The following is a 258,835-nucleotide window of genomic DNA, read 5'->3' as shown; positions in this document are numbered from 1 at the left end:
CAAAGTTACTGAATTCCTGTAACTCCCTTCCATGGTGCATTAGGGTGATAGGAGTCTGGCTGCTCAGAAAATGAAGCCAAAGGTCTTTGTCTTCTCACCTCCACTAGGGAGGAGTTCAGCAGAAGAGAGGTTTTCTTTTGAGTGTCTGGATATTCTGTACTCAGCCCACAGTTGCAGTATATACAAAGCCAAAGTGAAAAACAATGTTATTATCTTCCCTCTGCTTTCAGAGCATTTTCAGCATCTTCTCAGGGAGAGATCAGAACAGCCCCTGGGAAGTCATTGTTGTCACTTCAAACATGGCTGTCATCCAGGGCAGAGCACTGTGAGCTCAAAGCTGTGGTAACTTTAGTAAGTATGACATTCACAGGGCAGAATGTGAGGTCTTGTTGCAATAGCACACACATATTGTTTTGCCTGTGCTATCTGAGGCAGAGACGGTGAGGCCATATACTTCAGCAACTATGAGCCAGCACGTTGGGAAGCTCTATAGATCTGCAGCGTCTTCATTCCTCTTCTTCTTGCTGGTGGGTGAGTACTAAGCCACCTTCCTTAATTAGAACAAATATAGCCTACTCCTGCAGTTTGGCTTGAGAGATTCTCCTCTTTTTTCAAAAAGCAACTTTCCGCTGAAGGCTTCTTCAGGATGCAGGAGAACAATACCTAGTGTTGTGCAGTGCATTAAAACATACTTTTCCTTATGGATACATTCCTGTTTAGCTAATAGAAATGTTCAGAAAGAGTATGTCTTTCTCAAGATGTGTATCGTCATTGATAGAAACTTATTTTTGTTTTAGTTCTCTGATGTATTAGCAACGGGTTATTGTCACAAGGTAGTTATTCATATCCATTTGCAAAAGCCAACCTCAGCCCAGGGTGAAAGTCATATAAATTAAAATGAGCAATGTGCAGTCATTGATCACTTAATCTTAGATGCCTGGGAGCTGGATACAGCTTGTAAAGCACCTCCGTGGCACCAGCTGAGTGTGAAGTTGAGCTCTAAAGCCAACAAAACCATCTGAAAGATGCTCATTCCAAGATGAGATGATTTGTTTGTGGGTTGGAAATCGAGCCCTGTTTGCCCTCAACTTCTCCTCCATCTATTGAGCGTGAGCAAAACAGAGGAGGCTCAACTAGAAAGGTAAAATTTTGCACTGACCTCCATCCACCATTCTGCTTCCCCAATGCTGTTGGCAGCTTGTAGGGCTGCTCAGGAGTACTCCAGGCACCAAAGAGTAAGGTAGAGCCTCCAGGGCTGGAAGAGAGTGCAGGTGTATTTTATTCTTTCCTTTTGTCACCCCGCCTCCTCTAGCCTCCCTTGTGCATTTCTCATTCACAGCCAACAATATGGCCTTACTTGGGAAAGTATCGACCTGCAGATTCTATAAAGGGGAGGCTAATGGCTTAGTAGGTGCCTTATTAGTACTGCCAAATGTGGAGCACATTGTCACATTACAGGGAGTCCCAGAGAGCTTTCTCCCCTCATGATTGAAAACTGGCCATGAACAGCCAGCTTCATATGATAATGACCTGTTAGGTCATCCAATAATTTTTCAGGTCAAGACAAGATCATCCATGCTGTATTTCTCAGTCTAGCTCAAGTGCTTTCACCAAAAAGCCTTGAATTCCTTTCCTTCGGGGATTAAGCCCTACAACCCACATGACTGGGGACCCACACATCACTGCTAATGAAGCAATTGACTTTCAAAAAGCTTTGAATCAAAGTCAACAAGGCATTTGGCATGCTATGCTCCCAGATGCCAGGATGATAAGGGCATTGTGTATTTGAATACCAGGGAACTATTATGTTCCAGTTATGCAACCTTTCAAAAGAGAAAGACAGGAAGAAAGAAAATTAGAGGCTGTGATGTGACCTTCTCAGTGAAACCCTCAAACAGAGCTGGGAAGAAATAATACAGCCTATTCCTTTTGCGTTTTGATTTTCCTAATTAGCCTTAAGTTACATGCTTTATATTGAATCAAAGAGGTGGGATAACAGATGTTAAGACCAGCTTTTCATGAGAGGAGGTGCAAATAAAACTCCTGATGAACAGAGGCAACATCAAAGCACATTGTTCCTGCTCAGTTATGTTCTCTATGCCACTAAGTGACTGTGTAAAAATGATAACTTTTACATCACTAAAAGGAATAAAAATTAAAATTGTGTTGCGGGGCCTGTGTATGGTAAGGCTGGAATATTTGCAGTGGACAAGAAATTCTGTGGCCATTCCTTGAAAACAAGGTAGCAGTAGGACATACTGCTTTAGCTGAAGCAGCAGTATCGAGTTAATGATAATGGTTAACAAACAGAGATTTTAAAAAGAGTACTCATGACAAAACTGTGCAAATTCACTCTAACAAATAACCAAATCAGTCACATCAGAATATTTGGTGCAAAAAGATTGTAGTATGTCAAGCTACCATCAGCTTTGTCAAGTATTTCAACTAGACTTTATACATCATCAAAGTACCTTGTCAAGATACTTCAACTTTATGACTGCTGCATTGATACAGTTATCTAACTGAAAAGGGAAAATCTGGAAAATCTGGACTTCAGATTCCCCCAGGAAGATCCAGGGGGCTTATTGGTATGATTATGTGTGAACACAAGGATAATGTCTCATCCAGTATCTTTAATAAGGACTACTCGTTTTAGGGGACTGGATCCAAAACTGCAATAATATTTGAGTACCTAAATCACAGGCATCCAATTCCCATGGATCAGTTTTCCAGTTACAAGGCCAAAATTTTCACTTTCAGGTAAAATCACAGACCACCAAACTTGGAGACCACTCTGAAGATTTTTCACATGCTTTGCTGATGCCTAGTTTCATAGCCAGCTTACATATTCTATGTTTTTGCATCCATGAGTTATCTCTTGTCTGATATTTAAACTGTAAGCTCTATACCCCATCCTTTCATAAGACACCTAGAACAACAGGGTCCTGCTGGCTGACAGAGGTTCTCGGTGCTACTCCCATAAGAGTCATAAATAACAATAACTATGGATACAACTGTGATTTTGTTTACAAGCATGCCTGGAGGAGCCATGCAAATAACTCTCAAACCAATCATCAAGGCATTTGGTTTTCCATTGCCTCAGATATTTGTCCCTGAGCATAGAAGGATATTGTCATTGTGAAGCTTTACCAGACCCAGACAATAGCTTTCATATCCTTTGGATGGCAATGAAAGACTCAAGACAATGGAAAATCAAGTTCCACACTGTGGAATGGTCTGCAGACCTTGGGAGGTCCAACTAGTATGAAGGCAGACTATTTCATTTGAAGAAAATAAAACAGCAGGAGAAACTTTTCCAGAAATTGGTCTGAACACTTTCTTAGAGACAGCTGTTGGCTTATTTTTAAGAGTTTGTTTTTCCCTCTCTTTGAGACAGCAACTATTCCCCTCATCTTCTGAGCCCAGGCTCATCTCCAGAAATGAGATCTACTCACAGTACTCTCATCTAGAGGCTGTTTGATACTATGATTAGAAGCTGAGTAAGAGAAGGCAGGTTTAAATCCATATACAGGCATGTTGTCCATATTTTTCTAATAAAGGTTAGCAGGACAATGTGGTCCCTTCACAGAGCATAGCTGTCACCCTCAGTATCAGTACTTGCAGGATGTTAAGGTGCCATCCCCAAGTTGCTGATAGGATCTGCTGGGGGTTTAGTTTCTGGCAATGGAGATTCTGCCATCAATTTCAAGATTTCCTATCCTGAAACTGGAAGTGCATGCCAAAACTTCTGAGAAGCTCACATTACATTTTGGGATGCAGGCAGTTGCATTAAGATACACATATATTCACTGTACTTGTCAGAACAAAGCTGCCTGTGTGTAAGCGTATGTGCGTTTTTTGCTTTGCCTCAAAAGCAGTTGAGGCAGGAACATCAGGCTCTGAGACCTTTTGGGGTGAGAAGAAAGAGATTAGTGTTCTATGTGGAAATATGGCTCAATGGGCTCTAAATTTCACACAAAGCCATTGGACAATAACATTAATCTTCCTCTAGTTTGGCAGTAGAAAGGAACTGAGGATCAACAAAAGACCTATCTGTACACATTAACATAATCTGAGCAAGAACTAGGAAGAAAATCTCTGTCATCGTAATAGTAACTACCCTCAAGTCCTAATTCCAGGAACCATTCTGTGTGCTGGTTAGAGTTCAGGAGCAGCTGGAAGGTTTATCATGGTATAACCCTCAACCTTCCTCTTCTTTCTCTTTCCTGGTACAGATGTTGGTGTTGGTGGAACTGCAAGCAAAGAGAATGCAGCTGTAACTGACATTACAGCACAGCCTTCATTGTTGACAACACCTGAGCCATGGCACCTTTTGGTGACTCAAACACCAGCCAAGGAAAAAGCCAAAGAGGGTGAAACTGTGGTCTTAAATTGCCACTTTAACAGTCCACGGCGTCCCTCCCTGGCTGACCTGATGGTGAAGTGGTACAAAGAAGATGAAAAGGGGCAGATGGACCTGCTGGAAAACAATGTGACCGTCTTGACAAATAACTCCAGGTTTTTCATGAGTGGAAACTTGTCCCGAGGGGATGCCTCCCTGGTGATCCTCAATGTGACAATCAGTGACCACGGTATTTACTTCTGTGAAGTTACACTTCCGGACAGGACGGTGGTGACAGGAGATGGCACAAAGCTCAGGATCAGGAGAGCTCTGGGTAATATTTGATGTTATTTACTTCTTTTTTCCTTCTTTCTCCTCCAAAGCTGGTCTATACACATGCAAAAAGAAAGAAGTTGGCCTGTTTGGTCTTTACCAGTTAGGGCCTTGTATCATGGAGTGTAATTGCTCCATAGCATTTCTCATTATATTCATTAGGCCAGCTAATTTTGATTGGCTCGCCTCTGTAGGCAGTCACATGGGTACTATTATAAGGAGGGGCATTTACAACCGAAAGAGAAGGAATAGTTTTATCACTAAAATCAATGTCAGTGCCAAGAATGAAACAGCCAGGCAAGTTCTCTTATGCTCACAGCTCTGTTTAGCAGAACCTCCATGAGTGACAGGTGTCAAGATACTGTCTCAGAAAACAGCTCCAAACTCCTTTTTTTGGGTATCATTTCTCTCCAGCCCACTAACTTGCATATTCATTCCTTATCTCTGCAGCAGCATCTTTTGCCATATCATCTAGCTGTTAAGGGAGATTGCTAGAGAGATGGGGCTTCCCATCTACATCCCCAGAAAGTGCAGCAGCTTCTTACATAGGAATAAAAAAAAATTAAATTGATAGCTCCTTAGTGCAATGCTTTTTCTCCTGTGTAGAAGTCCATGATTTCATGTCAGACAAGATATTGACGTAATCGATATCATCATAAATAGCTTCCTCTGCAGCCACTGCAGAAAACATGCTGGCTGCATTGCATATAGTTGCCTGGACAACATCTTTTGTGACTCGCTGTACCTTGCCTTCTCCACCAGGCTTGTTTGGTATAGAAGAATCCATTGGAACAATCATTGGGGTTGTGACAGCTGGTATTGGAGGAATAGTGGTTCTAATCATTATTTTAACCCCCCAGCTGAGGAGATGTGTCCTCTGCATGAGACAAGGCTCTCACCAAGGTAAGAAACGCAAACCAAAGCCTGTAATACCTTGGTAGAAAGATGAACCCAATCACCTATTTCCAAAGGTACCCTTTTTTTTTAACTTAAGGGGGAATTAGCCATTCACTTACCTCTGGTCAGACAGAGTATCTGGTCAGGAAATAAGCAGTGTGGATGAAACTCTAACAGGGCTGGCTCTGTATTCCATCTCTTTTTCAAATAGTTCTTTGTCTATGTAAGGTAGAGCTTCATGCATGGGCCTAATGAGTTCCTATAAACAAAACAATAAGATTTTCTTTAATTTCCACTTTCAGCAAAGAGTTGTTCGATGAGATGCTGCTTCTTCTTTTAACAAAGTCCTGGGTCCCCTTCGGTTCTTTTAGGTTTATGCTGAAAGGCGGTTCTTCCTCCCACCAACTACATGCTTACATCTGTATTCTTGTAATGCTTTGCGTACAGAAAGCCTGTCGTGACCTAAGTGTGTGTATGAGGTGTGGTTTGTAAAGCCTCGTAGTATCTTTTATTACATCAGCTGATCAGGTTGGGAAAACTAGACATTTCCATGTCTAGGCATGAGCCAAAGAAATGACCTAAGAAGCTGATGTACCTGAAAGCTCCACTGTTTTTTCCAGCTCTGTCAGCTGGTCCAGTTAGTGTAGACTGACACTGAAGGCTGGATTTTGAAACGAGCTTAGTTTCCATTTTGCGCAACCCGGGATGTGGTCTGCGTTTCAGACGGAGCCCAGATGACTTTCTGCTTTCAGTGGGGAGCCGTATGATTTACACCTCTTCTCCCGGCACCCAAAAATCTTCCTCGTCCTGCTGAGAAAAGGAATCCCGTCCCTGAAGGAAAAGATGCTCTCGCCATTCACTGTGCCGCTGCCGCCACCTGATGGCCAGCGTGGCGGGGACAGGGACACGGCCAGGAGCTCTGCCTCTCTTACCGGGGAGAGCCTTCCAGCCCTTGCCGAGACGCGCACCCACACCCCATGGCTGGTGCTGCCCACACAGCATCATCCCCTTGCAAACCCTCTGCAAGAGCAGAGTCACAACTTCCTTACTTGCCAGGAAGCCTTGAAAGAGTTTATCGTGTTGTACTAAATCTGTATCACTCACTTGCTTACTCTCCTTCTTGCTCAGCGTAGCTTGAGGTGCAGCGTTACAAGAGTCACTGGAAGATGCAAAGCCTGCAGGTGGAACAACTTCTGGTGCCCCATAAGCCAAAAATGAAGCTCTAGATGGAATTAAAGCCTTTACCTCAATATATGTTGTTTTTGGCATTTTATTTTTGTTAGTCTGTTTCTTTTTCCTGCAGCTTTGCAGCCACAGTGGCATATTCAGCATCCTCCTGCAGCCAGGAACAAAACAGCCTTTTGTGAAGAAATTTGTTTTATTGCCTGCCAAAACCCACTTAGTTTGGCCTCATAGCTGCAAATTTAGACTCTGATAAGGTACATTGCATCTTTCCCTGCCATTACTTTTTATTTTAAAGGTGGTACTTGAAGATTGTTAACTGTGCTTCAGAAGAGACAGAAGAAGCTTGACTTACCCAGACCCCCCAGCTCCCCAGCTGCTAACACCTACCTGGAAAATCGAATGTGTTGCTTCTGGGAGTGCAACCGTGGCTCCCATGTGTCTCCACTTCCCAGTATAGAGGCTCTTGTCCTGTTGGCTTCATAGAATCTCAGAATGGTTAGGATTGCTAATTCCAACCCCCCCAGATGGGCAGGGACTCTTCACACTAGACCAGGTTGCTCAAGGCCTCAACCAGACTGGCCTTGAACAGTGCCAGGGATGAGTCAAGCGCAGCTTCTCAAGGCAGCTTGTTCCAGTGTCTCACCACCCTCACATGGAAGAACTTCCTCCTTATATCTAACCTCAGTCTCCCCTGTTTAAGTTTAAACCCATTACCCCTTGTCCTGTCACTACAGTCCCTGATGAAGAGTCCCTCTCTGGCATCCTTATAGGCCTCCTTCAGATACTGGAAGGTTGCTATGAGGTCCCCACACAGCCTTCCCTTCTCCAGGCTGAACAAGCACAGCTCGCTCAGCCCGTCTTCATATGGGAGGTGCTCCAGCACCCTTATCATCCTTGTGGCCTCCTCTGGACTCGCTCCTACAGCTCCGTGTCCTTCTTATGCTGAAGACACCAGAACTGCACACAGTACTCCAAGTGGGGTCTCACAAGAGCAGAGGCTTGCTCCAGCCTACAGGCTTGTACCAAACAGGCAAAGGCGGCCAACTTGAACATAGCTACCCCTGGCTGAAAGAATGGGATTTTGTTTTACTCTTGCCAGAAGGAAATGTAGTGTTTCAATATAAGCCTCTAGTGCCCTTAAAAAAGAGCGATGAAAGATTTGTTTGACATGACTAATGTTCTCCATAGTCCCCATTTCCTGATAAAATAGTTGATTCCCAGATGATCAGTGACCAGGGGATATGTCAGTATAGGAGAGCATCTCCTATATGTATGGGAGAGCAGCATATCAGCTCTGAAGCATGTGTAGTAGGTGGGGAATAAGTTCTTTTGCAAAGTATGGGTGTGCCTACTAGCAAGTAGAAGTCAGAAACCCTTGCTGGACTTGCAACAGCAATAGGCCATTGTAACTCTGCTTACCTTTGAACACATCCTAGAAGAGTCCCCAGTGCTGTGAGGTAGGAACATGAGGGTAAGACAGTTGGCTATATAAACTAGGAAAAGCACACACACACCATGCAAGAAAGGATGGATCCCTGGGCCAGACTCTGCTTTTCCTTCTCGTAGGAAGCTGAACTCCTCCAAGCAAAAATAAAGAATGATGAGGCATCCTCCCTCTTTGATGTCCCCTCTTCTTCTGGAGGTCCAGGAAAATTAAGTGGGTCACTCTACTTCCAGTTTGGAATGCCTCAAGTCTTCTAAGGCTGGTGTATCTTTTCACAGAGATGGTTTGTTTCTCTGGTGGTTTGTTTTAACAAGCCAGTCCAGCAGAAGCCTCTATGTATTTTCCAGATCATGTGTGTGGGAGCTGAAGGTCAGGCAATGTGAAAGGACATAAAAGCCATTTGGTGACGGGTAGTGTGTTCCCACTACACTGCAGACCAAACCCTCTGTTTCTGCAAAGGCCATGATCAGAGCAGGATTTCATCCTTCAGCATATATGTTACCCTGTCTCTCCTCCCTGTAAACCTTGACAGAAATTCTCTCACACCATTGTTATCCCTGGTAAAAAAGGTAAAATTTTATTCCAGCACCTTCAGATTCAAAGGGTTATAAGAAAGGTCCTAAAAAGACTACTCTGGCCCCCCATATCCGAAATGGCAGGTGGGATGAGTCTGCCCGCATAAAAAGTCTGGCCAGAGGACGAAGTGTGGGTTGTACGGGGCTGCTCCCCAACACTTGGCTGCTTCTTGGTCACACAGGCACACCATTTTTTCACACCGGTCTGTCAGATTATCTGCAAAAGAAAGTGTGAGTGAAAGATGAGAGATTCTGGATGAAGACAAGAAACAGTTTTAGGAGGAACAATTCCATAATAAGACAATTCTTAGGGAACAGAGGCTGTGGGAGCAGGAGGAGAGCAGGACCAACAAGTTGTATGTGTGTAGATCTGACCCTCCCCTGTGCTGTCTCTGTTGATAGGTCTGACCCTAACCGTCACCAAGATCAGAAAGCAGCAGCTAAACATAAACTGGCAATGCTTATAAAAATCTGCCCAGGACAGAGCACTCCCCACTTCTAGAGCTGTGTGAACAATGGGGTTCAGTTCACTGGTGGAAGCTAAAAAAGAAAATGATTTTAGCTTAGCCTCAGCTGAAAGTATTCCATTTCCCTCCAGTCCATTTCCCTTCTAACTCCTCCCTCTGCAATCAGACTGATCTCAAAAGGAAAACAATGCTGCTTTGAAAGGAGGAGTCTCCCACGGGGACATGTGGAAACTTGACAGTGTAGAAGCACCCACCAAATATCCTTCACTCATGCTCCATGAGTTGCTCTTATATCTCTTTTTTTTGAATGGGATCAGACATTACACCTTCACACCCCACTAAAACCTTCTATGTTGTAGCCTGGGGTAGGAAATTTGCCTTCTGTACATGTTTCTAATGTTCCTCCCCATGGGGGATGTTGGGAGAAGTGAAGCTTGATGAGGGCTTGTGGAGAACAGTTAATGGATGCTTCTTAGGCCTTGTCTGGGCATCAGTCTAAGGAATTAATGATGTTTGTTTAACTAATGCTCATTAGCCAGGGTGGAGCAACTGCAGCCCAGTGCACTTTTGTGGGACAGACGCTGCACATATCCCATGGCCTCAATGATACATCTCACATGTGCAACAAGGGTTGTTCCTTCATAACAAAAAGAAACACGATTTTTTTTTTTTTCCATACAAAAAGTAGCTAGCAGAAAATATCAGATAGCTATGGAAGTATGGCTAAGTTGGAGGGAGAGGAATTATGAATTAAAACAATACATTCTATAGCCAGCACTTTGTTGTTCTGGCACTTGGAAAAGAGCAACTGCAAATGTGCTGTGCCCCATCCTGTATCTGCTACCAGATTTTCAGCTGCTGGAGAGGCTGAGGACTGCACCAGTAGCATATGGAATTCTGATAAAGACAAACAGTCTTTTAATGTTCAAGCAAATAGCCTGGGTGGTATGGGAACAAATTTTACTCTCACATGTTTCTTTTCAAACTTTCAAAGTGTTCCAGAATGGATTTTACCATCAGGGACTTTTTGGAGACTTAAAAATAGAAGTGGAAAATTCTAAGACTCAAGTCATCTGGTGTATGTCAAAACAAATTGGTGCAAGCCACTGATGGGCTGTGACTGTGCAATTTAAGACCTTCTTGACTGGGTACCAGCTGTAGAGCTGAGCACAGCACCAGCAGCACTCAAGAGCATTTGATTCTGCAAGCTTCAAAATGCCCACTGAAACCCCAGGGCTTTAGGCTGGAGCCCCACATGAGACAGAGGTGCAGGCTGGCACCCGACTTCACCTGTCTTGCATCCACATGTAATAGCATGGCTTTTCTCCAGCAGCACACAATGGTAAGTAAAAGAGTGAACAGTCCTGCTGGAAGGAGGGCCAGAACTGCCAGGGGAAGACCACCCCTGCAGACCATTGCAGAGCTGTGAGAAGAGGTCAGAGAGGAGCAGGCATGCTTCACGTGAGTGAGTGGAGAGCCTCCGGAGAAGCATGTGCATCCCTGCCACACTGAGATGGCTGGTAGGTGGGCTCCATGGCCCCAGCTCCCCCTTCTCAGCCTCAGGAGGACTCAAGTTACCTGGAACGGGTGGTGCTGGAGCTCCAGCCTTCCTCCAGCTCCAGCTGGGGACTCTTGGCAAGCCTAGCAATGCAGGCAAGGGATGGGCAGAGAGCTTGGAGGAGAATGGATGCTGCCTAAAGCAGCTTTAAAACCAGCTCAGCACACACAGACCTACCCCTGAGGCCCACAGAGCTCTTTGGTCAGCTTAGTGCCTGCCGAGGAGGGAACGAAGCAAGCAAGCATTTCCTTACCACACTGCACTGTGTTCTGCTCACATGCCCACTGGTAGCGCTGCACCTTGGGGCTGCAGCCTTCCTTCTCTGCCTTGTCATAGCAGCAGTCATGCCTGTGGCAGCACCTGGGGGAGAATAAAAGGTAGAGTTTAGGCATCCTCCTGCATCCTGCACATTTTGCTCAGGGGTGTTTACACGTACTCCAGGGGTGCTGCACTCACACACAGCTCACAACAGCAGTGTTTGCCCCAGCTTGTCAGTAAATGATCTGTTGATGAACCAGCATCCTGGCATCCCTGTGAAATCTACATGGCTCAGGAGCTCATTAATGCTATATTTGCTCCCATGACCACCGTGCTTCTTCCTCTGAGCTTTTGCCCTCAGAAGGGCAGGTGCAGTCGATACATGGTTATCTCACTGAAAGGAACCTGGTATGTTCCTATGAAGTGTGTGATCGTGGCTCTCCAGCTTAGGCTTAGACCCATCCCAGAATTTGGAGTCAGGAGGTGTTTTGCCTCCTCAGCGTCACCAAGCAGCTTCATCTCTTCAGTCCACCTGGACCTGCAACCGTTGACCCATGCAGTTTCTGAGGGCTGGCTACAAACTCATCAGCCTCAATGGTGGAATTCCCATCAGTTAACTTCAGATGCCTAAATGTAAACATCTACACCTAAGGCACTGATCTGTACTCCACTTATACATGTCTGGGGCACAGTTCATATTACTATACTACAGAGAGCTAACATAGATGAAAAACATGGCATTAGAAAGTGCAATTGCATTTCATTGACCACAGAGGGGGCTGAGGGTGACTAGCTCAGCTGATGACATCTGTCCTACAGACTAGTCAGTGAGGTACTTCCCACTATCAGTTACTTCAGAATTTGTGGAACATTTGACCCCGCTTGAATTTTATTCTGGTAATTTAGGGACTCAACATACACCAAGAAAATATTCAGCACCTAGAGAGGTCCACTGCCAAATAACAGAGGTTGTTTCAATGATGTGAGCTCAGAGGCTGGAGCCAGAGAGGAGCAATCTCCTGCATTTCCAGAAGCTGTCCCTGCAAGATCACTGGGACTTTGCAGATAAACTGCCCTGCTAACTGGGAAGCATCGAGGCAGGCTGAGCTTAGGGGCAAATGAAGAGCAGACAGCTTTCAGAGAAGCTCTTGAGCCCTAGATGTGAATCTGTTCAAGAAGTTGATGAGGTGGCCCAAAGGGAGCATATCTGTGCTGCCTCCCTATAGATCACTAAATCCAGCTGAAAACCTTGACTGTTATCTTCAAGACCTGAGGCCAGTATACCTGAAAAGCCAATAAAAGTCTGGGATCCATCATTATGTCCCTCTGGAAAAGTGGAACAACTCTGTAAGGAGGATAAAGGTCTCTTGTACAGGAAGCAGGGCTTCTCTGGGGACACGTCAGGAGCTGCCCAGTACTTCACCAGAGAGCTCAGGAACATCACAAACGTCATCATTCTGCTGCAGAAGGATTTTTTCCTGTCAGAAACTGGTTTACAGATGTGAGGCTGGTGAGCAATGTGAGGTGATAAAGCCCAGTGGAAAAAATAAAACTATTCTGAAGTGTATCAACCACTGATGCAAATTCTAATAAAATCACTGGGACGAGATCAGGTGAATCATGTGAAAGAGACAACAGAATTGGACCAGTCAGCTCAAATTCAGCCTTCATTCAAGCCACTGTGATTACGCACAGGCTGAATTGAGTCCATTGTGCTTTCCTTACTGAATGGGCTCCCAATTTAGTAGTTGAAAGTAGCAATTTCATCCCACAGAGGAGTCTTCCAACTAAATGCCTTTATTTTTTTCTCAGCTTACGAAGATGAAACCTGTGGGATGATTATGTCCAGACCACTCACTGCATTGTGAAACCTAGAAATGTAGGTTAGCAGGAGCAGACTAGTATCTCCTTCCATGCCAGCTCCTCAAAGGACTTCACAATGGGACACAGTCCTATCAGATATACGGATGTATGTACCCAGATGTTTTCCCATGAGGAGTTACAGCAATTGCTGTAATTGAGAAGACCTTATTCAGCCCATGGAACCAGTTCTGTTGGACACGATGGCAGTAAGAGGCTGTGGTTCAGATCTTTGCTGGTCTAGTAACACCTCACTCCTGGGCTTGTTCTGAAGAGGTTAGAGGTGAAAGGCCAAAGGAGAGAAGAATTTCCAGCCTTGAGGAAAGTGTGAAAGCCTCAGCTTTCTCCAATGTTTGAGTCCCTGTAGAGGGTGTATATGATATGACAGGGATGGACTATGGCACTGAGCTACAACTGGGGTTTGCGTCATCTGGAGGAGTTGCTGTAGCCCAGGGCATCCTGGCTAACATACCTGAACCTGCAGCACAGTCTCATCCATCCTCAGCAGGATGATAGATAGCAGAGCAGGACTGTCATCCATGCATCATATACGGGACACAGAGCACATGGGGCCGTGGTGGAGAGCCACGAATCAGGCTGACTGAGGTGAAGTGCCAGCTGCAGAAATTGTAGGGTTTGTGAGGTTTGGGGAGTGAATCAGTCAAGTTGGTAAAGTTGGTGTCAGTGATGGAGGAGTGTGGGGAGGAGGAACAACACGAAGGTAGACAGGCAACAGGAGGAGTTAGAAGCCTGTATGCCAAGGGAATGAAAGTGCTCTTCATGGAGAGACAGAGGGAATTAACAGAAAAAGAGGTAGGGGAAGTGAGAACAGGTCTTGGAGAGGGCAAAAGATGGCCTGTGAATCAGGCAAGGACAAGCAAGTGAGCATTAGAGAGATGTGCTAGCTAGCTGTGACAACTTGCTGCTCCTTATCTGGCTTGGCAGAATCAGGGGGATTGCATAAATCCTGCAGGACCATTCTGCTTCCCCTTACACCAGTTCCTCCTGATGATACCCATAACTGCAGCAGGGTGACACACGGCTCACACCAACACAAAGTGGGAAGACTTTGGCTCATATTTTACAAACATCCCTTTCAGATGTGCTGAAACTGAACTGCCAGGGAATGAAGACTGATGAAAACTATCATTGTCCTTTGCCACCTTCAGATGGTCCCCTCCTGTCTGGAAATGCCCTTTCCTGCACCTGGGTCAGTGTGGTGTTAAGCTTTCAACAACCTGCTAACACTCAGTTAGACCCATGCAGAGTCAGCCAACACTATGTGAGAGCACTGGTCAACAGGTATGGAAAACAAACACAACAGTGTCATCTAGTTATTAAACAACCTGGTCATCACCTCTGGGCTACGAGACAGCCCTAATGGCTACAGACAGCTCCAGCTGGCCCTCAGGAATCATCTGGCCAGACCCCTGCCGCTCAGCAAATGCCATTACGTTAAGAATTTGTCACGTTGTGTTTGTCATGTTAACAGCACCATCACTGCTGAGTCCTTTTATTTTGCTTTAACTCATATATGCCACCCTGCCTTTCATGGCATTCGGTATTTTCAAGGAGATGCTGAGCACCTTCAGGTCCTGCTTTACAAAATGAGTGCTGCAGTCATCCAGGGGAACAGAAAGGAGAAGGAGAAACAGATCTATTGACTTTATGCGGAGGAGATGCCATTATGTTTCGAAGTGATGGGGCTGTGAGAGCGGAAAAAAGTGAAAAGGTAGCTACTGACAGCATCACATCAAAGTCAGTGTGTGGAATAAACCCTATAAAAGGATTACCCACTCGATGACATTTTTTTCTTTTCCCATAGAAGAGAGGTGCTTAGAAGCACTCTAGCCCTGTCTAGACAGACCGACTGAATTACTCACAAGAACATTACTCCTTTTGTAAGGGTCTCAGTAACAAACCTTGAAGCGTCAAGGGGGTGAGTAACTTAAAACAGCGTTTGTCACTCGGCCAGTCATTTTGCCACTCTGCTTCTTTCTTTTTTAGAATGGCAAATATGGAAAAGAATGTGGTCACTCTGACAGACACGGGTACTCAACAACACTGATCTTTGCAGCAGTTCTCAGTAACAGAAGATTCCTCCAGCAAACATGAAATGGAAATTTTTAGGGCTAAATCTAGGGGGGCATTTCCAGTTCATCCTAGCTAAGAACCTAACTAAAAACCTTTCTGCTGGTTTTGGTTCTTTGTTTTGTTTTGGGTATTTTTTTGCAGCCAAGCATTGCAGCTAAGGAATAATGAATGCACTTAAAGGATCAAGCTTCCCTTTTACAAACCACCTGGTATTTTGAGGCATTTCCAGTTGCAGAGTCTCATTTTCTGCCATTAGGATAAAAAACATATCCCATGGAAATCAAACAGCAACAGAAACACTGGCTGATGAGCACGTGTCCATATTTTATTCCCTCTGGCTGTTTTTCAGGAATGCTGACCACCTGCATCTCCCAGAGTTGCCTAAACTTGGGGGTCACTCAACCTCTATGGAAAACAGCTTTCAGGTGACCCTGCTCAGCCCGTCGCTAAAAGAAGTACTCCAGATGAGTGAAGTCGTGTTTTACTTTAAAGGTCTGGTTATGAGAGCTGGTACAGGGCTAACAAAAATAAAAACACCTTACAGACACTGCTGTAGGTGGTGATAAGCCAGTCGAGATATTACTGAAAATTAAAAGAAATCTCTACACCTGAAAGCTATAACATTTTGCAGGCAGTTACTCATCATTTCAAAGTCACATATTCATAGATGAATTCATAGATTTCACAGATGAAATGTTTCACAGATACAAACCAGTGATGCAATGAGAGGGCTTTGGGAGTGAAACATCTCACTGCATCAATGAAGATAGTTCCACTAGTTTTAAGGGACACCCATTCTTTCATGCCCACAGAGGAGCTGGTCTTTAACCTTGGCATCTTTTCTTCCTTTTTTCCCCTTTTTCTGTCCTGCCAATTCAGCAAAGTCTGGTTCTGTAGCAATGTGAAATGTCGCCCACAGCTGGATATTCTGGAAAGCTCAGTTTCCTTCCCAGCGAGCTAAACCTCTACACTCAGAGTGCCTTCACTTCTGCTAAAAGCTGCACTTGCTTATTGGTAACACCCACCCTATTGGCTGTAGATAAGCAGACAGACTTGTGTGCTCTGTCTTTGAGGTTTCAAAGCAGACAAGATTGCAGATAACAGGCCCAGAGCACACAAGAGTTCACCATGCTCAAGATTTAAATATATGCTAATGGCAAAGTACAAGGAAGAAACCTTTGATTGCAACACCTCCTGGGCTCATTGCTTGTAGCCTCGGGAATAAGCACAGCATCTTCCCCACCAACAAAGAAGAGGCGAAATAACACCATGCTCTCCCCTGTTGTTCTTCCTTGACTTGGTGTGAATTAACAGGCAAGGAAGGCAACAGATTTGATTACTCCTTGCAATGATCTGGATTTCTTCTAGGGGATGAACAATGATATTCCCATCAGAGCCATTTTCAGGACCTGAGTGAAATAACCCTTTAAATACCTTGATCACTCCCCTTGTTTTTCAGGCAGGGCTTGCTCTCTATGAGTAAACATGCAGCTATTTCAGGAAATCATTTCCTGGTTTCTCCTTTGCCCTCCACCCCACATAGACCCAAGAGCTTTGGTCCCATCCAGAAGGTGGCTAAGTCCTCATTCAAACACCAAGTGATATGTGGGTCCTCACAATTCCCCAGTGCTGTTCATATGTGCTAAGTTCCCTCTCTACAAGGTAGCAACGAGTCTGTGGAGTCACTGTAGTACAAACACGGAAGAGTGGGGAGATGTGCACTGCTTCTGGACACAGAGTTGAGGTTCTTCTTACCAGTCTGTTTTATCTCTAGGCCAGCCATGTCCTCCCAGTCCACAGTAGCATCCGTAGCCAATATATGCCAAGGGAGACCGTCCCGTGCCACATGATATAGCTCCTGCCAATTCAATGATTCCTCGAGTGTGCAGTGAATGAGCTTTTCCCAGAGCACCTTTCCAAACTGCAAAGACAGGACATGGCTACACACAAGGATTAAAAACGCCTGACACTGATTTTCCTAAGTCCTTAAAGGGGGATTTTTTGGTTTGGACTGGTTGGTTGGGTGCAGCCCTGGCAATCTCATTAACCATTACATTCAGCCTGCAAAGTAGACTGTGCAGGGGCCTTACCTGGGGGCTGGATGCAGAAATACCCAAGCCAGCTATTTCTGCAGAGGGAGCTCAGTTCAGGCACGACTCGCTAGTTCTGGTGCACTAGGGTGTGAATGCAGCTATATGGCACCTGGGAGCAGTGTACCTGGTTTTACAGAACACGTAGCCCGAGCTGTTGGCTTTACAGGGCCTGTGCCAGCACCATGCAGAGCCAGGTGGGCTTCACTGCACCCCAGAGCTCCCAAACTTGGGACAGATTACTAGCTATGCTGTGGTCCCAAGTGGGACATGGAGCAGCAGAGGACAAACTGCAACCAGACCTAACCTGGGCTCTATGGAAGAACAGAGGTTTCTATGTTGCCTAAGGTGTCTTATATTATCCAGGTTTCCCCTCCTATTCAGGATATTTTAACCCATTCTCCAGATTACAAAAAGGTGACAGTACTATTAATTTGTGTAGAGGGCAGCTGCAAATCCCTGAACCTGTAAAGTACACTTTGTCAAGGATAGATTGCCTACAGAAGCCAAGATATACGTGTATCAGCTTGCTTTGGAGCGTTTGGAGGTGCTGGCTTCCTCCAGCTTACCTCTGCTTCCTCTGCTTCCGTTATTACATTCCATTTAAGTCGTAACATCAGGTTGGCTGCATTAATTTCGACAAAAGGAGCTCTGTGTCCTGTGCTGGTGGCCACCCAAACCGGTTGGGGGGGGCAGTTTGAGGTACAACTCTTTCCAACAGGGTTGTGATTACACATCTTAATTTGCAACTTTTCAGAAATCACAAGCTCTACCTTGCAGTGACCCTTGCGGAAACCAGGAATGCGCTGCCCCTAATACTCATACTACCGTGATGCTCAGATGCAAATGTTGGTGCTTATCATGTTAAGGATAGCGACAGACAGGAGTATTTCTTGCCTGTGTCCACTGTGAAGGACAAAGAGCACTTTGCACTGCTCTATCATGCATGGCAAAGCTACTCATCAGTAGTATTGAACCCCTCAGACCGACTGCCTACCCCATCAGTTCATCCTGCCCATGCACAGCCACCCCAACAAGAAAAGCCTGCTGGAACAGGGGGACTTCGCAGCACACGCAGATGGAGAGGGAGGTGATGCCTGGAAGCTGGGCACCCGCCACTGAAGTTGCTTTGCTTCCTGCACTCTTGACCTCTTTGAGGTGCTGTGCAAACACGGACTAATTAATCCCCTAAACCACCCGAGGACTCAATACTATTTAAAACAGTTGCTTTCCTTTTAAAACCTAACCTCTAATCCCTTTGCCTGGGCTTCGCCCGGCATCTCCTGGGCTAGCTCGCCCTCCTAGCCTGATCGAAACACGAGCAAGGGCAAGGAGGGTCTCTCCCCATGAAGGACAAGGTAGGGCTTTGCTCCCTCTCTACAGGCCAAGACTGCACCGAATAGTGGAGTCCTGCCCTACACCATTTCCCGTGCTGTGATCGGTGCCTCAGGCTGCGCTGGTGTGGGTTTCACACAGCCTCCTTATGCTTCCTGGGGCATTCCTTGGGGATTAAATGCACATTCCTGAAAAAGTAACTGTGCTGCTCACCTAAACACTACTTGAGTGTTCAGGTTTCGTGCTAAAAACACGTTAGATGGGTGTTATTCAAAACTAAAGGGACGACCTATTTCTCTTGTCTAAACAGCGGGGCTCCAGAGTTAGAAAGGGGCTCAGCTCTCAGGTGCACCAGGGGAAATCACAAGCAGTGAGCTGCCCTGGATTTGGGGTTAAAAATGACACTTTTTCAATCTGTTGCAGTTTGCAGACCCTGAAAATGTGCCAATGGAAACAAAAACTTCTTTGTAGGCATTCAGGTCTCCTGACAAGCAGCTTGCAGGTTTTTTAGCAGTCTGTTGCTGACCTCTTGGTCTGTTGGTCACTGGCTGAAGCTGGTGTAAGGTAACTGCACCTCAGAAAGAAGAAAGACCTTTCTTCTTTTAGGGGTATCTCTGAGAATCAAGCAACTGTAATTACAGTGCAGAGCTGCTCATGAAAGTGGAGAGAAAGCCCCAAAGGGAGTTGATTCCAAAAGACTTGGTTAGTGTGCTTAGGGCTGCGTGCTCTTCAAGAGCTTGAAGTAACTCCAGCATCCAGGCAGCCTCTGATGTTCCCGTTCCATTCTTTGAAGGCTGGCTGGGCTTTGAGCTGATGGGTTGCTGCAGCTGAGAGGTCAGCCCCAGCAAGTACACTTCAATATTCAGGTGCACGGCTAATAACTTGTCCAAGAACTGAAATTGCTTTTTCTATGCTGGGCAGCCAAGCCAGCGCAGCTGGGAAAGCCTGGAAAAGGTCTGAGGCTGCACAGCAGCCTGCATTTAGCCACATCTGCTATTAGGAGCATGTCCAATCATTAGTTATACTGCTAACGGGGCACCTTAGCAGAGAACATGCCTGCAGGGAGGTGAGCAGAGGTGGATCTGACAACTCACACTTTCTATCTCCTGCTTAAACGGGCAGCCTTTGCTGTAGATTAAGGCAAGGCTTAGGTTTTTATTTTAAAACTGTACTGTAGGTATAACCTCAGACCTGCTAGTTTAGCGTCGTTGCCTCTGTGTGTGAGGGCTTTACGTTAGCGGACATTTATGGCCTTTTTTAACAGCCTTTTTAGAAGTTATTTTAACTTCAGATGAATTTAAAACCGTTTACTCCATGGTCACTGGTACAACAAGAGGGTATTTCTATGAAGAGACACAGATACCAACAACGTTGTAGCAGAAAACTATTCAAAAGGAAAATGAGCCGTGTTTATACAGCCCCAGCAATGTAATCCGCCCGGGCAGCGAGGCGGGAAGGCAGCTCACTTACACAGCCCCTGCTGTAAAGTTGAAGAGAGTCGAGCAGTGCTTTTCCTCTTGTCCAAACCACAGCGAGGTGCCTGCCGTGAGGCTGGCAAAGCGGGCGGCAAGGGGCGAGAGGCTGTCCGGGGCGAGGGGAGGCACGGGGGGCCGAGCGGTGGTACTCACCTGCCTGGAGCAGCATCAGCGCCAGCAGCAGGCGGGAGCCCATGGGCAGGTCGCTGCCACGCTCCTGTGCGCCGGGGTTCAGCCGCGGGGCCGCCGAGCGAGCCGAGGTGCGGTTGTGCTTAGCAACCTTCCCAGCCCGCTGCCCGCCGTTTATATATACATGGCTCTGCGCCCGTCTGCAGTGAAACACCCTCTTCTGCCAGGCCCCTGAGCCCCAGCCCGGGTCCGGTCTGTCCCCGCAGCGGGCTCCCTGCTGCGTGGGGAGGGCGAGGGCTGACTCTGTTTGCCTAGCATCGCCTTTGGGAGGAATGGAGGGAGGGGCTGCTGGAAGGGCATTAGGCTGGCGGTCCCTGGGACAGCCTGAGACACCCAAGCCCTAAGCTGGGCTCCTTCTTTAAGCTGTTTGCTTACAGACCCTGGTTAACCTCTGAGTAGCTGCGGAAAAGGGAGGCCTGCAGCCGGGCTTTCTGTGGCTTGTGGCATCCCTCTGGCAAGGATTTTCTCTTTTTATAATCACTCTTTCCAGGGTAATTTTTTTTTTTTTTTTTACAGTATTTTATTTTAGGCCTCATCATTTTTCACGTTTAAAAAAGAAGAGACAAAACTATAAAAATCCAACAGAAAGAATACTGTTAGGTGCAAGTACCTAATTATAAACTGACCAACAGAGCTAATTCTGCACCACACCTCTACCCTCTTGGCCTGTTGCTGCACCTGACCAACACCAATTGATTTCTTGAGGACTCATCAGTATGTGGGTCCGAGCCACAGCAACAGACGTGAAGCTGGTGTCAGTCCCCTACAGCAGCTGTGCTCTGGTCAGCCAGATCAGCAAGGTGGCCTCTCTGTCACACAGCCTCTGCCTGTGTGGGGCAGCAGGCAAGGTGAGCAGGAGGGATGGCCACAGCTATTGAAACAGCTTCACCCAGCCCTCCAGGGCTTTAAATCTCCTGCCTTGCTGGGTACAGCAGCTGTTCGTTGCTGGGGTCTAAGCATCTGCCCCTTCGTGGGTGTGGGCATGGGCATGATGGGCTGGGAGAGGGAGGGGAGGAAGGCTGCTTGCCCCTGGCTTTCCCAGCCCAGGACTATCTCAGCAGCACCCCTTGCCCGAGTTCCCCATGGTAAAGCTGTGCCTGCCTTCTTAATGGTGTGGTTTTAAATATTTGCTTGCTAAATATTGGTACTCAAACCAAAGGTCAGCAGCAAGGCATTTACTGGGCTGCCTTCTGCTGGGGCCAGCCCCACTGGAGCAGCTGGCAGTCTTTGCTGAGCAGGATTTCAAGATCCAGCATAGATCAAGTGATACAGGGCAAACGAGATGGCAGAACTGGGTAAACTCATGACAACTGCAATCCAGCAATCCCCTGCCCACCACCATGCCCGTGATGGGCCGTATGCCATCAGCAGGGAGGGAGGAGGGCAAAGCGAGCACCCGCTGCTCTGTGCCCCGGCTCCTCCGCAGCACCGGAGGGGCCCAGGAGGAGCTGCGCAGCTCACACCTCCTGCTCTCAGAAACTCCCTTCAGTAATCATGTATTTACTCAAGTAATAATGCAAATCCTATGTATGCGAGCCATTGCTGACTAATATTTAACCTTAAGAATATAAGTTTGTGGAAGGAGGATGCTGGAGGGGGGGTGTGCTGTACTCAAGGGCTCTGTGGATGCAGGTCCTCAAAATGGGAAGTGCAAAGAAGGCAGGCTTTGAAACAACATGTGGGGCCCGGGTGAACATGACACCGTGTTAGAGCAAGCTCTATCCATGACAGATACCTGACAGGCCCCATTCTTCCGTGGGGATTAAGAGGGAGTTTTGAGCAACCTTTGCAGATGCTTCACAGGATTCCTGGGATTCCCAAGCCCAGGGAACTGCCTTCAAGTGCCAAACCAAGGTGAGACTGACTGGCCTGTAGTTCCCCGGGTCTTCCTTTTTTCCCTTTTTAAAAATGGGGGTTATATTTCCCCTTTTCCAGTCAGAAGGATCTTCACTGGATTTCCATGACTTCTCAAATATGATGAATAGTGGCTTAGACACTTCACCTGCCAGTTTCCTCAGGATGCATGGATGCATCTCATCAGGTCCATGGACTTGTGCACCTTCAGGTTCCTTAGATGGTCTTGAACCTGATCTTCTCCTACAGCAGGCGGTTCTTCATTCTCCCAGTCCCTGCCTTTGCCTTCTGTGACTTGGACAGTGTGGTTGGAGCACTTGCCAGGGAAGACCAAGGCAAAAAAGTTGTTGAGTACCTTGGCCTTCTCCATGTCCCGGGTGACCAGGTCTCCCGTTTCTTTCTGGAGAGGGCCCACATTTTCCCTACTCTTCCTTTTACCACTGATGTACCTATAGAAGCTTTTCTTGTTGCCTTTGATGTCCCTGGACAGATTTAATTCTACCAGGGCTTTAGCTCTCCTCACCTGATCCCTGGCTGTTTGGACAATTTCTCTGTATTCCTGCCAGGCTACCTGTCCTTGCTTCTGCCCTCTGTAGGCTTCCCTTTTGTGTTTCAGTTTGTCCAGGAGCTGCTTGATCACCCATGCAGGCCTCCTGGCATTTTTGCCTGATTTCCTCTTTGTTGGGATGCATCACTCCTGAGATTGCAGGAGGTGATCCTTGAATTTTATCCAGCTTTCTTGGGCTCCCATTCCCTCTAGAGCTTTATCCCATGGTACTCTAGCAAGCAGATTCCTGAAGGGGCAGAACTCCGCCCTCCTGAAGTCCAGGGTAGTGAGCTTGCTGTGTGCCCTCCTTACCATCCAAGGATCTTGAACTCCACCATTTCATGGTCACTACAACCAGGTCTGTCCTTGAGCTTCACATTCTCCACCAGCCCTTAATTGTTGGTGAGAACAAGGTGCAGCAGAACACCTCTCCTTGTTGGCTCCTCTGTTGCTTGGACAAGAATGTTATTATCAATGCACTGCCTGTGCCCTGCCCTCCAGCAAATATGGGGGTAGTTGAAGTCCCCCATAAGGACCACGGCTTGTGAAGGTGAGGCTGCTCCTATCTGTCTGTAGAGGGCCTCATCCACTCAGTCTTCCTGGTTGGGTGGCCTCTAGCAGACCCCCTGCTATAATGTCACTGTTCCTGCACTCCCTTTAATTCTGACCCATAAACTCTCGATAGTTTCCTCATCCATCCTCACGCTGAGTTCCATGCTATTCTTCCCTTTCTCACAGTCCCCTGCCCCCAAATAATAGATGAGGGTTTTGTCCCCCATGCAACAAATACAGAACAAAGAAATACAGATGCCTTTGACAGCCAAATGCACTCACAATGTTTGAAGAAGACTTCTGCAGCATATTAGGGAGGGATGCCCAAATTCAACCTTAAAATGGAAAATAGAATTAATGTATTGCTCCCTTATGATTGTTTCACACTGCTGACTGCTTGTTTGTTACTTATCTGGGCCATTACTGACTGCCGTTGCCTAAGTTGATCAGCATATTTATTAAGTACTGTTAAGTGCTAATATGGTCTTACTATGTTATGGCAAGGGCACTGGGATCATGAGGGCATTTTTTTACTGTTTAGGGAAAAAAAGTGAATTCCCTGATCCCACCCCTTCACGAGTATTTTGCATGTTACCTGCTTGAGCTCTACTTCTCGCTTGCAGCAAGAGGTAGGACATGAGGGTGTTGGATACTGTCTCAGCAAACTCAGCTTTACAGACTACAGGCTGTCCGATCTGAAACTGCATGCACAATGAGCCTCCAGTCACTTGCATGGGACCATCAATCCATACTGTTGGAGGGCTATTTCTTCAGGTGAACTAGCTCTGTTGAAAACAGAGTTCCCTTGGTTTGCACCACCAAAGCAGGGGGCCCTCCGGGATGATGCTGCTTCATGCTCTTGGGTTTCTTGTTGATTCCACTATTAGGGAAAAGTCTTCAGTTGAAGGGGAGAAGAAATTATTAGGACTCCACAGTTTTGAACAATGTTTACCCAACGAGGTTCAAGATGTCAGATCTTCTTGTAGAAGCTGGGCTGTCCTTCACTCCACAGAGGCTGTTCTTCCTCAAACGAAATACCAGCCACCTCTGTGGATGTCACCACCAACTGCAAGAAGAGGTCTCTGCTCAGCACCAGCAGATTCAATGATGCTTTTGCTGCCCAGGCCAAGGGTTTTTCCTATGAGGAGCAAAGGAAGCTTTCTTGCCACACCATGGACATTAAAGGTTCCCTAAAGGAACTGCCCACCTTCCCTGGCGGGTTTGTAGGAGGGTGACTAAAGAGGCACAAGGATACAGAATGACAATTTGGGTACTGTGAGGTAGAGGAAAAAATCAGTTTTAAAGGGAAAAAAACTCCACATTACCTGTCCACTGGAAAGCAAACAAACAAACAATATCTAAGACTGCCACATGATTTGTGGTGACATAACCAGTTACAGATGTATTAGATTTAACACAGCAACATAATAAGTAAACACTCTTACTTAATATCATCTTGCACGGAAGGTCTGTCCATGCTTTAGTATTGACACAGCCTAGTCAAACTTGATGAGAAAAGACAACATTATTATTCTGTCTTCTAATTCAGCCCTAGAAGGAAAGTTTTAGAAATGACTCCTGGTTCAAGGGTGTCCAGTGTGTATCTCCTTGAGCGTCCCTGCTGCTGTGTGCCAGGCCTCATCTTGATGGTGGCATTTCTGAAGGGTGAAGCTAAAGCACCAGCCTGCAGCACCCTCCCAAAGTCAGTGCCTGCTTTTGTCTGTAGTCAGCCACACACATATATACCTCAGGTAATGAAGTAAGGGCCACCTCCATCAGGCTTTTGCTGTTGCAGTTTTCTCCCAGCACAGTCTCAGAAGGTGCACGTTGAGTACTGCTTATAGCAAAAACCAGGCATATGTTATCAGCAAAGCACCCTTACACAGTTGGCTTTCCTTGTAGAGCCCTGGTGACATTTCCCACTTAAAAGAGAGGAAATATTACCAGAATTAAGGGATACCTAAAACAGGAATAGGCTGAACAAAGGAATCTTATTCAAACACTGACACCACCTCAGGCTATTTAGTTTATGAGAACCACCAAGAGGTTGGGCTGCTTCATCTGATAGGAGGCCCAGGGAACACAAACACACAGATATGAACATACACTCTAATATCCAAGACAAGTTCCTGAAATGCCTATGAGTTCCCTTAAAAGGAATAGTAGCATAAATGTCTGTGTCCATATAACAGGAACCACTGTCAGAGACAAAGGGGGGATACCAGCTCATACCAATGTCACCAAGATTCATGATACTCATCCAGACTCTGAAGCCCATTAAAATACTTGCTTTGACGTGTCAGTGTTTTAAAGTCTGTTTTCTAAATTGATGGGCAGTCCTTAACAGAGCAAAATACACTTTTATTTCCTGGTTGTAAAGATAATGTAAACAGGTGTGTCCATAGCTCCTCCTGGGAGACAGGAAGAGGCGGTCTGGGTGCAGAAGGCATAATATAGATCAGGAGCACATAAAATTCTTATTCCACCTTCGCAAGTACATTTCAACGCTGACAACTCTAAACCACCATCCTCACTCAGCTCTTCCAGTGTATTCCAGTGCTGCTTATCTATGTAGTCTGCTGTGCACTGTCACATCCTCCAAATGCTGCCTGCTTTAGCTTCTCATTTCCCTATTGTTCAGAATTCATTTTCCTTTTTTTCAATTGCTAAATTTTTTCCTGCTTCTGTGCTTCCATCTCACACCTCTCTCCTTCCACCTTTTGTCCCAACCTATCACTTTCACCTACAACATCATAAATAGCTTAAAGACTCACACTGGTACTGTCTCAAGCCTCGGATATCAAAACAGACAGAAAAGTGGTTTTTATTGAAGGCCTCCTTTCATAACAACAGTTGGTCCTGTTTAGATCACAGAGCACTTGGGAGCTCTCAGTCTTCAACTTTTAAGAGGATGGACAATCAGAGACTTCCTGAAGAAAAGAGGATATATGTTACGCTATCTTCGCTCCACTATCCAGACTGCTTTATTGGCATGCAACCAGTATATAGATTAATGTCTTTTATATTTGATATCTGAGTATATGAAGAGAAAGCCAATAATGGGCTGAATTTTAGGGGGTGTTGCTACTCCTATAGGAAATGTGAAAAAAAGCATTCCCTGAAGGCAGTACTATGATGATTCACGATTTGCTTTCCTATAGCCTTTCTGAAGGTTGTCCATGAGCTTAATGTTACTGTTGTAGATTTATTAGGAGAGGCACTGGAAAACAAAGGTTTAGCTGATCTCTTTTCTTGACGTTGACCAGTCATGATCAAGCCATGATTAAGCTTATCTTGATTAAAGGACCCTACTGGGAAACTCTTCTTCACTATTTCAACAATCACAGTCTGAATTATCAAGCCCAAGTTCAAATACTGTAACTTACACAGTTAATATCCTTCCACAGGCTCTTCAAAACCTCTTTCTTTCTATACATGTATACACCCCTGCACTAACACTCATATTTGCCACCACTACCTTGTTTTTGTTTCATGACTCATCACCTCTTCACTGCTGTGGAAATTGTTGTCTTCTGGGTTTCAAACTTGATATATTAAGAGGTTTGGAAAAAAAGAAAAGGAAAAAACATTAGGACAGCGAGAAGAGCTCCACCCTTCAGGAAGAAGAGAGGATACAGCTCTGCAGTTTGTTTAGCTGGGAAGGCAAAGCTCTGAGCCGGTCATTGTGGTCACCTAGTTGGTCTGTGTTTCTTTTCTCTCTCATCAGCTCCCAGCTGAGGGCATGCCACATGTGTTACATCTCATCTTCAGGCTTTGTACTTGTAGTGGATAAATTACCACATTTGAGGGCCCAGTGCCAGTCCTTTTCTCCCTTACATGGCAAGGATTTATCTGATCAAAGCCAGTACCTTTGTGCCCAAGGACAGGTTAGGTGAGGACTGGATGCTCCTGTGCCCTGAATACTGAATAACTGAGTCCTCTTGTGACCAACAGCCCTCAAGACACAGTGAGGAACTGCCAGCATGGGAAGCTCCCAGCTCCATAGAGATCTCCTCAACTGCCAGTAAAACTGCCTCTTTTATGTTGAGCAAATAATCCTGACAAGGAATTTTGGTTGTGATTTCATGTAGTCTTTTGCTTACATGTATACAAAAATTTCAACTTTTATCTGGCTCTCCTGTTTCTCACAACCGTCCTAGTTCTTATAGCAAACTTAAGACCACACTGAAGGGCATAGATAGCATAATTATAACTTTAAGTGCTAATTTATCATTCAAATATTGCCTGCTGTGAGGTGGTGGAATGAGATAGGAGGCTGTGCCTGCTGAAATGCCTTATCGATTCACGATGCCAGTCACTGCTTGAGGGCTCAGGAGGTCACCCAGTTCCCAGCACACCAAGAAACTGCCTACAGTAAGACTGAATGCTTGTATAGTTAGCAGGAAAAAGATCTATAGTGATAAAGAAGTGGGTAAATTCACATAGGGTGTTTGGCTTTCTTAGCTGGGCAGTGAAGAGTAGCTGGGCAGTGAACTTGGTATAGCCCCAGTTAAAATGGCTACATTCAGCTTCAGTGTGTATTTCTACATTTAAGCCACTCATCCTTCCCACTTTGCTCCATTGTATGTTTGGAAGTTCTGCATTTTCATTGCCACTTTCTGCATCTTGTCCCCATGCATATATCCCACTGGACATCAAGTCCCTGATCTCTCTCACAGCCGTATTTGCACAGTAAGCAGCATGTTTCTGCCTAAACAGATTCTTCTTGTTCCAAATAGCTCTGATATGTGTTGCAATCAGCTCCCAAACTTTCTGACATAAGATCCATTAAAGGTTTCAGTATCTTCATAAACAATACTATATTGGACGCTCAATTCACAGTGATATTTTGGGACACATGACGAGAAGGCAATGCTTCTCTTTTCTCCAGTCAGAGGAACAAGCGTGAACACTGGTAAGGCTCATGCCACTTTTTTACCTACTCACAGTTTCTTCCTTACTTCTGCCTGGAAATTAGTTCCCAGGTGGCTTGATTTTTACTCCTACTTCTATTGGCCGGAGGACAGAGATTTGTTTGGTTCTCAAACTCTCCTGTTGGGCAAGCAGCATATTACAATATGACAAGAGCTACAGATGCATGGGCTTTTTGTGGCGGCTTCTCCACACTTGTGTCATAGACCCTGGGTGATGAGCAGGTCTGCCATGTATGATGTTCCCTGCCTATGGCAGGGGGCTTGGAACAAGATGATCCAACACAAACCATTCTATGATTCTATGTTGCACTTGTTCCTCAAATGTTTTATTTTTGCTTTTTTGGCTCCTTCTGGGAGACAGAAGAATCATTGAACCAGTTGTCCTCAGAGTCATAGAAATTTTCATGATAGATGACATTCTAATACAACAGCTACTGTGCTGTGAGGGTTCATACATTCTCTGAATCAGGTCCTCAGAGGCATTCTCAACCTCTCTATCCCGTTACTAGTGTTCTTACCATGGTAAGGGAACACTCTCTCCAAATTGCAGATATTAATTTTTGGCACCAAATTGTAAGAATATTGTGGCTTTTCCCCAAATCACATCATATGCATGTTGCTGCATGCATCCAGCAGTCAACTCTTCAGGGTATTTTGTTTAAATTGTTTGGACTGAGGCAAACACATACCTTGGGTGAGTTTTCTAGGACTGTCGGAGCTTTCTGTACTTCAAGGACAGTTTATCTGCTCAATGGCTTCCATTTCTTTAGAAATACAAATTATTGTGGGTATTTTTTTCTTCAATAAGTATTCTGTAAAGCTCTGCTGGACCAACACAAGCAATCTGCTTCTTACAGTAACTTATGCAGAAGATGTTACTTGTTTTCTTTTCAAAACATTAATTTTTTTTTTTGCAGCTTTGCTACAGAAAAACCAAAATCACGTGTGCTCGTCTAGCACTGGTTTTGTTTGTAGATCTACTGAAAGCATACTTTACCACTTGTTTGGGAGGTTTAACTGTAAATAAATACATCCATCAATCAAAACATATTTCTCAGTAATCTCTGTACGTCCTGATATTTTAACCTTTACATACTTCTCCTTGGTGTTGCAGTTTGGCTTTCTCTGAGGGAGGGATAGTTAGGCCACTCTCTAGTTTGAATTTGGCTTGGCAAGTTTGCTGTCCTCTCTTGCACAGCGCTGAGCACATCTTCACACATTCAACCACTGCCAAATTGTGTGTTCGGTGCTTTGTTTCCTATTTATTTGGACAGGAAGCATTTTTTCTGACACTGCTTCTGAATTCATCTTTGCTTATCCGCAGTATGTTAATGCCAGATACGACCAAAATCTTTTCTGAGTCACCTACTTTCTTTAAAAAAGGTTTTCTTACATTTTCTTCTCTGCATACCTTTTCTAGCTACAATCACTGTACTTGGTTAGTAAAAGAACATTTCCGAATTCTCATTTCTTACTACCCACATGTGGGACTGGGGAGAGGGCATCAAGTCCAAGTTTTTTCCCACAGCTGTAGTTCTGTACTGGTGTATTTATTTTTTCATCGTAAATTCAGGGCTCCCTTGTACTATTTGTTCACACATCTCTGTACCATCATATAGAGCTTTAACTAGAAGCCTGCTGTTAACAGGCAAATGGCAGGGTGCTTTGTGAAATGTTCAACTGGCTGGCACTTTCTCTTCACCAACATTTTCCTAAGTCTTCATAGGATAAAGCCTCAGACAATTTACAAAGCAATGTAATCCTAGAGATTAAATGTGTTGGTGCAGAGATTTCTGGGGAGACAGTACTCTTACGCAGAATCAAGTACTAAGATTTTCTTTGCCTCAAAAGCAAACAAAACCCCAAGCTAAACCAAATCCTATAACTTGAAAGCCTCAATATGATTTAAAAAAAAAATTCCATATACCACTGACCCTAGGTAAGCAACAAAGTCCTGAAGTACCTCCTTATTTTTCTGTCAGACTTTGGGTACGATTTTGAAACAAAATTAACCTCTAACACTAAAATATTCGATTTTTATTTAAAGCCCTTAAATGTGTGATCTGGTCATACCAGACTTGAACTTGCAGCATTTCCTTATAACTTCTCAATATGACAACTACTACATCAGCTTCATACACCCACAGAGCACAAAAAGTGCCTACCATCATCACATGGAGACGTTAGGAACTCTCTTCAAATGTGGTTGTTTCTAGTCGAACCTGACTCTTCTCTTTCTGGGCTTAACTGCTCATGATTTTAATACTCTCTTTTTGTTTGTTAAATTTTTCTCTGTAAGAAAGATTTGTGCAGTGTTCAGTAACATGAACTGGAAAGAGCTCAAAGAACCCATCTGAGAGAAGCCAGTCATAGGTTATAAAGAACTTTACTTAAAAAATAAAGACAGGGGAACAAAGGGCAGCTCAAGAATGAAGCCCCTCTGGTAGGACACAATGAACTCAGGTAGGGCAGAATCTACTGCTAGAAGAACAGTAGGATGGGAAACAAATATTTCCTATTTGAAAGATAAATAATTCTGCCTTAGAGATCAGTAACATGGAAAAATGTTGCTTAGCTAACCTCATTTTCTAAGGCAAATTTCAAAGAAGTTTTTAGGAAGCCAGCTGACTGAGTACCTTTGTGTGAACAAGCTCAAGACAGACACTATCTCAGAATAAATATTAACGTATCACTAATATGAAGCTGTCTGCTTTCCTGCAAGGCCAGAAGGAATATCAGCTTTATTATTTGCAGTTCAGACTTATTTTCCAAACCCTGCTTTTGTCAAGCACTCTCATCTCTAATTTCTGATGCTTTCCTTTGATCACTTTCATTTCAGCCTGAGAAACATCAAAAAGAAGTCTCAATGCACAAACATCTGCCCTTATTCTCCTACTTATGACAATTTTTAATGTCACTCCATACGAACTAATTCATCCATGCCTAAAAGACAGCAATTCTGGACTACAAATAATATGTGTGGTCTCATTTTGCCCCTTCAGGAAATGTCCTGTAAATGGGACAGGAATGTAATGTGAGATGTATCATGAAGAGTCAGAGCCAAGTGACAGACTTCTTTAAAATGCTGCACCAAGGTTCAAAACACACAAACACACATATATGTATATCTATATATATGTGATTATGAATTTTACAGACCAGATCTACATGGCATCACAAAAGCATCTGCAGGATTTCAAGGCGTTTTGTTTGTTCTAAAAGCAGGAGGATCAAGTCCCAATGCGTTTCATTCCTACCTTGCAAAAATCACCTAAAAAAGTCCCGATGCATTATACCTCTGATTCATTGCATAACAGTGACATCAAGGATTAAAAAAAGGGTAAGATGACCATGAAATATAATCTAGACAAAGGACTATTCTGTTTAGCAAGCACTCAGATGGCAATGCTTCCTTCAGCACTAACAGAGGCACTAACAGAGCCCACGTCCTCTGAAAGGCCTCTTTACAGGCAACTTGTAGAATCAGTATTTCAGCAATTCAGGCTTGAACTGGCCAATAGATTCTAAAGTTATGAAGGGGAAAGAAGGACAATACTCCTAAATACATAGATACCATAGCTTCCTCAGGCTTGTCTCACTGAGAAACTAGATTAAATAAGCCCCAAACTAAATACACCTCAAACAACTACAATAAATGGGAAAAATCTGTGTGACTTCTTGGAACACATCTCGAGCCAACATCTCAGGCAAAATAAATAATTGGATCTTCACATAACTCATTTGAGGGTCTGTGTTCGATTATCTTTTTTGGTATTTGTATTTCATAAACAATTCTGTGACAGAATAAGCCAGGAAAGTCCCTCAGAACTTGGGAACACTCAGTAGATGAGCCCTTGGGTAGATGAAATTTTTTCCACAAGATGGCTTGGATGAGGAATACAAATGTTGGGCTGAAGGGACAAATAATCACTGAGCTCAGGATCAAGCATACCTAGACCAAGATTTTTCATCCTGTCCATCAGCTTAGTTCTTCTTTACTACAAACTAAGCTGGTTACCTCTTGTAGTGTCACCAGTGGCTGTGGAGAACCACTGGCCATTGCCTATATACCAATGCCTTTTGTAAAAAACATTGCTTGCCCCACCCAGAGTCCTTCCTTCTACATGACGGCTCCATTGCTCTCTGTCTTCTAGGTTACGGTTTCTAGACATTCTAGAGGTGCTGTTCATTCCTCTCAGAACAACCCCAACTATCTACAACTTCAACACATGTCAACTAAGGCTGAATGTGGTCAGGTGAAGAAAAACAATAATTTCCCACATCTTTTACCCATATCCCAAGTTATTACATCTCAGAATAGGAATCCTACAGAAAACATTACCTTTGTCTGAAATTCATCTTCCTAAATCTTCATTATCGTAGACTTTCTTTGTCCCACTTATTTCTCACTGCTTCAAGTAACCTTTAGGATTTTCCATTGGGCAGGGGAGCATGACTTCTGTGACATCTTTGTGGAAAATCTTCCTTTCCAGCGAGAAGACAAAGGTGACTCCCATGATCTCTAGAAACTCTAGCAGTTAATCTAAAAATTACTGGTAATAAAGGAAAAGCCTGAGGTGAACAGAAGATACAACCTCTGAAAAATGGGGGGAAAGATTCCCCACAAACTGTCTTTACCTATAGACCAGAATCTTTGCATTGTGCATGATGGCACCATGGGGGTTTTCTTTTACTGCTCCATTAGTTGATCCCCGCTTCCTTGCCACCTTGTTGAACATGAACAATGCCCAAATATCAAGAAACTATCAGCTCCCTGCTTGCATCTCCTAGGGTGAAGATGACCCAGGGTAGGGAGCATAACGGCAGCAGACAGCTGGCAGGAACAAGAGCTCCTTTAGCCCAGACTACTACGTAACTCTTACTGCAAATTAAGGTCTTATTTCTCATTCTGCAAACACTGGATGCAGAGAATTTAAACCATAAGCTGAGCACCTGGCAGAGCAGAGCCAACAGCGTCCAGGCCATGCTAAAAAGGGTGCCAGTGCTTTAAAGGCATTCATAGGTCATAGCTGCATGCCCTAACAAATGTTCCTGTGCATAGCATTTCCAATTAGCTGGCTTCAGGCTTTCAGACACACCCAGCTAGGTGTGTAACAGGGATGTGGACAGACTTCAGGTCCTCTGAGGATGGCCCAACATGCCTCTGAAGTGAGTAGGTGGTTTACTGATAGTGGTAAAAGGGCTATAAAGGAGAGAACAGAGAGAGAAGAATCAGTGCAGCAGCTGGGAGAAGGAAGCAAGGAGACACAGAAGGGGAATAACAAGTCTATCACCTGGATGACGACACTCCTGTCAGCTCACAAAGGCGGCAGGAGGTAAAACACACCCGTCTGCTCTAAAACAGGTTTGGCTTCCTCTCCGCATAACGTTACATGCTTCCTTGTGCTCCCTGTAGAGGACAGCCCTGGCTGCTACGGCCTCCTCTTTGGCCTTAGGCCTATAGGGAAAATCACAGAGTACTGTCCATGCTGTCCCCTCACAGGGTTGATAGTTGTCCGAGAGCTGTTCCTGGACAGGTCTGCAGTGGCTCAAGAATGGTGAAGCTGCTCCAGAACTTGTGACCCATTCTCAGGGACTTCTCGCTTCCCACTGCAGCCCATGCCCCAGCTCCTCCTGCCTCACCTCCCCGTTCAGCACTGGGAGGCAGGGGTGAGTGCCAGCAGCATCCCAGTGACACCGTTCATGATGGCCTTCCTCATCATTTGTGGTTAATCACTTTCCAGAAATTCAAGACCTTTTGTGAACCCAAGTGGTTCCAGCACTGGGCAGACACTGTGGTTTTAGATCACTGCTGCTGCTGTTTTGTGTGGAAGTAAACATCAAAATGCAAATCAAAACTAGTTAAATGGGACGCTTGAGTTCAAGACAAAAGGAATTTGTTTGCAAAAGAAACTACCACAACAGTCCCAAAAAGCAGTCAGAAAGCAGAGCTTAATTCTGGTGAAGGCAAACCCGACCCCCTTCTCAACCAAAGCAATTTAATGAGGGTTGGAGAAATTACTTCAGTAAACTAACTACCCACACAAGCAATTTGTTTGAATCAGGGAGTCAGCAGTGGTAAAGGAGCACGATCCAGTGCAGGGTCGAGACCCAGGAAGGATCTGGAGAGGCTGTGGAACCAGTTCTCCAGCGTCTTCTGTCAGTATCACCCATAGGCAGGAAGGCTCTGGTAGAGCTGAGGCATCACAGAAAATTAGCACCCGCTCTGCACTGCTGCTCCAGCACACTCCTGGTCTCATCCAGCCAGTGCTCCAAAACACACATCAGTTTGCTGGTTCAATACACAATTAAATCAACATATCAGATGGTCAGTTTTGGTGAGGCTGTCTTTCTAACAACTGGGGCACTGCAGCGTAAGCCTTCTATCACGAGGATGATAAAAGGTTAAGTTACAACAGGAAATTGAGTTAATGTGCAGCAAAATATACTCACATGCATTCGGCTGTGGAAACTGAGTGGAGAAAGGACCAACTGTAAAGGTCCAGACACATGACAGTTCATGACACACGACAGAATGAGTCGTTGCTAACAAAGTGCTCTGGTAACGCCTCCTCATTATTTCCTTTTTTGAAAGGCTACCAAGGATGCTTGGATCAATCCTATTTTTAATAGGTACTCCAAATTTAGAAAACCCCATACCTGTCTGATATTGAGAACTAGCCCAGATTACAAATGTAATGGGTAGGTCCATTAAAAAGTTACATATGTAAAGGTTTCCACTTCTGAGATAGTGATACAAAATACAACAGCAGATAATCTTCTTTGCAAGCATCAGTCCAAGAAAGATAATATTCTAATACCATTTAATGTGAGACAAAAGACTCAAGATGGAAAAAGAAAGGAGGCCATTAAAAAAATCACTTTTTTTTTTCTTTTAGGAGAGTTCTGATTAAGTAATAATTCTCATGACACAACAGATTCTAAATTTTCTTGAAAATTTTCAATCTTCACCTCAGAAAACCCAAGGCTAGAGAGATGCTTGGATCCTCTGCAAAAATCAGTTATCTTCACCCTTGTCTGTACACAGAAAGCATGAAGCACAGAGACATCTGACGCTCATTGCTCTAACCTGATCAATAAATAAAACGCTGTCCCTATGGTTATTTTTAAAAGTGGTAATTTTAGAAGGGAGGAGGAGAGAGAGGAGTGGGATACATTATGGCAGATTTTTGTCAGTGGTCATCGATTGGTTGGCATGTATCAGTAGGCAGACAAGTGCTTGTTAAGTGTCATTTTGCATATGGCTGTTATTGTCTTATCCAGATGCCTACACAGTCTTCCAGTTAGAGAGAAGCCATTCTTCCACTGTCATAGATCTGAACCATAACTTGAAAAAAGGCTGCACTTTGCACTCTGTAGTCTTGAAGGCTTTAGTTAAAAAATATAGGACAAGAATAATATTCTACAGCAACTGAAGAGTTAGTAGTAAACATGCAAACTTTTGATCTTTTCCTATTGGAAATCAGGTTATAAAGAAGTTCTGCAGCACAAAACTATAGGGGTGGTGGAAGCCACTTCAGGATGTTGAGATACACAATCTACTCAAGCAGGAAACACACACAGATAGAGGTGGACAATCAACCCGAGATACAATGATGACAAGCTGCTGACATTTCAGAATCTCTCTTTGAACAGCAGGTGCTGGCTCTGTACACACAATGCTAGTGGGGAGGAAAGCTTTTCAGAAGTCTTTGCCCTGAATCCCAGAACGATGATGACAGCACTGCAGGAGACAGGCTGTGAGCTTGTACATAACTTGGTGCCAACTGTGACAAAGAACAGAATCCTGCCCCAAACCAAACACCTTTCTCAAAACCCACTTCAGAGCATTTTAGATGAGGGGAAAGGAGGCATTCATCATTACTGTAAGCAGAAAGACTGCAACACACCTTTGAGGAAAGGACCACCTGGCCAGCACACAGTCCAGAAGGAAAACTAGACCACCAGAGTTTCTGGCATGACAACAGATTTAGAAGGGCCTCTTGGGTCATCCAAGACCGTGCTATCACTTGCACCCACAACATATTACTCCTTTCCTAAGTGCCAAACTGCCCCCTCTGTTTACACAACAAAGCCATTTTTTGTGTCGGCACTATACTGCTTTTTTATTAAAGTAAGGAAATGGGACTGACTGTTCTGCTTTCAGCAATCTCTGCTTTAACAGCAGTGGGAGCTGTCTTTATAGCCACAATAATAAAACCCCTCTTTGCAGCTCCACTGAACAGCCCCTTGTCAGAGCTTTTTGGAGCAGGGGTATAGGACAGGGAAAATGTCATTTCCAGGAAAAAAGGAAGAAGAGGGTGCTACCTAGACTAAACACCTTATTCCTCTGTGCAGTTTTATGCTAGCCCTGCTTTCCTAGGGGTTCCCCGGTGTTGGCAGGAAAACAAACCCAAGCCTGTGAAGAAGAAACACTGTCATACAGGGGCGTGTTTGAAGGACAAATGCATATTGCTCAGCTCAAGATTCATCAGACAGAACCTTTATGGGCTTCTCATAAGTACAAGAGGAGAGTTCACCCACTGGCTTATGCCGCCACTGTGAGGGTACTGTAGGTGGACAGTACCAGTCATGCTGGAGCCCTGGGAGCTTGCTCCCACACAATGTCAAGAGTCCTCAGCTCTCACACTAAGCCCGGTGGAATTCCTCCTTCTCCTCTTGTTTCTCCTTTACCTTTGATATGCCTTCTCTTCACTTTCACGGGCCCACACAACAGCATTAGAAATGTTTCTCCTGTGCACACAGACACACAAGGACATGCCTTTCTTCATCTATTTTGATCTTACTGTATCTGCCTCATCCCTACATCTCCCATGGTCAGACCATAAAATACTGAGGAACACAAATCAGCCTTTGATCTCACCACTTTCTTCCAGAGTCGGAGCACTCTTCACTCTTTTGAGCAAGGGCATCTGCATTTTCATATATGTATATGACCACAAATGTACACAAAGGCTTCAACCTTCTCTTGAATGCAGCCAGCCCCTGTGGCATGAGGAGCTGCCAGTGTGTAGGGCCTGTACCACACAATCTAGGTGAAGATCTGTCTCATTATCTGTTAGTGTGCTTAATCGTCTCTTTTATAGAGTTACTCCATCCTCAGTGTCTACTCTCTGTCCTCCAACACCATTTAGTGGACCCAAGCCAGCAGTCCAAGAACTCTTGCTCCCTTTACACCTTGAGCAAAGCACAGTTACAAGGCACAACAATTAATACGCAGATCCATCGCCCCAGACAGCAGAGAGGGCTAGCCCTCTTTTTGTATGCAATCTGCCTCTCACTGAAATCCATTCTAATCAAGAAATCTTTACACAAGAAAGAAGAAAAACCCCCAAAACCAAATCGTGAAAGGTGACCCTCATTTTAGTAAAATGGTCCAAACCAAGGATCAAGTAAAGCCTGTTTTCTTCATTTCACCATTTATCTGAGCCACAGACAAAAGCAGGCCATCTTGGTTTTGCTGATACTTAAAATGATCAAGAAAGGACAGACAGCACCTCTAACATTCCCTTTTCTCTCCATAACAATCCTTCTTTTGGAAGCAAGAATATTAACATTTGAAAATTGAGATTTACCCTTCAGAAAAATAGGTGTCAGATGCAAGAGGAGACAGCAAGTGCACAGGAGTCCCACCGCTCAGATTAAAATCACATACTACATTATTTTGCCAGCTCCTGAAAAAAAGAAACAAAACCAAACAAACCACCAAACTGTAGTAGATAAAACAAGCAGCCGTGTTTACTCTTCAAATGCAGAGTAGCAACTTCCAGTCCTTTTGACCTGACCTAAGGCTTGCATACCCTAGTATTTGTGACAAATGAGGAACAAGACAAGATGAGCAGTTAGGCCTTATCTACCTAAGTCAGAGATAATGAATGACTCTGAAAAAGCACCCTCTCAGTACATAGCAGCAGCACAGATTCTCATTTACTCTCAGACACTGCACAAAAATACCACACTCCTCTCACCAGGTTAGAACTGGCCTGCTGTACACAGGGAAAGCTGGTTTAGGAGGAATGGTAAAAAAGGACTCAACAGCAGGAGAAAGAGAATGACCCACTGCAGCTTTTTCAGTGAACCTGGTTTTCATCATCACCCTTGTTTCATTTCATAAAGATTCCAGTGATGATAATAGAAGGAGAAGTAGGCTGATCTCTATCACACACATGATAAAAAAATAATGATACTAGCAGATACCCCTGATCTGGTATTTGCTGACCCAGCAAACACAGCCTGGGTAGAAACACGTAGTGGGGGAAAAAAGAGGGAGGAGCACGAAACAACATAATAAAAACCCCAGCTGTGAGATAAAAATGCCTATTTCTGTCATTCTCATCAAGAGCATCTCACAGAACCCTTGCCATCACAGACATATTCACTTTGCCAGGATTTATTTCTTCTAAGACATACTTCTTATATTAAGGAGGCAGTAAGGAAATGAGGGGTGTTAAGGCCTCAGAATTAAGCAGTTTAGTCTTGGAACATTGTCTTCTAGGTAAGACATGCCACCCAGTCTGGCTAGAGTTGCAGTGATTTAGAAGAAATATGTGCAGAAGTTGTGAGCTAATTAGAAATTATGGGATGTTGCACTCCCCAGTGATGAGGAGAAAATTTACAGTTAGCAGGAGCCCAAGAATTTCATTAAAAAGAATAAAAATTTAACCTCTTTGTTTCTGGTGTCATTTCCCTGAAAACAGAGAACAATCTAGACATTGGCTTTTCTTTCTGCAAGTAAAATTCACTCCAGACCATTCCCTCACCCTCCCGTCGGATTCATGAAATGCTGAAAACTTTTGAGTGTTTTTTAATTATTATTATTTCATTTAAACAATATGTTTGGGGCAAGATGGGAAAAGAGCAGCACCTTTTAAAAAAACCTGTTGTGTGCTATATAGGATAAACAGGTGAGCTTTAAAAAAAGTTAAGTTTATATATGTACATATACACACATACACTAAACCAAATTAAAACCAAAAAACTCATGAGGGGTCATTTTCAACACAACAAGAGAGAGGAAAACCTTATTTCACAGCAAGCAAAAGCACCACAAGATTAGAGCATACAACCACAGGTAGTGCAGATACCAAACTAGCCTGGGTCCTGGAAGCAGTGTAGCTAGAGCAGCACAAAGCTCCACATGGGCCAACTTATCCCACTCCCTGGCACAAGCGAGCAGAGCCTGCGTTCAGGATGGTGTGCTGTGCTGCGCAGGGTCTCACAGCTGCCTGCTCTATCTGCATTTGTTCTGGCAGGAGCCATAGGAAGTAACTAACTAGTGGGAATAAGAGACCCAAAGCTAGGCTACAGAACTGATTCAGCTACAGTATTTCCACAACAGAGGTGTCTGAGTTCCCCCATGTCTCTTGAGTGCTCTCTGTAGGTCATGCCTGCTTGGGTTACACAGCAGACAGCTCCTGATTATTCATTATTTGTGCACTGAGGTTCCCATTCCTCCTATGCCTGCATCTTTTATTTTCCTATGTCTCTTCCACCCCACACCACCACTCCTATTTCCTCCAGGCTGACAGGGTAATAAAATTAGGAAGGGGCATGTACCTCTAACCAAGGGAATAGCCAGCAACCAACTGGAGCTTAAAAAAATAACAGTGATTCTTAAAAAACCAAAACAAACCCCAACAACTAAAAAACTTGTTCAAGTTCTGCAGACTTCTGGCAGAGTTTGGTCATTTAACCCAGAGGTCTTTGTCTTCAGGGCCTGCAGGCTAAATTGTCTCAACTGGCAAGAAGCACACAGAGCACAAGGTAAAATCCTGACTGAAAGAAAAAAGCAGTAAGGGTCAGGGAGAGAAGAGGCTATCACATGGAAACCTAGTACTTCAGCAGCAGCGCTTATGCTACACGGTACGCTTTCAGAAGAGTGAATTCCTTTCTGTTGGTACGAGCTGCCCAGATGAAAAGAGCAGCTGCCATAAACTGCAAAGGCGCCGAGACACAGGCAAGGCAGAAGGACCAGCCGAATTCACCCCTCACATCATCAGGCAGGGGCAGCTTCTTATGGAGCAGCTTAATCCCAGCTACATAGCAGCCAACGAGGCCCAGCGTACAGAGCCCTGGGGAAGGAAGCAGCAAAGGACAATGAGCTCAGTGTTGAAGTGCTCTTGACTGTGAGCTTCTGGAGGAGGGAGGGTAAGAGGCGGGTGGCAGGAGACCTACCTGCTAGGAAATGGAGGACTCCAGTGGCAATGGCTGGGTAAAGGCTGCGACAGGCACAAGCACAGAGCCCAATCAGAGCCCCAAAGCACATGAGGCCAAGGCTGACAAAGGGCAGAAGAAACTGCAGTCGCCACAGATCTGCACATGGAAGAAACACACAAGTTTGTTGAAGATGAGCTTGAAACCGATCTTCTCCCAGTCTTATATTCCCTTCTACCCACGCCGCTTCTGCTTCATCAGACGTTTCACTTTCATAGCTAAAAAGGACCAAAGGCTCCACTGAAGTAGGAAGATTTGTTAATGTGCAAATTCCGGTACTGCAGTCACAGGCAAAACCTTTGCTAACACATTTAAGTTTTCCTTTTAAACTTTGACCTATTGCTTGTGCTACTGTAAAAACCAAGAAATGCAGAGCAAGATACACATGCTTTCCTCACTAGTGACTGTATTTGAGAAACATCTTTCCCCCCCATCCTACTTGTTTACCTGCCAGAAGTAAAAGACACTTACAAGTCCGATTCACATCCGTGCCACTGTTGTGATTTCCAGGCTCTATGTACTTTTCCATAAACTGATCAGAGAGGGAAAAACTGATGCAGTTTGTAATCATATCCGTTTCTGGGAAGAAGAGAAAAAATTACCATTAGGTGTCTTCCCACCATCCCTCTTTCAGTTCCTCCTTTCCCAACCATTTGAGGTGGGAAGCTCCTCAGAGTTCCATTTAGAGAAAAAAAAAACCTCTCAAAATAGATCTGTAGGATGACAATCGAGATCTGTAGGATCTCAATGTAGTTACTACAGTGAGGGTCAGCATTCAAACACACAGAATCTTCAAGCTTACACAAGTTATCCACAAAGAACTGTGCCATGCTTGACAGGCTGGGAAAGAAACGTGGCTCATGATGCTTAACTGGGTTGTTACATATTCTTGTATTCAGCTGTGCTTATCTCCATGTGCGGAACAGAGTACTGTACTAAACGCTTCATTCAAAAACAGGATAGGAAGGACTACTTAAAGAACAGAAAATATTTGCTTCTTTGCACTAAATTTTTCCTCTTTTATGTCTCGGATTTTGCTTTGAGAATACTATTGAGCAGAGCTGGTTTAAGTGTCTTCCAAAATAAGTGTTTTCATTAAAGAAAACAAGTATTTCTTGTAATTTTTTTTTAAATCCAGAAAAAGTGTTTGGAAGTGTTTTTAAGAGGGTTCAAAATGAAGGGCTTCACACACACAGGAAGTCTCCAAAAATCTACTTTGAAGCAATTAAAATAATTGCTCACCTCACTTTTTTAGGCCCCAACCATTGTGAAAAAGAATATAAATATTTCATTCTACATCCAGCACTATGGTACAAGGAGTTCAAGATGTGCTGGTGCAACAGTGGGACACTTGTGACATGTGAGCAAAATGAATGGCTGTCTAAAAGTTCCCCCTTGATAAAGCAGTATCTTTATTCCATTGCTGGATCCCAGAACCTCTCCTAAAAAGAAAGTGACTGGCAGAGCAACTATAACTGTATTCTCAATTGGACAGCAGATGCAAAAGAAAAATCATGTCATACCAGACTAAATTTAGATCGACTATCGTGTGTCAAATCCAGAGCCTGCAGCAGTGACAGCTACAGACCATTTTGCCTTTTGCTTCTTTAAAAATTCAGACTGTCTTTATTAAAAAGCCACAATCCCACATAGGCTAGAAATAAGCCTTCTGGAGGAAGAAAGTGGCATGGCTATGTTCTGAGGAAGTTAGCACATACCACCCCAGGCAAGCTAGGGAAGTGTTAACTGCTCTGGAGATACCTGGTGGGCTGTACCAGTGAGAGTTTTTGGGTACAGTGATACACCTCCGCCACAACCCAACCGTGCCGTTGCACCGGACGAGTGCGTCTGTGTAGGTCTTCTCATCTGCCTCTTCACTGACAAACTCGTCCCAGATGCTCCTACCAGCTTCACTGACATTCTCCGCTGGGGAAAGGGTGTGGTATTCGTACCAAAAGTCAGTGCCAATGGAAGCTGCCATATAGATGGTGGAGATGAGGCTGAGAACACAAGCAATTACCAGCGCTGTAGCAAAACGGTTGTCCATCATTGCGCCCTTGCTGCTGTAGGGAAAGAGAGAGCCAAGAGAGAGTAACTCTTCTGACAGTAACCCAAAGTTATCCTAGCAACGTCAAACTTGTGACATCATTTCTCTTATGCAATTTTCCTGCAGCATATGCATGTCTTCCTTTTCCAACATGCTGGAATCAAAGGAACACTGAGCAAGTCTACAGTACTAGTCAGCATCCACTGGATCTGCGACTTAAAGACACTGGTATCACCCTTCTCCCAGCCACACTGTGCTAGTTGCTCTCTCTGAGACAGCAACTGACAGAGCAAGAGCAACTCTGTCCCCAAAGCAGACGGCACAGCTCACAGCCATCTGTGATCCTGATTGTAGGGAACCGCAGAGAATCCATCCACAGCACCCAGGCAGAAGACTTATCTTTCCTTAAGGGATTACCAAGGGTAGAAGTTATTTTTAACCTCCCATCCCATAGGGCTTTCACAGCTTGTGTTTACACCAAAGATAAGAACTACAAGCACACCAAAAAAGCTCTTCCAGGCTGTTCACAAAGGGCAGCCATGCCAAGGTGCCAGAATACCTTTAGAGAAGCAGAGAAATGTATCCAGGCACTAGAGACAGTATACGACGGAAGCACTGAAAGGCCAATTTGGAAATCATGATAAATGCTGTGATAATGCCACAATACATAGAGTGATATTTCCAAAGAACTAAAACAATGTAGGGGGGGTGTGCTCTGTTCCATGGGAACAAGATGACAAGAGCTTCTAAAACTGAAAGGTCTTCATGTGCTGGCACGAAGGCTTTGCTCTGACTCCCTGTTTTAGGGGTCATTCATGCCCTCCTTTGCAGGGTCGTGCTCACAACTGGCATAAATTCAGGGTCAAAGGAAGCATGGAGGAAATACAGATACCACACATGATCACGCTTATGACAGTACTGTGACTTTAATGAGTAATTGATTGCTAATACATGGGATGTTTTGCAGATAGTGCAATACGTCAGAGGGCTCCTCTCAGTGCCTGTTATTATCACGCGTTTTCTGTGCCTGGTTACATTTATGGATTATGATGAATCAGGCTTGATGCACTTGCCAGAAAAAAAAAAAAGTTCAACTGAAGTTAAGTCTACAGCTAGAGCTACTCTGGTGACACGAGCTGCTGCCTAATCAGCTCTTGTCTCTTGTTTGTTCCACCTCCCTTCTCCCACATACATGGATCAAAATATTTTGGTCTGACTTCTTTCAACTGAATGAACCGCAACTGGAAACAGCAAATGCCTTTAAACACAACGTTCACAGGGGAAAACGTGAAAGCTCAAGTCAGACCCACTAGAAGGAAATTCTGAACTATGAAACAAGGTGCAAATTAAAGCAGGGAGCTTCAAAGGCCCTGGTATTTGCTGCTGACAATGCCATTCTTGTTTCTTCTCCCTCCATCTGCTCCTCTATTTGGTTGAAACAGGCTAACAGGGTTGTGGTGGAGAAATGCTGTGTACCCATATCATTCCCCATGCTTAAATTCCATATTAAACCAGGTATATGCTATGCAATATCCAACCCTAAACTGCATCCTTAGCAACAAGCAGGAGTAGAGCTGATTTTTGGTGAAGTGACAATTAGCGCCCATTTAAAATACTGCCAAGTCTGCATGCCACAACTGTATTTAAGTAATAATCCACAAGCCGTGAACTTTTATAAGCTAGGACAAATACCGACAGAGAAAACATAGTATCTGGTCTTATTTATCTAGAAGACAGAGAATCAAGTCCAGACTTGAAAGCAAATTCTCTGTGCAGTGTTTAATTTCTGGTTTCGTACTCCCATTCCCCACTGACATCCCAGCACCTCACTCAAGGTACACAGGACACTGGATGAGCAGACTACGGAGAGAGCAAGCTGCTGTATAGATCTGACCTCTCTGTTCATCCCCACTGACTTCACTGAGGGATCCCCTCCCCTTCACAAACTTCTCACAAAGCAAACAGGGCGAGTGGCATCTCCAGGGCCAAAGCTGTTGCTGCACAGCTCCTGCAGAGCTGAGCAGGTCCTCTGAGAACTCACTCTTGAGGCAAGAAGGAGAACAGGCTGGTGAGCAGGCTGGTCTGGATTTTCAAGTATATGGCAGCCACATTCACTGCAAGAGGAACCCTCTGCAATAGACTCCTCTCTTTAAAAAAAGGCTCTCTCTGGAAGGAGGAATCGCAAGAACCTACAACCTCCATCCTCAGATCAGTGTCTGGCAAAAAAAGAATGTCAGCGGAATGTTATTGGGCTATTGGTTTGCTGCCACTGACTTTTAATAGATACGCTCACAATAATAAAGTCCTATCAACTTTGTACCTAATATAGAGAAAGAAAACAACTGGCACAAAAATCTTACTTTCATATACAACATCCCTGCTGCCAGGTACAGAACACTGGTGCTGGAGATATCCCTTTCAGAGCATCATTAAAAGGCAACCACACACTTCTGTCCAGCCTTCTGCGCGTTGGCATACAGTGGACTCGGCAGAGTTGATGTCAGCTGGCAACCAAGAGCAGTTTGCAGGCAAAATGAAGGGTTAAACATCAAACAGCAAATTAAAGCACTGTCCAGTGTTCATTACCCATTTGGGTAAAAGGGACATGGCCAACTACTGACAATTGATCCTTGTAATGCACAGCTCCAGGGACAGGCAGGCAGCAGCCGAGGGGGCTACAGTCCCCAAAAGGTACCAGGTGGCTGGGTGGCATTTGTCTCAGAAAGAACACACATGGATTTTCAGTATGGACAAGACAATGCCAAAAGAAGAGCACATCCCCAACTCCTTATAATAAAGGTCCCCTCAATGTTTCTGCTTAACACTTCAACTACTTACAAAAAAGAATAAAAAGATGAAGAACTCTACAGCGCTTTAGGCAAATTTTAACCTGGAAGTTCTTCCTGCCACAGTGTAGCAGACTTGACTACCCTGCCCCTTCACCAGGTATATCCACTGCATCTCCATTTACAGCCTCCCACTTTCACGAGGTTGTCCTTTGCTCTGTTACAGAGAGAAACATCCTTCCAGCCCCAGGCAGAGCTCAATGGGAGCAGTAACCACAGTCAGTAAGAAAGAGTTACCAGAGAAGACCATGAAAACAGACACTGCATGCTTACAAGATTATATCACACTGCAAAAGTTTCTATGCAGAACAATATGTAGGAGGTGCCTTAAAATAAGCTTACTTAACAAAAATTAATGCTACTACTACCAGAGATGACATTAAAGACATACATACTGATAACAGAAATACTTTGCCTTTATAGGCCGTCAGCAAGAACCTTCATTGTTTTTACAGAAGGGTCTGTCCATATAACACTGCATTTTACTGTAACAGCAGAAGCTATTTCAAACAAGCTACGGCTGAAACCAAGCTACGCAATGGATATTAGACAAGCCAAGGCACTAGTGAACAGGCACTCAAGCAGAAATGTTTCACAGGATATTATAACTATACTCATTTTTTAAAGGAGTGAGACATAAAAAGTTCAAAGCAGCAGCTCATAAAAGAGAAGGCAAAGGCCAAAGCAGTAGCAACATTCAAAGGAATGACTAGATGCATGCACTTCATTGAAGAGGGAGGAAAAAAAAGGGCAAGTCAGTAGAGCTGAAAAAACACAGAACAGGAAACAATGCTACGGAACACCTTCATACCTTCAGAGGTCCTCAGGGTCCCTCAGGTCACACAGCTCCAATGATTCCAGGTTACTTCAGAGGCACAGTGTTATTTGTGACATGTGGCAAGCGGAGAGCATGAAACGCAAACTTCCTGACTGCTCTAGCTGTTCCATTCATTCAGCTTCTTCAACACCGCCAGTCCACAAAACATGATCTAGGAGTAGAAAGCAAACCGAACAGCCTGAGACCACAATTCCACTTGGAAATTATTTCACAAAAATCTCATTAAGCAAAAACATTAAAAAGGGAGAAGCGATTACTCAAAAGCCCTCGGGCCAACAGCGCTCTGCTCCACGGACACCAGCCCAGCGCCCGGGCGGGCCGGCAGCCGCGGGGGAAGGGGCCGCACAAAGGGCTCTCGCCCCGCGCCAACGCGGAGCCCCGCACCGGCCGGTTCCCGGGGCCGCGCTCCGGCACGGGCCGCAGCCGCGCCAGCGGTGCCGACACGCTTTGGACCCCGCCGCCGGGCCGCGGCACGGGGCAGGCCGCCCGCGCCGCCTCCACGGAGCGCGACCGCGCTGCCGGGCGCCCGGCCTCCGAGCCGACAGCCCTGCGAGCGGGAGCAGCCACCCGGCGGGCAGACAGCCAACCTACGGAGAGAGCCTCATCCCCGACACCTCTGCCCGCTCCCGCCCTCCGCAACCACCCGGCCCGGCGCCGTACCCACCGCCCATCGCCGCCTCGCACCCCCGGCCCGGCCCGGCCCGGCCCCGCCCCGCCGCTTCCGCCCCGCCCCAAGCCAGGGACACACCCCCGCGCCCAGCGGGGCACTCTGGGGGATGTAGTTCTCCCGCCCTCGCCCGGAACAGCCGCTGCCCTCCGGCCCAATGGCACCATGGGAGTTGTAGTCCACGTCGCCCCGCCCCCGTGCCGCCGCCGCGGTGCCTCCTGGGAGTTGTAGGCTCCCGCCGCCTCTGGCGCCGCCAGCCTCCGCTTTTGACGCGCAGTGCCTACTGTTGGGCAGCGACCTCGCCGCCTCCTCGTCGCGGCCGCTGGTGCCCGTCGCACCGCTGGCACTCGCAGGCCCCAGCGCAGGGCCCCGCCGCTGGCACGGGCCTGGCCCGGCTCGAACTGTGGCAGCCCAGCCCCGCACCTCCACACCTCAGCACCGCACCTTGCCTGGCGTAAGGTGCAGCGCTGATTCATGCTGAACTAATTGCACACCTGCAAGACATGGGTGCTGGGGATCTGGAGTCATGGTCCCAGTGTCCTGCACCTGCTGAGATAGCCAGGGCTTTTTACAGAAACACAAAAAACCCCACTGGCACAGGGTGCCCAGAGAAGCTGTGGCTGCCCCATCCCTGGCAGTGTTCAAGGCCAGGCTGGACACAGGGGCTTGGAGCAACCTGCACTAGTGGAAGGTGTCCCTGCCCATGGCAGGGGGTTGGAACTGGATGAGCTTTAAGGTTCCTTCCAACCCAAACCATTCTGTGATTCTATGAATTTCAATTATTTGGTCTCCCCATGCAGCCATAAGGCTCACGTTTATTTCTTTTTTTTTTTTTCTTGCGTGATTGCTTGTAAAAATGGTGACACAATATCCTGGCTGAATGACTTGGGAAAACACCAAGTAACAGAAAGAAAATACTTAGCAAAAACTGCAAAACCCATCAAGATCGGCTCCATGCCCCAGACTGGACATTCCCCCGCATCCCTGGTACACATACTCACATGAATTACATGAGGACTCTTGAAAGCGGCTGACAGCTGCCTTGGCTGAGAGACCACCACACCCAGTTTTGATTTTACCAACCTCTGAACTAGCAAACAAATACTCAGAGAAAAACAATCACGTCCGAGTTTTTCGCGTCACTGAGGGCTTCTGGGGAATGATCCCAACCAACTCCCCTCCAGAGCACCAGGAAGCAGTAAGGTAAGGAGCTGGGATGGCAAAGGTGAAAGCAGTGGTAGAAGAAACATTAAGAAACTTCTCTGACTTCGTGCAACAAAGTAATACTTTTATTAAAAAATAATTATAAATTATATTTAATTAAGAAACCTCTGCCTAAACGCCCCACTTCTCTGTATCATGGAACTGTCTCACCAACACCTCATCATGTAGCTATCTGCAAGGACGTATTTTGGGGTCTGCCTGGGATTTATGCTAGACACTAAAATACTTAACACCTTTATCAATGGCCTAGAAGAAAGCAGAGTATCGGTGACAAACTTCACAGATGACACGGAGGCCTGAGGGAAGGGTAAATAATGACATGGAGAGAGCACTGGTACAGGCTGACCTGATCATTTGACAGCTGGGGGCAAGCAAACATGCATTTCGGTAAGGTCATCGATGAGCTCATTCGTTTAAGAGGAAAAAGTGGAGGCTATACTTACCTGACATGAAACTTTATCCTGGGAAGCACAGTATTCAAAGTACAAATGGGTCACAGTGGATTGCCAACTGCCAAGACGGTGCTGTGGCCAAAAACCCAACTTTCCTGCAACCTTAGATGTACAAACAGAGAAATCACAAGGAGGAAAGAACTTGTATCACATCCAGAGCTGCTGCTGGTTGCTGAAATAGTGTGTCTAGTTTTGACATGTTGGTAGAGAGAAACCTGAAAAGGGACATGAAAATCACTGAGCAATTAGAAAGCCTCTCGCAGTGAAATGTATCACAGAAGGTCAGTCAATTTAATTTACTGAAGAGAGAGCTAAGGAGTTGCAAGACCATAAAATACACGTAATGGCAATAGGGAACAAAAAAGTCAGTAACAGTTTTTTTAGTGTACCTGGCAAAACTATCAGAAGTTGAAGCTATAAAATGTTAAAAGAAACAAAAGAACCCAAACAACAAAACCCGAACAAAACAAAAAACCCCACAACCAGATACCTCCCGCTATCTTCTAAGGCATGGGATAAGCAGAACTGGAATTGTTTATTGTAAATTGTAGTGAATTATCCAACTCTAGAAAGTTTATAGGTTTTTCTCCTAAAAGATTTAATCTTGTAAAAATGAGAATCAATTCTGTAAAATTTTGCAGCCATTGCTACTTCCATTACTGAATTAGACTACAGTGGCCTCTCCTTTGTAGTCTGCCCTGATCAGTATCATGTGTGCAGCTGCTCGTAAACAGCCAGAGGGAAGAGATGTGTTTTCCTTTTATTTATATGATTTCAAATACTCTCTGCAGATTTCACCTGGATCTGTTTCTTCCCCTGGAACAATACCCCTCCATATAGTAAGAGTCACCCCAAAAAAACCATTAGAAATGAACACACAGAATAATTCATTGCCAGCACCTATCTTTTTGTTTTCTCTTCTTCCTCAGTGTGCCTCGGTAGAACCACTGGTTGATCAGTTCAGCTACAGAACAGGGTCATTTGGGAAGGTTTTAAAAGTAAAAGTTTGCTTTACTGTGCAGAAATGGTGTCAGTCTGCACATGAAAGCACAAAGGGAGTAACTCTTAAAGGGAATAAACCTTTAATGCTGCTCCTGCTTTTTGCAAAACTCAAGTTTCTTTGGTAGCAGACCTGGGTCATGTGCATTAGTTACTACCTCTAACTGAAGTTAGAGAACTAACTGAAGTTCTCAGGCACTGACAGTTTAACAACAGAATGCTGCAAACAAAATAAAGAAACAAAACCTTAGTATGTTGGAAAAGATTGTGTCACACAAAATTTGTGTCAGTTCTCACAGTCTAAGGAATAAAGAAAACATTTGTAGGAGGCGGCACCATCTATATTAAATAAAGTTTATACAGGATGAGAAATGAGAAATGAAAAAACAATCTTCATGTATCATATTCACTTCAGGAGTTACTGATCCAGACCTGAAAAACTTGATCAAAAGTCTGCCTCTTTCTTCCAGTACTACTAGTTAACTTACTACAAGATATTGCCTTTACCAACAAATATTCTCTTTGCAACAATAAAAAGGGCAGTTTAAGGTTTTGTGTTTTAGGCACCATTTATGACCATTTCACATAGCCAGAATGAGCAGAAAATCCCATGGATTCCCCTCAGACCTCTTTATACAGTCTCTCTAGTTTTATTTCTGCCTTTTGTGTTTTTCTGTCTGTGGCACAGAACATGGTAGGCTAAGAAGACCTTACCCTCATCATAATTTTTGCAGAGAGGAGACCTTCTAGATGTGCTTCTTCCTAATACAATGAATAGAACAGATATGCTTTAATGATACTCACTTGTCCTCTAAGTCAGTGGTCTCTAAAACTTTTTGTCATGCACCTCATCAGTAAAGACATGTTGAGCATGCATCCCTGTTATGTGGTGGGGTTTTTTTAATTACATACATGTACTACTGCACTTATTGTATTAGGTACTTTAGAAAACATACACAGAAATATAAATTTAAAAAGGATGAGCTAAAGAGGAAATAAACACCATTTAAAAAATATGTATTAAGTGTACAAAAATGATTTTCTTTCCATGCCACACTTTGCAGACCACTGCTCTTGGTATGAAACTATTTCAACCTACCTCAATGCATTGTCTCAGTGCCCACAGTTTTACCTGAATCAGTTACCCGTTCCTCTTTGTGCAGGGAGGAAACTTCTGTTGGTTAGCATTCATCTGGTTCCCTCTGAGCCTGCCTTACCTAAGTTACAGCACAGTAGGGCAGTTTCAGCCAATTTGGTGGTGGGGTTTTGGTTGTTTTTCTTCTAATTAGCTCTGCAAATCTCTATTCCTTACAGAAGGCTTTTAAAGCACAATCATTTAGAAACTACCACACTTTCTTTTACAGCCAAATGAACCTCTGTTCCTTCTCAGCATTTATAGTCATTAATACTTTACAGATACGTAGCTCTTTCTATCTAAATGCCTGTGATTATATAAAAGCAGAGGTACAAGTTGGAATAAAACCATGTTTAAGCTACTAGTAAAATAGAGAATGTAAAAAAATAAATGAAAAAACCCCTAACCCCAAACCCACACCTTGCTACCAGAAATGCTTCAATTGCAGAAATTTGTCAGGGAGTGTGTGACAGACTAAATCAACAACCCTTCATACTTCCTGTGCAGATAGTTCTGCTGTGAATCTCTTCTACTATTTTTGCCATGACATTAGAAGGCTACCATAATGCATTTATCACAAGCATTACAGAACTGTGAATAAAGTCTTTTCACTTGCTACTGTTAGAAATACCTCAGCATTTCCTGTGAGGAAGATTTAAAGATTGGTACAAACACTGACGTGACAAACTTCACACATACATTTGAGAAAGGCAAGACTGTCAGGGAAGCATACTCTCTAAAGCAGAGCTGGGCAAATACACAGCCATGGTTACAGGATCTGCTGTGAGTGTGTGATTACAAAAGCTCTCAGGTTCAAAACTACTCAGCACCCAGTGGCTACATCTTCTCAGAGGTGCATCAAGGGCTGGACAAATGGGTACCCCAAATGGCAGAGCATACACCCAAGCCAAGCCAGTAGCTGTTGCTTCAGCAGAAAATTTTGTTTGGCAAAAGGGTTTGGATATATCCCTTGAGGTCTGTGAGGAGGAAAGTGCTGTGGACATCTAGGAAGGGGTGAGGAGAGGGTGGAGGCTGTCCTCCTGATGTCAAAACATCTCACTACATCTCTTGGATCTTCGCACATCACGTGTTGAGCTTTCTGGAATATCTATGCAGAAGTGTTATGAGGGGAATTTCCATGTGCTCAGTATTTTTGAGAGTTTGGCTCAGGGAAATGAGCTCTGGGAAGAGTAAGACCCTACATGACACCCCAAGTAAATCAATACCACATAAAAAACCCCACAAGGCTTATAGACTACAAATATACCTGCTGCTGCTTCACTTGGATAGCTACAGATTGCTTTGTTATTCATGACAGTGCTTCATCCCACCTTTGCAAATCTTCTGTCCGGATGAGGAAGTGTCACATTATAAAATGGCAACACACAGCAACATCCACAAATCTACTTAGAGCATTCAAGAAATACAGAGCAAACTCCAGAGAACAGAGTTGATACCTGTTGGAAAAGGTTTGCTATCTAATCTTTTGTTTTAGTAAGTAAGGCTGTTCAGCTACGGGGAGACAACAAACTGAGGAACCACCAACACAAGAATACATGGGCATATGCTTATCTTTACGGTTCCATTAAGCTGTTTTAAAAATTACTCACTTTTTTGTCTGCTCTGGAATGGGGAGAGGGAGGGAGTGAATTCCAAGGAGTATGCAGTAGTGTGAGATGAAGAGAGAGAAGTTTCTGCCTTATTTCTAAAGCTTGCAACTGCAGGTAAGCTGCTAGGAACTAAGTGCAGAGTAAAATAACACATAGGTCCCTCTTTGGAAGAGAGGCAGAACTACTATACCTCAGACTGCAGGGTTCAGGTGACCTGCTACTCTAGTACTGATGGAAAGAGAATGCCTCTATTTCCTAGTGCTTCTTGGAAACACAAAAAACCCCTGCAATACATTCTTTGAAGCAGAAATAAGCAAAGATGAAACAAAACTCATCTCTGCACTGAATCCATCAAAAATCATTTCTGTAATTTGTAAGATACTTGGGCATTTCTACCTAACTCTTAGCTGAAAAGTGGATATACCTTTTGTAATTTGCAGATGGCAAAACGATGATTTTTAGCCTGTGCTTGCTTACAGGTTCACACATCTGTGGCATACAAGTTGCTGTGTCGTCATCTGATCCAACTGATCCAACCTGAGCAATTCTGGGTTTTTTGGAGGTTTTCTGAATTTAGAAATCCAATGTTTTAATGAATTTGTGTTATCAGTTCTCATAGATGTCACTTGCCCAACAGGTGTCAAGTCTGGCAGCAAATGGGGTGGGCAAACAGAGAAAGCTCCAAATTTTTAGTGGCTGTAGTACCTCCTGGGTTCACAAGCTGAACAAATGTGGAGCAAGGAGTTAAGCAGCTCATTGGAAAACTCGTACTGGACTTTTATAAAGTTGATTACATCTATTTAATGAGGTATTTCATATTATTCTAAATGCCAGCAATTGATAGAAATGTTTACTTCAAAGAAACCAGGGTACAATGTTTTAAAGCGCACAGTTAAAAACTTCCAACAGCACTGGGATACCTTGGCTGTGTTGCAGTGTCTCATACTCTGTCATGTCTTTTGTTAAATGTTTAGCTTAATATAATATTGCTTGTCATAAACATAAAACAGTACCATAAAGCATCCAGGATGCATAATGTGACAAAGTCACGACTGTTAGAAACCTTTGTATTTCGTGATTTTTAAAGATTCTTATCTCTCTTCTCTTTTGCACTTAGCCTTTGAAGCTTTTAAACTAGCTTTCATGACACCCACAGAGATGTTGGCTAGAGGCAGAAGTCATCTTACGAGTAAGTGATAAAATACATGGAAACAAATCTTGAACAGCAGTATGATTTTTAATGGTACTTACAGCGCGGTAAGATAAAGCACATTCAACATTGCCAATGGAAGAAAGAGTCAGCGAATACACATCTCTGAGTCTACTTTTTAAGAAATAAGCTGGTTACAACTTGCATGCAATCTATTGAAGAGCAAAACCCACATCGTTTTACTGGGCAGCAGTTAAGTTTTAAGACTTCAGTTCTGTGTTCCCTTCTCCCAGCTTTGCCAGGGAAGGAATAAGCTGGGACACAAATCCATTCTGTAACTAGTCAGAGGGACTCAGAGCCAAGCCTCTCACAAACAAAAAGACTTGCGGCAGTAGTCCCTGCATCACTTCAATCACCATAGAAGAGACTCTCACATTTCATTGAAGCTAAGAATTGTCTGCTAGGCAATCAGATGCAGGAGATTATTCATAGAGTTACAATGAGGCATTTTACAAACCTATGAAAATTACTTTTATTCTAATTAGGGAGTGGTCTAACTAAAAAGAATCACTGCCTCCTACGTAAGAAGACACAGTGAGTTCTACGGTGAATGGTTACACCCCTCTTCAGATGGCAAGAGGATAATTTTTAGCATGTGCTTCCTTGTAGGATCACACTTATGTCACACTTATGTCAATAGTCAGTTAGAGTCCGCTAGTGCCTTACAGGTAGGAAGGCAGTTGTACATAACTAGCTGCTTATTAGACATCAGCATACCCACACAAGCAAGAATGCCCACCTAAATATCCCTTGATCCAGCAGCCGGGTGTTTAATAGCAGCTGGCTGCTTTTCCAAGTGCCTGGAAGTCTCTCTCCCAGGCACCTGCTGCACAGGAGTATGTAACTTGAGCACTGGCAGAGCGAATCTGTGTGCATCCAGAGTGCGCTGGAGGGGCTAATTTACTGTCCATGCAATTTGGAGTTGCTCTTTGCCTGTGGAGAGATACACAGATGTGATCTACCTGCCTAGGGCTCAAGCATGCTGCGGTAAGCGATCTGCTCAAAGCTTTGAGGATCCTTAAGACATGCGTGGTCTGTGAACATGCAGGTAGGAGGGGGAGGAAGGAGAAAATTAATTTATCTGCAGAATAGAGGAAGGATGATGAGGACCAGTAGTAGAAGTTTCACATTAGTATGCACTGTCAAAACCTTAATGAATTCAGTAGTTCAAAAAGTGAGACTTTTCGTTTGATTTATGGAACACTGAAAGGGCTGTCTGTAAGGTAAGCCACAGCTGGAGCAATACTGATATTGCAAACGAAAGATGAAGGAAATCAGCACTCTTTAAGAGAAGTGAGCACTGTACAGAACAACAGCTCATGAGCCATGTGGGCTGCACAGTCAGAGGAGAAGGAACAGAACACTGCTCTGGAGACCAGGACTGTGGATGATAAGGAAATGGCAAGGATGGCAAGTCACGTTTCAAACTGCAGAATATGTGACACACAGGAAATCTGTCTTCTACGTTTCTAATCCATTCATAAAGCTAGGCATGGGGAGCACAGGGCTGGGGGAACTGGAGGGGCTGCAGGGCAGGCGGCAGTGCTGGCAGGGCAGGGGAGAGCTGTGCTGCGGACTGATACAGAACAACTCACTACAGGGCAGAACGGATAGGGTAGTTTTAAATGTTTTCCCCAAAATATTTTCATATGAGAGAATTACTCTCAACAGGAAACAACAATTATAAACAAAGAAAGTATAAAAACCCCGAAGCCTCAGAAAAGTTGCATTTTTTCCCAAAAAGCGATTTATACAAAGTGTTTTGAGAAACAATAAAGAATGTGGCACCTGAATTCTGTGTCTTCTTCTGAGCTGGTTCATTCTCAAACCTCTGCGAACTAGCAGTATCCTGTCCTAAAACACCAAAAGATCAGAATCTTGAAAAATCTTGAAAACTATCTTCCCTCCTCCCCCAAAATAAAAGCAAACGCTGAACCTGGTTTGCTTGTACGGACAAATACAACATGAAGATATAATCAGTAAAACTAAACCTGATTTTAAAAAAAGCAAGTGTTTATTCTGAAGACAGGGTTTTGACTAATCAGAGACTATCGTCACTTGTCTGCTGCCTAAGCAATTGGGTGAAAGTATATAAATTACCCCCCCAAAACCACTTTTCTCCTCCCCCATGCCTCCACTCCTCCCCCCTCACTTCCTACCATGTTTTTAAGGAAGACCTTGAGGGCAAGGGTGGGGGAAGCTCAGAGCCTTCCTCAGAGCAGGGATGGGGGCAGCTCGGCCAGAAATGGAACTCACCCAGCTTTCACCCATGACTACAGTCACTTTCAGCTATGACTACTACTACTACTACTACGATGACAACTGCCAGTATCAGCACCTGCAACATATGTCGACTTTTCTCTCTATCCTGTACACTGCTATGTTCCTGGTGGGCATCGTCGGCAACTCCATCCTGATAGCAGCCTTGGTCTTCAAGCGACGGGTCCAGAGGCTGATCGACATCTTTATCGTCAACCTTGCTGCATCTGACTTTGTCTTCCTCATCACGCTTCCATTCTGGGCGGACAAGGAGGCATCGGACGGGAGCTGGAGGGTAGGAGCTTTCCTCTGTAAAGCTAGTTCCTATGTCATCTCAGTCAACATGTACTGCAGCATCCTCCTCCTCACTTGTATGAGTGCTGACCGGTACCTTGCTATCATGCATCCCTCTGTCGCTAGACGGGTCAGAACAAGATCCTATTGCAGTGGACTCTGCATCTGTGTCTGGTTATTATCCTGCTGCTTAGGAATACCAACCCTTTTGTCCAGAGAACTGAAGAAGCACTATGGAAAGACCTACTGCACAGACAAAGCTGTGACAGAAGCCAAGCAGATTATGTCACTGATGCTTTTAATCCTGGCCTTTTTCTTCCCACTGTTGAGTATCTTAACCTTTTACTGCTCCATCACCAAAAGACTCTGTGTGCATTATCAGAGAACTGGGAAACATGATAAGAAACTGAGAAAATCCATCAAGATTGTCTCCATTGTAGTAGCAGCTTTTATTGCCTCCTGGGTTCCCTTCAATCTTTTCAAGCTTATGGCCATCCTTTTGGGACTCCTGAAGCAGCCCAATTGTTTTCCTGACATGGTTGCCCAGCTGGGCATGAAGGTGAGCAGCCCTTTTGCTTTTGCCAATAGCTGCGCCAACCCTTTCATTTACTATTGCTTCGACAACTACATCCGCAGAGCCATGCTTCGGTGTCTGTGCCCATGGGTGAAAAGCAGCAGCAGCGGCAACAACTCTGATACTCTGGACACTCGCCTGAGCCACTCCTTATCCAATTTTATTGCCGGGGAGAATGCTGCTAGGAAGAGGAAGCGCTCTGTGTCCCTCTGACAGAGAGCTGGGACTGCACAGGAAAGAATGTCTCTCTCCAAAGACAGCAGGCAAAGAATAAAGTGAGCGAAGCTGAAAGCGAAAAAAAAGAGAAGAGCAACAAAGGTGCAAGTGTAATGCAGCCAGCACTTCAGGTGGGAGGAACGCTGCTTCCCTTTAAATGCAGATGGATGGAATAGGAAACATTAACCGCAGAATTACTGTTCACAGTGATCGCTGTGTCACTGAATGGTGTAAATCTGAAACCATCGTACCGAGAAATATCTACAAATGCTTATACTAGAACCCCAGCACAAGTGCTACAAACAAAGAAGAATCATGTGATTCAAACAAAGCTGCTCCGAGGCAAGCTTTGAACTTAAATATGTATAGGTTTTTATTCTGTGCAAAGCAAGAAAAACAACACAACAGAAGTGTTTCTTCTCTCTGGTTCCTAGCTTACCAATAAACATGTCACAGTGCCCTCAAACCACCCTGGTAAATTCTGGGGGTTTGGAGGTGTTCTGAATTTTGAAATCTAATGTTTTAATGGATTTGTGTGTTACCAGTTCTTGTAGCTTCACTCTCATGCATTTTTCTGTAAGTCTCAGCTTCTTACTATGGCATTAAAGCTCTAGCCCCTGATTTCTGATTTCAGAAAAAAGCTAACTTGAAGGCAGAGAAACTAGAAAACAAGCAAAAGCAATAGTGCGTTTAACCTTTTTCTTAAAGGCAAAAAACCCAACAACAACAAAAAACACTCGTGGTTTTTAAGACTCTTTTGAGGTTCTGACACAATTTCTGACTGCTTGGGTTGTTTGCACAATGGTACAACAGACCTGCAGACCTGCTAGAAGGTTTTAAAGGGAAGACAGCTACACCAGCTAACATAACTCATAAGAAACAGAGAGAAACGGGCAAATCCTGAAGACCCAACTGCTGTCTGGGCAGCAGGGAAAAAAAAAAAGGTGAACTGAACAACGGAAGAGGTATCTCTCTGTGATGTACCTGCAGCACGAGTGCATTCACTGTAGCTTTTCACACCTCTGTATTTTCTAAACATCTGTAAATGGGGATGACTATTTCGGGTGTTACAAATAAATCCTGGTATTTGCATTTTTTCTTGAGCCTTGCAGTTGTGTTTAATGTAGGCAGAGAAATGAAAACAGACCTCACCCAGGGGCAGCGCGAACCTGGAAACCAAGGCATGGACGTCCTGCCCAGCTCTCCAGCCAGTTCCCTACTGCGCCCAGAGGCTAACGGAGCAAACCCTCATGGGAGCAGTGGAGAGCTGGCACTGCAGGGTCAGTGGAGGCAAAAGTGTCTTTCAGCAATTCCTAGTGCAGCTGTATGCTCTCTGGCACACAGTAAGATACCGGAATATGTGCCTGGGCTACAAGGGGGACACCACAGACACAGGAGCTTTTTGCTCTCCCCTCCCTTCACCACATGCATTTTTTTTCTCCCCTCTGGTTTTCTTCCTCCATGTGACAGACTTTTCTCCCCACACCTAACGACCAAACTGCTTCAGGCTTACAAATGCATGAAGAGCATCAACTGCGTTTTCAGACCTTCCAGTGTTTGAAAATCAGAACGGTGTCAGTTCAAATTTTACTCCTGTTTTCAGTGACCCTCAAAAACTACTGTCTTGATAGTCCCTTCTCAATCTCTTATCCTTCCCCCACCTTTACTAGTATATGAGATTTATTCTAATTACAAAAAGAAGCCTAAGAAAGACTTGCAATTCAACTAACCTATGATTTTTATTACAGAAAAAAATCTTATCTTAGTAAGTCAGATCTCACCCATTATTTCCTTAATCCCCTCCCAAAGCAGAACAATATCTTTGGAACATAATCAGTCCACAAGACTTAAAATAAGTTTAAGTATCTTTTTTTGGTTTTGTTTTTTTGTGGGGTTTTTTTTACTTCATTAATTAATACTTCAATAAATTAATACCTCAAAATACAGATCAAATTGGAACAATGACTAAGGAACATCTACCAAGATCTCCTTCCATTGCCTAAAGCTTTAATATAGGCATCTGGGAAAAAAAACCCCAACTGATCAAATATTGCCAGGTTTGAAGAGAATTATATATACATTCCACAGCAAATGCTCCTCATGAGCGAGAAAAAATACAGAAGAGGCAACTAATTCAACAAAGCAAACCTCGCTGGATTCTTTTAGGCACTTATCCAAAAGACCGCACCTTATGAAGGTGCTTATTTCACTCTTGTAAACCGCCAGCCATCTACTTGACATTTTCACAACAGTGTAAACATTATTTTACATTATTTCTTCCAAAGAAAAGGCAACCTATGTTTGAACAAACTTACTACTGGAATTTTGACTATTCCATGTTAATATTCAGTATTTGTTTGCTAGCAATCACTCAGCTTAGAATGATACCAAACTTACGGTGACTTTAAGTATTTAATGTGGTGGACTTGTGTAATGTAGCAGGATGCCTATTTTATCTGTGTTAAAAGAACTTAATGGCTGTAAAGTGGTTGGCTATGTGAAATGGAAACTGTGCCATTCTAATATGACACCTGCAAAAGATCTTGATAAGTAGTTTGGACTGTTTATTTTTAACTCCAAAGTCCAATATGGTTGCAGATAAGAAATATGGTTTGGATTTTTGTAGTCTATCAATCATCTACTTTCATTGTTATGAAAATGTAGCAAAGCATTACTAGGAAATCGGTCAGCAGATCTGGATGGAGAACATTCATCTGCCCATCCCACAAACCTTTTCATGATTTTGGAGATGCTTTTGTACTGCGTTGAATGAAATCAAGACTTTTTGAGGTTTTACATGAAAACAACTACACCACCGGCACCACCCCCAACAAGCTAGAGATGGTGCATCTTGGAGTGCCTCTGCTTCTTGATATAAATCAAGACTTGCTTATATGCATCTCTTGGGTCTCCATTTTGGCTTCAATGAATCAGCATTCATCAGAAAGGAAGTATTTCATCCCAACTCCAAGAAAAATGGTACCCAGATCTAATGCTTACTTAAATGGACAAAGAATTTTTGTAACCTTCATTTCAGCACCAGATGTGCTAACACAGACAACTGTGCTGCCTCTAATTTTGGTACTTTGAGTTGCTCTGCAACCGAGGAAAAAGTCTCACAGGGAATAGTTTCAGATCCAAAATGAGCAGGGCCACCTTACTGCCCCCCAATAAGTAAGCCAAGTGTTGTAGTCACTGCACTGGGTTGACCCTCGACAAGTACTGCAGTAAAGGCTGGCTCTTGGAAGCTAAGACGAAAACTCGCGCTGACTAAGGTGCATCAAGATGTCATCCGCAGCTTCTTGTTCTGGCTCTGTCAGACTGTCGGGATGCAAAGGGTGTCTGTGCCTCAGGTTTCAAATAGGCTGAATTACAGTAAGGACATTTCCTGACTTTGCAAAGATGTTGCAATGATACATATGTTGACTGCTGCACAGGCACAGTAAGGTCCTTGACAAAAGAAGGGTTTTTTTCAGGTGCTTGTAAGGTACTGCTGAACAGTACAAAGGGATGTCATCAGGGGTGGGGACACTTTTAGCAGTTACACACCATTGGAATACTAAATTGTTATCTACCCCTGTATGATCACTTATAAGGTTAAGAGGGAGTTGTGAGTAGATTTGCAAGCTGTGAGCACAGATCGTTACACGTCCCAAAATTTGTAACTGAAATGGTTGGACTCGATGACCTTAAAGGCCTTTTCCAACCTAAAAAATTCTGTGGTTCTTCTCTTATTTAGAAGCCTTCACACAGTTAAGGAGCACATTTCATGGCAAGCGAACAGGAAGCAGTGACCACAAATGGCCTAAAGCCCATGCTCAATGGGAAATCTATCCACTCAGGCTAAAGACATATTTCCCAAATATGTCAGTGTTCTGCATGCCGTCAGAGAAAGAGACATCAGTTCATTAGAGTGCAATTAGTGCACTCTAGGTTTCAATAACAACCCAAGCACCTACTCAGCTTACAGATGTAGGTGCTCACACTTGCTGCAAGTAACAGGGAGTTGTGGGCTACCCCACTCTCAGTATAAGCCAGAGGGAGTCTGGTCCCGAACATTTAGGCAGCTAAGACTGGATTTTGTAATAAAGTAGAAGAATACAAAATATGGGAGATGAGAAAGCAAGTGGATTGGAAACCAACAGCCTTCAAGAAGTAAGGCAGCCTTCCACATGTGACTCAGTAAAAAAGCCTTGCCAAAGGGTAGGCTATTTGGGTTGATACTTATTTTTAGATATAAATTGAAATGTAGATATTATTTTCCCAGTTCACCTCTGCTACCTTTTGTAACAGATTGCAGCAGCTTTGGAAATAGAAGCCACATGTTATGGTTTGAGAGCATACAACATTATCAGTATTGAGCATCTAAACAATGCATTGTGACCAAAACACGTATTTTCAAACTTCAAAACAGTTTCCTTATTAGTAAGAGAGCAGATTCTTAGTCAGAAGTTCCCACTAAGTCTAGTTGGTGAACATTCTTCCTCTATTGTTTATTTTCCACATTTTCTAGAGCACATGGGATTTTACCAGAGGGATCTCAAAAGCAGATCTCAGAAAAGAAGAGACTAATGTTTCTCTTTAAATTTGGACTGCATTTAGCTGCTAGAGTAGGGGGCAGGGGAAGTAAGGTAAGAATCTGCATTCAAAGAAAATGCTTCCCACATAATGATTACCAAATTCAGAGGCTTTCATTTGTAAATGCCTAGCTTCAGAGCCTTTGCAAAGAAAAGATTCCCAAAAAGGGCTGAGCAGTCACTTTCTAAACAGCAGGTTCTTCAAAAATAAATGATGCATCCAAAAGTCACTAGTCTATTCTGGAAAAAAACCACCATCTCTGTCTTCTACTGTGCAAGAGAGACCCAGAATCTGAGGACACACTCTTTCTAAACTGATAAAACTAGTTAATATGAATATAAAAGAACAGCAGTTCCTCAAAGGATGCCCTTTCTTTTACCCTCAATTTGAGGCAAAGAAAACCAGGCTGTGAAACTGTGTGGCACTCTGCTCAGAGAATGAAACTTGGTCAGTGGTCTTTAAATCAATCCAAGTTTTCAGTTTTGCTTTAAAACTGGTACGCAAAACGACCAGAAAGTCGGACTTAAAATGCAAAGAGCATTTTTTCCACTGAGGAACACCACGTATCAATAAATACCCAGCAAACATTTACCCTTATATAGTACCATGCACCTGACTTGACCACTCACATAACTTCCCTCTATGCACTGCCTAAGCACCTGCATGACCACACTACCCATTTCCCCTGTCACCTACTCCTCACCCTCCCTCCTCTGGGAACCACAGAAACCTTTACCCACGTCTCACACACAGCAAAACATTCAAACCATTTCAAAAAGATTTAAAAAAATAAAACAGAGAGAGAGAGGGGGGGGGCATATTTGGTTTTGCACAGCCTTGAACCCCTGGGTGCAGTCATGCTACTTGAGGAAATGTTGCAGCTAGGAGCAGAAGCTTGATAGCTTTCAAGAAGCACATACAGGTATGCAAACTTCCACTCTCCAGGACGTTATGGATGGAAGGGTGCTAAGAAGCAAAGATGCACTGAAAGCTGCAATGGCAAATCCATGATCTCCCAGTAGCTCAGCTGCAGATTAGGTGCCAGATATTTTGATTTCTAGTCAAAGAATATGGTACTTCAGACCACTCAGGAACACTCAAGTAACTGAAAAACCCTTGTGGGTATCTCACCAGGAGAGAGCAAAAGGCTCAGGCAACAGCAGAACAAAGAGCATATGGCCGACATGAAACGTGCTAAAACAAAGTACCCCTGAGAAGCTAAGCTAGTGAGAACATTTCAGAGCAGAGCTGCCACACAGAAAAAAAAAAAGAAAAAGACTAAGTCTAGCTAGAGAAAGGGAGACAATAAACAAGCCTTATAATCCAACAGCTTCTTGGGCTATTGTTTTGGCAGCATGAATCAATAGTGCTGTGGCACGCTCACATTTACATAGCCACTTTAGAGGTTGCAGCCATCCTGAGGCTATTAAAATGTCTGATTCATGAAATGAGATGTAACCTTCCTACTATTCTAATTTTTAAGAACTTGTGCAACTAGACTCATGATGCTTATAGGTCCTTACCTCCACTGTCACCCAAGTAAATACCAATTAAAGTCAGCGGGGAAATTGCTGGTTTTGTTGAAATCAACTGGAGTTTTATACAACTAACTTCAAGAGAGTTGGGTTTGGATGAATCACAGAATGGTTTGGGTTGGAAAGGACCTTAAAGATCATCAAGTTCCAATGGACAGGGACACCTTCTGCTAGACCAGGTTGCTCAAAGCCCCAGAAGACTGAAAGCCTAACTAACCCACACACTTCCTACCCAGTAGTTAGTGAATCGAACTGGATTAGTGTGCCCTCTATCAGAGTTCATGCTAATGATGCACCTCCAAAAGGTCTGAAGACCCATGAAACTCCTATAATTATATGGCCTCACTCATCGATATACAGAGGAGCCATCTGATTAGATGCTCCCAGCTGTGCTGCTGGACTAGGTTTTCTGATACTACTACCTGCACCTTCCTTAAATTGCCTTTAAGCAACTTGGACAAAACAGGGCAAGAGCATGCCAATCTAGACACCTGTGTTTTCTCCTGAGGCATGCATGCTCTTCTCATGTGATTGCAAGAAGGTGAGCCAGTATTGTTAGGGAGCAGTGCTAGACACAGGGACCTCCCCCAGGCAAGCACTGTAGGTTGTTCTGTAGTTTCTGCCTGGTTTAGACTTCATTTACACTGGAGTTTGAATTGGCAACAGCAACACCAGAAGCTGTGAACCTCTTCATCCAAATGAAGTGATCACAGGCAAGGGCAGCAAAGATACAGTGATGGGGATATCAACAAGCCTCAGTGAACTGGGACTGTATGTTTGGCTTGCAAGCTGACACTGAACTGCATGCTGCCACTTCTTCACCTATACCAAACCTGTGAACTAGTGAAATAAAAGTAGTTCAGATATCCTAACCCATGTGGCTAACACAACTTTGGCTGCACTGTAGACCAGGGCTTCACATGGTGAAACACCAGAGGTTCACGGGTTTGAAGGCTGAGCCCCCTCTCTGTTCTATAACAGGCAAAGCTAGTGCCTTCCTCCAGTGCCCAGCAGCTGGACACCAAGTATCTCTGGGGAACGTCCCCTAAAGATCAGGCAAAACCAAGCCTGCCACCCTCAAGAGTGGGGTTCAGGATGAAACAAGGTTTCTGCCATGGCAAGGGACCCAGCTAGGAGAGTGCTGGAGGGAGCAAGCCCTAGGAAGGCAAGCTTCCCACTCCGCCTGCCAGAAGACTGTCCTTCGCCAGCAGCATTTCCGTCCCTGTACACCCAGCCCTTCCATAGCCACCAGCCTGGCTCTCCTCAGACCTCTGGCACAGCCAAAACAGGCAGCAGGGCTACAACTAGTGTCCTGCTCTACCTCTGAATGCCTCCCAGACAATGCCCACTTCTGTCATACCTAAAAGTCAGAGGTGGACAGTGAGGTTAAGTGGCTCAAAAAAGATCTGCATTTGCCTTAAGACAAATAGGAGAGCATGTGCCCTAAATCAAGTCTTGTGAAAAGATCCAGAGGAAGTGAAAAAGGAAGATTACAATAAAAACAGGATTTCCAAAACACTGCACATAGTGAACAAGGTATACATTATAGTTAGTCTTGTAAACTAAACCGACAACAAAACCCAATTGTCACTTGATCTTATGCTGAATTTAGCCTCTGCATGGAAGTGTCCACAATTTTAGCAGACAGAAAAACAAACCAAGGGCTCCTGCCACAACAGTGAGCGTGAATCGATGAGTGTGCAAAACACGCATAGAGGGAAGGTGATAAACTGTAGTGTAAAAACACAAAGGCTGAGGTGTCTGCTAACAGCTGTAGAATACTACTGGGTTTTGACATACAGTGTCTCATGTTGACAAAAAGGACAAATAGCGACTTGCAACCTTCTTCCTTTTTATTTTAAGAAGGCAAACTTGTATTCTGACTCATGCTTTAACATGAGTGGCATTACCAGCGCAGCACAGCTGTAGAAGACTTCAGGCAATCATCTAGTTCACTAGCTAAAAGCAAATATATATAGATTATCCTTGACATGTGTCTGTCAAAAAACCAAAAGGGTAGGACATCATTTGTCCTCAGAATTCACAATATCCACTGAAAATTATGGGATGCTATGTAAATATATTCAGAGGATCCTTTTAATTGTTTTTGGACTCTTAAGTTTAACCACATGCTTTCTTTGCAAACAGGAGGGGAAACGAACCTTCATTTACAAAGAAATTTGATAGGCTTTCAGAATATAACCACTTACTAGCATCACCAAATTGTCGGTTCACTCAAGGAACAGACATACTCCAACAGTTTAGATGCTTCAAAAACTGTTTCTTTATTTACTCAGTTATTTAAGTCAGGTCTGTGATTTACTCCATCAAGGGAGTCAATCATAAGCCCTGGCACCCTGTGGGAGCAAGTGCCTGTGGAGTACTGAAAAACTTTCTGTGTTCGTGCTCCATATTTTATGTGTTATGACATGAGTTAGCAATGTCTGCATTACCTTCCAGCCCTCTGTGGTGGCTAGCTGCCAATGAGTTCCCCAAAAGACTTGTGACAGTGCCAGGTATTCCTGTCTTTTGTCTTTTGCCACAAGCAGTTTTCTCCAGGTTGGCAGATGACAACTGCCTGCAGCGTATTTCTAACACAGCACATGAACTAGCAAAAATCACTGACCTACATTGAGTCAATTCGATATAGAGTATTTCTTTTCCTCCCTCTTTCAGCCACCCAGTGCACCCTCCACAATATTATCTGACAGAGCAAAAGGTGCTTACAATTGAAGTGGAAAAAATTTAAACATAACCACTAACAAGAAGTCCTCAGAAGAAGGACAGAGTTTATATGTACGAAGGATGTTTTTACAAATACAGAAGTTAATCAGATTAATTACTGTTTTGGATGAAGCATTGCTTCTCAATACTAAAGTATTACACGTCGTATATATGTGTACTGATTTTATATAGTAGATCTTTATTTTTCTGAGGTATTAAAGTACTATTTGGGAAAATGGATAACTCCAAAAAAAACCAACATTCTCTCCCTCCAGCAATATCTACCAGAGTTATTTTTACAAAAAATGATGACTTCTATTGAGTCAACCTTATTATTAGAATACTAAAAGCTCCTTTTAAATCTAAAACTACTGCAAGCATTTACCTGCCAAAAGAGACTTGATTAGCTACTTAAGTTGCTAAAGTAACTGTGTAACTATGTAGCTCCAACAATTTCTGACGCCCAAAAAAGAGAAATATGAGACTTCTCACTTTCGCGCCAAGCAAAGCAGCTCAGAAGCATGAGAAACCTAAAATGGTGAAATTAGCTAACAGCTACAGGAGCAGTTTAACTGACCAAAGAGAACATTAAACTACAGTTTAATGTTACTTTAATGTTACTGTAACATTAAACTGTAACTTTAATGTTACAGTTTAATGTTAATTAAAATACAGTTTAGTGTTACAGCAGCCTGTAACTATTAACAAGGTTTGGTTTGTGTGGGGTTTTTTCTTAAAAAACCCCAAACTCTGTGCTCTACTGACACAACTGAAAACATGTTAGTCCTGCAGATCGCGCAGCCACACCAGCAGTTTTACAGTTCTGTGCTCTCCAAGATGCGAAGCTGACCTGAGCGCACCATTTTGAAGACATCTCAGTGGGTAAAGTTACCTGTGGGTAAAGGGTCCGTACTCCACTCCAAAGGGAGCAGTCCTCTACTGGCAGGACTTTCACCATCATACCCCAGAGAAAGGCAAGATACAAAGGAGCCTTTGGAGAGAAGAGAAAATGTTACAAGTAGGGAAAAAATAATCATCTTGAAGTGGTTCTAAGCAGTAAACTTAATCCACTTGTTTTCTAACACTGAGTTACATATTTACTCCTGTACCTGCAGTTTTTGCCTCTTAAGCAGACTCTGTGAATGAAGCATCCTCTAACCCAACATCTGAACTTGTTTGACAAGGACGCTACTGTAAACCTGGAGATTGGAAGCTGTTTTGTACAGAAAATAAAAGATCTGTGCTCTTCACTGCTATATATCACAGCTGTGCTTGTAAATATTTATTTTGCTGTTAAGATCTTCAGTAATCAGTGCAACTCGGGGTTGATAGCAACTTCTTTTATAAACTGTTTCCAAATACAGCAGTGAGCAAGTTAATGCATCTCCCATGAAATATGGATGGTCCCAATACTGTGGCACATACTCAAATGCCACATTTACGATGCTGGAAAACTTTAATGAAGCAGTTTTATCACAGCTACTGTCAAGACAGTTAGCTTGCACTTGTGCTCCAATTTTCTAGGTTTTTTGATAGCAAACCCAGAAATGTTTCTTAAAGCATTTTTGGTTTTGAGAAGTGACCTACTCCCGTATCATCCCGAAGCCTAAGTGTACAGAGGAATTCTGTAATATGGCACCAGTTGGTTTGGCACAAAATTACTCCCCCCAAAAAAACAGGGTCTGCAAGCACAGCATAGTCATTATACACCCAAGCGAGAGGAGCTCCCCCCTCGCTGGTAAGCACGCAGGTAAGCGGGCAAACATAAGTGAAAAACGTCTTTCTACCCGTTACCGAAACAGCATTCAAACCATCTCCACCCAACGCCACCCCAGCTGCAGCCCCTCCGCCCCAACTCACCCCATGCCAAAACACCCTTCCCGTTCCACAGGCTCTATGCTGGGCCCTCACTGGCTGGGAGGGAGCGATTTACGCGTCCCAGCCTCACCAAAAAGTTGGTTTATTGCGGTAAAACTGCCTCTCCGTTCCCCCAAGCACCCTTGCCCGCCTCCCGCCTCCCCGAGCCGCCCCAGTTAGCGCTGGGGACCCTCTTGGCCTCCCCAGGCACGGCTTGCGGGTGCCCGTCTGACGGAAGGCTCCCGGCCCGCTGCCCGAGCCTACCTGCGGCCCAGGGCCACTCCCGGCCGCGCCGCCGCCCCGGCCCGGAGCAGGGCAGGAGTGCGGCGGGCGCGGCGGCGGCGCAGCCGGGAGCGGAGCCGGGAGCGAGGCGGGGGGTGGTGTTGGTGGTGGGGTAGGGGGCAGGCCGGCCGCATCGCGTGCGAAGCGGGCCGCGGCGGCGGTGCCGCTCTGAGTCAGTGCTCGCCGCGGCGGCGGAGGCCGCGGCTGTGAGCGAAAGGGAGACAGACGCTGACTGATCTCTGCCGGCCGCCGGCGGGCCGCCTCGCACGCAAGGCTTGCCCGTCACCCGCCTGCGCCTCGCCGGCACCGCGCCGTGCCCCGGCCGCGCACCGTGCATCCCCGAGCCCCGGAGCCTCTCGACGGCCCCGCCTGAGGCGCTTCTCCTGCCCCCGGCGAGCAGCCCCCTCCCCGCTGGAGGGCTGATGGCCGCCTTCCTCCTTCGGCCACCGCGGGGCCTCCCCGGGAGCCACCTGCTTTTTGTGGGTGCCAGTTTTAGTTATTGGCACCACATGCACACAGATACCCCCTCACACACATACCCCTTTGTGATTTTGGTGTTTACTTTTAAAATCAGAAGGAGCTGCTTGGCCAAAAGTCTCCGGGAAGCGCAGAACCACCTGGAAGAAGGTGGTGTCAGCTCTGCGCCTCGCCGGCCGTCCACCATCTTTGGTCCGTGCCCTCACGGCAGCGGCCGCGCTGCCCGCGGTCCCTGCGTGCACAGCCATGCGCTGCCATCGCCACAGGACAACAAAATACAGTCCCTGTAGGTGGACATGTGTGTGTGTGGTGTGTGCGGAGGGGAAATCACCGCGTGGCTCTTCAAGTGTGACCACAGCCATAAAATTCAGACACTACGCAGGAATAATAACCCCCCATGGCAGGGGGTTGGAACTAGATGATCTTAAGGTCCTTTCCAACCCAAACCATTCTGTGGTTCTATGTTTCTATGACTTTTCATGGTCACACAGAATCATAGGTTGCTCAAAGCCCTGTCCACCCTGGCCTCGAACAGTGCCAGGGGTGAGGCAGCCACAGCTTCTCTGGGCACTCTGTTCCAATGCCTCATCACCCTCACAGTCCTCATCATCTCTCCTTGGAAGGAGAAAACATGTTGCATTGGGGTTTCTGCTATTGAAGCACTTGGCAAGGGCTGCTTGTTGACAAGGACAGGCATCACTGCTCAGAGCAGCACAGAGCTTGTTCCTCGGAATGTATTAATGATTTTTCCAGAGTGTTAAAGTAAGATGTGAGGGGAACTAGAAGTGTACAAGCCAGACAGTTCTGTGCCATCAACATTCTGAGCCACTGAAAATGGTGCAAAGTATTCACCATAATAAATAGTTTTTGAGAAAGGGTGTTACTGCAGAAATCGGGAACACATGAGGTGTTATTCATCCATCTCAGAAACAAAAACCTGACATTTCTTAAGATTCCATTTCAATGAACTCAGTTGAACCAGTTAAACCACAAGCTTTCCCAAAGCTGCTGAATAAATGATGATTACTCACAAAGAAAGATTCTGTGATATGAATCTCACTGAAATGAATGCTTCACTTACAAAGACTCTCCAAGAATCTCAAAGCACTCGGGCACAGACATCACTTGTGAAGTGATTTCCATCCCTATTTTACAAAGAAATTACAGTTTAAGCTGATTATTCCTACTGAAAAGTGGGAATAGGTGTGAAATATTTTAACTTTGAGAGTAAAACGTATGCATCCCTCATTATCTGTCCCATGAATTTGCCCCAGGATCCATTTTGGGATAAAATGCTTTTTTTCCCCTACCTGATCCCAGCCTGAATGCTGTCCCAGCTGCCAGTTTCTGCCTTTAAGGAACTCAACAAAGGGTGATGCCAATAGTACCGGGGTCAGAAATGGCAGCTGGAGGTTGTCTACTTTGCTCTTTGTAGGTTGCCTTACGTTGTAGATTGTACAACAAATTAGCCATCTCAAAGGTTTTCTCTTTGCTTCTTCTTACTTCCTAGTTCTATCTATGCACAAAAATGCATAGATAACTATATGATCAGGAGATTCCATACAAATACAAATACAGAGATCTATGGGCTGATTCAGTTTTGCCTGTATGCTAAAAGCAGTCAGATATCAAACAGCTCATCAGCATGTGCCTAGCTTGGATTTTTCTGGAGGTTACATTGTAGAAGAACAGAAGGTTATAATTAAGTGCACTTAACAAAATATCAAAGCGTTATTAAGTTTTAGAATGGAATTCATAGCAAGTACAGCTCTGCTCCAGCTGTGCAGTGATGCAGTACAGAAATGCAGCAGGGTAGCGTCGATGAAGTCACATATCAGGCTCGGGATACAACGTGAGCCCCCTATACTTTTCCAATTCTTTTCCTACCCTTTTTGGCAGTGCATACAAATAGATTGAAAACATTGAAGAAATGATTTCCAGGACAAACTCTTAGGGGCACATTCGGGCTCTTTCATATGACTCATGACTTTCAGTCTTTCAAAAAGAAATACTTCTGAAATGCCAAAAAAATAAGCTCCATCCTGAGAGAACTTGGAATGTTGAATTATTGCCTGGGATGAGAGGGGATTCAAGCTGCTGAGCTTCTCCAACAAGGGCTGTATTTTGGAAGAAAGGAAGAAGGACTGAGCAGACAGATGCAAAACAAGCAGGTAGAAAATAATCTCTGTAGCAGAAATAGCTAATGGTCCTGGCTTTTTCATGTGGTAAACGCTTTTATCAGCCCAAACTGTGCTTTTCTAGACCTTCTAAATACCAGTGCATTTACTTAATACATATGCAAGTACACATTCATGTGTGACCAGGGGAGCGCAGGCAGTCTAAAAAAACCAGGCAGCAATCAAGAAATGTGCAAAAGAGCTCTGCAGAAGTGGCGAAGCAACCAGAGATGGAAGAACTTGCTGCTCTGCTCTGCGTGGGGGCACTGATTTTGTTCTGATTGTGCCTGTAGAGAAAACTGGTCCTGTTTAGCCTGGGGAAGAGACGACTGAGAGGGGATCTTATCAATGCCTACAAATATCTTAATGGTGGTTGTCAAGGGTACCACTTCCTGAGCTTACCTGGGAGGATGTTACGGAAGACAGTGTTGAAAGCCTCGCTGGTTTCAAGGTAGACAACACGCACTGTTCTCCCCTGATCTACCCAGCCAGTCATTCCATTGTAGAAGGCTATCAGATTGGTCAAGCATGATTTCCCTTTGGTGAATTCATGTTGACTACTCCTGATAACCTTCTTTTCCTCTACATGCTTAGAGATGACTTGCAGGATGAGCTGTTCTATCACCTTTCCAGGGATGGAGGTAATGCTGATCGGCCTGTGATTTCCTAAGTACTCCTTGCCCTTTTTGAAGACTGAAGTGACATTGGCTTTCCTCCAGTCCTCACGTACCTCCCCTGTTTTCCATGACCTTTCAAAGACAATGGAGAGTGGCTTAGCGATAACATCTGCAGCTCCCTCAGCAACCATGGGTGCATCCCATCAGGGCCCATGGGTTTGTGTGTATCAAGTTTGCCTAAATGATCTCTCATTCAATCCTCCTTGACCAAGGGAAAGTTTTCCTTTCTCCAGACTTTCTTGCCTCCAGGTCTGGGATTCCTGAGGGCTGGCCTTGACAGTAGAGACTGAAGCAAAGAAGGTGTTCACTAGCTCTGATTTCTCTGTATTCTTTGTCACTAGGGCACCCATCTCATGCAGCAGCAGTCCCACATTCTCCCCAGTCTTCCTTTTGCTACTGATGAAGAATCCCTTGCCAGATTTAATTCCAAATGGACTTTAGCCTTTATAGTTACATTCCTGCATTCTCTCACAACATTTCTGTATTTCTCCCAAGATTGATGGACAGTTCAGTTTACAGGCACTTGTTTTCCCAAACGATCTGAAATCTACTTAATTCTTACCTAATCAGGGAACACAATCAATAGGACTTAAATTTCATGGTCTTTCCTGATGCAAGGTTAAAAATGCCTGAACAGTCAGGGTTTGCCTGACTAGCATTGCCTGCAACAACTTCTCATTAATCACAGCTACATTCTCAGCAGAATGGGATGCCAAGGTGAATGTGGATTTGTAACAGTCAATACAAACACGAAACTTACAGAAGTGTAACAACCAATATTTTTTTATTAGAGGGACAACGGCCAAGCCATTCAGGAGGAATTAATTCTCAGGATTTGGCTACAGAAGAGCAGTACAATCTCATTGCCGTCCCTATGCCCAGCTGCGGGGTTGTTTTCAGGAGAGCCTTCAGCAGATGCCTTCCATCCTTTGGTCTTTGAAGCTGTGTTCCCTCTGGTGGCATTAAGAGGAGCATCGATTCTGTTTTACTGGCTGATCTCAGTCTGTAGTAGGGGCAGAGGGAAGAAGGACACTGCAGGGTGTTACCAATTCACATCAGGAGACACTGACTTGTCTTCATCTGGTTAGTAGCCTAGGACTTTCGTGTACCACAGGTTTTTTATTTTTTCCATCAGCTGTTCGGCCAGTATACTGAGTTTAGTTGTTTCTCTGATGAGGAAGTTCCTGCAGGAGATGACGATATATGTGGTAAGATACACAAATACACGATGGTAATTCTGTCTGCTGTTAGTTATCACACTACCTGTCACTGAGAGTGCAGAGCTTGTCAGCAATCCTAGAGGGGCTTTCCTCAGAAGACAGGAATAGGCAGTATGTGTTTGCCATGAGTTACATGGAACTGTATCTTTAGGGTCATCATGCTTTTGCTTTTGGGAGGAAACTTGTTCCCCTTCTTTGAGGAATATGTATTCACAGCTAGAGTAAATTCTGTGATTTGCATTGAGCGACAGCAGTGTATCCTGGCACCCTTCCAGGGGGGCTGATCCCCCATCAGACAGTGGCCCCCTCCCTCACTACCCATGTATAAAGAGCAGTAATTGCTATCCCCACAAGCATTGCCATGATCAGTGTGCATCGCTGTGAAGAGTTTGCACTTTCACATGAAATCATGTTGTCCCACTCCACCTCCAGCATCCCACTCCCATTGTAGTCACATCAGGCTTTGGTTGCTGGTTCATTTCCCATTAGGTCTCCCCCTATAGATACTTGATTAATCTGTAATTTCTCCCACTGCTCTGTCTCTCTTTTTACCTATGGCTATTGCAGTGTTAGTTTCCATACCTGGTCACAACAACTGCTTGAGTCTGGGCAGCATCTGCCAAGAACTGACCGACTTTAGGGGACATCTTGTTCACAGCTTCATAGATGTAAGCTGCAATCGCATCAGGGATGACCAACCAGTCACGACGGTCTTTCTCAAAGATGGACTTTGAATGCACTTCTGAGAAACAGGAGACAGAAAAACATGAGGCTTCTCCAGTCATTGTGTCTCTGATATCTTAGCCCCAAGCACAGTGGGAAAAGACTTGAAATTCTGAGGTTCAGGCCTCCCCCAGTATTTGCTCTCGCAGCATCCATTAGCACCTTACCACTAGGTCATAGGCCTCACATGGCCTTGCACCAGGTATGGACAATTTTCATGCCAGACCCTTACCAACTTGTTTCACACTGCCAAGCTCTGTATGTTTATGGTCTTGAACTGTATTATTGGGCTTGAGTCCTGTTTTATGAATGGGTTAGACTTCTCTAAAGCAAGTGAGAATCTGTGGAGCTGAGCCTTGTTTCAGACAGACAGAAAAGCTTTTCAGACTTACCAGGGAGAGTGGTGCTAAGGAGCAGAATCAGAGCTATCACCAATGCCCTGGATTGCAGCATGATTTGCAGTACGAGTTCTGCTCTCTACACCAGGAGACCTGCTGGAATCAGCATACAATGTTTTGTTTGTTTTCAGAGAAATAAAACATATCAGTTAAACATCACGTTTCTGCAACAAACCTAACAAATAAATGAAGAAGAGAACAGGAAAGATCACGGTGCATTTCCTCTGAAGAAGTGAGGGAAAGGTAATATAAAAATGCAAGTGTCCTTTTATTTGTATAAACACAAATATCCACAATGAATGATGGCTTTCAGAGCTCCAAGAAATATGTGACAGTTCAAGCTACTTTTTTTATATGAGAGCTAATATGCCTTGTTTCAGCACATGAGCAAACCGCTAAAACTGGCAGAGGTCAGAATTGGCTTACTCCACACATAAGTACAACTGAAAAATTCACAACGAGGGATTTGTTTGTGGTTTTTTATTTCTTGATTTTTTGTTTGTTTGTTTAACTTGATAAATTGCTCTAAAGAACATTGTGCCAGTGAGTGCATCACATACGATGATCATCTTAGTGACCAGGCGATCTGAGTATTTTTTCTTGTTCTAGTTGAGGAAAGACCCAACAACCCAACTAGATTCTCTTGTCTTTTCCACACTGGGATTAAGGAAGCAGATAGGAGGCAGAATAAGTTCTCAGAAGGGAATAAGTGCAAGCTTTAGCTCCTTTATTTTATTAAAAAAGTCAGAATTGGAGGAACTCTTGAAAATTTGGTACTTGGTACATTAAAAAGATGACATTACATCTAAACAAGCTTTTCAAACACACTGCACTTAGAAGGGTGTTTAGATGTTGAAGTTTATACCCTGAATTAGAAGGCTGAATCAGTCAGAGCAACATGAAGAGAACATCGCAGTGTTAGAAATTGCAATGGTAAAAAAGGCTGCAAGTTTATTACATGTGACTGCTTTGCTAAACCCTGTGCCAGGCAGCTGCAAGTCAATGCTCCTTCTTATCCCACAGTAAGGAAACCTGCTTCCATTTTTTATTTCCTTCTATGTACAGATTACCTCCAAAAGCTACCACTCCATTCACTAAACATTTGTTGAACAGCAGCAGTTGCTCCATTACCACCCTTCCTTGATTTTTAATCCTAGAGTCAGTGTTTCCCTCTGTAGACAAAAGGTATGAATTTGCTTCCCAAGAGCATAAAGAGGTGATCTTACCTGCCTTAGAGACTGTAGTTCCTGTGGTGAAGGCAGCTGGGAAAAGGTTATTTATCTTCCAGCACTGAAACTCTGCAATCCCTATCATGGGCTTGACCATCCTATGAGTGTCTTATGGAGCATCCATCACTCAGCTTCAATCCAGGTCACCACAAGCACTCCCACCCTCCTCCATTTCAGCAGTATTCCTGGCTATGTAGCATGAGAGGGGCCCACACTTTGGCTTGCAACAAGAAATAAGGCAAAATTGGGGCAAAATAGAAGACCACCTCCACTCACTTCTCTATATCCTGAATACAATTGTCACAAAGTCCATACCACCCAGATGAGAGAGTTCAGCTCTTACCTGTCCTGCTTTCTCTCTTTGTCAGGCCAAAGCTGAGGTAGATGCTCATCTGCGACACTGTCATTCATGCAGAGCTAATATAGCCATAGCAGGGGGCCAAAGGTCCTGCTTTGTTTCCCCATTTGCCCTTCTGCAAACACATCCAACTCAGTGGGACAGGCAAGAAGCTGTGGAGGACTCTGGACCTGTTGTTGAGATTCGGTAACGGTCAGTCTGACCCAAGCCTAAGAGACATGGAAGGCAGCTCCTGGGTCACTGAGTCCCCTACTTTTGCAGGCAACCATGTCATAGAGGCCCCTTTCATAAGCTGACCAAATTCCACATTAATAGTAGCTAGAGCTGGGCTCAACTTTCCTCACACTGTTTCTATGGGAAGGTTTGTGCCCTAACCACACTGCTCTGACAGTTGGAACTTACTTGTGGCTATTCCAACAAATGCATTGACCAAATGGTGCACAGGGCTAAGCATGCACCCCACTCACATTTCTTTTATTTAGTTATTTTCCCCATGCCCAAGCCTTTTTGCACACACTGACAAGATGGGCACACATCTGAGCCAGCTGTCAAAACCTACCAAGGGAAACATCCAGCTCCAGGGCCCCCAGCTTAAGAAATACATGGACCTATTAGAGTGGGTCCAGAGGGCCAAAGAAATCATTAATGGGCTGGAGCTCCTCTCTTATGAAGAAAGGCTTAAAAAATTGGTGTTATTCATCCTGGAGAAGGGAAGGCTCCAGGGAGACCTTAAGGCAGCCTTTCAGTAAAAGGGGAATATAAGAAAGACAAAGTTTTTTTTACCAAGGCCTGTAGCGACAGGACAAAGGGAAACAGTTTTAAACTGAAAGAGGGTAGATTTAAATTCAATAAAAGGAAGAATTCTTTATGATGAGGGTGGTGAGACATAGGAACAGGTTGTCCAATGACCCTGCCATTGCAAGTGTTCAGGTGTCAGGTTGGATGGGGCTTTGAGCTACGTGATCTAGTCAAAGACACCCCTGCCCAAGGCAGGGGCAGGGTGGATGAGATGATCTCTGAAAGTCCCTTCCAACCCAAACCATTCTGTGATAGCTTCTCCCCAGGCTCCCTGCTCCTGGTCAGAAAGTGGCTGCATTGCCACTGTAGGATGTCTTTTCTCATAGCTCAAGTTCCAAGTGCCTGTCGGGGTTTCAGTCAGGCCAACCATCTGTATTTGGCACATGAAACCACTGAGCAGTAGAGGGAAGAGGCAGAAAGGCTGCAACACGGAGCCCCCTAGGGCAGTAGCTAAGGGGAATGGGGAGGACAGGAGGCATAAATTAAGCCTACTGTGTGAGACCAAACAGACCTCCATTCTTATGTTAACCATTTACTTACTAGGTGACTGTCACATGTGGAAAGTGTGAAAAGTTCAACCAGCATCTTCATTTATCAACTAATCAACATTTCTACAAGGCTTTTCTTCTCATGGAGTTCGAACTACTTCAGAACCAAACAGTAAGTGTTCTTGTTTGACGGACATGGCAACCAAGTCAGCGATTGTTACAGTTGGTCACATCATTAGAGGGCTGCCAATGGTTTCCCAGACATTTTTCCATTCTCTTGGTATTTATTCAAACTACCTTCTTTCTTAGAAAAACAAAGTAAAAGGTATCCCAAAATAAGAACAACAACCACAAAAAAATCCCCCAATCAATCAATCCATTCTGCATTTTTGTTCTAAAAATAACAGAAAATTCTTACTAACATATAATGAGGTTAATTCCAGCAGAAAGAACAGAGAATTTTCAGTTCCACTTCTGCTGCAAACACTAGAGAGCAACTTATGGCCTAGGAAGAACACACAAGAGCAACTAGTTGAAAGATCTCTTATATTTTAATTATACATTTGACAGTCATTGAAAAGAATCTACACACTTACCATCTGCTTTTATAGATGCAATAATACTCAGAAGACGAGCACAAGGCACATTATAGGCATTAAACTTAGCAGAAACAGCAAGGAGCAGTCATTACTTGAGGAGGTTAATTTAACATAACCTCAAGTGTCATCTCCCTCCTATGTCAGGTTGACAAATGAAAGGCACTAAGCATATTGAGTGGGTGTTTTAAACTGATGTGCTGCTGGAGGTAGTAACACAAAGGGGGCTTAGCTACCCTATGTAGTAATACATACCACTGAAGAGCTTTGCATTGTGGTTGTTACCACACCAGGTAACTTCCCCTGACCCGAAGTTAGCCTAACTTTAGCTAGTGCTATCATGGATACAACCCCAGACATAGCAACTGGGCTTTTCAGCACTTTCTACTGCCAAACAGGCACTTGCCAAGACCAGATCAATGATTGCACAAGAAGCAGCCCTTGCCCTCCATTCCTGGAATGGCATGCCAGAATGATAGGGGGTTCTGCAAATAAGCAAGAAAGCCAGATATTGCAAGTCCTTTCTTAATCAAATTAAAATTACATGATTTTTTTATCTCTCTCATGAATCTCTGGTCTGAGGTGGAAAGCAGGGGACAGGAGCAGCATCCTTATCTGCCCATGTGACATGGTCACTTAATCATTACATACTCATTTTAAATTAGGGTAACTCCAGTGGCCATTAAGGCACTTTATCTGAGACAGAAAATTCATTCTTGGGCGTAAGGTATATCCCTTTAAGTGCATGACACAAAGAATAGAAGTCGAGAATGGCAATAACTCCCATATGTGAAACATACTCCCTTTTTTGTTTCCACTTTTCTGTCTGCTTGCAATTGTAAAGCACGAATATATACATTTCCTTTGTCATTATTTCACAGCCCACCAACTGGTGTTTTACGAACTGCAGTGGTCTGTGTAAACCTGTGTAAACCAGTAAACCTGGTGCCATTTCTGCTTCCTTGCTGGACAATCTAATCTACTTCTGTTGCAATTTAAGAAGTTAAGACTGAGATACAATCAGTTTTCCCTGAAGGGTTTTGTTTAATGTTTCTATAAACATGGACAAAATGACTGAAGAGGAGCTCAGGTATGATAAAGATAAAACTCTTCAGACTTCGCCCAGCACAAATTAAGCTCACACAATCTATAATTAGTCACCCTAGCTCAATTATGGAGACTAGAGGAACAAATAAGGATGGAGAGTTCCTTCACAGGATTTGGATAAAAAGCACAACCTCTGCACTTAATGTGCTCGTTCTACAGCAGCAAGCTTCAACAGCTCCTACTGCTACACAGAGTCATCTGGGTTTTCTTGCTTTCTTTTCAAGAGTTTTCTTGCTCTGTGAGGGGGCTCTTGCTCTTGGGAAAATGTGCTGGATGCATGTTGGCTTATACACAACTGAATGCGAAGGGAAGTGAATGCATCCTGGGATCTCACCTGATGTCTCAATAGCCTCTACTCTTGATGGAGAGAGGGGCAGCCCTTCCCTGAAACCTGGACATTTGAGCTGGGTTGAGACGACAGGAAGTTTTCCTGCATGATTCATGGACCTATTGGAAGCATAAAGAGAGAGTCAAATTCCAAACCACCAATTTAGCTTCCAAAAGTAGTACCTGCAGGGCCCTGAGTATCCACTAAAAGTTGCCACGGGGCAATGCTGAAGTCAGAACAGAATGCTAGTTTTGGGAGAAGGAGACCCATATTATTTTCTGTCATTTCAGTCACCACAAACTCCTCCTAACTAATAAAAATACTAGCACGTTGTAGAAGAGGGGGTACATAAAGTCCTCAGCACATCATTAAATGAGAATAAAAATGATTGACAGCCAGTGACTGAGAACCAGATTCAAGAGTGATACTGGCTTTGCAAGTTCTGAGAACACACTTAATTCCCTGTATTTCAGATGTAACTCATGGGTCAGTCACATTATTCACAGTTTGGCATTAATGGAGACAAGGACTACGCTTAATACAGCCTTCCTTTCTTGAATTCAAACTTCAGAGTTAGGCTTTTCACTCTTTTAGCTCTTCATTTGTGCTAGCCATCAACTGCTGGTGAACAGCCCCTCTCTCTTCAAAAGTAAACCTCTGGTTCTGAAACAAAGTCAACCAGAGAAGCTAGTGGGTCCTCCTGCTTTATCTCCATACACACAATTAGAAATAAGCACTGTCAGCCAAGAAACTGTAGGAAAATGAGCACTTTTTGTAGTGGCTTTTGGTCAACCAGTAACTGCATCAGATATCCAGCTAGGAGCATTTGCTCCAAGCATGATGCTTCCCATCACTGTCCAAAGAAAAGAGAAAAAGGAAGTGGGCAAAGTGAAAGCCTCTCCCAGTCTTCCAAGGGAAAGCATAAACACATCAGTAATTAGGACATTAAAGAACAAATAGTAGCAAGCGTCCCCTGTGGCACTGGCAGGAAAATAAGCGAGGCAATGCAGTCATTGATAATGGCCAAGCTAGTGCCTCTGGGTTACAAAATAACGTGCAAGATGCTCCAAAAGCTTCTTGCCAACAGTTGAGTCTCTTGAATCTAAGAAGTGCCTTTGGCAAACCAGTTTCCTGTGGAAGCAGCCAGAATCCAGAGAACCTCTCAACGTCCAGCACGTTTTAAATGAAAACAGTGGATGAATCACATCAAGGATAAATGGCAAGTTCTTCTCCTTCACAACTGGTCTTAGAGCATAAAGAAATTCTCTGTTCTAGTTGTGAGGTGAGAGATGGGAAACCCCTGCAATCTAGCTACAGATCAGATGCACCACATATGCAGAGCTGGTTAAAGTATCAGGGTAAGGATCAATTACTAAAAATATTAATAATATTAATAAAAAAAAGTAACTGTAAGACTTCTTCAGAGCCCTTTATACCACTCCATGTATATGATACATGGCACAGAGAGCGAAGGGAGAATATCAAATGCATAGAAAAGTACATGGCTTAGGAAAGATACATCCACTAAAACCATGCTTCCTAGAGTTGAAGGAAATTCTGGTCCATAGTGTGAGGGACAGTATTTGGTACTGAGCAAGCTCAGTTCCTGCAGAGATGGCCAAACCCTGGTCAATTCAGCCCTTTAAGTTTACAAATAAATTCAAGCCTGGGTTAAAGGCTAGAAAAAGTGTCTTTTAAGGCCCTAAGGTATAAATTTAATGTAGGGCAGGTTGTTTCAGTCGGTGTAAGGCAGGTAAGCTGCTAATTTGCAGACATGCTAGTGAGCCCTTATTACGGCAGTCAAACATCCTTCCAACTTGGTGATCCTTCTGTTTGGGAGAGACAAGGAAGCAACTGCTCCAACTATGCTGAGCAGCCTGGCAGAAGCAGCAAACATTACACATTCTGAAGCACACCAGAGGACCTCAGAAAGCAGATGCTGTGCCTTCCTACACCAAACTCCCAGGGGACTGGATCAGGTGACCTTTGGAGGCCTCTTCCAACCTAAATTATTCTATTCATAACTCTAATCATTGCAGCCCTTCTCCAGTAACCAGTGTGCAAAGGACCAGCATTCTATGAATTGGGCTCCTTGCAGTGCCAGGGCACCTAACAAAGACAACTGGTATTTCTCTTTAAAAATTGGGAACATACCATTTACTGAAAAATACCTGCTGTTTCCAATAGTATGTTTTCAATGGACCATACCCCATTGCAAACCTAAGTTTCCAAATCAGAGCAAGAACAAAAATGGGTTATGTTTTGCTTTCCTGGGCACTAGCCATAGATCCTTTGGAGCTGTAAGTCTAAGTGGAAGCTGCTTCATCTGTTTCTTTTTTTTTTCCACTGATTGCCTGTTCAATTGAGAGCAGCATCCCAACCTACACAGTAGAAAATCTAAGAGGAGTCCAGTGAGAATCTTAGTTCTTTCAGTACTGGCATTAAATGACGATGCTTCTTCCGCTGTGGGAACTTCCTCTGTCCTGCAAGAGAAAAGAAAAGATTCAGGAACAAGGAAGGATGAATGGAAATATTATGTCTTTCTACCTGTTCTGAGCACCGTAACCAACCTGTTCATACACACACACACATTCCAGCTGGGACTAGCACAGCAACTCCTTCCAAAACTCAGAAGGGAAAATGGTAATGTGCAAAACATAGCCCTTTGAGAAGACTGCCACCTGGTAAAATTCTGCGTATACGTGATAAGGGACAATTACTATTTTTTCATTTTAAAACCCCTTAATTTGTAAAGGGGGAATACACTGTCTAACTTGGAGACTACCAATTGGATAGGAAGCTTCTCACACTTAGGTTGCTACCTGACATCTAGTTCCAGTGTAAACTGACAATATGAGCTGTGAACAGTAGCTGTTCATTGCCCATATAATGCATGCTCAGTTCTCAGGACCCGTCCTCTTCCACTTGGCTTGGAGGATCACATATTTCTCACTACTATCGCCACCCCACCTTAAAGCCTATTTCATGTAGCTTCAGACATCTTACCTGGACACTTTCCCATATGAACCATCTTAAAAATATCACCAGCATACTATAAAAATTAAATATTGGAGATATAGGAGATAATAGGAGAATCATGCACATATTAAAAGACATCAGAAGTAAACCAACACCAGGGAGGGTTGCAGAGGACACTTAGTATTGCTGCCTACTCTGGAAGTGCTTTCTCCCCCAACAGTGCCAAGAGAACAGCTATTCTAACACCAACGTTAGAATAGTTGGGGTGGGGACAGGAGTAAGATCATATAACGTCACACAGTGTGGGACGTGATAAGGGTCCTGCTTTGACTGCTTACTTTGCCCCTGAACACGCTATAGCCATGCAAGTCTCTTCATGGGCAAGCTGTGTAGGGCGCCCAGTGCTCCTTACTGTCCCTTTGAAAAGCCAACAGGCTGCAGAAAGTAACAAACATTCACTTCTACTCCCCAAAACCCACATCTTCCCTTAGATAAGAAAGCAAAAAGGCAGCTGACTCACCGAGCGTGGCCCTGCACTGCCTTTGTGCTTCTTTTCCTGACCTGGGATGATTTCTAAGGAGCAGTAACTGGGGGGTTTATCTTCTAGCCATTCCCGAGACCGGGACCGCCGCCTGCGGTTTGTCACTGGGAGATGAACTTGCTCTTCTGAGGAGCTCCATGACCCCCGGCGAGAGGGGGGAGAGTAGCTATGCCGCCGCTGACCTGAGCTATTGCTTCTGCTGGTGTGGTGCTGGTAGTCTCGCCTCCGTGTGGGCTCCTGCCTCCCACCACAATGATGGCTGGAGCGCTCCTTGGCCTCCTCCGGATAGAAACTGCAGCTGCTGCTGCTGCTCTTGCCCCTGTCAGCCTGGCGTGGGGGTGACGCATCCCATCTGGAGCGCAGAGGCCTGCCATTGTAGCCATCTGACCTCTGCCTCTGAGGATGGTCCTCTCGCTGCCTGTCCCAGGGCTCCCGGCTGTAGCTGGAATGAGAATCCCCACTGGAAGGCAACGGCCACCTCCGGTTTTCCCTCCTGTCCTCTGCTGCAGAGTCCCAGGTTCTAGAGGTGCAGGCAGCTCTCTGTGGCCACGAAGAGTTGCTCCCATGGGTGGAGATGCGATCAGTGAGAGGAGGTGGCATGACCTCGGAGCCCAGGGAGGACAGCAGGCTGGGCTGCACAGCCTGCCGCTGGTGGGAGGGTGGCTGGACCTGTGACATGGTAAGGTTTTGGATTTCAGACTCCAGATAGTCCAAAACACCCTTTTTAGTGGAAAGCTGAGCTTGTGGCTGCGCCAGTGGAAGACTGTTCTGCAGAGACACATCTAAGGATAAAAGCACAGAAGCACATAGCAAGTCAAGGGGAAACAATAGAGAGTGCCCTTCTGCACTAATGATCCTGGCTGAGTCCCTTTGGAGCCCCTCTTCTCCTGCTCCTCCTCACTGCAAGAGCTACACAAGTCTCAGGCACCAAAACCAGCACATCCAGAGCACACAAGGTAAGGTGCAAAGAATAGTACTAGTATGCTGCAGCACGATCTGTGTTTTGGGCAGCAAAGGTAAGGAATCAAAGTCATCCAGCACACCTGGAAATACAGTTTATGTATTTACAGAGAGGAACATCTTTTTACAGCATTGATACCAAATCAGAGAAAGTTCATTATGTTTCCTCTTGTATTTCTTTGAACTGGATGAAATATAAAGCAATACTGAAAAGAAAAAGAAATTTTTATACACGTACACACACACGTCTGTAGAGATTTAAGTAGCAAATGGAGAAGTTTCTTCACTAGGAGACTGGCCCAGCTCTGGCACAGTTATCCAAGAAGTCATGGAAACCTCGGAAAAGGAGATTTCCTTGGAAACCTCCATCCTTGCAGGTTTCCAAGTCTCATCTTGGAATGGATGAGACATAGCTAACATGACAGGTTGGTGATAGTCCTGCTCTGAGCAAGAGGTAGGCCCAGATGACCTTAGAGGCCCCTTCTACCCAACATCTGTAAAAAGGCGACTTGAAACAAATTTAAGGGAAACTTAAGCACAGGAGATTCAAGGTGTGGATTGAAACACCTTGAATCCACAAGGTGTGTGGAAACCACAGGCTAAGAAACTGCCTGAGGAACGTACTCGCCCATTTTCTGCCAGCACAGATTTCCTTAAGAAGGCTCAGTGTATTCTGTCTTAAATCATGGTAGCTCAGTCATCAGATCTTCCTAAGAAAAACTGGTGCCCCAACTAGGAAAAATGGTAACTGTAGAATTAATTAGTGGGCTAAAAAAGTATATACTCAGACATCTTGAATCTAATATTTAAGATGTTTGCAAACTATTTCTTCAAACAACAGTTAAGACTCATCAGACACAAAGTAAATCTGTGACTGCTGTGTAGTGATGAAAAGCTAATTTCGGATGAAAAATATATTATATTTATACGAGAAGTTATTAGGTTGAATTCCCGTATTTTCCCTGGGTGATTAAACAATATTACTGGTAATAAGGTATTTTATTATTTATTTCTCTGGGACTTCAGAGACTCCATTAAAGTTACAAATACATACCACTAATACAAGCAATTTTGGGGCAGAACAACTGGAAAATTCTTCCTGGTTTATTAAAGAGTTCTTCATTTTTTGCTGCATGCTGGCTAGATCTATTGCACAGAAGGCAGTTTGCCCTTAATCATTTGAAGACTAGACATTTGATAAGAACTCAAACAAACTGCACTTCGCTTGTTATGTCAATTTTGGCTATAAGGAGTTGACCGTGACCAGCACAGAACAAAGAGACAGTACCCTCTTCTACCACATGAAGCAAGATAAGCTGGGTATATTTACCCTGCAGTCACTAGGGTGTAGCACAGATATACTTTAGTTAGTATTAAACTACTTCACCAAACGCTGAGCCTAGCAAGACACTTAAGATGACTTAGACCATATTTATCCACCCAGGCAAGTCTATAGCACTCTCGGATGTAGCAGAGCTGTCATGCTAGGACACGCAGTCATGCTAGGAACATCTTTCTCTTGTAGTAGAGAGGCTAAAGCTTCACTGCTGAACCTCCCTGAAAAGTTACCACTTTCTCACTCTGATTTGCCTCTGAAATTATACCCATGGTCTCACCTCGTTGCAGTAGAGGGTTCAGCTGGTAAGTCGAAAGTTGTGAGTTCCTGTCGCCACCTCTGTAGAACATGTTGGGTGATATCCAAGGTGCAAGTGCCTGAGCCTGCTTCATGATCCGGTACCGTTCCAGTGCTGTAAATGAAGAAGAAGAAAGCTTACAGTAGCTATCACAGAGCACAGCTTGTAGACCACATACTATTTTGCTTGAAGACTGCAGCTTTTGGGTGTGATCAGCTATAGGAAATTCACAGAATGAAAAGTTCTTTCCACCCTATGACAAAGGTAAAGCAGAGCACAGGGAATGCCAATATGAACAAATGCCAACGAATACAGCTTCAAAAAGATACCTAAAACAGAAGAAAAGGGTTACTACCTGACATTCAGGGTACAGTTCCAGCAATTAGGAATAAATGGCACTATGGTTAAGTACACAGCACATAACCAAAGGCAAAACTTCCACCTGCCCTGTCATTATGAGTACAGTTGTGGAAAGTTAGGAAATAAAGTTTCATACAGCAAGATCATAGTTTTCTCTCTCTTAAAACTCTTTCAGCTCATCATTGGTCCTTTCCCCTTTTGGCTTTGATTTAAGCTAAACAAGACCTTTATTTTGCCACCTTCATGTAGGTTCTGCCCAGATCATACTTTCCACACCATACTCCATCATTTCTTCTCTGTTCCACAAATAGGGCACTCAGACATGCACTGTCCAGCTTCTCCCTTTCTAGTCTTTCAACCACTCTTGTTGTCTCTCTCTGTAGTTTACCTCAGCATGACTGCTAAAATTAAATCCCTTAGGAAAGTATGGTCAAACTGGTGAAGAAACTGAATTTCCTGTTCTCAACATCAATGTCCAGTGTGCCAAACGAGCAAACTCAGTGGAAATTCGTCTCCCTCAGATTTTCCACCAGTGCTAACTCCAGACCCCTACTCATGGGGTCAGGCTCCAACTCCACTTCACTTTTTTCATTGCTTTCATCTCATCTCTTCTACAGACAACCTCACCATCCCTGTCTTCATTCATTGTTGCTTCTTTTTTGGGAATACCTAAAAACATCTTACAGAAACTTATTTCTACCACAGACAATCAAAACTTAAGTTTCTGAGCAAGTAAATTCTGCAAGTCCCAGACCTTACAAAGCCTGACTGCATGGTTTGTCTGTCATTACTGGGTGAAGGTTTTCTGCAACAGGACTTTTGGGCTTTTGCAAAATTTCTTTTACATGGCTTCTCTGGAGTTTTAGAAGTGGCAGGCTTTTACTGCAGCCTCTTCTCTGGTCGGGCATGAACAGAACATTGCTGGCTATTCAGTTCAGCAGACAGATAGGAGCGTAATTGCCTTTGAGACTTTTACCCCTCTGATAAATCTGGCTGAAGTTGGCTGATGAAATTAAAAGCTACTGGAGGGACAGAGATAGGGTTTAGACAGACAGGTTGACTGCATAAGCCTTGCTTCCTTGAGAAACCAGGCTACAGCTAAGCTCCAATTAATTCTGTCCCCTGGGTTCAACTGCAGCAGGCAGCATTTAGACTGCACGCTCTTTGGGACAGAGCTCTTCATTTCAGGTAGCACTCCAGTTATTAAAAATGTCCTCCTTTAGCTGGTTCGCTGAATTTATACAGAGCACCTCTTATAGCAAAACAGGGACTGAACATGCCCCTCAACACATCCTTTCCTTTCCCCATAGTTCATGCAGCTCAACTTCATTCTCCACTTCAAATCCCCTTTTGTTCCCAGTCTGGCTCCAACTAGAATGAACTGTAAAGCTGGAAACTTTGGGGGTTTTAATCTTAATACTTTGATTTTTCTTCAAAGCTGTGTGGCCTCAGGTAGCAGCTTTCAAGCATTTTATGTCAAACTTGCACTGTTATTTTTTTTCTTCCCCCATGGGATTTCCCTCGAGTTTTGGTTTCAAACTTAGAGGAAGAGAGAAAGAGGAAAACGAAAAAGGATAAAAAGAAGAGAAAGGCCTTATCTCTTTCTCTCCTGTTCCTCCAGTTATCAGCTTGAGAATGTCCTAGAACCTGCTGAGTCCCTGGGTTCTGACCATAGTCTTTGCCTGAGGATTGAAAGACCCAGCAACTGTGGGCAAATCTACTTCAGGGTTCCCCTCCTTAGGGTATGAAGTGATTACTCACTACAACCAAAGTCATCCTGTCCCTGTAATTCTCTGATCTCTTCCTACCGCTGGACAAATGCAGTATTACCCTTGGACCTCCTTCACTACCTTCATCCTTTCTTCCTTCCCCAGATACTTTGCCTTTCAGTTTGAACCATATATACTCTGGTCTCCGCCTGAAAAATGGAAGTTACAGATCTCTTTTTTTAAAGTGAACATATCTACCTGAGTAAAGTCAGATTCACCCAAATTCCAAAACTGATACCTGCTATAAAACTTTGGCAGGAGGTTGTGTTGTTCCCTCCACTTACTCCCTGCTGAGAGAGGTGGTTCTTCACCTTTGACAAACTTTACAGCTGCTGAACCATTTATCCAATTATATAAAAAACATTAATGTTTTCCAACCTAGTCAGGCCCAGGTGCAAGTATATCCTATTTTGCATCAATTCATTAGTGGAAGAAGTCCACAGTAGAAATGGAACTAATAGAACAGAAGGAGGTCTTACATATATTTACCCTGGTGAGCCTTTCTCAGATCTTTCCATGGGGAATGTTTAGTATTTCTGTACACCAACTCCGAATTACCCAAACAATGCACTTGTTTTATTGCTAGGTTCAAAATCATGTTAGTCAATGACCTGACTTAAACCACCCAGAATTACCCTGTCTCGATGGCACCAACCTGGATCTGTTCAGCAGATCCAGGCTACCCTCTAGTGGCCAATAATTGGGAAGAAATCACCCGTACCCGGCTCGCACTATAACTAGTGAGACTTTGTTTAGGATTTCTGCCTTCTCTTCAGCTGTATGGAACTGTTATTCCTCAGGACTGTTTTTCAAGATACCCCCTGTATCTGCCTTCTTGTGGTTATTAAGGCCTCCAGTTAATTTCTAGGGTGACTTAAAAAAAGTAAGTCAGAGGCAGGATGTAGTGAGGGTGCACTAGAGGAGGGGAGAAGGCACAAGGATCCCTTGCAAAGCCAGACAAAGATAGCAGGCACCCGGAATGAAAATTACAGCCAAAGAATCCAGCAGCCAGTCAAGGAGGCTGGACTTGTCTGTAATTTCTCTCATAAGCAGAGAACCCCATAAGAATCCCTCCTACCTATCCTGAACAGGAGGCAGGAAAGGCAAGAGCAGCAGTCTGGAGTATGCTATCATCTCCTACAGCACAGAAAGCCAAAAAGGAGCTCACACATATTCTGAATCCATTTTTCTGATGAGAACTAGAAGTCTGGAGATATGTGTCTTTCATCTCCCTCACCTCTCTCTCCCTTCATAGCAACTAATTTTTCTGTCAAATTTCCACAGCCTCCTCAACACTATGCATTTCACTTGACAGCCTGTAAAGCCCCCAGAAAGTGTTTTGGTTTGTTTTTAGCAATAAGAGGGATGCTCTGTTTGCTCTTTGCAAAGCCTAAGCAAATTAAGCTTAAATCTAAAACTCTCAAAACTTACAAACACCCAAGGTATACCAATTAGCTCTTTCGCAGGTATAAGGAAACCAGAAACACAGCTCCTTGTTCATAAATCCCCTCCTTGTAGCATCTGGGGAAGAACCTGGTGATCTCTGTGATAAATAAATGTATTTGTTGCATTTTGTTGCTGTCAGATTGTGTAAGCTGCAGAGGGGCTAGTCCACCTTGTGTTGCTGCTACGTTTCAGCTACAGGAACACAGAGGTTCTATGACCTTAGCAGCCAAAATTAAAATGGTGGTCTTATTAAGAGAACAGGGTCTGGCTGCAGAATCTTTATTACTGCTAAAAATGACACACAACAAAGCTTCTCTTGACCCTCAGAACTTCAGAATGCATTTGCACGGTTGCCCACCATGAGAGACCATCTTTCTCCTTGCTTTCTCCTCACTTACTTCCCCAAAGAAAAACAAACAAAACCTTTTTCTTGTGGAAGGAGCAGCTCTGAAAATAACATGAAGATAGAAAATTCAGTTTTTCACGTAATGACCTCTCAGACCAACAGACTTGAAGGTTAGGCCAGTTTGGAGAGTAGTACCACAGCATTTGCTTGCCTTCCTCACACGCACAGGCATACGAACCACAAGATAGGGAAGAAAAGACCTGAGCTGCTCGTACAAGGGAGCTGATGGTGACCTGGATGACATGAGAGAAGTTGGCAGGAAGGTGTGAGTGAGGAGCAACTTCTGAAAGTAGGACACAGAGGAGCAAGATGGGCTCCATGCATCCTAGTTCCCATCCTCTAAATGCAGATAAGCTGGTCATGGAGGTCACATTGGCCAAAGAAATGTCTCAGTCTATACGGATGCTGAACTGGAGGGAGAAAGTGCACCTCAGCAAGCTCCCAGTCAAGCTTTTGTCTTGACAGAAGCCGTGAATGGACACACATTTGCTTGAACCTCACCTTCTTCATTACAGCAGCACCGGGTAGGGCAGCAGACGCATGGGACGTGGCAGCAGCAATACTGGGGGCAGCACTGGCACCAGCATATTCCAATCAGCAGGAGGAGGAGGAGGCCACCGAGAACGATGAGGATTACTGTGAGCCAGTCTATGGGAAAAACAGAGAGAGAAAGAGGATCCTGATGTACTTGGGCATAGTAAGTTATTGAGCACCTCTCCACTTCTGGAGACATCTTGGGGTGGGGAGGAAGAGAACAGGAGATATCTACAACCCAGGCAAAAAACCACAGGCACTTACGGAGAACAATCAGCTTAACTTCTTTGTCCATATCACCTGAGGTATCTCCTGGTGCTTCCACAGTGCAGTAGTACACGCCGTGGTCCCACCACATGACCTCACTGATGACAAGGTCTGCCCCTGTGGGAGAGGGACTGAGAGATCAGTGGGCTATTTGGCACTGGCAGACGCTACTTTCAGGCCCCACTCTAAGAGGGCTTCGTGCCTGCAGGTGACGCACAGTACTGCATCTCCCCTCTTCCCAAGTGAAGACATCATCTTCAAACAATCCCATTTGAGTCCATTAAGAACTCCTGTAAACAGCATGAACTGCTAGTCCCTTTTTAATTTGTGTTGCTGGAAGGCAAACACTACTTAGAAGTGGGACTTGTTCTCTGTGGAGAGAAATAACCAGCATGCTGCTGGATGACGGATGTTAACAGATAATGGCTGCTGCCAACTGCCAGCCCTACTGTTTTGGAACACAGATCACTGCCTCTGTTAGGCCAGCCATCCCAGTAACTCTTCTGGCAGGAGTAACAGCTATTGTTCCAGAGACAGCCCAGGGCATATAATACACCTGGACAATTATGTAGTACTTCTTAGAAGAAGTAACTGTTTTCTAGCCTTTGGGCTCCTTAGCTTACTTCTGTGCTCTTCAGCAAAATGCTCGGGCATCCTCAGCTAAGCCTTAGCTTGTAGTGCTTCCGACACCCTTGGGCCAGCCCTGCACAGCTGTTACTCCACTGCCACCTCACAAAATATGTAAGCTACAGATGACATTAGCCATGATTATGCTTCTCTTCACTTAACAGGCCCCGATACTGGACAGTTACTGAGTTGGCTGCCTGCCTGGAGGTGAAGTCACTTACGGTTCTGAATGGTGATCTTTCGTTGCTGGTAGTCGACACCCAGCACAGGTTCTTTCTGCCCATATTTCTGGATGACAATGCGCACCTTTCGCTGGCTGTCACTGCAGTCGTTAGATGGGTCCTGGTGAAGATTTAAAGCAGCCTGGTATGCTACAAACACACATCATCAAGTAAGATGACAAAAGTTATTTCAAAGGACCAATTTCTATCCCCTTGTGAGCAGCACAGAAACTACTGAATGCATGTGTGCATTTGCTTTGGTTTAGTAAAAAACCCCCATGGTTTCAGACCAGCAAGGACAAATTGCTTTTAAGTACTCAAAAGCAGAGAGAGGTACAGCCACAGGAATGACAGATTTTGAGAATACAAGAGCTGCAGAGAAGATGCCTCCTTTACTCACAACTGAAAGAACAACAGTAGAAAGAAGCTAATGGTGGTAGACTGGAGGGCAGCTCCTAGTATGCAGATAAACTGCAAAGAAAAAAAGTCATAAAACTCCCAAGAGCACTGGAACTAAAACAAAAGTGTGATTATTTACCAAACAAAATCTCCAGACATACATGAACTGCTGCAGGGATTGTCTCCCTTTTCCTGCTGTATCCCATTAGATGTGGAGTTCATAAAGACAGAAAAGAATCCATCATCTGACTCCAGCTAAGGATTGTGTATAGAGACACCTAACGGAATTAATGGAGGACTAGAGGCATTTTCTGTGCAATACTCTTATGACAGACTTACAATGTATTGAATTTCCAGGTATTTGGGAGCTGAGATTTGTGGAGACAACTGATACAGTCAGCATTGTCTGTAAAGGGCTTGAAATGAAAAGAGGAGAGGAACAGAGCTTGTCAAAGGCTCCTCCATTGCTATATCTACAGTGGATCATGAAGAGCAGACCCAACTAAGCAAACACCATGACCTTCATGCTTTTTGTCCCTGCTGGAGGCTATTAGCTTAAGCCTGGGCTCAAAGCGCTCACATTATGCTGGGATCAGCAAAGCCAGGGACCCACCTGCTTGCAGACTAGGTTGTAGAGCACTACCCAACCCATCCAGATTGCATAAAGGAGAGTTTGGGGCACAAAGACACGAAACAAGTCCAGGCTCCCCTCTCTGAACTCATTCTTAAGTGTGCAGTTAATCTAAGGTTGGCCAGCTTAAGCAGACTGCAGGGTTTATAAAGAATAAAATGGAATAGTTCAGTTGGAAGGGACCTACAATGGTCATCTAAGCCCGACTGCCTGACCACTTCAGGGCTGACCAAAAGTTAAAGCATGTTATTAAGGGCATTGTCCAAAAGCCTTTTAAACAGACAGGCTTGGGGCATTGACCACCTCTCTAGGAAGCCAAAGAACTATTTCCTAATGTCAAGCCTGAACCCCCCCGACACAGCTTTGAACCATTCCCACACATCCTATCACTGGATACCAGGGAGAAGAGCTCAGTGCCTCCCTCTCCACTTCTTCTCCCCAGAAAGCTTCAAAGAGAAATGAGGTTGCCCTCAGATTCTTTTTTTCTGAACTGGACAAACCTGAAGTCCTTAGCTGTTCCTAATAGGACATGCTTTCCAGCCCTTTCACCAGCTTTGTTGCCGTCCTCTGGTTGCATTCAAGTATCTTAACATCCTTCTTGAACCGTAGGGCCCAGAACTGCACACAATACTCAAGGTCAGGCCACACCAATACTAAATGTAGTGAGATCATAACCTCTTTTGACCGTCTGGTTATATGGTATTTGACACACCCCAGGATGCAGTCTGCATACCATCTTTTAAGAACCATCTTAAAACCTCATGAATTAAGGCTGCACACACCAGAATGTCTGCACATGAAAGTGCTGCCACCAGTACTAAATGTTATTATTTAGAAATCTTTCTGCCCTCCAAAATGCATGTTTCTTCTACTTCCTAAAATCAGTAACACCTGGTAACTGGTACCTAGCTCCAACCATGGGATCCCCCACGGAATCATAAAGTCCATTTGTTGCAGGGCCCTTGCTTTGAAACATGCTGAAGCATGACGGAGCTGCCAAGATTGACATGCGTCCAACACGGCTGAACCTCTCTGCCTTCTGAATTGATGACAAGGAGGACAAATGAGCTGCTCTGGCTGGGATTTCTACATCACATCATAAAGCCTTGACATTGCAAAGGAAATCATAGATGACTTATTTTTTCTTGGAGCGCAGGGAAACACCACCACCTGACCTGGTCTGTGGGCAGGAAGAGGTCAAAAGCCTGCATTACCCAGGAAGTCTACCTTCCCTTTCCTGCCCATTCATAGAGCTACTCCTTGGAGGACAAGCCTGACACTTACAGGCTGAGTAGTAGTCAAAGATGGGGTCCTTGCAGAAGGATTTGAAGCGCCAGGTCACCACCACGTCCTGCAGCTGAGCTGAGGTGCTATAGTCACACTTGAGGATGACACTGGCAAATAAGGTGGTATAACGCTCAGTATCCTGCACTGTCACCAGGAGGGAAAGGCAACCTGCAATGAGAACACAGAAAGCAGTCAGCCAGCAGGAACAGACCTTACATCATAACTCACTGCATCAGACCAACAAACAAAGTATATCTCCCTCGGCCTCATCCAGGACTTGCAGCTATGGACCTCATCAGTATCTCTGGTGAAGCCATCCAGAGTTACAAACACCGGTTAGAATGCGAGTCCCATCTTTCCCTGACAGAAGGCAGCTTGAGCCAGCTGCATTGTCCTGCCTTATGGACCAAATTATTTTCTCCAAAGCAACTATTAGCAGCCATTATGTAGCACATGAACCTGTGTTCTCCTTCTGCAGGAAGGAAACTGCCCCTCCAAGCTGAGGGAGATCATTCATTTAGCCCAGAAGCACACAGGATGGGACTGCCTTGGATTGTCATCCTAACCAGAGAAGTTCTGCAGCACCATCCCTTCATATAAACACCAAATGAATTTTATCAATGTCTTGCTAAGACAGTCATCAGAATGTTACCTAGTGGTGACCAGGAATAAGACAATACAACTCTTGGGCTGTAGCATCAGTTAAACTTAATCTGGTTTGCACCACTTCAGAACAGCATACATCAATCACCCCTTTTTTACTTTTTAATGAAGCTATTGTTATGTACGTTTAGAATTCATCTGTAACAATCTCCACAGCATTTTCTATCCAAGCAGGTTGTACAAAGTTTCTCATAAGCTATGCTTTATTTTAGCCACACTCCAGAGACACCTCTATCTTATTTAAACTTTGATAATACAGTAAGTTGTGCTTGTCGTTAACAATAGCAAAGTTATCACCAGTTGCCTTTGATAAGGGAATACAAACAGTGTGAAGCAAATGTGGGATGCCCTCTCTGGAATATACCCAGGAGAACGGTTGCAGTGCTATGCTAGTTGTACAGCAGCAGGAAAGGAGCAAAGGAATAGGGGATGCTTGGCAGGTACCAACTGAAAGGGTCTCCATGAACCAACACTCAGTTTTTGTTGCTATTCAAAGATCTTCCCTCTACTCCATGTTTTCAGGATGAGAGCAAGGAAACAAGGAAGTATGTAGTAACCTCTGGATCACAACTGCACACATCATTCTTTCAGTGTCCTCTTAGGCTGCACCTCTCCAGTACATTCCAGGCAAAGATGAGCTCACCCAGCTTCCGCCTGGTGGAAAACATGCTGCAGAGGTGCAACGCTGCCTGCACAGGTAAATCTGCAGTAGGATATTGTGAATGCAATACTTGCTCGGGTTTTGGTTTGAAACAGACTCCTGGTCAGCCAACTCAAAGCACAGGCAGAGTGAACTCATTTGCCTTAAAAATACCACATAATCAGAGAGGACCACGGTAAACTCTGAGTCCAAGGCTTTTCTGAGAAATAAAATATACACATATGCACTTAAACACAGGAATACCAGCAGTCATGCAAACCTCTAAAACACCCATGGATCTCTAGCTTTTACAATGCCATAGCAAAGTTCCAGACTAGTAATAGGTGTTTACAGTTGCTCTTATTGAAGAGCATTGTGCTTCAACACATCTTGTTTCAGCTTTCATTGTGAAATAGCTGACCCACAGGATCTTACTGTGGGAAACCACAAGAAGCCAATACAAAATCAAACTCTCAAGATTGGTAAAACCTTGATCTCCTTGTCAGTCAAATTAATTTCCATATGAATTCTGTCTGACCTGTTGAGGTTCATGGAAACCTAGCAGTTTTCCATGGGTTTCCTACAGCACCATCTCTCCAGCAAGAATAAAATACTCAAAATCACCATATGCTTTTCACTTACAGAAACCTGTTCTGCAAAAGAGCCAGAGTTGAAAGATATGCGCCTTATTTTCTAAAGAGGTTAAAAACCTACTGTTCCCAAGGGAGGATAGTCAGATGTCAATGCACATCTGATGTTTCATACCAACCTCTTCCAAGAAAACTGAAAAGTTGTGGCATTAAGTCTGGTTTCTAAACTTGTACTGCATTACTCGACTGCATGCTGCTATCCTTACCCTGGCTGGAAAGAACAAACCTGGACGCTATCGACCTTCAAAGTTACAGCTGTCTCAGGCCTGTGGCTTTGCATTGAAGACACAAACCTTCAGAGCCAGTGAAGCCAAGTTTTAGCCAGAACATCATGAGGAACACAGCTGTCAGGCAAGATAATCAACAAGCATACCTATGTATTTATTCGCTTCTTTTACTGGTTCTCTGTGAAAAACTGAACGTTGGTTTTGATTTTAAAGCTAACTTTTGGTTTTAAATCTAAATCACCAGCAAAGACCCAGGCATCCAAGAAGCAAACCGACCATTGCATTTCCTACAGGAGATCAGGAGCTGTTGGGCAACCTGAAAAGCTTGGCAGAAACGACTCTGCCTGCGGAAGGCCGCCTGTGGACACGGAGGTGAGCTCCTGTTCTCCATGCGAGCATGTATCTAGCAGGTACGGAAGCACTGCAGCCACAGCAGATGCCCACAGAGGCTGGGGCTGCTGAGCTAGCAGCAGGAGCTGGGGTGGGCGCTTGTGACAAGCCGGAGGTGAACTCTCCGTGTTTGCCTCCTGTGCTCATGTCCAAACCACGCCGGCCGCACACAAAGCGATACTGGAGGCTGCCAGGAAGCAGGCGGCCACTTCCTCCTAGGACAGCAGGTAGCCGCACCTCTGGGGTAACGAAACTCCTCTCCGGATGGCTTTTGTTCCAAGCTCGGAAGAACCCCGCTCCTCCACCCGCGGCGTGGGTCACCATGGAGGGCAAACAACGCCCGCCCGGACCAGGCCGCCCCTTCCCCTCGCCGCGGGGCCGCCGCCGCTCCCCACCATGTTAACCCCGGGCAAAACCCGAGGGCGCCTCCCGGTCCCCGGTGCCACAGGGGTGTCCCGGGGCGGGCCGGGTCCCCGGAGGGTGCCGGGACCCCGCCGCCACCCTGGCCCCACTCACCGGCCGGCAGCCAGGCCAGCAGCAGCGCCCACCGGCAGCGCCCGCGCGGGGACATGGCGCGGCCTCCTCCGCCCGCTCGCACGGGGCCGTCGCGCCGGGCCACCCCGCCGCGCCCACAGGCCCTCCCCTTCCCGTGGCACCTGTCCCAGGGCCGGGCGCTGCCGCCGGCTGCAGTCCCCTCCCTCCGCGGCCCCTCAGTGCCCGCCCGACGGCAGGTCCGCCTCCAGCGGCACCTGCAGCCTCCGCCGCAAAGCCGGGCAGAACAGCTGCCGCCAGCTCCAGAAGCTGTTCGTATATATATGCATGTATGTAATGTGCACACAGGTGTGCGTGAGGATACGGACACCGAGCTCTGCCGCCTGGGCAAACACCGCCGTAGCCGAGCGGAGCGCGGGAGCACTTGCTCCGTCGTGCGGGCAGAAAGTTCAGGGAATTCGTCTCATTTTCCCGCTGAGTTCTGAAAAGACCGCATCGGTGGCCAAAAGAGATGCTACTTAAAGAAAACAACCAACAAACAAGCAAACCGACCACCCCCCCAATGCACGGCAGAGTCGCATCCGCGCCTGCCCCCTTGTGCCCCGCCGGTAACCGGTAACCGTTGCCGGCCCCCGCCGCTGCCCGCCGGACCCACGGCCCTGCGCCTGCGCGCACCCCGCCGCCCCAGCCCCGCCGAGCTGCCGCGGCGCCGGTTGCCTGGAAACCGGTAACGCCGCGATGGAGGCGGCCCAAGGTACGCGGTGTGGGGAGGGTCAGTGCCCGGGCCCGCTCCGGCCCTCGGGGTGCCCGCAGGCACCCGTGTGTCCCCGCGTCCTGTGCACCTGTCCCCCGCACCAGGGCATCTCCTCCCCGCGCCCCCCGGGTCCTCTCTGTGGCACTCTCCCCATGACCCCTCAGAGGGTCCCTCCCCTGTTCTCCCTGCGGAGCTCCAGGTGTCCGCCCTTTGTCCCTTTGCTGTCCCCCACAAAACAGCCTCACGGGGGGCTTCGGCCTCGCTGTGGCCTTTTCCTGGTGTCCAGCTGGACGGCGGCCTTGGGAGAGGCAGTGCTGGGACTGCACCCCTGTGTGAGGCCAGTGCCATCAGCCTTGTGTGCGGGAGTTTGTGTGGGACCAGTCTTCCTGCACAGAGGCTTTTGGGAAAGAAAAGCCTTTACGCTCATGTAGAGAATAAAAGAATACTGCTCAGCTTCATAAAAGTGACACGGGAATGAATGTTCTGTAGCTGACATAGACCACCCTGTGCTTCATTTGAAATGTGGGCCTTGTTTTTGCTTTACCATGTGTGAGACAGTTGATTCTATCACTCTTGATATTGTGGCAGTGTTCTCATGTTCGTTTTTATGATTTTCCTTTACACTGTAAGTTAATGAGTAACTGTGGTGATGTCACCAGTTCCAGTTTCTGCTCAATAAAAACTTAGTAACCCTGATTCACAAGGCAGGCTTTGAGAGGCTTGAAACTTTTGCTTGCATGAGACAGAGCTAGGACATCAGGATCATACAGAGGACTACTTTAGATGTAAGGTTGGAAGTTAGGTTCAGTTTCTAAGCAGGGCTGTCCTATTCATGCCTTTTATCTGATTAGGTGAAAAAAAGAGTCAATGGAGCTGTAATAAAGATTATATGTCTAGACCCTGCTTTGTAGCTTTATCTTTGCTGTCTCAGTCCCTGACTAGTAAATATTTTATATACTTAACTGCTGTGAGAATTGATATCTTCTGTTGTTCTCCTTGCTCTCAAGTCTTCTAGCTATTGTAAGAGAGAGAGCAATATTCTCTAGTACAAAGACATTCTTCCTTGGAATTGATTGCCTAAGACTGACTTTTGTTACTAATTTTGTTGTAATGCTGACTGATAACGATACACAGACAGCACTGGATAGCTGTGCCCGATTTACACTTGGATATTCTGCTTTGTGTATAGAAGCACTAAAAGACTTTATATTTTTTTGGAATGCAATACTCCACTGCTTACACATGTTGCTGTCATCTGCAGCCCAGTAAACTGCTGATACTCTCTGATGTCATCTGAAGGCTAAAAACAATGCTGAGAGAGTTGTTCAATGGCATGCTGTTTTTCATAAAGAAAAGGAAGACTCAGGAAAAAACTGTTGTATTTGAAAGGATTGTATCTGGGGACTGTATCTGGAGATGAGTTAAACAAGCAGAACTTGGCAGATGGGAAGAAATCCAACCCATCCAAAGCAAAGTTAAACTTGAAGAAGATGCCACAGCCTGGAACAGATGATTAGTATGTAATTCCTCATGGCAGACACCCCTCATGATAGCCAAACCTTGCAGTTGTTATTTTAGGGCAGCGCTAACCTCAGGCCAGAAACATAGCATAGAGTAGCTCATAAGGCTCATAGCACGGTGCTAAGATGAGCCAGGATTGGAAGCAAGAAAGCAAAACAAAGTCCTGGGGTGAAATTAGTTCCTTCGTGTGAAATAAAGACAAGTAGAGGAGTAACACATAAGACAATTTCTCCCGAAGTAAAGGATAAGTGACTTTCTTTTTCAAAGCCCACCACCAGCCAAAGCTTTTCTACAAAAAATTGCACGTTTTGGAGTGAACCAAAAAATGAAATCCTGCAGAAGTAGCACAGTGTAGAGATGATTTTTTACTCTCTTGCTTATAAGTGGTACTAATAGCAATACAGTTATATTCTGCGGTATCAGTTTCCTATTTCTACATGTCCTGAATTAGTGGACAAAACGGATTATCACTCTCCTGTATATGTAAAAGCTGAGGTGAGATAGGTGGTGTCTTTTAAGCACAGTCACACAGTTAATGGTGGGACAGACCGTTTAAAACCATTATCAGTTAATATATCTCATGGAGTAGAGTTAGATTAGACATCAGGAAGAAATTCTTCACTATGAGGGTGCTGAGGCTCTGGCACAGGGTGCCCAGAGAAGCTGTGGCTGCCCCATCCCTGGCAGTGTTCAAGGCCAGGTTGGACACAGGGGCTTGGAGCAACCTGCTCTAGTGGAAGGTGTCCCTGCCCATGGCAGGAGAGTTGGAACTAGATGACCTTTAAGGTCCTTTCCAACACAAACCATGCTATGATTCTATGATTCTGTGTTCAGTTTCTGAAGTAAAACTGTAGGTCACATTTTGATCACAATTTGATGCATTTTATGTATTTGAAGTGTCAGTCACAGGATTTATGAAGGCAAGCACTGCATTTAGGGAACTTGCACATTTTAACAGTTTTATTTTTTTTCTGGAAAGAGAAAAAATGTAGGATGGCAAAATACAAAGAAGGTGGTGTCATCTTGGTGAGTTTGTTTACATGTTAGCAAATAAACATCCATTTGATTTAATTGTCCTGTATTTTGAATAAATGAGACAATTGTCTGAGATAACAAATCTCTTAATGTCCAAATTTACTGAGAATTTTTGAGAAGCTTTTATATATAAGGATTCTGTGTGGCAGCAAAAATGACAAGAAACATCTTAGGTTTGAAAGAACTGAAAGAACATGCCCAAATGAACACATTTCTCCATTCTGAGGTGACCTGTATTTCTCTTTAACATCTTTTTCACCTTGAAATGCCTGTCCAACATCTATTTCAGATGTTCTGCATGTCGTGTAACACAGTAAATCTAGGTATCATGGGTAATAAAATCCACTGTGAGTCTCCTTTGGAACTTTGGAAGGATTTTTTGATGCTTATATTGGCACATTACTTTCAGCATTTTTTTAATCTTCCTATTATACTTTTTTTCCTCTTATAGGAAGTGTTTCTTTCCTTCCCCCATTTTAAACTGCGGGGTCTTTTTGAAAGCAAACTTAATGCTAAACAGCAGGAAGTCCCTTGTTGGACAAAAGGGACTTTTTAAAATTACTGCTTAGCATGTATGAGCAAATTAGTCAAAAGAATTCATACCTAAGAGAGTGATCCCAATTGTCCTTTGCAGAAGAAAACAAAACAAGTCTTCCAGAGGAATCCCCAACTGCAGAGGAAGAAGAGGAAGAAGTGGAGCAAGTGGAATCAGACCATGGGAGTATTGGTGAGTACTGCTTTCCACTGAAGGGATGATGGAACAAACTTAAAAACCCCACTACTTTCTAGTTTTTATTTTTTCACTGTTATTGTTATGAAGAGCATCTCAGATCAGTGCCTCAAGGTACAGTAACAGAGTTTCTCTGCTCCCTTTTAGTTGGCTTACCTTGTGCACTGTTGCTTTTTTCCATGACCCCTTTGGTTCTTTTTCATAGAATGCTTAGGAGCATAAAAAGAAATCAAGACAAGGTGAAAAGCTTATGAAATAGGTAATGGGTATTTGATCTGAGGTATCAGACTGAAAAGTGCTTTTAATGAGTGCTTGTGACTTGTTGGAAGTCAAGTTGACTGTATTCTGCATTGCAGTCCGGTGAAGAGCTACACTGGGTCACGCATTAGCAATATGCCTTTTTGAGGACAATGGTGTCTTCTGGTGGTCTGTTGTATGTGCATTTTTTATAATTTTTACTGATTGTTTTGTATAATGATATGTATTCAATAGCTACTAAAAAATAGACACTTTAAACTTTATCTGGTTTCTAAAGCTGAGGCCTAAACACCAAGCAAAGGTGAACTGAAGTGCTTAGGTAAGTCTTGAGTTGTAAAATCGGTGTTTTTAAAACAGTCTCAAATATTTTCTTCTTTAAATTCTTCACTTTTGAATATTCACAGTAAAATTTTTAAAAGCCTGAGGGAGCACTTGTTACAGACTGCTCCAGGACAAGTTGTTACTAAGACATTTTCCCCTGTTTTGAGCTATGGAGTGCCTATTACTCTGTTGAAGGAGGCAAGGAATGTGTGAATCCTTCCTTTTCACAATTAGATGCAAATATCAGCAAGGAGCCTAAAATTTATGCTGAATATAAATTTCTGTTATTTTCCCACTTCTGAGATGCAGAAGGTGATTTCAAAGAGCAAGATAATAGTGAAGAACCCTCGGAGGCACAAAAAAAGCCTGACCAGGTAGAAAAGAAAATCTCAGAAACTTTCTTCTATAATTATGAAGATATATGTTCACGGCCATGGGTCACTGAAGACTCTGGGATACCCATTAACCTTCTTACTCTTAAGTATCCTTTCTGTTGAGGCTCTGCAGATTTAAAGCTAAGGGTATTCAATATATGTTCTTAAAACTGTACTTGTCTAATTTGGAGTGGCCCATGTGGCATTAGTGGGACACCTTTGGTTGAGATATAGATAAGAACCTGACCAGTTATGGTTCTGGATGAATTTAATCTTAAATGTTTTCTTGACCTCGTAAACATTTATTGTGGGCATAATGCTTACTGTCATAAGTACTCTTGTAGAACTAGATCATGGGCAAGTTAATGTGACCAGGCAGAAGACTAGTGTAAGAATATTCCCTGCAAAGTTCCTCCTTTCTGTGTAGCCACACTGGTGTTTCTCAAGAAGCTGAAGCAAGGGCAGGAGAAGAGAAGCCATGTACTTCATAATTCCTCACAGTACTGCTAAGGGAGAAGTGGGGAAGAAACCACGTAGATTTGCAGCCTGGTGCTCAGAAGATCTAAACTGGTAGAATGGAGGAAGTGATGCCCATCAATTAAGAGCTACAATAAGTCCTTTGCTAGGTATGGTCAAGTAGGATATGATATGCGACTTTCACATGTGCTAGTGATTTTCTCTGCAGACACAGTCAAGTTGCTATTGAAGACTGAATATGCCCTTCTCTACATCTGCCTGTAAACATACAAGAATTGAGCTTGAGCACTTCCTTGGTTTGACGTCTTGTCTGTAGAACAGTTCCTAGTACTCTGATGCACATCTCTTACATTTTGTAAATGAGAACACTGATAAAATATGAATTCCTAGCAGCCCCAAAGGATCCAGCAGAGACAAGCAGTGCACGCTGTAGTGGAGATGGTAGGATGGAATGTGAACTTTAGAAGGACTTCACTTGTGCTTTTCCCTCAGTTATAGAGGCTTGACACATTTTACCTTTGCTGTATACTGAACAAAACTACCTCCTACCTTCAGGCTCTTAGTCACTGGTTTCAGTATTCCTGTTTCGGTTTTGTATTAAGCATTGCTATTTACTTAGTAAACTTTTCTAGAAGCCAGCGTCAAATCTTTTCCTTATTGAACTGTTCCCAGACATTCTTTTGGATATGACTGCACCAGAAGGGCAAACCTGCTGATGATGGATAGCCAAACACTGCTGTATATAGCAGGCAACCATGTGGTACTCCTGGACCTGAAAACTAAGTCTCATCGTTACATCCGGAGCAGCGGTGGTGGTGGAATTGGCTTTATTACAGTATGGCTTTTGTTTCTTGTTTTAGGATGTTAATCACTTTCTAGAAACAAAATACTCACTTGGTTGCTTGATGGGAGATTTCTACAGCTGCATGTACATATACATATACATATACATATACATATACATATACATAAGAAAGTATAGTATTGATTAAAGGAACGTGTGGACCATGCAATGTGGGCTACTCATCCCATCAATATAATTGGCAGAGGACAAATAATCTATATACCTCAGTCCCAAGCTCACGTACCTTAAAGGCCTTTTTTTTTTTTAACTCTTCAGCTGTCCTAGTCACAGCTGGAACTAGTATAGAGCTTTGCTTGCAATTAAAATTTAGACACTCTAGTTCCCAGACAAATTAAGAGAAAAAGTATCTGGTTTCACTGTAGTAAACTCTTACCAAAAGCTTGGACTCTCAAATGCTATCTCTGGGTTTGAAGCACCTTACCCTGTGAATGGCTCTGCCATCTCTCAGTTTTATTCCACATCAGCAAGGCTTGCAGAATACCAGCCTCAGACTGTTGTGCTCCATTGTAAGCATCCTTTTCTAGGGAATTACAGTACATCTTTACGTCTTCAGAACAGTGTCAGTCAGGATGGCTCTTTTGCAGCTGTCTGCTGAAGTAGATGGCTGCTGATGCAAAGGCTTTTATGGAAAGATCAGCTAGTGGTTGAGTGAGGTAGGAATATTAAAAGAATGCATAACAAAGCAAATTATTTCACAGTTTGCCGTGGTTCTACATTATAAGCGCAATATATTGTGTGCATAATAGTTTTACCATTTTATGCGCATAGTGGCTTCATTCTGATATTGAGCAATAGATTGGCAGTTCAGAATAAAGACAGAAAAATGCAAAAACACAAAAAGATGTTTTTAGTTGTTGCTAAGTAATGTTTACTCCAACCAAAGACTTTCTTAGTCTCATGCTCTCTCAGGGAGGAGGGAAAACTGGGAGGAAGCAGAGGCAGGACACTTGACCCAAACTAGCCAAAGGGGTATTCCATACCACAGCACGTCATGCCCAGTATGTAAACTGGGGGGAGTTACCGGGAAGGCCCAGATCGCTGCTTGGGTCGGGCTGGGTATCGATCGGCGGGTGGTGAGCAATTGTATCCTCTCCCCTTGTTATCTCCCTTATCATTATTATCATTGGTGGTAGCAGTAGTGGTTTTGTATTATACCTTAGTTACGGGACTGCTCTTCTCTCAACCCGTGGGAGTTACATTCTTCCGATTCTACTCCCCTTCCCTCCAGGAGCGGGGGGAGGAGGAAGTGGGGGAGTGAGCGAGCGGCTGTGTGATTCTGAGTTACTGCATTACGTATGCGGGAACTCGGCACAGTATTTATGGCAAAATCTTTTGACTAACGAGTAAGTAAATACAATTACTCAATAATTAGCAGGGTAGAGACAAAAGGTGTCATTACAGTGTGCAATGGGACTTTTGCTTTTTCAAGGCACACCCTACTAAGCAGTACTTTGCAGTAGGAGAAAAAGGAAGGAAGCCAAACCTCATCATCTACGATTATCCTTCGCTGAGGCCCTACAGAATACTTCGAGGTAGTGTAAAAAGTTCTGTTTTTATTTTACACAAATGGGCCATTGTTTGTCGATCCCAGCAGATGGAGTAGTGAGTCACTGTAAGTTTGGAAGGAAATACAACCTTTTGGTCCTTCACAGCAAAATAGAAAACGCTGATTTCAAGCTTTTTCACTATTGCATGGGAGGAAACTTTTATTTAGTGGAAATAGCCAACTGAGAGCTATTACTTAGTGAAAAAAAAATTGCAGTGAACCTTGATCTCCTTCTAAGTAGATTTCCCTGTTGTTTTTCCCTCTTTTCCACGTGTGCATATTGGGGCTTGTGTGTTTCTTCAGATGGAACAGAGGAAGCCTATGTTTTTGGTGATTTCAAACATGATGGCACTTTGCTGGCCAGTGTTGGGAGCAGCCCTGACTACATGCTGACTATATGGGACTGGAAACAAGAAAAGATTGTGTTGAGGTCAAAAGCTTTTTCACAAGATGTTTACAAGGTCACATTTTCTGCTGATAATGAGGAACAACTGACTACATGTGGAGTAGGACACATCAGGTAGGTTTACTGATTAGGATTAATACATATCACCTCTGAAGTCATAAGAGGTACAAGATGACTAATAAGAATGTATCATTAGCAATCATGGACCAATGAGGAATGCTACCTGGCCATTACAGTTACAGAAATGAGAAAGTTCAAGTCCTTCAGCTAGTCAGCCAAGTCTTTTAACACCTTTGCTGTCCAAAAAGAATGATGCGTGATGTTGACTGAGGGTACCATTAGCTCCATTCTTGTAATTTCAACAATCACTGGAGAGAATTAATACAAGGTGTATTATATATATACATGTCTTTTAGCCGGTAACATAGCATATGCCGCCTGTGCCTTCTGGGCTTTCTACCTTTGATTTCTTGAACTCCTCTGCTGTTTGGGCACCCATTGGAACTGGTTGCCAAGTCATAGGTCAGAAACAATCTGATACCACCAAAAGCCTGCAAGAAAGCCTTACAAAAGATACGCTTCCATACACTCCCCTCTCTGTTCATGGATCCTTTTGTGATAAAAAATAAACCACAATTTTAATCAATTTGGGACAGAGATTAGTTCTGCGTTCTGTAATTATACAATGTTCAATGTTAACACAGCAGAGACTTAAGATATGACTTGGATGCTATTGTGATAGATTAAATATCTAAAATAGATTAAATTATACCTTTAAAATGATAGCACATCTAGCGTTTCTTTGAATTTTAACAGAGGAATCAGGTCAAAATCTGAGATTTGCTCTATAGTTTGGTTGCAAGGTGGGTCTGAAATAGGATACTATAGGAGTAGTATAGGGAAATGTTTGGGTAGTTATGAAGCTTGATCTCATTTTCAAAAGAAAATCCCAAGGTCCCTTGTGAAAAGAATAATAAATGAGCACAATAAACCTCTTACCTTGAAGGCATCATCCCTGGTAAAATTATTACAATGTCTGAGAGGGACTGAAGAGTGTGTTTAGGAGATCTTGTGTCAGAGAGGGATGTTTTTTCTATACTCAGGTTCTGGAAGATGGCTCTCACATTCACTGGTCTCAAGTTACAAGGAGCTTTGGGCAGGTTTGGAAAAACAGCAGTGTCTGACATTATAGGTTATGTGGAGCTGCCTGATGGGAAGGTAAATAAGAAAAAATTTAATTGATTTTGTGTTTCAGGTTTTGATATAAAGTCTACTGAGTAAGTTGGAGAGTTACTACTTGCTTCAAAGTGATTTGAGTTACACTCTCAATGCACTGCTCTGACAAGCTAATATTGACATTCATTTGCCAAAACCCTGGCTTGCTTTGTAATAACTGAAAAGTATGGTTAGTATCGTAATGCCCAGACAAAATATCTCTGGTTTAGAGCTGAGGGTCCTCTAATGGGGTAGTGAAAACATTAGTGTAAAGAAATACAAGGACTATTAGCCCTAATCTTCAACCATTTCAGTGCATGTAAATTATGTCACATTGCTATAAAGTTGAATCTTCTCATCCTTTACATCTTCTCTTGCAAATATCTGTACATTGCTATCAATTTAATGCTTTCATGGAAGGAAGCCACAAATGTTAACCAGATTTTTGCCAATATTTCTGCAAGGTAAAGTGCAGGTGTTCATGTGCTTATCTTCATTTGCATTGAAGGTTATCTCAGGGACTGAGTGGGGCAACTTGCTGCTTTGGGAAGGGGGCCTCATTAAAGTAGAGCTCTGTCGAGGTGAACAAAGGCCCTGTCACAGTGGCCCTGTCAGCCAGTTAATTCTGGAGGAAGGAGAACTTTTCACTGTTGGAAAAGATGGCTACATTCGGGTGAGTTTTTCTTCTGTTCTGCCTTTGGGTGTGCAAATTTGTGGTCAGCAGGTAAATGTTACATGTTTTCTTTACAAGGGCTTAGTTGTGGAGGCAATTTTGCTGCGTAGTTTCTTTCTGAGAATGAATTTGTAGAACAGAGTAAGATCACATCACCACAGTGTGTATGTTTGAATTGGAGAGTGTTCATGCAACGTTCTCTGTTTAATAGTAGTAAGTCACCTTTTACTCTAGTAAATCAAAATAGTTTTCAGTGATTCTCTAACAGCTTTGGTTTTCTGACAAAACCAAAGGTTTTCTGCATTCTGACATTTTTTTCATGTGTAGTTTTGGATAATCTTTATAATTTTCAGGCGTATTAACACATTTGGTATTATTTCAAAGGATAAACTACAGCAATATTTGAAATTAATTTTCTACATATTTGAAAGCTAGATTGTTAATATTAAAATGACATAGAAATTAACTAGCATCTCAGAGAGATATATATACTGAAAGAGAGGAATGATTAAAATAAAAAGCATCCTGAAGTTAAAATATAATTCTGTAAATTAAGGTCAAAAAGTTTTCCTTATACATGACACCTGATTCTGCTCTCATCTGTCAATTATCAAGAATTTTACAGTCTTGTTTGCTTTCTTTTTAAGGGAAGACATGATGTGTCTTCTGCTGATATGTGAAAAAACCTAGAAAATGAATGGGAAGCTGACTGTTATAGACAGTGGAGGGTTTCAAACACCCTGGAGTTTTTGTTGTTGTGTTTTATAAATTGATATTCATTCAATTAGGAAAATTCACTTGGTTATAAGGTTGCCAATTGATGTGTTGTCCTTATCCCACGGAGCAGAACATGAATGTGTTAGATTTCCCATTCTTTCTTCTGTGCTGCTTCAGTATGAGCAGTGCTGAGGGCAGGCAGATGCCATTTGTTCGCTGTAGTTCTGAGGCTGCCATGTATAGCTCTGCTAGTGCCAGGGCTGAATTTAAGCTACTGTTGTTTTAGAGTTGGACGGAGAACTTTTACAGGTACTTTGCATTGCACCCAAATGTATTAGATAGCAGTTGGTTGTCACTATTCTAGGTTACATTCAAAGCAGGGAGGCAGAGATGGCAGGTTTCATACTCTACCTGTAGAATCTACACTTGCCTGGTTTCTTATAATTTTGAATTTCCATATTAATTTTGTATGAAAACATAACAGGCCTTATAAAAACCCATTTGTTTTGTGGTTTTTTTATGCTTCCAATGCCATGAAGCTGTGGAACTTTGAGACAATAGATGCTGCTGATTCTGTGGATGATACAGGGTTACTGGAGGTGGAGCCTATGAATGAACTTCATGTTGGCAAGAATGTCAGCCTGAGTTTCATGTCAAAAATTCATGACTCTGGACAGGCCTTTTGGTATGCTCAGGTAAGATACATTATAGTACATACGTCTCTGTGGAGAAACATAGAACGAGGGAAGTGATGTTAAGTAACAGGGGGAGTCCATTAAAAATCACTGTGTTTCTCTTTGTTAGAATTCAATCTTCTTCTGAATATATGTATATCTGTATCTATATCATCTATATTTATGTATAAATATATATATTTTTTTTTTTTTCCTTGTTTCAAGTGCTTGCACAGGCTTCCTAGAGAGGTGGTTTATGTCCCATGCCTGTTAGTGTTTAAGAGGCATTTGGACAATGCCTTTAATAAAATGCTTTAACTTTTGGTCAGCCTTGAAGTGGTTAAGGAGTTGGACTAGGTGATCATTTGAGGTCCTTTTTAACTGAACTGTGGTATACTGTGCTATATTTTTAGTGTATAGTAACAAGTGAGACTCTGGCTTTCAAAGCCAGAACTACATAAGAATAGGAGGGCCACAAAATAATCAGAGGGCTGAAGCACCTCTCCTGTGAGGAAAGGCTGAGAGAGTTGGGGTTGTTCAGCCTGGAGAAGAGAAGGCTTCGGAGACACCTTATTGCAGCCTTTCAGTTCTTAAAAGGGGCCTATAAGAAAGATGGGGAGAGACTTTTTAGCAGGGCCTGTTGCGATAAGACAAGGGGTGATGGTTTTAAACTAAAAGAAGGGAGATTCAGGCTGGATGTGAGGAAAAAATTCTTTACAATGAGGGTGGTGAAACACTGTCACAGGTTGCCCAGAGAGGTGGTGGGTGCACCACTCCTGGAGACACTCAAGGCCAGGCTGGACGTGGTTCTGGGCAACCTGATCTAGTTGGAAATGCCCCTGCTCACTGCAGGGGGGTTGGACTAGATGATCTTTGGAGGTCCTTTCCAACCAAAACTATTCTATGATTCTATGATAATGTCAAAAGGTGTTGTCCAAGTTCTGTTATCCTGGACTGATGGATAGGACCAACGTCATCACATTCAGTCCTTTCAGTTTCACAATGATAATCATTAAGGATTTTTTAAGAAGTTGCTGTGGGCGGTTTTATTTCCAAATTGAGTTTGAAAATATCCAAGTTATGTGTTTTGGTTTTTCTTCTTCAGGATACCAATGGAGCAATCTGGAAGCTGGATTTGACTTTTTCAAATATGGTAAGCTTGGTGGTTGGTTTTTTTTCCTTTCTTTTGATTTCTTCAATTCCTTTGCAGTAACTTCCTGTAACTGTCTGGGTGCATCTGCAGTGAAGTTTGGGTTTTATGAAGCTGCACAGTTAAAAATGTTAGCATTGAAACAGATTTTTTTTTCCCCTTAAAAATGTATATTCATAATGTTATTTATGATAATGATTGTGCAGGATTATAAAAAAATAATTTGAGTTTTGATTCCTGAAACTTTGGCTGCCAAATTCAAGTTACCTCAAAGGAGTTTTATTCTCATAAACTGGTCATAAAAGTTGCATGGATGCAGGAAATGAGTTCAAAGAATATTTATATATCCTATCTAGATAGGTGTTTGAAACAATCCTTACTATTGTCTCTAAATGACATAAAGAACTAGGAAAACCAAGAAGATTAAATGCACTTCACATATTTATCCCACTGGTTATTAATGTTACTGCAGGAGATGTTTTTGATGAAGAAATAGATGACTCAGTTAAAACGGGGGCATTTAATTTTTGCACCTGAACATATTAAAGTAAATGGGAACAATCCCTTTGAGTGGAATAAAGTTCTGTGGCAACAGGTAAAATTATGTTCCAAGAATTTCATGATACATAAAAGATTTACAAAGCATACTATAAAAACTAATGTAAAAATTACATAGCAAAGCCTAGAATTCCTTGAGTGATGAAATTATTTCCCACACAGCTTGAGAGCATTTTTTTTATGTGTTCTGAGCAACAACTCTTTGTTAAAGATACTGATTCTAAGCCCGAAACCTCTTAATGAAAGGCATTCCCCTTTATTTTTGCATATAAAATGATGGCATTTTAAATTAACTTAATGTTCCTACACTAATTTTTCTCATAATCTTCTTATGAACATTTATTAAAAAAAAAAAGGCAAACAGGAATTGCATATAGGTACCTTATGCATGCCAAATTTTGTTCACACAAACAGCACCTGCCTAGATTTTCCAGGTTTGCTGCAGGCATACCTGCTAATACTGTAGCTGGTGATACCAGCTCCAGAACGTAACAGAATTTCTGTTCTTCTCATTTGCACTGCAGACCCAAGATCCAGAGTGCCTGTTTACCTTTCACTCTGGAAGGATTGAGGCCATGAGTGTCTCTCCCATCACATACCTTTTGGCCACCACTGCTCTTGACCGTAAGTGCACTATTCGTTTCCTCTCATGCCACTGTAATTATTGTTTTTGAAGAGCAATGATACTTGGTTTGGAACTATTCTGTTTTGAACTGAAGTTGTGTATTTGCTTTTGAAAAGTCACTTGGCAGAAAATTGTTATTCCTGGGGTCAGTTCTAGTTAAGACAAATCATTAATGTTTTGAAATAATTCATTAAGGCTGCTTCATTTTAAAAGCATGGCATTTAAACAAGAGAAGTTTTTGATGGGAAACTTTGTCAATTCTGTTTGTTCTGAGGGAGTGGCTTACAAGATGAGACATTTGGTTTGAATAACAGGACTTGTATTCAAGGCTCTGGATTGATAAGTGTTGGGATTTTTGTTTTGTAAGGAATGACATACATCTGTAGCATTGTGTAAGTCTGTGAATAGTAATATTTGTGGCTTTCTTAGAAAATGCAATAGCCAGCATGCTCTCAACAACAGCTAACGTACAGTTACAGACATTTATTTAACATATAAATATTGCACAGTAGCCCTTTCACAGGTAACTTTGTCATGCTTTGAAAGAACCATCGCTGGCCAGAACATTAACAATGTTATTTACACTTCTCAGAACATGCTACAAGGTCTTTAACTCAATTCTTGTCAGCAGTATCTTGTCATGTGTCTGTGTTGTGCAATGTCCATGCTCTTCTAGCTTGAAGACAAACTCCTATCTGTTGAGCAAATGACACTTGGGATATATGCCAGCTGGAATGGAATTTCGTGCAGATCAGTATGTGTGTCTACGAATCTGTTAATTTCACCTCTGGTGAAATTGGCCTTTCCTTGGACAATCTCCCATTTTCATCCATTTAAACATATTCCTCCCTGAGCAATCCCAGGTAGTAATGTATCATCCTTTCCTGTGTTGTCAGTACAGATTTTCCTTACAGTATGCTACAGTTCTGTGATTACTTGAAAATTACACATGGTGGTCAGCAAGGGACTTCTTATTACAACTCTTAGCCCTGATGACTCTTGGGAACATGTAAGTTAAAGGGTGAAGAAGCCTTATGTTTTATTCATGAGCACCATGCTAGCTCTGGCACTCTGTAACCATCAATCATGTCTTTCCAGGAGGGCATTTGATACTCAAAGAGAAAAATTAGTAACATTCTATCCAGCTTCGAATTCAAATGAATAGACATTTCTCCATAAATCTTAACATGTGACATTGCAAGAGTCTCCCTTCCACACAGGGTCGGTGCGTATCTATGATTTCATCAGCGACAGACAACTGAGTGAAATGAAGTTCAAACAAGGAGGAACAGCACTGACATGGGCACCTTGTGTTGTGAGTTTTTGCTAGTATGTTAACAAAAACCCATAGGGGCCTATGAGCCTGCCAGCAGCAAGAAAGTTGCTCACTACACAAGACCTTAAAGGAGTCATTGTTAGGCTGTGGTGGAATTTACTATAGTAGTATGTATATATATGCTTGTGGAATAGTATGAATGTATATAGTATGTGTACAGTTTAACTTTGTTGTGGATTATAGGGTATCCTATTTTGTGTTTTTCTCAGATTTTAAAATTAGATCTCAGTGTGCAGTCCCAGGAAATAGTTTATAGACTAACAGCTTCTATTTAACCCACTCAGAGTAACTGTCAGTTAACATCAGTTAGTAACACATTTTGAAATGACAGCCCAGACAATCCATAAACATTTGGAGATAAATCATAAAAAACTGTTGCCAGAACTGATCATTTGTGGAGTGTGGAGTCTATCACTTTTAGATATATTTGCTAATTTTAATTAAAGTGTGTCTAGTTATGTTCTTGAAGCAACATACAGAGTCTGGTCGGTTAATTATAAGCAAATTCATGGAGTAAGGTCCTTACTGGAGTTTCCAAAGTGAGGGTAACATTGAGACAGTGCTCTTAGAATTATAACTCTGGCCATACACACTTTCAGGGATGCTATGTATAGGTATATGTATAGGTGATGACCTATACATTCAAGAGGTAAGCTGACTGCCACAGTAAATTGTACAGCATTACAAAACTGACTCAATTCAGTTTTACAAAAGTTGGTACTAAACACAATCTGAAAAATCAGCCTATCTAGCTGCATTTAAGATCCCATTAGCTAGTTACACATAGGTTAAGGTACTCAAATGTATTTGAAAATCTGTGATATGAATCTAAGAAAATTTCATCCAACATAATTTGAAGCATCTGTACACCATAATATCTTCATAGGCAAGCTAACAACATATGGGTTAACTAAGTGGACAGTGACATGGATTTAAAACTGCCCAAATGGCTGGGCCTCAGGGGGTGATGACTCAGCAGAGTCCAGTTAGAGGCAAGTCTGTAGTGTTACACGCTAGGGCTGATGATGGGTGCCAATATTCTTCATTAATTACTTGGACAGTGGAACAGAGTGAACCCTCAGCAAGTTCACAGATGATACCAAACTGAGAGGGGCGGCTGGTACTCTAGAGGGTTGTGCTGGCATTCAAGAGGATCTGAACAGGGTGGAGAATTGGGCTGAGGAGAATCTCAGTAACTTCAATGAAGGAAAATGCAAAGTACTGCATTTGGATAGGAATAATCCCAGGCACCAAGTAGTGCCTGGAGGTCCACCAGCTGGAAACCAGTTCTGCAGAGAAGGATCCTGGGAGACACCAAGCTAACCACGAGCTAGCAATGCACCCAAACAAATGCAACAACATCCTGGGCTGCATTAGGAAGGGTGTTATCATCTAGTTGAGGGAGGTGATCCTTCCTCTTCACTCAGCACTGGGAAGGCAAATCTGAAGTGTTGCCTCCCTGGTAAAGAGACATGGAATTAATGGAGTCAAACGCAGAGCCATAAATTTGAGGTCCGTGAGTGACTCCTCTCAGCCATTTACTGAGCAATGCTATCGTGCACCTGTTTGTTACAGAGGCACTTTTAAAGGTAAGACATCACGGCCTGATCTCCCCACATAATGGGAAGACAGTTACCCCCAGCTCCTTTCTGAACAATAACCTTTTTTATACCTAAGATCACACTTTTGCCAATTGCTCACAGAGCTTAACCATTCACTCTCATCTCTTCACACAGAAATTCTCCTTCTGCTCTCATTTCTGGTGTACATTAATATTGATCTGTGCTATGTCTGGAGCTGGCTCAGCTTGTAAATCACTTGAAGACACTACCATGTATGGCTAATATCAGCTAAATTTGGAAGTCCAGCTGAAACACAGGCCTGTTTCAGCTAACTCTCTTCTCTCTCAATTCAAGCCTGTCTACACTGTCAGCAATTGGCTTACCTACAGGGCCTATAGTTAAAGACTCCATAGCCTCCTCTTTCCCTCTCAAGTAGCTGTCCCTGTTGACAACCGCATTTTACATAGGGTCAGCCAGACCCAAGTCTGTGTCCTCACCTCTTCAAAAATCATACCCACATTCAATGCCCAGTATTATATTCAGGGTAATACAATAATTCCTTTTTTGAGTTCCACATCTGGAGTACTGTGTCCAGTTCTGGACTCCTCAGTACAAGACAAGGAGCTACTGGAGACGGTCCAGCGGAGGACCACAAGGATGATCAGGGGTTTGGAGCATCTTTCTTATGAGGAGACATTGCAGGAGCTGGGCCTGTTTAGTCTCTAGAAGAGAAGACTGAGAAGGGATCTCATTAATGCATTTAAATATCTGAAAGGCTGTTGCCAGGAGGGTGGTGCCAGGCTCTTTTCAGTGGTGCCCAGTGACAGGATGAGGAGCAATCACCATGAACTAAAGCACAAGAAGTTTCATCTCAACACAAGGAAGAACTTCTTTACGTTGAGCGTGCCAGAGCACTGGAACAGGCTGCCCAGGGGGGTTGTGGAGTCTCCCTCCCTGGAGACATTCAAAACCCACCTGGACACATTGCTGTGTAACCTGCTCTAGGTTGCCCTGCCTTGGCAGGGGGGTTGGACTAGTTGATCTCCGGAGGTCCCTTCCAACCCTAATGATTCTGTGATTCTGTGATATATATATTTGTATATCAGTATGAATTACAGCCATGTCCTTGTTAACATTTCCAGTCTCGATGTTATGTTATCAGTAAAAAGTCAAAACTAACCCAAACCAAAAAATAACTCCCAGTCCTCCAACTCCATTTACAGTAGTATATTAGAAAAATAAACATTGCCCGTGTATGAGACATGTTTGTGCTTTAGCAACACTTCCATGTAAGATGAGTTACACGTTAACGCCAGAGCATGTGCCATACAGATTCTTATCCTAAGCTCTCAGATGTAGACTGATTGTTTTTCTTCATTCTTCCACTCAAAGGTAAATCCTAAAGGAAGTCTAATTATTGTGGGGTTTGAAGATGGTGTTGTCCGCATAATTGAAGTTTATGATCCCAAAGGACTGCCCGTTATTGCAGGAACAGGGAATGCAGAGTTAAATCTGAAAAAAGCTCTCAAACCTCATGCTGCTGCAGTTACAGCCATGGCATATGAACGAAATGGAGCTGTGCTTGCCACAGGGGTATGTATCACTTCTTTCGGTTATTTCTATTAAGCCACAAACATAGAGATTATTTAAAGAGATCAGGTAAAGTTTGTTTACTGACACCACCATTATACTTCTGTTACTACCGTTGACTGCTGCTTCTAGTTCTCTGCAGTGCTGGGGGAAGAGAAGGATCTGTTTGCTCTCACATTTGTTTTCCAAAGGAAAGCAACCGTGCAGTCCAGGCAATTAATTTTGTGAATTACTGGAAAGTTTAGTGTGAATTACTGGAAAGTTTACTGTGAATTCTGTAATCCCCTTTGAAAATGGATTTGATTCATTTTGGAATTAGTTTAGGAGTATCTTGGAATTAGTAAAAGCAAGTTGGTTGGTACACCACTTGACAGCAATCCAGCTGCTATTTAGCACTGCTTGGCCTTACAACGGGATCAACCAGCTGGTTTGTCAGCATGCCTGCTAGTCTTTGAGATGATTTCCAGTCAATGTGGTCTCTCTTTTTAAAATCTAGACTTTAGCCATGCTCAGTGCATTTGCAATTAACATGTTCCTTGAGCTGAATGAGCATGCATTTCACTTAATGCAGGATTTACACTGCTATGCATCATGTTGTGCACCAGTTCTGGATTCATTGTTACCTGGGGAAATCAGCCTGTGCTGTCTTACCTGAAAAAACAGTCCTGAGCTTGAGCTTTAAAGGAGCTCCTTGGACAAGGGACAGAAAGCACATGGCTGGGGATGCCAGGTGAGGCCCATGAGGGCAATTAATCATGGAATCATAGAACGGTTTGGGTTGGAAGGGTCCTTAAAGATCATCTAGTTCCAACCCCCTGCCATGGGCAGGGACACCTTCCACTAGATCAGGTTGCTCCAAACCCATCCAGCCTGGTCTTGAACACTGCCAGGGATGGGGCAGCAACAGCTTCTCCAGGCAATCTGTGCCAGTGTCTCACCGCCCTCATAGTGAAGAATTTTTTTCCTAATATCTCATCTAAATCTACCCTCTTTCAGTTTAAATCCATTCCCCCTTTTCCTGTCAAGGGGGATTTAAGGGCTATGGGTACATTCGGAGCCCTGGAGCAAGGTGGGCAGGATTTTTAGTTCCTCCCTGTAATTATTATAGAAATTATTATAGAAATTTTAAGTTCCAAGGCATTTGTAAGTATCCCTGTTGAGCTACAAAACATTGGAAGTATGTGTTTATGTCATAAAGTGCTTGCAGTCTTTTGAATTTTTAGTCAAGCTTTGACTCAGTCATAATTGGGGTTTTTTTGATTTTTTTTTCCCCCCCCTCAGAGTAAAGACAAAACTGTTTTCTTTTTTGCTGTTGAAGATGAATACGAGCCAATTGGATTCATCTGTGTCCCTGGGCCTGTGCAGGCATTACAGTGGTCTCCACCTTCTCATGTGAGTAATGCATGTTTGTTTTCTTTCCTTCCCTACTGTATTAAAACATCATTTTGAAAAGAACTTCGAATAAAAATAGATGAAGACCCTAGCCATGTTCTCTACAGACAATGCAAAAGATGTTTTGCTATCTTTGTTCTTCATGCTGCTTCAGTTCTGAGTAGCTGTATCTCTGCTTCAGTCACTTTGGATTTGTTTTGGAGTTTGGATAATAAACAGCAGAAACATATGCAAACCATAACATTTTGCTCAGCTTTTTGAGTTCCTGCCTTAAAGGAACAAGCTTGTGCCTTAGCTTTTGAAAGGTCTTCGTCTTCTTTGACCGAAGTGTTCTTCGAGCTTTACTGCCTGTGCCTCTGGCCCATATTAAAACAGGCCTTTGCAAAGCTTTTGGACCACATCGAGAAAGCTTTTGGATGCTTTTTGGAATTCACACTCTGTCTTTGAAGTGTGTCAGTGACATACTCAAGTAGATTCTTGTTAGTATTTTAAAAGTTTTATAAGATTAGAGTAACATCTGAAATTTTGGTTGATCCAGTATTCTTATTTTGAGGGGAGATTGTTCATCATGTTTAGATGCTGACAAAATGGCGAGCAAGATACAGTATACAGGTGCACAGTGGCAAAGTGTAGCTGTGGTTCCTCATTCATGGGAACTGATAAAAACTTAGCAAAAGAACTCCTGCTGGTATGAGCTCTATCTTACTGCAGGAATGATAGATCTTGGTCTGACAGTTGTATTTTGAGTCCTTTCCTTGAGAACAAGGTACTTCTAACTAGAAAAAGCACCCATCGTGTCTTTGGTATGTTAGATTCTGCCTGAGTAATTTTGTCTACCAGTATCTGGTCTCCACTGCTAAATGTGAACACTTACTAAACATAGTACAAGCATCTTAGTGTTACACTACTTTTTTTTTGCTCTTTAAAAAAAGCACCTTGGTGATTAAATACTAGCCATTTAATGAGTGCATTTGTAAGGCTGAGATTTGATAGACACAAGACCTATGTAATTCCTAGTTAAGGTTTCCATAGCAGCTCGTAATTGTCCCCCTTTTCACATTTTTAGTGATAGATCAGATAAATTAAGCCTCTCTTATTCTCCAGATAGCTTATGAAAATTGAAACTACAGACTTGCTTTTTAAAGTCTCAAAATGCTAAATAATTATTATCCTCTCCTCACATATACTTCATAACTTTGCATTTTAAAGGCCCTGCAGGTACCAGCAAAACCAAACAAACTCAAAGCTAAATAGCCTTAGCAAGATTTTGAGCCCAGTCTTGAAGATATAAAGGTTTTAATACTAAAGAAACATATGAACTTCCAAACAATTATCAGCCCAAAACCTCAGTTCCTAACTTGAGTCAGGTTACATCTTTAATGTAACCAAACTCCCAAAATATCATCGTGCTGCTTCCAAGCTAGGCAGTGTCAGAACGGTAGCTGTTTTGTACATGGCAAGGACTTCTTCAATTCCTTACCTTTGCCTAGAACACATAGCATAAAAGCAGCTCACTGATTTCTAATGTCCATGTAAAAGTGTCCATTAAAATAAGAGCACAGTTAAAGTTAATGCCTCCTGGCTGGAGCTTGGCTTTGTACCTCTGTATCTTCTGGCTAACTTTTTCTCATTTCTCTTAACTGCATGTGTACATCTGCCCTGTACTTGTGTTTTTGTGCAGGTGCAGAGCACACTGCTCATCCTTTGTGAGAATGGCTTTGTTCTTCAGGTTCCTGTCCCTGTCCCTAAGGAACAGAATACAGCATCCACCTATCAACTAAAGAACCTGCCGATGCAGTACTTCCATTTTTATAGTATTAAATCCCGTATCAAGGTAAAGAAATCTCCTGTGGTGAAATTTCATGTTCTTCATTGTGCCAGAAGACAAAACTATGCAGAAGGGTTTTTAGTCTCTGTATTGCATCATAGGATTTTTTGCTAAGCTTCTTAAAGGGGAGGGCCAGGTAGAGTCCATTTGTGGCTAAGTTTCAACATTTGAAATTACAAATTTTTGTTTGTTTATTCAAATAAAACATACATCACACTGAAAACATGATGTGAATTTTGAATATAATTAGAAAATAACGTTAGTGAAAGGGAAAAGTAGTGCAGCAAATTAGTTCTCAAAATATTTTCATTTGGTAATTTTCACAAGAAGTAGGTTTCTTGTGCTTGATGTTAGCTCTGTATGAAATTCCTTTGAACAGTCATAAAACACCCACGTGATCACATTGAGGCAAATGTGAAACATACATAATTTTTTCAGCAATTTCTGATTTTTTAAAATGTAATAATTTTAAAGGTGTGTGTTTTATTTCTATATGAGAACTAGCATTTTAGAAGGTCATCACTGGAAGTGTTCAAGGTCAGGATGGATGGGGCTTTGAGCAACCTGGTGTAGTGGAAGGTGTCCCTGCCCATAGCAGGGGAGTTGGATCTAGATGATCTTTAAGGTCCTTTCCAACCCAAACCATTCCATGATTCCATGATTCTATTTGGGGCCAAAGGAAAAGATGGTCAGTAACGCATTGAGTGCCTTGGTTTCATGTCTCTGTGTTTCTGTGCTTATTGAAATAGCTGGAAGAAGAGATTGCACTGAGAGAGAAAAAAAGGGAGGAGAAGGAGAAAGCAAAACTTGAATGGATAAGGCAGCAACAGGAAATGGGAAACAAGATAGAAGAAGAAGCTGAAGAGGAACCTGAAGAAGAGCCATTGCCATCTCTCTACATACCAGAGGAGCCCAGTCCCATCCTCTGTGGGTTTTATTCAGCACCAGGAAAATTTTGGCTTTCCTTGGTAAATCAATTTTTATTTCATGTTGGTGGGATTGCAAGATGTGGCAACCTTCCCTTCACATGTGGCTGACTTAGAAAACTGATTATTTGAAACCTGACATTTCTAGGACATTGAATTCCCTTCATACTTGATAAATTCAGTGATCTTTATGAAGTAAACCCATCGTGTCATTCCAATTCAGATTGTTCAGTAAATTTCCTATAGGTACGCTTCTTGGTGATGCCTGAATGGGCAAAAATACTAAGCTGTTCCCTCACAAGTAGAAGGTAAAATTTTAACATATTGGTAGGATGGCTTGTAATGCCAGAGATCATGATAGATTTTCCTCTGTAGGAAAATAGGATCTCTAGATGTTTGGAAGTAACATTTTCTAACGTGTTGTAGCTCCTTAAGAAAGGAAAAATTACTCTGAAAATTGCATTTACCTGATCAATTGTGCAGTGTTCTTTTGTCACCATTTCTCTGTGGTCTTTCTCTTCTTCAGGGTGGGTATGACTCAGGGTTCCTCTATCACTGTGAATTCTCAGATGACGACCAAGAAGACCCTGAAGATAGGAAAGATGAACCTTTTGAAGTGATTCCTATTGAGGACACCGACGACAATCCCATCCACCAAATCTGCTTCTGGTAAAATATTGTAGTGTAACAGCTTTGTGATAAAGCTTCATGAAATTCATGAAATTGAACTTCGAAGAGAGGAGGGTACACTGCTTTGTCACTTTTTAATTGTGGCTTAACTCTAGTATGCAGGAATTTTCTCTGGTTTTCTGGGCACTGAGTTTCCTAATGGACACAGTGGGCACTGTATCTGACAGAATAATTTAAAAAGCCCTTTCAGAGATGCAAACATCTGATTTCTAATTAAGTATTGATTAGGACTCAAACATCCTGGATTGTAGAACTCCAGGAGAACCATTAGAAGTGTCTGCAAATGGTGATCACCAGAACAGCAATTCTATTTTGTGGTTAGCAAAGAGAGGACACAGTCCTCCCTTGAGGAGAACAAGGAGGGATCAGTCCATCCCTTTTGTGCAAAGAATACACTGTGAACTGTACAGATGAAAAGGTTGAACTATTTTCAGACTCCCAATGTTAGGTCGCCTGTAAGGCTAGGCATATTCTGCATCTAAGGAGGTAAGTTTAGTTCAGGCTTTAATCTACAGCTGGCTGCGTTCATCACCACTTCTAATGGATGGAGAGCAAGGAGGGAAAACTGCTTTTCTAGCTCTGAACTTGGTGTCTGCTACCCTGCCCAACTCAGGGCTGAGACCAGTTCCACGATACCCAGCAAGTGCTGGAACATTCCTGAGCACTCAGCTGGAACACAAATTTGTAGTTGTATCACACATACTTTAAATGATACAAATATTTTGCTCCTAGCTTACAAACTTGGGAAAGCTATATTTATTGAGCTAGATTAGCTCTTTTCAAGTTTCAAGTTTTGAGCTGTGCCCTCACTTGTTACGTTGCTTATTTGGCAGTACCGGCAGAGTATGGATGTTCTGTGGGATGCAGAATGGCTCACTGCGTGCTTATTCTCTCCAAGATAAAGACCTCTCAGCAGATACCCTGAAGGAATACTGGTCCTTCAGTGTACATGACAATGATTACGGCCAGATCCGGGGAATCTGTTCTAGTTATGACGATAGGTTTCTGATTACCTGCGGTGGAGATGGAAACATTTTTACTTTCAACATCTTGTCTCCAGAGGATGTTCAGAAAGAGTTAAAAGCCAAAATCCCTTCTCCTAAGGTAAGTCACTACCTTCTTTCACTGAATTAGGCCTATTTACTGTGAAAATGCTCCAGACAGGCAAAATGCAGTTCAGTTATTTGGCATCATAGATGTTTCATAGCGAAAGCTGAAGTTTCCCAATTTAGAAGAGGAGCTCTTGCAAAACATTCACTAATAAACAGGTACTATGACTGCATTGTTCCTTCTGGATGTTTTGTGGTTTTCTCCAAATAAACATAGTATGTGTTATTCATATGTAATATTCTACTAATCTTTTACCACTCCAAGGTGTATTCATGCACATTCCTAGAATGAAAGAACCACAAGAATTTGTCATACTTAATACTTGTCTTGCATTTAACTCCAGTAAAGTATGATTCTGCTCTGGATGGGGATTCTATAAGTAATCATAGAGTCATAGGATCATAGAATCAACTAGGTTGGAAAAGACCTTTAAGACAATCAAGTCCAACCATTACCCCAGGACTGCCAAAATAATGTTGGAGAATACCAAATGTGTAGTTTCTCAGGGCATCTAGTACCATTCATGTGCAATCCACAAGTTGGATTTTCAAAATTTGCAAAACAGCACAGCATGATGCCAATCCTGTTGCTCTTCCACTCTTGGACAGCATTAGTAGTAATGATTCTACAGGTGTCCTGTGATCACTGCAGTACTCATCACCTTTAGCATGTTTGAACAGATGACGCTGGAACTCAGTAACAGTTCTACTGATATTACACAAGAAGAGCGAGGTGTCAACTTGACCACTGAAAATGGTTAGACTTTATTGAGTTTTAAGAAAATCTCTTCAGTACCTGAATTAAAAAAATATAACTTGAAAGAAGCAGTGAGGCCTGTTGAGTAAAGAAGTGCTATCATGCACAATGAATTTTCAAATAGAAATACCTTCAATACAGTTTAAAAATCTTGAAAGTGTCAACATAAACCAAATTCAACTTCTAAATATTTTTAATATTAGTTGGTAACTACGTTTTCAAAGTTGCTTGACAAGGGAGGCTGAGGAAATTGTAATTTTGGTCATTTAGTTAAATTGTTCATGACTAGTTGGAATTCTTTACCAGTATCACAAGAACATACAGCACTAAGAATAGACTCAAAATTGTTTTCTTAAACTAAGTGAATGACTAGAACCTATGATATCAGAGCCTTGCTAGCTCTAGTATTACAAGTAGTGATTAATAGACAATTATAAAGCATATATATATATAGTTTTATCATTTTGAGTATGTAAGTAGCTTTATATAAAGATCTTAATGGTCAATTTCTATTGTTCAGGCTAGTAACATTGCTTAAAGACCACCCTAATAGAGTTTTTCCCTTATCAAAGTATCTTAAGTATCTATTCTAGTTCTAAGTCATGTGGAAGATTTTAAAAATTCCATCTTCATTAAACTTAATGAGATTCTTAAAGAATCAAATACAAATCCTCTGAAACTAATTGAGTTAAATTATATATCAATTTAATACATCTGTATTCACCGTAGGGTGATAGGCCCCCCTCCTTTTTTAGAGCATGATTACCTAGGGAAATGAGGCTTGTGTGACTGCAGTGTCCATCCATCTGTCATTCTTCACAGCTAGTAATTGTGAACCCATTATGCAGTCGGCAGAAGCAAAACAGATTAATTACACATGTAACTTGGAATTAGCCCAGGATATGTTGTCTCTTGTCAATATGACAGTGAGAGGAGACAAGAGAATTGAGTTTGGGGGATAGAGAACCAAAGATGTTAGTGAAGCTAGGACAAGAAATGTAATGTTAATAGGGAGGATATAGGATTTGTGTTCTTTGTTCCTAAGAATTATGCTTCATTAGTTCCTTTACACATAAACCAACCTGATTGCTTTTTCTTCTTGAAACATTAAAGCCTGATATTTAAGGCTTATATAGAAATATTGTTCATGAAGGTTTATTTTGGTTTTGTGAGAAGCAATGAGAGCTCTGTCTTACTGTTTGTAAAAGCCTTATTGTCTGTTGAAACTATTACTGCTTGTTTAAAGGCAAAACAACATTTTTATTCCAGAGTGGTCTTGAGAAGGAGAAGGCTGCTGAAGACATTGAGGATCCCAATGCCTACAAGTAAGAGATTCTTGGATAATAATAAAAGAGATTTTCAAGTGTTGGTAGCTCGCTCTTAAGACCACATACTTCTTTTTGCCTCCCAATAGGAGGGAGAAGTTGATCACCCTGAATTTAGGTCGTTTCCTCGTTACACACAAAATCTTTTCAGCCTTTTCATCCATTTCATTTATTTTTCTGTGGTAGTAATTCAAATACAGTAGTCTGAGACTTTCTTAACTTCAGAGACAACAAAAGGTCAAGGTCAAAGCCCCTGGATGTCAGGACTGTATAAATATACAGGAAAAAGATTCCTTTCTAAGTTACCTTAAGAACCATTGAGTTCATTGGGAGTTTAAGGCTGTATCTTTCCTCTCTTCTACTGAGATAACACTATTTCCTTTATCATGCATTTTCAGCATTGAGGAAGTCAAGCAGAAAAAAGAGTATGACCGGAAAATGAAGGAAGCTGAAGAGAAAAAGCAAAAGAAAAGAGAGGAGTTAATTGCACTGAGGCATGAGTTTCTTCTTCTTCTTCAAAAGAATCAGAAGTTGCCCAAGCACATGCAACTGCACAGAGAGGTACATCTGGTTTTTATGAAGGTCATTTACCTTTAGAGGCACCTTCTTCTAAAATGTTGCTACCCAGTGTGTTGTACCAAATGTACCAAAGGGTGTCCAACCCTTTGGCTTAAGGTAGTTCTGCGAATATATAATTTGCTGGGACTTCTGAATCACAGCTGAGGATTTGTGCTATTTAAGCATGGGGGAAAAATGTGGCTCTCTGTGGATATCTGAATAGCTCCTGAAATAAAGGATTGTGTTGATATGCATGGAACTCTGGCACCTGGGCAAAAATATGTATTACCAAAACCCAGTAGCCACGATAATGTGATGCTGAGTTTTCTGTCTTTCTGCAGCAGTTTGAGATGGACCGTAAGATCTTTGAGGAGCTGGATAGGCAGACAGCACAGAGAATCCAGTTAGTGCAAAAGGAGCTAGCTTGGGAGCATGAGAAACACTCAATTGGACTGCAGAAACTACGAAATCAGTAAGTACCACTTTTCTTCTAATTCTCCTCCTGACTTTTCGTGGGGCTTATCATTTACAAAGCTGTACCTGCCACAAAGAAAAAGAATGTGATGGATTTTTCCTCATATAATCAATATTTCTTCTGTTATGATTCTGTTCTTATTTTACTTGGAACATACACAAGACAATATATTGAAATTTGGGTTTACTTCTTTTGAATCTTTGGTAAAAATTCAAATATTCAGATCAAGAAAGTAGCTTCATTCTGATTCACTTCTACATTAAGAAAACTGGGGTTGGGGATTTAAGACTAAGTTTGCCTGGGTTTTTGCCAGTAATTTCACTAAGAACCAAGAACTCTTACTGAAACTTTGAAGAACAACATGTGAACCCCTGTTTTTCAGGCATGTTGCATGTCTGTCAGATATTTTAGTGTTATTGCTAACACAATGCTCCCTATACACTTTAAAGTTATAAAATTAACTTTCTCAAAAACATAAGTTTAAGTTCAAGATGCATTTTGGGTTGATTTTCTTAAATCTAAGTATATAGCAAAAGGTGAGTGTGTAAAAATAGATACACAACGCACACAAAAAACCCACCTTAGGCACACAGAGTGTATGGCTGGGAAAAAGACTTGATTAAAACCATGTTTTTAATCAGTCTTTAGTGGAAGATAAAAGACATTCTCATGAAGAATCTGGTATAAGTTTATATATTAGGAGAGGTCTTAATTCTTGAGCATCTCCATTCCTAGATTGGATAAAAGTCAATAGATAGTGTTAGATGTCATGCTATTACTTACTGACTTGTGAATTTACATGTAATGATTGTATGTGCAATAAGTAAGCTACATTATTCATGTCCTTTTGGTCAAGACAAAATGGTAGGTTGTGCCTACTGGCATCAGATGGTTTTGTCTAATTTGGTTTTTCAGGTTTCGGGACTCACTTGAATTTGACACTGTTGTTGTTCATGCTATTCAAAGCAATCATCAGATTTCCACCTACAGACTTCTAGTAATGTCTCATAAATACTACCAAGGTAAAGAACGTCCGTCTTGGAAGAGGACAGTACTCAAACAGGCATGGAAACAACCAGAAGAGAAGCAGATCACCATAGAGTCAAGGCGTATGTATAGGGCTAATAATGACCATTTAAATCTTATCAGTAATATGGTTTCTGTCTCTCATCTAAGTTTGTTTTCCTGAGTCCAAGCTAAAGAAATTATAATTTCTTTAGGTACAAGTAAAGAAATATAACTGTGGCATGTTTTTTCAGTACCCAGGTACACAGTAACACACATACATAGTTTTCAATGCTTAGGTCAATGCCAGTGATTGTTTGTCAACCCCATGGGTAGAATGTGACCAAGTCACGTAAAAGAACCCGAATACTTTCAGAACATCCACTACATTGGAACTATAGTAATTGATACCAGCTCCACAGGAGCTGTCCCAGGGTGGGTCTAAGTAATTGGGACTGCACTATGCGGCATGGTATTTACATCTGCACTTGGTTATTTTTTGGTCCAGGTACTACAATTTCTGAGGGTGAGGAAGAGACAGTGGAGATGACAGAGGTCCAAAAGCCAACAACCCGTTATATAGAATGCAGACGTGAGAAAATCAGAAGAACTGTTGAGAAATCTGACAAGGTGAAGGCTAAGATCATGAAGAGGAAAGCAGAGTGGGATGAATTGTGAGTCTTGAACTAGACTCTATGCCCTTTTAGTTCTGCTTCTTGCCTGAGGTCAAGTAATGCTATTTAGCTGTCACACGGCACTATAATCTTTCTGCCTAGTTTTTTATATTCCTAATGATCGTAATTAAAATAGATGAGTTTTCATATATCTGAGTCTCCAGAGAGCATTAAAATCTTTTAGTTAGTTTCTATGGTTCTTCTAAAATATTAAAAATCTTGGATTCAGCTAGGTAGCTGCATCTTCAAATAGGGTGTAAAAAGATGTTTAAATCAATCATGCCTGAGGTACACTTAGACCATTACAGTCAACTCTTGGTTAACCCTGCTAGCACATCATCGAGCAGATGCTGTGTTAGGTCAGTTGTACTAACATCACAGCCATTATTGAGTGTCTGTGATGCTCCATGCTGGTCTTTATCTTGAGAGGCAAGAAAGGCAGTCAAGACATCTTTGAATGCCCATAGAAATACAGAAGTTCTTTATTAGGAGGTGAATGTCAGGGAATGGGACCAATGTAGAGTCAGAATACGAGGCTTTCAAGGTTATTGTTTAATAATATAGAGTAGGATCAGGTATTCTGTGCTACAGGCTGCTGGAGTGTTGACACATGGCTCCCTGAGATTGAGAGCAGCATGTACTTACTAAACCCAGAACTCAGTGTAAAGGTTTAACCTGTCCCATGGCAGTGTTATGTTGTAAGAATTTGGGGGAGGGGGGGAATAATCTGAGGTTTTCACTCAAATGATTTTGAGTGAAAGGATATTCTTCCCAAAGTAGCCATTCTTTTCAGAAAGAGGTTGTGTGATTCTTGATCCCTAGCTTGCCTCCATAGCCTTGCTGCACAAATCAGAAAGTATGAAAAGACGCGGTTTGTTCATCTGTATGTTCATCTACAAAAGCTTTGTTTTGTACCTACCAGGTACAAGAGCAAACCTAGTGATGACTATGAGAATCCCAAAGATGTTGAGGAGATCAAAGCAGCACAGGAAAATATGGGATGTTATAAGCTGAAGTCTGCCCCTAACTACAGAGTCCCTGAACACGAGCTAATGAACGCTGAGAAGAAGGTGGCGCAGCTTACATCCCTGGAAGTGTTGGTATGTAGACTGATGCATTGGTGTATATGTTTCCCTCTTCTGCGGGAGGGAGGATAGTGTATTAGTCACTGAAGAATTTTTTTGAAAGGAAATCAAAGTGGATGTGGGAAAAGGCCCTGAAGGATGGGCAGTGTTGAGCCAGCTTTAGTTACAAACCAGCCCTTCTCTTGTGCACTGCTGGAACTGCACCAAACTCAAACCTGAATCAATCCAGGGTAACTCTCAGCTGTCTCTTTACTTCAGCAGGAATATCTGTCTTTTTGAATTCTTCAAAAAGTCTTATCATCTAGTAACTGGTATGCTTTCCTTAAAACTCTGACTTAAATAAGCCCTGCCACAAAATACCTTTACAAAACCAGGGATGTGAGCAAGGACCAGTGCTTCTAGTGTAGCGTCTCCATATTTGCACTTTGGCAATCATTCCTTCTGGGTACTAAGCATTGGAATCTTCCTAAGAAAGCAGGTCTTTTGAAGCCACCTTTCTGTACCAGGACTCCTACAGCTACTACATGTCTTTTAACCACAAAGACACAAGAGGCTCAAATGTTGTGCAGTATCTTTGTTGCTTGCTTTGTAACTTCATTCCCCCATCCTTCTCATAGGAACTGTTTTTCATGTTATTTGGCTGGAGTGAAAGAGTGACGAATTTCTTTAGCTGAAAGAACAATGAAGAAATATATCTATTGAACTTGGAAGGACCTAGTTGCTTTTTGGTAGGAAGGCCTATTTTTTGCCCTGCTTACTGACATGCTTACTGAGGAGCATCTTCACTGCATGGTTTATCTTGTTTTTAGAGAACTGTAAGTTATACTCTTAGTAGCCCTGAATCTTTTCCAGTCTTAACCTTATGAACTGTTGCCTAATCTCAGGCACTCTCTAGGCTGGGTCGCTTTGGTAATGAAGTCTAAGTGTTACAGAAACAATGCTACAGTCTTGGGGATTTGTTGGATCATTTTAATCTCATGCTTGGGCTCCAGTACTTCACTGTACTGCTTATGTTACCAGATACCCAGTCGAACGCTTCGCAGAAGTCCAGGTAGATGATGTCAACTGCTCTGCCGCTGTCCCTCAGTTCTGTAGCCCCATCATAGAAGGCCACTGTATTGTTCAGGCATGATTTGCCCTTAGTGAAGCCATGTTGGCTGTCACAAACCACCTTGTTGTTTTTCATGTGCCCTAGCATGGTTTCCAGGAGAATATGCTCCATGATCCTGTGATGCACAGAGGTGAGACTGACTGGTCTGTAGTCTCCCACGTCTTCCATTTTCCCCTTCTTGAAAACGGGGGTTATATTTCCCTTCTTCCAGTCATCAGGAACTTCACCTGACTGCCAGGATTTTTCGAATATGATGGACAGTGGTTTAGCAACTTCATTCATCAGCTCCTTCAGGACCCGCGGATGGATTTCATCAGGTCCCAAGGACTTGTACACATTCAGGTTCCTAAGATGATCTCGACCCTGATCCTCTCCTACAGTGGGCCTAAGGTCTTCATTCTCCCAGTCCTTGCATATGTCTTCCAAGACTTGAGCAGTGTGGCTAGAGCACTTGCCAGTGAAGGCTGAGGCAAAGAAGTCATTGAGAACCTCAGCCTTCTCCAAATCCAGGGTAGCCAGTTCTCCTGTTTGCTTCCGGAGAGGGCCCACATTATCTCTAGTCTGTCTTTTGTTTGCGATAGACCTATAGAAGCCTTTCCTGTTATCTTTGACATCCCTGGCCAGACCCGGTTCTAACTGAGCCTTAGCTTTCCTGACCTGATCTTGGACAACATCCCTGTGTTCTTGCCAGGCCACCTGTCCTCACTTCTACAAGCTTCCTCTTTCCTTCTGAGTTTTCTCAGCAGCTCCTTATCCAGCTGTGGAGCCCTCCTGGCCTTCTTGCCCCATTTCCTTCTCGTTGGGACACAACACTCCTGAGCTTGGAGCAGGTGATCCTTGAATATCAACCAGCAGTCTTGGGCACCCCTGCCCTCTAGGGCTTTGTCCCATGGAAACTTACTGAGCAGGTTCCTGAAGAGGCCAAAGTCTGCTCTCCTGAAGTCCAGGGCAGTGAGCTTGCATGAAATCCAAAAGCATTTGACAGAATGTCTCTTTCTTACTTTTCATATTGCTATCTACTATACTTTGAAAATTCAGAACTTTGTTTCACTTCTAGCCACCCGCAGTAGCTGTGGTTTCAGCTTCACCATCACATATAAAAGCCAAGAATCTCATCTGCTTTTCAGAACCTACATTTATGGATGACTGCTTCAGTATCTTTGAGGTTATGTGAGATAACAGCTTTGTTTCAATGTCTGTGTCCAAGAAGTCTAGATTTCTGTATAGATGTGCATTTGGTAGTGTGACAGTAAAGGTCCTCTCAGGTATGTTTCTTTTATTTTGGGGGTGGAAGCTTGCTTTACAAAATACTAAAAAATAACTAAACTTCTTTTGGTTAGAGTATTATTTGTACTATATGCCTAAAAAAGAGAGCCATATATCAAAGCTCAGATACTCTCTGTGGTGGTTCCAAAGATTTTAAAATCACAGACTGAAAGACAGCTGTTTAAAAATGCTAATGTGTGGAGATGGTGCAGAAAAGAAAGCTAGTATGGAAAGAAGGAAAGTCAGTCAGTATGACAAGCCTCTTAACTCTTACTTGTGTCAGGAAAACTACATACTATTTTCCTGGAGAATCCTATTAAAATTGTTTTTTCTTTGCAGATCCATAAGAGGAAAGTCAATATGAACAATGAGATTATGTCTCTGCGGGATCTCAAGGTTTCTGTTATTGAAGAAATCAAGTGTTTAGTGCAAGAATTGAAATCCATACAGGCAGCCTTGGATTCATCAGAACGCCTCCCTCTTCCCCTGATCCCTCAGTTACACCCAGATGAGGTTCCTGAAAAAAAATTTGAGTATGACACTGACATCCTCCTGAAGTTCAAAGAGGAGCAGGAGGCCAAGCCAAAGCCCCAGGAACAGCTGGAAGGGTCTCCTTCATCTCATTCATTTAGGCAAGGGTTTCTTCGAGCTCCATCCATTAAAGAGGTAAACTCCATGACACAGGCTGCAGGTTCACACCCAATGAAAACAGCATCATCTGTGGTCACAGAGCAGCCAAAGGTTTCTGAGACAGAGAAGGCAGAGCCAACAGAAATGGAACTGGAAATTCTGAAGAGGGAGAAGATAAAAAATCTGTACTTGCAGGAGACCTTGATTAAAAAGGTAGGAAATCAAAAGTTATTTTTGTCAGATTGAACAATCCCACTGCATTAGAAATAAAACCAAAACATCTTCCGTCTCAGGATTGCAGCTACTTTTGCCTTTCCGAAGTTCAGGAAGATGCTAACTTGTGCAAATTTACAGTGTAAATCAGTATAAATCTTACTGTGAGCTGTGTGCTGACTATTATCACTTGCAAAATAGATCTTAGATTTCTTATTGATTGCTCGATATATCTATGAGCTTAGTGGCCAAGAAAGACCAGTAAAATATTAGAAATTATTTGAAAAGTGATGAAGAGTTAAAAAAGGAGCATCACTACAACTGCGTAGATTCATGATGTTCTCAGGTCTTAACCTTAGTCCCCATCCTTTAGTCTCAAAAATTTGTTTTATTTTTTTTTTTAAATTAGAAGAGGTATAAAAGAGAGTAACCAAAATCCTTAGTCATGGAAAAGCTTCTTTAAAAGATAAATTGATAAAGCATCTTTGGCCTGGTAAAGGGGCAACTGAAAGGGTTGTAGCAGAGGTGATAAAATTATGAATAGCACAGAAGTGTGGGAATCATCTCTTAAAAGGAGGAGAGTTATCAAATAGTCACGTAGAAAGCTTGAAACATGCAAATGGAAATATTTTTCCTATCCAGCAATAACTAAGCTTTGGAACTCAGCATTAGGATGTGGGGAAAGCTACAATTTGATAAAGTCTGGAAGAAAAATCCAGTCAAAGCTGTTGAACACATACTGCTTCAAGCTCAGGATGTCCTTAAGTCAGAGTTTAGGAGGATACAGAGAAGAATGTGCCAGAGGTGTATGACTGTTCACTTGTTTGCTCTGTTTCTTACTGTCTTCTCTAACTTCTCTATTTGGTCTACCCCAGCACAGACACCCTTGTGTTCATGCTTCTGAAGGTTTTGAGAGAATAGCCAAATGCTGCTGTAACCTTCACATATACATGAGATGCTGCTGGCAACTACTAGTACTGATTTAACTAAATGTCTAAGGGAGGAGCTGGGAGGTGTTCTGAAAGAAGTCTGTCAAGGCAGAAGACATATTTATTGCTACATCTGGGATTGTTACATGAAATAGTTAGGCTACTGTAAAACATTCTCTGAAGAGTAAAATACTTCCAGGCTGGAGTGGGATGCAGTGAAACATTCCTGTGAAGTTCTGGTGATTCTTTTACTATTATGCTGAGAATGAAGACATATTTGGGGTTAACTTTATCTTTCTAAAAGTGCTTCAGTAATCTATAGTAAATAGCATGGGTGAATTGTTGATTTGGCAGAGAGGATTTTTTCTCTTCTGCTCCTTTCTCTAGCTTTACATGTTTAACTCTGCTCCTAATACTTTCCCTGTTCCTCATTTGACTCTCATATGCTCCAGATCAACGCACTGATGATCAACTTTGATGCTGAACTTCGCTTTCTACGCCACAAGAAACTGAAGCTGGATGTGCAGATGAAAAATGCTGAGCTGCGCTACATCACGTGGTATGAAGAGCTGCTGATCTTGAAGAACTTTGAGAAACACGAGAACCTTCTCCGGGAGCGTATTACCGCCCTCATCAGTGAGCAGGAGGCCATGCAAGTAAGTAGGCTGTGTGCCTCCGGATTTACCAGAACCACTAATGCGCAGCTTGAAACAAAAGCAAGCCATCAAGTAAATGGTGGCATCTCTTTATTTTAGCACTGATTCAGCGTCCAGTGCTAAATTTTGAAAAAGAAGAAACTTCTGATGATCAACCCAAGATGGTTGCTTTTACCTTCCGATAGTTAATCATTTCATAATCTTAACAGTTATATTTTAATAGGTTCTTCATGATGTGGAATAAGAGACAAATCATATGCCTAAATTTAAGAACATGCTTCTAGGTTTTGCTTGATTGAAGCATAGGTTTAAAGGGAGAAAGACAAGTTTTGCGTTTCCACATCTTCACAAATCCATCCTATATATACATACACATGGGTTGTACCTTTTAAGTGAAGTAGTTTTTTTGTTTGTTTAGCCAAAATTGAAGGGCTGCATTGCACAGATGGAGGATAGAAAGTGTGAGATTGTAAGGCTTCAGGAATGTGAAAAAGCTCTTTATGCCAACTTCCAAGCATCCCTCGGAGAAAACAATGAGTTTGCCGATTTTCTGACCAAAGTTCTGATGAAGAAAGTCAAGTGCACGGAAAAAAAAGAAAGAGAAGCAGGTTGGAATACTGTTCTTTTTGTTTTATGGATTTGTTACGCTTAGTTCCATGTGGTTGAGTTAATCTAGCTGGCGCCCTGAGTACGTGCAACACGGAACTCAGTTCAAAGAACCATAGATTCGACCTACCCAGATTTGTTTCTGTACGGACCCATGTTCTGTGACAGCCATCTTGGCTGGTAACAGTGATGTAATTCAGTCTCTAACTTGACTACATTTGGTCTGATGGCAGCTCCTGCAATTTACTTCCTGTAACCCAGGACTTTGAGGACTGATAATGGGTATGAAGAAGAGACAAAGCTTTAAATAGGTACTTCCTCTGCTGTACCAATGATAACTATGGATAAGTGATGAGTCTGCCACATTCACGACATTCTCCTTTAATCTGTCCATTGACTAATGAGAGATCATAGACCTAATTTGCAATTGTCTATTACTCACAGGACTAAACATATTATGAAAGGATTTCATTGATCTTAGTGACTGTTTTAAACTGTTAAGGCTAGGCAGTCTTACTGAGCTAAAATACATGTGCTCTTGCTCTGATTTGGCTTTTGATTTCATGTGGGACACGATTAGCAAAAAGTACAGACAACTGTGATGCTTTTGTGACAGTTCCATGCCTCCGTATTTTGCTTGGTTGATTAATCTCTGTAGCAGAATGGTAAACCCATAAGGTTTAAATTCCTAGAACATCTAAAGAGAGGAAACATTATTGAAAGAAGTTCCAAAAATGTGCCTGTGTCTGTGCCTTTGGCATTACCAGATGATCTCTTTCCCTCATTTTTTTCTTCTTTTCTTTTCTTTCTGTGAAATTATCAGATAGATGCAATAGGCACAAGGTGCCTGTATTCGCATATCACCAGGATGATCTTTCATGGATCATTGGGATTGTGTTCACCAGCACATTGGCATAATGCACAGCTAGTGGGTCTGGGGGTGTTCTGCAAGCCAGCAGTACTGTCCTTTTCTTCCAGATGGAGAAGATGTGAATGAAGAGAAAGATGAAGAAGATGAGAATCAAGAGAATGAGGGAGAGTCAAGCTTGGGGATTGATGAAGAAAATTCTGTATCTGAAGATGAAGCCTTTGATGACTCTGTTTGCCCAGAGGGTACCTAAGCCATCATTTCCTTGGGTTGACTACTTGTTTAGCTTTAGGGGCAATCTCAAATTTTATGAGTTTTTCATAATTCACTGCATATTAATGCCATTAAGGACCAGAGTGTGTGTACCCCTCCTGAGCGCAGCATTTCTCCCCAGCAAATCTCAGTGAAGACAATGAAACCACTGGTAGTATAGAGTACCCTCATTAAAAAGTTTGGGAAAATACAACTTGACTAAGCACTAAAAATTAATTATTTTGTGTAAAGAGCCATTCACCATTTCATAGCTGTTTTCTGGAGGGGAAAAGCTGTTTTCAGGAGTGGAGCTGTAGCTGTTCTCTGGGAACCTGCTGCCTGGCCTAGCTGCATCCCTGTTTAGGGAAGCTCTGTGGGACCCTAACATACTCTTAATTTAAGCTCTTTGTTACCACCTCGTGGATTTATGCAGCCTGTTGCTAGGCTGTTTTCTTATGAGTACCTGAATAGTTAGGAGCTTTACTCTGCAAAATCCTCTTTATTCATTCATTCAACAGAGGCAAGTAACTTCTGCCCACCCCCTTTAACTAGTTTAACTGGTTTAGGGTGTTGGGGTTTTAAAAAATCTCTGTGTGATATGACCATGTAACAACACTGCTTTATTTTCATCTAGAACTTAGCAAGAAATTACCTTATCATATTTTTTAAAATTGGATTTTAGCGTCATTTTGACAAATTGAATTTTTGATTAACTCCTCGTTCACCTCCTTTTCAATGAAATCTTGGGAAGAAATTAAGATTTTAACTTTCTATTAAAAAAAGTCCATATTACTAATTTAATAGGGAGATTACAAATTGCATTAGCCCCTTTTTTGTTTCTTTATGTGTCATTTGCTTTGCCTTTATTGGACTTTTTTTTTCCTTCTTTTTATTATGCCTGCTTATTTGGGCATAATTATGCACTTGATTAGTGTGACTGAAATCACTGCATTAGACAGAAATTCACAGATCTTCCTTTCCGTGAAACAAGTGAAAAGGTCCTATGAACCCTCAGCTTTGTTTACAAATAGACCTATAAATGACGCCTACAGGAAGTTCATCATTTATAGTGAAGGGTGCTATGGATAAACAACAACTATTCACATAATGGAAGATTATATTGTATTAATTACTGGGACTGTGTTACTTAGAAAAGCTAACCTTTGAATACTCGGCTTTAATATTGGCTCTGATGCATTTAGTCTTACTTCTGGAAACAAACCATCTTGACTGTAAAGAAGAAAACATCCATCCAAGACATTCACCCCCTCACAGAGGAACGTGGCTCATAATGGTTTATGTTTGAGAAAGCTCTAGGGACCCAAGAGCATGGTCTTATTATGGGCAACACTGGGCAATGTGCACAGTAGGAGAAGCCAATAGCTAAAGCCTGCAACTATAGTCCAGTCATAATGAAACCAAGCTATTCTTTGACTCTTTCTTTCTCAGACTGCAATGAGGCACTCTTCCAAAACACCATCCAGCTCCGGCAGAAGTGGTTAGAAATTGAGGAAGCTTTAGCAAAGGAGAAGAAAGTTGCTGCTAACCTCAGAAAGAAATACAATGCCTTAGCCCAAAAGGTATTGTAGTGTTTTCTTCTCGGCAAGCATCAGCTGGCTCCATTACAGTGAAAATGTGCTAATCATTTTGGCTAAGATTTTAAAACAAAATCTTAACCCTTTGAGAGGCCTCATTTTAGGTAGAGGTATCTGTGGTAGCACAGAGGCGGGAGGCAGCTCAGCATGGGTCACCTTTCCTCCTGAAAAGGGTAAATCTAGATGGTCCAGCCTTAGCCACTGTGAGGCTGGAATCAGGTTTTAGGTCTAGTTGCACCCCAGCTGTCTAACCACCATGCAGCAGCAGAGACTGCATTCTCTGATTCACAGGAAAAGCCTGGTGTGGCCTGGCCTACCCTCTATGCATGTGTATGGGGACAGAGAGATTAAAGAATACTTGTCCTAACACAAATGCAGGTTAAAATAAATGCATAAAAATGCTATTCTTGCATTTATTTCTTTTGCTTTTAGTTACTTTCTTTTGCTCTTTGTCATAGTAATCACTCAATAAACTCTCTCGGTGCAAGTTTTCCTTTCAGCTTTTTCTGAGCTCCTGCATTCATCAAGACATTTGACTTATATTAACTCCAAAATATCTTAATTTGAAGGGTTATCCGGGATAGAGAGAGAGTTCTGCCAAAATAGCATTATGCAAGTCTTGCTTTTATTGTGTCTCAAAAATGTTCCATCAAATATGCTTAACTTACAAAAAGCTTTACTAAGTGCCAGCTGCCACATACTCACCCTGGGGTCTGACATTTGAGTCTGAATTGTTCTTTTCTCATGCAGAATCAATAAGCATTTCCAGGCATAACCTAATAAAAAATATCTTTTAGGCTCTGTAGATCTAGAAGTGTTTTAGACACTAAACAAAGCAGCTGTCTCTTGATACATACAGGGCTTCTCTACTAAGGAGACATTTATAAGCTTACATGTGTGCAGAGGTACTCGGGGTAGAATTTTGCTTGAGTACGTTGATGAGCCTTGGGTCTGCCTGTGAAACTCATCTATCAGAGTATGTAGGAAAAAAAAGAGCATTTTTTTTCTATGCTTCTTTCCCTTTGGAGCAGGAACTCTAACACAGAACCTTGCGGTATTTGAGTACCACAAGATTTTTGTTCGTCCACAATTTGTCCTTCTGCAGGCAAAAGAAGTGGAAACCAGCTTGGACACAGCAGACAGGGAACTGGATACCTTTCAGTGGGAAAAGCAGCAGAGAATGAATGATCTATACGTAGCCGTGCCTTTGAAACTCCATCAGGTAATTCAAGATGTCGTGCATCTGCATCTGCAGAATAGCCAATGTACATCTAAACAATGGTGTTACTGTTCTTTGGGGCCCTTAGTTCCTGATTCACCAGAGTCTCCTGGGAGTGAAGTGTGCCATTAATTGAACTTCATGCTGCTATTTCCTCTGGATTCTTTCCCCCCTCCCCTTCTCCCATACTGACAGAAAAGACGCAAGGACAGATAGGCCAGCCTAGTGCTTAGTCTTCAAGTGTTTTATAGGTTAGTCATGGGATTTTCTTTCAGGTCCATACTCACTGATGCTCTCTTGGAAAAAAAACACCACCCCAAAAAACAAACCAAAAAAGTCCCCAAACTATTTAAACTCTTGGGAGTATTGCCAATTTAGTAATGCTGTATTGGATGCAACGCATTCATCTGCACATCCCTGTGAACACAGGGATGATAAGAAGGAAACTCAAGAGACTACTGTTATTTCCTCTAGGCTGAATCTTGTCCTCAGAGAGAGAACAAGCCTGTTCTGGCTTATATGCCTCTAAGAACAGAGAGACAACTTATCTTGCCTATCTCCCTTCTCCTTAAAAAGTTGGTAATTAAGACCAACAAGTCTAAGGCCTGACTATGCAATCCTGCAGCTCCTGGATCATTCAAAATTACAGTTGACAGGGAGTCCCTTACTCCCCTCTTCCTCCAGGTGCCATAGAAGGGTAGACATCTTTATACGTATGCAGCCATCACAGCTCTAAGTAGTCTTTGAGCTTTGCTGAGTGGTAGCGATTCCCTGACCCAAACTGTGAGCTGTGCCCACACTTACTATTGCCTCACTCATTAGTTCTCTAACACTCACACCTTTGTTATCCAGAGAGATCACCAGCACCCTTCATAAGTCAAGTCAGCCTTGCTCGTGGCTGTTTCTTCCAGGTGGAGTACTTGATTAATGGGGAGATGCCCAGTGACTTCTCCCAGGCTTTGGTATTTACCAACCAGTCCTTAGAGTATCTGCAGAAGAGAATCGTGGACCTACATAATGAAAAGCTAATGCAAAGAGAGATCTATAAGGCGGCTCAGGAGCAACATAAGCAGCTTATCCAGGACAAAAAGGAGATGGAGATAACAATTCGACGTGAGTAACAGAGACTCTGAACAGCACAGCATACTAATGCTCATTCTGTCCCCCTCACTTGGTGTGGGTAACTCACCAGATGTCTGTCTTTACACTCACATAGATGTCACAGCTGGTTACTGCAGAAAATCAAACAGAAAGAGCAGATCAAGCGGACTGTTTTGATGAAGTATTGGTAGTATTCTCCAGCACTGCAGAGTCATTAGGCTGTGTAAAATCATTTGGGAACTTGGTATAAGGAGAGTTGACTGAGATGAGACACTGGAAGTCAGGACACATGATTGCTATTTCTGGCTGTAAACCAGAACTGCTAGGAAAAAGTACTTTCCCCAAAGCTTTTTTGGCAGTTTCCTCCTCTGTGTAGCACAGAAAGAATGAAACAAGCCCTAATCAAAACACCTTCCCAAGGACCAAACCCAAAGATGTGTCTAGCACCACCAGACCTCCAGAGGTCCTATACGGCCTTTGGTGAAGGAGCAGGTTACTAGAACTGCCTTAGAGTATGTTTTAGTCATGGTCATGGGCAAAGACAGGTGGCAACATTCAGTCGTGAGCTCTTTGTGAGCTTGTGTGAATTACTTATTACAGAGCAAATACCAAAGAGCTCAGACAAAGAGCTGGGGTTAAGGCAGAAGTTCTTACTAACCAATGAAAGACAGTGCTGCCATTTGTGTCCTACCCCTTCTGTTAGAACTGGAAGAGAAGTGCAATTACCTGATGATGAAGAAGTTTGGCAGGCTGGTTGATTTTGAAGCAGTTCAATCATACTCCGTTAACATACGCGTGGAAGAGTTGGAAGTGCAAATAATGGAGAAAGAATATAAGCACTCCCAGGAACTCAAAGAGTGGGAGGTAAGGAGCAGGAAAAGAGCGTTATGATGATCTGTCATGGTTTCATTTCTCTGGGACTGAACAGTTACAGTAAAATCTTTTGTGAACATGTTCATGTTTGGGGTTTTTTTTCAGTCATCATTAATAGACAGTAATGTCCAGCTCTCATTTCCTATCATCATTCCTATCTCTGCTCCAGTTGCTGATGCACACACATCCTATTTTTCATGGAGGTAGTTGATGATCTTTTTATGTTACTTTCCTCAAATGCATCTTTCTGCTTCAGTCCCTGTGTGAAGTTCTTCCAGTGCTTTCCTTTGGTTTCCAGCTGCCATTCAGCACCTACTGCCTCCTCCCGCCACCTTCATCAACAGAGTACAGGGCATCCCTGGCTCGTGCCTGCAGCACTGGTCTGTGCAGTCTGAAAAGCTCATGTCTACCTGGTGGGGCCTGTGGCTCAGCTGCTACCATGCAAGTCGGAAACACTCTTATGCTGCCCTTACAGAAGGGCAGATATGGAAGTATGATGTACCTAGTGGCTTTCTCTTTCCCACACCTTTGCCTGCCTAACTGCTTTACCTACTTAGGCATTTGTAACATGAAATAAAAAAATAAATAGGTGACAGGTTGCACTAAAGGTACTGTGGGATCAGGTGGTGTGTGCAGGATCAGTCTCTTGTTCACCTCACTTCTGTGACACTTACTTATGTTGCACCTAGCATTTCTTCCTCACCTTTTTGTCCTCTTTCATCCCACATAAACCTTTTATACCTTTCTAGAAAAGAATCTCAGACCTGAAGCAGCAGCTAATGAAGCTGACAAAGGAAAACAGCAGCAAGCTGCAACAGCTGAACCAGTTTTGTTTTGAAAAGCAGCAACTTGAAACTAAGCTGGCTTCACTAAAGAATGATGTGGTAAGCCTTTAACCGCTGCAGGTTTGGGGCTGTTCAGACATGGGTAAGGGGTCGATCATCTGGCCTTCACCAGCTCTCTGGTCTCGCGTCCTGCTCTGCTGTCAGCAGTTTGGGCTAATATTGCCTAGTGGCACAGGCTGAATGGCTGCCCCGGGTCTTGTAGGAAGGGAGATGAATTAACTGATCCTGAAGCAGGCCTTACCTTTGCTTCTCTGTAATTTCTTACTTAGCTGCTTTCTAATATTGAAACAAATCCATCTTACTTCTAATTAAAAACCATCTTGTGGCAAGTCAAAATTATCCTTTTGTTACACAGAAATGGCCAAATGAACTAAAGTGTTTTCTTTGCTCTCTATTACGGAATTGGGCAGCCACCTGTGACAGTCTGAGTCCAAGTCAGTATTCCGTCACTCTGACTTGCAAGTAGTTCTAACTGAGAAGTGGAGAAGCCATGGAGCTGTGCTGCCTCTTGGGAAGCTTCGCTTTCCCACTTGAAATAAACTTCACTGTTTATTCTCCCATGTTTTATAGGAGCTATTTTTTCCTCTCCTTACAGGGAGTAGAATTTCGGCACACCCGAACTACTGACATCAAAGATAAGGCCAGGCTGGAGTCACGGCTCAAGCGCATCACTGGTGACACAGCCCTCCTAAGACAAGAAATCAGTCTTCTAAACAGAAAAGGTGGGTACTGAAAAGAACTCGCTGTCCTTAGAAAAGATGGGTGCCTCTTTCTACAACCTTCATCACCGCAGGACTCTGAGACACCAACTGCATCATTCCCTATTCTTACACCAGAAATGGTAACTAACAGTCCAAGTCTCCCTTGAAAATGGATGTAGTTAACTGGGGCAGTAGTCATACCTGGAAGCGTGAAATGAATTCCTTTGGCTATACAGGGGTTTAGTTTTAATGGGTTGTGTTTGTTTCCCCTATCAAAATATGGCTTTAGTGAAAGATATGGAATAAAGAAATGGAAATACAACTATTAAAGGCTGTTATTGGTCTACCGCAGAGATTTGCCCAGGGCTAATGCCCTATCTGTGTGTGTCTGTTCTTCACGTGTGTAGCTGTTGAAGGCTGGATATGAGTTTTGCATGGGCATATAGAGTTTTGGTACCTTTCTTCTCAAAAATGGTAAAAGAGATCTGCCTTAAGGGTGCCTTTTTTATTGCTGAACATCCTAGCAGCAATGGCACTTCTCTGCTGACTCAGCTAGTTAGGGTCAAGGGAAGTGCCATTTGTTTGGGGAAAGCCAAGGGACCTTTATCCTCAGGGCCTATAGTGCTCAGATGGGAACGGAGCCTATGAAATACTTTCCCCCTTGCCTCTGTAGCAGTGGCAAACTGCACTGCAGTGCAGGAGGGGGTATTCACCTGGCAGGAGGAGGGTACAGCAAATGCAAAGAGCCTGTAATTCCCCTGGCTTTAGCCTGATCAGAGTGTATGTTTTCAGGTTTTATTCTTTTTTACCTCTGGCATCTGGTATGGTGGCAGTGTGTGATCATTTACAGCACTTACCCTGTCTTACTGTGGAAACTTCCTTCACCCCAAAGCGGAGGGGTTGTGTTGCACTGTTAGCCCAGTGCACAGTTTTTCAGGGCACACAGGGAAGCCTGGGGCTTGTTGCTAACTTTTAAGTAAATAAGAGTGAACAACCCGAAGCTGCTCTTGCTCTTCCTCCCCACTTCCCCTGTGTTTTGCCGCTGTGTTTTCACTCCTCTGTCTGGTGTACACTCATCCAGGATCCAACCCTATCCCGGCCAGGCACAAGAACTGCCCCTGCTGGCCCCAGCACAACCACATGAATGGCACTTGTGCAACCTGCCTTTCCAGTGGGTCTCTGTGAAGGTGCTGAGCATCCCGTTTCCTTCAGCGGAAAAGCCCACCCTTGTCCACAAGGCTGGGATGCTGAAAGCTTTTGAAGCTGGAAAACCACAGGATGGGGGATAAGGAAAGAACATTTACAGAGATTTGCATGTCTATCTGCCTCTCTCCCCCCCATCCCCAAACTCATGCAGTCCTTGGAGATAAATGAAACTTTCCTCTAGCTGTGCTCCTCACTACAAGTTCCACATCACTTAACTGGTGCAGGCAGCAGATGTCCCTCTTCTCCTGAGCTCAGCATTAAGAACATTTTTATCGGTTGCTATCTGGAAAACTGTAGCTGCAGGAAAATGTCCCCTTTCCCCAGGTGTTCTGCTTGCTGTACGTCTGCAAGCAAAGAGCAGGTTCATTCTGTGGCAGGATTTAGCATACAGCCAGCCACAGAAAAGACTAAAGCCTTTATTTTAGATGTTAAAGCGTGGGTTTGTCTTTACAGATACGCGTCTGCAGATGGCGTGTATGTGAAGGGTTGTCTAAGATGAGCAGGCAGAGAGCATAACTCCAAGTCCATTCACAGGAGTGTGTTCCTGGGACAAACCTTCCTGGGACCTTTTTGACAGCATTACCCTTCGTGAAGCCCTCACTGCAAGAGGGTGCTAGATCTTCATGATGGCAGCTCTGTTTGCACCCATGTCCTGTGATGTCTCTTGTGCTGCTGTTTTCATCTTTGCTCTGATGAACAGCCTGGTGCCAAGGAGAGCTGCTGCTGTTATTTCCTGGACCCTCCTGTGACCTTGCTCAGGATGCCTTCTGTCTCCATAGCATTATAAAAGGCACATATACATCTATATACAAGTGCATAAATATATAAATAGGGGTGTTATACAAAAATAAATACCCATTCTCTTTTTCTCTTTAGAATAAATCTTTTGCAAAAGGCAGCTTGGTCCCTAGCTGGCAGAAGAATGAGTCTCTAAGGGCCTCAGTGGTGGCGGGCTGCTGTTCAGGTGTCTTGGTAGGTCCTGACCCAAAGAGGAGATCGCTGGATTCGGGGGATGGAGATCTCCTCTGGGCTGGCAGCAGTCTAGTCTTTCTACCTCTTCAACTGGCACTAGGCCGAGGCAGCAAGGGCTTCCTGAAAGGGAAAAGAGCAAGAAGTTATTACAATGCATAAGGAAATGAGAGAGTCTGGGGTAGCTTTCTTGTCAACAGTCCACTCTATGAGGATAGGTACTCTGATCAAAGAGGAAGAGCTGCATTCAGAAAGCCCTGGCTACATGGGAGTTTGATCCCATGCTTGCACACCACAAGTCTGATCCACACTACAGGGCTGGATCAGTGGATCATGTTCTAGGGAGATGGATTCACGTAATTTTTCAGGGACCTTGCTGTTTTACTGGCAGTCTGGAAAATGCAAAATTAAGAAGGACTAAAGGACAGTAGCTCTGCAACTGGAGTTGGGTGTGTGCCCTTCCAACAACATACAGGGAAAGCTTTTGGAGAAATGTATCCTCTAAAACTGACTGAGGCAATTTACACTCCCCAACTGCTAGTATGGTCCTTCCATGCTGTTGTGTTAAAATCGTACTTGCTCTGCAGAAGCAAGCATGAACAGAGCCATCAGAAAGGCTCTACAGTGAGACTTCTCTGCAAGATCAGCCTGAAACAATGAGATGAAACAAACACAGAGTTTTCCAGACCACTGACCTTGGTGGAACAGGGGATCCCGTCGAGCATCCAGGCTGGGGCCTCCCACTTTGCTGCTCATCACTGGATGATGGAGACCAACAAAGTGCTCTTGAAGGTGAGGACAGTCATCTTGCGGCTGAAGAAGTTGGTGAGTGGAGTCATCTGGGAGATTGTAAAGGAATGAGCTGTCTTCTGTTCTTGGGTTGGGCAACCTGGTGAGGCAGACAAAGAGGTTTAGCACTATTAACAGATCATGGAACCATAGAATGGTTGGGTTTGAAGGGACCTTAAAGATCATCTAGTTCCAAATCCACTGCCATGGGCAGGGATCTTGCCTCCTTGAAAGATAGGACCTATGTAACTTCTCTGCCAGCTGCAGAGAATGAAGTAACATAGAGCATTCCTAATGAGGGAAAAGGAGAAATTGGGATGTGCTTGTAGGATGGGAACGAGGCGATGGGACCTGTTATCCATGATTCAACACCTAATGAGTGCCACAGGAGTTGGGAGGAATACCTCCTCCCGGGCACCACAGGAATAATGACTTGATGTCTGAACGGCGAGACACAAAGCACCCACAACTGGATCCTGGCCAGGTTCTGGGGCAGCTGCTTATCATCATCCATTCATAGATGTTAGCTTCTCTCACTCCACTTTTCAGTCTCCCACTTAGGAGCAGAGGGAGGAAAAGGAGGCAGGGGGAAGTATGTCTTGGCCATCTCTACAAATAAATTATTCCTCCCTCAAACCCTAAGAGAAACAAGCTATGTGAAGAGAATTTAGACCAAGAAGGTCTATTTCTGGAGCATGGACTCGATTCCCAAGTGAACTGGGAAAGATGGGAGTGTGGTGAGAGCAAGTTCTTGCAAGCATATAGTCTTGTGGGTCCCACTGGATCGTTCCACACTCCCCTTCCACAAGCCAAGACTAACCTGGAGGGCTGGTATTCTTGCTGGACATTCCCGTTTTGGAGCACTCTCGCCTGCAGCAAAGTGTTGGTCTCCTCGTGCGACTGGAAGGAGAGAGATAGATTCTCAGCAGAGCAATGCCACACAGCAGCATTAAGAAGCAGGTGTTGATCTGGGAGCCAGACCCCTGGGGCAGGCTGCTGAAGCTCTTACTACATAGGGCAGGGAAAGCTGTAACTTTCTTTTGCTACAGAGGACAGTGGAATTAAGCACTGAAAAACTCACTTCACACTTACTGCTGAATCAAAGGGGATGATGATAACCAATTTATAGTGTTGGCTGTGGCACTTGGCCTGTGTTACTATTTGCACACCAAGCTCTCAACATGGCCAGTCCCTGTGAGCTCCGCTCAGGAGAAACAGGAACCATTCCTCTAAGTGTAGCCTTTGCTCACTGTCTCCTCCATACTTAGAGCCACTGCCCCAAGAAACCACCTCTTCACCAGTGTTTTGGAGACCTTTCTGTTCCTCCCATGTCTCAGACTCCACTGCAAAGGGGAAATCTCTTTTAAGAAGCCAGTCTTGCCACTTGTACATGCTGCAAAGGGTGCCAGACATGTCTGCAGAAGCCCTCTCACTGCAATATCCAAGCTCACGTCAAACCAACTTTTAACCACAGGTATGGACATACCTGTGGCACTTCATCTGGACTGTACTCTCGGGGCTTGGTGCTTGCATATCCCACTCCTGCAGAGGGGCAGATGCCATTCAGATGTGCCCCGTTGGCATAGGGCTGCCCGTTAATATAGGGATGTCCATTGGCACGAGGAGCAGAGATGCCCCTCAGAGGCACCATGGTGTACTGGCAGGACGAGACCAGCAGCCCAGCTCCTGGGAAGCCCATGTCAATGGTTTGCTCTGCAGAGGGAAAGAAGAGGAAGTCTGAGGACAAAATCAGAGGTAAGCTTGAGCTTCTTGAAGCTCAGCAGGGCTAATGTTAGGCTGTCCTATCAGGCAGCTATTCTGGCATCCAAAGCATCCTTTGGAGAGAAGTGGTGGAAAGGGGGCCTACATGAAAGTAAAGGGAGTGCCTCTTTCCCCCATTCTAGTCCCAGGGGTCCTTCCCAACAAGGTAAGTAGGACAAGGGACAAACAGTGGCTTTGTCTTTATGGGGTTCGACAGGACATTTGAGACTGCCCTCTGCCTACCCTCCCCTCGCTGCCCAGAATGTGCAGCCTCACATTTTGGGTGTTTGACCCAATGACACCCAAGAGCAGAGATAACCCACAGGGCAGAGCACATCTTGTAAATCTCAAGCAAGAACTCTTACTCTGCTTGGACCAGGCTCTCCAAAGGCAAAAGGGGATGAAAGCCACGATGAGGAGTACGATAGAGCCCAGCACAACGCCTACAATCAAGTACGGCAAGTCGCTGGAACGGGCCACCATGGCTCCTGCCCCCAGGCCACTGTGTCCACCACTGAGCGGGGGATGCTGCTGGGGGGGCACTGTGGAGGGTGGAAGACGACCCGGCAGACCAAGGGACTTCCGAGCTGCAAAGGGAAGAGCGAGCGAGCATTAGACACAGGCATGGCGAGTGGAATAGCAGCCCGCTCCAGGCATGTCTATGCTGCTGGGGAATGGACAGACTTCTATTATGGCTTTAAAGAAGTGCCCCTGGATGTCAGAGGACTTCCTAGGCTATTGCATACTGCAGTACAGACGAGTCTTCTGTGCTTGGTTTACAGAGCTGCCAGACTTTTGGGCTGCTAAAGCAAAAGGAAAATAGCTTCTCCAAAACATACACTCGGACTTAATGCTGTTCCTATCATGACAGTGCAGCTTCTTGGAAGACAACATGGGCCCTGCTTATAACCAAACAGGAGTTTGGCACAGCAAGGGCAAGTTAGCCCTTCTGGTTCCAGTCACCACCTGTGTGACACTTAGGAAAACAAAAGGTAACTACTACATCAAGGGAAACAGTGATGGACCCTGCACAAAAGGTCTGCGGCACGGGTGTATACACATACCTATCAGCAGCATCAACAATCTCTGCCTCTCTTCTCCCCAGTGCTGCCTCCATCACCTTGCCTGACCTTGGATGCCACATGGTGAGGCAGGGATGGTACTTGCCTTGCTGTGCTCTCACAGCTGCAGGCAGGGAAGGCAGCATGCAGCGCTCTCAGAGGTGCCCTGTGCAACTGCTTACCTTTGGTTTCACAGATCATCACGTTGCTGAACTCGCTTTCACCACCCTCGTTGAAGCATTGCATCTTAATGTCATACGAGGTCTCTGGCTGCAGGTGGCTGATGGAGTGCCAGTACCGATCTCCTGAGGAGGGAACAAACACCGTGCTGTTGGCTTCCTCAGGGAACATGCAGCTGGCACAGCTCTGCAGCAGTGCTAGGTAAAGCAGGCCTGGACAGCAGCAGCTGAGCCTTTTGTGCACAGGCTCCTCCTGGCTGTCTACTCTTCCAGAGGGAAGCAGCAGCTGGGACCGGTCTCTCAGAATCTCTTACCTTCCACCACATCCTTCTTGTAGTCACTGTCATTGTCACTGTCAGTGGGGCGGTAGTAGATGTAAAAACCATGGATGGGAGTGTTGTTGTTGCTGGCTGGGATATACTGCAGAGAATGGGAGAGCAGACATTAGCAGATACCTGTGCTCCGTATGGTACCAGGTGAGGAGCAGTTGCCATAAATGGGATGGGACAGGAGGAAGTCCCAGCAGGGGAAACTTCCTTCTGTTGCCACTGGTTTGCATGGTAAGGGCTTCCTTCCAAGAGCTCAGTGCTATTTTGTAGTCGCACCTTGCTTCTCAAGTAACAGACAAGCCATGAGTCTGGTCCTGTCACCCTAAGCATCCAGTACTCTGCTCCCTCTCAGCAACCACAGCCAATGCTTCAGAGAAAAAAATCCTCAACAGCAGCATCTCAGCCGGCGCAAGGGCAAGCAGACCTTCACTTGGACTCCAGCAGGCTCATGGCTTCCAGACAAACTGCTTCTTGCCAGGAACCAGTGACCCCAGGAGTCTTGTGTTTTTGAAGACAGCTCTGATCCTCCTCCACCCAGGGCAGGACTGTCCCAGCTTCGTGTGTTCTTGCTATCTTTCACCCAGTGTTTATCAGCTACTGTTTGTGTTTAAATAAACAGCAGTGCCCATCCTGCCCTGTAGCAATTTCTGGCTAGAAGCAGCTGGGAGAGAAGAGGGTAATGAACCCCTCTGACGAAACCCTAAGCTGTTGAAAACACTTGGATCTAGGCTTGTGATCCAAAAGATCCTGCCCACTCCTAAAAAGATTATCAGCGCTTAAGACTGCAACCCAGCAAGTGAGAGTGAAGGATGTATCTGCTGGCAACTACTAGGACAGACAGAGGTGCCAATGGATTCCAGGAATTTGGCTGGGAAAGCAAGCAGCTATCCTGTGCATTGCTGAATTGTGCCTGTTGAACAAAATGGTCAAGACCCCGAGGTTATCCGCTGACATGCCTCCTGGGTACAACACTGGATTCAGACAGAAAGGGTTTCCTAAGCTCTCTGACTTCCCCCACGTCTATGTGGCCCAAGCCCAATCCTCCTTTGGTGGAGGGAGCTATTGGATCCCAGATGCATTTGTGCTGGTGACAGTCTCCAGTGTGGTAACCTGGAAGATGGCAAGTAGCACCCACATGCCTGCTTCCTGTGCGTTCAGAAACCTCCACCCCTACAAACCTTACCATCCACTTCAGCATGATGGTGGTCTCGTTGATGGCATCCGTGAAGGTGATGTATGGCCCAGCCACAGGGCGCTCGTAGACTCGGTTGCTGTACCCAGACACCACGTACGGCCGAGACGCTGCACTGGGCTCACTCTCTCCCAGGATGTTCAGTGCCCGGACACGGAACTTATAGGATGTGCCTACAGGGAAAAATGGGAAATAAAAGTATTGCAGAGATTGGATTCTTCCAAGACTTCCACTATAAGCACAGGCCTGACTGTGGAGAGGGGCTACACCTTCTCCAAAAGGCAGAGGGCCTGCAGAGAGGTTTTGATCAAAGTACAAGCACTGAAAGGCTAGATTTCAGCCACGTGCTAGATGGAGCCTGCTACTATTTGCCTTCCCCAATTCTTGTCTGGATGGTCTAGAGGTCAGGTAGCAGTTCTGGAAAGTGTGTGTGTGGATTGAGATGTCCTGACCCAAAAGCAGGTATGGGAAAGCGTCCTTCCTCTACTACACAGAAATTAAGTACATAAACATCAGTTAAAAACCCAAAGCCTAAATAATTTTTTACCCAAACATGATTTTACTGGTCTTTAATTTGGGGTAGATGTGTTGCCCTTTTAAACTGTCCAGCTCAGTGATGCTGTCTTTTCTCACATGAAGTGCAATGGGAATTGTGTACCCATCTGTCTTGCCTGTGGCTAAGGAAAGTTCTGTCCTGTCTAGTAAATGGCAAAACCAAATGCCTTTAGTAACTATATCCTGTAATACAGAAATGCATAAGCCTCCCTGAGGGAGGTCAAATCTATGCTGGTCTTTGCAGCTGGAGAAATTGGAGAAGCATCTGCAGCTTTTCCCCATGCATGTAAGGTTGGAGCTGGGGAGGCTTTGTTTTGCTTGCACATGCCAGGGCTAAGCACGACATGACAGATGGCTAACCATCCCACAGGGACTGCACAGCTTCCTGCAGACCTCCAGGAAGCAGGGAGGAGAACACCTGCCTACCTTTCTCCAAGCCTGGGATTTCCACAGAGAGGCGAGAGGGAGGAATGTCACTGGTGGCCAGGACCCAGTCTCCCAACTTCTTCAGTTTCTTGTATTCCACACGGAAAGACTGGATGGGGAACCCACCATTCCCACGGGGGATCCACGTCACGTACACGGATGTCTCTGATGCCATGGAGATGGTTGGACGGTCTGGTGCCTCTGGAGCTGCAAGGGGCACAGACGGACATCAGGACAGGAAACATATGTCTCTTGCCCTGTCTGGAGGATCCTGTAGCTTAGAAGTATGTGGGTGAAGGTCTACCTGCATTGCACCCACCCACATGCTCTGAAGTCCTGCCTGCTCTCTTCTGTCTCTTCATTAGAGCTGGCACCCCCAAATCCTCACTCCTCTCACTTTGTGCCCTGCAAACATCTTTTACTTCTGCTTGCATCTTGCTCCATTTCCACTCCCAACTCAAGTAGGATTTGAGGTGTGTACACCCATTGTGGGAGGGAGAGCAGTGAGAGATGCAGATGCAGAGCTGGAGATGGAGCAAAAAGCCTGGCTGATGTGGGAGCAGTGAACAGGGAGAGACTGACAGTGGGGACAGATGTGTGCAGGAGATGAAAACAGGAGAGACTGAGAAGACCAGCTGAGGAGGAAATAGGGAAAAGTTCTGAACTACTGACATGAAATTTGATAGGAAAACAGTCAAAAGTTGGGAGGGAAAGAGATGAAAGGAGCTGTGGGGATGAAAGAAAAGGCAACACATGAATGAGTGTGGGTAGTTGAAGGAGGGGACTTCACAAGAAAGGCTCAGGATTGAAGGACAGAATTTCACAGAAAGGATAGTGGCTCTGGTGAATAACAGTAATGGCAGATGCAAGATGGGAAAAACAATGAACTGGATTAACCAGTAAGGAGCTGATGTTTCTCCAGCACAGCAAAATACCCTGCACCACTAGAATGGGCACAACTGCCCCTTGTCAGGGCTTGGCTGAGAGAGCAGGATGCCAGGGCCTGCAGGGAGTTGGTTCCCTTCCTGCCTCACATTCCCCCAGCACTTGCTGCTGCACGGCAGCTTGCGGGTCCTGTGCCCCACACATTCACAGGGCTTTCTGAACCCACCACCTGGAACCCAGCACGAGACAGAGCTTCTGACAAATCCTTACATTAGTGGGGGGGACAGGCAGTGGGATCAGCCTGCTCCTCCAAGACAGACTGCCTGTCAATACAGTAGCAGGGGTGTCTGAGAAGGACCCTTCCTTGTCAAGAGCTGGAGACCCAGCGGAGACTTCAACCCCGGCATGGCCTGGCCACTACCACCCGCAAGAGATCCAGCACCCCCACCTCCCTCCTTGCCCAGCTGAGGGAGGGCCTTACGGGACAGACGGCTGTTGTCAGACTGGTTACTGCTCTGAGTGCTTGTGCCTGGGTCATCCCTCTGGATTTGCTGCTCTTTGCTGGCGACAATTTCTGGTTTTGGGCGCCGGCCTGTGCAGAAGGGAGAGGTGGCATCAGTGACATGGAGACGTGGATCAGAGTTAACTTTTGCTGTGATGAGCAAAGAAAATATTCCCAGCCACGATGCTGAGGTAAGTACTCCTAGACTCCAACAGTCTTAGGGGTTCAAAGCACTCAACCTGCAGGCAGGAACTAAAGCTAAAGGGGCAGGTTTGTTAATCTGTTAATAGGTTCCCCTCATACTTCATTTTCTAAAACTTTTAATTGGTTTTCTTGACATGCTGCTAGATTTCTACCTGAGAAGGTAGTAATTAGCACAAGATGGGGACCTGAAGGGAGATGTGAGCAAGCCCACCGCCATGGAGAAGGTTGCTACAAAGGGAATGCCATTCCCCACACCTCCTGGAGACATGAAAAGCAGCCAGGGGACAGGGGGACTTAGTGTAGACATTTGGAACATCCTTTTAGTGGCAAAGACAGCTCTGCACCAAGCAGACTCCGTGGGAAGGCCTGGAGTTCCCTTCAGTGCAGGACAAGCTGTTAAGGACAGATTAGAGAAACACCTGGCAGGAACAACCCCCACGGGCTGATCCTGTCTCCAGACAGAGGATGGATTAAATGACCTCCTGACATCCCCACCAGACCTATTTTCTATGGTTCTGCAGGTGTCCAACTGAGACACCGAGGGAGAAAGTGACTTATTCCAACCCAGGCAGAGGGGAAACCTGATTTTCCCTATCCTGTTTCACTCCCACCCTCCGCATTCCCCTCTGACAGAGTCGCTCTAAGCTGAGGACAGATGGGTTTCCAGAGCAGAAACAGCCCCTTTGTGCTAAGCCTGGTGCCTCAGGGCTGGGCGGGGACTTCCTGGAGGGGCCCTGCCCTGAACTCGGAGCAGAACGCCCAGGGAACAGTTCGACCATTACCAGTCCGGAAGGTCACCATGGCCGTCTGTCCCTCGCCGGCACAGTTGTGAGCAGCCATCTCCACCTCGTAGAGGCTGCCAGGGTCCAGCCTGGTGAGGGTCAGGCGGTGCTGCGAGGCTGGGACGTCCCTCACTGCCCAGCTGTCCGAGGCGTTGGTGACCTGCTGAGAGACCAAGACGGGCGTTGCAAAGCTGGGGCAGGCTGGGCTTCCTGCCTGCACCGAGCTCAGGAGATTTCAGGGCAGGTTGTGTACCAACCAGGGCTGCCTTCCCTGCAATCAAATGAGGGAGAAGAGAATGCTCAGGGGGACCTTACTGCTCTCTACAACTACCTGAAGGGAGGATGGAGAGAGGAGGTGGCTGGTCTCTTCTCCCAAGTAACAAGTGATAGGACAAGAGGGAACAGCCTCAAGCTGCACCAGGGCAGGTTTAAACTGGGTATTAGGAAAAAGTTCTTCACAGGGAGGGTGCTCAGGCATTGGAACAGGCTGCCCAGGGAAGTGGTGGAGTCACCGTCCCTGCAAGTGTTCAAAAACTGTGTAGATGAGGCCCTCAGTGACATGGTTTAGTGGTGGACTTGGCAGTCCTGGTTGGACTTAATGATCTTAAAGATCTTTTCCAACCTAGCTGATTCTATGAGCTGAGCACAGGTTTCTGCAGGAAAACAGCCATGTATGGTTGTGGCCCCCAGAAAGGCTTGGAAGCACAGTTTGTTTTTCGGTGATGCCCAATGCCCTGTGAGGAGGGGGAGGGAAGGTGGGACCTTCCTCCTCCTCCCCAGCTGCAAGGATAATATTTTTGCAGGCCGACAGGCAGGACACTGAAGTGACCCGGTGCCGAGGGGAGCATTAGCAATGCAGGCGACGCAACAGAACGGAAATGCCAAGACTCTGCCCTATCATTCATCTTCTCCAAGCGTTTGACACTGACTGATTAATGCCTGCCTCGTTTTATTTTTATTCCTGAGCCTGTGGAGCTGTGAGGCCAGGGAGGGGAGCCCTGGACACTGCTAATGCCCAGGAAAGAGAAAGACACATTCTTAACAAACAAAGGTAAGGGCTGCGTGGCATCTGAGTGCCTGCGGGCTGCTGAGGCTTCAGGGGCAGCGTAAGAGCAGGGGAAAAGATACATCCGCAGGTATTTTCCAGAGGAGCAGCAGACCCTTGCCCAGTACAAATGTAAGCCTCCTGTCAGTAGGTTTTACTTCCCTATAACCGTCTTTCACACAAAGCGCCTTTTCTTTTGTTGCTGAATTGATTCCTTCCCTCTCTGCATACATGTTTTTCCAGTTGGAGATGTCAAAACCAGATCATTATATAAGTTGATCCTAAGGATCTCTGATAGAAAGAGACTCTTTCTAAATAAGTTTAAGGGGTTATTGGGACTAATTCCTTTCCACACAATCCTTAAGCATGCCAAGAAAGAGTCTCCAGCTGAGAATTTGGACTACACTGAAAACATACTACTGCAAACTGCAATGACCCACGGTGACCTCCGCTGCCCTATAGCCCCTTCCAGGTGAAAACAAATAAAATATGGACAAACTCCAGGCTGCCAGTGAAGATCGCACGCAGAATTGGTAGTTACATGATACAGCGTTGGGGGACAAATCTCTTCTTGGCAGACAACCAGAGCCAATAATCTGGTGAGGCATTTGGCATCTTCTGGGTTTTATTTAAGCTTGCTCTATTGTCTTCTTGTGTTGGCATCTTCTGCCTTTGTTTTAAAGGGTTCTTTAAAGACATAGTTAGCTGAAACCCTCAGCTTGGGTTTTATTTAGAAAGAAATCAAGCATGTGTAAGAATTATAACAGTCTCCTCTCATACCTATATATTTTCACAAAAATCAAACAATTCCAGGAAAATAGACACATATATTCACATGTAATTGAAAACGGTGCCTTGCAGTGGCTGGGAATCTAAACCATGCCAAATCTGGAATGTACTCAAACCCCAGAGCAAAACCTGGGGTTTTGCTGCCTTTGAAGGGGTAACTCCCTGCCTACCCAAAGGAAATACAAGCAACAAACAGATAAATTCAAGCTACTTTTTCCCAGCTTATCCCAGCAAATTGGGAAGAGATTGTCTACACCTCAAACGCAGGATTTTTACCTCAACAATGCTTTGCTATTTAGAGAAACTGCTGGGCTACAGCTCTGCCCACATTCTGCCCATGATGCTGAAAAGCACCACAGAGGGCAGGAGCCCTTGGGCTCAGGCAGGGCTTGGCAGTGCACTGTGTGCTCATGCGGTGCCACCAGCCAAGAGGCACTCAACACTGCACTGCCTTTCAGCTTCCCGAATAAAGCTGGTGCTTCAGGAGCTTCCCAAAGGATTTAGCATGGTTATGATGCCTTTCTGCTGGCTCCTCAGTCACTGAGCATGGGTGCTTCAGCGCTGCTGAGCAGGGCAGGTATGTGCAGCAGAGAGGCACTGCAGAGCAGAGTGTCCTGCAGCCCAAGCCTTGCAAGGTAGAGGTGTCCCCATGGCTTGTGACAAAAGCATCACAGAGCAAGTCACTGCACAATCTACCCTCAGGACTTCCTACTTGTGTAAGCACACCGCTGGGAATTGGAAGTGGAAGCTCTTCAAACTGGAAATACATGTGTGTGCATATGCCCCCTGCATACATAGGCAGATGGGCACCATCATGGGCTCTTCTTGGACAGTTTGACAAACCTCCTCTTGCAGCCTGTACCTCAACAGGCTGAGGCTGCAGCTGAGGAGGTCCCACCAACCAGTGTCACCAGTGAGCAATGGGTGCCCCTGCCCCAATGCACCTGCTCATGAGGTGTGAAAACCTGCAGTGAGGCCAGCAGCCCGGTGGGGAATGGTGCAGAGGAAAGATGGGAGCAGGGAGAAACAACGATACCTTGCGATGCTTCACCACATAATAGAGGATGGGGGCTCTGCTGTCAGGCCGGGGTCTCCACACCAGATCGTAGCTGTCTGTCTTGGATGTCCGTGGAGAGCTGAGGATGATGGGGGCCTCAGCTGGAGACACCGTTTCCCTGTTGGCTGCACACTGTGGAGATGCCGTCAGCGGGGTTGTCCCAGTCTTTGGCAGTCCAGCTTTATCCAGGGGCAGCTTTAAGGCACTGTCCCTGGAAGCCGGGGTTGGAGGCTGAGCTGAGCCCAGCTGAGCATCTCGCCCAGGGTTGAGTGTAGCTCCTGAAAGACAAGGTGTCGAGGTATAGTAAATGCCCAGCCCAGTCTGCGGTGAAGGCAGAGCTATGAGCCCCTTGAGCCTCTCAGAAGGCTGGTGCTATACACCCACTGCAGCACAGGCCCCAAGTGGTGCTGCCTGGTGAGCCACTCAAAAAGGTGTTGGCAACAATCTCTCTTTCTCTTGCTATAAACCTAATACACCTCACTGGGGCCTCTCCAAGAACAGGCCTTGGCCACATGAGGCTTCCTCCCTCTCTGAAGCCCCTGGATAAGTTCAGCAGGATCCAAGGAATCAGGTGGTACCTCTTTTACCCCAAGTGAATCCAACCACATCAGTGGTTATGCTCTTGCCCAGTGCAAGCTCAGAGCCAGAGCTGAGTAAACCATGGGGTAAGGCACTACACCCAGATGTCCTGTGTCTCTCATGCAGAGATAGCTCAAGTATGCACATATGGCTCTGCTCTTAGAAGCAAAACCGCTTCCATCTGTTCCTACAGGGAGATGTGGAGATCCCAGTGAAAAAAGCACTCGCTGTGCAGGATAAAAGGGAGGGAAGAGCAAGGCGGCTCAAACGCAAGCGGGAGGGTTACACACTAACTTTCTTCTGCTCTTTACCTGCGTGTAAGGCTCTGGAGTGGAACGGTCACCAGCTTGGTGCGAGGGACTTACCCGGCCGGGCTGTCCTCAGCTGCACCATGGCCTGCGCGCTGCCGACCTCGTTCTCCGCCATGCACTGGTATATGCCGTCGTCCTCGGGCCCCACGCTGACCAGGCGCAGCGCCCGGCGCGACAGCCGGAGCCGCGGGCCGCCGGACAGGGGCACGGCGTTGCGCAGCCACACGACCGAGGGCTGCGGGTTCCCTCGCACCTCGCACGTGAACTTGGCGCTCTGGCCCCAGGGGATGATCTGCTGGGACAGCTCCATGGTGACCTCTGGGGGTTCTGCGCAGGGGAAAAACACTGCTGAGTGCCATGTGGCAGAGAGCAGGGGCGAGGGCAGAATGACGGATCCTTACCCCACCCCCAAATCCCACTCCTTTCGTGGGGGCCCACAGGCATCCGCTTCATTGCGCCTCCCCTTCAGCATCTATGTGAATTGCAAGGAGAGGTGGCCCAAAGCCATCTGCCCCTCTCAGATGCTAGCAGCCACCTACAAGCCCCATTTTTCTGAGCTGAAGTGCTACTCTGCAAAGACTGTGCTTGTGCCAGAACAGCATGCCAGCATCTGGGTGAAATGCAATCCAGTAAAACTTGGGTTTAGCCTCCCTAATGCTTGTGAGAAAGGGAAGGATGCATGCTAGAAATATCTATGGTGTAGTATCCCTTACATTTCTCATCCCATAGACAGCTTCTCTATAGAACAGAACAGAAAGCAATACACTCTGATGTCTTCCCTATGCTGATGTCAAACACATCTAAGAAGCAGCCAGTCCTCCACAAGAAAGTGTTAGAGGAAACCCAGTGCTACAAATGACAAAAGAAGAGCTTCTGCTGAAGGAAGAGGAAGGGAGCATCCACCATCTCCAGCCCTTGGTGGGAGCCAGAAAGGAAGAACTATCACCCTCAAGGAAGAATATGACACATCTCCTAGAAAGTGGAACCACAAGCAGGGGTTTGCTTTACATGGTGGTTTGTCCAGTGACAGGAAGAGTACAGCAGCATTAGTATTTTCCCCTGAAAGCAGTGGAGAAGGTCCAAGCCCTTCCTGAAACAAGGGCCAGAGCAGCACTCACCAAACACCTGCACATTGTAGAAGATGAATGCAGCTCCAGTCTCCCCAACCCCATTGTCAGCCGTGCAGCTGTAGGTGCCCGAGTCCTCCTCACTCGTGGGGTCAATCAGGAGGTTGCTGAGCAGGAAGCGTGTCTTGTTGTACGCGGAGACGCTGGAGCCGTCTTTGGCCCAGGTGACTCGCGGCGGGGGGATCCCGCTGGCCACACACTCCAGGATGAGGCTCTGGCCCTTGGTGACAATGATGGTCTGAGCTTCAGGGGGGTAGATTATCCGGGCTGCCTCCGCTGTGGAGCCTGGTGGGGAGAGGAGGAGGAAGGAGGTGGGTGGGAAGGAAGGTGGCCGGAGGGAAAGCACCCTGTGCAGAGTGCAGGTAGGGGTACAGGGCTAGCCCATTGCTCCCCTGCACTGGGGTGGATAAACGGCAACACAAGCTGAAAGGGACATTCCTTAAGGAATGCGCGCACACAGCAAATGGCTGGAAGGCTAATGGCCTTTGCTCGCCATCACCAAGAACAAATCCTGAGAAGGTACAGCAATCCCTGGGTTGCACACATACCCCACGAGCCTTGGGGCCTTCTGCTGCTGGGAAGTTTTCCCAGTAACTGATAATGCCAGTTCACAGAGAAAACCAGCTGCGATAGCACTGGTGTGTGCTCCCAGGGCTGGAAGCACTATGGAGAAGATGTGCAGAGAAGGGAGAGCAGCTTACGTCTCACACGGAGCCTCTCACTGGAGACAGAGGTTTTCACCTCCTGTGTCACAGGGTTGTAGGCAGCACATTTGTAAGTCCCCTCATCCTCCTGGCTGGCATTGACGATCTGAAGGTTCCCGGATGGCATGATAAGGTAATTGTCTGTAGAGAGAGAAGGGGAAGTGGTCACAAGATATGCTTCTACCCAGAATATCAGGGAGAGCAATGGTACGATGATGGAAGGAACAGAGCCTCATGTGAAGCTAGCTTGTCACAGGTACATGCAGCAGATGAAGTGAAGCTGCAAAATTCAGATCCAAATTAAAGACATTTCACCAAATTCAAACCTGCCTTTATCCAGGCTGGGCTAGAAGAATGCTTCACAGACACATAGAGATGTCCAGTGAAGAGTGACATTGTGCATCACCTAATTCTGCTTCCTTCTGCCTATATGCAGATGCAGCTCCCCAGTCCTGGGGAGCAGGGGTATGAGGGAGACCTGAAAGGGACTCAAACTAACCTGTGCTCAGACCAGCAGCAAAGGGACAATGAGGAGGCAGCAGGCAGAGAGTCCAGGGAGGGGACCCAGCGGGACAGACCCCTTGGCACTCACCTCGGGAGGCCTCAAGCCACTCCTGCTTCACGCTGTAGCGGACCTGGGCCTTGGGGTGACTTTCGGGCAGGTCACAGGCGATCACGGCCGTGTTCCCTTCATCCACCTCGATCACATGCTGGCCGTCAAACTTGAAATCTTTGAGATCTGCAGAGAGCAAATGACAGAGCATCTCAGTGGCTGGCTCAGCATCTCGGTGTCAGCTCATGCTCCTCCCCCTGTGGACCCAGGGCTGTTTCACTGCAGTGCCGGCAGACGACCACTCCGTCCCCGGCATTTAGGGAAACTGGCCTGGTTTCAGAGCTCTACTGTTTTTCTCCTCCTCCTTACTACAAAAAGGGTAACTTAAAAGACAGCTTTTGGAGAAACCTCCTGCTCCACGGCTGAGAAACTGGGTGCGAAAAATCCTGGCCCAAAAGTAAGATAAGAGCCAACTTACTGCAACACTGAAGGGCAGCCGAAAGTGGCCCTTCTGCTGCCTGCTATTTCAGACGCGGCTGCTGTCCTGCCACCAAGAAGCTGACTTTGTAGTGGTAACTCCGGGAGCCCATTCAAGGGTGTGCAGATGCCGGGTGACACACTGGGAGAAGGTGCATGAATGTTGGATGCTCCCAGAGCTGCTCTGAGCTCCTCTGGAGTCTGAGCAACTGGCATCTCTGTTCCAGGCACTCTTGCTCCCAACAAGCATCTCATGGCCGAGGATGGTTAACCACGATGCTTCCGTGTGTGCCCAAGCAGTGCCCACACCCCAGTTCGAAGAACAGGGAATTGCAAGGGAAAGCAGATACTCTACACGGCACAGCTGCCCCTCCTGTGAAAACACCCTGTCCCAGCATGTGTCTCCTGACGAGGCTGTGATGGGGGTTGTTCCCCCGACAGGGCCAATGCAGGCAGCAGGATTGGAAGCACAGGGGTGGGGAGGAAAGGGTGCTTGACTGCTTGTTTTCTTTTCCCTGCTTCTGAAAGCGGGAGCGGTGGACTGTGGTGAAACCCCACAGGGAGCACACCAACCTGGCCTCACCAAGCTTCCTGGTGGTGAAACTGGTCCCCGCTCTCCCTGGGCACAATGGCAAACCTTGCGGCCCAAAATCTGTCTCAGCCAGCCTGTGCTGGGAGGGAGAAACGTTTGTGCCAGGAAGAAAGTCCTGAGCACACATTTTTACAGGGCCGTGCACCAGCCCAGGCGACCACTAGTGACAACTGCACACCCCGCAGCTGGACACGAGTCACGCTGTCACATCAAGGCTCAAGCCAGCGCATCTTCCCTGGGACCCAGCGCTAGCACACGTCCCCCGGGCGGCGTGCGCCAAACCCGGCCGGGACCACACGTCCTTTCAAAACCCCATGCTCAGGCAGCGCGTTACGTCCATCGCCGTGGTACAGCACGGCCACGCGCTGTCAACAGCTCCTTCACCCCTCGAAACCCATCCCAAGACGTGGCACCCGTGACCTCGGGCAGTGTGGAGAGCTGGAGGAGGGGAAGCAGGAGGGCTGGCGGCGGGCGGACGGCAGGCAGCCTCCCTTGGCAGCGATGTGTTTTTGTTCTCTGGGAAATGCAGCAGCGCTCCAAGAGCAAAAAGACAACTCTGGCTCCAAGCTTCTCCCACCCACAGTCATGGAAAAGTGACATGAAATTTCTCAAGCAGACTTTCTGATTAAAGCAAGATCCTTTATGGAGTTTAAATAAAAACCAGCTCTCTTGGCAGGGTGGTGCGAAAGCCTCCCCGAGCACAGCGCGGAGGGGCTGCCGGGCGGCTGCCGGGGGAGCCAGCGTCCCGGGCCCAGATCTGAGCGGAGGGGAGGAGGTTGAAAAGAAAAGGGGAGGTTTTGCAATGTCATAAAAATGATTTGCAGCAAACATGCTTCATGCTGCTGGAATGTCCTGGCACCATTCAATTAAAATAATAATAATAAAAAGAAGGAATACGGGTGAACTTCAGAAATGTGATTAATCCTTTAAGACAAGCTGAGGAGGGGAGCCATGTTTCCACTGGGTACTAAAGCCAGATGAAGGTTAACTCTTCACTTGTGAAAAGCTGGCTCGCGCTCCTCCGACAAGGAAAGTTACTGCTGGGGAGCGGAAGGGTGCTTGCTGGGTCTTTTCTCCTCTTTGCTTTTTGTATTGGATCAAGGAATAAAATAGTAAGAGCCACAGAAATGGAAAGAGGTGGAGAAGAGGCAAGAGAGCCCAAAGTCTGCCTGCCCACATCACGCATATATCTCCGATCAACAAAATATAAACGAGCATTAGGAAAATTAATGTGCGCCTTGGTGGTCTGGATTCATCACAGCTAAATTAAGATTTCAGAGCCAAGGCACAGGCTCCAGCAATGCTGGCAGGGATCTGCACACACACACACGTGCACACACACACAGATCCCAAAGAGAAGAAGGGGCTCAGGAGGAAGAGCAGACCCACAGCCCTGGCGTGGCGCAGCCCACTGGGGAGCACCGTGCTCCTGAAGACAGAAATGATGTGTGACACATGGCTGTGAGTGCTGCAGCCCCACGGGGCAGGGAGCTGGACCCCCAGCGCTTCCTGCCTTCCCCTCCCAGCCTGACTGCGGGGGATGAGGGGTGACGCTGTGGATGGAGGGGGAATGGATGGAGGAAGGGGGCTCCCGGGGTGGCCGCGGGAGCAAGAACTGGGCACTCCTGGAGAAGTGGAGCGAAACCAGCAGGGGAGAGGAGGAAAACATCAGGTGGGCACCGGGACAAACTATTTTCCAATACGCAATTGTACAAGCTTCCTGCCAAATTACTCCCCCAAATTCCTGCTCCCCCACAGTGAACAAGCCTGTTCTATTTGCCAGTGGGTTTTGGCCCCACTCCCAGCTGGTACTGGCGCATACAGCCGTCCATTAACACTGATGGGTCGGCTGGAGCAGGCAAGGGGTGGCTGGGGGCACCCCCATTCCCCCTGTGCATGGGATGAGCCCCCCTTCACACCTCCCATTGCACTTGGTCCCAGCACAGCAAAACAGAGAGCGCTGTGCTAGGCTGGGACAACCAGCTTCCTCCTGGAGCTTCAAATGAGCCACCCCAAGATGTGGGGGGCCACACACACCTCCCCCACCAGGCAAAGCAGTGCAGGGGGGTGAAGGAGAGGGGCAGCACTGGGGGATGCAGTGCTCACCCCTTTGGCTGCCCAGAAGCAGCCGTGCCCCATGTCTAACATGCAATTTGCACCCGGAGCCTAACTCCCGCTGCAGCTGGGAGAAACCACATCCCCTCTCCACTGGCTGGGTTTTCCTTCTCATACGGCGGCGCCTGGCGTGCCAGCCCATGTCCCTGTCCTTAAAAGACACGCTTGACCACAGGGAAGCAGTAAGCCCTCATCCACCAGGCACCGGTGGGAGGTGCTGCGGACAGACAGAGCCGTGCTGGGATAACAGCATGGATTTTTCCCCTTTTCTCTTTTTTGTTGAGAAGGGAGTGCAAGCAGAGGCCACTGCTCGTGTCCATCTGTGCTGCACTCCAAGGCGCGATGGGGTGAGCTGGGGCACAGGGAGGGTCAGCCCTGCGGCTAGCTGTGCCGCTGTCATCGGGGAGGGAAACCAGCTGAATCCCAGGGCTGGGGGCCAAGCACCGAGGCTGGTGAGACAGAAAGGATTAAATGAATGGGACACCATAAATAACTTTGGAGAAGCAGCAGTAGTAAATAAAATGCCAGCCCTCAAGGTGAAAGTCCTCCCTGCTGGGGTGAAAGGTGAGGGAGGGAAGGGAGTGACCCTGAGAATGGGAATGGGCAGGGCCAGGGGTCCCACAGCCCTGGGGCAGTCGCCTTCCACTAAACCCCCCTCGGCTGTCAGTGCAGCCTGGGGCCATGGCTCTCGCTCCCTGCCTGCTCAGCACCACAGCAGCTTGGGCACTGGTGCTGTCGCCAGCAGCTCCCTCCCACCCTGCAGGGACAGGTGCAGCTCCAGGCCCCCAGCTTGCTCATACACCCCAAGCACATCTCTCTCGTGATGCCCCAGCCCCATTCCCCCACAACGCCTCAGGCCCGTCTCACAGCCCTTGTGCCACAGCTCCTCCGGCTCACCAAACACCACCTGTGTTTTCCTTCTCTCCCCTCCTCACGCCACCTCTGCCCCTGGGGCCAGAGCCCCCGTGCCTGCTCAGCAAATGCTTTTCCAACACGCAGCCACCCCCTTCCCTCCCTTCCTCTCGCCTTCCCCTCTGGGGAGCCATCAGAGGAGAGGCCCGGGCAGAGGAAAATGAATGGGGCTGTCTTCAGAAAGCAGCTGCAAACTCCGGGGGGATGCCCAGCCCGACCCGCCGCAGGGTCACTGCCCGTGAGCGCTGTGTGCTGAGGCCCGGCCTCCCAAACCTGCTGCCACAAAGCCAAGGGCTGCCCTTGCCAGCCGTGCTGGCAGAGGCAATGGGGCAACGAGCCTCCCTTGCCCCACAGCATCCCTAGCACACAGGTGCCCTGCATTCCTCTCGTCCCTGGCCACAGAGGTACACTGGAGCAGAGGGAGTTCCTTTGCTGCATCCCTCACCTATGTTTTTGGTTTGTTTATAAATGCAATGTCTGCCCAGCTCAGGTTTGCTGTTGTGCTTCCATACACACAGCTGAACGCCAAGAGCTGCTCTGCCCACTGGCTCTGCTCCAGCCCCGCTCTTCAGCTGCCCCGGGAGCTCCACCAGGGGCTCTCGACCTCCCAGGCCTTTTGCTGTTGCAGGACCAGCCCCCAGCGCCGTGTCTGTGTCCCTGGTGGATTTATCCAGCCCCACCAGAGCCCACTGCAGCCAAACCTCCCATACAGCACCTCCACCCAGGAGAGGGGCTGGAGCAAAGCTTCTGGTGCAACAGCAGCTTTGCTACCTGGAAGCAGGGCAGGGAAAATACCTGTCTCTTCCTTGCAGCTCTTACCCATGTGAAAGCTTAGGGCCTGGCTGGGAAAACCAGGAATACCCCTGCCCCATCCATTCAAGGTATCCCAGATTCCAGGCCACCAAGGGCTGCCTGAGGGCCATGCAGGGCTGATGCTGCGCAGCATGGCCAGGCCAGCAGTGATCCGCAGGTACCCATCTGCACCGCTGTGCCACGGGCTGCCAAGGTTGAATATGGGATCACAGATCATCAGGTCGGCTCCAACTGGACTGAGAAGTGTCCAAGTAAGCGCCTGAAGTGCTGCTCCATTTGTTGCTTCAAGAAATCTTCCCCTTTCTGCGAATCCCTTCTCCCTCCACCCCTTGGCTATACAGCAGCTATTTTATCTCTGCTGGAGGAATTAAAAGCTAGTTTCAACCAGCCCTCAGCCAGGGAGAGCAGAGGTGGACTCGGCACTGCACCACAGATGGGAGAAGGAGGTATCGGTCCCAGGGCTACACTGTGGCTGCCAGCACTGCAGCGATGGTTATCTGCTTGCTGACTGCCAGCAAAGCACAAGGAGGCCCTGAGGGAGCAGGCACCCAGAGCCTGGGGCACTCGAGGAAGTTTCCTCCAAAGGAGGTGGAAGGAATGGAAATAGCCTGGAAATGTGACCTACCCCCCTCAAAACTACAAGACACTTTTTCCAATGACTCCAGGCCGCCTTCCAAAATAAGCCTGAACCTCTACACCTTGAAAATATTCCCCCTCCCCCTCCACGTAATTTGTGGATGAGGCTGAGACTTTTAGAGGGTTTTCTTTCAGCCCAGCAGGTGACCTGAAAGAGATCCCCATGCACTGCCGACCTGCCAGGGCTGTGGAGGAGGTCAGGAGCAGGAGTGAGAGCCCCTGGCACATGGGCTACCACAGCTTTCAAACTCAGTCCCACACAAACTGGTGCCCCCTGTCATTTCACACCACTGCAAAGCCACTGTTGCCAGCAGCCTCCAGCTCACGAACAGGAAACTGGTTATTTGAACACCTCCAGAAGGTTTCACTGCTACACCTTCAGCCCCACATCCTTCCTGGGCTGCCCTTCTCTCTCTGTTCACTTGACTGCAAGTCTTCCCTATCTGTGGGCTCTCTATCACCCAAGGCTGTCTGGGTGCATGGGACACAACCTCTACCATCCCCAGCTCCCCTCAAGGACAAGGGACCCATACAGCAAAGCACAGGGGTGTTCCATGATGGATTAATTGCTTGTTCATCCAACCTCTGGCTCCAGTTTTGTGAGCTCCAGTGAATGGTGCTCCTGACCTCCCCTCAGCAGTAGTGCCTTTGCCATGACAGGGACTGCAGCAACAGGCAAGTCCCCCTCTTTTGCACCCGTCTCTCCAGTTGGCTCCTGGACTACTCAGCTCTGGCTTTGATTTGTCCTGAGGGACACAGTAAGACCTTCTGGTGCTCTAGGACCTGCATCCCAACCACCACTGTTGCTAGACCAAAGCAGACAGATAGATCAAACAGTCATGCTTTGTCCCAGGAGACAGAGCTGGTGGTGCTGGGTTGGGGTGAGGGGAAAACAAAGAAAAGGGGATCAGCCTCAGAAGGAACTGATCAGGCTGAGGAGCTGCGCACACCCTGCCCTCCTAAATGCAAACCATGTCCTTGGTAATCCCATCCACCTCTCCCCTGCTCTCCTTCCCTCTATCAGGCCACCAGTGCACACAGCCCCCTTTCTGCTCTGGAATGTGTTCTCCGAAATTTAATCTCAGCACGGGGCTCAGGCCAAATCCCCTGACAGATTCGGCCCCGTGACAGCCCCCTCCCACCACCTCGGAGCTCAGCAACTTTCCCCTCGCCTCCTCCTCCCACCCAGCCTGGCCTAAACATTTCATTCCTGATTAATGTAGCAGTGACAAGCCAATAGCTCTTGGCTTTAAAGCAAAGCCAGCCCCCACTTTGCACAAACATCTTCACTTCTTCATTTTCTTAAGGCTTAGCCCCAAACTCCCCCTTGCTGGGAAGACGAAGCCCTTTCCACGCCTGGGGGCTGTCACTGCCAGGGGATGGTGAGCTCATCTGCACACACTTGCTCTACCAGAAACTGCACGGGTCTTTGGGAAGATCGGACTCTCCATTGCCTAAGCAAGGGTGGCTCACGCAGAGCCCCACTATCTCCAAGCAGGGCATAGGGGGCTGCCCTTTCTCAGATGCATCCAAATATAGCACTTTCTCACATTTGAGCATAACATCTGGCCAAAACCAGGTGCCTGTAAGAGAAGTTCTCCACTCTAAGACACCTCCTCACACACACACAGGTCTCCTTGGTCTGTGGCCAATGGCAGAGGGCAGCAGTGAGGAGCATGTAAGCTCAGGGATAGAAGCAAAGTCCCTTGCTCAGAGCTTTAGCTCAGAAACAAAGGGGCTCTTTGCTGTCATGACACTGCACCATCACAGGAAGAGGACAAAGCCCTGGAAAGGTAGAGCACGCAGTGGTAATGAATACAGCCTCCTGCCTCTTAAAGACAGAAACCTTGTTACAAGTGCTTTTAGATACGCTGCTGTCCTGTCCACTTCTGCACCCACCTTACCAAATGAGGACGGCACAGTCTCTGCCTTCAACATCTCCATGGAACTGTTCTCCCATCATCCCTTTCCCTCACCTTGCCTTTTGGCAAAGGATCTTCCCAGTGGCACACAGAGGACCACCAGCCACTTCATGCAGGTGCTCAGGTGCACCTCCTCACCACAACCAGACTAACCTCGCCTCAGTGTGAGCGTGGAGGCTGGTACATTGGCTATGGTGAACCCAGGGGCAACACAAAAAAGTGCAGGTCCCATCACAGGACAACAGGGCAAGGGACTTCAATTTCTGTGTGTCAGGAAGGCAGTAAAACTTAGCACATGCTGACCCAGTGCTGGCAACAGCCCTGCAGCAGCCCAGGCAGTGGTTTGGCCATCAGCACCAGCAGGTACTTTTTGCTAACCTCAATCAAGAAGTCAGCAAACCAGATGAGGCAGCATGACACTCAGGAAGTCAACCATGCACACAAACCCCATCACTCAGTTATATCCTGGTCTTGCAAGTACTGTCACTGCAGGAGGAGGACTGCTTGGGTCATGCTAGGCCACAGTATGACAGCCAGTCCACAATCAAAAATACTACAAAATGGCCTAAGCCAAAGGAGACCCCCCCCTTGATGCCAGCGTGAACAAGTGAGTATGGATGAGTCTCTCAAGATGAGTGAGTGATGGTCCAAGCAATGCAGGGGATGACAGAGGATGAAAACTACTCACTAGCTAACGTGACCACTGCAGGGACACTGGCAATGACTCCTTCAGGCACTCGAGCAATGCACTGGTATCGCCCCACAGTGTGGTTGTTGAGAGCTGTGATGACGAGCTTCCCTCGCTCAATGTGGATGCCCAGCACTTTGTCCGATCCAGCCAGCTCCCTCCCGTTCAGCCTCCAGGTAAGGTTCACTCTGGGGGGATCCACCACACACCCCAGGCTGACTGGACCCCCAAGCTTTTGGACAATGGAGGCAGGTTGCACTGTGACCTGCAGAGATTCACCTGCACAGAGGGGAAAAAATGGGAATAAGAAAGCTCAGCGAGACTCAGCAAAAGACAGGACAGAGTTAAAAACCACTGTACATTTGGCATTCCCACCACTTCTGCTTGTGCTGCACCTTCCCCTTAGCTCCCCACACACCCACCCTTGTGCTTGGAGATGCACACCAGCCCCACTTCTTCTCAGTAGCACCGGACAGAGATGTCCAACTCTGACTGTATCCCCTCCTTTGGAGGAGTGTTTGAACCCAGACCTTTGGTCAAGGCTACTGAGGAAGCAGTGGAGACTGGAAAACGCTCTGTGCTTGAGGCACAGCTATGCTATGCAGCATCAAGGCAAAACGTTTGAAAAATGGAACAAATGGGTAAACCCAGAAACTCACTCAGTCTGGCAAAGCAGCTAGCGGCTGCGAGGATGAGGCAAGGGATGGCGGACATGGGTCTCTTCTTTCCACGTGTCATTGCTATCCCATGCAGTGTGTCCTGGGGTGCCCAGGGAAGGGTCCCATAAGCTGCCTCAGGAGATGCTGTGGGTGTGCGGCAGCAGATTCCTGTGAATGACAAGAGACATGATGGATGAAACCCTCAGACTTCCCTCTGCTTTCCAGCCCTGCCTGGCTTCTCTACCAACATCCTTGAACCCCCAGGGGTTCACCGAGCCAGCGGCCTGAGGAGGCTACAGACACTGGTGCAAGCACTTCTCTTCTCCAGCCTCTCCCCCAAGCATGGCTGTGAGTCTCCCAAGACATTCCCATCCTCAGTTCTCGGTACAAATCTATGTGTGTGCACACAGACACATATTCCCCATTTCAGACTGGGTGCAGTGAATGCCTGTACTGTGCCAGCAATGCACACCAGGCAATTTTCAGGATCAAAACACAAACATTTCCAACAAAGTATCACTGGAGATATTCACCAAATGTTGCTGCCACTTCTTGGCTGTGCCTGGAATATATTCCAGCCTGAACACAGAAATAAATGCGTAGTACAAGTCCCAAACCACACTAAAACAGAGGTGATCCTGCAGTTTCACAGCCTTTTCCTGGATACTGGCCATGTTGCTGCTGGGCATACCTGTGTTTCAATCCAGATGGGACTCCTTAGGGGGTGTAAAAGTTTTTCAGGACATCTCTGCAAGGAATTATTCTAAAGTGGAGGGGACACTTTTGCAGGAGGGAAGAAATGCCCAGTTCTAAATTTGTTTCAATTCAGTGCAGTGCACTGAGGGCGGATTACATTGATTTGGCATAATACACTTTTATTCTAAACCAAGAGACCCAATCTGTGGAAAGATTTCAGATTAAATGTTCTGCCTGAAACACACTGCCTATTTTGAGTTGAGCTACCCTGTCCGGACAAACCACCATGTACATAGCCAAAAGCATAAACAGTGTCCACAAGTCTTGAAGCCCAAGACCTGTCACAACCCAGGCTGATGTGGAGAGCTGCACCACAGCAGCTCTTGTGGAGAGACTGTCATGAACAAACGCTAAACCAGACAAGCCAGGTCAGGGGGGATTGAAGATCAAAGTGGCTGCTCCAAGAGACACCTCAGACATCAGAATGAATTCAGCTTCAACCAAGGGCAAAGTTAAGAAGAGACCTCCCTCTATGGACATCGTAACACAGCTACAGGATTTTTGAGCTTCCTCCAGTTGCAGCACTAAGAAGGCGACCTGCAAGTGCCAAAGGCATTTCAGAACTGCTCCTGTGGCATGTCTACATTGGCAGGGAAGAAGCCCAAGACCAAACCAGCCATGGCAGCCAGCCCAAACAGCAGTTGTATTGCCTGCTCTCCCTGCAGGTACACAATGAGCTTATTAGCTGCAACCACCATCCCCGAGAGAACCCGGACTCTGCAGAGCAGTATTTCCTACTTCCACCACGGCCACTGCTCAAGCAATCACCTGTTTGCTTTCCAGAACCATCTCAGTCGAAAAGAGAGGACAAGTCCCTTCAAGCACAACTTCCAAACTACCTAACTCCTGAAGTAAGGATTGCCAGCCTCCCCATGAGATGTTCAGGGAGTTGTTCAAGGCAAGGCTGGTTACTGCTAGCAACAAAGCACAGCATTTGGGGAAATCTCACCAAGCTACTCCTAAATGACTCTGCTTGGTCTCTAGTGACAGCAAAGGTGCAAGAGTGCAATACAGGGTAATGTCCATGGCCAGCAGTGCTGAGCTCCACATCACAACAGCAAGAACCCAGCCAGCCAGCTTGCATGCCTCTCTGCAAATTGGGCTGTCCCTCCAACAGCCTCACAAGCTGTCCTCTTCCCGCCACCATGCCCCAGAGCACTGCTTAGCTGAGAAGCCATGGAGGAGACATTCATATAAAGTTGAAGAGAGGTAAGGAAAAGAAAAGCCTCCACAGAGCTTGGGCTTTGGGCATCAGGCTGGGCACACTCTGAAGGCACACAGAAAGATCAGCTAAGCTCACATTCTAGCTCCTGCTGCCCACAGCCCTGTACATGTGAAAACCCTCTGTGGATAATCTTCAGTGCCAAAGCTAGAAGACAGCAACTTCCCTCCCAAGCACCTCATCCTTCCCGGCATTCACTCTCCTCACCCAAGGAGAGAAGAGAGTCAACAATTTATCTTTGAAGAGTTTCCCCTGTCAACCAGCACACACTGTTGCATGAAATCCTTTAGCTATTGTCTCGGAGACCATCTGAGTTACTCAAGTTCACTTCTCTGTGTAAGACAGCCACCAAAGAACCCTTTGTTATGCCACAGCCATCTTGGGCAAACCACCACTGACCACAGCCACAGAAGTGCCCGAGGTCTGTCCATACCAAATCATGCACTGCTGACACTGTTGCTGATGTGTGAGCTGATGTACCACTCATCTAGAAAAGACTTCAAGTTAGTTTAGGCTTAAAAACCCCTCACACCATAAGGGTCTACATTTTACACCAATGTAGAAGAACAGTTTAGGGTAGGACTTCATGTCTTGTTCCTCAGTGCTGGAAGCCCACAGAGCAAAGCTGACTCATTCCCTTCTCTACATGGGTTTGGCAGCAAGAAGGGAAAATGTTGGATGGAAAAGAGCTGCTCCTTGGAGCCCATGCTGGGGGAGGGGGCAGGCAGAGACGTTCCCAACCAGACCTCCCTGCAGCTCTGCGTCGCACAGCGCTTCTGGCCAGAAGGGCAAAGCCAAGGGCGCAGAAACGTGTGATAGACCCTTCGTGAGCCTGGACCACCCAGGCACATCCATGAGACGATGAAAGTGGCTGCCCCAGGCCTGCAAAAAGATGAAGGGCAATAGGTGGGGAGAAAAAAGGAGAGATCAGAAAATTTGGCCATGGCACTGGGCAGATTGAACAGTATTGAGCACAGACTGAGGAGAGAAGGTGTGTTGCAACAAGTGCATGGTACCTCCCAAACCTCCAGGCAGAGTATGAGCTCTAAACAGGGACATGTGGCCATTTCTTTCACAGCTGAGCGAAGTACAAAAAGTAAATGGCCAGCATAAAAATAATGAGGAAAATGAATGAAAACGTCAATTCCAAAAGAACTACTAGGATCCAGGGCCAGATTTTGAAATTCTCAGCTTCCACAATTGAAGCCAGATTTTCAAAAGCATTCAGTTCTTGACACGCTGAGCTCTCCTAAATAGGCAACCAACTTATTTCGATGCCTAAATGGGAACTGACCTCTTTTGAAAACGCTGCCCTTCAGCAGCCTGCAGTAGTGCAAAGCAAAGAACTTTATTAATCAGGCAGCTCTCGATCTGCCCAGTGTCCTGCAAGCATCACCGGAGCAGGCTGCAACAGGAGAGGTGGGAAGCAAAGGAGGCTCCAGGCACTCCGGCTGCCTTCCCAGAGGCAGTGGTCCTGGACAAGGGGCTGCTGCATGACAGGGTCCTGCTCTGCTGCCTCCTCTCCCCAAGGCAGGTAAGGTACAAGACGCCCCTTGTGCTGACACTTCTGCAGCCAGGCTCAACAGCTCCTGCTTATGTGGGAAAACAAAGAGTTAAAGTAATTTAAAGAGCTTCAAGGGGGGCAGGGAAAACAAAAATTATTTGTTTATTTATTTTTAATTCTTTCCTGCCAGGTTAAAATAACAATTTCCTGTCAGTGGAGCTCTCAGTCCCTTTCAGACAGCCCAGTAAATCAAAGCAGGGGCCATTAGGAGAACAAAATTAATGAGAGCTTCATCAGATAGGGAGGGGTGGTGGGGGTGTAAAATCTGTCGGCTCCGCTTCCCACCACACACCTCAGCGCGCCGAGGCCCCCGCGCAGCCCCAGCGCGACGGAGGGCACTGCACAGGCAGCGGGGCAGGGAAGAAAAACCAGAGGTGAAGATATAAAAGGGAAGAAAGGCCGCGTGTGTGCAGGGGGGTGATAGAGCTCGAAAGGAAAAAGGGATCTGAATTAGGCACAGGCAGCGAGAGAGGTGTTTGCTGATTAGAAACTGAAGGTTTTACTGAGGAAATGCTGCTCACAGCCCCAAGCCCCCTCCTGCTTAACGAGGGCCGGCCAACCCTTGTTACTGCCACGCTGTCTGTAATTTACAAGGCTCCCAAATAGGAACCAGGCTCTGCCTCAGCTCTGGGGCAGTGTCCCCACACCACACACCCCAGCGCAATGGGCAGGCTGGGGGGAAGCAGAGGCAGACTGGGAGAAGGTGAAAACTCACCAATGCACACGAGGATGGTTTGGGGTTCTGTCAGACAGCCGGACCCTGAGCACCAATTCCTGCAGGGGAGGAATGGTGGGAAGGGGAAGGGGCTGCTTTGCACTAAGGCAAAGGCTGCAGCAGCTCAGGCCCAGCTACCAGCTGGGGACACTCTGGGTGACTGGAGAATTCACTGCAGCTGGTCTCCATTTCAGACAGGTCACGTAGGGACAGTGATACTCCCAGTTCTCTGTTTTATACGTTCAGAGTTAAGCTCTTCAGAAGCAGCAATGTCTTACACAGTGCAGTTAGCCAGTTTCACTTTTTGTAATCATTAATGTTTAATACAAGACAGTATTTTTTTGTTGTTGTTCCATAAAGCTTAAAGCACTGAAAAAGAAAATGTAAGAGAGTAAAAAGCCACAGTACCCTTTTGCTTTACAAATGCAGAAACCTGAGCACTAGAAGAGGAAGCCGACCCAGCCCAGGTTATACAGTAAAGCAGCAGCGGGGCTGGAAGCTCTCTAACTGGGACCTCCATCCCATCAGGCAAGTCTTTCTTGGATCCCGAATCTTTCTCATCATGTCTGAAAAAAGCCACCATACAACTGTATAACCTTCTAGCTGAAAAAACACTGCCCAGGTGACACACCTGAGCAGGTCAGCTGCAAAGTCCCCGCATGATTCCTGGGCATGGATGGCAATCTGGGCACCCCGACTGCTTCTCCCCAAACCATCAAACAGTAACATCCCAGAGAGCAAAAGTAACCTCCACCAACCCCCATCCCCACTCCAAAGTATTAATTTCACACTGTTCAGTTATACCCACTCTCTCTGAAAGGTTTGGAAAAGGAGAGGTTTGCAGCTGGAGAAATGCTTCCCCTCCCATGTAACAGTATGGGCATCCAAAGGGGATGGAGGTGTGGATGCTGTAAGGAGAGGCAGGATCCCGAATGGGAAGTGGGTGGTGTCAGGAGGGGGCAGATAGAGGCAGCATCCAACATTACATCACCATGCTTAAAGTCAAGGAGGTAGCAGAGTGTATGTGCAAACAGGGATAAAAGCTTGCCTGCTTCCCTCTACAGCACTGAAAGCTCCTGACTTCAGAGTGCATTAGCTCTGTTAACATAGCCCTTGATTAACTGTGTGAGGAGCTCTCCCCCCACACTCCCCTTTTTAAAGTGATTAGGCAAAGAAGAGTCTCTTACTGGCTACTTATGAGCTCAGCCAGTCCATCAAGAAGCCACAACTGAGAAAGCCTGGGATAAATTCATACTCATAGTTGGGAGAAGAAAAATAGTGAGCAAAACCTGGGATGGAACCACCACCACTCAGATGAGCGAGTTCGCCTGTAAACCGCCAATCATGCATGGGCGCAAGGTGACCTTAAAAAGGAACCACAGATCTTCTCCAAGCAAGTCCTATGCAGCTCAGTAGTGACAGACACCTCTCTGAAAAATAAACTGAACTTGCAGGTAAAACAGCTCTTCTTCCTTGGACACAACTGCTCATGAAAACCAAACCAGCAATGAACCAAGCAAAACATGCACTGATCTTTGTGACTCTGCTGTTTTGTCTTCTTCAAGATGAAGCTACTGCCCTGGGCAGCTCCTTTCCACAACAGCCTGTGGTATCACCAGGGAGGGAGCTGAGCATGCTGGCTTCGAATTAGCAACAGGATGCAAAGCCTGCTCATCGCCTGTCTGACTTCAGCCCGTACCCCCGAAGCCGCAGTGCCTGCAGTTTCTGGCACCTCTCCATGTGACAGCTCCTCCGAAACGAGCGCCACTCTCCAGCTGGCATCGATCAGGCTGACTTTGCTGGGCCCCAGTGAACCCCTTCACGCTGGCATTTCATCAGCCAGTGAGCGTGAGGTTGCTTGAGGAACAAAATGCCACCCTCATGCTGGCCACGAGCTCCCAGTGTCATCGTGGTCGTGGCACGACAGCAAGTGTGGTTTGCCTTGGGCAATGCCTGTGGCATGGTTGTCCCAGAGTGGCTGGAGCTGCGAGCCTGAGCCAGCCCTGCTGCAGGCAGCCCAGGGATGTAAGGATGGCCTTACCCCATGAGCTACACCTCCCTTTTTCTGCAGCTACGAGGAGAGGAGCCCTGTGCTAAACCAGAGGATACATGCTAGCTTTCGCTGCCCCTTGGCGTGCCCTGAAAACAGCTCCAGCCCTTGAAAAGACAAGGCTAAAGCATAAGAAAGAAAGAAAACCCGCGTCCTTTCTTCAATATCATGCTCCCCCCATGCCCTAGACACTTAATTTCCCTCCTTCCCCCCGGCTTCCCCCTCCATTCTGAGTAAATTCAATTTGACAACCCTGCTAATTGGATAAACGCTGCTCCCTACGCTCCTTTAAGGCTGCCCGCTTTTCTCTCCTTGTTTTTGGAGGGCGATTGTGGCTGTTCTTTAACATGAATTCCATCTGCTTTATTTCTCCTCTGCCCATTCAAGACCCCTCCTGAATATGTATGAGGGGCTGCATCCTCCCACCCCCTTTCTCCTCCATCCCACCTCCCTCCCTCATCACACCCCCCCATCCCTCTCCCTGCCCTCTCCCATTGCCCGGGACAATAACCCCCCAAATGCCCCCTTCTCCCACCCCGGCCCTTTTTGCTTTAGATAAACACAGGCAGTGTCAAGTGTGAGGAGCGGGGGGGAAGGATGGGGTTCAACTGCCAGTCAAGCCTCGGGCCCTCAATGAAGCCCGGAGGCCTACCCTAATCTGCTGCATGCTTGCCATATGGGAGCTGTGTTGCCCTGGGAAACACTAACAGGCAGAACGGAGCTTAATAGAGTCCATATTCATTGTAATGCAGTGAAATGGCTCGAGGGACTATTGCCCCTTGGGTCTGTTTTCATTCTTCTGTTCCCCCTCTTTCTTTTTTTTCCTCTCTCTCTCTCTTTTTTTTTTTTTTTAAATAAATTTTTTTCCTCCCCTCCTTCTCCTCCCCCACCCGTTTTTTTTTTTCCTCCCCCCCCCCTTTTCTTCCATTCAAAAGGACCAAGTCCCTGGAGAGCTCTAATCTGGAGAGGCTGGGGGCTCCCCAAAGGGCTGGCCGGCCAGCGGGGCAGGAGCAGGAAGGGGGAAGGGAGAGGGTGGAGGTGGCGATTAGGGAGGCGAAGGAGAGGTGGAGGGCAAGAGGAAAGTAGCAACTAACAAGCATGCAGCCAGCCAGCTGTCAAGATGCTGACAATGCTGCTCCGGGTGTGAGCGCTGGCACGGAGGCTGGCGCAGGGTCCTGCCGGGGAAGCGCTCGCCTCCCATCGGAGCCTCCATCCTCGTCTGCCGAATGCGGCACAAGCGGCGGAAAGAAAGAAAAGAGAGAGCGGGGCACAGATGGAGCGTGCTGCACAGCCTCTTCAGAAACAAAGTGCACCTAGGAAACAGATGTTGTTGCTGCAACAAGCCCCAAGCTGCTGGCTGCTCGCTGGCTCCTTCTCCCAAGCGCGTGAGGGGGGAACGCGGCCCCACAGCAGGATGCCTCTCTGGTCAAAACCTTTCAGTCCAGCTTCAGTCCCAACCCGGGACAGCTGCCACAGCTTTAGACCAACTTTTCCTCCGCATTCCCCATCCTTCTCATCCTTGGTCCACCTGTAGACTCTCCAGCTAACGTCCTAATTTAAAGAGCTGACAACTTCCAAAGGAAGTGCACGTCTGCAGCACTTACTGAGGGTGCATCTGGGGGGCGGAACATCAAATGTCAGAAAATCAGCAGAATTGCTGGTATCGAGCTCCTGCGTGACCCCAACCAAGGGTACAGAGGCTTGCAGCTCAACCTACTCTCCCAGAGTTGGCAGCAGGAGAAAACAACAGGATCCCCTTGGAAAACCACATCAATGTAGCCACACACTTGAGGAAACCAGTTATCCTCTCTGGAGCATTTTCAGTTTGTCCCATGCCTGCTACCAACTCAGCTCATGGTGCAGCAAGAAAGTCTGGCTTATCTGAGGCTTTGTAATGGGACAACATTGCATCTTCACAGTGAGAATCTCTTCAGAGGAAGCAGCAGGAAAGGGGTCACCCATTGACACAAGTGTGGTGTAAAAGAGATCTTCAGTCTTAGAAACAGGGGATTTACTGCACTGTATTACTCACCTGAAGCATCCTACCTCTTGCCTATGAAAATTATACCTGCTTCAACATTCGTATCACAACTAAAGCCACTGATCAGTGTCAATGCAATCAAGAGCTGCGGACAGATGCTCTATTAAACAGAGTGTGAAATTCATCCCATATCCTAGAGACTTCACACCCCTGGCTAGAAGGGTTCATCCCTTTAGGATGTTTTATACAGACAGTAACAAAGTTTATCTATGTACACCTTTTCCTGTTGGGACCAAGAAGCAAAGCATGTAACAAGATGCTGGGAAAGGGGAAGAGCATGCACCTGGGCAAGGAAAGCCCAGGGGAGGGCTGCGCTGGGGACCCACAGGATGGGCAGCGAGCACTGAGCGATGCTGCTGGCTCTGCTCCGGGCCCCACCATGCCGAATCCCTCACCAGCGCGAGCCGGGTGTCAGGTTATTCACTCCCTGTCAGCAGCTGCAGTGGAGGAGAGCGCTGGGAGGGATGGGCAGTTCCCACCAGGAGCTGTCATCGCGCCGGCACAGATGTGCCTGTGGCTAGTTTACATTAGTCAGGGCACTGCTTTTGTTTTTCCCCTCTCATCCTTTCCAAACTAAAAAAAAACCCCAAGACTTGAAGTCTGAGGTTGAGGCTCTGATCACTTCTTGGGTTAGGGAGAGGTCAGAGAGGAGGCAGGCCCGGCAGGCGCAGGGAAAGTGATGCCGTGCAAAAGCCCTCCAAGATACCAAAGGAAAGCTGGTAATAAAGGTGGCAGAAAGGAAAAGGGAGGCAAACTAAATGGAGGTGAGAGGGTCAAGAAAGAAGGGGAAAAGGGGGAGTTGGGACTTTGGCCTATTTCCTTACACTGCATTTGTCCCCACTGCTCCAGGGGCTGGACAGGCAAGGAGCAGGTAATGCCACGGCTTTGCCTTGCCACATCTCAAGCAAACACCCCTCCTCAGCTGCTACTCTTTCACTTGGTTTAGGTGAGGGTTACTTGTGATAGCAAGAAAACCACTCCTGCTCTCACCAGAAACTCCATCCTGCTCCATGACAAAAGTTTAATCAGCAGATGCACTTCCATAGTGTGCTCCGGTCCCAGTGAAACAGTATTTTCTCATAGGGAGAGCAGGATGCTTTCCTCTAAAGCTGTTTTCACTCAGCTCTGCTCTACAGTGCTTCCCGCAGCAGCTTTTGGGGAGCACGCACACTCAGCCAACCCTCACCCCCCAACAACAGGACACCACCACATCTACCAAAATGAGCGTTTCACCACTGATGTGACACCACCACCATAAATCCCATATCCTAGGCTACCTAATATCACTCTATGGCCTCTCTGAAGCTGAACCAGTGGTAAGAAACGGGCCCCAGGGAAGGAGGACCACGAATCATGGCAAAGGTGTGACATGGAGCTACCCTGAAGAGAGCCATCTCAATTGTATTGTCTCAGTCACATGACGGGGTCAGGCTTGCAACAGGACAGACAATAAATATCATAGAGCCCATTCATGCTGGTAACCCCCAGATGAAACACTCCTCTCTCTGAAAGCAGGACCCCTATGATACAAACCAAAGCACAGAGGAGTGGTATACCAGACAACCACCACTGGTCAGCACCTGCATGAAGTGCTGCAGGAGTGCCTGGGCAGCAAGGAGTGTTTTGGCGTGTCTGGAGACTACGGCCACCTCCAAACCAGGTCTCAGATGCTTTTGTTCACAAAGAGAATCACAAGCCAGAGAGACACAAATTCAGGTGCTTTTTGAGAGCAGCCTAATTATTTATATGCTTAAACATGAACCTACCCTTAAGTTCCAAAAAACCCCAAACAACCTCCCTCACTCCCCAAAACATACCCCAAAACAGCAATCAAAAAACACAAAGCCATCTTTGTCTAGGAACAATAGAAAAATCTTGTCCATGTCCAACTAGGGACAATAATAGAGTGAAACAAATACAGAAACAAAAAAACCCCAAACCAGAAAAGCCCACAGAAACTGCCAGTGACACTTTAAGCCTTCCTTGGGGGAAGTTGCAATGGGGAAATTTTCCTGTTGGAGCAGGGCAAAGACTTGGGTAACTTTATCAGCTTTTGAGCCCTCTTCCAGTGTGTATTTGAAGAGCAAGGGTGCCCACAGCAGCTGCAGTATAGAACTGACCAAGCTTACATTAAATACAAGTCAGTGGCAGAGCAGAAATACCTGCTAAAATCATATCAGAGGACTTTATTCTGCTGCCTCCAAACTCAGCCTGATCTTTGCCACGACTTCAATGGGAGCAGGCCCAGAAACTGCATTACAAGCACAAGGCTAGTTTAACACAGTTGACATCAAAATCCAGAAGAGCATACAAAAGAGACAGGACAAAGTACTCGCCAGTAACGTCAATACAAAGTTTAATCCCCACATGGCTGGCTTTAGAGACATCCCCATCACCACCATAAAGAGAAACTGCCTTCTAGTTTGCACTCCTTTCAGCAATGGCTTGTTGCTGGGATGCAAAAGAGCACAAGCCCATTTTTCTTGTCCTTTGAAGATGGTATTTAAAAGTTGGGGATTTTCTTCTCTTTCATAAAATAGAGAATAAATGGGAGTTTTTACTTTCCATAGCTGTCATTTAAAGGCTTTTCACTAACAATAATCATTTTGGATATGTGAGCAGGTCAGAAGACTAGAACTCTCTGCTGGGACAGATTTCCCCTGGAAGACATGTCACTACTCCAAAAAACACAAGAGGAAGCTCGAGGCCAGCAAAACAAAGGGACAGAAATGACTGCCCATAGAAAATGCTCTGTCTGGTGCCAAATACCTAGGTGGGGCATGGGGGCTCAGCGCCGAGTGCCAGAACCCAGATGGGCTGAGCCACAGAGCCACGGCCCTCACTTGTGCTGTGACCAGCAGTCACCATGCTGCTCCAAAACCCCACAGGACCCACCGGGAGGGGAAAAATGAGGGGGGACACACTCGCAGCAAGGTCTTGGGGTGGGTGAAATGATGGGGGACAGAGTCACAGCAGGGTCTTGGGGTGGGTGACAGATTTCCCCTGCCCCAGAGATGAAGAGGAGACGGTCGTGTCTCTTGGGCTATTTTGAAGATTGTGTCTGCATGTTATTTGCCCATTTATCATCCCAACAATAAATATGCCTCTACAAAAACAATGGTCCAGTTGAGGACAGCGACCCAAACACGGGCAGGAGATGAAGCAAGACCTCACATCACCCTGCAGAGCCAGCACCTGGTTTCTCCCTCTCAGCAAGGGGATGATCCACAACGAAAGGATGGCAAAACGCTGCTGCCCCAGAGCCTAGGAAGGGGGCCTCACCTGCTTGTGCCCTGGCCACGCTGGTGAGAGCCACGGCTAGTGCGTGCCAGGCAGCAATGCCCGCACTGATGGGCACAGCACAGACCCTTCACTGGTTCCCTGCTTTTCACCCCTGCCCATTTACACTCGCGCCCATGTTCAGAGCACGAGCACAGAGCCGGAGACACCTCCCCAGGCCCTTCACACAATAAGCACCAGCAGCAATTCCAGCTGCAAAGTTTGCTTTCCTTGACACACAGTTTACTTTCTCCTTTCCCCCGCATCCCGCCCCTGCCACTTACCCCTCACTCCAAAAAGGCTCTCTCAAACAGGCTTAAGCTTTAAACAAATAAGGGCTTGGCAAGCAGCAGCCTGCTCCTGTTTCCCTCCCTACCAGCCCTGCTCTCCCCCCGCTGCCTCCACCTCTGAGCCATGGCGCAAGCGGAGCTGGCGAGCGCCGCGCAGGCATAGAAAACAAACACGTGGAGCAGAGCCAGCTGTGAAGTCGGATTTGGCATACGCTGTTTGCAAAAGGAATAAAAGCACATGGCAGAAAGGGGAAGGGGAGAAGGGGGGTAGCGCGGGGAGCCGGGGGTACCCTGGCCTCAAGAGGAGAGCGTGGCTCCGTTACAAAGCTCTGGCACATGCCTGCGGGGAGGTCTGTACATATGGGTGCTGATCTTGTGCCCTGCATGGAGGTGGAGGGGAGAGACAGGCCTACAGCAACATTTCCTGAGCTACTCCACATCACACTTCTCCTAGCGAGGCTGTTTTTGCACATGCTTGCCCTCCCTCCCTGGCAAAATTAGTGTGTTCTGATGCAAACACGTGAAAAATACATACACTTTTACGTCCTGGGGCTTGCAATTCTCCCCCTTTCTCTCTTAGGGTTTCTTCTTCCCCATGTACACTGTGCTCTAGAGTCGATGGTACAGGAAACCCTGACCCAACATCCTCCTCACCTTGGCTGACATTACATACATTGAGAGCACGCATTCAATTCACACTAAACCTCCTCCTCATATATATATATATAAAAAAAAAATCACGTATATATGTGATTATATATTATATACATAATCACACACACACACATATATATGATTTTTTTAACACCCCCAACTGTCCCTTTCTGGAAGGGTTTCAGACAAAATATCCCTTCTCTTACAGCCAAGCTCTCAGGGGCTATCAGCTCAGGTATTATTCTCCCCTCGTCAGCCCGGTCTAGCCATGGGAAAGGCACCTTGCAGGCTTTAGGAACAGATCACCTACAGCCTTACATCAGTGCTGGATCCACACTGGTTTTCTTCCCTCTCCCTCCTCTCCCAGTTGTCTCCAAGTGAACTGAAACAGAAGCCCATGCACTTTGCCTGGTTTGGAGTAGAATCCAGTAATTTGACGTGGTTTGCTTGTGGTTTCCATGAAAACCCATAAACCAGCCCAGGTTTGCTTGGAAGGTCCTCAGCTGTGTTAGGAGGCAGCAAGAAAAGCAGCAGTGTCCTACCTGGTCCTGGACCTCACCCAAAACAGGCCAGCAGCTGGACAGATTGACAGCCCAGGCTGACCACACAACAGCCACCTGCAGACATGCTTTCACCAGTCTCATTACCACCCCTGAAACACAGCAAGATCCTTCCCCTCTCCGAGCCCACCGAGAACACTTGCTCAGCATTGCTCCGCACACCCAAACTGACAAGAAGAGACAATATTTGGGTATGCTCTTCCTGTGAACTGTATTATGGACCTCGAATTGCAGCCAAGGAAGGAAACTTACCTTGGAGAAATCTTGCAATTGCCTTTTTGTTCTCGGGCCAAAAAAAGCCACAGATCACTGCAAATGAAGCGTTGCTCAAAACCAACCAACCCACTCTGATCTCTTTCCTTTTGGGGGCAAATTAGGTATTGCAAGACAAAGAGGCATAGAAACTCAGCCATGGAGGTTATGACGCCACATTTCTGGAATTGTTTCTACATCCATTGGACAAAATATACCCCTACCTTGTGCCTCAGCTTCCCAGGTTGCAAAAACAGGAATAGCAAACCCCAGCTGGTACAAGCAGTAACCAGATGAACATGAGTCAGACCATTTCAGATTCTCGGATGAAAAGTGCTACACAAGTATGCAGTGTTATCATCTGTACTGCTTCCTGGTAGTCCTAAGGATTTCTGGATTAGTAAAATACAGATGTCAGCATCCTGGGGATACTGCCTCAGTAACTGAACCAAGCAGGGAGGGGCAGGCTGATAGCAGCAAGGGGAAAAAATATGAATTTGCATCACACACAAAATATTGTGGTTAAGGGAGACAGCAACCAAGAGATTACTGACAACAGAGAACAGGATAACTCAGTGGGGTTTGTCAGACTAAACTTTTTGTTGTCAGAGACTCAGGTAAAGTGTTTGTCAAGCAAATATTCAAATGTGCAGCTGCCAAGAACTAAGGAAACAGAGAAGGAGAAGCAGCAGAGTCAATGTGGCGCCATTTGGAAACGGCCCATGATCAGCTGTCACAGGCTGGCTGAGCCCATCAGCAGGTACTAGTGAAGCCAAGGGGCTGAGCTACTAAAGGTAGACCACCACCAGGTTAGACGAACAAGGAGCAATTCACTCCTTCAAAATATTTTCATCTGGCACAGGATTTCCAGACCTGGGCAGGTACTGTGTCTGCATGGCTTTACGAGACACCTTCCTGCACCACACGCATCACATGCAATCACCTGGGCAAGTGAAATGAAGCCAAACTCCAGGCTGAAGGGAGTCCTCCAAGAAAGATAACAAGCAATAACCATTAATTTATTTTTAGTCCCACTTCATCTAGAAGTCTGTGGTGGTAGATACTGTGCTTATAAGGAGCCAGAGACGCAGGCCAAACACACCACATCTTTAAGGGCAAGTCAGCTAATCCCAGCCCTGAAACCAGGGGTGCTTGGTGGCACTGAGCAAGTGAAGGGAAACATTGGTCTTCTGCTTCCCACCCAAGTGCCTATCCATCAGTCAGGGCTTCCCACCCACGGTTCACAAGACCACTGAAATTGCTTCATGGATGAGTTAAGGGGTTCAAGGAAAGGGGTGGAAAAATATGCACGTTCAGACGTGCTGTGCAGCAAGTTGTGCATATGCAATTTCCAACCAGATCTACTGACCTCCACGAGAAAGCATTCAAGATTGCACATGTCAGAAAATAAAGCCAAAACCCACCACAGGCAATCCTGCACGCACATCTTCTGTCCACATGCATGTCCACATGTCCACATTCTTCCCCACGTCATCCCAGTGGGTGACACCAGAGTGGTGTTATATTCATTTCCTGCAGACCAGACCTCTCTCAGCTGTCTAGAAAGAAGCATGCAAGACTCAAGGCATGTTTCAAGGCCAGCACTGGATGCATCATTTCTCTATTAGTCACTGGCCACCAACACACCCACAGCAGTGCTGCTATAACCACCCCTTAGCATGTTTGCAGCCAGCTGCACTTTGTGCAAGTGACCAAAAATTCACATGCTGCAGCCAAAGATGGGGGAAGAGGAAGTTTGTGGTCTCCAGCACAAAGTTATCGACACCTTCTTTGGAGTTGAAGACTGTGTTTATGTTCAGGAGGTTCATGGGGGGATTAAGCAAGCTGTTATCCCCCTGGCTACAGAAAAGGGACCGTGAGAGGTCGGAGGGCCAGAAAGACTGCTGGTCCTCATGAACAAGGGGCTTGCAGGCTTAGTTGTGGTGAATAGTGACTCTGCCTGAGTTTACCAAAGGGACTGTATGCATTTTATGCATACAGCATCAAATCTCTGCTCTGAGGGAAGACGGTGGTCTGCCGAGGAGAGCCCTATCCAGATTGAAGAGACCGGATGTTCACACTAACAGCCCAGCACCATAGACCAAAACCCTTGAGAGATTTTTAATCAGGAAATAGATATATCACCACCTCTGGAGTCCTGACACAAGTGCTCCAAGTATTTACAACCTGGAAGATGTCTTAATGAAGAGGGAGTTGCTTTAACTTTTCCTTCTCTGCTCACCTCCTGTATCCTCACCTCAGTTTGCCACTGTGCAACAGGCCTGCAGCACTTAAATCAGCAGCCTACACACCATGCAATATTTATGGCCCAAGGCAGTCACAGATACAGCAGTACATGCCTACAAAGGTTTTCCACCCTCCATACCCTCCAATGACACAGTTGTCTTGCACAAGGGACTGGCTCAAAACAGAGAGGAGGAAGCAGTGTGGTGACCTCCCAGTGGTCCCCAGCACAACCACGAGCTACCTGGGGCTGGGGCTTGCTGCTGCCCAGCCCCAGCAGCGCAGGGTTCCTTTGGTCAAAGGACGAGGTGTTTCCCAAGCATCTTGCGCATCACGAGGCAAAATTACTCCCTGCCCCCTGAGGGGAACAGCTGAAGCAGAGTTCAGCAGCATCCCAAATCCCACCAGGTGCTTCTGGCAGGGCAGGAAACAGCACAGTGGTCCTGACCCTCTGTAAGGAACGAGCTAATTTTGTTTTTCCAACAACAACCACACTAGTACTGGACCCTCACTGATAAACAAGCACAGATTTCTCATCCACGCATTACAGTTTCCAACACTAACCCTGGACTTTCATTAATGTTTAGTCACAACAGCAGACTTTGGCTTGAGACCATCCAGCTCACCTAGGCCATGTAACGGGACACAGCCCCACTTTAGGTCCAGGACTTTGGTGTTTCCCTGCATGGCAGAAGTGGGACAATAAAGGGTTAAACCTGGTACAACCTCAAAAATCACTCTTTGCTTTCCAAAGCAAGAACATCTCTGGCATGGTCCCCATCTGGAAAATGACATCCCGTCCCCCCTCGCTTCCCCCTCTTCTCCCCCTGAACTCAGAACAAAGCACTGCACTGCCCAACATGTTCCTCCACTGGTTTCATCTTGGTCCAAACACTTCTTGCGTTTCAACTCCTGCCAAAAAGAAATGCATTAAAAAAAATTTATATAAAAAAAAAAAGGCATGTGTGGGGCAGGGGGAGAGGAAGCAGAGAGAGTAAAGGGAAGTCATTAAAATTGAATCTTGATTAGCTACCAGTGGTAGAAAAATGAAACAATGGGGGAAGGAGAATTTTCTCTTGTGACATCTTGATGCTGACATGAGTAGGCCCAGAGGAGGCAAGACTTCTCCACACAATCCTCCACCTAGGACCAAACCTAACTTGCTTTACCTTTCCAGTCCTCCATGTGCAACCCCATCATGAGAAGAGGCATCTTCTTCCTCGAAACAGTTTTCTGCCAATCCCCACACACGTTTCTCAGCACTCTCACAGCTGTAGCATCCCAGCATCCCCCAGCCCACACTGAGCCCCTGTTGGCAGAGGGTAGGAGGACACAGCACAGCTGCCCTCGCTGGCCTTTCCGCCTCCAGTACCAAACACAAAGGCCACTGCAAATCCTAGAGAAAATGAGCCCAGAGGAGATGGCTTGTGCATGTTCTGTGGATAAGCTGGATGGGCCAAATGAAGAGTCCCAGGCTGGGTCTGTCTCCCAAAGAGACATCCTCCAGCCAAAAAACCCAAAAATTTAAAAAAATCACAGTGGCTAAAGAAGCATTTAAAAGCAAAACAAAAAACCAGCCCAGTTTGGAGAGTCTGCGATAGCTGAACCCAGGGATAGAAAGAGGATGTTTTTTGTTCCCTCAGTACAAAAGCCCTTGGTTTCCCCTCCTCCTCATTCCAGCATTTCCCCATCAGGGGTGACAGAGACAGTTCAAGGCCTCCCAGCAGCACACACAAAATTGGGTCTTGCTGCCCGGAGGACAAGTGGCTGGGGCGCTCTGGAACTGAGGGGATCTGGGGAGCCCTAAAGAGCTGGGCAGGCTGGACCTGCTGCCCTGCAGGGTGGCCAAGGGGTCACCCCTCCAGCATCCCTGTGACCTGCCGCATGGCAGTGCTTCCCTCCAGGTTTTGACTCTCCAAGGTGTGATTCTGGCTGCAGGACTATGCCATTTTGATTCCCCAAGGCTCACTTGTGCCACAGCTGGTGTTCTGCAGCATGTCAAAGACAGGGAGAGATTAACTCCATTTTTAAGTATCTCATTACTGTTATTTTTTTAAACACATCTGGCTGAAAATTTTTTGGCAAAGCCATAAAGAGATAAAGACTGTAAGAAAATCTCCTGCGATTTGAGAACTTTACCTACTGGTCTAGCCTTTATCAGATGGTATTCTCTCTCCAGTATGCATAAGTTCCACTTGCTTTGGCTTTCTCTCCGATAAGGACCAAATCCATCGAAACATCAATAAAATGTCAAGATTTCACTGTCTGTATTGTTTGAGATTTTAACAGCTACCCTCCTGACCACTGCAGCAATCACACACTCATTTTGGTACCACCTGATGACGGTTCATTTTCCTTGTAAATGGTGACAGCACCTCCGCAGACCCAAAGATCCAGACATTGAGAACATATCTCCCACCTCTATCTGCAAAATACTTCTTTTCCTGCTCCTCAGGAGAGAGATGACAGAACACAGCCAACTGGTACTCTGTCTGGTTTTCCTCTTTTGCAGATCATCGCGTATGTCCCATCAGCTCCCATGTCTCCATCCTAGTCAACTTAGTTTAGAAAAGCAATCCGTTTCTACAGCTGCGGACAACATCCAAAATCACTATCTGTCATGACATCCTACATAAAACAAATAAGACAACACCACCCACCACCTTCTACTAGCAATCTGTTAAGGAAAGCAAACAGTCACCCACTTCTGAAGAAGCCTGATACGGGAGGCAGCATTTCTCTTGCAGCCTGTCCCTGCCTGCCAGTGGCAGACAAAGCCTGTTTAGCAGTGTCTGCACAAGAGTACTATTACGTAAATAGCAAGTAATGTCTTGGGGCCAGCTGAGAAAAAGGGCCCCAAGCATGAGGCTCTGCACATGGAGCAATGGAAGTGCTTGCCCCAGAAGGCTGCCTTTCTACAGCACTTCTCATTCTACCAGGATGGTGCCCATTAAAACCCCCTTCAACCTCAGAAGAGATGGCTTGGAGCTCCCAGCCCCCTCACCCAAATGCTAACCCACTCCTTGTAGCCCAAAAAAGGAAACAAATTCATAACCAAATAGCTTCCAGTACTTTTTTCCAGTCTATTGTTATATGGCTGCATTTGGAAGTAAGGGAGAAAAACAAATACATAACTGTGGTCAGTGTCTGCAACAGAATATGGGAAGGGAAAGAAAAAAAACCAACCCCCAAACCCAATCCTTGTTTTATACGTTCAGTCATTTTTGGAGAAAGCTGTAAGCAGTAAAGAGGCCAGGAAGAAACAGGGACATCAGCCCCTGAGCCTCAGGGTGTGACAACAGGAGAAGCAGAACAGAAGTGAATCTGCTCTCCATCTATTGATGTATACTGTTCAGTCCAAGAAATTCTGAAAAGCCCCAGCAACAGTCTAAGCCAAGAAGTTTTCTTCCTCTGTTGCAAAGGACTAAGATGGTTTTGTGCTGTGAATTGCTTTATCAATTCATAAAGCCTTTTTAATGCAAAAATCACCTTTGCTGGAGAGGTGTCGGAGGGTGTTTCACAGAAAAGGTCAGATCATCCTCTCCAAAGCCTCACCCAGCGGTGCTCTGGGAGAACAGAGCAAACCTCTGCCCTTTGCTCACTTGTCTACCAGGAAAAAAAAATACTTAAAACTCTTTGAATCTTCCGAAGATTCTCACGTTACTGTCCAGTAAAGGAATATAAGGAGTATTTGATTCTCTTATTTTCCAGAGACTCCTTTAAGACCTCAGTATTAGGTATGCTACAAAACCACAATAAAAAGACATTGCCTGCCTCAGGGACATTTATCTCTAATTGCTTACAGAGACTGTCAACGCCTTCTTTGAGAAGGGAAGTCTGTGACTGTCCTGTAGCACCAAATACCCCTAGAAAAACTTTCACTATTCAGTGCAGTGTCATCTGTAGACCAGTTCAGTCAGTACCTACCCTCCAAATTATGTTAAATACTATCACTTGCTACAGACCACAAATGCAATATTGGAAGTTGGAAAGGAATAAGGACTTCCCCCTTCCCTACAGCAACTGGGAAAACTCAGCTATGTAAGGGAAATACAATCTCAGAATTACCAATAGGGAAATCATTGACCATTTCTTAATTTGGAAAATACCATAAACTCTTTTAGGACGAACAGTACTTCTCAGTTTTGAGGAAATGCTGCTCCATGATTTTAAATCCAGTTGTGCAGCTGGCACACTCCTCCCTGGGATGGGTAAAGCAAGCTGTTCTCATATAGCCACATCCACAACATACCGCAGGATTTCATAGTCCCTCATGAAAGAGATAAGCTATATAAACATAAACTGTAACAGTGGGACAAAAAGCAGCTTCCAGAATTCCCTCTGCAAGCCCAACAGGGAAACAAGGATAATTTCCCTTTGCATTTCTTGCCAGCTGAAGTTTGTCTGTTCCTCTGCTTTGCTTTGCCGATAACAAACATCTGTCAGGAGCATCCCCTCCCGTGCAAGAGGGAAACACATCCATTGAAGCCTTCGAGGCTCTGTACCTCAGCAAAGCCTCTGGAGACCCTCTGCTGTAAAAGCCACAAATAAACCTCCACTGGTCTTACCTACCAACTACAAAAACACTACGTGGAAAATGAGTATGTTTTTACAGCCCCCAACTAGTTGAGCAGACCTTCAGAAAAAACATGAGGAGCCTCTGGCCAAGGCAATCTCTCTTGAGGTTCACCCCAGATGTGCCCTTCTAAGCATCTTTATTTTAGGGTCTTCCTTCCTAACCCTTATCTACCCTTATCTATTTACTCATATATTTCTTTGGCAGAGAGCTCTAGAAGCCCAAGGCAGGAGGCTCCCAGACTAAGCTGTTGATCTGTGGCTCATTAAGAGCTCACGGAGGCTTTTTGGCCTGGTGCCTACATGCCCCTTGCAGAAGCTGGCACCTTGGAGCATGCCATGTCCGCCAGCCTCACTGAGCTGCTTCTCTGGCTGCCTGTAAGGAGACACGACAACACAAACCCCTCCCAGTTTGCAAAACACTGTGAGATCAGAAATGTTGATGGAGACTTGAAAATATTGCTTTTGAACCCCCAAGCCCCAATCCACCAGCCGGGGGGAATGAAAGGCAGGAGAGACATGGATCTCCTTTCAAGGATGGTACTTCTCCAGAATAACCTCTGGGGAGTCAGCAGCCCTGCCTGCAACCGCAGGCAGCCACCCTGCCCGGGCAAGGGCTCCCTGAACCCGCTCCAACACGCCAGCGCCCTGCACTCGCCCCAGGTCGGCGAGGGCTAGGAGCACCTCTCCAGCGCCTGGGGATGCACCCCTAGTTGTTCCTTATCAGCCTTCCTCAAAACAAGTAAGGGCAGGGGCATCCAGGATGTGGCCTGACAAGCCTGTCTCAGCCCCGGCAACTATAGTTGGCAGCACAGGGACCTCAGGCAGAGGAGGGGAAATTAAAGGCAGAAAATGGGGAGGAAGGGGAGTGCGAGGGCCTGGCAGCAGCGCTGCAGGGAACAGGGGCACGCTGGCAGCCTCAGCTGTAATCCCCTTCTCCCTCCCCATTGTAGGGTCTGAGAAAATAAAAGAGCCTCCCTGGCAAAACTGAGAAGGATGTGCGTGCCAGGAGGAAGGAAGAGACTGTTTTCACTAAGCATGAGGAGGGATGGGTGACACAAACCCATTTTTGACACCTTCTCCATTCCACACCCTGCCTAATTCAGCTGGACAGAAATGGAGGCAGCAGCTACGTTGGTGCTTCCTTTCAGTCTTTCACATACAAGGAATGACCTGGAAACAACAGAGAAGAAAAAGCTGTAACTCTGAAGCTGTCTGGCATCTCCCGCCGCTCTCCCACTCCCAAGGCACTGACTGAGCCAGGGATAAACTGTAAGGGCCCAAACACCTTATCTAAGATCTCTTCTGTAATTAAATTATTTAGCTTGCAGAGGGCAGATCAAACCCACTTGCAAAACGGAGGAGTCCTGCTTCAGATGGGCTCTTCTCCCTGCAGAGCAGAGCAAAGAGTCATCTCTTCAATCCAGCCACAAAGAGCCTCTGGCGACACAGTGCCATTAAAAACAATATGCTTCAAAGCATTCCTCTAAGCAAAAAGCCTCCAACTGCAGTTCAGGCTGCTATTCAGACAGCATCAGGGCATGGCCACTAGCATTCCCCCAGGAGAGTTTGCCCACAGCTTTTTGCGAACAAACAGGTGCCAGAAGAGGATGCTTATGCATTCCCTCCTGCTCCCCAAAAAGTGCTGTACGTCAGACAAGAAAGGAGAGGTGAAGGAACCTGGCTCATCAAGCCAGGTTTGGCTCATGTCCTGCCATGGATGTCTACACAACTGCTCCGTCCTGGGCTACCTGTGCCTTTTGGGGTCAGGTTAGCATTTGGCTATTCAGTCACATGCTCCACATGGCCTGCCAGCGATCAGGAAGAGCTGCTCCTCATCCCTCTTCTTGTACCCCCTACAGTGTAAGGTATGCTGACCATGGAGATGTGAACAATGGCTCCTCTTGCACCTGGGCCATAGTGCAAGCCACGGACGTGGCCCTAGAAGCATCTGGTAGAGTTTGTCCTTGGCTTGCGCACTGAAAGCCAGCGCCTCCAGAGCCAGGGCACAGTCCCAGACCCCTCGAGAAAGAAGGCACACAATATGTAATGAGATCCTTCTACTTAAGATTGCATGCTGCAAGCAAAACACCTTTATTACTCTGGTTCCCTGCTCTCCCAGCTATCTTTCAAAGCACAATGCCGCAACTGAAAACTAGCTGACAGCAGAGAATTCAAGTGATAACTGGCTCCCTTCCTTCCCCTTCAGCCATGTGCTCTTGCTTTCCGCCTGCCACTCCCCGGCACCCCGCAGACCTCCTGCTCACTTGCGTTCTGAGGACAGGCAGGAGCTTCAGCTCTGCGAGGCGGGCTGCCTGCCCCAGCGCAAGCCATGCCACTGCGGCAAGATGTCACCCACATCTGCAGTGCCAAGTGCCCTGTTTGGGCAACCACCTAGTGGAGCACATGAAGCCATGTCGCTCTTTATTGACTGATGTGAGCTGAGAGCTAAGGAAGATGAGACTCTGCTCCAGACAACTCCCGGCTTTGAGGAAGACAACTGTCAGTCAAGCCATAGCCACATTCAGTTTTGACCTCCTCTTCTGAAGAGCAGGGCAAGGCGGAGGATGGAGCATAGGACGGGATGTCAAGCAACACAGGATCCATGCTAAGCTCCAGTCCTGACCTGCTGAGTCACTGCAAGGCACACAAGCCCTTATTCATGCTCAGGCTCCTACATGCTCTTTGGGGCTCTAAGAACCATCCCCCATTACAAGTTAGCATGGTAACATTAACCAAGGTCCCAGCCTTGGTTAAAACTTGTAGACACATATGCAATACAAATAATAATTTAGGTTTTGGAATAAGGTGCTGGGGGAACATGGCATGACAGGCCTTTCTTCAGCCTTCATCCAGAGAGTCAAGAAACCTCCACTTATCTTCAGTGCTGGAGCTATGCAAAATCTGGGTTATGCTCACATTTTTGTGGCTGCTGAAATTTTTACTTGTTTGGTTGGTCACTAGTTTGGGGGATTTTTTTAGAGGTGGTTCTTTGAAGTGGCTCAGAGGTTAGGGATGTCCGAAGCTATCCCAGAGGAGACAGATTATAGGGTAGAGTGCAGGTCAGGTATCAATGATAAACATGGCTTGCCACTTTGCTCTCGATGTTATTCAATTTGTGCTCCTTTTTCCTCCACCCCAAATCTACAGCCCAGGTGATCATAAGGAAAACTGGACAACCATACGTTTGACAAGTATATTCCTGCCTAACTTGCTACATGATGTAAATAGTTGACCCCTGCTCCCCCAAAAGACAACAGACTTCATGATACAATCAGCAGGATCCCACAGCTTGTATTGCATGTTTGTGTACGAGGCAAGTACAGCTACCTCTTACCAGCAGACTGGGGCCTGTCCTATCAGACACAGGCTGGCTTGTCTTGCTGTAGCCATGTAAACTATACTGCTCTTCCCTAAGGCTTCCTCAAACTAGCTACTCACCTCCCTGCCAAGATGGGAGTAGGGTCAGCAAACACATGCTCAGGCTCCAGCAGCTTCAGCTCCACACTTTGATATTGACCTCCCTTTCTCAGTATCCATCACTGAGCTAATTGCCTGTGTGGCCACCAAGAACAGTTGACCTTGATCCCAAGACCTTCTCCCTCTCTCCTGGTTGGGTACAACCTGGAGCTGGGGTGCTAATGTGGGGTGCTAAACTACTCTTGCAGTATTCACAGCAGCTCAGGTACCCAGAGCAGCAAGGTCCTCAAAAGCAACTAGCTCTTGTGCTACCCTGGACTCTTTCTCTACAGCATTATGGAAGTGTTCAGGCACAAGCTGGCATGCAACCAGGAGCTCTGCTCCTCTCCTGCTGGGAAACAAAGACCTTTTCCCTTCAGGCCAGCCACAGACACCCCAAGAGCAACATCAGCATGACGGAACAGTGATGACAGACACATCCAGAGCAGCTGGCATGCCTCTCTAGGGAGCCCTCCACACTCCAGCTTCTCACAGCCCTGTTGCACCCTACAAGCCTCCAGCTCCAGAGGCAGCTGACAGCTACAAGCCAGATACCCTGCTTGGCCAGCTGAGGGGTAGGGAATTCTCCATTGGGGCTCAAAAGCTAGCAGATTTCAAGCCCTCCTCCTGCCAGGGTCCCACAGCTCTGCTGTGGTCTGACTGGCCATGATGCAAGGCCCCAGGAGGAGCCAGTGATGGAGTGCTCCTCATTGGATTCAGACCTCATTACAGCCGGATAATTGGACCATCTTGCTCTCCTTTTGCCCAGATGGCTCTGTCTTAGAAGCTGCACTTCAACTACTTGCAAGCCAAGATGTGCTCGATAGCCACTTTTGAGATAAAAAGTCCACCTCCACTCAGGAGTAGGTGGTTGGGACTAGTTTGGGCAGCTGTTACACTGGTGACAGTCCCACAAACCCACCAAACATGACCTTGTACTTAAAAGTGAGGGGAGAGCTGCCTGGTCTCTCAATGCACGAGTCTCATTGACTTTCCACCACATCATTAAAGTCACCCCAGGTGTTTGTGAAAAATCCCACCCAGCATGTTTCTGAAAGCATCACTTGACGCCGGGTCTCAAACCCACCCCTTCGATCTGACACTGCTTGCGTTTGTTAAACAAGCAGCTTTCTTCTGGGGGGAAGAAGTAAAAATCACATTCCCATCACCATTCAGGGGGCCCAAAGGAATCTCTCAGTTCAGGGGCAGGCTCTAAAGCAGCAGGGCCAGCTAGTCCTTTTTACCACCCACAGCTGAGGAACGTGCAAGCAAGCACTACCTTACTGCCCCAGATGGGACTGCCATCCAGCAGAGCAATGAGAATGCCCTCCACGTCAGCTACAGCTCAAGGAGCAATTTGGGACAGAAGGCACTAGATGAAGTAAATTATTATTCACAATCCAGAACACTACTGGCTTCCAAATAATTGTCTATTTGTGTGCGTGCGTGCACAAGAATCCTCGCTTCATGGTCTCTGCCAGTGTATTCCCAGCACTGTGACTCTCTGGGGACAAGGCCCATACTTGTATTCAATCTCAGCTTTGGATCTCAAACACTAAGGTTTCAGATTTTGTTTTAGAAAACATTTTCTCTGGCAACTGGGCTGTTAATGGATTTGATTTTTTTGCTCTCGCCTCCTCCCTACCTTTAAAAGCTTGGCACCAAAGGGCTTCTTTGAAGATAAGGCCAAATTCGCAATTTAAGGGGAGGAACTTCATAAAGTAGATGTGAAGGGATGGAGAGGAGGGGTGAAAAGCAACCCAGGAGCCACTTTGCCTGTTGAGATGTACACTGTACAGCACATAGGATTACAATGGCCTCTCTGTACCTCCACTGGCTGGAGCCATAAATTCGGTGCAGCTGCAGTACTGCTACCTACAGGAGACTCCCCAAGGGTCACACTCAGAGAGGGGCTTCTCTACAGGCTCACACCCAACCTACCCTCCAAACCAAAGCATCACACAGCCCTTACGAGCCCACATCCACCCAGCACGCAGGGGTGGATGTCCCCAGAGGCAACTGCAGAGCCTCCCAGGGGGCTGCCAATGCCGCAGGAGCCTCCCTGCTGAAACCCACCGTGGCCTTTATCCAAGACGTTTTTCAAGGGCCGGCGAACCTGTGGTCTCTCCTGATCTCCAGCAGACCTACCCTCAACACCACAAGGAGGCAGGGAAGTGCCACTCACAGGTTCTGCAGGTGGAGAGCGGAGGCAAAGAGCAACCTGCCCCAACCTGAGGGGAAATCTGCAATCTAGAGGAGAACCCAACCCAGCTCTCTTCACATCCCAGGCTTGCGGCCTAAAGCGTTGGCACCACAAAGCGAGGTGACAGCTCTACCTAAAGCACCAGGATAAGTTACAGTGACATTATTGTAGGAAGTCACGTTTTGCATATAAACGCTATATTCTAGGCCACCATATGCACATTTGAGGTTTATTTCTCAAACATCACCACCAGCTTTACTAACCACACTAAGCTCAACACATTGATTCGCAGGGCTCTGCTAACCTCGTCCTTCTGTTAGTTAGAAGAAAAATAAGAAGCAACATTATTTCAGTGTTTGAAAGCTGACAACACAGTTCTGACAGGGCTCTTTACACCCTTTTCCTCTTCACTCTAACGATTTAAAGAACAGCAGAAGGGTCCAATGCACAGTCTTTAGACACACAAGCTTGTTCAGACTCGCTGACACTGCAACCAGCAAACACATCCTTGCATTTGGCAGGGCCTCAGGACTCTGGCTCTACCTAAGTGTATGACCTGCTGGCTAATCTCTTTGCCAGAGTGGACCTTAGAGAGCCAAAACGGCATTGCCACCACAGGGCTCAGGGTAAAAGACTTACTGCCTGCACGAGGCACAGAAGTTAATGAAAAATGGCCGGTTTCCAAAACACCATCTGGCTTTCACAGACTTATATAGAGACACCACAGCCCAAAACCTCTGTGAACTCGACAACAGTGGGTTTTCTTAGGGGCAACATGCTGTGGTGTGGTTTGGACTTTGCCCAGCAAGCCTCCAACACGCTGCACGGACACAAGGTGCAATCGCCATTCTCACGTCTTAGGGGAGCTCAAGGATGGGTTTCGGCCACGGGGCAGCAGCCACCCCAGAGCAGCAAGGGTAAAGTTGGCTCTCACCTCTGTGCTGGCACGCTGCCCACGAGGAGGGCAAAGAAGCTCGAGCACGTCCCACACGCTCCCTGAAGCACACTTCCCTCCATCGATCCTACCAGAGCCAAAATAAATTGGCACTGCCTCGTGCTCAAGAGCTCCTACTACACACAACAACAGCCCTAAGAGCCCTCTCAGGCACCCTGTCTGTGCTGTGCCAGGTGCTCTGCTAACAACCCCATCAGGCACAGCTGAGCCTCCCATCCCATTTGTCCTTTTGCAGGGAAGAAGAGAGGCCATTTTAATAAAAGGAGCATGCAACATCCTCAGGGCAGGGATCTGTTGTTCCCTGTTTATGCAGAAAGCCCTGCACCGCCTGTGGCACCTTTGCGACTGTGTAAGCACTGAGTGTTTTTTCTCCCTGCAACAAGTATCTTTCTGAGCTCTTGAGCTGATTTGCTCCCACTGCATCCAAGCTCATTTTGTCTCAGCTTCCCACAGATGCTCATACAGCTGTGTAACTGGAGCACATGCTCCTATGGAGAGTAGATTTTAAGAAACTCTTATGTGCAAATATGCATATGAAGCACATTTTGAAAGCTTCCCATCCTGCAAGCATTCCCTCCAGAAAAGCGGCTCCAAGCTCCAACGAAGCACCAGAAACAATGTTGTATGATTCGGGGCCAAGAGGAACTAAACCAAACACCAGGAAATAAAAGAAAGATGCTTGCGATACCTTTTCTTGAACAATTACCCAAAGGACATTTAGAAAACTGGAAGATATTCACCCCTGTTCTACCTAAAGACCTGCAATTCATTTAGTCATTATTCACCTTAAGTTGTTCTTGTGGCCTAGGAACTGGAAGATGTAACAACCTCTTAAACCGAGACTGACCACAGGAGCACCAAAACACACAGCAGCAGGTTTTTCCCTCAGGATGTTTTCAGTCTAACCAGAAACAGGAAGTCTCCGAAGATTTTGCAAGAGAGCTTTTTCCTTGCGGGATATCCCATCCTAACTGAAGACTTTGCACTGCAAAGTTTTTAGCCTGGGAGGTAACAGTTTAAACCAAGAGATTTGCAAGCCTTGGTCCGTAACATGCCAGCAGCATCAAGACACCTTTGTGCATTAAAGAAGTCCAAGGGAATCGTGCCTCATACCTCCGAGACACTTGGCGTTAGGCATTAAAACAAACAAGCCACCTTTATTTACTGCCAAAGAAGCTTCTGTTAACCTGGAGTTGCACTGGCTACTGCTGTTGTAACCTCTTGCAGGCTGAGCGAGTAAAATGAGCTTAACTGAACCCGAGCTCTCTGAAAACCCACCCGCAGGTCAACCTGTGCTCAAACAACTGACGTGGTCCCCAACACGCTCTTCCCTGCCACTGCTCCTCCACTTTATAAGACATACAAGGGAGAGTTCTGGGAGACAGCCTGCCTTTGCCTGGGAAAAGGGAGTGATTTGGGAGGTGCAGAGGTGCCTCTCCAGCCCTGCAGCAGTCTCCAGGAGGCTCAGCATGGCACAGCGGGTCCTCCCTGGTGCACCTGAGCTTTCCTCTGACAGACGTGAGGGTGGGTGCCAGCCAGCTGGCAAGAGTCAGCATGGATGGCAATACGTGCCCCATCACAGCACCCACCCTGTCGGCACAGGGTTTAGCCCCATTTTCGGCATGGGAAAACCAAGGCACAGGGCTGTGGAAGAAATTGTTTAAGCTCACACAGGGCATGTGCACTCGCTGAGGACACAGCCCAAGCACCTCTCCATCCAAACCCATGCTTCCACCTGATGAGTGTCTTTCCTGCCTGTTCCTTCCTCGGCAGGCAGCTCTAGCTGGCTCCCAAAGGGCCAACTCTGCAGACCTGGCCAGGTGGAAGGAGCTATACCAGCATCCTGAAAGCACTGCAGGGGCTGCCAGTTTGGTACAGAAGATTTAGAGGGATCTGTCTGCTGTTAGTTTTGAGGACAGAGCAGGATTTCAAGGAGTGAGGGGGACTGGGCACCTGTCCTTCAACATAGCAAAATTCCAAGCTGGGCTCTCACACCCAAAGGACTGGAAAGACCTCTGCAAACACCAGGTAACAGGCTTCGCTTTGCAATCTTTCAGAACCTCTCACCCTGTGCTTCTGTATCATGCCAGGACAAGGTACAGAAAAGCTGTATTTACCAGACTGTAGGGATACAGAGCACACATAAGACACACCAGTCTGTAGCACACGCATTCACCTGTAATACTACTTCTTTGCACCAAGCAGAGAGGAGATGTGTGTGGATTTACCTACTTGTTCTGGAATATCTCTCAAAGAAAGATCCTGTGGGTGTGCGTGTGTACGACAGAGGGGGAAAACAGAACTTGCCTTTCAAATCTGCACAGGACCCTTGTGCACACTTCTGACGAACCTGCTCCATTTTCCCCAATGGGAACTACATCAGCAGGGAGGACTGCACTGTATCTGACTTCAACCCTCACAGCAAACACCTTCTGCGACCTTGTCTGCATTGCACCTAGAGAATGAGTCCCTGTAATTGTATCTAAAGGGGCGGGTTAAGAAAAGTACATGGAACAAAACTCTATTTATTTCTTGTCAGAGAATATCATGTGCCCAGCAGGGAGCTCACAGCTCTCCCTAATTGTCCTACTTACTCCAGAAGTAAATAGCATGGGCAGTTGTTTCACCTTTGTTTCTTCAGGTCACTTAAATAAACAGAACAAATCTTCACTGCAAACCCAGTGTTTCTGCTGAAACCCTTCCCTGAGCCATAAACCTCAATATCCAACCCACTGAGTAAAAGCATCTACATGTATGTATATACCCATCAATATGCAAGAACCCTCCTCTAAAAGTATGCACACTGAGACAGTTAGTTTCAAAAGAACAGAAAACTAAGATAAAATCCTACTTACAAAACACCCACATTCTTCTGATATTTTCCATAGTAGTTTTTTAGCTCGTGGGAAGAGAAACTTTAATGGCAGATTGCAAGTGAAGGTATCAAAAGGGCACCACGGTACCTATGTAGAAAGTAAGAGAACTGGGCACCAAGAAACCCAATCAATTTCAGACATGCTAGGAATTACGTGCGGGTGCAGAGTGTGTGTGTGGATTCCTGTTATCCCACTCGCATAATGCTGCAGAGAGGTCAAGAGAGTTTCTTTAAAACAAACAGGGACAAAACCCCCTCTTTAATAGACCTGAACTGCCTATCACACAATACCAGTGAAATAACACTTGGAGTACCAGAATTAGTCGAGGAAGTGCCCAAAGATACACCACTTGTATCAAATACCTTTTGCCAACCAAGGGTATTGGTTCAAGTCTATTATTATTTTTTCAAAGTAAGTATCAATATCTTCAGAACACTTTAAAAAGTCTCATTTGGACACTGCTGCAAATTCAGCATCCCGCTTTCTCCCCAACACATTTTGTATTTACAGTCACCATCCAGAAGACCTGCCAAAGTTGCAGTTCAAGCAGTGAGGCGTGCATGCACAAATCCTACAGCATCCCACCACCAAGCAGAAAATTACTTCCCCTGACCCAAATCGCTCCTCATCCTTGCAGGGTTAAAACTTCGTGGTTGCATACGAAGACAACAAAATTTTTACTCGCAGATTACCCACTCCCGCTATTCTTTGCAGCAGCGGCAGGGCACAAACTGAAATGCCTTTGCATCTTCAAGAGCTGCGTCTTGCCTGCAAACTCCCATCAGCTTTTGACAAGAGTTGGAGCAACGGAGGATGAATCCGGGGCTTCTTTTGCACAACTTTTCCCTCTCCCTCTCTCCACTGTGCTCCATCCCTCCTCAACTAGCCGGCGGTGAGGACGGGGTCACGCCCTGGACCAAGCTTTTGGGGAAGTTTCAGGCAACCGCGCAGTGTGTGCGTGCACTGGGCCCTCCATTAACGCCGACCGAGGAAGAAGAGCTGGAGGGAAACGGCCAAGCCCCCCACATCTCACCTGCCTGAGCCAAAACAAGCCCCATGCTGGTGGGGACCAGCGGGTCTTCACTCCTCCCTTGTCAGTCTCTCGCATCCCGACGCAGACCCCCTCTCTCGCATCCCCACACCAACTTCCCAAACTCCTGACACAAAGATTGGCCACTGCTGCTGCCGGCTGAAGAAGGGGGGAAAGCCCTGCGCCCCGCCACAGCCATCCTCCCAGCCCCGGGCCCCCTTCGCTTCACTCACCGCGGTCTCCAGTGGAGCAGGCGGGGGAAAACACAAAGATGCCCCAAACGAAGGGAAGCAACAAAGAAGCTTAACTCCAGGAGCTGGAACTTCCAGGCCGGATCTGCGGGGAATTCAGCACACACACACACAGAGAAAAAAAATAATAAAAGAGAGAAAGAGAGGAAAAGCGAGGGGAAAAGCCTGGTTTTGGGGTGGGGGGGCCCTTGGTTTGGGGGTGGTGGTTGTGTTTGTTCTGCGGGTTGCCGCTGGGGATGGGGGGCCGCGCTGAGCTCAGGCGCGGCGGGAGGAGGAGGAGGAGGAGGAGGGAAGAGGCGCCGGGATGCGGGAAGCCAGACCCTCCATACGGGAGACGGCTTTTGGATGACTGAACTCCCAAACAATTCCCTGCTCTAGCTACTCCTGCCCCAGAGCCTCCCTCCTCCCCTCCCCCTGAGGAGGAGGGAAGAAGAGGAGGAGCCAGAGGAGGCAGAAAGCGCAAAATAAAACCCCTTCCCCAAAAGCTTGGCAGCGAGCGGCCCCCGTCCGCTGTCCGCCCCCCCCCCCCAAAACACTAGCCGGCATCGTCTGGCCGGTGCGTACCCTCGAAGGAGGCGGCCGGGGCCTCTCCCCGCCGCCCGCCATGCTCCCCCCGGCAGGCGGAAGCGGGAAAGTTGGGACGAAAAGTTTGGCCTGGGCGCAGTGGGGCGGCCCCGCCGGCTGTGGGGAACCGGGGCCCCGGGACGTGGCTCCCCCGGGCCCGGCGGGACAGCGGGGCCGCAGCCGCCAGCCCTCATGGCTGAAGTGGTCCCCCCGGCCAGGCCCAGCGGTCACAGAGCCCCCTGAGTCCCCCTGCACCAGCGGCCATCCTGCCTCATCCTGGCTGTGAAACTGGGCGGTGATGGGGCCTCGGACAGTCATTAGTTGTAACGAAGCGGGCTGCTGATAAATACCACGTTGTGGCAGACCTGCTAGGAGACCTTCCCTTCTCCTCGGGAGGGACCAACCCCAGAAAGTTGTGTAGAAATTGCTCCGACCACCTGTGGAGCTTCCCAGAGAGCGACACATTTTCTGTCCCTCCCGCGCCAGGCACCTGCTGGAAGGATGTAGGAGCAACCATATAGAATTGTAGAATAGTTTTGGTTGGAAGGGACCTCCAAAGATCATCTACTCCAACCCCCCTGCAATGAGCAGGGGCATCTCCAACTAGATCAGGTTGCTCAGAATCACATCCAGCCTGGCCTTGAATGTCTCCAGGGATGGTGCAGCCATGACCTCTCTGGGCAACCTGTGACAGTGTTTCACCACCCTCATTGTAAAGAATTTTTTCCTCACATCCAGCCTGAATCTCCCCTCTTTTAGTTTAAAACCATCAGCCCTCATCCTATCACAACAGGCCCTGCTAAAAAGTCTCTCCCCATCTTTCTTATAGGCCCCTTTTAAGAACTGAAAGGCCATAATAAGGTCTCCCCAGAGCCTTCTCCAGGCTGAACAACCCCAGCTCTCTCAGCCTTTCCTCATAGGAGAGGTGGTGCATCCATCGGATCATTTTTGTGGCCCTTCTCTGGACCTTCTCCAACAAATCCATGTCTCTCCTGTACTGAGGACTCTAGAACTATAAGCAGTATGGCAGGTGGGGTGTCGTGAGAGCAGAGTACAGGAGGAGAGTCACTTCCCTTGACCTGCTTGCCACACTCCTTTGGATGCAGCCCAGGATACGATTGGCCTTCTGGGCTGCAAATGCACATTGCCAGCTCATGTTCAGCCTCTCATCCACTAGTGCCCCCAAGTCCTTCTCTTCATGTGAGAGCTGCTAGGTGGGATTAGGCAAGTCTTGTCATCATGTGCCTCAGTTTCCCCAGTTGTGTGGCTGAAGTTCAATCATCTGGATCAGGACATCAAGACACCTGAAGCAAAAGTGAAGGCAGGGAAGGAGAGAAGGAGGAAGAGAAATGACTATGTAAAAGGCAAAACTTTCCATGCATCCAGGTTAAATTGGATACGTCCAAATGTTCCTTTCAAGTTGCAGCTTTCCCCCCAAAGCGCAGGGGCTAATATTTTGCTAAATGAAGACAGTCCCTTTCCATGGAGATCAAACAGTCTATGTGTGATTTTAGCTGGTTTCAAGGAAGGTGACTGACTCCTTTTCCTAAACCATGAGGTGTGCAGCTTATCTGGAGGTGACATGGAGAAAACCAAGACAAGAAGGAAAAGATGTTTTCTCCCAACCATCCCTCCTGGCAGGTTCTTGCTTTCAGGGAGAGCGTCTCAGGTGCAAATTTTCACAAAAAGAAATGACACCACCCTCTGGGATTAAACCAAACCAGCTCCTGCTCACTGCTTCCTCCCACATCAAAGGATGAGTATATGCCCCAAAACATGAATTTACCCAGGGGTGCAGGATATCCTCCATTTTTCAAAGCCCTTCAATAAAGGGCTTTGTTTCTTTGGAACAAACCTCCTGTCACTGAAAGGTCGGGATAGGTTTCTCACATCTTTGCCGTGCACAGAGCATAGCTTGTAAATACGATCTGTAGTTTCTAAATCTGAAGTCCTTCAGACACAGAAGAAGATGAAAGAGTTAGAATTTATCCTCATGTCAACATTAGTTTTCAGTTATTGCTGCTTAGTGGCACTGTAGGAGGGGCCTGTGTTCCTGGATTACCCATTTCTCACACATAAGGATGATTTGAAGGATTTGGGGTTTTTTATATTTGGAGTTGGGTTTCTTATTTCCTTGGTTTATGACAGGGATACTGAAAATGTGAAAACTGATTTTTCCACAGGGTTTCTTGAGTTCCGAGGGAATAGGTATTGATGGCTCTTCAACTTGCATTTGAATGGGTAGGCTTATCAGGTTGAACACAAACTTCCTTCCTCTGCAATGTTAACTTTGCTGTCTAATTATCTTTTAAATAACTGCTTCCCAGATTACAAGTTTTTCCTTGCGCTGCTCGGTAACACAGTCCTCAGGTGCTAAATCCATATGTACACACCTCACTAAGTGGCCTAATTTTTAGAAGTGCTAAGACCTCTAGCACCTGCCTTGTCTGAAAAACAGTGGTTTCCTAATTTAGAGCAGTCGTAAACTGTCCTAAATTAAAGCAGGAATTGAATTAGCCCTGGCTAGTTTGGGACTTGCAGAGTGGGAAGAAAGAGGCGAGAGAGCAGAATTGGAGCTACCTTGTACAAAGAAGTGCCCTGGGGCTTGTTTAACACTAGGGGGAAAAAAAGAAGGCGGCTGCAGCCCTGCAGGATTACATTCCCTGTTTATCCCACGGATAGGGGAAACACGGGGTACTTCTCTTCCCACCTGCCCCCATTGTTAGTGCTGGAAGAAATGCCTTGGAGACGAAGCAGGGTGCTGTTTGGTGTGGCCGTGTTCCCTTGGCATCCCCAGACAAGCCAGTGGCTGTCCTGCCTGCAGGCAGTTGTCTCATTACTGTACTGGGGATCACTGCTCCAGGCTGGCACCCATTTATTTCAAACTACCCACTAGAACTGACTTCTGGGTGCTGCTGGCCTGGCTGAAGCTACAAGTAGAGTGAAAGCCAGACTCCCTTCTTTTGCCCCACTCCCTTAGGCATAAGGAAGAGTTTACCACGAACATTGACCAGGCAGAGTCTGTGGCTGGGGGAGGACCTGTCCCCGTCAGGACGTGCCAGAGCCCCCTGATCCTCAGCTACCAGCTTGCCCAGATTGGCCCCATCCATCTCTGATCCCAGGCAAAATTCCCACTGCTGCTGCCGTCAGATGCAAAGGCTCCTCGTCGGGGCCACAGAAACTCCAGCTGTTTGATATTGTGCGGAGCAAGGCGGGGGGCACGGAGGGACTCCGCATGAAAGGGCGAGCTCAAAGGAAACCGGACCCTGGCATGTCGGCACGATACTCAGTGGGTAACAGGCTCAGTTAAATTTGCTCATTCAGCCAGCTAAGAGGGAGAGTTTTCTCATCTGTCCTGCTATGTTTAATTCATCCACACATGCCTCCCAATTACAGCAGGAGTAATAAACAGAAAGGCATGTTGGGGGCAGGGGGGGAGCCGGCTAAGCCCTAGCTACTAAACCTAAGCACCCCAAAAAAGTGTGAGCTGCACACTGCTGGTGTCCGTTGTCCGGGGGGGAGCTTATCAGCACCCTGGTTCCAAGTCCTGAATTTTAGCTCAGATTCAGGCTTGATTTCAGTTGTTTTGTTTATTTTTCTCCAGAAATATACACTGCAGGTGGTGCGCATGCAGAATTATGCTTTCATGTGTCCATGCCTGCTGCCTGAGTTAGGCAAAACTCCCGACAAAAATCCACGTGGCATCCCTGCCTCCATGGAGGCTCCCGGGCTCACCCCCAGCGTTTTCTAGCTCTGACTCTTTGCAAAAATGGAAAATTGATGGGGGAAATCAAGCTATAGAGCCAAAGACAAGATGGAGAAAATGCTCATTCACAGAGTGAGTTCAAAGCTGTCTGACCATATTGTGGGAGATTGATGGTGGATGAAAGGAAGGATGGGGACATGATGACTATCTCAGCCCCAGCAGCAGGCTGGGCTGAGGGCAGCAGCAATGGGCCAAAGGGACGAGAAATTCATCCTGCGCGTGGTGGGGAAGAGAGGGGAAAGACTCACATTAGGGAGCGACATGAATGGGAAGCCCCTGGTTCAAAGGAGTTTCAACATGAGTTTTACTTTGTTTACCCTCTTGTAAAGCTATTTGTTACTTCGATAATCCATAGGAAATGGGATCATTTCTCTCTCAGCATGTCAAATTAAATAAACAAATAAAACCTTGTTTGGCTGGTGAGAAGCTTAGAAAGAAAAGTGTATTTGTACAGGGATTCGGGAACTAAGCATCTTTCAGGAGCAGAAGATTAGGAAAGAAATCAGAGAAACAAAGGGGAAGTGATTCAGTCATCAAAACTCAGAGAGCCAAATTAAAGAGCGGGGGGTGGGATGGGAGGACAAGAGATAGGGCCTGCCTATATTAGGAAATCTGCACTGGTGTAAACTAAACCAGCCTCATGTCAGTTTAGTTTTACCACTAGGGTCCAAGTCAGGGACATAGGCTGGGTTGTGACGAGTTCACCCTGATGTCAGAAATACCATATGTTCACTGAGGTTTATTTTATTTCAGAATATATACATTACCCCTCACACGCAAACACGAATGTGCATGAGGGTAATGTATGTATTCTGAAATGAGGTAAATCTCAGTGAACCAGTGCTTGCTCTGCCTTCTGTGGGAGAGGGGTTGGCAGCAGGATTACTGGTACAATTCCTGTTTCAGACACAGTGAAAACCATGTAAAAGAAACATATCCCCACAAAGGTGTCATTCTCCTTTTGCGCAGTGATAGGTATATTGGTATAAAATGTTTTACATATGGATACAGCTGTGCCTATGCTCTGTGCTATGTATCTACAGGGGATGTTGTAAAGAACTACCATTCTGTTTGTATTTATTTCCATTGGTAGGAAATATTTAGGCAGTCAGTAGGCTCCCAGGTATATGAGATGACCCAGTTCAGGTCCATTTGCTTCCTTGTCCTAAAATGTTCAAGGATTGGCATTCAGAGAGATCCTCTTGTGTATGGGGAGTGTTTTACAATGTCACTCAATGTTTTGGGTGGAGGACAGGATCGTTAAGAAAACATTTTGTTAATTGGAAATTATCAAATGCAGTGGGTAAAACCTTTTACTTGATTAAGGAGCTCAGGCAAATGCCTAAATAGCTTCCCCCCTCCTCCTGCCACCCCGATCCTACTTTCCTTCCTTAGAACTTAGCCAACAACTCTTCTACAGTATAAAACTTCTCATGCAGTGACAGCCAAGGCAACCACATTTGTGATCATGATCACACGCCTCACTGCCAGTGCTGCATGATGGAAGTCCTGAGGCTGAACACAAGAGCACCATGAACCTGTTGTGTGCAAGAAGAGGTCGTACATGCCCTCCATGGCTCACCACCAAAACTCCATCTCAGAGTAATGATAAGAAATGCTCCCCTGATGGACAGGACATAAAACCAAGAGCGCACATGTCATCTTCTGCTCTGACAGTGTTCCTCTGTGCTATTCAATAGGTCTTGTGTTTTACTCCAGAGAAGGTGACATTTCAGCAGCAGGCAGGTCCTCAAGTGAGAAAGTATTTGGAAACTTGAGGATGCATGTGCAGTGGATAGACAGGATAGGATGTTACGAAGTAGTTCACCCTTCCAAGTGGAGATGGGAGCTTAGGCAGTAGGTGCTGAAAATAAGGTGTTCTGGGTAAAATGCAATAGATAGAATGGATAATTTCAAATGAACATTGTAAATCTCAAGTTGGAGGAGATATATGTGTATATATGCAATACAGATAATGTGTTAGCATATGCATTCACATTATGTGTATGCACACATCTGCAACATCCCCGGCTCATAGAAAAACCCAGCTTCTTTTGGTGTGTGCACACCTTCAGCTAGGCATCATGGCGGGGAGTATGAGATGTTTGTGCAGTATTGGGTCAGGTGGCTTTTACCAATCCTTTTCCCCTGCTATCCATTTTTAAGCTTGCAGAGTTTTGTTGAGAAAAAAGTTTGGTTTTTTCCTTCTCATATTAGATGAACCACTTATTTTCTCCGTGGAAGCTAAGCATGGAAACCTCGTGCTACAATAGTCAATGGGAGTCTTATTCCCATCAGTACAGAATTGACTGGGTTTAGGAGTTCACACTTTTTGCTGATTCCCTTAATCTGAAGTTATTGAGGGTTTACAGACATCAACAGTCAAGATATGGAGGTATCTTAAAGGTGTTCCAGGTTAATGCTGAGGTCTGAAAAGATCCCTTTAGCTGGGGTACAGTCGCAGAGTAATTACACCTATGTGAAATAACTACCTGTCATGTCTATCAGCAAGGGAGCTTACATTTTAAGGCACTCAGATCTCCCTTTACAACACATTCTCTCTTTGTTGCAGTCCATTTATTCACCTATTATTTACCTATAATCTCTCCTTCACCACTTTCCCACACACCTGTTGCCTTTCCTTCCTTCTCTTTCATTGCTTGTGGCTAGTTCTTCCCTGTCCCCTGAAACAGCCCTCAAACAGGTCCCTAGTTTCAGCAAGGGAAAAGCTTGGGGATCCCCAGTCTGCTGGGCCCCCGCTGGCCCTGCATCTGTCCCCGTGCCCCCCCACTCTGCCCGTCACCCACATCCTGAGCATGAAAGCCATCCGGATTAATCCAGCACAGAGCACATTGTGTGTGAGTCATGACAGGCTCACTAAGGCGTGCAGTGCTGATAAAAGGCAGCTCTGATGGGCTCTGTCAGGGATCCCGGAGAAACAGCGTGGAAAAAATCTGCTAACCCACATCCCAGCCTGGCGGCCGGGGCCTGGAGAGAGCCATCGAGGCATCGAGGGGAGCGCAGGGAAGCCCCTGCAATGCTGACAGGTCCGGCTCTGGGCTCAGCCCATGGGGAAGCCCCTGGCCCGGGGCACGAGAATGGTGCTACCTGGGGCCTTGGAGCCAGCTGAGAGCTTATGGGGCTGAGTTAGGGCTTGCATGAGCCCCCAGGTCCCGAGGATGCACCCTGCATAACCCTTCTCCCCAGCGGGACCAGCTGGCCAGAGGACATTCCTGACCTCCCAAGCAATGTCAGAGGTGTCACCCTCCCTGAACCTACCTTCTCCAGCTATGCCCCAGCAGCTAGCCCATCTGGGGAGGCTGCAGAGGACACTGCCCCAAGACAGGGCTGCTCCTTGCTGCACTTTTGTCTAATTCAGAGAGACACACCTCTCCAAACATCATCATTTTCCCAACCTACAGTTTCTCTTTCTTTGTTCTTTATTCCTAGTATGATCCTGTTATACAATCCTCAGCAGTATCTCCAGCTCTTCAGTGTTAAGCCTTGCAGGCACTGACTTCTGAACCAGTTTAAGTCCCTCTCGTTTGGGTCAGTCTGGGTTACACATTGCCTCTCTGCAGTGTCCTTTTAATACTCTCCTCTCTACTTGTACATGGTGTCTCCACTGAATACTGTCATCCTACCACAGTCTGGAGACTGTGTAAAAGGCAAAAAGAGAAAGAGCTGCTCTTGCAGCTCTGTGGCTCTGTGCTTATATGACCTGTTTTTTGTTCTCATCAGGCTGTCCACACATACGTTCCTGTTGCATTTTAAAGAGCAGGATAGCATAGCACCTTCCAGTCATTTCTTTGTAACTTTAGTAACCTGGTCTCCTTTTAGAAAAAAGAATCACAGCTGATAACGAGGCCGTGGTGCTCAGGAATTTGCAGTTTCTGAGAACAAGGGTTAGATGAACTTTAAAAGGTTATGTAGCTTAGTGTTTCTGATCCCTTTTTAAGCTAAAGAACAAACTAACCTTTCAGGGGAGAAAAAAGAAATCCACAGATTCTTTCTTGGCATGATACCACGCAGCAGCCTGCGGTTATAGCCAAATAAAAATCAGGCTAAGCTTTGAAATTCTGCATTTTTCATTTCTGCCAGCTGCTTTTATTTGTCGCCATTTCATTTGACGGCATGTGTTAGATATTGCATGAGGCATGAGTGCATGGGTGGGAATTTGGAGAAGGATGCTGTAATCCACTTGCAGACCACCTTCTGAAGCCTTGCAAGCCGTCAAAATACTCACGATCTAGTCTGCCTGCTGCATGCCAGACCATGCTAAACCCAAAACCCCTTTAATCCCCTTTCCTGACTGATGTAAGCCATACCTAGAAGCTTCTTGTGGAAAGCAGAACACTGGCTTAGGGAATGGATGTCAGCTGAAATCTCTTCTCTACAACTTAAATTTTACTCTGATGCAGTTCATCCCATTACTTCTGTGTCTAATATTTTCAGACCACCTCTGCTTAGCATTCACAGGTCTTTGATCCTCTCTGTTGGTCAGACAGATACACTGGGTCTGGGCCCAATTCTCCCTCAGTTAGCCGGGCGTAAACGCCTCTGAATTCACACCAGCTAGATGCAATGTAACATGAGAGGTGTGTGAGGCCTTTATTCTCCCAGCCTCCCCTCCTAAATCAGCTCCCGCAGCAGCACCTGAAGTCATTTTCTCAAGACCAAAGCATGCATGGAGAAAGTTTTGTCAGGAGTCCAGGGAGATCAAATAGTCTCAGGAGGTTCGCTGTTCCCTGCAGTGCTGCGGGCAGCTCGGCCGGGGTCGCTGAGCGTGAGGACCGTGCATAGCGCAGCTCGGCGCCAGGAGGACTCACAGGAGGAGGACGTTAAGCCACCAGAGAAATCATAGTCGCTTCTGCTTATTGCGCTGACTGAGCAGTATGACCCCAGCTGAGGGATCAAGCGTAATCATATTTCTGTTTCATCTCAGCAGCACACAGAGCCAGTTTATCTGCCCAAGAGGTTTCAAGTTATACTGGCTTTCTGGTAGTGAAACTTTCCCGTGGGACTGAACTGCTAAGCAGCGTTTTTTTGGTGGCCCTTTCTTCAGTGTCTCTTGCGTGAGCTGGAACAAGAGTGAAATCCCCTCCCACCAGAGCAACTTGTGCAGCTCCTTGCCTGTCTCTCTTGGTGGCAGAGACAAAGACACGAGACTCCTCACAGCTTTTACAGTGTCTGTATGAAGGATGAGCCAAATATGGGTCCCAGCATGGTCCTGTGACTCTAAACACGATACTGAGCAGTACTGAAATTGCTAGGAGTTGTGCTATTGTACATACCACCCCATCCCTCACTTGCCTCTGCCTCAACCTCAACAGGCCCTTGTCGACTCGTCTTGAGGGGGGTAGAGCCAGATTAGGGGTACCTATATGCCAGGAAGATAAGCAAATGGCAGCCTGGAGGCCCCTTGTCACCTTATACTGCTGTTACTGGGGTGTGTGTTTCTTGTGGGGTACTTTGCATTTTCTAATCTGGTGCCAAATTCTTCCTTCTATAGTGCCTCTAAAAACTCTTACCAACCAAAAGCCAGGCCCCAGACCCCTGCCTCCTGCTGGCAGCTGCCTAACTGCTGCTCAGAGGACAGCAACCTTCCCATGAGTGAGTGGCTGGGCTCCCTGCAGGGAAAGCACGACACTGGTACAAAACACAGCACAGCTTGGCCAGTTTAGTTCCTGCTACCACCATTATAATCACTGCAAAAATAAATACATCTCTCTACCCATGAGGTACACGTGTCAAAGATGTTTTTTAAATAAGGCATTTGGGGAAAACCAGGAGCTACCTTGCTTTGTGAAAGACAAGTCTGCCAGAGCTGCGATTTTCTAAGGACCCTGAAGGACCTGAATTTCCTTATTGAACCTCAGTGGGATTTGGGGGGTGGGGTATGTGTTTTTTCCCTCCTTTGAATATTCAAGCAAGTAGTCCTCAGACATCTCTCTTCTGCTTGTCAGTCTTTGCCCTGTTTGTTTATTTTTTGCACTTCTCACAGCCCGGACAAGGCAAACAGTCTATTGTTGGTGTGCATCTCTTTCACTGCAAGATTTGTTTATGTCTTAGCACAGTGATGCAATATTTGGGTTGAACGCTTCAAGGGAAAATGTTTATAGAGCTAAAAAAATATTTCCATTTGATTTGTTTATAGGAAGTTTTTTCTTGTGGTCTTGGGTTTTGAAAAGGCCTTCTCATGTTTTCTTTTCCGCCTCCCCCACTCCCTCATTGCAGATTTGAAGTTTGGAGCCAAATTCAGTCATGATAATGCCGTGACTGACTCTTTAGGTATTTCTACCATGCTCAGCACTACACCACTGGAGTATCTTCATCCTGGCCTCCTCGCTCTTCTCAACGCTGTCATCCTTCCCATGCGCTGAGGTTCCCAAAGCCCATCTGCAAGGCTGAGGGATTTCCAGCCTCAGAGTCCAACAACTTCGCTTTGTTCCCGAATTGCCTCTGACCTGGGCCAACCCTCAGGCAGGGCAGCCTACACTATAGGGGAGAGTTGGAAGAGTTAAATAGGAACGTTGCTTAGAAGGAAAAACAAAAGAGTAATAGGAAAGGCATCTTCGTGTGACTGAGGGCTTAACCGAAACCAGGCCTTCTCCTCCACCCCAGCCAGGAAAACAAGGCAGTACGTGCAGGCAGCCGCCGGCAGAGCGGGTGTCCTCCTCTGCCTCTGAGCATGTAGGCAAGGCACAGCCACTTGCAGACAGAGGGAGGGCACTTGCTTGCTTCTGTGGCCCCCGGGGCATGTGGCCTCCCTTGTCCCCTGCTACCGCACAGCAGCACCCAGCATGGGGTGTGCTTCCCACCACCGTGGCTCTCATGCCCCTCGTTGCACATCCACTCCCCCCCTTTCTGCCTGTCTCCTGTCTACTTGGTGTTGCTCACCCGGAGGAGTCTGTCCTTCTCTGGGTATGGTATGTCTGACTGTTTGGAAACATTGAGTGCCGCAGGGCCGCCTCCTTGTCACATTGAGAGATGAACAAGGATGCTGAAAGGATGAATGTCACAGTTACTGCCATTGTAGAAAGTGCTTTGGCCGTCCTGGCTTTGGAGAATATACAGTGTCTCCTGCCACAGCTTGCTAGCAAGAGGCGTGGAGGGGACAAGAGGAGGTGCTGGCTTTCTCTTGTGCCTTGAAATTCTGTCTCCTTGTGCCAAAACCAGACAGAACAGTCACAGCGTCCCTCCAGCCACTTCAGTGTCCTGCTAAGGTATCGCAATATCATCCATTGCCAGTCTTATTTCTCTTGGCAGGACAAACCATCACCACCTTTACCTTACTATACATGCACCTACTGGGGGAAAACAACAGAGAACACAGAATATAACAACACGTCCCAAACTCTTTGAACCAACAAATAGTATTGGCCCTTAATATTTCTCCCAGGCACCCCCACACCTCTGTCACGGGAGTTTGAGAAGGTGGCTGGCTCCTGAGCCCAGGTGCAGGTCACTTTCCATGAGCTCATTAACCAGCAGGGCTTCATAGACCATCGTCTGGCAACACCCAGTGTAGGAAAAATTACTCTTAGAGATGTTTCCAGCTACTTCCAGCTGCTGCCTGCATAGGAAAAACATGAGATCACTGGCTCAGAGGAGGCCTTGGCTTCCCCAGCCCCTGGCCATCAGCAGGTGGCCCTAAGAGGAATGGCCCGTGAGCACTCTGGTGAGGGGTACCTCTCCTCTGGGTACTGGGATAGTACCCAGGTGATTAAATAAAATCCAGCCCTTGCTTGCTGGCTCTCCTGCAAGATAAGGCTGCAATGAATGCCCCATTTCAGAGCCATTCCAGTCACCTGCTGCCCGTAGCTCTCATAGCCCTCGGGTCCTGCTTCCCAGCAGACAGAGGGACCCAGCACAGCCTTGGACTCCCCCACCTGCCTGCTCCTGCTCCCCAGAGCTGACATCCAGCAGAAGGGAAGAGCAGAGGGAATGAACAGGCTGGCTCTGGCCCCTTCCGTAAGGTAGGGAATGGAGGACAAATTAAAAGAAAATGCACAGCGCATTTTTCTGCAGAGATGACAGGACAAGCATACAGTTGCCAGCCCTGGTTCTGGAGCACAAGAATGCTTTCAAACTCACTCTGACAGTCACCTTTTCTAATGGTCAGCAACATCATAATCCCTCAGAGACATGTTCTGTGACTGTTGTGCCCATGAAAGAGCAGGAGCTTTCTGGGAGCACAAAGGAACACTACAAGTATGTTTGCTTGGGACCAAGGTTGCCCAAGAGTCACAGTCTCCTGTGCATCCGTGCACCCTGGCTGTTGCCCGGCGCAAGCTGGCAAGGGAGCAGGGGGTGTCTCTGCTGAGTGCAATACCAAGGTTTTCCTCAAAGGTACCTGCAAGGCTGGGTGAAGAAAACTAAGGCTAATACATTTTGTACAGAGTCCTGGCTTGATGAGAACTATGTTATCTGGGACTTGTGCCTACGACACACGTATGGGCCATCATAACTAACACATGCTAGCCTATCTTGGCTCTTCAAGTGTAAGACACTACATCATCGTGTTGTTAGGGATTTTACTGAACTGGGAGCCAGATGGAGGAGATCACCAAAGGCACAGGAGGACAAGGCAGACCAAAGTGCATGCACAGACACCATAACCACAAGCCTTGGTTTGTGAGGGAAAACCAGGAGGGACTTTGCTCACAAACTGGCTAACTGCACACCTTCATGCCATCTTTAGTACCTTCTTGGACCTGATGACTGCATCCTCGCAGGAGGGAAGGTCTATGGGTCACACTGGCTTGGTACAGTAACTGTGTCCCCCGCAGATGGCTACTGCACATCTGTTTGTATGTTGCTGCTAGATGCTCGATGGTGGTTCCTAAGAGTGGCAGAAATAGCTTATTTATTCTATTTGGCATCTATATCCATTCCCTCTTATTTCTCTCTTCTCCTCCCAACCCATAACCCCCTCCCCCAAAAGCCAAGCTAATGCCTTCCAGATGAGGTGCTAGAAGCTGCTAATTGCACCCGGATCCGTCCTGATTTGTGCTTCAGTCAGCAAGGCACCTCGCTAATGGATCTGAGACTTGGCAGTGGGCCTGGGACCAGTGTCAAAGGAAATGGATGAGAGGGAAGGAGAGAGCAGAGGGTTAGAGGGAGAGCAGGGAGACCCAGAAAGGAAAACGATCCCTCCTCCTCACAGCAAGGGGCCGAATCCTGATAAGGGCTTGTGGTTGTCCCCCCGGGCGAGGTGGTCGTGTGTGGGATGGCAGCAGCACAAGCACGTTGCCTTCTCCCAGCAGAGACTCCATGCCTGTGCCGAGGTCTGCTCCTGGGGGGAGGCTCGTGCTCACGTTGGGGCAGCAGGGCAGAGCTGAGGCACACTTGGGCTTTACCAGCTCCTGGACTGGCTCGAGCTTTCCTGATACAAAGTTGGGAACCAAGAGCTGGGAGCCAGGGCATGAGCCTGAGCTGCTGCTCCCTGCTGATGTGGGGCATGTCACACCTCACGGGCAGCTTCCGGAAGAGGAGCCAGCTGAGGTGATTGGAGGTGGATTGGAGGTGCAGAAGAGAGAGAAAATGGGAGGGAAGAGGGGTGGGGAGGTGAGAGCAGGCAGGGCAAGAAAAGAAAGAGTCTCAGAGGGGAAAGAGAGAGAATAGGAGGTACCACAAAGGGAAAAAGCAAGGAGGAGAAGTGAAGGCTGGAGAATAAAGAGATGGGGTAAAGTGTGTTGATCTTTCTCCTGTGCAGCCTGCAACAGCCACGGTGCTGTGCTAGCAGCCAAACAGGGCTGCAGCCTCTCCACAGTCCCTGCACTCGAGGAGCTCCAAGGGGACCATGCATGCCCACTGCAGAGCCGCAGGGATCAAGAGCTTCCTATCAACAGACAAACCCCTAGAGGCTCCTCTTCAGTGGCTTCCCAGGAACTGCCTGAGGCATGGGTCTCTTTCTGGATGTGTGGACAACACCAAAACAAAGAGACTTGGGCAAAGTGTACAAATGGCCATGAGTCTGACTGAGCCTGTCCTGGAGGGCCATGGTGACACGCCATAGCACATTCCCGGTGACCTGGTGACAGAGAGGAAATGATAAGGCTGACAGGAGTGGGGCTTTTCTCTCTCAGGAACTCTTCTAAACGATCTGCTACCCCAGCTTGGTCTGCACTGAGAACCTGAAGACCTCCTGTGCTACATTCCCCAGGCCCTCTGCTTCATCATTTCAGCCTAGGGCTGAGGAAAAGATTGTTACGAAGTCCTTGGGGGTAAGCTTGAGGGTGGCATGAAGCAACCTCCCTTCTGTGTGCTGGAGGGCCCCAGGAGACCACACAGTGGTTCCTTTCCATTATGAGATACCCCTCTAGCACTAAATCCAGTGTCTTCCCCAAAGCATCTGCAAGAAGGAGTTTATTACATTTTACTGGTAGAAAAAATGAGGGTCAGAAAAGCGAAGTAATATTTCCTAGGGTTCCACAAAGAATCCAGGTCCCCTCTGGGAGAAGACCTGTAGTTATCAGTCAGAGGGTACCTGCTCTGCTAGACCATGCAGGTCTAGCATGAAGAACCAGCAGAACCATAAAGTCATCAAAGAGGGAAAAACTGCACCAGATAGCTGGGAACAGAGAATATGTTTGAACCCGCACTGGTGATCTGAAGAGATGGTCACTTGGTCTCAAGAAGTCCTCTTCATTCCAAAATAAAAGCAAACAAGGAATACCTCAGTAGAAGGAAACAATCTAACAACTGTAGCTGCCAGGAGGGCCCTGGAAGTGTAGTAATCAACATTATAATCCTGGGGAAGTTGCTTCAGGTGGAGGAAGGTGCCAGGCTGAGAGCGGAAACAGGACAACCAGAAGCAACCAACTGCAATGGGAACCCAGTTGGTTAGAACCAGTAAGGCACCATCCTAACCTCTCTTTGGCTGCAATTCCCATTTTCATCAACTTTGCAATTCTTGGCAAAGATCGGAGGGAGTTTCCACTAGACTGTGATTCATTTAGTGAAATGTGATCATGGCCAGCAGGGGAAGGAAGTAGACAGACAGACAGACAGAGAGACAGTGCACTTTGAGCAGAGGCAAGACTGTCAGGCCTCTGCAGAAGGGGCAGAAAGAGACCTGTTCTTTCTGATAGGGATCTCGGTGCGCCATCTGCGAGGGGAAGAGGTAAGGAAGTAGAAAAGCAAACTAATTACAGACATTGTGTGTGCTTGTATGTGCCTACAGACTGATTAGCTCATGTCTCCAAAGCACTTGGAGATGGAAACCAGTTAATTATCCTTATTAATTTTTCCCCTTTTGCATACTGGTTATTTTTGGAGACCATTTTAAACAGAATGTACCACCCAGGTGGTGGCTGCGCCAAAGCCCACTGGAGTTCCCTACATGTCTTTTCCTTCCCTTACACAAAGGACAAAATAGTCCCAACGGGAATGATTCCTTCTTCCTGAAATGAGGACAAATCAAAGGAATTAAAAAAAGGGGCGGAGAAAAATAACACATCCCATGCCCAAATCGCATGATGCTTGCCTGCTTCTGTGTGTCTTGGAGGCCAAAGGCAAGGTAGCTGCCTGTCTCTGCGCTCACCGGGGCCCTGAGATACAGGCAGATGGGTACTCAGGTGCACAGGAAACAAGCATAATTGCTGTGCAGCTCGTTGCAGTACAGGTGAGACCTAGATTTAGCTTCTTTCCAATTGTATTGCTGTGGGTACCCACCAGAAGACACTGAGGGAAACCCTGGTGAACATCCTGAGGCCATTTCTGGCAACAGGAGCACTTCAGGCTTCTGCAGTGCCGTAGGTCAAGTCATTTTCCAAGGCAAACAACAGAAATATATGGCTTCAAACTTAATTTGCCACCTGCTTCCCCTGTTCTTAGGTGGAGGGCATGGCTGCTGCATATTGCATGAGCTGTTTTCTTCTATCCTCTCTGACCTTCTGGTTGCTTGGAAAACTAGGGAAGGAGCTGCAAACCCCCTGGGTGTGAATGAGAACACTTAGGAATTGAGGATTTTGGGACTGACCATGCTCTTGTGCCTATGGTCGGTATGCGGGCAGGGCAGTAGCACCAGGCAGATGGGCACACAGCCTGATGTTCTTCTGGACCCACATGGGCTTGGGTATGCCTGGCTAAGCCCCAGCCCCACAGCCACCCTGCAGGCTCTGTCCTATGCGCCCCAATGCTTGCCTCAGTCCTTGGCTCCTTCCTTCAGGGTATGTGGTTCCTCTTCTAGAGTTTGGGTGCTGCAGTGCTGGGGCTTCCTGGGCAACTCAGAAAGGAGTCCCCTCAAAAATATCTGGGAAAGGTCTGGCTGTGCAGAAATGCCTGGCCCTTTCCTTCCCCTCCTTCCAGTTTCTTGCTGCCTGAGGCCAGGGCACTCCCTTCACAGCTAGGTGGGAAGCCACAGTCCAAGAGCTGGAGAATTAACAGTTTTTCAGCTCTGTGCCAAAGTGCTAAGTGCTGGAAAACCAGACCATGCGCACCATGTTAAAATAAAGGGATAGCTGAAGGCTTCCAGACCATGACAGGTTTGATCTGGTTTGTTTATTTTTTGGCAGGAGAGACTGAGGGAGGCCAGGGCAGGGACCGAACATGTATTATATGTGCCAGAGAGAGCACGTCTCCTCCAAGTCAGCTGCGTTCTGTCTGCTTTCACACATGGCCCGTCAGCCCCATTATGGTGCTGTGCTTTGCCTGATGGCTGAATGCAGGAACATCTGTACCAGGTCCACTGCAATGTGATTTATGAATCCTCTCTGAGGTCCCATCTTTTCCTCCTCCTCCTCTTCCTTTCGGGGACTTAGGGATTTGGTTGGTTTGGGGGTTGTTTTTTTTTTAAATAAAGAGCACTTCAAGTTAATTTAAGGCAGAACCCCTTGATTTACTGTGCTTTGGTTTCAGGAACAAAAGACTTCAGGGGGGGAAGGGGGGGAAGGTTTTTAGGGATTGTTTCCTGTTATACCTCAGCCTCCCTGTGCAGACAGAAAGCATGCCATGGTACAGCACCAGCACTTGCGTGGCACTGGGAAGGGTGCAAACCAGTTTGAGCCACAGGTGCTCTGTCAGAGAGACCCATTTTGCCAAGCAGGGAGTCAGTCCATCAAGAGGCAGATCTTTGTGCTGTGCTGCTTCTCGGCAACATGGTGTTTGCTGAGTTTCTGGGACCCAGCAAAGTCAGGACTTGGGATTTTGACATACAAGATACAAGAAGTAGTGTTACAGATGTGCAAAACAGGATTGAATGAAAGTGATGGACAGCTATCAGTAAGGAAAAAATTCTGTAGCTCAGAGCTTCTCAGGTGGCAGAAAGGGTGCAGAAAGAAGGGAGCCTTCCAACACCTATCTCCTAGTATCATATCCCATTATTTCTGAACCTGCAACAGTGTAGTGATATATCTGCATAAGTTTGCAGCCCTGGGGACACGTACCCACTGCAGGCCAAAATAAGATATGTCAGGGAAAAAGAAAAAAGGGTTTCTTTATATCATCCTTGTAAAAGTGAGAAAAATAATGCAAGACTGCAAGGAAGAGCTGATGAGAGACATCCAGAGGAAGACTTTGCCCCCAAGGACTGCAGCCCCTGCATCTCTCCCTTTCAGCTACTCACTTCTAACACCAGTTCCTAAAGCAGTACTGCACTGTACTTCCCCAGGTGCTTGCCCTTCCCAAATCTAAAGGGCATGGTACCAATAGAGTATCCTGTGTAGAAGGGTTGAGTCACAGAGTTTAAAAAACAATAAATCAGGAGCCTGGCTGAGTTTCTGCACTTTGAGGAGCTGAAACTCACTTGGTTCTTCCTGCAGCTCAGGTTTGGCTTAACTGGAAAGTAGACCTGTTTGTTTCTTTCTGCTGCAGTGTATCCTAGCCTAAAGCCTGTCATCTGCACCCTGCACATCTTTCATAGGAGAAAAATGAAGTGTTGTAGATGAGGTATCAGGTCAGATACATACTAAATCATGTAAAAAGCACTCCACACTTTACATATTTGTATTTGGGCCTCTCGATATCCTGTTGACAGGAATTCAGAGTGTCCAGGAAAGCATCACAGAAAAAAACCTATGTGGACCTCTTGCTCTGTAAGAAAACCACCAGATAAACAAAACCTTCTGCTAAAGCTATGCAGTGATGCAGCTCAGGGTGCCTGGCTGCGCTGTGAAATTGGAGAGCCAACTTTAACAGCTAGTGTCACCAAATGAGTCAAAACCTCCAGAGTAATTTTATACCTATGATTCTGCAAGCAAGTCTTGCATGCTTTATCAGCAGCCAAGAAACAATAGCTTCAGAGCAGAGTGGGGTTGCTGGCTCTTTAGTGGTGTTGAGAAACTGCCCTGAGACGAGGCACTACTCTACACAACACTCAAGAGTCAAAACCAGGATCAGTTGGGAAAAGCGGTTTGTGCCTGTAAAAATCCCCCCACTAAGACCTTCTCTGGCCACTGGGGCATGAGCAAAACCCTGAGCACTGCTTGGGACTCTATTCAGGGCACAGGTGATGGAGAACAGTCTCCAGTTCTCACTGGAAATAGAAGGCTTGAGAAGAGAGGAGATGCAGACAAAGGCTAGCAGGATGGTCAGGGGAAGAGAGTGCCTATCGTGGGGCAGGAGACTGTTGATTTATTTTGCCCAGAAAAATGCAGGCTGAAAATGGATATGATTGTTCTTGGTGAACACATCAGAGGGGTAAGCACCAGGGAGGGAGCAGAGCTATTTAAGCCTTGGAACAATGTTGGCGCAAGAACAAGTGGGCATACTCCAGCCAGAAATAAATTGAGACTGGAAATAAGAAGAATGGTTTAAGCCTCAGAGCTGTCAAGCTGGGGAGAAGCCTACTAATTGGGGCAGTGGGAGAATCTTAAAACTTGTTAAGATTGTTTGGAGCTTCACATTTGTGCAAAAGATTGCACGATGTTTGCTGACAATAGCAAGGCACAAGACGTGGTCAAATAAGAGATCCCTTCCAGCGCTACATCCCTACTGCGAAGCGCTCAGGATTGATTTCTTTCTCATGTTAAGGCAGGAGAGTTGCAGGACCCTTTGCCATCCAGCCCTGTGGGGAAGCTGTTCACAATCCAGTTGCAAGCAAGGAGATGAGGATACTTTCTCAGATGGCTGAAGAAGATATGACAATTCCTACTAATGAGCTGTGAGGAGAAACGTGTCTCTTGTCCCAGGAGGAATATTGCAGGCATTGCACCAGGCCACAGCCAGACAGCAGGGCAGAAACAAACAGCAGAGGCAAAGAGTTGAAATTCCAGAGGAGAAAACCAAGTGCAGGCATTTGCTTGTTAGAGAGCAGGGGGCTTCGTGTCTCTTTTGTCTTCTTGAAGGCAACAGAGATTGAACAATTACCACGGAAAATTTACATAACCCTTTCTGTCATTTTGGGCCATGGCAGCTCTGCAACAAGCCATAGGATCACCTAGGCCATTCAGGCTGGGAGTCTGGTGGGTTTATACAGTCATATACCCACTTCTCAAGGAGAGAAACTCCCACCCTGGCAAGCAACCACCCAAAACTACGTGCCTCTTTGTTAGTGCCCACTGCTTTTTTCAGCATCTCCCCTTGGAAACAGTGGCAAACTGTGATGATCTTGCCTGGTCCAACCCTGGTATGAGGTGAGAAGCCCCTGTCCTGACTCAAGGAGTTTTCCAAGGCAAGGGAGCTGCACCGCGAGAAGTGGCAGCTTTGGGTGCTGAAGGCAATGCAGCAAGGAGGAGCCAGCTAGCAAGCAACCACCTCAGGCTTTAAATAATTCACCTGTACTCAACATGAAGGTGAAAGCTTGCTGGGCAAAAGGATCCCTGCACAGGCGGGGCTTGACTGGGGTTCTGTGACATGGAGGGGCTATGCGCAGTGCCCAGCCCTTGGCAAGGCCCCCATGCTCAGCTTCTCCAGGCATGTTTCACTGGAGGGGCACGCACTGGCACCGGTCCCCATCTGTCCACCGGGCCCCATCCTGTCCTCATCGGATTTAGGAAGAGCCGAGACACTGGTTTTATGTGTGTTGCCAGACAGCGGTCTTACATGTGTTAGTCTAGGAGAGAGGATACTGGAAAACTGTCAAGCCGAGTAATTCCTCTTGTCCTCCAAAACCAGTTGCACCTGGGAAAAATCAGAATGCCACAGCTTTCAGCTGCTCTATGAGTCCTCTCAGCCTCCCACCATGGGTAACCCAGCCCAGTTTAAATCTTGGCCTCACTTAGTTACAGCTAAGCAGATGAGGGTCTCGTGCTCAGAGGAGTAGCAGCCTTTTTCATCCCCAAGGACTCGACGTGAGGCAGTGGGGGAATGGAAAGATGAACAATAATTCAGTGGGTGCATAAGAAGGAATAAATGTTACAGCAGCTGGCTAACACACAGCCTTCCACATGGGCACGATAAGATCAAGCTCTGAATTCCCTTTCTTTAGTTCACTGCACACACACACACACAAAACCTCCCTCCTTTCTCCTTAGGAAACTGAAAGAAAGGAAAAGCAATAATAAAATATTTCAGATGAGAGGGAAAGAATTCTCAGTGATTGAGAACATTTAATGAGAACCATCTGCCTGAGCAAGACCAAAGGCTGATCCTGCTGGGGTTTTGTTGACAGGGTCACTTTCCGCAGGTACCTGCTGAGGAAAAGGGAGGGATGCTCAGGAGACAGCTCAAAGGAGGAGGAGGAAGGTGAAGGAATGTGTTGCACAGTGTTTTACCTCCATGCAACCCCAGCTCCCCCATTTCCCTCTTTCAAGAGGCTCTTCAAGCTCTTGGAGAAGAGCCATGACAGGACAATATGAGAAAGCAGGAGCAAGCGTGGTGTGTGTGTGTGGCTCTATCTAAGCAAAAGGTGGTGGGTGGAAGAAGGAAAGAGGATCCCAAAAGTTCAGCTCATGAAACAAAAGCCAAGACTGGCCCTCTGATCCCTTTCCTGTTCTTTGCAACCAGACAGCCACAATTAAGATGTAACTGATATACCAAGAGCTGCTCCCTTGGGCTGGTGCTCCCTCGCCTCCTCCTGTCCTGTCTGGCTGCCACCAGTGTGCCCATGGTGGCAACAACAGCCCAGGCATGAACCCTCCTGTACGGAGCTGCCACACAGCTACCAAACCTGGCCAGGTCAGCCAAACCCTGCCAGAGCAGCCCCCAGGATGGGAAATGTTAGTGGTGTGAAACGGGGACTGTTTTCAAGTCACCCTGTCTCCTGTGGATAATAACTGGCTGCATGGACATGCCCAGGCTACCATCTACATGCTCATGAGACGCTGGCACCCGACCAGTGCCCTGCTGCCTCTGTGTCCCCAACCCCTCCAGGAGGAGCCCCTGCTCCTACAGGATCTGCTTGGTCCTGTGCTCGAACTGGCCCAGGGCCATGACCTTGGCCGAAGACCATCCTTCGGGGTCCCGCTTTTCAAGGGGTGTGCTTAGCCCTGCCTCTTTACCCTTATCCACTGCCACTTCACAGCTTTGGAAACCTAGTCGGCTGCCTGCCCCTGAACAGTGAAGCTTCTGTTGATCAGCGCTTCAAGCATACAGAAGGCTGGAGCTACCATTTTCACATTGAAAAACAATAAAAGCTTTTCAAAATGCTCCGAAAGTTACTCTGATTTGGGTGATGTACTCTGGGGTTTAAACCATGACATACACAAACAGTGCTTCATTGGGCTAGATAGCAATTCAATAAGCTTTTATTCTTCCCTTTCTTCTTTATATGAAGCTCATTTTTCAACTAGAAGAGGTAGCTCATGTTGGCAGTGGTTTTGCCCAGCTCTTCCTGGTCTTTGTACTCTGTTTTCCCTCATTTCTATTCACAGTCCTTAATGGAATTGTACCCTCAAAAACCATGAGCCCCAAATCAGAAGTTAAGCCTAACCATCACGATGCAGTGTGCTCTCCCCCTTCCCTATATATTTTAAACAATGGGATTATGGTGACAACTTCTGAGCTCTAAGGGTTTATACTTTCCCACCACAGGAGAAAGTCCCAGTCCTGGAGATTTTACTGGTTCAGACAGGCAAGCGCAGGCAGGGAAAATGCTGATGGAAGGGTCACTACAAGGAGAGGTGTCATCTCTGTGCATACTGTGTCTTCTGCTTGCTGAGCACCTGAGATGCCAGGGTTTAACTGGGCAGTGCCTGCAGACCCTGCTCCCCTCTGCGATGTTTTGTTAGCGTTAATGTTATGGTAGGGAAGGTAATTCAAACCTCATCGTAGCTGGTGCTTTGACATGGACCATGAGATCTCAGCACAGCAGTAGCTGCAGCTGCAGGCTGGCTACAACTCTACCTGTTGCAGAGCTCTGGGGAGGAGATGTCTAAACAGTCTGGGGCCGAGAAGGGGGAATGCACTCGCAGGCTATGGCACACATCTGATTTTCCATTCAGTACCCCCACGGTAACTCAAGAAGATGGTAAATTGCAACTGCAACAGCTCACTAGGAGCCTAACGTTTCCTCATGGTGTTCCCAAGGTGTGGAAAGATCTCTGCAGTGTGAGGCCCACGAAGGGGGAAAGCATGCAGCAAAAGTCTTGGAAAGTTGCCCTGCAGAGCTCTTTCGCCATTACCCTTCCCTTAGCAGCGTGTCACCCCCTTCTTTTTGGTTCAGTGCACTCATGGGGTGGGGGGCCACAGCCACAGAGGCAGGAGCTGCTCCCTCTTCACCTATAACTTCATCTGCTGCTTTTACCTCCAAAGGGAGCTACAAATAAACCCCAAGCTCCAGTGCAGGAATGGTTTCCAGGCTTGGCTGACCCTCGCCAGGGGCAGTGCAGCCTGAGCCCCATGCTCTTGCCGTGGATCCCCTGCTGCTCCCTAAAACCGAGTGGGCCTGCTGCAAGCTTACATTAGCAGTCAAGTGACCATCTGTTACAAAGGCAAAATATGATTATTATCTTTAGGTGCACGCAGTCTTTGATGTCATGCCCAGAGGCAGTAGTAAAGTATAAAGTTTTTTCAATTATGCGGACTGTGACAATACTATGACAAGACTGTTGGAAACAACCTTCAAAATGAGGTGTGTGAGGCTAGCAACACCTAGCCACATGCTGCTTCTTAATCCTGGTCCCACTGTTCACTGATGTTCATAAAACTTCAGCTGGTGTAAGGGATACGTGCCCCAGCCGCTGACAGTGTGGCATCTGACCCCAGGGCAGCCTCAGCAAGAGGATTTGGGCAGAAGTCAGGAGATCAGGACTCTACCCCCAGCGAGGCCATGCCACTGCCCCACACATTGGCCTTGAGCAAGACCTTCCTCCTCCTCACACCTCAGTTTCCCACTCCCAAAGGCAGCCATGGATCAGCTCCTCTAGCATGTTGCTGAGCATCCTCCCTTTCGCCGCTTCTATCCTAACCTCCCTCCCTTTTTAATCGGGATTTGTATGTGGGTTTCCAGGCTTCCTGGCTGTCCCGTCTCCTCTTTCTTCTGCGTTGCTTTGATGTTAGTTGTCTCCAGGACTGGAGCGCTCCTTGGCTGATTAAGTCCAAGAGTCCTCCCTGGTTTTGTTGACCTATGAATGGGGGCCTCTTCAGTGCTCACTGGAGTGCGGGCTTATTGCCCCTCCTCCTCCCCCCCCATTCGGTTTGATGGATTAATCGCGCTGTGTAAAAGAAAGGGGGGTGGGAGGGGAAACTGAAGCAGCGGGAAAGGGGGGGAAGGAGGATGGGAGAAAGAGAAGGACCTTCGGCAAATGCTCGACTGCCCTTGCTTAAAATAACACCGTTTATTTAAGCAGGTCAGGCACACAATAGCATGAGAGGGGCTGCTACTCAGATCATGGGACCCTGTGTATGCTGAGTAAGAGGCTGGAGAGGGTGTTAGCCAAACTCTGAAAGCTGGTCTGTTCTTACCCGATGTCTCCATCTCCCCCCAACACACGCACACACACATGCTGGCACCTCCTCTTTCCCTCTTCCCTCCCCTTCACACACTGGAGCCCTTCGCCTTTTTGGCAGCGGCACAGCTCAGAGCCGGGAGTGGTGGGGCTCTGGGAGAAAAAGGGGGCTCCAGCCTGCTGCCCTGGCCCTGCTGCCCTGGCATGCAGCCGGGAGAGGAGAGGCTCTGGCCTGGTGGTGAGGGCCTGCCACAAGAGTCCGTATGGTGAAATGGATGCCAACCATTCCAGAAGACTTGCCCCTCAGTCCCAGCTGCCTTGCTGGTGGCCCAAGTGCTCCCTGCTGTGGCACAGGGTATCTGCAATGCGTTTGGTGGGAAGATATGCCTCCTGCTCCTTTTTTTGAAAGACAATCGCTTTCAAAGGTGAGATTTGAGTAGCTGGGGCAAAAATAGCAGTATCAGTGTCAACAGGCTGAGTGGGCTGCCGGCTGTGCCAACTTGCTCTTTACTCCATCAGGAACCAAGGCCCCCACTGCCATTATCCAGGTGCTGCCCACAGCCTGTACCCCTCTCTCTTGGTCTGCAGCACCCCTTGGTATAGAAGTCCTTTGCCTCTTCATTTCTGACCCACCTTGGGGTGCCTCTGTCCCTGCTCACCAAGGGTTAGGAGGCCAGGGGAGCCCCACAAGTGCCCTGGCCCAGGCCAGTGTATTGTCACGTGCAAGTCGCTCTGGTCCCTGAGCCTGGCTGATGCCAGCAGCCTCCCTCCCCTGAGCGAGATTGACCCGGTCTCAAACACATGTACAAGAAATCCCACATGGGCTGCAGTGAACCTTTCCCTTCCCCACCTCCCGCTGCTCCAGGCTCTGTGCAGTGGGGCGCTGCCCCCCCTCCACAGTTGCATCCATGCTGAATGCAGAGAGTCAGGCTCAGGAAATGAAAAGGCTCTCCCTGAGGGGACCTGTGCAGTTTTCCAGCCTCTCCCTCCACCACTGCTTCCCCTTCTCCATCCCCCTGCCCCGGCTCTCGCTGGCTGGTGGCGGCGAGGGGCCGCTGGTGTTGGCAGGGTGCTGCTTGCTGCCTGGCAGGCTCTCCCGGTCGGCCTGCCAGGCTTTTCAAGGCTCGCTCTCGCTTTCCAGAGGCTGGAAGTGCAGAGCAGGAGACGGGCTGCCTTGGCAGCCTCACTGTTTCCAAACATTGAAAGGCAGAGAGAGAAAAGTCTGCTTCTCGCAGCTCACCAAAGCCACCACCACCGTGGATGCTGGCCAAGTCCTCCTAAAAATAACTGCAGTGCTACCGGACACACATGCTTCTTGGGGACAAAAGGGGACAATACACCCCAGGGCAGCAGGGATGGGACGGGGCAGGGTTGGGAGAAAACTTGGGACTTTTTGCTCCATCCTCCCTCTCAACAAATAAAGCCGCCTGTGTTGTCCCAGCAGTGCTAGTCAATAGCAACGAGGGATGTCTCTCTGTTTGTTTTCACAAGTGAGATCCAACCAGTACAGCTCAGAATAGCTGCAAATTGCCTTTTCCCAGCTGGGAGCACCTCGCTCCCCGTTGTGCTCACGCGTGTGAAGGGGAGCGTGGCAGGCGGCGTGGTGCGGGTGACCACAGTTCTGCAGCTGCCTGGAGCCAAGATCTCCCCCATCTCTACATCCACGTCCACCTTCACCCCCACGAGGTGTGAGCTCTGCCGGGCTGGAACTACCTCTTGCTCCAGCAGATATGATCCCGACTGCCCCACTCAGACGTGACTGCAACACAGTTAATGAGAGGACTAAGGAGTAAATGAGAAGTGTGTGACTGGGACAGGAGTGACTGTGGCTGCGAGGGAGCATGTCTCGCTAACTATGCTGCCTGGCTTCAACGCAGCGGTCCCAGGGTATACACACATACATTGTGCTCTTAATCCACTAGCCCCTGCACAGCCACACTGATGCCTGCAGATCAGCATGGGGCACACCAGCTCCTTCCCACACTCCTATGTCCACTCTCAGTATAGACAGCAAATCTGACTTTGAAAGCAACTTCAGGGCTGCCGTCCAAGTGCAACGCAGAAGGACTTGGGATAATGCAGATACACTATGCTTGTAAAGATACCTGCCATGTGTTTCTGCTTGAAACAGGAGAAGTGTGAGGAGACATAAAACCAGATGTGTGATCCGGGGCAGTCTCTTCCTTCCTGCTGTGTCAAAGACATCTCCAGGCCCCAGCTGGAGGGTCAGCATAGACAAAACATCCAAGTTCCCCTCTTGGCAGGAGGGCGATGGTAACTGGAAAAGCAAAGCCATATTTTACCAGCAGGAAAAGACAAAGTCCTGAACATGCTGAATGTTTCCGTGGGCTGGAAGAGGCTCCACCAGCTCAGACTGTCCATGAAGCTGTAACACACATTCTCTCCAGCCCGTGCCTTCGCTAAGTGTTTCTTGGTGGGAGAAAGCTGGTCACAGCCAAAGGCCAAACAGCAGTCTTCCCCAAGACTGATGGACCTGCTGGGACACCTTACAGAAAAATGGCCATGCTACAAGCAAGAGGTTGGCTGTTTCTCATCCCTGTGGACAAGGCTTCTTTTCTTTCAGTCAAAATAATTCAGCAAAATTTGATGTGAATTTATTAAATATTTCAGGTGACCCAAATTTGGGGGGTTTGGCACAAAAAACCCTACCAGCTGAAACAATTTGCTTTGCTCTAAATCGGGGGGGAGGGGAGGGATTGTTGGTGGTTTTGGGTTTTCATTTTTTTTGTGGGAGAGAGAGAAGAGGCTTTAAAGAGGGTTTGGCATAGTGAATAGTAGTCCCAGCAGATACATATTTGTTTGTCTATTTACAATCAGGACAATCTGAACCCATTAGTAGATGTAACTGAGTTAAGGCATGAACATGAATTTAGAAAACAATATGACCCATCATTTGCAAGAAAGGCTTGGAGGCAAAATCCAAATAATTGGTATCATAAATCCTTCAAGATATTGTTGCGGGACGTTTGTCACCTCAGAAAAAAGCAGGGTCACTTTCTTACATGCCTGCACCTACTTTTGAGGCATAACTTTGGACATTCATGCTTGCAGATGTCAATGTATAAGCTGAGGCAGACATTATCTGGCATTTGTTCCGCTCCCGAGGTATTTCAAAGAGTACTTGCCAGATCTGTGAGAAACTGCTAAGTGCTGAAGCTCCAGTGAATGATGTTTTAATTTGGTCTGAGGGCTTGAAAGAACAGCTTGAAAGACTTAGGCAAGTCTTAAAGGGAGTATGAGAAAGAGAATTAAAACCAAACTATAAAAAACTCTATATCTGATGTAATAAGTTATTTAAATGAGGCATAAATTGAGCAAAGATGGTTTAATTGGTAATGTGGATAAAATGTTGAAATGTTTAGCTCTGCAGAACAGAGTGGATCTGTGACAATTTATGGAGATGATAAGATGGTTTTGATCAAATTCATTCCGAATGCTCAGGGAGGGTCTGATTTTGCAAGGTGGTGAGCATTTAATTTTTCCCCCCCCCTCATCCAGAACAACACTTAAACACATGCTTGGCCGTGCTGACTTGGCACGCTTGCTTCTGGAGCAGGATGCTACACAACACGATGTTTAGGGAAAGCACGCTAGCTGAGGAAAGATCATCCATTGACCCTGTAATGGGGACGCAGAGTCTGTCAGGGAGCCCTCATTTCACTCACCCCCTGCTTTTGCTCGGCGGGTATAAAACAGGAGTAAGGTTTTTGTCTTTTTTTTTGTTTCACAGCAGCTTTGTGAAATGAGTATCTACCAGTGAGGAGGCTGGCTGGGAGTCTGTGAGAGGGGATCATCAGCCAGGGCCACGTAGGGTGCAGAACAGAGACAGCGAAGTTGCACAGGGGCTGCTTCCGTCATAGTGGGGAGGGTGGCATGGCCAGGAGGTGAACATCTCACGCTCTTGGGGCACCAATGGGCTCGCTTGGTGGGTGAGGGTGCATGGCGATGGCATCCAAGAGGAAAAGCGAACTTGGAAACACAGGCTGAGGCAAGGCTTACTGCTGCTACCTTCCCCAAGGCGGGCCATTGCATCCTCCCTTGAGCTGATGGATGCCTAATACGGATCACAATAAAACATTGCGCATCCCATGGCCATCGCTGCCACCTCCTCCTCCCAAGTTCAGAGCTGGGATGGCCCATGTTGTGTCAGAGTCCCTGAATGTTACTTTTCACATAAAAACATGTGCACATACATGCAATTGCTATGAAGAAAAACAACTTTCAAAAATAAGTCTGCAGAAAAGGGAAAAACCCTGAATCCCTGTTCCTTATAGAATTACTTCTAGTGCAGGCATGTACAAGGGCAAGGCAGTGTTTAAGCAGACAAGGTCTCGCTAACAGGAGCAACTCCTCCCTCGACCCAGGTTTTTCTGAGCTTGTTTTCCTCCAAGCAGCACATCACAAAGCCATCTTCTCCCTCTCCCCCCCCTCCCCAGCCCAGGTTGCAAAATAACGAGTTTCTTGTTATTCTTGTTATTGCTGAATGGCAGAGGTCTGGAGCCCTGTGAAGAGAAGGGGGCAGCCTAATTAGGGGAACGAGAGCCATCCTTAATGAGCACTCCTGACTAGGTGGGGATTTAAAGAAAAAGGAGGGGGCAGGGGGGAGAAAGGTCAATCTGTACAGCTTTCTCTTCCCTACCCCCACCTCCCACCGCTTCCCTCCTCCCCGTAAACCTACCGCAGTTTGGGGTCTGGGCACGGGGCGTTCTCTGAATCATTATCAATTATTAAACTATATTTTCCTGGTTTGCCTGACTTCGCAGGGGGTTAATTTCATTTCACTTCCTTTGCTAATTTTATTCTGTGAGGGTATGTCAAATGTTAGACTGTTCCTGTCCCTGGACCTGATGGTGTCCTTGTGAGTGCTCTGGAGTCCTTTCTGGATGACATCTAATCAGCAGGTTGATGCCTGAGCAGGAGTGACAGCCACTTGTACCAAAACCTTTCAGCACCTCCCAGAATGGTCTGGCTGGTGTGCAAAACATTCTGCATCCATGCATTGAACTGCCTCACATTTGTGCACCACAGATCACCAATGTGGCTCCATTTGTGGTTCCTCTGGGCAGTGTAGACAATACTGATGCCTGCACCTAACTAAGTGAGAACTGGGCTCTGCTTGCATGGGTAGATGCGTGGGTGCAGCAGATGCATCTTTGCAGCCACATATGTCAGGACTTGCACCTAACGTGGTGGGACATCTTTGTCACTAGGAACCACATGGCCAGGACAGACAGCATGGCCCAACCATCAACATTTAAGATACTCCAGATGCAGTTCTGGTACCCCATAATTCAACATTAGTTACTTGCTACAGTCTCCCTCAGTAGACGTAAGCATCTCTGAGCTCTCCTGAGTTCATCCCACCCTATATGTACATTGGCAGGAGCTGAAAGCCCTGCGTGTGGAAATTCAATTGCAGAAGCGTTCTCATTCCCCACCCTCTTGAGTTTCTCTCCTGTTGGTTCTGCTTTCCCTTGCTCTGCCTCAGCTGTAACCCAACGCCTCCGCTCTTCGTGAGACTTCAGCTCTTGAGCCCTCTCTGCCGTAGACCGGCATCGCCTCCATCTCTTCAAGGGAGCAGAGCAGAACGGGCAGGCTGTGAGATGTACCCCACCTCGGCAGATGGCGAGGGGTGCCTCCCGGGAGCCTGCTGCTCAGAGGTGCTCTGGGAGAGGCTGTGAACACACAGGGCTGCCTGCGTTTGTGTTTGCCAGCCTTGTCCTCCTGAACGTGCTCCGGGACGGCATTAGGCAGTCACCTCCAGCAACTCCTGTGATGTTATTTGCAAAGATCTGTCAGAATCTGTGCCCAGTTAAATCATCACATGCTGAAATGCTTAAACAAGCTTCCAAGGAGCGAGCTCGCAGCCAGAAGCGTGGGGGAACGTAGTCTGACAGAAAGGAAATAAGCAGGGAACATTTTACCCATAAAAGCACTTTGCTTTCTCTTTGCTTCATAAATCAGCTTTCTCTGATCTCATCCAAAAAAAGTCAGTTAATTCCCCACTTCTCCCTGCCTGGGAGATGTGTACTTTTCTGTATTAGGATCTTGCCTCGGAGAAATTAAGAGACCTAATTGTTTCCACTGCTCCTTCCAAAATCAGGGAACAGAACAACATCGGAACAAAGGCCCTGAGCCACACCTCCCAAGGTGCTGAGCAGTCCTTCAGGAGGCAACAAGAGCCCAGCGCTCTCCCTGCCTGCGAGAGCCAGGTCTCCTGCAGTAGTCTCCGAACATGGGGACGTCCCTGCCAGCACCCAGCACCCAGTACTGAAACCTCTGGTCCAAGCATTGTTACCAGAGGCCAAGTGGGGCCAGACAAGGAACAAGCACCCCCACTTTTGGGGAAGAAGTCATTAATAGGGTATTCCCACTGCCTGCAGTGTAATGGGTCAGGTGGATAATTATTCCCCAGCAGGAGTAAAAGATTTAATCAGCCTGTAGTGCATCGGCCCCAGAGTAAAGACCTGTGCCCAGCCATGCCAATTCCCACTCCCGTGTACAAAGCATGTAGCGTTCCTCCAAGCCTACCAGAAAAATAGCTTTTTATCAGATCCTTTTCTCTTCTCTGTTTATGGCTTCAGGACGCCAGGGCCCCTCTGGACTATAGTTTGAACTCATTTAGCATTTTTTGTGGGTGAATTTCTTGGATTACCAAGAAAGTCTTGGCACAAGAGCCAGTTCCTTTCTATTCCCGCCCTGACATGCAGGCTCCCTGGTGCTCTCTTCTAGCAGTAATGACCACACATCTCCAAAGCAGACAGCCTTGACTTAACGGCCACCTCTGATGACCAAACAAGAACAGGGCGCAAATAGTAAAAATAAACTTAAACTCCATTTCTGGGTCCAGAGGGTGTGCTCAACTTGCACTCCTGTTCTCCTGCTCCATGTTTTTCTGTCCCTTGCTCTGTACCCTATGCATTTCTTGGTTATTCTATGGGGAAGCAAAGAAAAAAAATCAAAGCAGATGGGGGGAGAAAGATGGAAGGGGCATTTGTGGAGCAGCGGTGTTTCACAGTGAGGCTGTAAAAGCCAGTGGCTTTAGGTGAGCACTCCCAAACAGGTGAAAGGCTGAATTACAAACCAAAGGAAATGTGCATCTGGAAGGACTTGAAATAAAGGCATCCCTTCCTTGAGCTGTTGCCTGACAGCTGTTTAACTGGAGGTCTAGCTCTCTAAATCTCATCTGTCTTAAGCCAGTGTGACTCTACTGATGCCAGGGGACAGCATGCCCCTAGGCTTCTGAAAACACTCAGCTGTCCCACAGGAGGTCTGACATTAACACTGACATGGAAAGGATGCTCCCCTGGCATCCTCATGACTCTAACTATGGTACTTGGATGTCAGGACATGCTCCTGCAGCAGTGGCGTGCACAAACCTACCTCCTCTGGTGGTTTGTGAGTGCTCCAGCACGGAGCTGTGGTTACCATCAGTACAGAAGAGGCCCATTAACTACATATTACCCAGGGCCTTTGTACAATGTTTGACTAATGGAAGAAAAGTTTGCACAGCTTGTGGGGAGGGATTTTAATAGTAAATTAAGCCACTGTTACTTCTTCATCCCAATGTACAGTTGCCAGGTCTCTCGCCCTTTGGTTCCTTTCCCTTTCTGGCTCTGGCAACACCTATAAAAGTCTAGAAAAATCTCTGCTACAAACCACTTTCTGTCCATTGTAAGGAGATAGAAGCATGTTCAGTGCAGTGTTCACTTTAAGGATTTTCATGATTGTCACTCATCCTCCCTGGTAATAAATTGGCATATTGTGCTTTAGAAATGCACTGGTGGCCGGTGGATATTGGCAGTAGCTCTGTGCCTGCTCTGGCCTGAGAACCTCTGGTTTGCCAGGGCTCCACCATGAGGAGGGATACCACTGTGTGGGAACCCCCAGCAAACATTTACTCCATCTGCAAACCGAGAAGATGCAATGCTCAGAAGTCACCCCATTGCATCCAGGGAAATGCCACCATGTTGATTTTGCCAGACTTAGGAGCAGGAACATAAAACTGAGTCTTTATACCCTGATAGTGCTGTAACTCCCAGGCTAGTGGCCCTATGCATTACCTCGTAGGGCTCTAAACAACCAGGCTATAATGGACCATTACAATCGTAATTAAATCTGGGCTCTGCATTCACAGGCCACCAGGCCATATGAGTATGTGTCCGTGTTTCATTTTCTGGGCTGGAGCACTTGCTGGCTTCATTTTTCTGTTGGATTTTTTTCCCATGAAAAAAAAAATCCAACATCTTAAAGGCTCATTTTCTCCCCAGAATGGAATGAACCCAAATGGCCAAACCTCAGCATTTTTCACAAAGTGTGAGCTTTGTTTTGCAGCCAGCCAGAGAGGGAGCGGGGCTCGAGCTGGGTGTGCGGGTGGCTGTGGAGGCAGGTGAAGGTACGTGAAGAGTCTGCGTATGCATAGCAGGTGCATGGAAGTGTGAAGAGGGGGAAAGCATGGATGTCACAGGGTTGGATGTACGATATACTTGTGTGTATGTGCAGAGTGCATACACACATGCATGCCTGTATAGGTACGTGTTCATTTTTGTGGGTATCTGCCTGAGAGGAGCCTGAGCATGCAGGTCTGTGCAGAATTGCATGTGCGGAATTGCGTATGCAGAGTGCTCCCTGGCTCCTCTGTCACTTCAGAGACTTGGCAGGAGAATGGGGACAGTTACTGAAAAGCCCCATTTTCTGTGCTGAGTTCGCCTGGGGGACTGGGCTGTACACTATTTCCCAGCCTCCCTCTTGTACCTGCTCTCAGATCCTGTTTCGCTTTATAACTTTCTTCATATTTGCTATTTCTTCCTCTCCCTCTTGCTGGCTCCTTTTCTGTTATTTCTTGTTCTCATGTTTCCTCCCTCTGCCACTTTTAAAATGTTTTTCTCCCTCCTTTTCATTTCTCCCTTCTGTTCCTCCTCTCCGGGTCTCTCCTCTCATTCCTCCCACACTGGCATCTTCTCCTTTCCCTGCCTCCCTCCGCTCCCCCACCCTTGCTCTCCATCCTGCCTCTTTTCCTCACTCTCCCATCTCACATGCCTTTGTTTTCCCTTCCCTCTCCCCCTCCGCTCGGCCTCTCTCCCCTCTTCTCTGCCTCCCGCTTCCTCACTCCCTTCTCTCTCTGAAATAAACTTCCCCGTGTGAAGCCCCTGGCCACCTTCCAGCCTCTGGTGAGATGAAGGGGTCCCTGGCATACACTCAGCTCTGCACTCCATAGAGCATTGTAACCACTGGTACCAAGGCTGTAAAATCTTTAGTGTCTCTAGGAAAGATGACTGTAAATTCTTCAGAAGTCCCACCATGGGTGTAAAGATTCCCCCCCACCTCTCTCCTCCTTCCCCAGGCCTCTGTGAAAGGGGCTATGTAGTAAAACAAGGGGCTTACTCCTCCCCTTTGCTAAAGCCCCAGCTCTGATCAGGATTTCAGTGGAGCATGGCTCTCCTCATTGACTTCAAGAGGAGATTTCAGTACCCTGCCGAGCGGAGAAGCAGTTCTTGCCGCTCTTTTGGTCACTTAGGTATTTGACTTTATAAACATGATTAAAAAATGCTAAGAAAGTGCTGAAGAGAGGGAGGCCTCCCCTCTAAATGTTGAGCAAACAGAAACACACGAGGCATTGTTAGGCTCTGAAAGATGAACCAGCCTCGGGCCAGTAAGGGAGTGTGGGGAAAGCAGGCGGTGCATTAAAAATAGGTTAATTCTCACATACTACGGCTTTGCTTGAAGATCTCAAAGGGTGGTTTAGGATTTTTTTAACTGGTTTCCAACCTGATGAATGCCAAGCAGACCTTCTCAGGGGGACTCAGCAGGGACTTAACCAGGGTCTACAGACACAGCACAGATTCCAGCTTTTGACCCCGGGGACGTGTGCTTAGCGAGAGCCAGACCTGGTTACTGTCAGGCTGCTGGGTAGATGGGACTCAGACGTGCACAAAGAACAGAACAGGCCATAACGACACTTCATCTATCTAACGCATACATTTCTTGGTGCTTGGCATGGGAAGGGAGAGCACACGGCTCCCGCGTGAAGAGCCATATGGCCAAAGCTTTTCGGTACTGCCACAAGGCTGACAGGCCTCCCATACCACACGTAAACACACGATGGGCTCCCACACCATGCTCCCAGCCACCGCCAGCCCTGGTGCACGACATCCAACTGTGCTGCCACAAGGACCTGGAGCAGCAGAGACACCACATTGACTGTGGATGACCCACAAGGCACAACAACCCCAGCAGAAGGGAGCCTGAAGTGTCTGCATAATTCTCATTTTCAGTGTGAAAGACTTGACAGGCTTGCAAACACTGGGCCCATCCTTCCTAATGGGTTGTACTTTGGCATGTGGCAGGGGTGGTAAATTCCCTGTGGCTTCCAAGTTGATGCTGGAGCTAACAAACCCACCTTTGCCTTCTCTAGACTATGACACAAGTTCCTTTTGCAAGATACGGGACAAGGAGTTTGAGGCATTCGTATTCTCATCAGTTGCTGTGCATAGTGCCAGGCTGACACTGTTTAGTGTGAAGGGGAAGCACCGAGGGTAAATAGGGGTGCTGTGCTGTTGGTCTGGCAGGATGGAATGTGTAGGGTGCTCAGGACTGCAGTGGAGGCAGAGGGAACATGGGCTGCAGGAAGAGGCTTTGACAAAATTGCATCTGTGAAAACTAGTGGAAGATTTTGTAGGTAAAGGGTGCTGTGAAGTTGGCAGAGCCTTGTGGAAGGCCATCCAAAGCACCTGGCTCTTTCGTTATCTTTTGAATAGCAGATTTGCCCCAAATGGAGGAAAGCATTGAGTGGAAGTTGCATGGCTCTTTTGTTCTGCTTCTCCCTTTCACTTCCCCTTGCCAAGACCTGCTCTCCACTCTTCCTGCTGAAGAACTGCAAAGCCATTCCCCACCTCCCCACTTAACTGCGAACAGTTACAGACAGCTTCTTTCATCTTCCTTTGCAGCCTCCTCCTCCCAGGGTGCTTTAAGCACAGCCAAGCTTCCTCTCCAGTTAATGCTACCCCCACAGCCTCTTCTGAGCTTTTGGTGTTCCTGACCTATTGTTTCCTTGGGATCGCGGAGATCAGCTCCATCAGGTCAGCTCCAGCACTCCATTGATATGCTAGTTCCTCCAGCCTTGCCAAAACCTGATGCGCTCAGCCCATTGTGCAGCAGTGGACATGGATGTGACCCATGCGTTCAGCTCTGGTGATCCACTGTCGGGGCACAATAACAGAGATCATAGGACCTAAGCTTTTTTCCCACCTATGCCACTTTTTAAAGGGTGATGCTTTGGATTGAGACGTATCTTCATCTGTGCCTCAGTTTCCCCAAGCATAAAATAAGGTTACATACTCTGACTGCTTTTGACAACTGATCTCACAGATAGATAGAAATCTATTGATGCATATCTGGTGGCCTTCTTCTCTAGATGACCTCCTGCAGTTAGAAGCTGAGATGTCCAGGTCTGAAAAGCCCTGGGTGTGATGAGCCAAGACAAAGAGGAAAAGGTGCGCACCTGGGTGTTAATACCAGTATCATCCTCTGTGGCTTAGCAAAGCCAGGGGGTTGCATGTCCTCTTTCCCATGGGGTGTCATGGGGTGGTGTCCCCCAACCACTCTATGCTGCCTTTTATAGACAGCGCGAGTGTGACATGTGGGAAGGGCCGGAACAGACATAAACCTCCAGCGCAGGGTGGTTGGCCTGGGGGATGCACCAGCCAGTCTGAAGCCTTGGCTGGTTGGTGAGACCCTGCACAAACCTAAGACGACAACTGTCCTTTGGGTGGGGGCACCCGTGGCTGGGACGAGAGCATCAGCTAATCAGTGAGACAAAGGGGGATGGCCATGGAGGAGGGAAGGGGTCACAGGGCCAGGAGAAGAGTGGGGTAGCAGCCCTGGGGTGACATGTGGGGTGAAACCTCCAGGCTGGGTGCGGCACCATGAGGGGATCGAAGGGCACAGGGAGGTGCTGAGAGAACCCCCCCTGGGGACCAGCATCAGCTCTGCCCTGCTGTTTGGCGCAGGACGTGTGCTGAGCTGGGCAGTGCTAATGGGGGAGGAAAAGAAGGGCTGCAGGTTACACCCTTCTTCACCCTTGCAGCAAATCCATCCCTCGGGTTCTCTCCAAAGAGCCCCCCCTTGCCAGATATTTTGGCCCTGCAGCCCTCAGAGAGAAGGTGCAGGAACAGGAGGGATTCAGGTGGCAGCATTTGTTCTGCGTCCTCCTGGTGGCCCTGAAACCCTCCGAACCTCATTTTTCAATAGGCCACCAAAACAACCACTAGATGTTTAATGACTTTCAATCTCTCCTGCCCCAGACTGGCTTTGAAACAGTGACTCAGATGCCAAAGTCCCAGTAGCAAAGTGGCTTTTTAATGACACGACTCGAGCTCGAATTCCAGGCACAGGGGGAGGCTTTGACACTGCTGTTTGTTTTCTTATTGGAGAAGTTCAAGAGAAGCTCAAGGCTTAAAAGCAAACCCTTGAAAGCAAAGCATTCCTAATCACATAAAAGTGTCTGCGCAGGCCAGGGCTGAAGAGGGGGCTTGTGACTTTAATCTTTGCATATCCCTTTCTTTCTTCAAGCATCTCTCCCTCTCAGAGACGGGGACACACACACACGCAGACACAAAACTCTCCCCAGTGCCAATAGTATAATGCTCCAGGAGAGGAAAGCGGAGGAAGAGGAGGAGGAGGAAGCCGGCCCGCCTGCCTGCCCCCATGCTGAGCCCGAGCAGACTTTGTGAGAAAGCTTCTATCCATCTGCAGCCCAGCCCGGTGGGAGTCAATTAATTCTGAATAACCTAAACCGACAGAGGTATTTGCATTCACAACCTGACTGATGACCGTATAAAATTGATTTATGAATTGAAGTACTTTCCCTCCCCTTATCCCCGATTCAAGCCATAATTGATTATACGTGCTGCAGCGAAATTAAAGAAAAGAAAATTAAAAAAAGAAAAGAAAAAAGGGAGGCCCCACAGACACTGCTCTATATTCTCAAGGTTTCCCGGGATTAGCCGATCTATTCATCACTTATTTTGTTTTTTATTTAAAAAGTTGTTTCCTCTCCCCTCTCCACCAACTTCCCCCCCACCTTCATCCCCATCCCTCACCACCACCTCTCAGCCCAGGCGGCAGCACACTGGGTCATACCTCGTGAGAGAGGATGGGAGGCACAGCCCCCCCTCAGCAACATTCCCACAGTGTGGCGGCGAGGGGACCTCAAGCCTGACACCCTTCCTCCCAGGGCAGAACAGACCCCTCCTAAAGGGCAGGGAGCCTAAACTGGAAGTTCTCAACCCAGCTCATGCTTAACTTGCTGCCTTGTAACTGCCCCACTGTAGAGCTTTATGGGGTGGAGACTTCACTTGGCACTTCCAACTGGTCATCTCTAGTAAGAGATGCTTTCTCATCATATTCAAATAATGTTCATACAGTGCTTTCTACTTACCTAGGGACAAGTGCTGTGCGAAAGCAGGTACTCTTTGACATGATCCACTTGCCCCATGTCAATAGGAAGCGCAAGAAATCTTGCTGGAAGCAGTTGAACGATGTAACTCCGCAGATTTCCTCCTGGCACTTAATATATAAATATTGAGCTGAATCCTGAAGCATGAGAATTGATGACCCTTTTTATCTTTTATTTCCTCATTATCCTCTTACTCATCCCTACCTGTCATCCTGTTTTCTTTATCTACTCATTGTTTTTCTTCCCATTTACATATGGGAACACAGAGGAGCAGATCAGTGATAGGAACAAAATAAAACCATAGAGCAATTCAGCTCATCCATGAGACAGTCTCAGGTAGAACACGGATCACCTATTAGTCTGTCTCTCTTTTCTCTCTGCTTCTTTCTTAACACCCCTCCCGCCTTTTTTTTTTAATAAGAAAAGAGTATGTCCTCTTATTTCCTTTCACTTGAGTGGGAAGAGGCAAACAAAACCCTGGATGAAGCTCAACTCACATATGATTTCATTAAAAACCATTTGCCTTCAGTGCTCTATAAGGGTCACAGAGCTCTTGAGCATGTAGGTCCAACTTCATATCACTTTGTGCAGTTGCAATGTTCATGGTTCCTTTTATGTTAAGGGAAACTATAGCACAGGAAAGTATTTAAACCAAATCTTTCAAGCAGCTGGCCACAGGAGAGCAATGTCATCTGTGTGCCACTTCCAACGAAGCAAGAAAAACCGTGATCTCAGTGAAACAAGGCAGGGATTTTTAGCTTGCCCATTCCTAGTGTTCATAGGTCCGATGGGGAGAGCTCATTTATTTCAACCTCCTCAAAGTTGTCTTGCTCGATTTGGATAATGCTGAGCAGAGGAAAAGGGCTCAATGAATAAACATCAAACAAGACCACTTCCCTTTACTGTTCAGTGAGGCTTTCAAGCAAGGAGCTTGTCCAGAGACTTTTGCCTGGCAGCAGTGGCGCTAAGCATGGGGTTCAAGGAGAAACTACTTTGCTTGCAGCTAATGGGCTTTAAAAGGATGAGGAAGGGGCAGGCAGGGAGGCAGTGCTGTGCAGGGATCCAGCTGTGTCCCCTCTGCTGCAGCTGCTTGCTGCCCCTCACATCGCCCCCCCCCCCACCTCATGCCTTTGTCCTGCACTGGGACAACTTCACTAAAAGTTCAGTTTTGCAGGTGTCTGAACTTATTGTGCTGGGGATAAGTGGAAGGTTGGGGGAAGGGGCACTCTGCCTGTGTAGTTAAAGCCAAAAGCCCTACGCGGAGCTAGGAAGCTGAATGTTAACCGGCAGCTCACAGCGCTGGTGGAGGTTCTGGGCTAAGCCTGGAGGTATGCAGAAGGCTTCAGAGCAGGATTTGGGAGATACTACCAAAGATCACAGTGACCCAGGAGGCAGATCCAGACTCTGTACAGCATAAAGCCTGCTTCCGAGCAAATAATGCCTTTGTACTGTAGCCTGGGACATCATTTGGCAAAGAGCTGTGTGCTCCTTCAGAAGTCTGCAGGGCCCTCCTGGAAAGTGGTGCTGTGGCCACCCTACCTGTCAGGTGCACAACTGGGCTTTATGATGGTCTCTGGCCCCATCCCAGCTGCAAGGCTTGTCGGAGACTTGATGCTCCAGGAGGACCTGTTTCAACCCAAGGCAACATTAGGAGCAAATGCATTGTCCTGGCTCTGGAGGAGCCCCCCAAACCCTCCACCTTCCTGCTGAGGTGAACAAGCCTCCCATTTCAAACAGGGCACTGTTGTGGGCTGGGCCAATATACAAGCTTCTGCTTTCTCACCAAGAATGCCTGCCCCAATTAAGCTAATGAATAAAGACTGTCTGTGGCTTGAGGAGGTGACAGCAGGCAGTCCATCGTGAGCCAGCAGACACCCAAAGGGTGCAGGCTACATCTACGCTCATGTCACCTGGTAGCTGGAGACCAAAATCGGTGGGTTTTTTCATCCTAGGCTAAGGTGCTGAGCTTTGGGACGGGGAGCTGGCAGCACAGGGTGAAGAGGGGCAGCAGCCCTGGCAGAGGAGGGCTCTGCCCGGTACCCCCATCCACCCAACTCCCTCCCGCCTGCACCACAAGGAGTCTTGCAGATGTCAGCCCTGACAAAAGCACACAAGCGGGAGAGACGTCAGCGCAGATTTACATCCAAAGGTCGCCATGTCCTGAGTGGTAAACGGGTGGACAAAGAAGTTAATCGAGGAGTCAAAAAGGGCAACCTGAAGAGGAGAGGCAGCTGGGAGTGTGGAAGCAGAAATCAAGGCAATTAGCAGGAAAAAAGAGGGAGAGTTTTGCGTGCCTTTCCAATTTTTCCACATGGAAAGAACAGCGCCGTATTATCTAAAACTGAATTATTTTTACTGCCAGCTGAGAGAGAGCAAATAGGATGCTTGAACTGATGCCTTCACCAGCAATTACAGCCTGTTGTTCTTCCCACAGAAACCGGTGACCCTTCTGTGGACAAAACGGCTGCCTGTGCAGCTCCCTGGCATCACGGAGCTTGCAGGGTGAAAGCAGTGCCATCCCTGCTCATGCCTGCACAGACAGGCTCTGCTGTTAAAATCTGCTGTGGCAATGTGTAGGAGCACCCATCAGAAAATTGGTATTGATCCTGTACAGGGTGCACTACAAACATGGAGCTTAAAGGTGGTTGGTGCTGCCCAGAGCTGGCAGTGCAACTATCACAAGTGGCAACAGGTCACTGCAGCCTGTGGCCAGGCAGGCATTTCTGAACTATTGTTCAGGGTACAGACTAAGGTCATGTTCCCTTTTAAGCTGAGTCAATCTTTTTACTGAGTTCATTGGGAGCTCAGGCTGAAGGCAGCGGCTGCTAGATGGACTAAGTGTCATCTTTCAGAGCTTGAAACATGCACCATCCATGTACCTAAAACCAAACCAGAAATAAAGTTTAAAAAATATTAATAAGTATACTCTTTCTTTTGCCTTTCTCTATTTCTTGAAAAAAAACCAACCCAACAAACTAACACCAAACATGAGGAACTGCTTTTCAAAGTGGCAGGATCTGTTAGATAAGGTATTCTCCTTTTTTAACAGCACAAATAAACCAGCCACCTGGTAATAGCGTTAACTCGCACCAGCAGTGGCACTAGTCAGCTACCAGATGGGTACCAGAGGGGCTGGCTGCTCTGAGTTGTGCCTACCAGGGCTTGCCCTGCTCTCTGCATTCAGCGTGCCCACTCTGGCTTCATGGGGAGACCTTAACAGATGCATGCTGCACAGGAGCTGGGTTGCCACAGTGACCTATTGCCAAGCCAAAACCTGTTTGATGTCTCTGGGAAAGACAGCTCCTCTTTTGCAGTAATGTAAAGCTTTCAGGCAACAGAAGGAATGAGGACTCACTGCTTCACCCACAGTGGTTGGGGATGGAGATACTTCCAACGGCCTCTGGACTTGAACTGGGAGATAGGTTGGTACCTCTGTCTATTAGCCAACAGAGGCAGTTAGCCTTGCTTAGGCAAGCAAATCTCTGAGGATCCGGACTTCCATGCTTTATCACCACACATAGGAGGTGGCAAAAATACAGCATCTATTTAAGTGAGGCAAATGCAAAATAAAAAAATGCATTTTGCCAAATGTCTAGGGACTCTTGACTGGCCAAGCCTATCCACCCATTGTTTTTTTGCACAGGGTCTACTTGAAATCCACAGACAAAAAACTGTGATAAAAAAAGTGGATACTGATCAGATACAAGTAATTTAGCTCAATATAAGGGTAATTGGGTGTCATCCCAGAGTCTGTATAACACAAAAGATCAGGCTAGCTGGTCTAATGATCTCTTTTGGCCTTCAAACCTATGAACTGATGCCCATCTTTCACTCATTTTCTCTCTCAAAAGCTGGGTTGCAGATTAGGTCTAAAATATAAGCGTCCCATGTTGCCAGTACCATTGTGCTGGGCATGTTTGGTAGTCGCGCCCTTGCCCAGCTGCCTCGGGAGCTGTTTTTAATACACTTGTCCCAGTTTGGTTGCTTCTGTTAAGAAATTCCACGGTGACAGACGCAGGAGAAATGCAAGAGGTTTCTCATTTCTTTCCAGCTGCAAATGTGCGAATATTTTTATCACAGATTTTCTCTGCAAATGTCACAGACAATGAGGCATTTTTTGCCTGAGTCAAGCCAAAAGCATAAAAACGTCTCCTGGACAATATTTTGTCTGTGATGCTGGTACATGTTTGTTTGACTAGCTTTGGCACAACGACAAAGATCCAACCCTTCCTTGGGTGAGTATCTGAACATCCTCAGGAAGGAGTAAGGTGACTGTAGGGACAATGCTGGCAGGTTACAGCTGGGAGGGGAGATTTTCTTTGCCCGTTTCCCAAGCCCAGAAAAAGCACAGTGGGGGGTTTGTTTCTCGAAGCTGCAGCTCGGTGGCGGAGCTGGCAGGTTGTATTTTGCAATCGGGGCCAGGGCAGGATGAAAAACAGGGAGCCAGTTTCTCGATGTCCCTGGCTTTACACCGAAATCCTACCCCACTCCCTCCTGGAGGCACCGGCAGCCTCTGAGCACGCAGGGAGCTTGCTCATCGCGCTGTTTACGGCTCTTTCTCCCCTCCTTCCCTTTTCTTTTGGAGAAACTTACTTCTCCACGGAGGCTTCTCCCTCCATCTCTCCCCCCGCCGCCCCGCTCAGCATCCCCTCACCTCCGCCACAAAACCGCCACACACACGCACGCACGCACTCGCGGGCAGGCACAAAGGCTTTAAAAGCCGCCCTTTATGTCCCCCCACAGCTGCCCGCGCAGCCCCTGCTCCAGCGCTCGCCCAGCAAGGACGCGTATTCTTCGGCTCCCAAAGGCCCCCATTGCTGTCAATTAGTTACGGGACGCCACCGGGATTCAAGGCTGACAGCTCCGGCAAAGCAGGAGAAATGGGCCCAGTGGGGAGCGAAGGGGCCTGCCCTCTTTCTTTCCACACCGCCCCCCCCCCCCGCCTTTCTCCCCACAAGAAATACCTTTCTCAGCGAAGCTTTTTAAGGCCTCCCCTCCATCCCTCTGCCCGCGCATGCACACAGAGACATGCACGTAGAGGGATGCACGGCGCCGAGGGATGTGAAACATGCTGCGAAAGGGGGCCACCGAGATAGGGGGTCATCAATATCCCTGCATGTTTCTTTCTTCCTTCCCCACCCCCCCACCCTGGTCTCTGGTTACAAATCCCCTGTCTCTCAGCTCCCCAGGATGAGCGTAATGTCTTATTTCTCCCTGACTTTCCCACCCAGGCTGGCTTTTTGGGAGGGGAGGGATGGGGAGAGGTTAAAACACAACTCTGCAACAAGTGTGGGTTTCATGCAGTGGTGTTTTATCCACCACTGCCAGGCATTCGCATCTCTTCTCTCTGCGTGCAACCTAAAGTGTAACACGGCGAGCTCACAGAGAAGGGGGGAGTAAAGCTGGGAGGGGGATGCTGACCCGGTGATTTCATGGCAAACGTTGGTGCCATGAGATTTAGGAAAGAAACAGAGGCTGTAATGGTTTGGGAATGAGAGACCTCTTTAGCCAGACCATGGAAATAAGATATATTTGAAGAGAAGGCATTCCCACACTTTCAGCCCTGATATTTGGTATAGAAGGAAATCCAACCTAGTCATGGGCTTTGGTGATCTGAAACAGGATGCATTTCATGTGAACCCTAGCTTTGGCTCCTGTCATAAATGCCAGTTAGAAATGGGGCTCACTCACCCCTAGTTCAATGTCTATATTTGTGTCTTTCCTTGACACTTGGATAATATGGAGGCTCTTACGCCAGCTGTGGATTTGGCCCACCCAAAGTAGTCTCTGTGGATCAAAGACGGATAACAAAACAGTATTTAGATTTTTCCCCCCCCCTTGTCTCTACTACAGGCTGTTTGTGTGTCCCTTTTCAAGTCACTTCATCAAGCACCCACCCGAGCTGGAATAGCTTCACTTAGTGGTCCATCACTTTATCTCCTGCCTGGAGGCACAACTAAGTCAGGGTGACTGGATTTCACATTCCTTCTTGGTCTCAAATCCTTTCATCTGAAACACTTGAAGATAAGAGCATCTCAGATTCTATTTCTTGGATCAAAATCCTCCCCTGAAGTTTGGATCCTGACTGGACCCAACCCAGAAAAAGAGCAGTCTTTTGGTTTGGCTGCATCTGAAGCCTCCAGCTCAAGCCCACACGGCAGAGTCTTGCATAAACAGCTCATCTCGAGAGACTTCTGCTTCCTGGAGAGATGAAATCTTTCAGAAACAGCATAAGAAGAGATTTCAAGTCCCTAGGAAAAAAATTCCTCTCCTCTGCTCCCACCCACAGCTTGGCATTGACATGGAACCATGGACCCCTGCCTAATTCAAAATCAGATTTAGACAACAAGCTCTGGGCTATTACAGTGGGAATGAGAAACCTTTACTCGGAGTGAAAAAACCCATGGACATCCATAAAGACTGTCAAAGGATATTGTGGGAGTTGTGCATGGCTTGAAGTGGGTGTGCACTATTATTTACACGCTCTGGGGGCTGGGGAACAAGCAAGGCAGCAATAAGACTCAGTATTACAAAGGGCAGATGTAGTAAATAGTTCACAAGAGAGGCTGACAGCCTTCCCAGGCCACTGGAGGAATAAGCTGTCCAAGGAATGGCTTCTAAACGAAACAGCCTCCGTGCAGTTTCTTCATCAGGACAAAGGATAGGTTTATTTTGGACATGCTAGTAAAATTGCTGTCTGCGAGCCATAAGGTCATACAGCTAAGGTCTGGCCGATGTCTGGTGAGGAAGCATTCCTCTGGGCCTCCTCTCTCAGTGAGCAAATGCAGGCCTTGTAAAAAGGAATAACATGTTCACCATTTCCCCACAGAGCAGTACTGCAATGAGTGAACTCACTTGCAATGAGTTCAAACCTACTTGTCCTGCAGTATAAAGCATTCTTCAGATAAGGAGAACCCTCAGTAACAAAATGATATGAGCAAGTGATTGGCGATGGACAAGGATTTGTCAGATGATGGCACACATGAATTGCACTGATCGTGTTTCATATCATTTCCTTGTGCACAGCAAGGCAGAAGAAAGCTGTTACCATGATGGGCACCAGCTGGCTGCCTCACTGGTAGACCATTAAAAAGTATTGGGCCTGAAAATATTAACTGTCTTTTTCCCTCTTTTGACAGGATTCTTGTCCATGTTGCTGCTGCTGGTATGTTACATGTTTTACAGCCAACTTGAGAAGTCAATGGCTTCCAGGGCCATTAATCCAGAACTTCTCACTTTTGTTTCGTTCATACAACAATGTACAGTGATCACGTATTGCTGTTTAAAAATGTCTCTGAAAACAAATCTTGCCAGAAAGGAAAACTTCAAGGGATCACTCTCACACCTGAGTGTTGAACCATATTGACTTCTGGGCCATGGACTTCAACATGCCAAGCAAAAAGCAGTAAGAGAGAGAATGAGAAAAGCTGAACTGGAAATGCCAAGGGATGTCTCATAAATAATGGAAATGCATTAGCAGCACCGAACAGGAGGGGGGTGGGAGATGATGACAAAGGGGGGATGGTGAAGAGTGGCCAACGAGGAGAGTGGATCTCACACGGCGCTTGCTGGGAGGCCACTTGGGTCACGTGCGTTCTCATTGGGCTGTAGAAAAGTTGACAAAGAATGTCAGGGCGTGAAAAAGTCAAAATAGCCTCTTTAATTAACACCTCTTCACTGAGCGAGACAAGAAGCCACCTCCCCTCCGCACGCCTCCTTTGCCACCCGCACCACAGAGCATCTCATACCTGGGCTGTCAAAATCAGCCCCCAGTGAGAGGTGCTTGTCACCATGTCTAAGTGCATCACTGACAGGGTCAAGAGGTCCAGCTCACCACCTCGAGGAGTGAATGGGTAACGAACTGACAGGGGCTTCCTGCCACAGGCAACACTGGGGAAATGGTCAGGAAAAGGTAAAAGTGATCTCCAGGATGAAATCCTCCCAAAGTAGCCCTACAGAACTGCTGGCTCTCTTCCATTTTGCATGCTAATGCAGAAACATGAGTTTCTCGGGCAGGGATGAAAGGAAAACACATGTCTCATATCACACAGGACCTCTGGGACTGGGATGGGGGTAGGAGGATTTGAGGCAAGAAAGAAGATCTTTCTTCTCCTTTCCATTCCCATTAGCACTGAGCACCACACAGGAAGAAAGAGGTTTGGTGGCTGAAGAGCCAACTTCTCTCCTTAGTTTTGCTGATGGAGATACAGGCCTAGGGGAAATATCCCACCAGTCGACACCCCGGTGGGATGGAGCACCTCACTGGTCCTGCTTAGGCAGGTTAAAGAGATTTGTACGCTTTGCTTTAGTTTGCATCGGTTAGAGGCAGAACTGGAGACTGCACTGAGCCTGTAAAGAAATGAAACTTTTCTGAAAGGTGAATTTGAATTCAGCTTTTGATGAAAGTTTCGCAGTCTGCATTGGACTAGATTGTCATGGTCCTCCCTCCTGGGACACCCTATGGGTTTACCTCCTGGGCTCAGGAGGTGGTGAGTAGAGGTCTGCTTTGCAGTAAAGGTCTGCTTTGCAGTAAAGGTCTGCTTTGCAGTAAAGGTCTGCTTTGCCATCACTTTCAGACTTGTAGCTCTGCATTAAAATACAAAACTGCGCGAGATAAATCCCTCGCTTTAGAAATGCGGTTTAGTGGGAAAGGCTGCCCAGACTGCTCTTCCTGACTTGAAACACTTGAGGAGTGGCTCCACCTGGGAGATGGTTCAGTGATGAGGAGGCAGAGTTAAAAGAGCAGGGTTCAGGTCCTGCCCTGCCACCGATGCCCAGGATGACATTTTGCAAATTACTTTACTCAACTGCAGTGTTTCATGATCCCCAGCTGGTGTAACCAGGGCTGGATATACCCCACTGGCTGTAACTTCAGCTAATCATAACCCCAGATGGTTGTAAACGTGGTAGAGCTTCTTAGATGAGGCATATTATAGACTGTGGTACTCCAGCAATCAAGCAGACATGCACTGGACAGTGGAAATGCCATCCTGCATGAGTTTTGGGCTTAATAAATGCAGCAGCGATACTGGGCTGCAAAGCTTACAAACAAACAAAAGCTGTAAAATGTCATAGCATGGGGATACAACATGGCTTTTCTTTCCATCTCAGACAAGACGAACTTCTGCAGGGTCCCCTCTCTGACATAGGCACCTCTTTATTGCAAAGCTGGACAGGAAGCTACTCACACTTTGTGAGCTCGAGGCTTCATTAAGAACATTTCCCCCTTTTATCACCTTCTATGAGGGGGAAATGTTTTTAATTTTGTGCCATACTACCATGAAAAGCTATAATCCGAAAAAAAGAAAATGTTGCAAACCAACAATCAAAAATCTTTTTTCTTAAAAGTAAACCTTTTTTTTCCATATATAGATGAATGTGGCTAAACATCCTTTGATCCATGAGACCAATCTGTTTCTCCAAGACTGCAGGTACACTATGTGCTGGCCAGCTAGAAATCTCCCTCACACTGGTGATCAGCTTCAATTGCTGTGACCCACTCAGCACACCATGACTTTCTGAGCAGCAAAAATGGCAGCAGATTTCATTTTGTTGGTCCTTTTACACTTGAGGAGCAGCTTCTCTGTGGCCAACTGCAGCCATCAGGTCTCCCCAAAGCCTCTGCTCCTCCAGCAATCCACACATGGCTGTGTCTGCCGTCTTGAAGACATTGAGCATCCCGGGCTGGCAGGCAGCCCTCTGCAGTGCAGGTGAGGGATGCAGGAACAGGTGTGGATGCCATAGGATATTTAATGCTGCACGGCGTAATCTGGAAAGGTTTCAGCAGGATGGAGGGGAGGGTTTGAAGTCTGGATAACCCGCCCTATGGTGTGCAATTTAAAAAGGCATGATCTCCCTGGTTCTTCCCAGGAGTGATTTGATCTACAAGCACTTCAAGGGAGAGAGAGATTCCCAATATCAAAGAGTTCTTTAATCCAGCAGAAAAGGGCATTTATGAGAACCAGCTGCCAGCACCTGAGGCCGGACAAATTCAGACTGAAAATCAAGGTGCACATTTTCAACTGTGAAAGTAATTAATCTGTGGGGCACATTACATAGAAGGGCAACAGCAGCTCAGTCACCAGCAGGCCTGAAATCAGGACCAGATGTTTTCCTGGAAGAGATGATATCACCTAGCCAGGGACGGCAGGCTCGGGGCAGGAACTGTGCAGGGCCAGGCTGGAGAGATGCAGCCGTCACCACCAGCACCAGCCTGAGAGCCCACAGTCTGTGCAGGAATGTGTCTTTTATATATATGTATGTATGTAAGTATGTATACACCCATATGTATATGTGTAAATTCACACATACAACTCCAGTTGGCATAGACCAGCATCTCCCCAGCCAAAGGTTGCTCTGCACACTCTATTTGTTTACCCGTTTCAGTCTTAAAGCACTGCACAAGCGCCTGGCAAGGGCTCAGGGGCCAAAATCTCCACAGCATCCCCAGTGTTTGGCCTGACAATGGGAGTGGGGTGGCAATGCCTGCTGTTGCTCACCTTCCTGCCACAGCACCCAAGGGTCCCTTTCTTCAGGTGTGTACTGCTTCTCAGCCGCTCAAGTGTTGTCTGGAGCCTCCATTGAGAATCAGTGGATTGGGCAAAATCCCATATTCACTCCTTCCCCACCCCCACCCCTATCCCTCTTTGCCCGAGCTGCAGCCCAGACCTCACAAAAAACAGAAAATAAAAGAAGAAAATTAAGAAAGCCCCAACCCTCCATGCTATCAACAACAGCAACAAACAGGCCCCGGGCCCTGTACCTGATGGCCTCAGCAGAGGGACCCTACTTGTCTGGCTACCTCCCTTGCCCCCAGCCCTCTTCCCACCCAAGCCCCTGCTGTTGCTACTTCTACCCTCTATTTCCTCCTCCTCCTCCCTACCGTTTTTATTTTCCTGGTTAATAAGTGTGCATTCTTATAGTGTGATCCCTCCCTCCATCGTGCTTATTCCCTTTCTTCTGGCAGCAAGCACTTTCTGAGGGGGGGAAACATGCATGCATCTTATCTTTGCACAGGTTGGTTCCTCTCCATGTGCACACTGGGATGCAAGGAAGGGCTGCAGCAACACAATGTTGATGAGCTGCAGAGAGGGTGTGTGTGTGTGAGTCAAAAGGGCCTCCTGAATTAATGGGGAATAATATGAAAGGGAAACTCTGGTGTTCATGGGGCGACCCAGATGGACAAAGTGCAGCGAGGCAGCTGAGTTAATGAGCTGCATTAAAATTGAACAGAGATGATGTTTGTTTTCCAAGTGGCACAGTGACCACAGAAGGGCTTCATGGCACCCACAGGAAGATAGTGGTGTGGTGTGAAACAAAACCAGGGCTAACCTTTTCTTTTGCCACCCCATCCTCAGCAGGTGTAAACTGGGGTGGCCCTGCTGTCTTCTCCCTGCCTGGGTTAACACAAGCCAGCTCCCAACAACCCTTCCCCTGCCACCAGCTTGCATTTCCGTAAAGGGGATGATGATCTTGCCAGCATTGCTGTAAATCTGAACTTTTTGTACATGGTCACAGCTCTCAGAGAGGTGACAGCCGACTACCAGCTGGCCACCAGAATGAGGAAGGACCCGGGCAGGCTGCAAGACCACATCAGGCTTTAAAGAGGAGGATGATAATAACATGTATCTATCCCCACTCCCACCCCTGTCAGGAGGAGGATTTATACTCCTCCTTACAAAGGACTTAAGTAGTCATTTAGGTTCTGCTTCAGCAAAACACCTGCCTAATTGCTAGCTTTACTTCACTGCGACTGGACAACACAGTTAAGAGCATGCTTAGAGGTGCTGCTGGGCAGGAATAAACTTAATCATATGCTTAAACTTAAAGAGGTGCTTACCTCTTCTGCCTACTTCTAAACCATTAACCAAGCTGTTGGTGCAGAAGTGAGCTCTCTGAGCAAATTTATAGCTCTTTAAATAAAAAGTAACCAGGCCATTTAACCAGGGGCTGGACTGATAGCCCTAAACCCTGGAGTGATGCACTGCAGGAAGACTCCCAAAGTAGCCTGAGCACTCCCTTTGGCACTGCAAGGTGTAATTGCCCAGCCCCTTTTGGTATTTCCACTAGGTAAGTGTCAGCAGTGAAGGCAGCAGCAGTGCCTGTAACGCTGCCCTACAAGGTGCATCAGCTCCCTTTTTCAGGTCAGGCTCCCTTTTCCATGCCTGGCTGAGCTGTTGTGACTGTCACCAAAAAGCACTATTTCGGTTGCAGGTCATGTCATGGGGATACTTGCTCCAAAGAGAGTCTGGAAGACAAATACGCTTCTCTTCACTCCTCTTGAATTGTCATAGTCTGGACACGATTTAGGAGACACAATCGCCCACGCTGATGGGCCCACAGAAATTACTTATGCAGGGAGCACAAATTGATGGGCATTTCTTACCTTTAGTAGAAATAACTTTCTCTCAGCTCAGCTCCACAGTTCTTTATTTCAGGGGCAAATAATTTTCAAAAATAAGCAGCAAAAGATCCCAAATTTACACGGCATGCAGGTAACTCTGCGATGAAAGCAAGCAGCTGTCCTCAAGCTTGCCCCACATTTCAGGGAGGACTTCCTGGCAGCCCTTTCTGAAACCATCTATTTCATAACCAGTACATTTTTGAGAACTGCAAATACTTTGAAATTTCATTCCTCGAAAGATAAGAGGCGAGCTATAAACACTGTCCTCCCTCAGTTCATCCACCGAGGCTTCAAACATACTGGTCTCCCAGACGTGCAAGCCCCCTGAGCAATCTGCTTCCTCTGATGTATCTATGTATCAAAGAAATGTCATACCTAAATCAAAAGTATTAGCAGCTCTAAGGAATGCTGTTGCACCTGAGTTTGCAAATATCTGTCTCTCCCTCTCTCCTAGGGTTGGATAGAGCTTTGTAACTGGGTGAACACCAAACTACACTCTCATGTTGGAACTAGATGATCTTAAGGTCTTTTCCAACCCTAACTATTCTATGATTCTATGCACCTGCAGTGACATGTAGGCATGATCCCAGCTGGACCAATGACACATTGGGTCTCTGGAACAGCAGAGATGCAGGAAATCTTCCAAACCTTGCTTACTACTCTGTGACCCTGCAAGCTGGGGACACAGTACTGTTGGCTGAGTGGATGGTGTGGTGGCAGAAATAACACAGGGTGCACTAGGAGCTGGAGAGACTCAAGATGTGGCAGGGGATGCCTCCTGCCTCTGAGTCCTTCAGACACAAATCATGGCACTCCCAGGAATGGGGACGATGCAAAGCTAAGGGTGCTGAAGTACAAATAACTCACTGATGGGGCTGAAAACTTCTACATGACTCACTAGCATGGATTGGATTGAACAGTCAGAGCAACAAGGATTTTCAGCTGGAAGGCAGCACACACACCTGTTGCTTCTCCTTTCTTTTTTGTGCCCCTGAGCTTGTTCTCTCTTTGCCCCTTCAGATTATCCTGAAATGAAGTCCTCCTCAGTACTTCAGGGTCCTCCTGTCTGCCCATCTCTCGGGCCCCCGCTGGCCCTGCATCTGTCCCTGTGCCCCCCCGTCGCCTGTGCCCCCTGCCCATCGCCCACATCCTGAGCATGAAAGCCATCCGGGTTAATCCAGCACAGAGCACATTGTGTGTGAGTCATGACAGGCTCACTAAGGCGTGCAGTGCTGATAAAAGGCAGCTCTGATGGGCTCTGTCAGGGATCCCGGAGAAACAGCGTGGAAAAAATCTGCTAACCCACATCCCAGCCTGGCGGCCGGGGCCTGGAGACAGCCAGGCATCGAGGGGAGCGCAGGGAAGCCCCTGCAACGCTGACAGGTCCTGCTCTGGGCTCAGCCCATGGGGAAGCCTCTGGCCCGGGGCACGAGGATGGTGCTACCTGGGGCCTTGGAGCCAGCTGAGAGCTTATGGGGCTGAATCAGGGCTTGCATGAGCCCCCAGGTCCCGAGGATGCACCCTGGATAATCCTCCTCTCCCCAGCTGCCCAGGGTATTTCAACTATTTATGGAGCTATAGAAAGGGAAGTCTGCCTGACCCTTCAGTGCATCCTTCAGCCTGAAAGTTCCCTCTGGATATTTTACACAGTTCAGCTCTTCACAGCTGTGGACTACAAGGTAGCTTTTTTTACCAATCCTTTGCTTAGCACTTAGCAGTGCTGCTCCCAGAAGACCAGCAGAAGAGACCACAGCCCAACAATACCCAATGTCCTCCAGTGTGCTGGAAAACAGCCTCACAAACAACCAGGAACCTGTGGTGGGTGAAATCATCCTACAAGCAGGTGTGCAATTCACTGTAACACTGTCCCAAAAGGTTAGCGACTGCATTTGCTGCAAACAGGGTCCTGCCCTGGGACCCACGTGGTTCAACAGCTTGCCTGACCACAGGAGTAGAGAAAACAGGGATCACAACACCAAGGATATTGCAGAGAAATCAGACAACATTCATGTACGCCACTGACCTGTGAGGAGTTGCAGCCTTGGGGTGTGTGTGGAGGGGAAGGCAGCAGCAGATTTCAAAACAATCTAGATAAATTGGAGAATTGGTCTCAAATCAGCAGGATGGAAATCACACAAGAGTGGGCGCAAAATACCACTGCGAGGTGTTGGAACTCAAATGCAAAATGAGGACTAATTGGATAAAGAGCACCGCTGCAGGAAAGGCTCCCGGGATCGCAGGCAGAAAATTAGTCAACACTGTCATGCTGTTTCAAAACAGTCAAGTCCCTTGACGGGATCCATTAATGACAGATTCATAGGCCAGGCATAGGAGAAAATGATTGTGCTGAATTTGGCCCTGGGGATGCCTCAGCTGGGGATGCTGGGCACAGCACTCTCCAAACTGGGTAAACAAACTGGGGAGCGCTCCAAGGTGCAAGAAGCAAGCACGATAAAAGCTTCAGAAAACAATCTGTGAGGGCAGATTGAAAGAATTGGGTTTGTTTAGTCTGGAGAAAACTGAGAGGGAACATAATGGTCTTTCAATACATAAGGGCTTGTCCTAAAGAGTACAGAGTCCAAGGGAGAAGCATGAGGAGAACTGGGGTCAGTTTGCAGCAGGGGTTTAGGCCAACAAAGCAGTAATAGAGAGGCTTTGGAGCTGATGAGGGATAGTGCAGACTCTCCTTCTTAGGCAGCATTTGTCCAGGAGGCTAGACAAATGCCTGTCAGGGATGGCTCAGGTATAATGAATCTTGCTTCAGAAGATGAGGGCATTTTCAAAACCACAACCAACTACTTAGTGGTGTACTCCTTCACTTTCCTGCTCTCAAAGTGAACCTGCAGCTTTACTAACAGCCCCTCTCTGACTTCTAGAAAGGCAAGGGAATGGGGTTACCCCATGAAGAAAGTTTTACATAAAGTGATCATCCATAACCCTTGCCTTCATAGAATCACAGAATCAACTAAGTTGGAAAAGACCTTTAAGATCACTGAGCCCAACCGTTACCCCAGCACTGCCAAGCCCACCACTAAACCATGTCACTAAGGTCAAACTAGTCTCTCCTCATGGCTGCCTCTCATGATCTCCAGTCACAGCCACCCCTCATCTGCCCCTCATAGTGGTCCACACTACATAGCTGCTGTCCCTACCCCTCATGGCCACCCCTCATCTCCCCTCAAGATCCCCCCTCATGGCCAACACTCATGGCCCATGGCTGCCCCTGCTCTCATGTCACAATCTCCCCTCACCCCTCATGATCTTCCCTCATGGCCGCCCCTGCTCTCACTTCATGACTGCCCCTCACCTCTCACGGCGGTCCCTCCTGTCCCTTCATGATCTCCCCGCATCCCTCATGGCTGTCTCTGCTCTCACCTCATGACCGCCCTACCTCTCCCCTCATGATCTCCCCTCATGGCTGTCCCTGCACTCCCCTCATGATCTTCCCGCATGGCTGCCCCCTGCTCTCCCCTCACGATCTCCTCTTATGCCTCATGGCTGCCCCTCTCTCCCCTCCCGCCAACCGATGTCCCTGACGTGCCCCCACTCTAACTCATCACCTCCCCAGGCCCCTCTGCACACCCAAATTCTCAGTGTATTTCCAAAGTACATTTGTGCTCTATTATTTATTTGTGTGCAGTTGACCTGTGAGACCCTGACAGTGAGATCCAGGAGGTCTCAGGTCGCCATATATGTGCTAAACAATAACACCCATTCCAAAGACCTTGCTGGCTAAACAAATGGGGCAGAGGAAAACTACTTCACACTGAGAGATGTGGGGGCTACAGAGGGCTGATCAGGAGAATCTGAGAGAAAGGGACTTGTTTAGCCTGGAGCAGAAAAGGCTAACGGGGAATCTGTTTGAAGTCTTCAGTTATCTAAAGGAGGTTAAAGTGAAAACAGAGTCAGACTGCTTGTGGACGAGGCCAATGAGAGAATAACAAACAATGGGCACAAATTGCAACAAGAGAAATGCTCATTGGAGCTAAGGAATAAAACCTGTCTGTGAGGATGTTTGTTCAGCCTGGAGAAGAGAAAACTCAGGGGAGACCTTAGAGCAGCTTCCAGTGCCTGAAGGGACCGACAAGAAATCTGGAGAGAGGCTTTTTATGGGGAAATGGAGTGATAGGGAAAGGGGGAATGGCTTTAAATTGGAAGAAGGTAGATTTAGATTAAACATTAGGAAAAAATTCTTTACTGAGACGGTGCTGAGGCCCTGGCACAGAGTGCTCAGAGAAGCTGTGGCTGCCCCATCCCTGGCAGTGTTCAAGGCCAGGTTGGACGGGGCTTGGAGCAACCAGCTCTAGCGGAAGGTGTCCCTGCCCATGGCAGGGAGGTTGGAACTAGATGGTCTTTAAGGTCCCTTCCAACCCAAACCATGCTATGGTTCTGTGATGTTACAGCATTGAAACAGATTTCACAGAGAGATTGTGAAATCCTTGGAGATTATCAGAACTCAACTGGACAGAGTGCTGGATAACATGAGCTAACTTTAAAAGCAGCCTTGCTTTGAGTGAGGGCCAAGGTTGGAGCTCTGCCAAGGTCCTGTCCTGCCTGAGGTATTCTGTGACACCTACCCTGCAAATACCACAGGAGCCACCTATGCAAGTGAACCCTGCCACTGATGCTTCATACAGTGTAACCTCTCTGCCACACTGGGCTCTCTTCATACATGCATTTCTGTCCCTTTGCCCCATGAGCCTTTCCTTGGTTTGTATGTTCTGCAAAGCTGGATCCCCACTGTTTGTATCAGACTTCACCCATTGTAAAGTGCTATGTAATAACAACATTTCTTGATTGTGATTCACAACAATAGCTACCACCCAAGTTCTTGGCTCACTGTGCAGTCCAATATCTAATGGCGTTCAGTTCAACCCAATATTATCTGCATCCCCACCCCCTCCAACTCCATCTTCAGAGCCTGGCCAGCATTCAGCCCATGCTGTTCCTGTTCGCAAACCCTAAGCGCCCTGACTGCTCCTTGGAATGAAGAGGGAGCACTTGGAGATGAACTTTTAGAAGTGCAAGCTCTAGGGAAGGCTGAAGTCCTTGCTTGTCTGTCAATGATTTATTGATGCCTCCCTAATTGTGGAATGCCAACCATACATGGAGATCTGCAGAAAGAAAGGACTTGGCTTAGAGGAAAGAGAGGTCATCACAGGCAAATCAGACACAGGCACCAAGAAATGGTATTATTTTGTTTTGTTTTGTTTTGTTTGCTGCTGCAGTGAGTGTAATAAATGTGCATCTGCTGAGCTGTTTCTACTGACAGAGTTTTCCCTTGTTCCAGATTTGGCCTTAACTCTTCTTAGAAACCCTGACAGCAGCGATCTGCCCAGCAAGGGTATGTGTACATATGTATGAGAGAGGGAGAGACAGTGCTCTTTTCCAAAGCAGACATTTTGTTCACCCTCTGCCAGCCATTTTTTTGGACAGATACTTTTTTCCTTCATTCTTTTGGGTTGTAATGTAAGCATGAATTTGAAAATGATCTGTAGGAGTAAGATTTAATAAGCTCACTGACATAGTAACACACCAAGAAGAAAGAAAAAGAGCAAAAATCACAGACCTTTTCTCTAGACCTTTTTCTTTACAAACGTGGGCACTTTTTAATTAAAAGTTAATCTATAGCAAGCACTAGAGAACAACATTTGTTCATTTTGGAGAGTGCAGTCTGCAATAGTTCCTCATGTACCACTCTAACACACATCTTTTATGCCCTCTTCACGTCCCTCTCCTGAGATGGAGCAGAACTCTGGTCTAGCAGCCAGCATCTGTTGCTGATTACAGCGGCTTAAGATTTCACCTCTGAGGAGCAGGGGGGGCAGATTAAGGTCCCTGTATGTAGCTTCACACATCTCTTTCACACTTCACATGCCGTCACTCCTCCCTTCTGGATTTGTTCTTCCAGACCCTCCTCAAATCAGCCTCTCCTCCATTAGCCCTCTTCATACACCATGCCTGGGAGACAGATCCTGTCGCTTGATGCCAGTACCAGAGCTAAAGAGCATTGATTTGAAGGTACACCGGAGAAAATGTGCAGTCTACTTTATAATTTGGATTAACCATACTAATTGAGCATTTTGAATCCAGCCTGCTGTGGCATGGCCTAATGCAGTATCCAAATTAGGCTCTACAACAAACAAACTGTCGTTAGATTGAGGTTTCCGAGTCACACTATTGAAGCAACACTCGTGGTGAAGCATTTTATTAATAACTTTTGTTGCAGAACTTTATCCTAACAAACAGTCTAAAAATGGTACTAATTGCACTAATTGCACTTACATCTTGTAGCACAGGGTTCTTTTGTTATTTGCTCATGTCAAGTGGCTTTTTTGGGGGGGTTGGATTGGGGTTTTTTTTGCTATTTTAAGCCTTCTTCACTGTAACCTTAAGGCTTGCTCCTGCCCTGGTTTTGTTGCTGTAACAGAGCTCTGTTATCAAAGCAGTTTTCCCCAGTGCACAGACTTGAGGGTTCAAGCCTTGTTTCTAATTTGGGGATAGGGCAAGTTGGCTGACAGAAGTCAGGCAAGGTGGAGAAAGCAGGTCACAGGCATGGCTGACCAGAGCAGAGACTTTACACAAGACACATTGGATTGAGTATGGCTGGTGCTGAGGAGGCGCTAAAGAAGGAATAGCCTCTTGTAGTGCAGGAGCGAGGAGCAGCAGGCTGTGTGTGGCATAGTCTGTGCAGCACCTTCCTGCACTAAACTTGGACTCCGTCTCTGGAAATCTCACACATTCCCCTGGCAACAGATTCGCTTTCCAAAACAAAATGAACTAAACCAGAATCATTTCCTATGAATGAAGTCGGGATGGAATATAAAACACAGGCGGAGATATATATATATATATATATATATATATATATATATATATGTGACATACTTGAACCAGCAGAGAGAATGATTTCATCTAGCATCCAGCTGACTAGTAAAGAGAGTCAGCAGCCCCGGAGGAGAAAGCCATTAACACACAAACACATTTTATGCTGGCCAAGGTGAGAAAGGAAGGGCTGTAGGTACTGAGGTGACAGCTACTTTAGGATCAAAGGAGAAGGCTGAGAGGAAACTATAAAACTAACTTCAGATCTGGATGTGGGAGGCGGTGTGAACAGAGGGGAAAACTTAATTAAATGTGGCAAACAATGGCTATTTTTTTCTGGGGAAAGAGCAGCGATGATTTCACTTCCAAGATACTACACCTGAGCAAACATTATCCAAAGATGGCTTGAATTAGGACTTCATTGCCAGTATGGTAATGTGGTAATGCAGATCAAATCTTGACTTCAAAGGCTAAGAAAAGTAATGGCGGGGGATGGATCTAGATTGCCAATGGTGCTCAGTATCCCTTCCCTCTCCTGCATGGTAGCTGGAATGGATAGTTGCTGGGCATGGCTGAAGATGTGGCCATCTCATTCATGCCAATCATTTCTGACAAGACCAAAAAAAAAAAGAAACAAATAAGGTAGCACCAGTGCTGAGTTGGGTGGCCGAGAACACCTACCAGGTGAAATGCTATAGCTAATACAGTTCAGGGAGAAAACACCAGCATAGGGTAGCCTTACAGGTCACCAGATGTAGGCCTCATCACTATGACAAGTCTCCTGCAAACCATCAAGCCAGGAAGCAACTAGCAGATTTCAACCACAGCCCAGGCTTTGGTGGTAACTGAGGATTTTTTTGCACCCAGCTAGTTGCTGGGACAGGAAGGCAGCAAGAAACAGTCTGCCCAAGCAAGCTCTACACCAGTGCAGAAAGGAAAAGGGTACAAGAAAAGAACGAAAGAACTAGACTGCTGCAGTTGATGTTGAGCATAAAGATGTTATGTATAGAGAACAAAATCTAGGCTAGATTACTGTAGGAGAATTTACTGTATGAGCATAGCAAAAGCAAGGAAAGTCAAAATCAGAAAATTTGTCTTTGAAAATAAAGGAGCTGGGGAATTATAGACTAATGAATTTAATTTCAATTACAGGAAAAATTCTGGAATGAATAATGAAAAAAAGCTATTTGTAAGGAACTGGAATGTAATGGGATGACTAACAACCAATATTAGCTTCATAGTTTAGTCTTCATAAACCCATCTAATTTCCTTTTAAAACAAGGAGACAGACCTTGCAGACCAGTAAGGAGAAGCAGATGTCAGTATCTTGACTTGAGCAAGTCTTTTGACACTCTCTTGCATTAAAATTCTCCTAAACCATCAAGGAATGTCTGGTCTATCTACTGCAGAGCAGACACAGGACTTCACTCTCCACATACAGGAACCTACTGAACAGAGATGTTCAGGTTTCTGTCTCTAACTCCAGTCTGTTAGTGACTTGGTCTGTGAACTAGAAGAAAGATGCTTAAATTTGCAGGGTACCCAAAGCTGGAAGGATCTGCAAATACATTGAAGGCAGGATTAGAATTAAAACAGAACAAACCAAAAAAAAGAAAAAAAAAAAAAAAAAGCGCCAAAAAAACCCCCAACAGCCTGACAAATTAAAGAAACGGGAAAAAAAAGAAAGGACACAGTAGGAATCCATGCAAGACTCCACACTGAGGAATAACTGACTGCACAAATATGGATATGGAACTACTGGAGCTGAGGTTTAGTGCAGATTGAAAACTGAACTGTTTGTCATGAGTGCCATACTCTTGGAAAAGCCAAAAAAAGATGTGGGATAATTAGATACAGTCCAGAAGAAAGCAAGAAGAATAATCAGACGTCTAGAGAACATGATCTGGGAGGAAAATCTGAAACATTTGGTAAAGGTTAGCCTTAAGAAAAGAATACCAAGGATAAGCACGAGTCTTTAAGTTCATGAAAAATTGCAGCAAGGGGAGAAAGGCGCTGGTCAGTTCTACCTGCCCAAAATGGAGAGGTTAAAAACTAGTAACAGGCTTAAACTGCAGTAAGAAAGATTCTAACTTACGCTACAAAAATGTTAGGGCAAGTAGATGGAAGCAATGCATAAAGCATCCAGGCGTGAAGCCTCCCTAAGAGGAGAGCTTCAAGAATGGGTTTGATAGCTGTCAGGAATGACAGAGGTATCCTGCCTCAGGGACCTGGCGGGGGAACAGAGATTTGGGGGGGTAGTCAGCACCTTTTGTAGGGGAGGCTGACTGAGGAGGACGGCTGGTTTGGGTCCATTGTAAGTAGAGGACCTTGTTAGGAGTATGGAGTGAGAGAGGAAGGAGTGCTAGGATGTTTCTGCTTCCCTCTTCCTCAGTCTGCCCCCCAAACCTCCTTTCCTGTCTGCACAGAGCCTTGTTTCCACTTACTCTCCTCGTAATCCCTTACCTGCAGCAGGTGTCACTGATCTTGTTGCACTTCCCCTGCTGCATGCCTAAAGAGCAGGAGGGGCCAGTCCAGACTAACTTTGTCCTGGGGAGGTCAGAAAACAGACATTTTCCCTCAGCAGCAACCAGCGCCTGTCTCCTCTGGCCTTAGGCAAAGAGAAAGACTGCAAGTTTGGTGTCCAAGGCAACTGCCCACATTGCCTTTGCCTTAGAGCGTGTTACAGATCCCAGCACAAGGGGGTTTTCTCACAACAGACAGTATGGTAGATGTCAAAGCCAATCTGCATCTCTAGCCTGATCTTAACAAGGTTCTCACCCTGGTTAAACAGAGAATGACTGGTGACCCCAGGAGAAATAGGTAGGGCAAACTGAAAACCAGAGAATTGAAAGTTCCCACTGTGTTACTTCTTTTCCACAAAAACCCGCATTGTGAATGGTATTGCACTATGGGGAAATACAGTTTTAGGAGTAAAACATATTATAAACCTACATAGGTGTCTATATGCACAGACAAGATGCAGGCACATAGCCACCATCTGTCACAACCACCTTTTCCTCTGTGTTCCCACTCTAAACTCAAATTGCACTCTATGCTCTGCCCCGACAACCAAGCACTGCAGGACCTCTCAATTGTACTTTCTGTTATTTGGGATCAGAATCAAATTGTTTTCCACTAGCATGGTGGTACAGACACAGCATTTCAGCTGGTAAGTGGCAACTGAATCACTTGGAACTGCATGTATATGCTATATACCAGAACCTGCAGCACACTCTTTAAAAAACCCCAACTCCAACACTCAATGAAAAGCTAGCCTCTTAAATATTTAACACTAATAATGGCTCTGATGGTCAACAGAAAGCTTATTATAAGATTTTCAGCTTGTAAATTGGCTGATTTAGATTTCATTGAAAGTAACAGGGCCAGCATATTAAGTAAGCAACCTGGCCCTGTGAGCACACAGAATGCAATCTAAATTATTTACTTTCAAAGAAAGATTTGTTCTAAGTGTTTTCCTGGCCTCCTGGGTATTCACAGATCACTTGTTCAATGGTAGTTTCACATGCATTGGTAACTATTACTACTAATAATTTTGCATTGCCTTAGTAACTCAGCAGAAATGCACTTGTTAGTACATTAGCCCTCTCTTTCCTTGTATGTATTTACTGGCAAAAAAACCATCTCTGAGTATTTATTCTCATTCAGCTGAACACTGACAATATACACAGAAGGATCAAGAGACATCGTGACACCCTGTGCACAGCAGACTATATTCCTATGGGCCAAATCCTCTTCTAGTGTCAATCAGCATTAAAAATCAATGGAGATGCAATGATTTCACAGATGTAGGAGCCAGGCCCAATAATCTTTGTCCCGCTTATGCCTTATGGGCCATCTCCAGAGTGGCATAGCGCTGCCCCTCCAGCTGCACCTTTGGCACCACCACCAGGTACTTTGTCACCATGCGATTCCTTAGCTTTGACTCCTGTTAGGTCTCTATCTCCTCTGCAAGGATGCTCTCCCTGCACATCGGGGTAAATAAGCATGTTCAGCCAAACTGGTGCAGCCAGGGAGAAGTGACAAATGCCTTTTTGGTGGCAGAAGTGGCCCCATTGTCAGAAATCAGAAGACTCATTTCCTGGTTACAGTAGCCTTCAGATACATTGATCCAACTTCAAGCCCCAAATAAAGACACTGGGAGTGATATATTGGCTATTCTGTTTCGGTGACTGAGCACTTGAGAGCAAGAATGCAGCTCCCAGAGGCACAACACAAGGGCTTGAAGAGGTTGGCTGTATTTTCTTCCACTTAAAACTGGGAGAGGTGAATAGCTGGTGAAAGTGGGGAGGAGATTGATGACTTTGGAAACTGCAAGGCCCTCTCCCTATGTGGGACAGCTTTGGTACAGACAGTCAGCTTCAAGCCTGACCTTGCCCTCCCTGACCTGTCAGTAACCTCCACCCTGACCTTGGAAGGACCACCCTTCTCCTGGTGGAAGGACAGTTTCGGGAATAGGGGGGGAAATCTGAGTGGTGATCAGGTCAAGATTATTTTATTTCCCAGGAGAAGACACACTGTGGGGCATGTAGAAGCTTGATGTCCTTCTCATGCTTTGGTATTCGTGGAGCAGAAACCTCGTGGTGCTCACACCGCACTAGCCTCAAACATGGCCTGAGACTGACTACCTCATTACACTTCTGCATGCAGCACTTTCTTGCCTCCTCTGCTGAGTCCGTATCTTCACTGCACTTTGGATGTCATGACAGCAGTCAGAACACACCCCTGATGGAACTTGTTGAGTTTCTCCTTCTTCAAAAGTCACCAAGACCCAAAACAGGCTCTTTCCAGACCCAAATATTTCAGCAGCATGAGCCCCAAACCTGTGTTATAGCTCTCTGCTTCCCCCTGCAAGGAAACCACCCCCTTCCCTAGGAGCTGCCTCCCCGCTGCTCCCTCTTTCTCATAACCAGCCATCCCTCACCATGCTGTGTCTGTAAAACACTCAGTATGCGCAGCAGCTGGGGGGGAGGGACTGAGGGGCTGGTGGAAGCCACTCGGATTTCACATTTATTTAATAGCCGTGGCTGTGCTTGTTTGATTTATCTTCACACATACATTTGACAGATATGGTCTCATAAAAACTCCACAGAGTAAAAACACCAAAAAGGCCTGCAGCCATACTGTGCTAGCATGGAGACTGGCTCCAGCTCCAGAGCTAAGCACAGATCAATCTTGCTGCAGCTGGCACACCTTTCAGATGGGAAACATCTGAGTTTGCAATGCCCAAATGCAGAATGCTCAAGTGTAGCTGGACCCATGTTCCCCAGGTGGTGGTGTCTGGGCAAAATAAAAACATCCTGATTTCCTCTTATCTTGAAATATTCCACTACACTTTAGATAAATTGCTTCATTCTAATGAACTTACATTTGGGTGGCTAATCTCATTCTTACCCTGAATCCTGGGGGATACAGCAGTGTTCAGAATGTCTCAAGAAAGCTTATGATTTTTATAGCACTTCCAAAAGACCTTTCCCAGTTATTAAAGAGTAAGTTTGCTTCACCCTTACCTTGCAAGGGCCTGACAAGCTTGCTGTATTTGTATTATTCCTAACATACCCTTAAAAAAATTGAGGTCTGATTTAATGAGTCAGATTCATACTGTCATGGTTCTGATAAATACATTTTCATTGGAGTGGAACTGTGCCTTTGTACAATTTGTGCACAAAGCAGCTACTGTATAGCTTGGGATATAGGCTCCACAAAAACACAACCAACTTTAACATGTGCGTATTTCACGGTGGTTTTTTTAAATGGGAGCACACCTGAAACTCTCATTCCCTGCATCAAGAGAGGCAAAGTGAAATAGCTGTAAATGAAGTCATAAGCATGTTAATGCTGCTCAAAGGTAGGGCTCCAGCTGCATTCAGGTGGTGTTTTATTATGCGTAAAAATAACAACACCCCCCCCCCCCATCTCAGAGCTGCCATCACGGAGCTCAGGGCTGAGAGTGAAAGACCCTGTGTTCCAACCTGCTGCCACAGTGGCCACTTCATTTCTTTATATATTACTTCCACATATAAAATACTGTTCTTAATATTTACCCATCACACAGAGGTAGGATAGAACTTGCTCAGTTAACAAAAGCAAATGTGAATACCTGGCCCACAATTACCTTGGCTTGTTAAAACCACTGGAGAACATTAGTGGGAGAAATTGTGACTGCTTCTCTGTGGGCAAGTAAGATACTTGTGGTTCCCCCTCTCATTAGGGAGGATTTTCCCCAGCTATCATCTTTTCTGTTTTGGGTAAATAGCTAAGGAGAATGCAATGAAGGCTTGGAAGCCTCATGTTTTCCTGACTTCGGATAACCTGTTTTTTGTTTATGGGTATCTCCTCTATCCTGATCTCTTAGCTGTGATGTGGGTCAGTGATCCTCTTGATACTGTACCCACCCAGTTTTCATGGTCACTCTGAGCACCTGGAAGTGACTTATTTGCCAAAGGTGAGGACTTCCAGACAGTGGTTTCCTCTTGCATTAGGCACAGTTCTTCCCAGCTATGGAAATGCTATCTTTCCTTTTTTAAGCAAGTAACTAAGAAGTTTGCAGACATCCTGCAACACCGACTCTCCTGTTTTCCAAGGACACTAGACAAGGATTGCAGATACTGCTCATCATGGTGTGGCTTTTTCTCCCTGTTGCTGGCAGATGAAAGACTTAATTCACTTTCATGAGTAGCTTCAAGGAGTGGAAGAATACACCCCCAGATCGAGGGCCAGCTTCACCACTTGTGGACAATGTATTAATTACATTGTATTAAGGTATTAATGTTGGTTTACACATTGTTACACACAAGTGCCACACACATTGAGCAGTGTCCGGGCTTGGGCACTCAAGCCTTGACCTGTGACAAACCAACAGTGAAGACC

General features: G+C 46.3%; 7 protein-coding genes and 2 long non-coding RNA genes across 20 annotated transcripts; 2 read left to right on the top strand and 7 right to left on the bottom strand.

The window, feature by feature from the left end:
- Nucleotides 1-8,752: 8,752 nt before the first annotated feature.
- LOC115603695 (phospholipase A2-like) lies at nt 8,753-20,236 on the bottom strand. Its single transcript, XM_030475816.1, has 4 exons — nt 20,067-20,236; nt 16,769-16,934; nt 11,055-11,161; nt 8,753-8,993 (listed from the first exon to the last, which is right to left on the bottom strand). Exons 1-4 carry the CDS (start codon nt 20,107-20,109, stop codon nt 8,830-8,832), a joined length of 480 nt encoding a protein of 159 aa, XP_030331676.1. The 5' UTR covers nt 20,110-20,236; the 3' UTR covers nt 8,753-8,829.
- A 17,391-nt stretch (nt 20,237-37,627) lies between these two features.
- CLDND1 (claudin domain containing 1) lies at nt 37,628-46,698 on the bottom strand. Of its 8 annotated transcripts, XM_030475812.1 has the most exons (7): nt 46,619-46,663; nt 45,928-46,105; nt 42,244-42,286; nt 41,985-42,149; nt 40,695-40,802; nt 40,185-40,322; nt 37,628-40,081 (listed from the first exon to the last, which is right to left on the bottom strand). In XM_030475812.1, the coding sequence occupies exons 5-7, from the start codon at nt 40,792-40,794 to the stop codon at nt 39,861-39,863; spliced, it is 459 nt and encodes a 152-aa protein (XP_030331672.1). In that variant the 5' UTR covers nt 40,795-40,802; nt 41,985-42,149; nt 42,244-42,286; nt 45,928-46,105; nt 46,619-46,663; the 3' UTR covers nt 37,628-39,860. The 8 variants fall into 8 exon arrangements, with proteins under 8 accessions (XP_030331672.1, XP_030331667.1, XP_030331669.1 ...); XM_030475807.1 differs by having other exon boundaries at nt 41,985-42,286; nt 46,619-46,698; XM_030475809.1 differs by having other exon boundaries at nt 41,985-42,286; nt 46,615-46,691.
- A 6,574-nt stretch (nt 46,699-53,272) lies between these two features.
- On the bottom strand, nt 53,273-66,388 carry LOC115603693. Its single transcript, XR_003989963.1, has 3 exons — nt 66,324-66,388; nt 55,040-55,105; nt 53,273-54,184 (listed from the first exon to the last, which is right to left on the bottom strand). It is a non-coding gene; the product is annotated as an uncharacterized LOC115603693 (long non-coding RNA).
- On the top strand, nt 55,476-56,678 carry GPR15 (G protein-coupled receptor 15). Its single transcript, XM_030475806.1, has one exon. The coding sequence runs from the start codon at nt 55,476-55,478 to the stop codon at nt 56,589-56,591; it is 1,116 nt and encodes a 371-aa protein (XP_030331666.1). The 3' UTR covers nt 56,592-56,678.
- Nucleotides 66,389-71,662: 5,274 nt separating the features above from the next.
- Nucleotides 71,663-74,916, bottom strand: LOC115604415 (apovitellenin-1). Of its 3 annotated transcripts, none has more exons than XM_030477519.1 (4): nt 74,815-74,916; nt 73,237-73,338; nt 72,704-72,863; nt 71,663-72,085 (listed from the first exon to the last, which is right to left on the bottom strand). In XM_030477519.1, exons 2-4 carry the CDS (start codon nt 73,295-73,297, stop codon nt 71,986-71,988), a joined length of 321 nt encoding a protein of 106 aa, XP_030333379.1. In that variant the 5' UTR covers nt 73,298-73,338; nt 74,815-74,916; the 3' UTR covers nt 71,663-71,985. The 3 variants fall into 3 exon arrangements, with proteins under 3 accessions (XP_030333379.1, XP_030333380.1, XP_030333382.1); XM_030477520.1 differs by having other exon boundaries at nt 73,237-73,335; nt 74,815-74,902; XM_030477522.1 differs by lacking the exon at nt 74,815-74,916 and adding an exon at nt 74,469-74,686 and having other exon boundaries at nt 73,237-73,335.
- Nucleotides 74,917-76,644: 1,728 nt separating this feature from the next.
- On the bottom strand, nt 76,645-95,367 carry ILDR1 (immunoglobulin like domain containing receptor 1). 2 transcript variants are annotated; one of them, XM_030477402.1, is made up of 8 exons: nt 95,294-95,367; nt 92,205-92,375; nt 89,891-90,040; nt 89,040-89,159; nt 88,743-88,889; nt 84,243-84,374; nt 81,646-82,448; nt 76,645-80,629 (listed from the first exon to the last, which is right to left on the bottom strand). In XM_030477402.1, exons 1-8 carry the CDS (start codon nt 95,346-95,348, stop codon nt 80,588-80,590), a joined length of 1,620 nt encoding a protein of 539 aa, XP_030333262.1. In that variant the 5' UTR covers nt 95,349-95,367; the 3' UTR covers nt 76,645-80,587. The 2 variants fall into 2 exon arrangements, with proteins under 2 accessions (XP_030333262.1, XP_030333261.1); XM_030477401.1 differs by having other exon boundaries at nt 88,743-89,159.
- A 593-nt stretch (nt 95,368-95,960) lies between these two features.
- Nucleotides 95,961-138,698, top strand: CFAP44 (cilia and flagella associated protein 44). Its single transcript, XM_030477390.1, has 34 exons — nt 95,961-96,023; nt 99,214-99,306; nt 100,198-100,369; nt 101,412-101,574; nt 103,034-103,136; nt 103,454-103,670; nt 104,660-104,774; nt 105,280-105,444; nt 106,701-106,856; nt 107,941-107,988; nt 109,068-109,167; nt 110,389-110,483; nt 113,459-113,659; nt 114,938-115,048; nt 116,730-116,882; nt 117,626-117,844; nt 118,329-118,471; nt 119,326-119,596; nt 121,628-121,683; nt 122,082-122,244; nt 122,583-122,713; nt 123,632-123,825; nt 124,230-124,395; nt 125,318-125,495; nt 128,197-128,700; nt 130,082-130,285; nt 130,704-130,893; nt 131,870-132,004; nt 133,461-133,591; nt 134,712-134,828; nt 135,737-135,938; nt 136,630-136,790; nt 137,549-137,683; nt 138,240-138,698. The coding sequence occupies exons 1-34, from the start codon at nt 96,008-96,010 to the stop codon at nt 138,375-138,377; spliced, it is 5,346 nt and encodes a 1,781-aa protein (XP_030333250.1). The 5' UTR covers nt 95,961-96,007; the 3' UTR covers nt 138,378-138,698.
- A 1,249-nt stretch (nt 138,699-139,947) lies between these two features.
- BOC (BOC cell adhesion associated, oncogene regulated) lies at nt 139,948-195,581 on the bottom strand. Of its 2 annotated transcripts, none has more exons than XM_030477332.1 (19): nt 195,123-195,581; nt 164,165-164,332; nt 163,506-163,784; nt 155,390-155,536; nt 154,795-154,938; nt 154,085-154,378; nt 153,021-153,293; nt 152,056-152,354; nt 149,186-149,348; nt 148,179-148,289; nt 146,813-147,019; nt 145,823-146,004; nt 144,625-144,730; nt 144,314-144,436; nt 143,436-143,657; nt 142,796-143,022; nt 142,130-142,209; nt 141,216-141,409; nt 139,948-140,643 (listed from the first exon to the last, which is right to left on the bottom strand). In XM_030477332.1, the coding sequence occupies exons 2-19, from the start codon at nt 164,241-164,243 to the stop codon at nt 140,459-140,461; spliced, it is 3,315 nt and encodes a 1,104-aa protein (XP_030333192.1). In that variant the 5' UTR covers nt 164,244-164,332; nt 195,123-195,581; the 3' UTR covers nt 139,948-140,458. The 2 variants fall into 2 exon arrangements, with proteins under 2 accessions (XP_030333192.1, XP_030333193.1); XM_030477333.1 differs by having other exon boundaries at nt 149,186-149,345.
- Nucleotides 195,582-231,601: 36,020 nt separating this feature from the next.
- LOC115603860 lies at nt 231,602-237,751 on the bottom strand. Its single transcript, XR_003990013.1, has 3 exons — nt 237,684-237,751; nt 232,702-235,598; nt 231,602-232,051 (listed from the first exon to the last, which is right to left on the bottom strand). It is a non-coding gene; the product is annotated as an uncharacterized LOC115603860 (long non-coding RNA).
- Between the last annotated feature and the right edge of the window lie 21,084 nt (nt 237,752-258,835).

This window comes from Strigops habroptila, chromosome 2 (genome assembly GCF_004027225.2).
Source record: "Strigops habroptila isolate Jane chromosome 2, bStrHab1.2.pri, whole genome shotgun sequence".
NCBI lineage: Eukaryota > Metazoa > Chordata > Aves > Psittaciformes > Psittacidae > Strigops > Strigops habroptila.
Note: the sequence above shows the minus strand (reverse complement) of the source record. Positions and strands in the feature narration are given on the sequence as shown.

Coding starts and splice junctions, on each gene's coding strand:
- LOC115603695 (XM_030475816.1), bottom strand. CDS start 20,109: ATGGGCTCCCGCCTGCTGCTGGCGCTGATGCTGCTCCAGGCAG. Junction 16,935..20,066: donor GCTGATGCTGCTCCAGGCAG/GTGAGTACCACC, acceptor CTGTCTTTGCAG/TTTGGAAAGGTGCTCTGGGA. Junction 11,162..16,768: donor CCTAGAGATAAAACAGACTG/GTAAGAAGAACC, acceptor ATTCTCCCCCAG/GTGCTGCCACAGGCATGACT.
- CLDND1 (XM_030475807.1), bottom strand. CDS start 42,273: ATGATGGACAACCGTTTTGCTACAGCGCTGGTAATTGCTTGTGTTCTC. Junction 40,803..41,984: donor TCACTGGTACAGCCCACCAG/GTATCTCCAGAG, acceptor TCTTCTTCCCAG/AAACGGATATGATTACAAAC. Junction 40,323..40,694: donor CACGGATGTGAATCGGACTT/GTAAGTGTCTTT, acceptor TTCCATGTGCAG/ATCTGTGGCGACTGCAGTTT.
- GPR15 (XM_030475806.1), top strand. CDS start 55,476: ATGGGGGCAGCTCGGCCAGAAATGGAACTCACCCAGCTTTCACCCATG.
- LOC115604415 (XM_030477519.1), bottom strand. CDS start 73,297: ATGCTGCAATCCAGGGCATTGGTGATAGCTCTGATTCTGCTCCTTAGC. Junction 72,864..73,236: donor CCTTAGCACCACTCTCCCTG/GTAAGTCTGAAA, acceptor CCTGTTTCTCAG/AAGTGCATTCAAAGTCCATC. Junction 72,086..72,703: donor CAAGCAGTTGTTGTGACCAG/GTATGGAAACTA, acceptor CATCTCCTGCAG/GAACTTCCTCATCAGAGAAA.
- ILDR1 (XM_030477401.1), bottom strand. CDS start 95,348: ATGTCCCCGCGCGGGCGCTGCCGGTGGGCGCTGCTGCTGGCCTGGCTG. Junction 82,449..84,242: donor GAACCCTCTACTGCAACGAG/GTGAGACCATGG, acceptor TTTTATCCTTAG/ATGTGTCTCTGCAGAACAGT. Junction 80,630..81,645: donor GCAGTGCAGGGCCACGCTCG/GTGAGTCAGCTG, acceptor TTTCTCTTGCAG/GACAGAGGAAGTTCCCACAG.
- CFAP44 (XM_030477390.1), top strand. Junction 109,168..110,388: donor GGCCACCACTGCTCTTGACC/GTAAGTGCACTA, acceptor CCTTCCACACAG/GGTCGGTGCGTATCTATGAT. Junction 132,005..133,460: donor TGACTCTGTTTGCCCAGAGG/GTACCTAAGCCA, acceptor TTTCTTTCTCAG/ACTGCAATGAGGCACTCTTC.
- BOC (XM_030477332.1), bottom strand. CDS start 164,243: ATGACACGTGGAAAGAAGAGACCCATGTCCGCCATCCCTTGCCTCATC. Junction 148,290..149,185: donor CATGGTGACCTTCCGGACTG/GTAATGGTCGAA, acceptor CCTTCTGCACAG/GCCGGCGCCCAAAACCAGAA. Junction 141,410..142,129: donor CAAGAATACCAGCCCTCCAG/GTTAGTCTTGGC, acceptor CTGCCTCACCAG/GTTGCCCAACCCAAGAACAG.